This window comes from Colias croceus, chromosome 27 (assembly GCF_905220415.1).
Source record: "Colias croceus chromosome 27, ilColCroc2.1".
Taxonomy (NCBI): domain Eukaryota; kingdom Metazoa; phylum Arthropoda; class Insecta; order Lepidoptera; family Pieridae; genus Colias; species Colias croceus.
The window spans coordinates 2,675,711-2,964,068 of record NC_059563.1 but is presented as its reverse complement, the minus strand read 5'-3'; the positions used below and the strand labels follow the sequence as shown (position 1 = coordinate 2,964,068).

At 32.3% G+C, this 288,358-nt stretch overlaps 8 protein-coding genes and 4 long non-coding RNA genes across 17 annotated transcripts; 7 read left to right on the top strand and 5 right to left on the bottom strand.

The window, feature by feature from the left end:
• Positions 1 to 53,590: 53,590 nt before the first annotated feature.
• Positions 53,591 to 56,644, top strand: LOC123703858. 2 transcript variants are annotated; one of them, XM_045652031.1, is made up of 4 exons: positions 53,591 to 53,698; positions 54,642 to 55,534; positions 56,160 to 56,271; positions 56,613 to 56,644. In XM_045652031.1, the coding sequence occupies exons 1-3, from the start codon at positions 53,690 to 53,692 to the stop codon at positions 56,248 to 56,250; spliced, it is 993 nt and encodes a 330-aa protein (XP_045507987.1). In that variant the 5' UTR covers positions 53,591 to 53,689; the 3' UTR covers positions 56,251 to 56,271; positions 56,613 to 56,644. The 2 variants fall into 2 exon arrangements, with proteins under 2 accessions (XP_045507987.1, XP_045507986.1); XM_045652030.1 differs by lacking the exon at positions 56,613 to 56,644 and having other exon boundaries at positions 53,595 to 53,698; positions 54,642 to 55,563; positions 56,160 to 56,270.
• A 995-nt stretch (positions 56,645 to 57,639) lies between these two features.
• LOC123703854 (E3 ubiquitin-protein ligase CBL) lies at positions 57,640 to 156,644 on the top strand. 3 transcript variants are annotated; one of them, XM_045652024.1, is made up of 15 exons: positions 57,640 to 58,406; positions 137,431 to 137,577; positions 138,044 to 138,187; positions 143,083 to 143,208; positions 143,636 to 143,751; positions 144,313 to 144,419; positions 144,769 to 144,881; positions 146,280 to 146,371; positions 147,020 to 147,111; positions 151,906 to 152,029; positions 152,630 to 152,743; positions 153,539 to 153,660; positions 154,004 to 154,235; positions 154,871 to 155,047; positions 155,547 to 156,644. In XM_045652024.1, the coding sequence occupies exons 1-15, from the start codon at positions 57,865 to 57,867 to the stop codon at positions 155,759 to 155,761; spliced, it is 2,463 nt and encodes an 820-aa protein (XP_045507980.1). In that variant the 5' UTR covers positions 57,640 to 57,864; the 3' UTR covers positions 155,762 to 156,644. The 3 variants fall into 3 exon arrangements, with proteins under 3 accessions (XP_045507980.1, XP_045507979.1, XP_045507981.1); XM_045652023.1 differs by lacking the exon at positions 152,630 to 152,743 and having other exon boundaries at positions 151,906 to 152,143; XM_045652025.1 differs by lacking the exons at positions 151,906 to 152,029; positions 152,630 to 152,743; positions 153,539 to 153,660; ... (1 more) ...; positions 154,871 to 155,047; positions 155,547 to 156,644 and adding an exon at positions 148,029 to 148,285 and having other exon boundaries at positions 57,645 to 58,406.
• Positions 141,422 to 142,353, bottom strand: LOC123703855 (spherulin-2A-like). Its single transcript, XM_045652026.1, has one exon. The coding sequence runs from the start codon at positions 142,321 to 142,323 to the stop codon at positions 141,445 to 141,447; it is 879 nt and encodes a 292-aa protein (XP_045507982.1). The 5' UTR covers positions 142,324 to 142,353; the 3' UTR covers positions 141,422 to 141,444.
• Positions 156,645 to 160,868: 4,224 nt separating the features above from the next.
• Positions 160,869 to 162,180, top strand: LOC123703672. Its single transcript, XM_045651749.1, has 3 exons — positions 160,869 to 160,895; positions 161,186 to 161,236; positions 161,656 to 162,180. Exons 1-3 carry the CDS (start codon positions 160,869 to 160,871, stop codon positions 162,157 to 162,159), a joined length of 582 nt encoding a protein of 193 aa, XP_045507705.1. The 3' UTR covers positions 162,160 to 162,180.
• Positions 162,181 to 162,493: 313 nt separating this feature from the next.
• Positions 162,494 to 163,986, bottom strand: LOC123703772. 2 transcript variants are annotated; one of them, XM_045651920.1, is made up of 2 exons: positions 163,930 to 163,986; positions 162,494 to 163,044 (listed from the first exon to the last, which is right to left on the bottom strand). In XM_045651920.1, exons 1-2 carry the CDS (start codon positions 163,948 to 163,950, stop codon positions 162,511 to 162,513), a joined length of 555 nt encoding a protein of 184 aa, XP_045507876.1. In that variant the 5' UTR covers positions 163,951 to 163,986; the 3' UTR covers positions 162,494 to 162,510. The 2 variants fall into 2 exon arrangements, with proteins under 2 accessions (XP_045507876.1, XP_045507875.1); XM_045651919.1 differs by having other exon boundaries at positions 163,891 to 163,950.
• On the top strand, positions 162,914 to 166,870 carry LOC123703773. The gene is made up of 5 exons (XR_006753038.1): positions 162,914 to 162,966; positions 163,893 to 164,130; positions 165,304 to 165,440; positions 165,518 to 165,705; positions 166,743 to 166,870. It is a non-coding gene; the product is annotated as an uncharacterized LOC123703773 (long non-coding RNA).
• A 573-nt stretch (positions 166,871 to 167,443) lies between these two features.
• On the bottom strand, positions 167,444 to 169,231 carry LOC123703799. The gene is made up of 2 exons (XR_006753047.1): positions 169,112 to 169,231; positions 167,444 to 167,677 (listed from the first exon to the last, which is right to left on the bottom strand). It is a non-coding gene; the product is annotated as an uncharacterized LOC123703799 (long non-coding RNA).
• A 552-nt stretch (positions 169,232 to 169,783) lies between these two features.
• LOC123703873 lies at positions 169,784 to 170,786 on the bottom strand. Its single transcript, XR_006753062.1, has 3 exons — positions 170,759 to 170,786; positions 170,252 to 170,326; positions 169,784 to 169,965 (listed from the first exon to the last, which is right to left on the bottom strand). It is a non-coding gene; the product is annotated as an uncharacterized LOC123703873 (long non-coding RNA).
• Positions 170,787 to 170,923: 137 nt separating this feature from the next.
• LOC123703671 lies at positions 170,924 to 174,030 on the top strand. Its single transcript, XM_045651748.1, has 3 exons — positions 170,924 to 170,986; positions 172,404 to 172,514; positions 173,833 to 174,030. Exons 1-3 carry the CDS (start codon positions 170,924 to 170,926, stop codon positions 174,028 to 174,030), a joined length of 372 nt encoding a protein of 123 aa, XP_045507704.1.
• Positions 174,031 to 174,521: 491 nt separating this feature from the next.
• Positions 174,522 to 175,694, top strand: LOC123703670. The gene is made up of 3 exons (XM_045651747.1): positions 174,522 to 174,709; positions 174,776 to 175,561; positions 175,683 to 175,694. Exons 1-3 carry the CDS (start codon positions 174,641 to 174,643, stop codon positions 175,692 to 175,694), a joined length of 867 nt encoding a protein of 288 aa, XP_045507703.1. The 5' UTR covers positions 174,522 to 174,640.
• Positions 175,695 to 175,728: 34 nt separating this feature from the next.
• On the top strand, positions 175,729 to 176,661 carry LOC123703839. Its single transcript, XR_006753055.1, has 2 exons — positions 175,729 to 175,826; positions 176,277 to 176,661. It is a non-coding gene; the product is annotated as an uncharacterized LOC123703839 (long non-coding RNA).
• Positions 176,662 to 179,656: 2,995 nt separating this feature from the next.
• Positions 179,657 to 267,502, bottom strand: LOC123703780 (sperm surface protein Sp17). Of its 2 annotated transcripts, none has more exons than XM_045651930.1 (4): positions 267,339 to 267,502; positions 221,940 to 222,131; positions 190,199 to 190,296; positions 179,657 to 181,537 (listed from the first exon to the last, which is right to left on the bottom strand). In XM_045651930.1, exons 1-4 carry the CDS (start codon positions 267,418 to 267,420, stop codon positions 181,430 to 181,432), a joined length of 480 nt encoding a protein of 159 aa, XP_045507886.1. In that variant the 5' UTR covers positions 267,421 to 267,502; the 3' UTR covers positions 179,657 to 181,429. The 2 variants fall into 2 exon arrangements, with proteins under 2 accessions (XP_045507886.1, XP_045507887.1); XM_045651931.1 differs by lacking the exon at positions 267,339 to 267,502 and adding an exon at positions 256,449 to 256,573.
• Positions 267,503 to 288,358: the final 20,856 nt, after the last annotated feature.

The following is a 288,358-nucleotide window of genomic DNA, read 5'->3' as shown; positions in this document are numbered from 1 at the left end:
TATGTGCCGAGCACACCTGTCAGAAGTGAAACTTCTTTGGCAAGATTCAAAGATACCAAAATACAGATAAAACGATCTTATCATATTGTTTCTATAGGGTTATAAATCATTTGAATGCCATAAAAGCATGTTTAGGTATATGGTTTATAAAATACTAGCGGTCCGCCCCGGCTTCGCCCGTGGTACATATTTCGCAATAAAAGGTAGCCTATGTTCTTTCTCAGGGTCTAAAGATTGTCTGTACCAACATCAAAATCGGTCCAGTAGTGTAAGAGCCTATTCAATACAATCAAATAAAGTTGTCCTCTATATAATATTAGTGTAGAAGATACATATATATGCGTAAACTCACAACATTATCAATTAATAGCTATTATAGTAGGTATGAACTTAGTAAATAAGATAAGGTTCACAAACAAAACCAAAAAAAAAGATTTTTATTATTATTATTTATTAAAATAATTTGTATTCAAAATCGATTAATATTATGTGTAAATAAATTGCTCTACAATTGACTTTGATATCTCACTTTTGAACTCCAATTCTTAATTAAAAACATTTGATTTATATTTTCTTAGTAAACGCTAAATTAAAAGCAAAGTTAAAACAATAACATTTTTAAATATCATGTATGTTCTAGTATGTAAGTCTGTTTAGTTGTATTAAAGAGTAAAATAAATAAATAAATAAATAAATAAGTTTAATTGTACATTACTCTTTGTTTTGATATAGTTAAGGGTTAAAAACAGAAGCCTGACGCTACCTTTATAACTGGACCGATGCTTTCCAAACAGATTAACGACATTTTAAATCTACAACATCATACATTGCTTCTTTTGTACGCACACTTACTTACACATGTTTTGATGACGCTTTATTACGGCGCAATGTATGCCACACTATAGATAATATCGTAAGAACAATCTGTCAGATTTGGTAGTATTAAAAAAAGGAAAGCACACCGATCTTTTATCCCGCTCTCCCGCCACGCGACTATACCCATCTCTGTTTAACGTATATTATTGTAGTATTTTCATCTCTCACGCACGGCACGCGTATATGTTTGTCTCGCTCACTCTAGGTGAATGCTCGTAACATCCGCTAAGAAACTAGTTACTATAGTGACAGGTGCAAAAGTTGATCCAAGAATTCCACGGCCAGTTTTGTTTTTAAAAATGGCCGGTCCACCGTCTAGTCGCCAGATGGCCATGCCTCTTATATTATGCGTGATAAAATAGTTGCTAATCTATGGATGTATTCCTATTTATTTTATAGAGGCTTAATGTTCAAATGCCTATGATAATTAGGTACATATAAATCTCGAAAAATTCAATAAAAATTATTATTTTAATTTTAGGCAGCCTAAGATTTAATAAAGTATGTAAGTAGTCTCATTAATGTGTATGCAATTACCCCTTTTTGAAATTATCTTTTCAACTTTTCAATGTAGAATTGTAGTCTCTTAAAACAAAAAGAAATTGTATATTTTCACAATTCGTATGATAGTTATGTAAATTAGGACATATATTATGAAATCTTGATTGATCTTGAATCCACTAGCCATGGTCAAATTATTCAAATACATTTTTTCACTTTGATAGAGCTTTGAGTTGAATTAATACACTAGCGGTCGTCCCGGCTGCACCCCTTATTTTGAAATCAGTTCAGTAGTTCCTAAGATTAGCGCGTTCATACAAACATAATATTATTTCGATTTATATTATTACTGCTCCGTTCCTATTTATCGTACTGTGGTGATATAATATTCATCAATAAATGGGCTATCTAACACCGAAACAATTTTTCAAATCGGACCAGTAGTTCCTGAGATTAGCGCGTTCAAACAATAAAAAAAAACTCTACAGCTTTATCATATTACTGTAGATTATTAGATATAGCTTCAGATAGATATAAGGTATCTAGACACGCGGCAGCGTGTCAAGCCGAGTTCAAGCGAAGAGAACTGGCGAGCAGCTGCCGTGTGTATATTTACACGAACCATTTCGAGCCACTTTTCACCCCCTTATAACTCGAAAACTATTTAAGTTAAATAAACCAAATTTGGTACATATCAAGAGGACCTCAAGATAAACAAGAACCTTAAATTTCATAATTACAGATTAAACAGTTGCGTAGATATTAATATCCAAAAATCGCAATTTTTAAGACTGACTGACTTATTATAGACATATACAAAACCTAACCCACTTCCAGATGACCTAGAAAGTTCAAATTTTGTAATCAGCTAGGTAATAGTGAGTGTACAAAGGAAAAAATCAGAAAATACTGAATTTATCTGTATTTAATTTTTTTTTCAATGACATTAATTTTGTTTGTATGGAAAAATGGAAAAGTTTAAAAAAATAGAAAATAGTATATTCACCTTACTAGTCTTAAAAAATAGATCAAAACTAATCAGTGGCCGAAAAAAATTTTGAAATCCATCAATAAATGACTGAGATATAGATTATTGAAGTTTCCATATTTTAGGACGAAACATCTGTAGATTCGAAGCGCCTCTGACATCACACTCACTCGCGCTAGTATCGCTAGGGCGGATTACTTCGATTGCATGATTTCTTTATTCAAAACTGTTATTAAACGTAAAATAAAATAAAATTGTAATAAAAATATTGCTCATACAGTTAAAAATAGTATATAATTTTACATATTCACATTTATTTATTCTTTATTTATGAGTGTTTACTGTTTAGTTTAGTTTTAATTTCAGTGTAAGTAAATAAATAAAATCTTTATTTTACTTTAAACATGGTATTCAATGGTGAATGGTGATACAATTATATTAATAAAGCACAAACATGTTCAGCCAATACAAGCATGCAAAAATAATTACCATAAATGGTGTAATGGAAGAAGGCTTCGTCGAAGGTCGAAATGATTTAATTTGCGTAATATTAATATAGTGAAACATAGGCACATTAGGCGCGTTTAGAGTAAAATTTTAAGATCGCGTCATGGCAATACCGTAACGTCATGGAGTAAGGCGACGATTCTTCTACAACGATCTTTGCATCTTGGTAATAGTGTGTGTACAAATTCACGCTGGATGTTTAGAAAATCATGTAAGTAATCTTTTAAACAGAAAACGAGTTTAAAAAATTGCAGATAATGACGGGGCAATGTGCGCTGATATTCATAAAATATAAGAAAATATATAAAATAATACTAAACAAACCATACAGAGAAACCGCAAGAAAAAATAAAAAAATCGTATATAAAAAGTATTATAATATTCATAAAGTAAATCAAATTTGCAGAGTAATTTTCTGTACAAAAAGTAATGATATCCCACCAAAAACATAAATGTAAAATTTGGAGCCGAGTTCAATCGTTGACTTAATTTACCAAAAAAAGAAATGAGATCTAAATGTGTGCCAAGTTCTGCAGACAGTCCAGAAATTTATTTACAAAGATGTATTAAGTTCTTAGGTTAACTGAAAACTCAATTGTTTTATTTTCCCTTAGAGAACAATGTTTATTCCAAAATATAACTTTTTTTTGAATAATATAATTATTTTCACAAAGCAAACAACTAATGACCTATTGAACCCCATAATTTAATGAGGCTAGTTTTTAGAACCTCACAAAATATAAACAGTATGTAAAACTAGCCTCATCAAATTATGGGGTTCAATAGGTCATTAGTTGTTTGCTTTGTGAAAATAATTATATTATTCAAATTTAAAAAGTTATATTTTGGAATAAACATTGTTCTCTAAGGGAAAATAAAACAATTGAGTTTTCAGTCAACCTAAGAACTTAATACATCTTTGTAAATAAATTTCTGGACTGTCTGCAGAACTTGGCACACATTTAGATCTCATTTCTTTTTTTGGTAAATTAAGTCAACGATTGAACTCGGCTCCAAATTTTACATTTATGTTTTTGGTGGGATAGATAATACAGATAACAAATAATTCTTACTACACTGTATTGAAAATACCAACACCTGGGTTCGACAAAGCTGTAATTTCGGCGTCTTTTGTGTCCCAAATGTACGTGTCATAAATTTAAATCCGCCATTTTGAAGGTACAGATGTTTCACTTTAATATTGGTTAAGGCGCGAACGGAAATCGCGACACTATCAAAGGCTTTTTATTTTGTTATACGTTTTTGAACATCTGTGTAGTTTATTTCTGAACTTTAGTTGTAGAGTTTTTGTTTAATATACATATTATGCACAACCAATTTGTTAGTCTTAAATCAAGAACATCTCTTAGAGCTGAACGACTAGCAAATCTAGTAGATTGCTATAAGATAATTTTTTTGTCCAAAAATCCCATGACATATTTGATAGATAGTGTAGACATTATCATTTATACTGCTATTTTAAACTAAGAGAAATAGAAAAACTAGCTTTATACAAATAATTGTGCTATGGCTCGACATACATACAAAGAACGTAATAAATAGTGGGTACCTAAACTATAGGTATTAAAACTGTAGTGATTCAGCTGTTTCGTAAATTGCACTTATTATAATATTTAGAACAATAAATCACCAATAAATGAATAAACACGAAAAGCTTTCTCAAACCATTGCCCACGTAAAGTCTTTTAAAAACCTACAGCAAACGATAATCCAAACAAACAGACATGCAAAGATTTCAAGCACGCGTAATCCTATCATAAGAGGGGATTAAAGGCAAACAGGGAATGTAGAACAATTTCCATATATTTGTGGGGTAGTGTCGTATTTAGCGGTTGTAAGCCTGTGATAGTGGCACGCGAGGGGTCAGGAACATTAGGTGGGTGGTACAGTGGGACTATTATATATTTGATATTTAAACTATACTATATATTTACAGGGAAGATAAAAGCGGACTATTGGTGTGGGAGTACAGCACGTTTCAACACTAATTCAGTACAGATTGCAGAAGGTAACATACTCCCACAGAAGATCGAAGATTACTAGCATGTAAATGCTACTCGTTACGTACTTAAAATTATGTATGACGGTTTCCTCTTCTCTCTTCTTATGTGTTTGTTTTTAGCTCATTTGTGCTGTTAATAAAAGTCCTAGACTTACTTCTTCTTTAAGTTATAATTTTATAAAATATATTAACTAAACTACATATATATTTTAATCCAAATTTCTTGTAATGATGAACATAAAATGCGTTTAAATATATCGAACTGCCAATAATACAAAATATATTACAAATCACTGAAACAAAATGTAGATAATTTTCTTATTTCAAGTACATTTTTTTTTTATTGTAATTACTTGAAATAGATCGGTGTATCTAACGATAGTCTACATACACCATATATTTCTGTTCCATAATATTATTTTATATCTGTAACTATATTTTGGTTACAAAATTGTGATCATAATATTCAAGACGCCCAAACAAACTTTGCAAGCCCACTGTGCCGCCAACTCAAAACTAATTTCAGTTTTAAGCCAGCCCTGATGGTAAACTATATTTACAGTGAAGTTTCACCCACTTAGGTCGCGGTTTTGTTATAGTTTGCGAACTCCAAACACTGCTCAATCTCTATTGATGACTTCATCTGTTGTTAAAGCCATTGCTGTTTTGGAGCTATTAAAATTGTAAGGGAATTTATGATTTACATTCTATGTACTATATTTAATTCATTTATGGGTCTTATATTTTCTATTGTATAGATTATTGTGGTGCGGTATTTGTAGCTAACTCCTCCGACACGACTCTACCTACTGATTTTTTTTTTGGTACGTCTGAAGATAGTTTGTAAAATAATTTTATATCTCTATAATATTTTATATGATAAGTGTGTCCTGGCGGAATAACGAGTAAGCTAGTTGAGAATTAGAATGATTTGTTTAATTTTTAATATTTCGTTTGTTTAAGGTAGGTACATGTTGAGGAGAAATAAATAATCTATTAGTTAACTAATTAACTATAGTATTTAAATAACGTCAACAGATGAATACCTATAACTAAATGAAATAAAATATAATATAACCTACTAACAATATTTCTTTGTATTCATATCTCTTTATAATATTTGTATACTTACATGTAGAAATAAATATTCAATTCATATTACAAAACTTCACACAATAAATACACTGCATATATTTTAACGATGTATCCATTGCATTCAATACAATAGATATTGTATTTACAGAATACAATTTAGTTTCTATTCATCCATACTATAATCTATACATATAATAAATCTGTAGAAGGGTCAATTCTGTACATTGAAAATATTGAAAAACTAAATAGCAGGGGGTGTTACTGGATCGATACTGAGCCCAAATATGTGATTAAAAAAATTTTTGTCTGTCTGTCTATCTGTCTGTCTGTCTGTCTGTATGTTCAGGCATCACGTGAAAACTAACGGTTCGATTTCGATGAAACTTGGAATAATTATACCCTATTATCCTGGGCATAAAATAGGATACTTTTTATCCCAGAAAAATACGTAGAAAAAAAAAATCTTAATTTTTCTTAATTTTTCCGCGCGGACGGAGTCGCGGGCGGAAGCTAGTATTAATAATATAAATGGGAAAGTAACTCTGTCTGTCTGTTACTCAATCACGCCTTAACTACTGAACCAATTTGCATGTTTGGTATAGAGATATTTTGATACCCGAGAAAGGACATAGGATAGGTTTTATCCCAGAAATCCCACGGGAACGGGAACTATGCGGGTTTTTCTTTGACTGCGCGGGCGATGCCGCGGGTGGAAAGCTAGTATGTTATAATTTAATGATGACATTTGCGAAGTTGCATGTTGTATTACTGACGATGATTCAGCATTTCTCAATATAAATGAAATGTTTTTTTGGACCTTGTCAATTTAGTATGTGAAGGTCCCTGTCTTTTGTGGTGTATGGAAAGAAAGAAAATACGTTTATTTGTACAGATAACATTGATAAGTTATTATTACAAAAATAATTTAAATTAATAGATATTTCCAGTGATTTGAGAATATAAGGACAAATGGGCATTTGGAACTTTACGGTTAAAGAGATCAGCAGAGTGTCTGGCAGACTTTTTTTTTTATTGATATAGTTTTTAGTTGCCAACATAAAAATAATTAAGTCCCACCAGGAATCTAACCCAATACTGTAGTCTTAGTCTAGATTAGTATATTTTTTTTATAAATGAGTTTGCAATTGCTGTCAGAGTATATTGATTGATTTATTTTCATTTAAATAACACAAATAATTACCCAAAAAATAAATCAAAGGAGTATTTAAACTACAGTACTAGAAATTACTTTAATAATAAGAAAAAAAATCGCATCTGATTGAAAATATTATCTATAGACAGAACAATAAATAACTTAGCTATGTAACGAAACCATCAACCTATTTTAATGTGTATTTATTATGCAATATGTTTTATAAATTTAGATTTTATGAAAGGATGTCGGTACTAAATTATCAGAAATCTCGTTGATGGCAAAAATAAAGAATAATTGATTACCCCCGTACGTAGGCGAACAGCATTCTTAAGTCGAGATTCACCATAAAATTTTAAGAACAAAAAAGGTCATCGACATCCTTTCAAAGCATATAAACTTATATATACATATATAAGGTATATTTAACATGTATATTTAACCCTATGAGATATATGGCTCTATCTGTTTGAGGGTATTTTATATTAATATTTAATTAATATCCCTTTAATGGAGCAAATAATCTACTTTACTTAAAACTAGCTGTGCTGTTTTACCCGCATTGCTCCACTCCTATTGGTCTTAGCGTGATCATATATAGCATATAGCCTATATAACACTATATAACTAGACTATATAACACTTAAATAATTTTTCAAATCAGGCCCGTGGTTTCTGAGATTAACGCGCTCCAGCAAACAAACTCTTCAGCTTTATAATATTACGTATAGATATTAATATAACAATATTATAAAATGCCTATTAGCCAGAAATATCGGCTAATCGAATCCGCGATTCAAAACTAGTGCTAAAATTGAAATATGTTCGAGAATGTATAATATAGATTAAATTATAAATTAAGAGCATGTTACTTCGCGGAATTTCTACAGTGAAGTCAAATACACGTGCTTCGACTAACTTCTTTATCATATCTACCTTATATCTATAATATTATAAACTATGGTGTTGTTGTGAAATCTCCATTTTTACTTGTAGTAATAGTACTAACCGAATAATAATATTTCTAAGAATACATTTAAAAACATATTTTCTATGCAAAAGCTACACACGTAACGAGTAGGTACCCTGTTTTTAAATCGTTTTTATTAGCATTTATACTACTGTTAATTTGTAACTTTGTATTTAGAATCGATTAAGAATAATTTAAACGAACAGATTTAATTCATACTTTGTACACTTGTCAAGGATTGGTGACAATACAATAATTCGTGCATCTTATTAAAGCGAAATTTTATTTCATACTTTGTACGCTTATCTTTCATCAGTATATCTTAATAAAACACATTTTTAGTTGTCAAACTATATTTATTTTTTCTACAGGTACTATTAATTCTGCACCCTGGATCAACGCGGACGAAGCCACGGCAAGCTCGTATTATATAATTCAAGAAAAAAGCAAGACGTAATTAGTTGAACGTCAGGTGCACCGAGCGGTTCCCACGGCGGCCATTTCTGAAAAACAATCCGATGTTTGGTTGGAAATGTTCGATTCATATACATGGGTATTCATACAATACTGTTATGTATTTATTATGGAATAACTTTAATATATAATTCAACAAGTAAGTACTCTGTGTTTTATTGAACTCAAAACGAAAGTATTCAACTCGTATTTGAAACTGCATAAAAATGTATTTCTTTATATTTTTGGAAAGCTGTTTCTATGGTTAAAGTAGATATATTCGAATTAGTTGAAAGAAAAAATATAGTAGATTATATAATTGTTATACATATATGACTTAAATTAAGAATACATATACTAACAAATACTAACAAATTAACAAAATTTTTACTATATATTTTCATTTGCTTTTTCCAGTCAGTTATAAAAAATGACATTTAAATTTGCTACAATCAAAACAAATATTTGTCAATTGGGAATCTATCCCACAGAAAAAAAAACCGTTTTCGTAATCCTGTTATAAATAACTAGAGCTGCGCTCCGCGGTTTCACCCGCGTGGGTCCGCTCCTGTTGGTCTTAGGCCTTAGCGTGATGACATTATATAGCCTTCCTCGATGAATGGGCTATCTCACACCGAAAGAATTTTCAGACCAGACGAATCGGGCCAGAAGTTCCTGAGATAAGCGCGTTCAAACAAACAAACAAACTCTTCAGCTTTACAATATTAGTATAGATTAAATAATATACAATATCTCTAACTCTACAATATCTTTACAATTTAAAACATTCTGAGGTTTTTTTTTACGTATTTTTATCCTAACTACTACTATACTAGTCTTATAAACAACTATTTAATTTTCCTAATACCATTGGCCCATACTAAGATAAAATATTAATAACTCTAATATCCTAGAAATGCAGTAAATTAAATCTAATTTCGAAGCAATTCTAATGCAAAGCGAGCTAGTGGTGTGCCACTGATCGATATCTTAAGCGAGTAAAGGTTAGCTGAAATCGAACGCCCACCTTGTAAATCTTTTCTTACTAGTGATGTACGCCTGTACGATGTTGAGCGAATAGTTTATACTTTATAGCTATTAACATAAGTTTAGTTTTTGTTATTTAATTAAATGCTAAAATGAGATGACGTAAAATTAATTTAGTCGTGATGTAATAAATCTTTATGCTGTACGATATTTATAATAATCGCGAAAATATTAAATTTATGCTAGTAAAAGGAAGCCTGTTAATAATAATAAATTATGAACTTTATGTCTATCAAATAATATTTAATAGATATATACATTATTAGCACTTGGTCATTAACTTGAACACAATCTACACAGTAATAAAAACAAATTGTAATGTAGAGTCGTTACAAAATACTTCTGAACTGTTATACATCGCAACAGAAACTCAAAAAAGTAAATCAATTAACATCGATAAAAGCTATAATTAACAAAGTATCGATACGATCCAATCACTACAATAATTATGTCGGGTGGTTTCGGCCACTAGTGCTGGTCCGCTTTAATGTTTCGTGTGACCATCGTGCGGGTAGTTTGATGGACGTGGTCAGTGCATTTGAATTTGTGGTCACCGAATTGGATAGTAAGGATTTCTAGGAGTAGGGACATAAGGGGAACACGATTGACAAGAATGTTGAAAGTATATATTTAACTACACATATTTATTTATAAACACATATTATAAATTAAATTGATAAAACTGCTTGTGTACTGTGTGTGCTGCTTGTGTAACTGTGTGTGTTGAAAAGTCGTTCCAATTATTTTGTACATAACTGTACATAGCTGCTATCTGCTGCTATCAAGATAAAATAACTTTGCTAAAAATAATATTAATAACTGCGCATAAAACAGCATATCTTTAGTAGGTATATATTGTAGAAGAAGAAGATAATATAAAAAAGTAGAAATTATTATATATGGTATAGTAAATGAAAAGGCTGAATTAACTCGACTCATATTTATTTATTTATGTTCAATTAGGCATAAATAGGCCTCCAATAATTTACAGTAACTTAGAATAACTTTAGACAACTACCTGTCTTATTTCCAGCAGTTTATTTGATACTATTTTACTTTTAAATAAGTACCAAATTTGCAAAACGTACAGACACCCTACCAATGCCGTGTCGATAGGAACTCATTCATACACTTAGCACACGGCTATCTATATGTTATGCTCCTGTATTCACACCCACTAGATGCTATCAAAGTTCGCGGGCTTTTAAATAGGTCAAGTGATAAATAAAACTGTTTTAAAATCGTTTTTAAAGAATTGTATTGTATTTTTTTGAGTTTTCAAGAAATTGTTACTAAGTAGGAAAAAATACTACAAACTATAAAAGCACTAAGTTTTTGCCCGCAGCTTTGTCCGCATAATGAAAGGAAAGCCCGTATAGATCTCGATCCCGTGGGATTTTTGAAAAAAAAAATAAACTATGTCTTAATCCATGTTTCCCGTTATGTGTGTATCAAATTTCATGGAAATCAGTTCAGTTTTTCTTAGGAGTAAAAAACATACAAACTGTCCCATTTATAATATTAGTTTGATCCAGCCGTGGTTCTTAAATGGTATTTTTTTAGCTATCTGATTATTATTAGGTCTTCATAATTAAGTATATTATCTTCATTTTATCTCTACTCTAGCATTAACAATGCTGCTATTTGCTATTTATTTATGTGTACTATTAAGCTATTACATAGCTTCTATCGCCGGGGACCGAATCCAGAAATTGCGTAACGAAAAGCCTCACGCTCCCCACTCCGACAGGCACGGAGGTGTGGCTTGAAGGCATGCTATGCAATAGCTTTACCGCGGCAGTCCCCGAGTGCCACACGTATTTTTTTATTAATTAAAACTATTTTTTACAGGATATGATTGTACAATCTTAACTACACAATTTAAACAAGTCATGCAACTCCAATACAAACCCGCATACCTTCATAAACATGTCAATACATGAAGTATTAAGAAATAGCGGGAAAAGTTCCCTCCATTACAAAGAGGAAATTATGTGTGCGTGAATCAGCCATTTTTCTGGGTTCGAATGAGGAAGGATAACCTCTATATTGTTGGTTTTTGTAATATTGTGCTTGAGAATTTTATTTCTATACAAAATACATATTTTAGGGTGTATTGAGTTCTCTAAGAAATGGTTCAGTGTGCTCTTAGCTAATGTATGTACTTATAAATTGTGGTAAGTAAATATCATCACACAATACGCAAGAAATAAAAGATATAGCGAGAGTATAATTATATATTTAGATTCAATAGACATATCTATACAAAGCTAGTCTTATTAAATTATATTTTATATCAATAATGTTACCAATTTTCACACAATAGTACTGTAATAACTTATTATAAGTAAAACGTGACTGTTAAATTATAAGATATACAGATATGTACCTACATCTATGATGCTGAATTATTGACCTATTTAACGCATGCAACTTGGTCTGTTCTCAAAAGGAATATTAGCCCAAATTGCAAAGTTTACATAAAAACTCTTTCAATTTAACAAACGAAATTATTTTCAGTTTTAACCGCTACTTCTAAAGATTTCTCGTTACAAATAAATTATCAATTAAACACACTAATCGTGTTAATATCAGTATGTACCTAAGGTATCTACATACTTATTATGTGGATACGTATATTTTCAGGAATTTGTAACAAGAACTGTCTCAAAAAATAAGTACAAACTATCTTATTATAATCTATATAGACGACTCGGCTTTTACAGTTGAAAAATGAAAATGTAAGCTGGAATTTAGAGTTGAAAGCGCCGGTTTAAATTCCGCTTCACGGTTGAATTTATTTTCTTTGTTCTTAAAAAATATCTTAATCGTATTTAATATTACTTTTGACTGAAACTACTTTTTCAAAGAGCCTACTATAGTTTTAGTGAAGATGAAAATCCATGGAATGATGTCGCTTGAACATAGGATAGTTCTTTGGCCATTATTAGTATTATGGAATAACTAGATTTCCGCCCGCGGCTTCGCCTGCGTTTGCAAAGGAAAACCCGCATAGTTCCCGTTCCCGTGGGATTTCCGGGATAAAAACTATCCTATGTGTTAATCCAAGTTACCCTCTATATGTGTGCTAAATTTCATTGTAATCGGTTCAGTAGTTTTTACGTGAAAGAGTAACAAACATCCATACATCCATACATCCATACTTACAAACTTTCGCCTTTATAATATAATATTTCTGAAGAGTTTGTTTGTTTGAACGCGCTAATTTCGGGAACTATAGGTCCGATTTGAAAAATTCCTTCGGTGTCAGTTAGCCCATTCATCGAGGAAGGCTATAGGCGGGTAAAACCGTAGAATACAGCTAGTGTGGAAATAAAATGTATATGATTTTAAAAGAGCAACTACTAGGGTTTCTTCCTGGCTCTTCTCTGCAAAATCTGTTATCTGAAGCTGCTAAAATATGTTTTACTGTTTCATCTTGGTTGAACCCGAATAAAAAGTATCTGAAAAAAAAACATGTCATTTTTAACATTGTTAATGACTACTGGTGATTTAGATAAACGAATAACAGTGCTCCAACCATGCAAAACAAACAGACATTCAAATTCCCTTTTTTAACACACTAATATTAGTGTAGGTACATAAAATAGTAGGTAAGTATTAACTTTTTGCCATAGTAAAACTGCACACAGGTAGTTTAACGTTCACAAGCTCTATTGATGTCTACAGTGCCGTCTTTACCATAGGGGCACGGGGGGCCAGTGCCCAGGGCCCCCCATCGTCAGGGGGCCCCCCTGGAGGAGATGTAGGACTGACAATTTTTCTCACATAAATCTCAAAATATTTTATTAAAAAGCAATACAGCTTTTTAATGCCAGAACGTCAGATCATTTTCAGATTTATTCGAATCAAAACATCTATGTTATTACAAGGTTATTACATGGAATAATTCGAGTGATTCGAACACCATTATAATTAACTTATCAGACATTTACTCGAATTATTTATTTACTTATTAACGTAATATAATATATTTTTACTTGAATTATTTTGAGATTTATGAAAATTACTAACAAGTCTAAGTTTACAGAATAGCATACAAGGGCGTTGTGACAAAACTTTAATCTCTGGGCCTCTAGACAAGTGGCAGAAACGCTAGAGAATAGAATCCACTATTGATTTGATTGATACTAATTGATATAAGCTTATGACGTTTTGCTAATGTTTCGGTCACACTACCAAGGACGACGACGACCACGACCAAAATTCCCATCCAGCCGAAATTTGGTGAAATTATTAAAAACACAATCTATACTTAATATAATAAAGCTGAAGAGTTTGTTTTTTTTGTTTGAACGCGCTAATCTCGGGAACTACTGGTCCGATTTGAAAAATTATTTCGGTGCTAAATAGCCCACTTCTTTGGCAAGATTATAAGATACCAAAATCGTTGAATTACTCCATGACGTTACGGTATTGTTATGATGCGATCTTGAAATTTTACTCTCAACGCGCCTAAAGAAGTTTCACTTCAAAAATATATTAAAATTTCCCGACCTTCTGTTACTACGAAAAAATTTTTTCCTAAAAGTCAACAGATATAGGTTTTTCGTGATTTTTACCGAAACGGTAAGTTTTATCATATAACCACTTTTACCCAAATTGTAGATCATAAAATTATCTATACAAAAGAATCAATACATTATTTTCCTAAGATGTAGCTTCCTACCATTTTCTAAGATATAACGATTTATAAACTCATCCCATCCTTATAATATGCACACGTTTCTTAAATCACTTCACACCTAAATGATTTTATGATTCAGTATAAATCGCGAAATCACCTATTTTTTTATTTATTTATAACCTGGAATATGTTTTTTAATTCACGTACCGGAATGACAGTTAATTTTGAATTTTTAGTAATCCTTATTCCTTTGAACAATTTTACTAATTTTCTGCTGGATATGAAATTTTGTAGTTTTAAAAGTCCTAGAATTTAGTGAACTCTGTTCACACCGGACCATTTCTATACGAATAGATGACAAGCGTTTTGACTTTTGCCATTTGCCTAGGCTTTGAATAAATTATGTTAATAACGCACGCAATAATTTTGATCAATATGAAACGGCTACGAAAGAAAAAATCCAGATGCAAATTAAAAAGATAAATTTGAAAAAGAGAAAGGTATAAATTTATAAAGAATAGAAAAAATTCGATCACGAGGCGGGACTCGAACCCGCATCCTTCGCGCCATTCCGGGGCGGATGCTTGACCAACTCAGCCACTCGTGACCCGCCGGAGCAATCGAATTTATTCTATTCCTTCAGTTTTATGTGTCTTAAGGGACACACCGCACGCCATCTATTGAGATGATTTAACAACACTGACCTCTATAACTATACGCTGGACAGGCTACTGCTGTCATTTTTTTGTGCCTATTTGAAAATCGCCATTTTGGCGCTGACGGCAACAGTGAGGCCGAGTGAGGCCAGTGAGGGGGAATGGAACTAATACTTGTGATGTAAAACAAATGGTTTATTATCGATAAAAACTTTTCTGATATCGACTACAATGATAGAAATATTACCGACACTATTTTTGATTCAGACTCAGATTATCCAGAGGTTAAACCTGTGTAAACAAAACGAAGCGACGAAATTTGTAATCTTATTAGTTCTCAGAACTTTCACCGGGGGCGCTTTGAATCGGCACAGCAAATAGCTGTCATTTTGTATGGGATAGCCAGTCCAGCGTATAGTTATAGAGGTCAGTGTTTAACAACCATCTCAACCAATATGAAGCACTTTTCAGTGAATAGTGAATACAATATTGTAACGATGGAACACGACCTTTTTAGTTGAATTTATATTTTATTTATAAAGCATTTGAGTGCCATAAAACCTAAAATATAAATTCAAAGAGAAAGGTAATTTGAAAAAGTAATTCTTAAAATATTTCTTAATTAAATTTAATTAAAGTCAACTTTGCTGCGCCCAGCAGCGTTTCAAATGAATTATATAAAAAAAATAAGGAAAAAAAGTTTCCTCAAAAGACCATATTATAATACAAGATTGGTCAGAAGTAACTTTTTTGTAAAATGTATAAAAAAAATGGAGCAAAAATTTTACATAGAAATTTTCTTTAAGTTTTCTTATTACTTCTTTAAGTTTCAATTTAGGGCAAAAACATATATAATTGTGGGAAAAAATTTGCGTACCTAGTTTGATTTCTTTATATTTCAAAGGGCCCCCAATTCTTGTGTGCCCAAGGGCCCCGGCATAGTCTAAGACGGCCCTGGATGTCTAATTACTTCTGAAGTTGCATGAAAATATACAACATATACAAGTATGTAAATTATCTGATGTCGTAGTCGGTTACAAGCGCAAGCATGGCCAACTTTGGCATATGCCAGGTTAACGTGCGCGAAGTTAAACTGTATGTTCTCACATTTACCGTGCGTAAACATACGGGACTTTATTGTGGGATGGGTTGACGCGATTTTTTGAATAAACGTCGTAGATAAAACTGAAATTGTGGCTACATTTCAATTTTATTTTATTAGGTGTTAATTAAAGCTTATGATTCGCGTATTTATTACATAACTGGTGGTTCGCCCCGGCTTCACCCATGGTACATATTTACGTTTACTCGTGTACTCTACATAAGAACCATCCTCGTACTTCAAGGAATATAATAAAATATAACAAAGTTAATATGATTTTTTCTTTCGAAATCTATATATATTGTATAAAACTCAAAGGTGACTGATATAGTGATCTATCAACGCACAGCCCAAACCACTGGACGTATCGGGCTGAAATTTGGCATGCAGGCAGATGTCATAACGTAGGCGTCCCCTAAGAAAGGATTTCCCGAAATTCCTGCGGGAACGGGGAATAACGGGGATGCACGTACAAAGTCGTGGGCGTAAGCTAGTGAAATATAAAATTCATAAAATGCAATGCAAAATTTAAGAGCGACATTCCTGTCACAAATATTATATGTTTTGGTCATAGCTGGTACATTGATAGAGCCTTTATATATAATATTCGTTACATTATTGATATATTACAAACAACTTTACAGATTTTCAGTATGTTTTCACCAATGGATAGTGCAGTTCTCGAGTAAAGTTTGAACTTATAATTCTATATGTAATTTGTTACGTTTTAAATAACACGGGCGAAGCCGCAGCGAAAAGCTAGTAAATAACACAATTATACACATCTTCTATCGTCGCGTGTTCTTACCCAATATAATCCCGTACAAAACTCGAGAGCGCTCCGAGCGTGTTTAGCAAGAGTTTAGACCCAGAGTGCACGCTTACAGCTTTGAACGTTTTCACAAAATAATTATTTTAGCCGTAACGTCTTCGTAGAGATGACACTTGCCCCGCTTTCGCCTGAACTGTCATGAGATGTCAATTTGTGTATGAAAAGTGTTGAATTTAGGCCCAAAAATGTAACTGGCAAAAGATCTGGATACATTCCTACTAATATGATAAATGCGAAAGTTTTTGTTTATTTGTCTTTCTTTAACGTAGCAATGGAACAATTTAATAACATGATACTCGTGTCTAGAAATGGCTAGAGTGATGTAGAGAATTTTTACAGTCACTTCTCAAACACCATGGGAGATTTCTTTGTCATAGTTTGCTTGTGATGTGTGTTTGTAACTCTATCGTGCATAAATAGCTGATCTTTAAGAAATTTGGCACAGAGTACATGTACACGGTACCATAAAGTGCTCATAAATAAACTCTATTTGAGTTTAATTTAATAAATCGGATCTAAGCATATTGCGCGTATTATTTACCTAAAAGTAAAATATACCTTTGCCGTTTTAGGGTAGAAATTTCACTATTTTTAAGTTTTCCACTCAAACCATCACAGTTCACACTACTAAACATATTGAGACTTATATAAAATTCGCAATCGAAATAAATAAAAAAACACATGACGAAATTGCTTGGCCGAATAGCGAAGAATAAAGTTTTCAGTTTTTATAATTATAGATAGTCTGACCGAAGTCATAAAATTCCACAAATAATAATATTTCAGACCATCCAAAGCAATAACAGATAAAGCCCATAACTTAAGATTATCTACTCGCTATTTTTACCTTGCTTTGCGAAATTTATTTCCTCAGACCTCAGCAATTGAATGTCTTCTTTTAAATTGAATTTTTTAATAGTTTAGTAACTTTGTGTGCAGTTTTAAATATCCATTTGTAGTGTGTGTTTAGTTTATGTTTCTATTATATTATGAGGTATACATAAAGCTTAAGCTTGAAAATCTTATGTAAAAAGATTTTTTAACGTTTTGAACACATTTGTTGTGAATTCTATTAATCTATTTATTTAACTAAATAATTATTTATACGAAAAATAAAAATGTTTACTTTAGTATCTCGTATCTTATGCTTTTAAAACGTTTAATGGATTTTCTATAAGTGTTAATCTGGGTTCGAATCTCGCGTCGGGGACATTTTTATTTCTAATATCTCTTATATTTTATAAAAATATAACTTGAGTCAGTTAAAACGCAAAATAAGATATCACACCCCAAAGATTTTCCCCCGTTCAAAATTCAATTCATTTCTCATTTTCCATAAAACGCCTATGTCGAATTTATTTTGGACCATTAGCATATTAAAGGGGCTCTCACCTTGGTATGGTTAGCAACGACGATAATTTTTTTTTTGGTTCGTTTCATTGTTACGAATGAACTAAAATATGCTTGACCAATTTGATAAATGTAGGCTTTTTTATATGAATCAGGCAAGCGGATAGTTCAATATGTACGTATTATAGTTTAATAATTATATTGCGTGGAAGTACAAAACACGATGCTAATACAAAGGATGTAGTATGATTTGCCATTTCAATTAAAATTCTTTATAAATTCAAATCGTCGAATTACTCTATTAGCTGTGTGACTTTTATTGATAAAATTTCAAAAAATACTACTTATAAAATATCTATGTGTTTGAATATTTTTATCTTGCTTGTATGACACAACAAAATTATTATTTTTTTGCTTACAGTACATTCTATACCTACGTACGTAACCGCTGATCTTATTTATTAATAGTGTGCGTTGGTATGACAGGAAAAAATGGATCTTTTCTGCTGACACTACTTTGCTTATTTGAGGAAGTAACCGCCGTCTCAATTTTATTTTGATTTGTATGGAAAATATGAGTAATGAATACGTTCCAAGTTGTTACATCTATTTCTATAAACAACCTACAAATTGTGCAACGTAAATACTGAATGATACAAAATTAAAACAACAAAATATAAAATAACTATAAAAATTTAATACAGTCCAAAAAAGTACATTATTAGTAGATCGATGGCTTTACAATACACATTGAATAAATCAAATCATTTACATAACATTTACATAAACGAATAAAAAAAAAACAAAAAAAATTACACGTTCTTCTTCTAGATAAAGTAAGACACAATAATTATGAATGCAAACTGCAAACATTCCTCCATTATTCGTTCAGTGGCGAACAACAAAGGCCTGTAAAGTTTAAAATGTGTGTTTTTAACTCAAAACTTGGGGATGTATTTGTGAAAAAAATATAAGGCCCCAATACTAGGAGCTCTAACTGAGTTGAAGTAATTGTTATTCAATCATAAATTTTAAATCATTTTATTATACTAGCTTTCCTCCCGCGGCTTCGCCTGCTTTGTCTAAAACCTAATAAATGATATACTAAAACCTTCGTATTGAATCACTCAAACGACTAAAAAAACCGCATCAATATCAGTTGCGTAGTTTTAAAGATTTAAGCATACATAGGGACAGATAAAGTGACTTTGTTTTATACTATGTCGTGAACGATGGCAATAAAGGAGAAAATAGTATGGATTAGTGAATATTGTCTTATTATTAAAAACGTTCAAAATTATCTTGAATCTTAGAAAGCGAAAGAAATCATGTTTAAACAATAGTATCAATGGCAGTCAGTCTGGAACAGATCTGTACCTAGCGGTAAGGCCGCCTCTTATACCTACATCCTTGTCTCTTTTACTTTACTTAGACAACACATGGTAATAATCTTTCTTATATTTTTCATTTAATTGGTGTTAGGGCTCCCAAATAATGCAGCTCTGGGGCCCTGATAAATATAAATACGTCCCTGTCTTAAACGTTTTCAACACGAGGTGCTAACAAGTTACGTTACTTTTACTTATTCATCAAAAAATCAAAAAAGTACGAATTATCCACTTTTGATCCCTGTACACCTAATGAAATTTTAAAAATTATAAATAACCTTAATTCAAACTGTAGTACAGGTCTTGATGGTATTACCACAAAAGCAATTAAATGCATTAAAGAAAAATTAAATCATACCTTAAGCGATTGTTTCAACCAAGCTATAAGTCAAGGACGTTTTCCGGATTCGTTGAAAATAGCGAAGGTAACTCCTATCTATAAGAGTGGTTCAAAATTTGAACCTGGTAACTATAGGCCAATTTCGGTGCTGCCAGTGTTGTCAAAAATATTAGAGAAAATTTTACACACGAGATTAGAAAAATATTTAGACTCATTTAATTTTATTTCAGTGCGTCAATACGGTTTTAAGCCAAAAAGTAACACTCTGTCAGCGACTATAGACCTGACTACTAAAATAAAACAGAACATTGACGCAAAAAATTTAGTTTTGGGAGTATTTATTGACCTACAAAAGGCCTTCGATACCGTTTCTCACGAACTTTTAATAAAGAAATTAGCATCCATTAACATTACTGGTAAAGCACTAGACATGCTGAAATCATATTTAAAAAATCGATCACAAATCGTTAAAATAGATAACTACAATAGCATTCCCTTACCAATTACGTGTGGCATACCACAAGGTTCGATTCTAGGCCCATTGCTTTTTTTAATTTATATTAATAATTTACAAGATTTAAAACTAAATGGTCATCTAACACTTTATGCGGATGACACCTGTCTGTTTTATTTTGGTCCCTCTATACATGACATGATAAAGCAAGCACAAAATGATTTAAATAAATTAAATAAATGGTTTCAATACAATCTACTAACAATAAATATATCTAAAACGTGTTATATTAAATTCAAAGCTCAGAACAAAATTATTCCACCACACGCTCCACTTAAAATTAATGGTGTTGTATTAGAACATAAAACCCACGAGAAATACCTAGGTTTGCGAATCGACAGCTCTCTAAAATGGAATTATCACATCGACCACCTAAAAAATAAATTATCAGCACTTCTTAGATCTCTGCGTAATATCACTTCTTGCATTCCTCATAAATTACGCCACACCATTTACAACACGTTAGTCAAACCTCACCTAATGTATTTAATAGAAGTATGGGGTAGCGCTTACAAAAATAAATTAGCGCCACTACAAATTTTACAAAATAAAATTATTAAAACCATTTTTAAATATCCTTTTTTAACTTCTACAAATAAAATCTACGACGATACTAAAATAATGAATTTAAAACAATTATACTTTTATAATACGTGTATGTTCATCCACAAAGCGCTACATAAAAACATAAATACAAATATAATATTCTCAACATCAAATCGCCACTATCCTAATAGACGAGCTAGCTATCTTGCCCTCCCGAAGATCCGAACGAATTATGGAAGGCGAACGGCAACATACGAGGGAGCACGTTTCTATAACGGATTGCCAAGCAAATTAAAAAGGTGTAAACTCATTCATTGTATTCAAAAAACAATTAGCGAAACACATCCTGGAAGACCACACGCTCAAACTTTGAATGCAATGAATGAGTACCTAACCTAAACTTATGTTTATAGTATGTAACTTACTCTAAATTTTTATCTAACGAATGATATTTTTTATAAATACCTATGTTTAAAATTTAAGTTTCTCATGTAAGTGACTTTATGTCTTAATGGGAATAAATGTCTTTAAACCTTAAACCTTATTCTTAAACTTTAACATAGAACATACTTAGAGATAACTATTATTTATACCATCATTATAGTAACTTGTATTTGTTCTATGATAACGAATATTAAACAAACGTTGTTACTAAAGCTCTTTTGAATTTTAGTAAAATAAAGTTTAGTTATCTTGTTGAATTTTTGATATTATTATAAACGTTGAAATAACTGTATTGTAGTGTACAAAATTAGATAAAAATTTCGCACGTTATAGACATATTATGAATTAACTACTTAGATGCGCCCCGCGGTTTTACCCGCGTTGCTCCGCTTCTGTTGGTTCTAGCGCAGCGTGATGATATAATAATTTATAGCCTTTTTCGATAAATGGGCTATCTAACACTGAAAGAATTTTTCAAATCGGACCAGTAGTTCCCGGGATTAGTGCGTTCAAACAAACAAACAAATTCTTCAGCTTTATAATATTTGTATAGATTTCTAGTCCATCAAAATTATGTCTTGATTTGGATTAAATTTGATCTAAGTAAGACAAGTTATTAATATATTTGTTTGCTTGATACGGTTTGACTTAAAATCACAACCGATTTAAAAAAAAATGTTGTGTGGTTTTATGAAATCACGGTAAAAGTGAAACTTTTTTTCACACTATAGACATTTAACTAAAAATTATCGTATTTGTACGATAAGTATCGTACGTATCGTGCGTCACGCGACATGCGCTACACAGACCAACAAGTTTGAGACGATGTTATAAAAGTTTCACTTTAATAATTTAACAAAGCCATATCTTTAGTAATAACCCACTAACATGAGATATATTTTATATTTTTCGTACGTTCGGGCAAAGACGGGTTAAGCAGCTAGTTCAGTTTAAATTCTTTCGATATATTTATGCCACAGATTATACCATGTCACTTGGTTACACTACTTAGGCAATCTAAATATACATGCATATTGCATATGCTCCAAACTCAAACCCAATTTTTGTTAAGGCCTATTCACACTAACGTTATGTAAAGCGTAGCGTACTTGTGTACTTTTTTTTAACCGACTTCAAAAAAAAAAGGAGGAGGTTATCAATTCGGCCGGTATATTTTTTTTTTTTTTTTTATGTATGTACACCGATTACTCCGAGGTTTCTGAACCGATTTACGTGATTCTTTTTTTGTTCGATGCGGGATGGTGTCGAATTGGTCCCATAAAAATTTTATTCGGATAGGCCCAGTAGTTTTTATTTTATAAGCATTTTTGTCTGTAGGTATTTGTAAATTTTGCAAGTGCAAGTTTGAAGTCGGTTGTTTTTAACGCAGTTATTTTTTTGTAAGGTGTTTCTCAATGTTAGCCAGAAGGGCTACTACATTTTAACGCGGACGCGGGGGTGAACTGAAGGTTCACCCTGGTAGCGACATGCACAAGGGCGTCCCCCTTGACGGGGACCACTAACCTCGGCTTGAGCTGTCGCTTGAGTGGAGGAGGCCAGAAGGGCCCTAATCGGACGGGGTACTTGTGTACATTCAAACCTTTTACAAAGTAAAGAAAAGCTCCTATTAACAGAATACATAATATGTACATATTCTGTCAATAGGAGCTTTTCTTTCGAAAGCTAGTAATATTATTACTTTCCACCCGCAGTGCAGCGCAGAATAAAAAGTAGCTTATGTCCTTTCTCTGGTATCAAAATATCTCTATACCAAATTTCATGCAAATTGGTACTACAGTAGTTAAGGCTTGATTGAGTAACAGACAGACAGGGTTACTTTCGCATCTATAATATTACTCTGGATTACGATTTCAATTTTGAAATTACGTAAATTCAACAAGGTTGATTTTTTAAATCATAATATGAAACAAATGCATATTGAGTATTTAACTTATGTATTAATTACCTATGTGACAATTAATTATATTTTTACGTGCCGTCACAGAATACATAATAGTAGCTAAACGCTACAGAACGGACACTCTCCGCCTCCCGCCAAAATTAAACACTTACCTCACCCCGCACGATCAGACATGTTATGGTACCCATTTCCCCGCAAGGACGATACCAACGACGTCTTTAGACGAAACGCAACGAAGATTGACAACATTAATCAAATTGACTTAAAGCAATTTTATTATTTTGGATTTGTGATTATCGTTTTTCGTAGAAAATGGTTAGATATTGTGCTGTTTACGGATGTATTTCATCAGAAAAACGCGAATTTTTTTTTACGCTAGTCACAAATGTGCCAACCATAAAGAGTTTACACACACATTTGCAGTCTCTACAGTGTGACTGTCAAAACTATAATTTTGTATGGAGTGTCCGGGGTGTGGTGCCGTGATTAATTTTCTTTTTTATCTTTACAGGAGCTGTTGCTGTCGAAGATGCGTTGCCGTCTTTTAATACGAATTTCGAAATTTATATTAAACGAATTGAAAAAGGAATGTGTGAAAGCACATTAACACATCACACTGCCAGAATACATCTAGACGTATTGAGAAGGCTTTTCGGCTCTAATGGCGGACGGAATTCTATTTCCTAACAATCTAGGATATCTCTATTTACTGAAAGTGCAGCTGACTGCATACTCTATTTTTGTGTAGTTCTTAGTGATTGAAGATTTTGTTAGAGAGTTAGATATTAATTAGGTCTATGGGAGAAAACTACTGAACAGATTTTGATGAGATTTTTATACAACCGACAATTTGTTTAAGTTAATAGGTATAAAATAAAATGTATGCTACTTATAAATAAATTTAACCCCAAGTTTATAATTGAGTGATATTTATAAACACTTTCAAATTTTAAGTATCAAAAATACAATGTCTATCACTACATAGTATAAAACAAAGTCGCTTTCTCTGTGCTATCCTTATGTACGCTTAAATATTTAAAACTACTCAACGGATATTGAAGCGGTTTTTTTAATAGATAGAGTGATTCAAGAGGAAGGTTTTAGTATATTTTATTTATTACGATTTAGACAAAGCGGGCGAAGCCGCGGGCGGAAAGTTAGTAAATATTATATTATACCTTAATGTCTACACATTGGATGTATGAGGTACCTATGGATAATAAGAATAACGAATATGAATTTTCACTCATACAATTTTTTCTTTAAAAATTTGCTGGAAAAAGCTGTAGTTTATATCTATAAATCGGTCTATATACATTTTATTTCGCAGTAAACAAACAACGAACCCTTGTAGAAACTAAAAACTAAGCCTTTTAATCTCTAATCTATAAAGGTTTAACGCCTTATCCAGACGGAGGCAAAGCAAGGTGATACTTTATGGCTTCGTTAGTTTGTTATTTCTTCTGTTGAAAAATTTAGATAGGTAGGTATACCTGTACGTCCAATTTTTCGCTCAAATAGTTTAATAAGAATTAATTGTAAAATACTATTTTAATCTACCTATACACTTACACAAATATATATATACTAATATTATAAAACTGAAAAGTTTGTTTGTTTGATCTCAGGAACTACTACTGGTCCGAATCATCACGCTAAGACCAATAGAAGCAGAGCAATGTGGTTAAAACCGCGGGGCACAGCTAGTTGAAAATTTAAAGCTGATGAGTTTGTGTGAACACGCTAATCTCGGGAACTAATTTTAAAAATTATTTCACCGTTAATTATGTACTTTATTCCTGAGTGTTATAGGCTGTGTAGTGTGTATGTACCACGAGCGAAGCTGGAGCAGACCGCTAGTGAGAGTAGTGAGTAGTGGACTATAAATGAAACGTTATATATCTGTTTTAATCTACCTACTTCTACTAATATTATAAAGAGGAAAGGTTTGTATGTACGTACTTGTGTATGGTTTTCACGCATGAACTACTGAACCGATTGTAATGAAATTTAGCACACATAGAGGGTAACTTGGATTAATACAGGTTAGGTTTTATCCCGGAAATCCGTTTGAAAAGAAATATACGTTTATTAAAGGTTAATTAATGATTCTTTAAATAATATAAGAATTTGTGATATATAGTTTTATTTAGTTTATAGTTATATACATATTATATAGTTTTATTAAACCGCTACGTTAACATACTTCCTAGATAAGTGCAGTAAGTTTTATGCAGTTTAAACTGTAAAAGATATTAATGGTAATTTTGTGGTAAGTTCAACTTTTAACTGCATCGTATTATACTCGAATTCGCCTTGAGCTAGTTTAGATAGAGTGTAAATGAGTTTTTTAGTTTTTAATTAATACAGTGTTAAGTAGGTACGGCTCACTTTGAATGTTATTACTTTACATAATAGTTAAAAATGATGTAATAATATAACAAAATCAATAATTAATCTGGACTATATTAAATTAAAAAGATTATTATGAGCACGATGAAGCTGCGATATAGGTATGTACTACTATAAGGTACTCAGAAAAAAGTAGGTATCACACATAGTGAAACGTGCAAATTCCAAAATAAATCTTCTTTCTCCATTTAATTCTCTTGTTTTTTTTTTTTTGCTGCAATAGGGGAGCGCTTGGCCACGATCACGCCTGATGGTAAGCTGAGATGTGGCCTAAGTTGGAGCGTGCTTTCCTAGAATGTACCTCTTCAGTGTTCACTCTCCTCTTGAAGACCCCCTCTTTGTAATTTTGTATACAAAGTTTGCGTAAAACGATCAATTACAATTTTGTTTTATATAAAGTCGTATTTACAACAATAGTCGTAATTTATAATTGGTAAAAAAACTTTCTGAAATTTAAAGCCATGTTAAAAAAAACATCAAATATTTGAGACAGCTCAAGCATTTTGATGACCAAAATTTTAAATATATTGTCAAGTTTTTAAAACTAAAGTGGTAAAATATCCAGGAATGGAGACATTACCATGATTCTATAAAACAAGTATTAACTTAATAAACCGAGTTTCGTTCGATGTAACTTAAGTTTCAGCTTAATTGAATCTTAGAGGAAGATTTTATTGGCTCTTAAGTATTTAATTTGAGCAGTAACTTTTAGCACTAACTTTAATATCATATCTAAGTTCTAACGTCTAACTTTTATAACTTAGGTATAGTGACATTAATTTTTACGGGCTTTGAGGAAATTGTTATTTTATACTAGGTGTTACACGCGGTTTTCCTTCTGTTACAAAGGATTCGTCAATGTTATTTAAAATAAGTAATATAGATACGATGGTTTTACGAATAAGATTTGATAAAATAACATTAATGACGACTATAAATAATATGATATTCACGTTATAAATTCATAAAAATAATTCAATTTGTAATAGTAATGTTACGCTAATTGAACCTTATCTAGTCTCATAAAAATATTTATTATGTTTTTATATTAGCTTTAGATTCTTCTTAATTATAATATAAGATATATCTTTTATATAAGATACCGTTATGTCTGTGCTAAAAAAACGTATTATAATAAAATCTTATCAATAATTAATGTATGTACAAAAAATAATATTTTTATTTGCATTCAAAATTTATTTTGATCAATTATAATCTACTATCAAACTGCACCCACTACAGTATTTATGTATCTATATTAAAAGTCCCTTAGTTTTTCCGTTACCACAGCGTAAAAAAATAGGTACAGTAACATAACTCTAAATTGTCCATAGCCATAGGTCATATATCTCTAGAGACGTCGCAGCAATAAATCGCTTACAGCCAGGTGGTAATTATTGCGCCCTACATCATGATGCTTTCTTGAAGCGCTTTATTTTCTTAGAAGATTAACTGACTGTTATTTTATATGTATTAACTATGTGTACAATAAATATTATGTAGGATACTTAGCCTTCGTTTTATTACTCACACTTAAATAACTTCAATTGTCACTACAAAATATTTCTACATCAATAAAACTTTCATCTATAGAGAGAAAGTTTTATAGAGCTATTTTCTTTCTTAATTTTATACAAATTGCCGTATGTTTCTTACACTTGAAGACCTAAATTACTGAACCCATTTTGATGATATCGTATCTACATAAAATATTAGTAGACAGATAAAAATAGGTAATATACAAAAAATTTACTTACGCAAACATAGCAAACGCATAGTTAGTATATTTAATATATTTCATAAATTTAATAAAACATATTAATATAATATTTACGATATTACAAAGAAGAGTAGCGGAATTATAAAAATGCTAAAATGGCCAAAGTAAAACAATATTGAGGGAGTAATAAGATTCCTTGCGCTGACCACAAGAATTTCATATTTTGCTACGTTCTCGTAATGAAAATATTATTTTGGAAACAATTTTAATTAGAACAGTAAGTTATAAAATACGGGGAAAATTTTTTAGGGAATAGACAAAACAATATATATTATAACATAACATAACATATACTTTTATGAGATAGCTCGGTATATTCAAATAATACGGACGTCTTGCGCGTGCGAAATGTGCATTATACGCGCATGCTACGAGCATTACAAGCCGCGCGCGGAGGGATCCGTGATTTGTCGGTTTTTCGACGAACACAAAGGGGCAAGGAACACGACTACGGGAGGTTCGTAAAGAGCGCGCTATGCGTCCACACTTGCAGCGAACGTGCAATGAAAGGCAGAATGTATGTTACGTTTCACCAGTCGGTACCCATCTTTATAGAAAAGTACTTAGTTACGAATTTTAACATTGTTGCAAAACAAATTTTTATTTAATCTTGTTTTTGGTGTCTCAAGCGATAAACTGTTTCTCTTTCTAATAATTGTTATCTTTGTCGTTTTGTCTAAGTTAATTTCTGAATGTAAACTCGAACTTATAAATATACTCGATTTCCGCCCACGGCTTCGCCCGCGTTTTCAAAGAAAAACTCGCATAGTTCCCGTTCCCGTGGGATTTCTGGGGTATTACCTATCCTATGTGTTAATCCAAGTTATCCTCTATATGTGTGCTAAATTTCATTGTAATCGGTTCTGTAGTATTTGCATGAAAGAGTAACAAACACACACAAACACACATCCTCACAACTTTCGCATTTATAATACTAATGTAGGACTAACAACGATCACATCACTCTTTTCCATAGTCAATAATTTACAACTATTTCCAATAAAGGCTTAACTAAACTATGCCACCATAGTGTCAATACTAATAAGGAACAAAATTCAATTGTATTCACTTTGCAACGTTATAATAACGTCATTTTAATACCTTCTTCAAATTCCCACGAGTATTGGCTTACGGTACTTCTTTTTCATATAAGATTGTTAACTTGGGAGACACAGTGTGACCCATATATCCATACACTGCAAGCCAATTACGTGACACAGTTTTTTTTTTTCAATTTGTATACAATTATGAGTCCAATTAAATTGTATTAATTAATATGTAGTAACGATTGTTTTCTGAAGGTTTTATTGGTGTTATTGGCTTTTGTAAGTTGATATTATTTTGAGATGCTTGTTTTTATGTCACTGTAAAAATTATTTTCGTGATATATATTCATTGAAATGCAAATGAACATTAAAATAATGTGTTTTAATTTATAATATTATGTCTGTTCATACAAGAAGAACTCAAAGAGCTGATATGAATTAATATGAATCTATTTTTTTACATTATGATTGTTAACTGTCTACATAACTATAAATTAAATTCATAGAAAATCGTGTACTTTAACAATGCTATTTTTTAATGAATATTCAAATAATAAACAAATCTGCTTGTTTACTTTCCATATCATAATAATTTTCATACACATCAAATAATAAAAATGTTCAGTGTTACCATTTTGTTGGCCGGCACTGTATCAGCAAACTACCCGTTTACGTGGTCATACAGGGTCGTTTGGGTAAGTGTATTGGATCTCTTGTGAAACTGCAAGTCACCCCATTGTCTTAGTGACCATTGCATTACGTTTGTTCCTTTATTTATGTTATATGGGTTTAACTGACCCGAGGGACGTTGTGACGGCAGAAAATTGAATATGGGTTTTGAAATTTTCGACGCAAATACTGTTATTCTTTCACACATAAGATATAATATCTATCTTAACAATAGTAATTTCTACTACATCACTACATAGTATAAAACAGAGTCGCTTTATCTGTCCTTATGTCCCTGTGAATGCTTAAATCTTTAAAACTACGCAACGGATTTCGATGCAGTTTATTTTAACAGATAGAGTAATTTAAGAGGAAGGTTTTAGTATATAATTTATTAGGTTTAAGACAAAGCGGGTGAATCCGCGGGCGGTATGCTAGTTACTATATACTATTAACTTTTAGTAATTATAAAAAAAAATATACATAAATACATAATAGACCAATAAGGGGAGATAGAATTAAATCAATACACATTAATTTTTGTTATGTAATACCGATTGATGTACATATAGTTATATTGTATACTAATAAATAGAATTCTCTATGCCTATTCCACTAACTATGGTTAAATTCATTTAAAATGATGAAGTGCGTGTAATTCAATCCTTATTCGCATAAAAACTTCTATCAAAAATACTGTATAATATACCTTTTTTACATGTACATCTTTTCATTTATCATCTTTCATTAAAGAAAAAGCCGTCACGTTCGTGTAAATACAACGGAATGAGAAACAAAAAGCAGATTTGCGACACGTAATGACAGTACGTGACATCGGATTTAATATAATGTGGACACTAGATTTCTTTGTGTGAGTAGGTATTAGATAGATATTAGAAGCTTGTTAATGTTACAGTTATATGTATTTAAGAAAAAGCGTGCGTGCACACGTGTCAGAAGTGAAACGTCTTTGGCAAGATTCAAAAAAACAAAATCGACTTACTCCATGACGCGACGGTATTAACATGACGCGACCTTAAAATTTTACTCTCAACGCGCCTAAAGAAGTTTCACCAAAAATTTGGACGTAAACAAAAACTACTAAACAGATTTTGAAAATCGAATTGTCGCATAGTTTGTGGTGACATGGGAAAATTACAAATTTATATAGCCACGTTATAGAGACATCTGAAATAAAGTAGCTTTCAACAAAAAACGGTGATATATCTACAGCGAGCTTACAAAACGGAAATAAAATCTGTATTTACAATAATAATAAAGAATCTATAATGCGATGGTATAATTATTAATCTTATAAAATATATCACAGTATTATAATGAGGATTAATGCACTTGCTTCAAGTACACGAGAATATATCCTTGTTGAGATCCAATGACAAGCTGTGTACAGTTCATGTCATATGAAACGGCACATTCATATTTTATAATTTAAAGACTAAAGGATATTAAACGCAATTTATTCATTATATTATTAACCCGACTAGTACATCTCCGGTCTCCCCGTGACACTGCAAAGTGTGCGAAACGTCGGGATGATGGTTAATATAATGAATAAATCACGTTTTAAATTGCATTGGTGCTTAAAGTTTAGTTTCCAAATTAGTTAAAATCTATATAACGCACTAAAGTATTTTTAATGAAAATATTCAATGTAGAGTACACAAAATAGCTTATATAAATCCCCAAACGTCCAGAAACTTGCAGTAATGCTCAACTTCCGATCCATTAGATAAATAGCGTTTACAATTTGGTTTGTCTTACGAACATTAGCGTTGGTTTTGGAATCACGTCTGCTTTAGAAATTCTTCTTTTAGATTTAGATTATCTTTGCGAATGATTGCTTGGAGATAACGAGTTGGTGCGTAAGCGTGGAATTTTCTTTTTTCTGTATATGTATCATACATATAAGTATAATGCAGAAAAATATAATCCTTTGATGTATTTTTGGCTCTAAAAGTAATATGATACACAAATTATTAATTTTTAAAGTACTGACAGTTTACTGAAATATATTTGATTCTAGTAATAGTTATAATAACATGATGTAAATTGTTTTCAATTTTTTAAGTAGAGTCATCCTACACATTGTAAATATTAGTAATGAATTTGTATTTAATTTTTTTTTGTGTTTAGATTATAGTTTACATATTATAAGAAAGTAAAAAACTTTGCTTTAAATATTTTTGTAGTTTACATATTATTATACTTACCTGTATAAAATTAATTACCTTCTCCCTCAGTGTTATATTGATTATAAATATTTATAAGTAGACTAACGCGCGGCTTTGCCAGCTTTGTAGAAAACTTAAAAAATTAATAATTATAATATACTAAACGTTCCTTAAAAACAGCTCTATCTATTAAAAAAAAAACAAATTCTCTTACGTAATTTTAAAGATACAGACAGCAGATAATGTTGCTGTGTCAGACACACAGACGGTGGAAAGCGACATTTTTTATATGTATTATGTAAATACTTATGTTGTGATTGAATTGTTCCCACAATATTGTCTCGCACTGTACACTGCAAGACAATCCGCGGAGATTAGCACAGACTGCGTGTCACAGCGATATAACACCTGTAACTTATGACGTCACTCGTGTATCTACTAGCTAACCTAATGAGCTGGAAGTTTCTGGAATGCTGATTGGTTTAAATCAACCATGTATGTGATAATTAATGTCTGAACATGCTATTTGAGATGTCACAATTATTTGTCTGTGTGTCTGAATGTTTAGTTATTTGAAACTACGCAACGGATTTTGATACGGTTGATTCTCGTGGAAGGTTTTAGTATATTATAATTTATTAGGTTATGGATAAAGCGGATGAAACCGCAGGCGAAAAGCTAGTAATATATAAAAAGTAACGTTAATAGCTTTTTTAAACATCATCTATCTTCCATAGATTTCGAATTATAGGTAGAAAATTACGTGGATAGAAAAGTAAATTTTGAGTGTATGCCGTTATTTGTGTATAGTCACACCCCGGACACTCCATACAAAATGATTGTTTTGACAGTCACACTGTAGAGACTGCAAATGTGTGTGTTAACGCTTTATGGTTGGCACATTTGTGACTAGCGTAAAAAAAAATTCGCGTTTTTCTGATGAAATACATCCGTAAACAGCACAATATTTAACCATTTTCTACGAAAAACGATAATCACAAATCCAAAATAATAAAATTACTTTATGTCAATTTGATTAATGTTGTCAATCTTCGTTGCGTTTCGTCTAAGACGTCGTTGGTATCGTCCTTGCGGGGAAATGGGTACCATAAAATGTCTGATCGTGCGGGGAGAGGTAAGTGTTTAATTTTGGCGGGAGGCGGAGAGTGTCCGTTCTGTAGCGTTTAGCTACTATTATGTATTCTGTGGTATAGTTGTTTATTTTATTTACAAATAAGTACATTGACATACTTATACTATAAAATATGTAAAGTATTGTATGTATCAATCACGTAAAAATTGCTGTACTTTTATCTATTCTATTATCTGCTCTATTATTTTTTTCAAAATTAATAATCTATAATAAATAATCTACAATACAAACTTAATTTTTAACTAAAAAAGAAGCAGCATACCAAATAACAGACAAAGACGCAGGACATACATGCAAATAGGTGTATACTAGCTTTCCGCCCGCGGCTTGCACGCGTTTTCAAAGAAATACCCGCATAGTTCCCGTTCCCGTGAGATTATGTGTTAATCCAAGTTACCCTCAATATGTGTGCTAAATTTCATTGTCATCAGTTCAGTAGTATTTACGTGAAAGAGTAACAAACACACACATACACATCCCCACAAACTTTAGCATTTATAATATTAGTAGGATAGGATAGGATAGGGATAAACTCAAACCAAATAACAGACGAAGACGCAGGAAGCATGTCACAAATAGGTTTACATTAATCTATATCTTAGCCCTTAGACCTTCTAAAATCTACTTTCACTAACTAATATTACTAAATATGTCCAAGGATTACTCTGTAGGCGGTTTAAAGGTTATGTTCCCATCCCATGTGATTCACAATTCGGGTGTGGTCTTATTTCTCAATGGTCATTTAAATACCTAAAATGTTAAGTAGATATTATATTATCTGTGGTAATATATTGAAATTAATTACATACACAAATAGTAGAGTAATTAAAATTATAGATAACTAGCTTACCGCCCCCGGCTTCGCCCGCTTTGTCTAAAACCTAATAAATTATATTCTAAAACCTTCCTTTTGAATCACTCTATCTATTAAAAAAAACTGCATCAAAATCCGTTACGTAGTTTTAAAGATTTAAGCATACCAAGGGACATAGGGACAGAGAAAGCGACTTTGTTTTATACTATGTAGTGATAGTTGTGTTTATTAAACTAAGAGCCGATTTTTCAATCCTCGGTTAAAATTTTTTCGTCGTATATAGTATCAAACAACAATTTCAATTGTTTTTTCTAATTGAATATTTTGATAGTATCTATACAGTGACATTTCAATATTATTGTGAAAACTTTATTGGAAGTTTAACTTTTAACTAAGGAAGGAATAATCGACCTTTACACTAAGAATTGAAAAATCGGCCATAAATATTAAGTTATTTTACTTGCTTGATTTAAGCTCTTGATTATTGTGATAAATAACAAATATATAAATAACGAATTTTAAGTAATAATTAATAACGGCAAAAATAATAATGAAATCCAAGAAATTCGATGAAATAAATGAATATTAAAATTTGCATTATGACCGTGCTTTAAATTAAACATTCAATTATTGCTCTAGAGTAATATAATTATGAATTCCATGTGTTAATCCAAGTTACCCTCTATATGTGTGCTAAATTTCATTGTTATCGGTTCAGTAGAATTTGCGTGAAAGAGTAACAAATACACACACACACATCGTCACAAACTTTCGCATTTATAATATTAGTAGGATTACTGTAACGTTTTATTCAAATCCGTTTTTATTTGTGAAAGAAAATAACATAAAAATATCCATTCTCACAAACTTTCGCATTTAAAATATGAATATTGCTTTCTTAAAAAAAATGTTTTTAAATTTCGCCCATGACAAACAAAAATGCTCTACCTTCTTATATTTATAGATTTCTGTATTATTTAAAAACTAGCTTTCCACCCGCGGCTTCACGCGCGCAGTCAGAAAAAAACCCGCATAGTTTCCGTTCCTGTGGGATTTCCGGGATAAAACCTATCCTATATCCCTGGGTGAAAAGTAGCCTGTGTCCTTTCTCTGGTATCAAAATATCTCTATAATAAATTTCATGCAAATTGTCAGTAGTTAAGGCGTGATTGAGTAACAGACAGACAGACAGCGTTACTTTCGCATAAGTAATAAAAAATATCGATCAACTATTCAACTATTTGTACCTGACGAAGTTTTCAAAACAAACAGGCTTTTCTATAGGTCCATAGGTATTTTCTAATAGGTAGTTATCCTTTATAATCCATACTAATATTATAAATGCGAAAGTAACTCTGTCTGTCTGTCTGTCTGTTACTCAATCACGACTAAACTACTGAACCAATTTTCATGAAATTTGGTATGGAGATATTTTGATACCCGAGAAAGGACATAGGATAGGTTTTATCCCGGAAATCCCACGGGAACAGGAACTATGCGGGATTTTCTTTGACTGCGCGGGCGATGCCGCGGGTGGAAAGCTAGTAAAGTATAAATTAATAATTACCCATTTCAATACCTACCAGAAATAGATTCCACCTTTAGTACTATCAATGCTTATCGGAGATTACTACAAAGTTAACCAATGCTCTAACTAACAGTGATTAGTAATTATTCTCATCGGTAAGTAGATTATGCAGTGTGGAACTAATCTTGTTAAATCTACGTTTATGCATAAATAACCGTTTGAATGCTGATGTGAATATTGCTAAAAATTATGTAAATGTTTATAACACACATTAAAAATTATGTAAATGTTTATAACACTGCTAGCTGTGCCCCGCGGTTTCACCCGTATTGCTCCGCTCCTATCGGCCTTAGGATAATGATATACATATATAGATTATAACACTCCTTGATAAATGAGCTATCTAACACCGAAATATTTTTTCAAATCGGACCAGTAGTTCCTGAGATTAGCGCATTCAAACAAACAATTTCTTCGGCTTTATAATACAAGTATAGATCCATATCTATACCGACAAGAAATAGTTGCTCTTTATACCATTATAAAGATCAACTATTTCTTGTCAGTTCTTCTCCATTGATACTGCTTTCCGAATCGGTGGTAAATGTTAAAAATATATCGATTCAATAGTGCTTCTAGAAGAAGTCTAATTGAATAAATTAATGTTTGAGTTTTGAGGTTGTAGTGATGCTTTTGGTGTTCCGCATACCTATTCCGCATATTCGTCTTTCAGTCAAAACCTTTCCGGATAGTGGACACTGGCAGAATCCGTCTCTACTGGGAACGGGAAGGCCATAAACAAAAAAGAAGAAAAAGAAAATCGACTAACCAATACAATAATAAATTTAAAAAAGGCGGGTTCGAATCCCGCCTTATCTTTTTTCGTTCTAATCTTCAAAAAATTATATACTTATAAAGCATTTTGAATGCTATTCAATGCTATAAAACTAAAATTATCAAATTCAACAAAAATGAATTTTCGACTGAGGGCTCTTTTAAATTTGCAATTTATTTTATTTTGACCTTACGACCTTGTAATTTCTAAAACTAAATCTCAAACTTTAAAACAAATTTATTCAAATTTGAAACTTTAATTTAGCGTTTTAAATAAGCTAATTCATGGTATAAGTTGGTTGCTAGAATTTTTCAGCTCGCAAATAAATTCGTTGGCCTGCATTTTCTAAAAAGTTAAAATCTTTTTTGAGTCATTTGTATGCATTTCCAGGAAGTAATCTTAATTTAAATATGTACTTGATATTAGAAATTTATTTTGTGATCATCAAAGTATAATTTAAAGTTTATTTAATTATTTTTATATTTTTTACACGTTAAAAACAGGTGAAAAAATCATTCTCGAGGCGGGATTCAAATCCGCGTCTTCCACCTTACCGGAGCTACGTCTGAGTTCTGACTCTCTGCCTACTACTTCTTATTTTTATACATTTAAATCCTTTCTTGAATTCTTGGTCCATCTCAAATTATTAATAGAGATACCTATATTATTAAAAGAATTAGAAACTTTATTAAATACTTACTCTATAGGTATTTACTATAAAATACTTATATCTAACTTCTACTTGGAAATTATTCAACAAATTCCACAAACTACAAAGTTGCATTTCAAACAATTACCTTTTTCTTGGCCATTTCTTAATTTCTTACAAATCCGTTCCCACCAAATCAATTAACAGTTCGAATTAGAGACAGCCATGCTTGATCTGTCAAAGCGTAGTACTGCTTGAATACACAACGTTAAAACAAACAAACAAACAAAATTGTACAATCTAATATCAACCTTAGTTAAATAGGAATAGGGGCTATTTTGCTTTAAAGATTTAGTATTTTTTTGTGTTTAAAAATCATTAGCAAAATAAACGGAGCATAGGATAAAATATGAAAATGTCAAAATGTAATTCGCTACGCTGTTTAATTGTTTTTGTTTATGTCGAGTTAATAGTTTACGGTAGTTTTTTGTTTTGTTTCAATTTAGTTTCTGCATCTTTGATTTTCACAGCGATCACGATGTCATTTAAAAAGTACTGTTTCTCGTGGATCAGTATGTTCAATAACAAATGGCATACCTATAATTAAAAAATATTGCAAGTTCATTCATTACGCAAAATAAATTAAAAGTCAGAAATTGTTCAAGCCGAAACTCATTAGAAACATCTTCATAATCTTCTTAATGCTCTATATTTTCTTCTATCCGCGTTTTAACCGGCATGCATTGCTCCGCTCCTATTGGTCTCAGTGTGATGATATGGACTATATCTAACAGTGAAATATTTTCCTAATCAGACTCGTGGTTCCTGAGATTAGTGCTTTCAAAAAAACAAACATGTAGCTTTTTAAATATCAGTACATACATAAAATACCTCTCCAATCATTGCTTAGAAACACCCTTTGCAAAACTACGAATTACGAAGCTAGATTTCAAAGTAAACGCCGATTCTGGTTAAGTCGATAAGACCCGAAAATGCAACTAAAATCAATAGCGATGTTTGACGTACTGAAACCAAACAATGGATGAATAGTAATCCTAGTTAGTCCGGTTTGTTACTAATTCTAACGTGGAACGGTTTTAATACTTGCTAGTTATTTATTATGTGATGGAAAAATCTATACTAATATTATAAAGCTGAAGAGTTTGTTTGTTTATTTGTTTGTTTGTATGTTTTTTGTTTGTTTGTTTGTTTGTTTGAACGCGCTAATCTCGGGAACTACTGGTCCGATTTGAAAAATTCTTTCGCTGTTATATAGCCCATTTATCGAGGAAGGTTATAGGCTATGTGTCATCACGCTACGACCAACAGGGGTGGAGCCATGGGGGTGAAACCGCGCGCAGCAGCTAGTTATTAATATAGTGCATAAAGTATATTTATATAATGCCAATCAAGATCTGTAAATTATGAGTAATAATTATAATATAATTAGTAAAAAAAAACACGCTTGATCTCATAAATTTTGATTGATCGCACTAATCTCGATTTCAAAAAAATATTTCACCGTTGAAGATGTACATGTACAAGTTGCAGTGGTTATAATATAAATAATGGTAATACTTACAGAGAGATAATTTTTCCAAAAATATATTAAGTTATGCTTTTAAAATTAAGTCGTAGTTCCGGCACCGATCTCAAAAAAATATTTCATCGTACAAGTTGCAGTGGTTATATAAACAATGGTAATACAGACAATTTTTCCAAAAATATATTACGTTATACTTTTAAAATTAAGTCGAAAGTATTTTTAAAGTAGAGTTTTACTTAATTGTCTCCATAGAAGCAACATTCGATATCCATAGAACCCGACCTAAATAATGAAAATCGTCACATTTAAGCCTTGACTTTTTTAGCTTTAATTATAATAATTGAGAAAAGTAACGAACTTCCATACTAATATTATAAATGCGAAAGTAACTCTGTCTGTCTCTCTGTTACTCAATCACGCCTAAACTACTGAACCAATTTTCATGAAATTTGGTATGGAGATATTTTGATACCCGAGAAAGGACATAGGCTACTTTTTATCCCGGGAAAATGACGCAATCCTGGTAATCCCACGGGAACGGGAACTATGCGGGTTTTTCTTTGACTGCGCGGGCGAAGCCGCGGGCGGAAACCTAGTAATATAATGCAACCTTCTAATATAATAAACTACCAGAATCTTACATTCAAATGCTTATTTAATATTTACCAATAGCAAAGCTATTGACGAAACCACATAACGCACATTATAACAGCAAACATAATTATGCTGATTAATAGAAATTGTATGAATTTGCTTTGAATAGCCCTACGTCAGGTAACTAGGCTTGTTTGAACTTATGCCTTAAAACATAAGTTAAAAGCGATAAGTTTATCTATATCTATATACTTATATAGGTATGCTTATTTATACTAATATTATAAAGCTGAAGAGTTTGTTTGTTTGAACGCGCTAATCTCAGGATCTATTGGACTGATTTGAAAAATTCTTTCAGTGGTAGATAGCCCATTTGTCGAGGAAGGCTGTAGGTATATCATCACGCTAAGACAACCAGGATCGGAGCCAATCGAAACCGCTCGCAGCTAGTAAAAATCTATACATCAATCTATAATATTCTATTATTAAAGGAAAGATTTGTTTCTTTGTTTGTTTTGATTTAGCTTAAAAACCAAGCCATATTACCTACAGAAACTATTTAATTTTACACTAAGAAATAGCTAATTATAAAATAAACTTCTAAACATTGCAGTTTTAATTATCCCCACATTTACCCAGTTTTTAAGCCTTGATGAGGAAACTTGCCAAGACTAGTTAGACTTAAGTTCATAACTTAAACGCAACTTAGTACAGATTGGCCGGATATCAAGTAATCCACGTCTGAATTACTGACCCCACCGGATAATTACTTTAACTAAATCTCGTACGGCTTATGTATGATATTTTGAAATTAAGTTTTAATCTTTTAATATTATGTATGAAAGTACATTTTTTGAGCTAATCTATTACTTAATTATTTGGCTTATCTAGCTATATAACTTCAAGTATCAACAAGAACTTTGTATGTAATTAATCTAGTAATTTTTTTTTTATTTACTTCATTTAATTAATTAATTATAAATAATCACATAGTCGATTTTTTGTCTAATTTGTATCGATTTAAATAATAACGTGCATAATAAAGTATATTGAATGAATATCACATCTGTTTCATTGAAGACATCAATTATAAATATTATAACACACAATATTAATTGATTTCACTTCTGTCACCTTATATTTTAGTGTCCTATTACCATTGTTTTTACTTTTTTACACCATAAATACCATAAAACTACAAAAGGCTATCTCATCACTCTTAGTAGATACTACGGTAAAGGAACAACAATGCTGACGACAAACAAAGCCGGGTACAATGGCTAGTATTGAATGAAATTTCAACCATACAGGTGGCATTGTGACTATCTAGGTGGCGCTTATGCTGCCATCAAAAATGTACAGACAGAAAATAAGGTGCTTGTCATATTTTGATTTAAAAAATTTAAAATATAAACTTAATTTATATGAAAAAAGATGGAAGAGTTTATAGGAAATTATAATTTATGTGCTGGAGATTGTGTTGTAAGTAATTCAGAGTTTTCTTTTGTTGTTGTAAATAGGAAGAATTTTGTTGAAGACAGATATTTATTAAATAGACTTCACGTATGCCGTATGTAAATAAATAAATAAAAAAGTATGCAGCCCATCAGGTAAGTTAATACATCACTTTGAACATGATTGGTAATTAATGCAACATTGTATCCATCATCCAAACATTTGAACAGTTTTTTTAATGTTATAAAAATGTTTAGTTACATTTCTTAGGAAAAAAATTATGTAATCATCACTACATAGTATAAAACAAAGTCACTTTCTCTGTCCATATGTCCCTTTGTATGCTTAAATCTTTCAAACTACGCAACGGATTTTGATGCGGTTTTTTTTTAATAGATAGAGTGATTCAAGAGGAAGGTTTTAGTATATAATTTATTAGGTTTAAGTCAAAGCGGGCGAAGCCGCGGGTGGTAAGCTAGTATAATAATAATTTCTTATTTTGTTACGGTATAATACGCCTTTTACATGGAGGCTTGTAAAAGATATAGTTATTAGAAATTATGGACACACAAAATATAATACTTATGTTCATATTAATACATTGTTTCACATATGCTGACGGTACACAGCGTAATATGGAATAAAGAAGTAGTGCAAGGAAGAAAAGTTTTTTTTTTTGTATTTTCTCCCAGAAGTTGGTTGAGAGTTTAATCATGCGCTAGATAAGCAAGCATTAGGTAGGGTTGCCAAAAATATTTGCTAACCAAGATTTTTTTTTTTTTGATGGTAAAAATTTGAAATAGAGAATTGCAAATTTTCCTCTTACCTAATAATGAATGCGCGTTACAATAAATCAAGATACCTTCAATGATTATCAATGAATTAAAATGCTAGTGTGATAATGCAGTTTTATTTAATCATCCTAGAGTGACATTTAAAAAAATATTTATTGTTATTTAAACGTGTTTATATATTACTAGAGTCAAATCCTGATATCATAGCATGTTAAAATTATTAAAAAAATCATAAAACAATATACTTAACTTTAAAATGTTAACGCGAGGTATTTCAACGCGAGGTAAGATTTTAGGAGGTGAAGTGTGGGGGCCGTTCGCGTGACTCGCGCTCCTCGCGCTCCTCGCGTCGTTTGTTTTTCGTAACGTTAGCGCTATGCCACAGTGTAAAATATATCAAAAGTAAATTGTGATCAATTTTTATTATGTAAGCAATGTAAAAGTGTTTGTGTCAGATTGTAAATATAAAAGTAAATAAAGTAAGCATTTACAACTTTATAAACTGAGATAAGTAGGTACTAGGAATTTATTAATTAGCACAACATAATTATGGAAGTACTTGGTGTAACTAATAAATATTACTTGCTGCTACCAGTAGAAGTATTATATTAGAATAGTATAGAGCGCGTGTATTGCACAAATTGCTTAGTGCGCATCGAAGGCAGATGAGCTATAGATACTATATAGATGTGTGTGTGACAAATAGGGATGGGTAGGTATTGCGTGTTGAGCTATCGATAAGTTATGTAAATAAATATGTAACATAAGAAAATATATTGTTCAATATGTTATTAAAGGAGAAATGTATGAAGAAAGTATAAATATATGTAATTTTAAATAATAATGTAAAGTCTTCTATTAATTATAAGTAGTTTAAAAAAAATGTATAATTGAAATATCTGAAAAAACGTGTGGACTTCTTAAATATTAAAATTAAGAAAATAAAAGATCGGGTTTAGTACTATTTTTTAATAATAAATCAAATAATAATAGTATTTAATGTTAAATAAAAATAAGAATTAATTAATAATTTAAAATGAAATAATAAACAATATAAATATATATCAATTCTATACCTACCAAAACCTTCAAAAATCAATTTAGCGGTTAAAATATAATATCGTAACATTACATACTTTACATTTACACTATAATACATTCGCATTCATAATATTAGAAAGTGTATGATACAAAACACAACACAAAATTATTTTTAATATATTTTTAAAAGAGTTTTAATATTAAAGTCAAATATTAATATGTTAAAATATAGTTTTTCTTGTAAACTATCGAGTACAGCGTTGGTCAAGTCACATCACTACGATCACGTGGCGGCAGTAAGGTGTGCGAAGGGTGCGCGAGCGAGCCTGCGCGTGTCCGCCTCCCACTTCCCCTTGTATTTATTATCTATTATCTATTTATTTAATCAGGCATAGTATGGTGCTGAAACGAGACAAACTTTTCAATGAACTATAATAACAATGATTATGAACTAACTATTATCATCTATTATAATTTATACAGTAAAAGTTCCTTATTCGCGCTTCCTTTATTTGAGTTTTCACTATTCGGGAATTAAAAAAATGCTACCCAATTTCTATATTCGCGACTAAAAATTTTTTTATTCGCGGATTTAATAAGTACATACATAATAATAAAATTATTCCAATAGGTATCTAACCCAATATCCTTGTCAAATGGACTAATAAGAAAGTAAAATAGATCTTATTACAAGTTTGCCTAAAGTACATAATATTATGTTGTTAAATGATATCGCCGAGGCCTTTGACCCAAGCCGCCTTTGTCGCAACTCGCAAGCCGCCTTTGCCGCGATTGATGTTTTTGAGAATGTAAATAAACAGAATGGAAGCAACCTTATAACTTAATAAATAAAGTATATTTTTAAATGTAGTTCCGTTTATAGTAAAAGCCGCTTTGCGTGTTTTATTGTTTCGTCTTTCACATTCGTTACAAAAATTGTGATCGAGTAACGTCTACTGCACTCTTCCTAGTTTATAATGTCAACTAAAAAAAATGAGACACGAAAAAAATCTCAATCGTCACCTAGGCTATAATCCCATATAATAATTACCATTCCGTATTCACGGTTTCTGTATTCGAGGCATATATTTTATGGAACATATACCCCGCCAATAAGGAACTTTTACTGTAGTGATTAATAATTATTATTAGTCAATAATCATTATTATTTGACTATTATCAATTATTTTTTAACTAATAATCATTATTGTTTTTTTCCTTAAAATAAACAACTGTAATTAATAATTATACCCCAAAATTATGCAAATAATACACCAATTACGTAATAATAATCCATACTAATATTATAAATGCGAACGATTTCACAGTAACGCAGCTTTTATCGTTTTGAAATAAAAGCATACGAGGTGAAACTTTATGACCAACTGATATTTTTATTCTGTGTCATCAAGTAACTACGTTTTTATCATATTACTCAATTTACATTCCGTTTCTTATAGTTCTCTTTTCCTGTTCTTTTTTTTTGATACTGACACTGCTTTCTTCCGAATTTTGTTTGTTTTGTTACCCATTTTCAATAATTTATCGTTACTCAAAACGTAAAATCGAGCGGAGATAATTTGACACAGGTCCTACGTTAGCAAGCGCCTGATCAGGACTGGCGGGGTAGCGGGCAGCGCGGTTTGTAAAGAAAACGCTGGGCAACGTTAAGTTCTGAGATATAATATGTATTTAATAATTACAGGGCTTCAGTAGAAAACCAAAATTTAGCACGTTTTCTGCAGTACATCAAAATACATATCCTTATATAAAAATTATTTCCAAAATCAGAAATTTCATTAATAAATAATTCGTTTTCGATCTTTATTTTAGCCTATTTTTATGATTTTATATGATCGACCAAAATACACGTGGTTGTGTAACAAATTAGCACACTTTTTAGGAAATATCTTGAAGTGTATTGATTATTTTTTCTAGAAGCGTCATATAATTGCAAGTACATGAAAAATTTGATCTTGCAAACCAATTTTACTCCGCTTCGCTGAAAGGACTCCCCTTAATTCTAAAACGCTCCACTGCCAGCCCTACGCATTTTGGCGTTCCATTCCGAACCTTTTGTGTCCCGGCAATTCAATTTAGTGATAAGGGACAAAGGGATTGCTATCGATAAACAAAGACAAACAAAGTGGCCGTCGATTATAGACGCAGCCATGTGTGTGGATACGTGAATGGAATATGAGCGCATTTCAAAGAAATATTTCGATAGTTCCGGTTCGTTCCGGTTTGATCCGGTTCGATCCGGAACAAACCAATGGCAAAGCTAATTCTATAGCGTTTGTGGTCCCTATAACATTAATTGTTTTCCTTTTTCATCAAAATTCGTTCTGTAGTGTTGACGATTCAGTAAGAAACATAAACATATTGTATTTATCGATACAATTATACATAACTGCGTTAAAAACAACCGACTTCAAACTTGCACTTGCAACATTTACAAATACAGATAAAAATGCTCATAAAATAAAAACTACTGGGCCTATCCGAATAACATTTTTATGGGACCAATTCGACACCATCCCGCATCGAACAAAAAAAGAATCACGTAAATCGATTCAGAAGCCTCTGAGTAATCGGTGTACATACATAAAAAAAAACATACCGGCTGAATTGATAACCTCCTCCTTTTTTTGAAGTCGGTTAAAAATATCACATACGTACATACGTCACACATATTATGAATCTTTCCAATCCGGCCAGATTATAGATAAAGAATACTTTCATCGGATTTCAAACGCGATTTATTGAAGAAATACAAAAATATGCAGTTTGCAGTGAAAAATAAAGTATGCCCTGCCCTACACATATAATTTTGAAATTGCTTGTAGCAATAAAGCCGCCTTTTGACTTTTGCCTTGTGTGCAGTAAAGCTTATAAATAAATAAATAAATAAATATAATCTTTCCAATCAGGCGATACTAAATTATCAAAAATACTTTCAACGGATTTCAAACGCGATTTATTGAAAAAATACAGAAACATACAATTTAGGAGGGGAAAATTACAAAAGCGATGTAAAATGAAACAAGAAACTACGACTAAATTTAAATCACTTTGCTATAGTTAAAGATTATAAGTAGTCTAGCTCAGAAAACAATAAGTACTTATCCATGACCTGAAAGCCAGCAATTAGGTTCTTGAAACCAGCAAAGTTAAAAGCGTCTCAGAGGCGTTTTCAAAATGTATTGTCTCTGAGGGGATGGTGTATAGAGTATTTATACAAGGGTCTCTTGAAGATTTTCAGGCGGCGAAATTTTAAGGGAAAAATATTATTTACTAGCTGCTGTTGGTCGTAGCGTGATGATATATAGCCTATAACCTTCTTCGATAAATGGGCTATCTAACACCGAAAGAATTTTTCAAATCGTACCAGTAGTTCCAGAGATTAGCGCGTTCAAACAAACAAACAAACTCTTCAGCTTTATAATATTAGTATAGATTTGACGTGTCTGGTACACCCATACCTACGCATTCATCTCTAGTAATATGGGTTTGAATTGAAAAATCATTTCGGAGGAAAAAAATCTACTGAAGTATTTATTTCACTAGTTTGTTGGTTTCGACGCGTTAATATCTGGAACATCCGTTTATCGCAAAAGGCTAGCAATATCTCGTTATGACCATAGGAGCAGAGCAGCAATGAAAAAAATTGCAAAAGCGAGAAAAAAATATGCCTATTTCAGTAATGTTCTAATAAAAAAACTTTTTCATTAATGCAAGTGAAACCGCAGGAAATACCTATAAAATATTTCCTTGTAGATGTCCTGTGTAGGTTTGAAATTACTACAGATGTAAAATGCTTTCGTATCTTCTACGTATTTCTTATTAAATAACAACCTTAGTGAAAACGTGGGGAATGATAGAGACCAGTTCTTGAAATAAATGGCTACGTGATGAAACTTAATCTAATCACTGCTTGCTGTGTTTTATAAATCTATACTATCTAAACCACTCAACCGATTATAATAAAATTCGCACACCATGTGCAGTTCGATCCAACTTGAGAGATAGGATAGTTTAAACATGTAGGTACCACGGGCGAAGCCGGGGCGGACCACTAGTTATTATATAGGTAATAGGTATATTGATAGAGAAATTACATAATGTGAATATTACTTCGTATAACGAGCGAATGCTCATTCTAACCCCACTATGTCAAATTCTTGTAATAAATTCGTGTAAACAGGCGTAGAGCATTATTTCGTTGTTCTTAGTGCGTTCGAAAAGATTCTATGCAATGTTCTAATACTGAACAACACTGAATACGAGTTTTCGTTTAGGTACACTAAAAATCACGAATGAATGCTATAATAAATGCACCGTTACTATACTTGTGATATTGACAAGTGACGACATCCATATTTTCAAATTAATAAAACGGTCATATGGGATCTTTCTTCCTCATATTTCTTCCGGGAACGACTTATCAATATTAATTCCCGGGAATTCTGATCCTGATATTTTCCGAGAACACTTCGAAGTATTGAATCCATACTAATATTATAAATGCGAAAGTAACTCTGTCTGTCTGTCTGTTACTCAATCACGCCTAAACTACAGAAACAATTTTCATGAAATTTAGTATGGAGATATTTTGATACCCGAGAAAAGACATACCGTAAAGTGGGGTATTTTGGAAACCATGGGGTTAATTAAAACTTCAGAAATAAAATATTTAAGAACTGATATTTTATTTTTTTCTACCAATAGAATATTATTTTTATCATACAACAACACTAATACTAAAGCAGTAGTACGAGACAAAATTTTGAGGTTATAAACGCATTGCGTGTGTCGCAAAATGATTGTTTAAAAAAAGTAAAAAATTGTGCTAAATTTATGGGTGTCTTACTTTTGTTTATTTACAACAAAATTTTGGAGGTAAGTTGAATATAATATTTGTCATTTATCATGTGTTTTGTTGTGATTTCAATGCCTATTGCCGGCTTTTTCTGAAGAGGTTATAAACACTTTATTTTTTATCTTTTTCTAAATGGGGCTTTTTGAAACAGTTTTGAGGCTATTTGAAACGAAATTCCAAATAGCCCCTTCTATGTCTGGTTATTATTTTACTCGGAGTATGAATGATGTACCAAATAGCCCCTAGTACCAAGTAGTACATTTTTTTTGTATTTAAGGGTATGTTGACTGCATTTTTGTTTCAGTTTTAAAACCATGGTTCGAACATACACTAGAAAATATTCAAATATAAGAAATGGAAAGTCACATTTACCGTATCAGAACTACCAACCGGAAAACTTACAAGCCGCCATCAATAGTGTAAAAGAAGGAAGAATGAGTCTTACAGATGCAGCGAATACGTACGGTGTGCCAAAGAGTACCCTGAGTAGAAAAACTAGGAATATCAACTGCTCGCAAGAGAAGGCTGGTCATCCGACCTTATTTTCACCTGAAGAGGAGAGAATTTTCGTTAAATTTATTTTAGTAGTAGGCGAGTGGGGCTTTCCATTTGATTCGACTGATCTCCGTATTTTTGCCCAGAAATACCTTAATAAGATTGGTAAAAAAGTATATGGGCTTAAAGACAATATGCCCGGGGTGGATTGGGCCCGTAATTTTCTTTTAAGATATAAGTCACAAATTTCAAATCGCAAATCTGCAAATATTTCTAGTGATCGAGCAAGATTTACGCCACAAGATATAGGTAGATGCCTTTTTTGAAAATTATGCAAAAATAGTTGAAGGTGTTGCTGAAGATTGTATAATTAACTATGACGAAACTAATTTGACGGATGACCCCGGAAATAAAAATTATATATATAAAAGAGGGTGCAAATATCCAGAGCGAATCTTTAACACCTCAAAAACGGCAATTTCACTTATGTTTTCTGGCACTGCATCAGGGCATCTGTTACCTATGTACGTTGTTTATAAATCCGAAAATCTTTGGGACACATGGATGGAGGCAGGACCAGAGGGCACAAGATATAATCGCTCAAAAAGTGGGTGGTTCGATTCTGTATGCTTTGAAGATTGGTTTAATACTATTATTGTCCCATATGTGCGAAATAAGCCCGGTCCAAAGGTGTTAATTGGTGATAATTTATCATCGCACTTTTCAGAAAGCGTGTTAAAGACTTGTGAAGAATTAAATATTGCATTTGTGTGCCTACCACCTAAAACAACTCATCTACTTCAACCCTTGGACGTCGCGTTTTTTTTTTATTTTTTGTTTATTTTTTTATTTTTTGTGTTGACTTCCCCTTAAATTATTCCAAATATATCCTACATTTGCCAACTAAAGTTCCAACGAATGACTATACTAATTCCAAATATCCCCAAATATAGTGGCACTCTATTCATATGGTAAACTTTCATTCGGAAAGTAACTGGATTGTAACAACGTAAAAGAACAAGAGCTCTATTATTTTAAAAGGTCATTTACCGTATCGTAATTCCGAATATCGCTTAACTTGCTCAAATCAAAAGTTTCCAAAATCTTTTGAAACAAAAGAACAATCTGTATCAAATTCCAAAAAATCCCCATGTTGCGATAATTGGAACAGCACTTTTAAAAAATAATATCTTTGGTATTTTAATCCTTATAGGGTTAGCAGTGCTAGCCAGTGGTATATCACTGTAGAATCTGTCAAAAACAAATATCAAAATAGGATTAGATGTACATACTTCGTTACAATATATTTTTTTCGATAAATTTTGTACCAAATAACCCCACTTTACGGTAGGCTACTTTCTATCCCGGGAAAATGACGCAATCCCGGAAATCCTACGGGAAAGGTTTTTCTTTGACTGCGCGGGCGAAGCCGCAGGCGGAAACCTAGTTCTATATAAAATTACTCTATTGATAATTATTAGAGATGCGCCGAATAGTGGTTTCACCGAATAACCGAATACCGAATACTATTCGGTTAGAACCTTACCGAACCGAATATTCGGCCGAATTATTCGGTTCAATGTTTTGACGTGTTTTGATGCGTAAACCGGTTCTAACGGGTCGCAAGTAGCTGCGGGCTCGGTGGCGAGCGAGCCTTACCTCACCGCTCGCCACCCGCGTATATCGCCCGCGCACTCCGTGCCGTCTCAGTTGTGTTGAAACTTCGCACAAAATATTAAAATTTTTAAATTGTTTAAAAATTTTATATTTTTACTTTAAGTTAGTGTTTGCAATATGAGCGGACGTAATGTCATTTTCTATTGGGACTAAAAGCATTGTCTTCAGACTTCAGGATTTAAAGTATTATAAATATTAAATATCTACTGACTAAGTTCTAATAATAAACATGATTAAAATTATGTTGATGTAAATTTATAAAATAAACGTTGGTTTGAAATGTAATGATCGTTTTATTTTATACAGGGTGTAATCGTTAAGTGTGCACAGGCGATTATTCCATAACTATTACAGATATCAAAAAACTTTTAACTCATATTGAAAGTACTATACCTAATGAGTAAAATGACAATAATAACTTTTTAAAAATAAAACGAGAAATATCCAAAAATGTTACATGAAACGCTCCCATACATTTAGTATGAAATATGACTATTTCAAACATTTAATATGAAAGGTTTTGCTTTGTTATTTGATTTTGTGCTATAATTATTTCACAAATTTTAATGAAAGTTCATTTAGAGACTGTAAATAGAGCTCGATGTGGAATACAATGGTATTCCAAATCGAGGATGTCGTCTCGGACATTGTATGGGACAATGTATGGGAGCGTTTCATGTAACATTTTTGGATATTTCTCGTTTTATTTTTAAAAAATTATTATTGTCATTTTACTCATTAGGTATAGTACTTTCAATATCAGTTTAAGGTTTTATGATATCTGTTATAGTTACGGAATAATCGCCTGTGCACACTTAACGATTACACCCTGTATACCTTAGGTAGCGTTTAGCTACTATTATGTATTCTGTGCCTTAGGTTCAAACATTCTTCATAGGATTTCTTTGACTTGTGTATAGTATGACATAAATCATTCATAATATGAAGTTATTTATTTAGTTCTATAGCCAAGAAAGTAGAAATACTCATACCGAATATATTCGGCACCTAAACCGGATAATTCGGCCGAATACGAATAGTGAAAAAGATGCCGAATATGCCGAATACCGAATATGTATTCGGTATCCGGCGCATCCCTAATAATTATTATAGATATGCGTAGGCAATAATATTGTAAAGCTGAAAGTTTATTTTAATTTAAAAATAGGTAAAATTCTCGGGTTCGAATCCTGTCTTCATCAAATTTTTCCTATTCTTAACATTTTTTATTTTATTTTCATAAGCATTTTTATGCTTTAGAACTGAATGTGTCTCTTGTTTGTATTGAGGGCCTTATCAGCTCGGGACCTTATGATTTGAAATTAAATTTTATTTTTCTGTGGTATATTAAACGAAGAAGGCTTTGGGCTATATAACAACACGCTACGATCAATAGAGGCGCTACATTAATGAAAAAATTGATTAATTTGGAAAGATAGGTTCCTTTTGAGAGCAGACAAATATGTGTGATTTAGCTAGTATTACACAGTAGCCATTGCTAGGTTAAGTTAACAAAGCACGCATGTATGTAATTGCCGGATGCTGGGCCAAATATACATTCGTTACTTGGCCAAGTGCTTAGAAAGTAAGGAGGTGGCTTTTATACGCTATATACTGCAGGTTGTCCCACTATTGGTATACTAAACGCGAAGGGACTTGTAGTTTTGCATACACTGATCACGTAAAAAATACTTAAACATCAAAATTACGTCAAAAATGTTTTGCTAAATTTTTCCTGAAAATTCATGTTTTCTTCTCTAGCTTCGCGCAGCCGGCATATACCGCTTCTCTAATATGAAAAATTTTGTCTATGAAAAAAAAATCTTAAACGATAGCTCACGTGCTGGTGGCAAAGTTGGACGGGTTGCTTGTTATGGGTGTACACATAGAGTTATAAGAATTCATCTATTTGAAAAAAAAATGCGTCTGGAATTTTATAAGTATTTTTTACGTACTCAGCGTATGCAAAACTATAACCTCCTTTGAGCTTAGTATACCAACAGTGGGACACTCTGTATAAGACTAGCTGTGCTCCGCTCCTGTTGGTCTTAGCGTAATGATAATAGAGCCTATAACCAAACAAACTCTTCAACTTTATTTGAATATTAACTATATTATTTATTTATTTGAATTTATCTTTATTTTATTTTACGTATTCATAATATAGATGATATACGCGATTGAACCTTTTTTTACACGCTTTATATTAGCTTCACCTGTATGTTTGTATGTTTGTAACCGACTTCTTTGGGCGCGATTTTGACCCACTTTAAACGGCCAGATTTCGTTCAAACTTTGTAGATTTATTGAGGACCGATGACAATACACTAATTTGATAAAATTTTCTATTTTTTAGTTCTGTTTTCTATAAAAAGCGTGTTTTTTAGTTTTTTTAACTATTATTATTTATTAATATGTATTATTATCTACAATCTACCTGACAAACTTTGTGTTCCTATATTTGAAAAAGTAGTTTGTATAACTTCAATATTTTTCGCTGCTTTTACGTCTTATCAACGTACGAGTAAAATCACTATTTAGGGCCGATTTTTCAATGCATGGATAAAACTTATTCGTCGAATAATGTATAAAACTACCATTTTAAAAACGTATTCTAATTGCCCGTATTTGACAGTTTACGTGACATTTTAATATTATCGTGTAAAGTATTTATTGGATGGATAAGTATTGTCCAAGCATTCAAAAATCGACCCAGACGAAAATAGTGATTACGCATAAATATAAAAGTAGTTGATGGGAGAGACAAAATAGTTGCGCAGACAAAAGTTGCTCTTGCGCGCTAGCTCAGATACATAACATATAACATACAAACATACATGTAAAGCTAATAAAAGCGCAGAAAAAGCCACTTCCACACTATGCAACTGTTCCGACAAATTACGTACATGTTCAAAAACAGTAGAGGTGCAAAAAAAGTTTTAAATTAGGGGTTCCGTTGAAGAACGCGTCCGGTCGTTATTTTGGGATTACTCACGGAATGCCCTGAATATTGTACTCGTAATATCATTTATTATTTAGTTTATTAATTTATTATAATAAATGAAGTTATGAACAGAGCTATGAGAGAATTCTTTGAGGTAGGTATCATGAAATTATTGATAAGTCAATAATGTATAAAGTATTAAACTACAGGCCCATGTTGAAAAAATTATGGGTCATTTGAAGTTTGAACCACCAGGTGACCTATCTAGAATGGAACGGTATAAGAGCATAAAATAATAAGATTCAGCACTATGCCGTCACTTGTAGGTAACTTTGTAAGTACCTATTGAATTGGAATAATGGATTAAAAGCAGTATTATCACAAAACTTTCGTATTTGTAATAAGTATTAGTAGGATAGGAATAGGATACGATTAATTATTGTTAAGTACGACACTTGGTAAACGTTGATTCATCCAATTTGGATATTATGCGAATTAATAAGCCCACGCGACGTCCATCGCTCCTCTTAATGAATTCCATTAATATATTAAAATTGGAAATTGTCAAGTGCTGATGTGTTGATGAATTCGGGTAACTGTCGGTGTGTTTTAATTTTGTTAATAATTTACCCGATTTTGTAGTCACTTAGGTAAATTAGTTGCATTATAATTAAGTATATTCATATTGAAATGTGTGAACCGAAAAATAGTCTTTGTAGGCTTAGATTTATGGCAGATTTTTCAATCCTTGGTTAAAACTTATTCGTCGGATAACGTATTAAACTACAATTTCAAAAATGTAGTCTAATTGCCCGTATTTGACAGTTTACACGTAACATTTTAATATTGCATGTAAGCTTAATATTTTATTAGACGGGTAAGTTTTAACCAAGGATTGAAAAATCAGCCCTTAAATGAAAAACGTTTCGATTGAAACACCTACATAACTCTTTTACAATACTTCAAGAATTGTTTGAACGAGTTTTTAATAGAATATTAAAAAGCCGAAGAGTGTGTTTGTTTGGTCAAATCCTGAACTTAGAAAAATCTTATGTAATATTCCGTTTATAGAGGAAGGCTATAATAGGTTGTCTGGAAGAAATCGCTATTTAGCGATAAGGCCGCCGTTTGTTACAATGTATCGTAGTTGTAATTTGTAAGAGCAATAAAGTATTAATAAATAAATAAATAAATAAATAAATAAATAAATAAATAAATAAATAAATAAATAAATAGACTATATTATATAAACACTAGCTTACCGCCCGCGGCTTCGCCCGCTTTGTCTAAAGCCTAATAAATTATATATGTACTAAAATCTTCCTCTTGAATCACTCTATCTATTAAAAAAACGCATCAAAATCCGTTGCGTAGTTTTAAAGATTTAAGCATACAAAGGGACAGAGAAAGCGACTTTGTTTTATATAGGTATGTAGTGATACTAAGTCTAATCTAATAGAAGCGGAACCATGCGGGAAGAACCGCGGGGCACAGCTAGCCAATATAATAAAAAAATATTTTTCTTTGTAAAAAGTTATTATGAGCGTAAAATTGCACACCAAGCACTTATCGATTTTAATTCCACGATTAATTCTACGACGAGATTTCTAACGAAACGCAAGTAACAAATAAATTAATTGCCGGTTGACTCAATTTTCTTACTATTCATTTGTTTATTATCGCATATTTCTATAACGTAAACAAAATAATTGTTAGCATTGTTGATAAACTATACAATTCTTTATCATATATATAGCGGACTGGTTAAAAGACATTCAGTATATAAAGTGATAGTGGAGAGTGTACGAATAAATGTGATATAAGTTAATATAATGTTAAAGGTCAGTTCTATTAGATTTTTAGTCCTACTAATATTATAAATGCGAAAGTTTGTGTTTGTGTATGTGTGTGTGTTTGTTACTCTTTCTCGCAAATACTACTGAACCGATTACAATGAAATTTAGCACACATATAGAGGGTAACTTCGATTAACACATAGGATAGGTTTTATCCCGGATATGCGACGGGAACGGGAACTCTGCGGGTTTTTGATAATGATCGGATAATGACTCACTATTCAATTTGTACATAGTTTTATTTTTCAATAAGAAATAAAATACTATTTAATATACTATACTTCGTCCTAGTGATGTATGTAGATATTAGTTTGGTGATTTATAATTTGAATAATTATCTAGGTAACTGAAGCAATTACCTACTGTGAAAAGACAAATTTCTATGCTATTTATTCCTAGAAGGTAAATACTAAATAGTAAATAATTAGAGCTACTTATCAGATTTTGAATAATGTTTTATTAATCAGGAAATAAAGTGACTTAAAAATTGCTAATTAAAATCGGATGCTCATAGAGTCTAGAGATAGTTCTTAGCAGGTATACACTACTTTCAATCGGTAGGTATGTCTGTATGTAAATGATTAGTGCAAGTGAAATAGCAGATAGTATATATCATTTCATTTGTTTACATTCCATGAAATTAGTCATATTATCACTCCGATAACAAAATGTTTTGACCTGTAACAATAAAAAGTGCTGTAGCGATTTTGCCGAAAGTTTTTACATATGCACATTCATTTATCAGAAGTTAATAAAATATATAAATTATAAAATATTATATTCTAATTAATACTCAAACCGACTGCTCACATGTCGAGCATGAAAACTAAAACTAAATACTTACCGTACCGAGTCCCTGTGTAGTTTCATAAAAATATCTCCCTTCTATTATACCACCCATTAAAGTGACATAACCTTACAATTTCAGATGAAGTCCTCAATCGTTTTCCTACTCACAATAACCACGCAACTATTAGCGAGTCCTGTGATGACGCGCCAAGGGCTGCTCCTACAAGCCAACAAAGAACAATTCTGCGCTAATCTCAAACACTTCAATAACTTCTACTATTCCTTCGAAGAACAGAGAAACGTAACAGGAACACCCGCAGATATGAGCATCCATTGGAAAACTGGGAACGTATTTTACACCCTCATAAGCGACGAAATGAAAATGAGTCTCCAAGTTTTACATCCAAGCAGTGAATCCGAAACTTTAAAAGTCGCCGGGCTCGGACAGTCCACATGCATCGATAACCTCAACGATATCGTCTATCTGGCCACTGATAACGGTGTCTATAAATACAAAGATGACGGGTCTATCGAATTGTACACAGCTCTCGGTGAAGACGTAATGTACATAGCTGTAACAAGCGACGGAATGACCATGTACATTGCAACGTGGCCGCAAAATCGCGTCCACAAGATAACAAATGACGGTCAGAAACAGGAGACCTTCGCGGCGATTCCCAATGGTCACGGCTTGACAATAGACCCTAGAAACAACATGTATTTCGTAGCCACAAAAACGTCATACGTACTGCGTAATGGCCAAAGTATACCTATTAAAATTAAAGGGCTCCCAAGTGATAGGATGACTGGGGTGTTTGTAAGTCGTTCTGACGAAGTATTTGCTATGGATGAGAACAGTAATTTCTATAGGATAGATGCTGATAATGCTAGTGCACAACATTTAGGCACTTTTAATGTTAGTGGTGTTATTACTTTTGCTCTGGATTCAGCTGACAACGTGTTTATTGGAGTGAAGGGAGGGATTCTGAAATTTATAGCACATGAAACGAGTCCCTGTTCGGAATTTCAGAAGTAATGATTTGTGTGTGTGACTAATGATGGTAATTAACTTGATTTTGTGAATAATACCTACAATTTTATGTAATTCTTTGCGAATAAATCGAGTAATAATAAAATATATTAGGAAACTAATAATAACGCTATTTGGTCATAAATTATAATAGAAAAAGTTTACAATATCGAATTTCGAATCTTATAATCCATACTAATATTATACGTAGTATATATTGTTATTAGTCTGTGCTAATATTATAAATGCGAAAGTAACTCTGTCTGTCTGTCTGTTACACAATCACGCCGAAACTACGGAACCAATTTGCATGAAATTTGGTATGGAGATATTTTGATACCCGAGAAAGGACATAGGCTACTTTTTATTGTGAAATATGTACCACGGGCGAAGCCGGGCCGGGCCGCTAGTATAATATAATAATACAAATCAATAACAAAACACTAAACGATGAAAAATAACTTAAAGAAATTAATGTAATTTGAACTTAGTGCCATCTAGTGGAAAACCATAGAACAATTAGCCTAAGCTATACGTGAACGTGCCTACATAATATTACTATTTAATAGTTTCGATTATAATTTTTAATTACTAGGTACTTATATTTTGTTTTCTTTTTTGTTTCAGGAAACACATTAAAGGAAAAAGACACAACAGACGCCGCAAACACAAAAGGACTACAACATCAACAACTGAAGCGAATTATGATGATGAATAGTTATGTTCGTTTATTAAATCTTTTTGTTAATTTTTTTTATTATTATGAGCCAAGGCTGTCCCACTGCTGAGCAAAGGCCTCTCTTCCCTCAATCCATTTCTCCCTATTTTGAGCAATTTTGCTCCAATCTGCTAAATGGGAATCAAGCTCGTCCCGCCATCTTGTCCTGGGCCTGCCGCGCAGCCTTTTGTCCTTGTTGGGGATCCACAAAGTGGTAATTTTTGCCCACAACTCCTCCGACATTCGGCAAACATGGCCAGCCCAGTTCCATTTCAGCTCAGCAGCTTTATGAGCTACATCGATTATCTGTGTTTTTGAGCGCAGTATCTCATTTTGGACGCGATCCGTAAGTTTTTTTACGCTTTTTGTTAATAAAGTGTTTTTATAAAATGTTTATGATAGTGTTTTACTTTATACTGACAAAAACTAATAGTATACGGTCTACTAAATTAAAATTCATGGTCTTCTTTAATTATGGCACGTTGTATATAATTTATTTCCACGCCATCTAGTGAAGCTGCTCAATACTAAAAAGATTCACGTCAAACCTCAGTAAAATTCAGTTTTGTTTTCATTGAATGGACATAGATGGCAGCATTGGGCAATTCATTTAAAAATAGTGACTTATTATAATATTGTGCGATTATTTTAAATTGATTTTAAATGTATTATAATATTGTGCGATTATTTTAAATTGATTTTAAATTTATTATAATATTGTGCGATTATTTTAAATTGACTTTAATATGATAATAATTTTATAACACAATTTATAACAAAGTTTATCACTGTACTCCTATAGTTTTGTACACTTTTAAAGGATTAGAAATAATGTATCTTATTATTAACACCTATGTACCTATACCATGTTTACTTGCAAATAAACAATTTATTTATTTATTTAGAGAATGCTTAAATTGTTACACTGCACTCTTGTAAAAAAACACACAAACATTTTTAACAAATCTACAGGCAATATTAATTAAAAATATTAAACCGCCATAGTATTTATATAAATTAAATATAAAAGATTTAAATACTACATCACAATATTATTCACTTCGTTAAATAATATTATACTACATAGTTTAAAAATATGTAGGTAGATTTAAATTTATTAAAAAGAAGATGGTACTCTAAGGATGGTACATATCACGTAAGTATGGTATTCTTTATATTATCTATCTTTTGCTTTAATTTAATTGTTATCTTTATAATTGCAATCGTTTCACATAAAATCAGTAGAAAATATTATTTGGTAAAACTGTGTTGTAAAATAATACAACAGCTGTCTATCTATATAAGTTATTTTTTTTATCACTGGCAACATTAACATTTTCATTCAAGTTTCAACACGCATGAATAAAGCGCCCTCAACCCAAGCTCGAGTTGTACATGTCACTCCACTTGTCAAATATTAATTGTCACACGCGTGTGTCAGTGAGCGATCGTTCGCCGCTTGGTGCGTTATATGTATCGTAAATGTGGTTCGTCTACGTGATAATGAGAAAACACGCGTTAGATTATCTTGTTATAAAGTGATGAAAGTGTATTAAGTTGAGTGTCTTTGTTTAAAATAGTTATTTCCTTTTGTATGTCATCGGACTCCTCAATATGGCGGCCCCCCGTCACAAATCACAACAGAAAAATATATCGTCCATATTTTCTAAATTACATGGTGCTTTTTCGGATGCGGTATGCCCTACGAAGCTCGCGACCGACAAACGGACATTGGACAAGACATGGAAACTGATGGACAAAGTTGTGAAACTATGTCAGCATCACAAGATGAACTTGAAGAATAGCCCGCCGTTCATACTGGATATTTTGCCTGATACATATCAGCGGTTGCGTGTTATATACTCCAAATATGAGGACAATATGCAGGAGTTGAATAATAATGAACATTTTAACATATTTATTATTAATTTGATTAGAAAGTGCAAGCAGGCGATAAAACTGTTCAAGGAAGGTAAAGAGAAAATGTTTGACGAGAATTCGCATTACAGGCGTAATTTGACGAAGCTCAGCCTTGTTTTTAGTCACATGTTGAGTGAATTGAAGGCGATGTTTCCCAATGGGACCTTCGCCGGTGACCAGTTTCGTATCACGAAGAGTGATGCTGCGGAGTTTTGGAGATCCAACTTTGGAAACAGGTATGTACATCCTCTTTACGTCGTTAATCGTTATATACGTTAATATTTTAAATGAACATTTCTATTGGTATTGAATACATATAACAGATACTTGTGCGTCTCAATAGTACATTCGTAATTTAATTAAAGCATGACAACATGTACATGCAATATTATAAGTGTTTATGAAAAAGGTTTACTTACTTTAATGTCTGTAAATATGTAGTAACATGAATTGTTCATTGAATGTTAATCTATAAGCATAGAATAAATATTTATTTGCTCGGTAAGCGACCTTGTTTCTGTTAATAATATGTAACAGGCATAATCTCAGAGGCTTTACTGTCTCTTTTCACATCATTTACAGGTTTACTTCATTTATTTTTAACCAAATTACACTATATTAGTAGGAAAAGCGATAAAGTGGTTAATACACAAATGACAAACATTAGTAAATTAAATATTACTTACATTTACATTTTTAAATTGTATGGTATATGTAAACTTACACTGATAGAAAAAAAATATGTCTGAAAAAGGAATAGAATTAAACTATCATCTTTTTTTTATATAGCTACCTTGAAATAACTAAAATTTGAAGGTTTACATATTTATTGTCCGTTAATATGAAATATCAGAATCAAAATCAAATCAATCACATGCACAAATGTCTATTAATATAAAACTAAATTTCCTAATTTAGCATAACTTGAACAGAACAAAAAGCATGCATACTTAAGGTTAAATTAAGCTCTTGTTCATGAACTCATGTTTGAACCTAGTATTATTAATTATTATTGTAATCTCTTATACCATTACATTATTAAGTCTGAACTCAGGTTTTACTAGGTCATAGAATTATGTCTCTTTTCTTTTTATTTAAAAAAAAAAGTATATATTATATATATCAGAGAACAAACTCATCCGAAAGGTTTTGAATGATTTAAATGTATTTGTTGTTGTAGATACATATTATATTCTTGATGTCTGTGAGTAAGGTCAAAATCAGTTTTATAAAACTAGATAAGTGTGTCTTGGCAAAACAAAATTTGTCAAATAAGCAAGTAGAATAGAAACTAACAAAGTGTAAAACTATTTCCCATAACATCTGTCTCCTAATTAACTTATAATACTCTAAAAAACAAACTAAAATGTTCCCACAACATAATATACAGGAATTAATAATTTCTCATCGAACAAACGCTATATTGAATAGCTGTTATATTTTTTTTAATGATTCATACAATGCCTATTTCTTATTCTTATGTATTCTTACTTCCCATTTGAAGTTGTTTATTCAATTAGCTCTCTTGTTATTGTCTTTTTTATTGTAGTTAGCGAACAATGTTTTTTAACTTTGTGCAGAAATGGTGATGATAATTAAGTCTAAATACTAGCTGTCTCCGTAAACGCGGAAACGCAAACGCAAACGTATTCTGCCTTACTGCTTTCATAACACAAATTTAATCATAGAAATTAGACACTTTGATAGTTATAAATCTGATTTTGAGTTTTGTGAAGGTCTTATCAAATAGACTTCTATTTGAAGTGAGTGAAAACTACAACATAAACAATCCATACTAATATTATAAATGCGAAAGCAACTCTGTTTGTCTGTCTGTTACTCAATCACGCCATAACTACTGAACCAATTTGCATGAAATTTGGTATAGAGATATTTTGATACCCGCGAAAGACATAGGCTACTTTTTACCCCGGGGTATAGGATAGGTTTTATCCCGGAAATCCCACGGGAACGGGAACTATGCGGGTTTTTATTTGACTGGGCGGGCGAAGCTGCGGGTGGAAAGCTAGTATTTTATAAAGCTGTGAAAACACCTATGTAGCACACACTATGGCCAAGTTAAAGACGTCAGATCAATTTCTAATAGACCACTTCAAGCTAACAGGGTATAACTTGACTAAGTTACATTACTTAGCCAATGTAAGCATACCTATTGTGTGTATGCAATTACATAGTATCACATTTCAATTGATAATGGAACATAAGTGGATGTAACTTAGACGTAAGTAGTAGGTGGGATTTATCATTAATGATCTAAGTGAGCCTTTAAATATATTATATGGCTTTATATAATAGCAAGGATTTTATAAATACCACTAAGTACTAGTACACAGTTGTTTCTCATTTTCATAATGTAATATATTTTTTAATTATGTGTTCATCCTATAGAGATAGATGGATAGAATAAACATTTATTAATTCTAGCTTTCTCTTTTCTAATGGTAAAATGTTTTTCTTAAAGATTTCTTAGTCAAATATTTCTTAATTTGAGCTTATTAATAAAACTAATTATCAAGATTATCATTATCATTGAAATCTTTATAATATTGTACCTACTTGTACACAATTATTTCAATTTTCGTAAGGAAATATGCTTATAAATTATGTTGAGATTGAGGTAATCAATGAATCGTCAACTATTCTAATACAATACAATCTAATATTCTACCTTATAAGACAGTTGAATGAACGTAATCTGTATCGATCATTCATGATTAGATATGTAATATCACACTGAATGGAATAAATGAAAGATATGATATAGGATAGATAAAAGTGAGTAATAGATTTTGTTGTTAACCACCATCATAGCCTTGGTATTAGTTACTGATAATGACTAATAGAAATTAGCTTTTTTGGTCTTGGTCTATATTCATAGAAAGCAAGTAGTTATGCATTGTATTTTCTAGTGTTTGATTTTACACGTGTATTATATATTTTTAGTAAATAAAGATTTTTAACGGATTTTTTCATTATATTATTTTATTACTTAGTTATGCATTTCTCTCATGAATAGTTTTCGTCATTGAGATGATTACGTTATAATAATAATTATTCTACCTCTTTTCTTATTTTTGACGCTGATTTTGTAGAAAGCATAGTTATGTATGTACCTACATGTATTTTCCTTGTCATCCCCATTGAAAGTAATAAAAATGAAGATAAAGAAAGCATTTACCATTGCTATTGTATCTCGTTTTCCCAGTTCTCACAATAATAAATAATAAAAATAAAACTCAATTAAAGGAGAATGCCCATGAAAGTATGGACCATCGTATAGTGTTGCGTCAATGCCAGAGTGGTTTTGGGGGGTTCTTCGATATTCAAAAGATTTTTACCAATACATTTTTTTGTGATAAAAACAGGGGTTTTCAAGATATTGAGAAAAATGTGAATTAACCTCAAAACTTAAATATACCCGATTTAGTTAGGTTTATGTGTGATTTAGGTAGTATTTTATTGTCTGAAAGCTATTTTTCGTTTAACATAATATTTAATCTATGCGTAGAGCTTATGCTTTCAGACAAAGTCTATCTGTTCCTCGGCTAGTGTAGGTAGGCACCAGAAATCTTCCGGGACGGATTTCAAGAAAACCTAAATATATATATTTAAAAAATGCCAATAGAGTTTTTATTCGGTTTGCATATTGTTGTTGTTGTTTGAATCATTTTTACACTACATATTCGAAGAAAGAAACAAATAAGAAATAACTGGTTACCTTCCAAGCTATCTTACAAGCTATGTCATAATAATATTTTCTTATATATATATTTATATTATTTTACTTCACTATATATTATGTTAAAACAACCTACAGTGTATTTAAAAAAATACCTTACAGAGTGATTTTATGTTAATTGATTTTTTGTAATTCAATGAAAATAATATTAGCTATTTACCATAGTAAATGTCATAATAGTTACCGCTTGGTTACCGTGGTAACCAGTAATGGATACTAAATCTATGGTAACGGATCTAAACAATTACATGTCTTATTAGATTTTACAAAACATTCCCTGGTCAAAATATATTTTCCGATAGTAAGAAGGCCTCTAAATTGACGAGATTTTTTTTAATAGTATTTTTATCTTGATGCATGAGAAAAAACCTGTAGAAAAAATGTAAACGGTAATGGACACTAAATCTATAATAACGGATCTAAACAATTACATGTCTTATTAGATTTTACAAAACATTCCCTGTTCAAAATATATTTTCCGATGGTAAGAAGGCCTCTAAATTGCCGAGATTTTTTTTAATATATTGTTGTCTTGATGCATGAGAAAAACCAGTACCAAAAATGGGCATTCTCCTTTTCATGAACATTTTTTCCTTTGAAATGAATGAAGAAATCCTATTTTCTATTGGCATCTGTTTGCCAAGGGTGTACTATTGTTTAACTTCAATCACGCCCTGAGTGCCCGTGAAGTAAATATGACAGTTTATTTTGTATTTTTTTTTTGCAATTCCGCGGGAAACAAGAACATTTTTAGTCTGTGCAAGATGGCTTCGGATGTTGGGAACAAAACGATAATAATTATAATAGTGTATTTATTACGACAAAAATGTTGAAATAAATAAATAAATACATAAATCATTTATTTCACTTAAAATATTTTACAAATTAGAGCGAACCAGGCTCCTAAGATAGTAAGAACTGTTTTTCAGGAGCCTGAAAATGAAAATGATTAACAAACCATGATGATACACACGAAATAAGTAACATCCGTAAGCTTTTCCGCATTCCTTTTTGATTTTACAGTTATTGATTGTAATGTGGTCAACATTTACAGGATGAATAATGTTCATTTCATTTCATAATAAGGAATAATTTCTATCTACTACACTTAAAAGTTAATTATAAACCGTCAGCCATACTGCATAATATTAAAATCTCCACCCAAATGGGTGTCATTGTGCGTAAATCACTATCAATTGTACGATCATGCACTGCCTCATTAGTGTGCATGTGTGTGTATACAGCATGTGTGTGTTTAAGTATACAGTATATATGTGTCTGTGTAAGTTGTGTATGTGTGTCACAGGATACAAATTAATACGAGTTTAACAGGACAGGGCGAGTTCCTTCCTGTCGGTATGGTAACTTTTGTAGGGCTTTTTGATGTGAGAATTTGTTGGTGGAACGGTCAGGCCGTTGGTTGTCTGTGACGTCACAGAACGGAATCGAATCGAATGTTCGTTTGATTGATGTGCCTGTGCAAGTATGCAGTTTTATTGTGATGAATGATGATCTTTTAATACGTTTGTAGACATTTTAAAGTATGAAAGAATACTATTTCTATACCAACTTGTAATCATATAAAGTTGTAGAGATTGTTTGAACGCGCTAATTACATGAACTAGAACACCTTTCCTCATTGGATTTGTACGTGATCCCGGCTATGAATGTGCGACGGTCGAAGCCAGGGCGACTGCAAGTATGTAATATGATTAGAACAATAGGCACATAAACAACTTGTTTTATATTGTTACAAGTTACGATGATGCCAAATACAATAGATAGATAATCGGATAAAGCTTAATATTCCAATCGACTGAACAATTAACAAAGTGCTAATGAAATTGAAAATGAACACTGATTATTTATTCATCATCATCAGCCCATATACGTTCCCACTGCTGGGACACGGGCCTCCTATGAGGGTACAGGCCATAATCCACCACGCTGGCCAAGTGCGGGTTGGTGGATGACACATGTCGTCGAACTTTTTAATTCTTCGACATGTCGGTTTCCTCACGATGTTTTCCTTCACCGTTCGAGCAGTGGTGATGTTACAACATGCGCAGATAAATTGAAAAATCAATTTAATTCCTGCGCGCTCGACTGGTCTCGAACCACGGACTTATCGATTCGAAGTCCGAGGTCTCACCACTGAGCCACCACTGCTTTTTTTTTTTAGATTATTTATTAGATAATCTATATTGTAGGACTGCAGTAGTTACATCTATAATATAAAAATGAATCGCAAAATGTGTTGGTCAGCGCATAACTCGAGAACTCGATTACTTTTATTTTTATAATACATACTAGCGGTCCGCCCCGGCTTCGCCCGTGGTACATATTAACGTTTTCTCTACATAAGAACCATCCTCGTACTTCAAGGAATATAATAAAATAAGAATTATCGAAATCGGTTCAGCCGTTCTCGAGTTATGGAATTACAACGAAAAGTGGCATTGATTTTTATATATTAGATTGCTTGAAGTACGTAGATGGTTCTTATGGAGAGAAAACGTAAACATGTAGGTACCACGGGCGAAGCCGGGGCGGGCCGCTAGTATAACAATAAATTTCAAAACCATAATAGCAATAACAAACGATGATTCGCTACAAAAATAATGTAATTATTTTTTCATACGCTTGTAACTTTTGTATTAGCGATGTAATACTTTACCACTGTAAAACAAACAAGTTGTAAAGTTTCGAAATGTAAACAGGCTCTTTGATTTATTGATATTTTCCTTCGCGAAATGGAAAACAGGGAGTTTGACGTTGATAAGTATGAAGATTGTTTTATTGCGTTGTTGTCAAACATTTTGGTTTTGAAAGTTAAATTTCGCAATTTGGTAATGGTTGGAGTGGATAATTGAGATTGAAATTTTGACTGCCTCTTAAGTATTTTTTGTAACGAAAGAGAAGACAGATATTATTATGTAGAGGAAGAAAGAGATGGGTATATGATTCAACTTTCACTAATTGTATGCGCATTTTTCAATGCACTGTATATTTGTATGAACATTGCAAGATTAATTTCTAGTTATTTTCGAGTTTTTTATAAAGGTTAAAAATATTTCACATTTATAACTAATTTTACCGTTTCTTGTGTGAATTTCATACCGATTCCAATTATTGAAGGTTAAATATAATTTACCGTTTATAAAAGAATGAAAAGAGAATGTTTATTAATTCAATGCAGGTACGTAATTTTATTTCCTGACCTTTGTCGTTCCTTTTTACGGTTCCTCTAAAGATGTTGTTACCTCTTTAATAACGGAGCAAGTTAACTGTGGCATGTATTTTCTTTTACCTTTATATTTTCATTTATAAAGGAAGGTAAATTGCATGTTAGATAACGTTGTTGTTCGATTGTAACTGGAGGTTTTTTAAATAGCAGTAGATTTAGATCCTATAAAAAAGCTGTACTTCAATCTTCTATTCTACATTTTTTTGGTTTGTTTGGTTTGATTTGCTTATTGAGTAATCAGGATTACTTGATAAGACTTAGAATTAGTTCATTAGAAAGCATTTTGTTTCACATTTGAAGTAGATACCTACTCATTTGATGATGATGTGACAACAAATATAAATATTAAGATCAACTCAACTGTACCTAAACACCCTCACAACATAAAATATCTAAATCCCTAACGATATGTCAATAGGAAAGTGAAAACGTAAACGAATTACCTTGAATAAATCGACACGATTCCTCATACAGATGTAGGAGCTTAGCTTTGAATGGACCTAAATAAATACTAAGAAATACATGACGGAGATTCTTTGAATGCGGTATGACAAACGGGGACGGGGAAATGGGTGGAGTATATTCTAAATGAATACGTGTAGGATTTTCTGGAAATCTACTAACTATGAGACTTTGAAAGAGAGATTTAGTTTATACATTTTGGAATTGCTTTTGGAAATTACCTACATTATTGTTAAATAAAACATTTAAATAATCGTAATGCTTGTTTGTGGTCGTAGGTGTTTGCATTGTGTGTCTTAGTTATTTTGAAAATTTGGTATTTATGTTGTTTGTGACTTTTCTCTGTACATTTTTGTTATTGTAACTTATCGTCACTTGCTTAATGTTTTAGTAATACCTCTGTACTAATGTACGTACGAATACTATTGATTCTAATTAATTAAAATATACCACATCCAAATGTCTATTTCCTTGAAACAATAAGCCAAATTAATAGCGTGTAATTCAATCTCACCTCACACTCAATTCGGTGACATTTCAATGAATTTCATTGCCAGCTTTGGTTTCATGTCGAATGTGTTATGTGATCTATATTGGTTAACCGAACGATGAGGGTAGGTAGACATAAAGTTACACGCGCCATGGGTTTGCTAATTAACTCCAGTGTGTTAAGTACGTTTGAATTTGGTCGGGTTACATGATACGGTGTTTTGTGTTATGAACGTTTAAATTTGGTAGGGTTATATGTGGTTATGTTGATGAGTGAATTATTGTTCGTGTGGTGATGTAGGTAGGTAGGTAGGTTTTGCTTGTTTCAAAATAAGATGGATGTGGCGTTAGGATAATAAATGTGAACTGTACAGAATAAGTTTGAAGCATGAAAATAACAAAATGTGTGCGTGTACTAGTGTACACACTACACACGTAAGAAGTGAAACTTCTTTGTGACCTTATTTTTCAAAAAATAATTTACTATATGCAACTTTACAGAAATACGTCGAATCACGCGTGGTAGGGATAAGAAAAAGATGGCGCGTAACGGAAAAATGTCACGCGTAACGAAAAAATGTTACACTAATTTTTTTTTCCAACCTCGATAAAGAAGTTTCACTTCAATAATATTGAACGCTTGTCGCGTATATTATAATCATTTATAGGATTTTTTTTAAATTAATACGAGAACACCCAAAACCCTTAGACAGGGCAGACACAATGCACTATTCATATACATAAATGCTTTCGTGCGTTTTGCGTATCAATAGAAGCATTCGTATTTTTAATCGTCCTTGTTCTTCAAGGTCCATTCTACCTTTACTTCGGAATTAGGTGATCAAGCATTTCATGTTTAGCGCTAATTACTGCCAAGGAATGATCAATGCCATTCCACTGCATATAGTCTATACTACATATACTTACCTACTAGGTAATACTAGAACAGTAACCTTCTATGGAGCGTGTGAGCGTGACCAAATCGCTGTGAAGCTATGCTCAAATGAACCTTTGAACCTGCCAATATAGCTTAAAGCATCTAGCTTTATATTGGAGATGATGTCTTAGTCATCTGTTAAGAAATGCTTCAAGCTATTTTGTAGAAGCCTACGTGGCATAGGTAGGCAAATAAAGTTTATGTATGCTTTAAAAATACATTCTGGTGGTTATTTAATTAATACTACAATTATCTTCTATCATTCAGATATCAAGATTGTATCAATACCCAGATATGGCAAATATTTCATTCGAATAGTTAGCGGGTGATTAGGTAATAATTGAATGGCAGGTCGTTTGAGTAGGTAGATCCACTTATGGAACGTATTAGTACCTCCAATAATTTTGGAAATTATATCCTATTGTTATATTAATAATTGTAGAATGTTTCGTACAAGTTTCTTATAACTATTCGAAGAACTTGCAATCTGCACAAACAGCCTCTGTTACTGTGGAAACTTACTAAATTCCTAAGTGTAGTATAAGTACGTCTTAATTATTTGTCTCCACTGTATACAAGCTATTTACGTGGTTTCACACATATTATTCCCAAAGGTGGCTGGCTGGTTTGTATTATTCTGAGTGGTATTGGGATAGAAAATAATATAACTAGTCTTCGCTACTCAGGAATAAGTACTATGTACTTTTGTTTTTATTAGCGGAAGACTTATCAGGGTTGTCCTATCTGGTTGCGTAGTTTTTTTTTGTTAAACTAAAACAACCAAAAAAAAAACAACATGTTCAACAACAAACAACCGGTTTTAATTTTTGTACGTTTTTACTACTTACATAGTAGTAATTAAATAAGTACCTATGAATTCTTACGCCAATTAAATTCAAGATATGTAACCAAATGTTATTTAAAAGCTTCATTTTGCACTTTAGAACGAATATTTTCTTCGAGTATTATTAAAGACCATTGTACTTGGTAAAGACGTCATCACAATCCGAACTTGCGAAAAGTAAAATATAATACGTAACCAACAAAAAATATTATTATTATTGTACTATACATTCTCGTTTCCTGACGTCAATGAAGTGAAAAGGGCAATAGGGCTGTCAATCGCGCATTATTTATTATCAGCCATGCACGAAAATTTCAATATAATAAAGATATTTATAGAACAATGAATTTAAGCTCAATTTTGATATTTTTATTTTTAACTTGATAAATTATTATTTTAGCAAGGGAAATATTGTAAAGGTTATTTTGAATGTAAAATTCTAAGAACAGTTTCTCGTATGGATCTCTCGTTTGATGTAAGTATAATGTACATATTCTTATTTAGATTCCGAGAATTTAATTATCTGTGTTTTTTATAGATATTCAATTTACAAATGTGAACGTGTTTTATGTATGTATTTCATTTACGATATTTGATTAGGCTTAAGTTGTTATCGTAACTACCAGAAAATAGTAACTACTTACTATGTTAATACATTATTTGTCATTTTAACATAAAATATATCAACAAGCTGTGCAACTTAAATAATCTAGGCCCTAGGGCAATGAAAATAGTTAAGTAGATTCATGCATAATAATAACAACATGGGCAGTGACAACCCTGATCTAAATCCGTTTTGACGGCGGATGCGCCGAGCACCGGAACTCTTTACGTGGAAAGCCATTTTATATTGTCTCTTGCGTTCCACTCGATCAGAGTTTTCACGTGCCTGAAATAATGGCGGCAATTGGGTCATCTCGAATGTTCTAGAACAAATTGATTGATTGGGAAATAAATATGGTATTAAGGTGTATATATATGAAATGAATTTGAAGGTGTATTGACACCAATGATGCCATTTTATATTGTGTAAGGTTTTCGCGTGCCTAAAGCCCTGAGTTTTAGGTGGCAATTGTACAGTGTTGTCATCTCGAATGTTCTAGAAGGAATGGGTTGATTAGCATTGTGTTGAAGTGACTTTGGAAGAACTGCCTAATTTGATGCGTGATATAGATATAGTAAAATATGTTTTATAGTGGTTAAATTTTAATCGTCTGCTACTACATAATATATTATGTCACACAGATTATTACATAACTGTTTTTCTGTACTAGTTAAATCCTTTTATTATGTTACTCAAAGCAGGATAATAGCAGACATAATATGAATGCCTGTAAAAGTTTAAATAAAAATAAAAAGGCATGTTAATCTGAGGTCAACGTACTTATAAATCATGACATTACGAGTCATTACTTGGTATTATGGCATTAATAATTACCTATAACATTATTACGAAGTACTAAAACCCATTTGTTATTGCAAAAGTTCAGGATTATGGCTCCGCGTAGCATCAACTTGTTCTCAGATGATAAAAATGTTACTTTTGCGTAATACTAAATAACTGGAAAATTCTAGAAACCAATTATCCTATTATTGGGCACCTGTTTTATTATCAATTTCTTCGAAATCTAAGCAAAGAACGGTGTTGACATAGTTAAGCTATTATAAGGAAAGTATTTCTCAGAAGGCTTATAAATCTTCACATAGCTAACAGTTAATCAATAAGTAACACAATTAATTCAATAAATATAGAAAATATACCGTTTTCAGAACAAATTACAAGTTGCAAAGATTCTTGAAGCTACCCTGATTTCCGAAGTTGTTATAACTTCTGTGTCCTGCTTTAGCTTTATTATATACCTATACCTATCCTGTATTTAATTATCCTATGCAGATTTTAGTGTTTCATAAATTCCACTATATATTTCGCTAAAATACCAGTTAAAATGCAATAAAAACGCCATTTCGTTTAGATATTAAACGAAGGTGTCTTCACTTCAATTTCAGCGTGGAATATTTTATTACGTTTAACTGCGGGTAGATTGTCGGAAGGGGGAAAATTGAGTTTGCTCGGGTTTTATTTGATAGAAATAACTATAACGTATGTGATTACTAGCTTTGTGCCGGTGGCTTTGCTCGTACTTGGGTTTTCTTAACTGTATTATTTTAAAATGTAGAGAGGAAAAAATTTTTGTTTGTTTGGGATTAATTCTTGCCACACAGAGATGAACGGTCTTATTAAAGTAGGTAAATATGTTATTAAAAAAATGAAGAACCGTGAAATTGTTTACTTCCAGTTCAATACGTATGTATGTCGGTAACTAGTACCTATTATACAAATTATGTTTCAAGTAGAGGAAAGATAAATAAATAAATTATACTAACTAATACATCAAAGTAATTTGGTACTTACCTTAGGTGTTTAATTTAGATTTCATTGTAAATTTTCAGATCAATAAATCATTATTTTATAATATGAAATTCATTGAAAACTTTTAATATATCAAGCACAAAATATGATACAAATTGGCCGTCACGAGTGATATCTTTAGAATTTTATTAACTGGCGCTTAGTAGAAAGGGATTCAATAACATCGATTGTGCTTGAATTGTTCCAGCGATGGACCGGTTTTTAGGTAAAGGCCTCTTCACAAATCACACGTGAGGGAATCAATGTTAGTATGGTTGGTGTAGGTCTGGTCTTGTCGATTTTTCTTTAGGTCAATAATATGTCAGTAGGTAGTTAGTGTGGTTATTTTGGCAGATTTTTTGAAATAGTTTGATTTCTGTGTCTATACATGAAAACATAATCTTAAAAGATAGCTCACGTGCTGGTGGCAAAGTTGTGCGGGTTGCTTGATAGCGGTGTACACATAGAGTTTTAAGAATTCATCTAGCGTCTGCGTCTAGAATTTTAAAAGTATTTTTACGTAATCAGCGTACGCAAAACTACAACCTCCTTTAAGCTTAGTATATCGACGGTGGGACACCAAAGATGGTTACTTTTGATTTTTTACTTGTGTGAATATAGCGAACGGATTTGTTTCTGTTACACGTGATTATATTCTACTATAATATTAAGAGTAAGTAGTAACCTGTATGTGAAATACTTGGTTATGGAAATAGTAGATTTTTCAATGAAAAATATGTAGAATAAAATAAAATGACTTATAACTAACTAAGCTCGTCCGATGGCTCGGCCATGTGGAAAGAATGGGGGAAGATCGAGCAGCGAAACGAGCGTACCTGGGACAGCCATCTGGACGCCGTCCTGTTGGACGTCCCAGGTACCGTTGGAAAGATGAAATCGCCAAAGACCTGCGCACCCTCCAGATTGAAAACTGGCAAGAGATGGCGCAGGATAGAGTCAAATGGAGGCTCTTATTGTCGGAGGCCAAGACTCACTTTGGGTCCCTGCGCCACTCTAGTAAGTAAGTAAGTAAGTAAGCTCGTCAAAATTTGTTTAATTAAGGGTTGGTAAACTTCCTAAAGCAATAATTTTTTGTCGTGTGTTTCTATCAAATATTAGATTAATTACTACATGGAACTCTAAATAAAGTTGTCTAATCAGATTTAGCAATTCACAGGAGGTTAAACATTTGTGTGTCGAGTTTTGTAACTGATGATTATAGTTATCTTGGTCTTTTCCCAATGGGAGCGATCTATATTACGGATTAAGTAGATGCAATATTAGTGGCATCTACGGTGATATAATGTTGTCAATGACGTCATGATGTCAATTGACAACATCCATAGTATTTGATACATCTTTTTTGATCAACTTTTGCTATGCTATCGTCAGAAAATAAACTGATATGCATTATTAATTTACATATTACAGTGGGTTGAACTTTACATTCTATCAATTTTCACCTGCGTTCAACTGTATGTAGGACAAATAAACATACATTCGATAAATCTGCATTGCAATAGCAACATATCATTGCGATACTTATATGGTACACTCTGCATTGTCTACGGAAACACGAACCACTGCCTAATATGTATATAGATTTGTTTATAAACATAATATCTTTTGCTTACACGATAATAATTGAGCTAGCGAACGGCACGTGTGAAAGCACTCTAACCGTCGCGGTAATCCAATCGTGAACGGTTAAATGTCAACCTCTCAATACCTTGGCATTTGTGATCGTCCAGCCGAATGGAAAATTGGTTTTCGATGTACCGAACTGGAGTAGGTACCGTGTGGCGTTGAAACTTGAAAGAGAGGAAGAAATCATTATTTTTAACGATAAACTAAAAAGCCGAATTGAATGTTCGAATCGTCCGAACTAGACAATATTTATACGGGACCACAAGAGAAGCCTAGTGCTTTAAAAAAAAACAGATTCTTCAAAATCGGTTCTACCAAAGTTAACAAAATTTGTTATATAATGTTTAAAAAATAATGAAAAACATTTACTCCAACACCGGAAAATACGAAACAAGGAAAAATATATAAAATTATAAGTTAAAAACTGAGAGAAGGTATGTATGGAAAGTGTGTGCGGGATACCACGCAGGAAATCTGTGGCTTTAAGAGCCTGATTTATAGTGTTTCTCAAATGATTGAGCTTTGCTTGCGGTCACTGATGAATGTAGGTTTTAATGGACTTTTAATTCCTGTGGAAAGGAAAGGAAAGGAGCGGAATGAAGGCGAGCGAGACACGCTTGAATTGAAGATTATTGGTTATTGATGGGTTTTGAATTGTCTTGGCAAAAGAAGCGATGTTAATGGCTTTATAGTCTTTGTTTGAAGTTTAACGTGAAACCGTTTACCAAGGTCGTAGGTAATATCTTAGAAATAATTGTGCCCCATGGAACAAAAATATAAGTATGACTTGGCTAGTTGTATGTAGGTACTGATACAAGTCACAAGTGTTTTTCATGGGTACAGTAAGTATATTCGACACAGTTTCTTTCATAACATATTATAAGAGACAGTTCTTACATTTCATAGTAGTCCAATATAAATTCAAGTACATTTTTAGGAACGGCTGCTGTCATGTTACATCCTTTTGAAACAGTTATTCGTTTTCCTCTCGCAATTTCCTCAGTGCTTTATATTCTACAACTGTAAGGTCTAAACGATCAATTCGTTTTACATTAGTAATGGCAGAAACGTCAAAACTTCCAGCAATGATCGTTTTTAAATAGGAACAGAGTCGTATCCATCATCATTATCTCATTGTCCTTGTTCCACTGTATAGGTCAATGTAATTCGAGTTTTTATTCTGTTCTTAAATCACTTGATATCTAATTATTCTCCTCATAAAACAGTATGTAAAATTAGTTTTATTTTAAAATTTCCACGTTGTATACCTACCAGATTCTACGTCAGCTGAAATCGTAGCTACAAGTTGTAAAATTGAAGCTACGATGACTTTTATACTACTCTTTTGATTAATACTTTAATTAAAACTTATCATCACTTATCGAATTCTCATCTAAAATCTATCACCACTCTCATATTTGAAGCTCCAATCATTCTTTTTTAGATCCCTAAAGAATGGAATCCTCACATTATAAACTGAAGTCTACGTAACATCAACTCCGCAACAAAATCAGCATCGATACAAATAGCAATATACTTGCAATATATAATAGCGACGATATCGACATATATCTCATCACAAAAAAGCGCGCGTCACACCGGCATCGGGTCCCCGGCGTGCGCGGGATCAATGCACCCTCAAGGATGCTGGACGCTTTGGCGTATGACATCAACGGTCCATCGAGACGCGTTATCCCGAGTTATTAATACGTAGATTATTTTTTGTTCCATATAAACCTATAGGTTGTAGGGTCGTTTTTGATATTGGAAATGTGGGTAGTTGTATAATTGAGTGCTGTCATATAACTATACCTATAGTATAGGATATAGTCATCGGTAATCGGTAGCAAATAATTTATAGAAAATGTGGGTAGTTGCAAAATTGAGTGCTGTTTACGGTTGTTTTGATAAAGTTTGTTATGTTTCGCTGTTCTGGATTGTCAACTCGTATGGTTGATAATATAAAAATAAGTCGGGTTTTCCTTCCTGACGCTGTAACTCCAGAATGCAAAGAACCGATTTCCACGGTTTGCATTCGTTGGAAATGTCTCGGGCTCCGTGAGGTTTATAGCAAAGAAAAGGTGTCTCTGGTGGCGAAACGGAGTTCGCCCGGTTTGCTAGTTGTTAATAAGAAAGGCCGTAGTTATATTCTTGTACATTTACGTTGATTTAATTATTCTTTTACTATTGTTATTATAGATATAGAGGATAAAATCTTCGAAGGTAAAACCTTAGTACGTTCATGGTTTGAATTTATTCCTAGCAATTTACCGTGTTATTGTAAACTCAAACTCAAACTCAAACTCAAACATTCATTTATTCAATTAGACTACTATTTAGTAGCACTTTCGAATCGTCATTACATAATTATTTTAACATTTACCACCGATTCGGAAAGCAGTGATCTATGGAGAAGAATCGGCAAGAAACTCCATAGTTGCTCTTTTAAAATCATGTAAATATTACAATATATGAAACTTATATCTAACTACATAATATGCCAATGAACTGTCTTGTGGTTTTTACGCGACAACCCTCCATGGGTTTTTATCGTCCATATATTCCTGAATACTGTAGTACGCTCTCTGAACTAATACATTTTTTATATAACTTTTAAATTTAGAACTACTAAACTCTTTAATATTGTGAGGAATTCTATTGTAAAAGCGTATACCTTGACCCATAAATGAATTTTTAACTTTAGCTAATCGGAAAAATGGCATTTCAATTCTATTCCTGTTCCTTGTGCCATAATCGTGTCTATCTCCTACTCTTGTGTGTAAGTCGGAGCTTTTGTGTACATGCAAAATATTATTAAATATATACTGTGATGGTACAGTAAGGATACCAGTATTCTTAAAATGATCTCTTAGTGAATCCCGAGCACGTAAATTATATATAGAGCGAATGGCTCTTTTCTGTAAGATAAATATAGTTTCTATATCTGCAGCCCTGCCCCACAGTAGAATTCCATAGGACATAATGCTATGAAAGTAGCTGAAATAAACCAGTCTAGCCGTATCTTCATCGGTGAGTTGCCTTATTTTTCGGACTGCATATGCAGCTGAACTGAGCTTACCTGCAGCGGTGTTGACATGGGCTCCCCACTGTAGTTTCTCGTCCAATGTTAACCCTAGAAATACAGTAGACTCAGTAGGATGCAATACCTCCCCGTTCAAGGTAATATCTCTGTTCAACTTTTTTACGTTAGGAAGTAGAAATTCAACACAAGTGGTTTTTTTGGCATTTAATAATAAATTATTGGCATTAAACCATTCAGATATGTGTAAAAGAGCACTGTTCACTTCGTCAACATTTGGGTCATGCCTATCCACATTAAAAATTAATGAGGTATCATCTGCAAACAGAACTATTTCACACCTATCCTGCAAATAATAGGGAAGATCATTGATATATACCAAGAACAAGAAGGGACCTAAAATTGACCCCTGTGGAACACCAATGTTAATTGACGCACCGCTAGAACGTTCTCCATTAACAACTACAGTCTGTATCCTATCATGCAGGTATGACGCTATGAGGTTCTGTGCTTTTCCTTTAATTCCATAGTGATTAAGTTTACGTAACAAAGTACAATGTTCAACGCAGTCAAATGCCTTGGAGAGGTCACAAAATATCCCCAGAGCATTTTTTGAGTTTTCCCATGCTTTATATATATATGTGTTAGAAGTGCAACCCCAGCATCTGTAGTTGAGCGCCCCTTTGTGAAACCAAACTGTTTGGTGTGCAGTAAATCATTAGATGCAAAATGACTACTCAGTTGGTTTAATATTAACTTCTCGAATACCTTACTTAATGTTGGTAAAATAGAGATAGGTCTATAATTGTTACAGTCTTCTTGATCGCCCTTCTTAAATAGAGGTATAACTTTACTAAGCTTTAGTAAATTAGGAAATGTACCATAGTCACAACACTTATTAAATATAAAAGCTAAATTTTTCGCAATATTTTCTATGATATTATTAACTAAATTTACGGACATTCCCCAAAGATCACAAGTATTTTTTAGATTAAGCGTCTTAAAGGCAGTAACAATATCACTAGCAGTTACGTGTCGTAATTCAAATAATGTACTGCACCCCGCAACATGGTCCCTCAAAAAGGTTTCTGCAAGTGCTGAAGACGAATTTAAACTATTAGTAATAGTAACAGGGACACTACTGAAGAATTCTTCAAAAGCAAGAGCAACATCAGCACTTTTGTCAATAACCCTGTCATTATTTACAAGTTTTATAGTATTACTTGATTTGCTTTTACCCATTTCACCATTAATAATAGACCAAACTGTTTTAACTTTATTATCCGATTCGCGTATTTTATCTCTGATATACAATCGCTTCGCAGTAAAACAAACAATTTTAAAAGTTTTTGAGTAATTTCTAACATAACTAAGAAAAGATGGGTCTTTATTATATTGCTTCATACCATATAACTCATAAAGAACGATCCTACACCTATGTATGCTAGGTGTCGCCCATTTACTAAATGGTAAATCCTTGGTAATATTTAAAGATTTAACTTTAAATATTTTTTCAAATTCATTATGAACTAAATTGAAAAGATTTTTAAACATTTCACAAGGATTATTATTACAGGATTGATCATTCAGTACGGGCAGGTTTTTATTAATATTATCTCTAAATTTATTAATGCCTTTTTTACTTATAGGCCTAACATTAATTCTTTTAAATTCAGGTAAGCAATCCCATTCAAAAACTACTTTCTGGCCACAGTGATCCGAAGTGAGTGTATTGAGAATATTTTTCTCTAAACAGAAGCAGTCGCAGTATATATTATCAATACAGGTTGCAGAAGTAGGTGTAATTCGTGTGGGTTCATTAAAAAGTTTATACAGATTAAATGACTGAAACAAATTAACAATTCGTGTAGCCGTTTGTGTTTGTAAAAGTATATCAATATTAAAATCACCACATACTATAACTTTTTTTTTACTCCTACTTAAACGCTTTAATATTTCTTCCATGACTGTCTCAAACATATTATAGTCACTGGAAGGGGGTCTATAAACGCAAACAATAATGTAACGCTCCAGTTCAACACAGGACAGTTCAATGGTCCGTTCTACAGAAAGACTAACAATGTCAGTTCGTTCTTTACATTTTACACTATTGTGTACAAAAATAAGAGAACCTCCATGAATAGCATATGTCCTGAAGTATATACTTTTTAATGTATAATTATCAATATTTATTACCAACTGACATTGTTTAAGCCAATGTTCTGTTACACAAAAAACCTTAATTCTATTATGATTTAAAAATAATTCTATTTCTAATAATTTGCTAGCCAAGCCTTGAATGTTTTGATGTACAATAGAAAAAGTCTGCTTAGCTGTTGTCTTATATACTAGTTTAAATCTAGCTTAGGGCTAGATTTTCTGTCAACACAAGGTTGGTGTATATAATTATTATTACTACTACATAAAATTATAGTAGATCCAGGGTCTGATAACAAACATGTACCAGACTGGTTAATATTATATGCTATTAACATAGCAAGTTCTCGCTTATATCTAGATGGCAGATACACTGTATTCTTTGTCAAAGTAAAAGATTTAATACACAAATTAATGTCAAAGTAAAGAAATGCATCACGATGATGATTTGTTACATTATACAATTTTAAATTCATATTATGAATTAATCTATTTTGTTCTTGTGTCAAACCAGGTAGGTACGGCAATGTACACAACATAAATTTACATTTAGTCTGACTACTAATTTCCAACATTTTTTGAAATCCTACATCAATATCCTTATTTTTTATATTTAAACTATCTCCATATAGTATAATTACAATATTATTCTTATTAAAGCTAAAATGATCAAGTGATTTGATTATATAATTAAATGAACTGTTAGGAGTGCAAATATTAGTGACTTTAAGCCCTAAATTGTTGAGCATAGCGCCAAAACCCTGACCAATACTATCTGACAACACAATAATTTCCTGCTCGGAAAGGTGTTTAGTTTTACTAGTTGAAATTGTTGTCACGGGTTTAACACTATGTATGTCTGTGCAGTCAAGCTTATGGGGCGACGTTTGCTCATTGTCACTTTTTGAACACTGACATACATATTTATTGGTCAGCGACTCAAAGCGATCCATATTTTCATTACTCAACTTAATTAAGTCATCTGCCTGTTGTATATGCTCGTTTATTTGCATTTGGGCAGCAGAATACTTCTGGTTGACATCATTTAACATTTGACTTAAAGAGTCTATCTTCTCCTTTAATTCATTTGTTTCTACATCATACAAGATTTTATAATATTCTAGATCCCTATGATATTTGTCTAACTCTTGAACCAGATTTTTATTGACTTTCTCTAATTGAACTACATTTTTAAAAGAACTCTTTCTAACAATTGATTGGGTACGCTTGATAAACTTACTTAATCTAAGGTATTTTTTCAACTTCTTATGTGAAGAGAAATTGATTTTTTTAAAGTTTACAGAGCCACTTAACTGTCCACATTCAACTAATTCATCATGAAGACTACTTGGTGTGTTGCATTGCCGCTTGGGATTGTCCTCTTGCACTTCCATTAGGCTACATTCCAACTTAGCGATACGGCTAAGAGCCATCTCATGGTCACTAGAGCACTGCTGGAAGCTGTCCACAATGTCTTGGAGGGCTTTGCACTTGTCTTCACTATAAATGTATTTCATGTGTAGTTCTGCCAGCTCGGCCTTTAGAAGAGAGTTCTTTTTAATTATTTCTTGAATCTCTAATTCACTTTCATCCCGCTCTTGTATGAGTTTTTCACATAAAGATTGTGATGTTTTCAAATCATGGAGTGTAGCTTTTAATTTATTCTCCATGTCCTTAGCTACTGCCTTGCGGGTCAGCATATTGTATTTTGTAGTTGCTGAAACAGATGAAAGAAAATGTATGAGATAATTATATTTGAATACTATTATGGTAGTACTGAATGTTGATAAGTGATTAACGGTATGATGTAGTAAAGAGTAAAGAATAATATTGTCTGGGGCGATAAGTTTTTGTCTTCTAAATTGCTTCCAACTTGTCAAGCAAAGTGAGACGGTAACTTTTGTGCCAATGTATTTATTGTGACGTAGCTCATTAAATATGAGCGGTGTTGGTAATACAAATGAATATAGGTGTTGTTTATAATTAAATATGAAATTATAAAACTAGTACTCCCCTGGTTTATCGAAGATATTTGAATTGGGATAACCGTTGACACGTTGACCTCCGCGTTAAAAAGTTAAACGTTGCGTAGATCCCATAGAAGGTGTGTTTCACAATAATTTTCACTTGTACATCAATGTAATGGTTAATAATTAATAATATTTTCTATTTAAGCACTATATACAATTAGTTTTAAATAATTTTATATTTTAAAATCTAACAGCTGATGTTAACTTTGCTGTAACTTTGCTAAAAGTGTTGTTTACAAACTATAATATGAACACGTACATTGTGTATAGTAATGGCCGACGAGGACAGGATTAATTTATTAATTGGATTTGAATTCACTGGAGCATAAAAATACTGCTGCGTAGCATGAGTCAGAGAACTCTCAAATCGCAACGTACCAATTTGTGTTTATTATATAATTTCGCTCACATTGTTTAATCCGCGATATTCAATTTGTGAATCATCGTATTCAATAAATTGCATTTGTCAGCAGTGAGGCAACCGAGTGAACTTGAACCTGAAACGATATCGTCGGAATAGCGACTGTATTACCCATGTTTTAAGGCTCTATACACAATGCAGTTGAATTTCAGCCCTTGAGTTTCACACCACCGTCGATTCATTCTTATTTCCCGTCATACTTTCTTGAATGGAATTTATTTTCGTCCCCTTTATGGCCAGTTTTACGCGACCCATTGGATGTGTGCCAGCGTTTCATATATAAATATAGATATGATTGTTCGTAATAACGTTGCTATCACTAGAGTGTTGTAGACAATGTTTCCACTGCGTATGATAAATGCGGAGGGGAAAAGTTTTCGATGTTATTTTTGTAGTGCCTTGTTCCGCCGTGACTCGGTTGACCCGGTAGGAAAATGTATTGCCATGTTACTGGGTAAAGATGTAGCTTTCTGATGGTAAAATGTTTTTGAATTTGGTCGAGTAGTTTTTGTGAGATAAATAAAAATAAGTAGGTGCATACGTTGATACGTAGTAGGTATGTAGTATACGCAGTACATAGTACAAATAAATAATTTAGTATGATAGACACAGCTTTCTTATATTTTTTCTTATTACTGCGTAGTGTTATGTTGTTATTATAATGATGAGGAAAATACAAAAATAGAGATCAGGAAAAGTACAAGTTCGTGTCTGGGATAAAAATATTAGTTTGATACGGAAGCATCCATAGTGATGTATGTAGATAATTAGTAAAACGATGTTACATATATTAGGATAGAAAATAATATCCATGTTTACGTCGTTGATATTATTTCTGAATTTATGTTTTTTGTATGATTTGCTTTTATTCAAAAATTAACCTTATTTGATTTCATCATTGTGATTCAAAATAATAACGAATCCTTTTTTTAGTTGCAGTGCTGAAAAATGATTTTCGCAACTGGTTTTTGAGAATCGTACCTAAAATAAAATGCGTTTTCGAACGAAAATTCTGAATAATATATTTTTCCAGAGAGATTTGTGAAACTCCTTTCCAGCGAAATAAATTCGTGAGACGTTACTCGGAATAACATGTTTCGCTTTCTTTATGAGAAAATTTTACTTCGAGGAAATTGATTTACGAATATTTGAAGAAGCGGTGCTTCTGTTTTGTAACTGAAACGTTCTACGTATAATTTCATTTATATCTGTTAAAACTAGAATAGTTACAACGATGTAGGAAAATAACATGACTTGCTTGTTCCGCTTTACTTGGAAATTCTGTTTATCAAAACCATCAAAACATTTTTGTTGTTGTTAGGAACGTTTGAAAACACACGTGACGCGAAATATTCTTTTTTCAAATTCGAAAAAAAAATAACGAATCAGCCAGCGTTGACACTCAGTAAAAATTCTATGTGAAAAACAACGCTTATTTTTTTATTCGAAAAAAGAAAAACCAGCCAGTACGGTCTATCGTTGTCAGAAAATACTTTTTGGATGAAAAAATAATAAGCTGCTAGGCGTATGACTTAGGTATATCTTTAATGTTGATTGATTCGATGTTATTTTCCCCTGAAGGCCGTAACCGTCTAATAAACAAGACGACGGGATGTCGATACTATTACTAGGTAAGTAAGTAGATATACTATATTATAATATATAGATATATATTCGCCCTTGGCGCGACTTTCGTCATGCGTCCGTAATTTATGAATGACTATAGTATAAACAGTTTCATTGATGGAGCCGGTGGGCGTGTCCTATGTATTTATAGACGCGTATTGGATACTGTCCACACGATGTTTGTTGGCTTTGTCTATAAATACTTGCTGACCTCCGGTGGAAAGGTTGGTCGCATGCGTTTTTGGATTTTAAATCGGATGTTGATATTTAATTTATTTATTTGTGTCAATGTATTCTGAATAATACATACAAAATTACCTACTGAATGAAATGTATACGTTCGCCAAGATTTTCTAAAGAAAATATGACATGTCCTTTTTTGCGCGATCACTTTCAGCCATATGTTGAATGTACAGACTGTTACGTCGTATATGGTTAAAATAACATACTTAAACATTAGCAAATAAAGTAAACTAACTTCTGACACCAATAAGTACTTATTTGATAAACTAGCTACGATGATTGGACAAGAGTAAAAAATTTAACTCATAAAATTAGTTTACTGTCTACCGATTTATTGTTTCAATAGTATAATAATGATAATGATCACCTACGCATTTTTATGCCTCTCTGTCTTTAATATATTTATCTACTGTAATAATATTATAAAGAGGAAGTATTTTATTGTTTGAAGATAAGATAGGTATTACCTATCTTTGAGGTCATACTTAATTAGTCATTTTACTTTTATATTAATTAATCCAATATACAAGTATCCCTAGTTGTTGAAGTGACAACTTCTTTAGCGGCGTTGGGTATAAAATCTTAAACTCGCGTCAGGACACGTGGCCTGATCGAAAATGCGTAAGACGGATTTTTTTTTAGCCCTTATATTCCATGCGTAAGACGGATACCATTCCAAAATATCAAACATGCTGAACGTTAATAATCCGTCTTTTTTTTTCTTCACTTTAGTTTTTCATTGACAAGCCGGTTCAAAAGATGCGGTTGGTCAATTTAATTATTAATGAATTTAAACATGAAATAGGTAATTTATTTTTGTATCACAAGTACCTAAATGGTATTACAATTCATTCAAAATAGATTGAAAAAATAAATCGGCCGTCATATTATGTTTACTCATAAGCGCCGTAATGGAGGCAAACATCGACCATTACATATTTGTTGGGCCAACGCTGCCCATTGTGAAGAGGACCCATCACCCATGATATCGATATACATAAATATTGTAGGTACTTTCCTTAAAATAATAACAATATGAACAAGTTCCGGCGTTTTTAATTAATTGCCATTTATTATCGTTTTTATCGGATTATACGTTTACATCATATCCTGAATGAAAGTTATCTCTCATATATCCGTTTGTAGATATTTTGCGGAAAATTGTTAATGGCAATATAAAATTATCGATTTTTTATCGATAGCGAATGATAACATCACTCGCGTTATCGTATTCGAGATTTCATTCATTGAACTGCGGCTTTAAAACACGCTTTTATTGGCTTCATCTATATATGTTTGTATATCTGCCCCCCTAGATAAACGTAGGTATCTACAGCTTACGTCAATCTCATACATTCGTAGTCTATTCTATTGAACGCTACGCTAACAGATTAAGCCACTTGGCTCGGGGGGGCTGTACATTTAGACTCGATTTTGAGCCACTTTTAAGGGACAGATTTAATTCAAACTTTGTACACTAATCAAGGATCGATGGCGATGCAATAATTATGAGTTAATCATGTTTTTTTACTATGTATACCGTTTTGGAGGAGGAAAGGTAATTTTGAGATCGGGTGGCAACAGGAAGTATTAAGCGCGTCACACACGGTGAAGATACTATAATATTTTATGTTAAGATTCTCTAATATAAAACGTTATAGTATCTTAAGGTATCCGGTATCAGCGTTCTGACCATCATTTTTCTTTCTTTTCTGGTTCTACAGGGGTCTTATTGGGGTGCGCAATGACAAAAAGAAAAATGATGGTCAGAACGCTGATACCGGATACCTTAAGATACTATAACGTTTTATATTAGAGAATCTTAACATAAAATATTATAGTATCTTTACCGTGTGTGACGCGCTTTAATATAAATAGGGATGCTTTTCAAAACTCTATTTGTTTATTATTTTTGCTGTTATGTGTCTATGCATTAATTCGAATGCTACTTCGATAAGTTACATTTTTTCTTAGTCTAACTACTTTATATTGATTCATTCCAACTTTCGGGAAATCTAACAGACGCAGTATAGTTAGGCATTTCTTCTAGTTAATTATTGAGATTTTCAAGAATGACTTAAAAAAAGCAGTAGGTACACGCACAGTCTACGCACTGTTAAAACTCATAATTAGGACGTAGGTAGTAATTTGATTCTTATCTTACGATTGTCAAGGAAATCGTTGATAATAGATAATTTTAATTTAAATACTGATTACATGTGTATTATTTTTTTACGATTTACCTTGCCTTTGATTTTGCGAAAAAATAATGTGGGTAGGCGTACCGTTTATAGCGAAGTGGGTGCTCTAACTAATAAAAGTAAATGTTACTATTTCTGAATGGAATATTTAGATTGTGATCTGATTAGCTGGGTGGGATTTTTGTGGATTTAAAGCTAGCGCGCAAGAGCAACTTTTGTCTCCGCAACTATTTTGTGATTTGTCTCTCCCATCAACTCTATGGGGAGTTGCGTCGCTACGTGCGCGCTCTTTCTTACTAGTCCATAGAGTTGATGGGAGAGACAAATCACAAAATAGTTGCGGAGACAAAAGTTGCTCTTGCGCGCTAGCTCTTCGCCTTTGATGTTGTAGAATTCAGAGTTAAATTTAGATGTCGTATAAAATACGGATGTTTATTTTTAAATAAGGGCTCGTTTCACCACATGCTAAAATTAAAGTTTTATGATGATGGACTATTTCTCATTTTAATACAATCAGCCTATTTAATCGATAGATAAACTAAAGTTGTGAAACCGACCATAAAGCTTTAATATACTGCATGTGTATGTTTTTTGTAGAAATAGATTTCATAGTATTTCATTTTTTATACAATTGTAATGTTTTGTCATTAACTTCTCACAATGAATATTCATGTGATAAGGGTTATGCTCATTAGGTTTGTTTCATACTTGAACTAATTGAACAATTATTGTAATTAACTGAGCTTATTAAAGGCATTTGTTTTGAAAACATTAAGAGAAGAAATTAAATTGAAGAAATCGAATCAATATTTTATGAAATGACCTCCTTACTCCTTTGCTTGCTCTGACAAAGCACAAGACACTCATTAAAAAGACGTGTGGCACTCGGGGACTGCCACGCTAAAGCTATTGCATAGCATGCCTTCAAGCCACACCTCCGAGCCCGTCGGAGTGGGGAGCGTGAGGTTTTTTCGTTACGAAATTTCTCGATTCGGTCCCCGCGCTCAAGGCTCGCGATAGAAGCTATGCAATAGCATAAAAAAAACAAACTACCTGGGTTTGTTCATTCTACACAAATTTCATAGAGATCCGATCAGCTGCTTTTGCGAGTAACATCCATATTCCATACATCGTTAATAACTTTCGCGTTACTTATATTTGTAGGTTTTCACGGCGGCAATCTCTTTTAGCAAGTATTTTCCGCAACTCTGCATTGATAGAAAAGAACTTCCACTATGAGTTATGACACACGGAGCAAGGTCGTACTTATCGTAAATCGCTGTTGGTTTCCGCTCAACAACTTTGTGTATGACGACGCGTGGGAGACGCTGATTATTTACGTCCCTTCCTTTAGGTTGTGATCACGTTACTAAAGCGAGAGCGGTAGCGGTAGCGAGAGTGGAAGCGAAAGTAGAATGCACGTGTGTAGTTCAGAAAATGAAATGTTTTGTGTAATAAGGTACCTATGGACTTATTCCTCTAAGTTTTGTGTTAGCGGCTATAGACCTATTCTTAGTTACACTTCTTACTAGCTGCTCACCCAGCTTCGCCTGGATAAACTCATGATCAAGATAATATCTTAATTGAAAACATGAGACAAACGATTGAAGACAGGTATATATTCGAACTAATATCTAACACAAGAATAACATTGCATTTTGATTATTTACGTAAAAGAGTCAGTATTGCATATATATGAAAATATAAAGTATTCGGAATTATAATATAATGTTTCCTAGCTATATTTTATTGTGTGTTCATTACAATAATCACATAATACCTATCGCTTTCCGCTATCGCTTCCGCTCCTATATGACCGCGGCTTCAATAAGTGATGTTTTTCCGTTACAAGCGATTAAACACGGATCGGTGAATCTGATTATTGCTTAATACGGGACGTGCTTGTGAATGATTCAACCTTTAACATTGGCTTACTAGATTTGTTTATACCGATAGTTAGGTGCAGTTTGTACGGTAAAGTCTCTATGGAGTATAGAAGGTACGAGTATCTACTAAGGTACAGACATATTGATGTAATAAATTTGTTATTGAAAAAAGTGTGATCGCTTCTTGCAAATTGCAATCGATTGTTTATCTCAACTATTGTGGTGGACTGAAAAGGTTTTGATTCTTTGGACGGAAGTAAGTACCCTAATATCCCCCTTTTAACTATCTCTAGACACAAAATTATACCGTAAAATATCGCCGTTGCTTGAAAGAAAGAAAAACAAATAAATACATTTTGAATTTATAATATAATTAGTAATTAGTAAAGATCGGTAAGTAATAGTAATACTAGACAGATTCACATATTTACAAAGTTAAAAATACACACAGACTCGTGTATGCTAGGTCCTTGGTGCGGATTGAGGAACAACAGGAAGGTATAACTCATTAAGAGAAAAACGAACTTGCAATAAAATATCACTATTTTCATTCAATTTATAAAGTGATTCGGTCGAAATGTGTGCGTCGTAAAAATTAATTAGGTCGTTCGGTGGATCGTAGGTGAATCTATTAATATAACCTATACCTTACCGTAGGTATGATTATTATAGGAAAGTCGTGTTAGTTGTTTAAAGGTTTAAACACCTTTAAACTTAAATTCGATTGATATGATTATTTTTCTTTGGTAGAATTGTCTCCGCTTGGAGCGAACTGTTGGAATTTTGAAAAACTGACAGAAAAGTCGGAGCCGGGAGCAGCTGGTCCTTTACCTGACTTTCTTTATATTATTATTTGTTATTGATACGAAAGTGTCTTCGTCTATCTGTTGCGTCGTACCGGAACGATGTTATCGTATGGTTTTATATTTGGCTAGAGAACAAGCTACTTTTTGCTGCTATTAAAAAACATCTTATTTCCTGGGTATTAAGAACGCGAATAAAGTCAAATCACCAATCAACATTTAGTTGATACGTGTAATATTCAAGACCAAATATAAAAAATAAAATATATGTAAAACTTGATGATATTTTCGATTATACTGTCAGATCAAAAACATAAAATATTGAAATTGACTCGATAGAAAAAATTCACGAAGTTACCTCTAAATTTCACACTTTTACGTTTTTTACTTGACATGGTAATGCCTATTATGTTCTTTTTTTCATAAACAATTATATTGAAACATTTGTGAGAACTTTGTCCGACCACTTTTTTGTAATTACTTATAGTTTTGGTTTAATCACGATAAAACACTTTTGGCGCTTACTATATTTTTAATTACGCAAGAAATCATCTTGCATCGCACGTTCCGGGAGCTAAAAACATAATTCTATTTCATACATCAGACGCTATCGCTCCGTTGAGACGAGTAGACCATGCTCAAATTGCTGTGCCGCGCGCCGATTTTTTAATAATATTGTTTCAATATTGTTTTTTTGAAAATGGTACACAACAAAAGAACATTGAAACTTCAGAAACGAGAACTAAAAGAGATTCATATTTAAATGATATCTAACTAATTTTCGAAGATAAGTTAATATAGTATTGTAATCATATTATTAATAAATAATTATTAGTTATTTATAATAAATAATAAATTATTATTTATTAATATGTATTAATAAAAAATACGACTTTCGATTCATTTCAGAAACTTTATGCAGGTGAGTTTAGATATTACATAAATATGTAATATCTAATCACACTCACACGAATTTATGCATAAATTCGTTTCCGTGGGCTGAGTATTGACGCGACGATCTTAGGTATACAAACATATATATATATTATATGGATACAAATATTTCATTCATAGTGTTACATCAATAAAATCAAGAAAGATTTATGGTATATTTTTTTATGAATTATTATATTATTACTTATTACCATTACTACTATGATTACCTACTACCTATTTGTAGATTCCTATGGTTTTTCCAGTAAATAACGTAAATAGGTTGTGAATAGTAGGTATATATAATATTATAATATATTCACAATCTGTATTACTAATCACTGGTGCAGTGATGAGTGAACTCCCATAAATAATTATTATAATCCATACTTATATTATATATGCGAAAGTAACTCTGTCTGTCTGTCTGTTACTCAATCACGCCTAAACTACTGAACCAATTTGCATGAAATTTGGTATGGAGATATTTTTATACCCGAGAAAGGACATAGGCTACCTTTTATTGCGAAATATGTACCACGGGCGAAGCCGGGGCGGACCTCTAGTAAATTATAAAGTTATACCTGCTCATTATTTGAAATCTATCGTAAAATTAGTGTCAATAAAATTTCGTGTTTCGCGTTGTCACGTTATCACGTGTTTTTTCAATTCTTTTTTTATTGTATCCCTTGAAGTACAAGGATGGTTCTCATGTAGAGAAAACGTAAATATGTACGGGCGAAGCCGGGGCGGACCGCTAATTACAAATAAAATACATATCATTCACTAGCTTTCCGCCTGCGGCTTCGCCCGCGTTTTCAAAGAAAAACCCGCATAGTTCCCGTTCCCGTGGGATTTCCGGGATAAAACCTAGCCTATGTTACTCGTGGATAATGTAGCTTTCGAATGGTGAAAGAATTTTTAAAATCGGTCTAGTAGTTTATGAGCCTATTCATTACAATCAATCAAACAAACAAACAAACAAAGTTTTCCTCTTTATAATATTAGTGTATGTATAAATAATTATAAAGTTATACCTGCTCATTATTTGAAATCTATCGTAAAATTAGTGTCAATAAAATTTCGCGTTTCGCGTTGTCACGTTATCACGTGTTTTTTCAATTCTTTTTTATTGTATCCCTTGAAGTACAAGGATGGTTCTCATGTAGAGAAAACGTAAATATGTACGGGCGAAGCCGGGGCGGACCGCTAGTTACAAATAAAATACATATCATTCACTAGCTTTCCGCCTGCGGCTTCGCCCGCGTTTTCAAAGAAAAACCCGCATAGTTCCCGTTCCCGTGGGATTTCCGGGATAAAACCTAGCCTATGTTACTCGTGGATAATGTAGCTTTCGAATGGTGAAAGAATTTTTAAAATCGGTCTAGTAGTTTATGAGCCTATTCATTACAATCAAACAAACAAACAAACAAAGTTTTCCTCTTTATAATATTAGTGTAGATTAGTGTAGACAAACACTATGAATAGGGTTGCCAACTTTTTTTACAAGAAATAAAGTACGTATATTCATAATTCATTATTCAGGTCTATGAAGATTATTAAACAGTATTTTAGCAAAACAAACATTATTTATTGTAGTGTGTGCCCTCTGACTAAATAAAAAAAATTGTGAGCGTCTAAATGTAACACATAATAATGTGTCTGCACTTTGATGCTGAAAACAGTCTTTTGTATAAGTACTTTTTTTTGTTAAACAGTAAAAAGGATAATTTAGTGAAAAACAGTAGAATACTGTTTGGCAACCCTAAGTATGAATACACTCGCGAATGCAAATTCTGGTTTTGTGCGTGTTTCCACTTTCAACTATCAAGTGACGATTTATTTATTTGTTTTGTTTCGTAATTATTATGGTCAAATATTAATAACGAAACAAATTATTATGGACTCGATATTTTATTGTTTCACGGTAGTCGTCTTGTCGTTTGCTCAAGAACGTGAAATTGAATGATAATTATTTTTTTTTTATAAAGTCAAAACCATTTTCTTTCAAATAAAAACTTGTTTTTATTGAAAACAAAAATCAGAGTGTTGCTAGGAATAAGTATAACATTAAATAGTAATGTTAGGATATCGAAACATTTTTGTATAGGCCTGAACGTTATAGTGGAAACGCGCTCTAAGATCTGAGTAATATACATGTCGTGGCCATATCGTAGATTTGCTCATTTCATGAAATGGCCAATTTAGTTTGGCCAGATCGTTAAATTGCCAACGTTTCACGATTTGGTCATCCACATTTGGCCAGATCGTCGATCTGGCCAAACGTGGATGGCCATTTCACGAAATTCGACCATTTTTGTTAAAGCGATTCGCTTCTGGCACTCGCCGGCCGCTGCCGCGGCACGCTCGCTTTGCTCGCTCGGCTCGTGCGTTGTTTATTAAAGTCTAACCTAACCTATATTTTATACGTTCTGGCCAAATGTCGATGACCAAATCGTGAAACGTTGACGATTTAACGATCTGACCAAACTATGTTGGCCATTTCATGAAATGAGCAAATCTACAATATGACCACGACATACACACCACTAGATATGTAAATATTTCTCCAAGCTAATTTACCTTGTACTAATATTATACTAATGTTGTACTAATATTGTAAATGTGAAAGTAACTCTGTCTGTCTGTTTGTTACTCAATCACTCCTACTGAACCAATTTGCATGTAATTTGGTATAGAGATATTTTGATACCCGAGAAAGGACATAGGATAGGTTTTATCCCGGAAATCCCACGGGAACGGGAATTATGCGGGTTTTTCTTTGACTGCGCGGGCGATGCCGCGGGCGGAAAGCTAGTATATAATAAATATAATATAAACACAACAATATAACATTCATTCAAATCATACAAACAAACAGACATAAACACACAGGCAGAATTTTTTTACGGATTCGTGCTCTATACTGTTTCCCTAATATTGTTTTTTTTGAATATATTACATACATACTTACACTTTTTTACTGTTTTATTATATACGTATAGATTATCATCAATAATTATAAATAAAAAATAATAATAAATTATCATATTACATAATTTGCCATGATTTCAACTTCACTGTTTTATATAATTATTTCATTAATATACTAACTACCGAAAATACGCGTAGAACGAGCGAAGAATATTGTGTTTAATTTAGCGTCCGATGAACTTTACGTAAGTACGATGAGCCGGGTGCGGAGTGTATGATGGAAGAAAGATTGCGCGCGGCATGGCGCGCTAGGGCGGGGCCCATAACTTTAGAAATTCTCTGCCTTTATGCCCACTCTTAATTTGTTTTGACTTCCCGAGCAAAGGCGGGGACAGATATAAAATAACTAGCAATAATATAAAACAGTTATTTTTCGCGATGCGAATTACAACCGGTCAAAGAACTTATGACCTTTGTTTAACGATAAACTACGTGTTAACCTAACGGAAGGTGGTGTTAATGAATTTTTACTATTTATCCTTTCTTGACCTTTACGGTGACGTGGTAATTGCTTTATGGGTTGATTGAGGGTTTTTATTTAACTGATGATTATCTGTGCTTGATTTTTTTTTGTGTGTGTAAGCGATATTTTTTCGACTGGCACTATAAATTGTTTGTTTTGGTAGTATATTATGTTTTGCTGTTTCTAATAGATAAATGTTTCCTGATCTTTCTACTCTCTTATGGTGTTGTAGGAATTGCGTTTTAATTAAAATCTAGTGTTGTTGTGCAGTTTAAGATAAAATTTACCTACGTATCTGGGTAAAATTAAATAAAAAATATTTTATATATTTTTTGCCATTGATTTTTGTCGAATCGACTCTTCAATTCCGAAAAGACAACCACGACCTCAAGAGAGTTTTATAACCTTAATAATAGTGCTTGCAAATTCTACTACTGTGTTTAATATTTTACCGTGCATTCCGTAAGTACCTAGCTATGTAGGTACATACAAATTACGTATTTCTAATTGCTAGGTATATTTAAATATGTTTTATGTTCTAACAGTGTTAACACTTAAACAAATTACTTAACTGTGCATAATTTGCACATATGCAATCGTTTAGACAATCTAAAATAACGGTTGAAAATGTCGAGTTTAATGAATGCACCGTTTGCAAAGAAAAGTTTAATTTTAGGCTTTAAAAACGTTCAGTTTAATGTGAAAATGTTAGTGAATATGTACTGATGAATTAAAGAGTTTTTTGAGTTTTGTTTTAAAAATGTGTATTATGAATACAAAGTGCACTATTTCTTTCACATTTCCATCCATTCAATTGTATATCCGACTATTTTTCTAGTATTCCGACTATTTTGGTGGTTTGTTTTTTTTTGCTCTTTAAATAAAGATTAAAAAAGAAAACAACCACCGTATCTGTTGTAGGAATGCAATTCTCCCACCATTTTCATTCCCATCCTATTTTCTTTACAAATGACCGTTGAAAGGAAAGGTTAAACATACACAAAACAAAAACAAACATACACACACGCGATTATGAGCGTGACTAATGCTAAGCCATTTGTGATGAAGCGTTGACCTCGTGGGAGGCGAGTGAATGAATTTTTGCCCAATGGGCTTGTGTATTGTAAATGATGTATTTACTAGATTGTAATGCAGACAAGGGAGGGAGATTTTATGTGTGTATTGATGTGTAGATAATATAAAATTAATCGTTCTACGATGGTAGGAGTGTTTTGATAGATAGGTAGTTGAATTTAGTCTTATTATTTATCATCTACATTAAATTATTAGTAGAAATTTGCGAAAAATCAGAATGGAACCTACCTACCTACCTGCCTACCTATAAAAGAATACGTATTTTTTAAACAAGATAACAAATTGCGATTTGCTTTAAATGTTAGAGTAGGAAATAGGAACCGCACGTATGTACCTTCTATGCCTATTCAATTAACCAAAACGGTTCAATACAAACTTTAACTCAATTCATTCACGTAAATTTTTACAAGTGTTTACAAAGTTATTTTCATAACACTACCATCGATATAAGACTAGTCTCATTGTTATACAATTAAAAGAGCAATAACGATATTAGTACAGGACATTAATCTCTCATAGACCTTGAACCTGTCCTATGAATCTAGATTCTTGATATATCGACACACGAGCAATGTGCAGGACGTATGTCGGGCAAAAAGCAAAAAGCAGACCGGTAATGGTGTGGTTTGTTAGGCGGCGTCCACAGTGGAATAAGGATTCTTGCGATTTTTTCTTCAATGATTTCATTACATATAGCCAAAGATATACAAATTACAAGTAAAACAGTTGTTTTATATGTATAAAGGACATTTTTCAAAACGCCATTAATTTTGGTAAATGTGTGAAAACTAGATGATTGTTTCGTTATTATTCGTTCTATCAGTTGTTTAGTTAAACATTTTATAAAACGTTTATAACGTATGTGATAACGTTATTTTATAATCGGGCAAATATACTATTCATCGATTTAAATTACTTTTGTGTTTTATTTCAGTATTCGGGAAGCAAACAAAACTTCGCGAAGTTCCGGCAATCCATTTGCGATTTATTGGGTAATTTTTGATGATTTAAAAATAAATGAATTGTTGAACACTTGCGCCATGAACATAGGGCGACTTAATATTATAGAAATTAAAAACAGTAATAATTATCTGCAAACAATCAGATACATAATTCAATAGTCATTGCACACGTGAAAATAATAAATACCTGTACTGTACCATAGATATTAGATACTATCTATCGTTAATTTTTTTTTCTTTGTTTTATGTATTATCATGTCCTAATAAACTTATAAATTTCAATGATAATAAATGATTATTTAAACCTAAAGTATTATGCTGACTCCATAAACGCGCCCTATACGTCATCTGCGCAAGCGCAATGTGAACTCATCAGTCAATGTTTCCGTTTGGCGCGCAGTGACGTAGTGACGTTCGTTTGGTTTTGTCGATCGGTGGAACAGAAACTATCTACAAAGAAAGATTTATTTATCAATTATTAATATAAAATTATTTGAAATTGTAATTACAATTTCGTTTGTGTAATTACACATGCTATTAACTACTAATATTATTCGACTAGTTGCCCTTCGCTCCTGTTGGTTCTTGAGATTAGCGCGTTCACACAAACAAACAAAACAAACTTTTCAGCTTTATAATATTGGTAGATAAGACTTCTTGTATATAGGTAGGTACTTTGTTGCATCACATGTGGATTTGTACTATAATAACTACACTGTGTTACACAACATACCTATATACAAACATGTAACAAACGTAACGGCGTGCATCCCATCCTATTTGAAATTTAAAATCCTGTATATTTCTGTTCTAGAAAATTCTATTGAATCGGAATCGTTTCTCAATACCTACTTCATCTCTAGCTTACGCCAACGCTCCTCAAGGAGGCGTTATATAAATAGAAATCAAATCCTTTAATCGATAGTTGCAAAAGCGCAAAACATATTTACGTATTCTTTTTAGTAGCAAGATCTCAATCCTAAATCTCAAGATATTATAGTGGATAAACCGGTTCAACCCTTTTTATGTTAGACTTGTTAGCGAATGCTAAATACATTGCTGTATATCTAGTTTCTTATGGTGCATTTACACTTTCTTATACGCCTTGTCACTCGACGAAACGAAATTCTTATTTAGATGTCGTCATGACTGTATTTACATGTTCGCTATTTGTCTCGTAACTCGATGAAACATTCTTATACGAGTGTGGAAACTAACCACTGTGTCTTTCATTCATTCATCAAACATTCGTCTTCCCTTTGATTACGTTCAAAATACCGCTCTTATCGCGAATACGCGAATGTCAAGTGCACTTTTTACATATTATGCGTGTTCGCTATTCATGCGAATGTGTAAACGCACCATTAGGTAGTTCTTACAGGATCGATAATCGATATAGTGGGTAGATAATCTTTCTAGAAAGGTGGGTACTATTATATGAAGTGTTTTGGTAGTTCTGCCCACCTGGTTTTCTGTATTTGCTTTGTTTTGCCTTAAAATTAAATAAATGTGTATTATTTCGTCTTAATCTATTATAAGCATACGAATATAATATGTTTGATTGAATAATAATTAAGATTTGGATAGTGTTTTCCAATTATAAAGTATTCATCGATACACAAGTTAATCAATAATTTCAGAACATAATTTCGCTAAACTCTCGCATGCTCCACTTAGCAATGGGAGAAATAATCGCGTGATCTCTTAAATGGGACCCATGGAATATCTTATTCGCACAATTATGTAGCGAATACGTTCCCGGAATCACTTTATTGCTTCCCTAATTGCTTGCCCGGTGTTTGTGAATTGATTTGTGTAAGCCTGATTTATTTCTAACTGGAGTCTTCAAACTGTCTCCTTTCCAGAAAAGTTGCAAGCTGCTAATTGAAAAGAAAACATCTTTTTAATTGGCAGTTTATCCCTCCTTGAGTCGGGTTGACACGGAAGGAAAAAGTAGAATATTACGTAAAGATGTAATAGGTATTCTAATGGTGAAAATTACATTTTAAGTAGGCCTAGCAGTTATCGATCTAAATCGTAAAAACAAAACAATTTTACTATTTGTATTATTAGTAGATATCTACACAAGTTTTTGAAAAATTCTATTAGAAAATAATTTTAAACTTTGAAGAACGATAGTTATTAATTATGAACAAATATGCAGCCAAATTAAGAAGTAATAAATGCATTCCTCTTACACATATATAAATATGCAACAATTTTAGGTAACATGTTTTACTAAATATAAGTCAAAGGTGCTCTTAACCTTTACCACAATATTATCACAATGGTTCGTCTTGCAAAGATCTCGTATAACATTTTAACGAACCTCGTTATTTTCTCTTTTCAGGTAAAGAGGAGTTGCAAGCGTCTATTATATATACCTACATATTATATAAAATGATACCGGTTTAATTTCAACGAGGCGGTAAGTAAATATGCTCCTGTAAAATAGCTAGGAAATGTGAGAATTTACTTGCTTCCTTGATGGATTTACGGAAGAATATTTGAAAGACTGTAAGGAAGCAATTTGGAAGGTTTTGTTATGTAAATTGTAAGAGAGTATGTGTGAAGTGCTATTGCAATTTATTTTAAAGATAGGCAAACTAATAGGTCTTCTTAGAAATGTACATACAAAGTTATTGTAGTATAAGAAATTACACGCGAGACCGAGTTAAATATTAGTTTGAATGTAATAAGAATGTACTGCGATTCTACAGAGCTACCTAATTGATGTAGGTAGTTGATAACAAAACGCAGCAAGTCTACGACTATTAATAAACTGAGGGTAGTTGGATCAAACGTCGTATAAACAACGTCCGAGCCCCAGAGCGGCATTTTATAGTATTCGAAAGCTAAGCATGTTTTGACAGGAAATAGTGACAACTATTCATCCACAAAAATATTATGAAAAGTTACGTCTCAGTAGATTAATTATGTAGTAGCTGATGTATGTGGATAATGTGTATAGGTGTTTGTTAATTCGTTTCTCCAATTATTATTGGTCCATTAAGTCACAGTAATGGGCTTAACATTTTCTAACCAATAAATCCACGTGTTTGATTCAGTACACGTTAACGTATTTCTAAAATAAATACCTTACAAATTCGATGTTATTGAATACTTTGCAACGAGCGAAGTCACTGGCAAACTGCGATACCATATTTCTCAAGATATTGTACAATACTTTTTAAATTTACATTATAAAAGTGTTTTTATAACGACAACAGAAAGTTTTCGCCTCAAGCGCTGCATTGCAGTGGCTTTAAAAGCTTTTAAAGCGCTTAATGTTAATCGCTTTAACTGCTAACATTATTAAACGTCTATCGTCCTTTTAATTCTTCGATTTCTTGTTCCGGGAATGTTAGTTTTTCAATTGAAATCACGGGTACTGGGAAATTTGTTACTTGGTAATGGAAAAATGCTGTAGCGCTTGGAGTAAATAGGATTTATTGGTATAAACTATAAACATTTCGTAGAAATTATTTTTAAGCTATTGCATAGCTTCTATCGCGGGCCTTGAGCGCGGGGACCGAATCGAGAAATTCCGTAACGAATAAACCTCACGCTCCCCACTCCTACGGGCACGGAGGTGTGGCTTGAAGGCATGCTATGCAATAGCTTTACCGCGGCAGACCCCGAGTGCCATCTTTTTTATTATAATCTTAGTGCTTATAACACAGACATACATTATGTCTGTGGCTTATAATGACACTAGCAGTAATCCACGGTTTCACCTACGCAGTTATCTATCCTAAAGCCTTAGTCCTTACTCTATAGGTGATATTAGATTCTAGATGGTGCTAGATGGTGTTAGATTCTCTGAAATAAATTTTTCAAATCGGATCTGTAGTTGCTTAATTATCTCAAAACTACTGGCCTGATTTGAAAAACAAACAAAATCCTTAGCTTTATATAATTAGTATACCTTGATAGTTATTTTATATACCTACCTAGTATCAATACATGAGTAGTACGGTAGCAGGTTATATCGTATATGTCGCGGAAGAATTCTAATCAATACCCGCGGCCCCATCATTAAAGCGGCTCGACGGAACACAGTGGGGTTTTAGTCGGTAAGAATCCGACATAACCCACGGCTCCTTCCCCGGGGGCCGTGGGTATCTTTGGAATATTTCCCCACTATAAAAAAAAGGTTATATCTTATATAAGTTTTATAAATAACTACCTGTAATATTTAACACATTTAAGACATTTGTATAACGCTCATATATTTATTAATAGCCAAGTTATATTTATAGCATTCTTTCAATTGAATAAACAAATGTCGGATACACAAAGTCGTATCCACGAAAATTTGAACATCACAAGGGCTCTTGTTAGGCCTTCATTATCTTGGTTTTTGCATTTGAGATAATTTCCGAGAAATCTCTAAGTGCCGCAGGGCGTTGCTATGTATTAGGTATACAAGATTTACGCGCGGCTTCGCACGCTTTGTAGTAAACTTAACAAATTATATACTAACACCTTTCTTAAGAACCACTCTATCTAAAAAAAAAACTGCTTCAAAATCTGTTGCATAGTTTTCCACTTATAGGTATATATAGAGACGGACAGACAGCGACAGTGACTTTGTTTTATATTATGTAAAGGAGATGCTTGTACGGTTATGTATGTAACTTGTCGGGTTGGTAAGGAAGATCAAAGGGAATTTGAATTGTATTTGTGTATTCTTTTAATGTTAAGGAAGGTGGTTTTTTCACTTTTGGAAAAGTATGTGTGTTTTTTGTGTTCAAGTAACTTGTTTTTATTTTTACATGATGTAGACTCTCGCGCTCGCCTTTATTTGTCGATTTTAGTTTAATGGTTTACGTGTACCTATTGTGTTAATACAAACATTTTGCAGTGAATTAATATCAATCGATTACATTCGTAGAAGTTTTATTACATTTCATTGTTCTATTTCATAATAGAATACCATTAATTATATTAATCTTTACAAAATACTTTTCTATTAACAATTCCTTAAGTACCTATTCTTAAAAGCAAACACGGCTTTGATTTAATAAACCGTTACCGAAAAAAGCTACTATCAGGGTTCCTTTACATTTTTAATTGAAAAGAAATTTTAATTAATCCAGTCATGATTCCGTTGAAAACAAAATCCACAGTCTATTGTTACGAATTTATAAAATTCATCCGCAAATTGGTACACAAATTGGACATTGTGGGTAATTTATTTTTATCTATTAGGGGAAAATTTGTTAAAAGGATCTGTGTAGTCTGTGTATTGAAAAGCTTTTATAAATCGTGTTCATTTATTCGATATTGGGGTTATTATAGGTTATTTTTTGGGTGTTTTTTATGGTGTTTAATATACTTTTACGGTTTAACTATACATTAATGGTGCGAGATTGTAGTAGATTTTTAATTAACTATTATCATTATGTTAAGTTATGTGTCAAATAATTAAGAAAGACACATAGTTTTCGTATTTACATCAATATCTCAACAACAACAAAAATAATTTATTGTGCACCACACAAACATTCCAAATAAGAAAACACAAATTGCAATAAAAGAGCACAATATAATAAATCATTAAGTATGTAGGTACCTATCTATGTTTATCTAGATATAGATAGATATACTTGGTAGTACGAAAAAAAATTTGTGAGATAGACCTATAAACATAATTTTAATCTAAAACGAAGCAAAACTAAAATCTAGTATCCTATAATAATACAATTAAGCACTGTAAATGAGAATTTATCAGCGAAAGCTCGGGGATCCTTTGACGGCTTGAAGAAATTGGTTCTCGCAAAGACAAATTGCGTTTAGAAGTAACGATAACGGTCGGTGCGGTCGATGTGATTGCTAATATTCTAGCCCTGGGGACGTTTATATCTATACTAATATTACAAAGCTGAAGAGTTTGTTTGTTTGTTTGAACGCGCTAATCTCGGCAACTACTGGTCCGATTTGAAAAATTCTTTCGGTGTTAGATAGCCAATTTATAGAGGAAGGCTATAGGCTATATATCATCACGCTAAGACCAACAGGAGCGGAGCAATGCGACCGAACGCGACACAGCTAGTAGGTATATACAATAGGTATTTGTAGGTCAATTGTGCAGTTAGCCGGGATAAATGTAGGTGTAAGTTGGAATGGTAATACCTGCAGTATTGAAAGGTATAGAAATACAGTAGAAATATAGAGGTATATAAGCTTGAATGGTAATGAATTGAAATGTTTTTCGTCTTTTAGTTGTTGATGGAGTTATGTTTGTCGTATTGTGGGTAAAGCTTTGGAATTAAGGAAGGATTGTAAAGTAGACTATGTAATTATAAGCATTGTAATAGTGTTACACGTATAGTAGGTACCTGCGTATTGAAATGGTAGCATATTATTTGTAATGCGAAATTAATTAGGTATTGTGAGAATTTATGACTGCGTGGCAACGATATATACTACTGCATTTTCGTATAGGTAGGTACCTACATGATATAAAAAAATATTTTATAGTGGTTACTCACTGGCCTGTAACGTAAGTGACGAGTGAAACAGATGTGAAGTGCATCTGCCCCTCATTCGATTTGCCGGCAAAAATGCTGGTATAAATGTAGTTTTTATGTAAAATGGAAATTGCCTGTATTTTACTCCTTAAACGGCATTAATAAAAACAGAAATTATGTTGGTAGTCATTAATAATGAATTAGAGTCAGTGGGAAAAGCGGCAGGTATGGTAATTTTATTTTGAAATAATAAAAATATAGATACCTTCTAAATAAATTTAACACCTACAATAGGAAAATACAGCAAACATGTTCAGATATTTGAAATAGTATGATTTATCTAAGAACCTATCTATAAGAAAATGAATATGAAATGTATGGACATTCTTATTTCTTAGAGCTAGCGCGCAAGAGCAACATTTGTCTCCGCAACTATATTGTTTCTCCCATCAACTCTTTGGGCTAGTAAGAAAGTGCGCGCACGTAGCGACGCAACTCCCCATAGAGTTGATGGGAGAGACAAAATAGTTGCGGAGACAAAATTTGCTCTTGCGCGCTAGCTCTTAGTATCGAAAATACTTCAAAAGCGCGGTTCAGAACCTAACCAACGGACGCAAACCGCAAGCTTATCGTCTACAGTCTACACGGTTCATTTATCACAATATAATTAATTCTTCAAATGGTCCACCATTTCTCGTACATGCTCCGATGCTCGACAGCGCGGAATGCCGCCCGACGTTTTTTGCATATGTTTCATGTCATTAGGCGAATGTTGCTGAGTATAAAGGGCGCTCTGCACAATGGGCAGCGTTGGCCCAACAAATGATGGTCCATGTTTGCCTCCATTATCTCGATTATGAATAAATATCTACAATGACAACGACAATGAATAAACATACAGACTACACTATCGTGATTGCCTCTACTCGTCCAAAGCTGCCGATTGTGAAGAGGGTCCATTATATTTTAAAATTCGCCCTCTTTCACACAAAACACACCTCGTTCGCTCGCGACACAAATCGGGCAATTACCTGATTTCCGTAGTTATTTATTTCATTCTCTCCGTAAATGAAAAATGTATTGCTATTCCATCATCAGCCCATATACATGTTCCCACATTTTAAAAATATCTAAGTTTACAGGTCAGTTGTGTTTCTTTGTTACAGCTAAACGTTACGGCAATTAGTAAAGTGCAATTTGTACTGATTTATCTAAGTACTTACGTGTTTTGTTCGTGTTTTTGTAAGTGATTAATGCGTTGATGAATTTATTGTTACAGCGTAATAGCGGATGATACAAGTTTTATAAGTAATTGTTTGTTGTTATTTATTATATTTGTATACGGTATAATTAACGTACTGTTCTTTTGTATAGAAACAAAAAGATAAGATCCTAGGTCACGTTCTTCTCTTTTTATAATACCTAAATGAATAATTAATAGGTAGGTATACCTAATATTGATTTAAGTGTACTAGTATTTTATGAGTATCTTTCTTATACGTATTATAGTGTGTTCGATCCGTACGTATCGTGATAATAATTAATAATATATTTAGGTATAATTATTGTCTTATTACTATGCAGATTTATTAAATGTATGTTTCATCGCGATACGTAGGTACCTATATAGTTCAGGATACATCGCCCATTTTTGCAAGTGACTACTATCAAGCTGATTTTCCGTTTGTAGCTTTATTTTGATGAGACACCGAATAATTTTGTGTACGAAACTCTCGATTGTGGTAGCTAACAGAGATAACAAGGATAATTTTTTTTGATTTGATGGTTCTCAAATATTTATTACGCAATTTGTAGGACAATATGTCTGTTGAATTATATAAACATTAACTAAGTGAAAACAAAAAAATCAGCTTGTTAGTAATCATTTATGATGACCTCGTTATCGATACACTTTGGAAAGGGGGACTCTTTGAACCAACCATAGATTTTGTAGGACAAATATTTTACCGAATAATTTAGGTAATTATCTTGAGATTGAACCAAAAAAAAAGAATTCAGTTAGTTATAAATATTTGAGAACCATCAAATCAAAAATTTTTATCCTTGTTATCTCTGTTAGCTACCACAATCGAGAGTTTCGTACACGAAATTATTGGGCATCTCATCAAAATAAAGCTACAAACGGAAAATCAGCTTGATAGTAGTCACTTGCAAAAATGGGCGATGTATCCTGAACTAATATTGGAACGCAGGTATTGTTGATCGACCATGGTTGATTAGTTGATTACATATAAAATAACGACGATACTACAATTAAACATCACAGCTTATTATTTTCATTATTCGCTTCGAGGATTGTAAGAGCTTTTATATTACACTAGCTACGCCCCGCGGTTTCACCCGCGTGGCTCCGCTCCTGTTTGGTCTTACCGTGATGATATAATATAGCCTATATTTATTTTATATTTTTATATGTAATTCGGGTTTATTTTAGCCACAAACGAGTCGTATGATCACAGTAGTTGCTATCTTTATGTACTTTTATCATTTATGTAGGGAATTTATGTATTAAGTTATACCTGATAACGTATTGGGAGTAGGAGCCTTATAGAAATAAGGATAGATGTTGTAGAATTATGTTGGTTTACTTAAATACTAGTTATAAATTATAATGGTATATTAAATATTTGTATTTAATTCTATAATACGTATTGGAGAGATAGAGCACGCTAAAGATTAATACAATGTGAATACAATGTATTATTAAAGTGAAACTTTTATTAAATCGTCTCACACTTTTTGGTATGTGTAGCGCATGTCGCGTGTATCGCGGCTGCCGAGTAGGTATACCTACTCGGCACGCGACATGCGCTACACAAAGCAGTGTTCGGAACCGTTCGAACACTTTTACCGTGGTTTCATAAAACCACACAACATTTTTTAGTTATTACGCATGTTTTTTGTACAAAAGATACGTTAAAAATGTATTGTAATGTCTTAATATTCAATTTCAACATTTTGTTATCTTTGTGTTTCTGTATGATTTGTTTTTCAACACAAACATTTATTCAATTAGACTTCTTCTAGAAGCACTTTTGAATCGTCATAACATATTTTTACATTAAATAAAGCATCTAATACAACAACTCATCATCTTTACTTTAATATTATATTAAGCTGAAGAGTTTGTTTGTTTGAACACGCTCATCTCAGGAACTGCTGGTCTGATTTGAAAAATTCTTTCGGTGTTAGATAGCCCATTTATCGAGGAAGGCCAAAGGCAGTGGAGTAATGCGGGTAAAACCGCGGGGCACAGCTAGTTAATGTTTAAGGCAGATATTAATTTTGAATCTTCGTACAGCAGCTAGCAGTTAATAAACAAACAAATATAACACAGGCTTAAATGTCGTCAAATATTAGCACAACATATAATTTGTCTACTCACCTGTTGGCGAATGCAGAACTAACTGTGCTGATATCTACCGTTATAGAAAGCAATCGATTTTATTATTTCCCGTCTACAGTCGTAAATATTGTCAACGTTGTTTTTTGTAGTAAATAGAAGAATGTAAATTTGCATATTTGGCAAATGTAGATTGCATACAAAATTAAGCATAGGTAAATGAATATGTTTTAAATCGTATCGCTCGCAATTATCAAACGCATACCTTCTCTCAACGTTCGTATTAATTAGGCGGGTCCACACAGAGCGCGAGCAGCCAAAGCCAAGCAATTGCTGCGCGAAGCAGCTCGGTCAGCATAATATGCTGTGCATTTAAACTTTTTTAGTTTTTGCAATTCGCATAAATAGGTAGTAATTACTAATTTAACATCACAAGGTACTCAGTATTCATAGGTATTGAATTAATAACCTCTCTTCTCTCTTCTCTCAAGACGGTCTCTTCTTACAAGACGGTTTATTTAAAACTAGCTGTGCTCCGCGATTTTACCCGCATTGCTCTGCTCCTGTAGGCCTTAGCGAGATTATATATAGCCTATAGCCTTCCTTGATAAATGGGCTATCTAACACTGAAAGAATTTTTCAAATCGGACCAGTAGTTCCCGAGATGAGCGCGTTCAAACAAACAAACAAACTCTTCAGCTTTATAATATTAGTATGGATATGGATTAAAATGTACCCAACGTCCCAACCATACACAGTATTTTCCTAACCTTTTCATATTTCTCCTATTAATTTCCTTTACTTATTTTATTAGAAATACGAAATATTACGCAACCAGCTAAAAGCATTTCTATGTAACTAAGCTAAGTCGTTAGTTGAGTATGTTACACGAGGATATTTCTTTATTTATTTCTAGAAATTTCCGAAACAATCACATGTTGTAAGCCAAGCGTAGTTGTGTTTTGTTATCTGTGCTAATAAAGCTGAAGAGTTTGTTTGTACACGCTTATCTCTTGAACGAAGGTTTGGATTGATTTTTTTAACACTGGATAGCCTATTTATTGAGGGTGGGCCATAATTATATCATCTAGCTATGCCGTAAAAGTAGTGTATAATAAATAGTTCCCATGTATTAAATCACTACATAGTACAAAACAAAGTCGCTTTCTGTGTCCCTATGTCCCTTTGTATGCTTAAATCTTTAAAACTACTCATCGGATTTTGATGCGGTCTTTTTTAACAGATAGAGTGATTCAAGAGGAAGGTTTTAGTATATAATTTATAAGGTTTTAGACAAAGCGGGCGAAGCCGCGGGCGGTAAGCTAGTTGTTTAATATACTGTAGGTTTAACACGTAATGTACGTGTTAAACCTACAGTTTAGGTATGTTAGTCAATCGAATAGCATACCTTCTTACCTTCAACAATGTAAGGAATGCATTGAAATTATTCCTGACAAACTAGCCCTAAATACAAAGCAATAAGGTTCAAATTACAATACAAATTAACGGAAGTATAACTATATACCTATAGGCACTCAGCAATGTAGCTTTTATTCTATCCGTAGGTAATGGTTAGGGATTAGGTTAATAGAGTCGCGATAAGGATGGTTATCTAGAAGCAATAAGCTTTATCTTCAATCTCTTGCTAACGCATGGAGAGGATGTTGTAGACGATAGATCAACGGATTGGGGGGAAGTAATAGGTAGTGGATAGTGATAAGTAGACATCGGATTATATGCACTAACAAAATGCCAAAATATGCATGCAATAATAAAGGTTTGTCAACCAATTAAAACTCCCGCTACTTAACGAAATATGCACGATTGGAGGAAAAAGGCTAAAATATGCACTAACGGCGTAATTAGAGAGTTATATGCATTTGCATATGCAAACATGCAAATGCATATAATCCGATGTCTAGTAATAAGACATATCTTCAGTAGGTATTGTAGGTAAGGCTCTATAGCAAGAAGTAGTTATATTATGTACACATAGATAAATAGGTTGGTATACATTCAATTGTACATACAGATGGTTTCATTACTTTTCTTTTTCCCCAAAAAATGATACAGTACATTAAATAACAAAAAATACTTATAACTTAAAAAAAACAAGGTATAACTGGGTAAAACAATATGTGACTTCTGGATGAAAGCATTCAAAAGTGAATTGTATATTTACGAATAGTTATGAACATAGTTGGAGGTACCTATCAAACATACAAACTTTCGCATACTTACATAAATTGTGACACTTACTAATTAGATACAATGTCTATTTAATCACAACTTACAAACATAAGAACGGAACAGTTTATAGCAATGCAATATTAAAAGGCTTCGCATGTCGCAGTTGCATACATGAGATACACAATAGCTTTTCATATATATTATGTACGTATACTTAATTCTATAGAGATGAAGAATTTGTGTTAACTGATAACTCGCTAATCTCAGGAACTATTGGTCCGATTTGAAATATTATTTCGGTGTTAGATAGCCCATTTATCGAGGTTGGCTATAATATTATATCATCACGTTAAGACAAATAGGAGCGCAGCACTGCGGGTAAAACCGCGGGGCACAGCTAGTGTACATATACATTTATATTGCTTCGATGTCAGATACTCTGGATTCTTTGGTTAAGTGTTATAGACTACAAGCCCGCATAGGAAAAAAATATGGGTCAAATGAACCACCAGGGGACATATCTAGAACGATAGCAGAGCAAAAAATAATAAGATTCATCACTATGCCGTCACTTGTAAGCTGTCCAACTGAGTGCAGATGAGAATTGAAAAGTACAGGTAGACTCGGTAAATTTTGGTCATTTGACCATGTACGGCATTCTTAACCATCGATAGATCCATTAAAAATAATAAGAAACCGCTCAGTGCCGTACAAAAATGGTGGTCCACAAAGTCGGAATTTTTATTTAATTTCCGAGAGTTACCGGGGGTAAATTTGGTCATTTGACCATGTACGGCATCTGTGTCATACTATGCCTATACTGATTTTAATCCATTATTCCGCAACGCCGTACAAAAATCATGGGGACAAGGGGAAAAAATCGAGAGTTGTAATCCCCTCTCTTTCCCCACTCCAGGGGGTCATTTGACACAACACGAAATAAATTTATTTTTAAAGTATTTTATGCATAGATAATATTTTTTCATGTGCCGTACATTTTCGTCGGTTCAAAGGGGAAAAATCTGAAAAAGAAAAAATCCATATAACGAAATGTTTGCTTTGTATTTTGATAATAAAATATAAATATACATTAATATTAAGAAGCTCGAGGTGGTTAATTATCACCTTGGAAAGTCGGAGTCAGGTGGAATGGACTCCGTTAAATTGATGAACTAATAAAGAAGCTATGAACGAAAAGATGTGAATTATATGCAATCAGCCCATGAATACAGGTAAAGTCACAAGCAAATGCTAGTAATATATACATATTCAAAATGTACAAGTAAAGCGCTTTCAAATGATACCAAACACGGCATATTTATCTTAACTTTATTTTTTTACTCTGTATGTTTTGTCCGCTAGAGGGCGCCACATTAGATTTTGTGAAACCCCATATAGCCTTTAGCTAGCTGGTCGCTGGTTATCCAGTGAACAATTCAGACGCTTCTAATGATATGTCATTTGTCGAATTCTGATAAGTAGTTTAGAAGTTACGAGGGAATAGATGAACATACATACATGACCTGTCAAAATCATAACCCTCCTTTTGCTTTGCCGTAGTTGGGTAAAAATATGTTAATGCCGTACTGTATCAAATGGCCATAAAGCACCCTTAAAATTGTAGCTTTCGTCGCTTTCATCAGCCTAAAAGATGTGGTCTGCACAAAAATGTACGGCATCGTTTTTTCCTAATTTATCTATGTTAATACTATTTAAAACAACGAATAAAGTGTAGAAAACTATTATATTTCATTAATCTACGATGTTTAAACTTTTACAAAATTTCTGTTTTTGCATTTCTCTATAACTTTTTTTAGAACGGTTTCTTTTGAACGGCAATACTATACAACAATTGAATTTTACAATATCATGTTAAAAAAAAAGTTCCCGTACAGGGTCAAATGACCTTACAGCTCTTTATATCAAGAATTCGATGAAATTAAGATGATTATTGGTATACATTTAAAAGAACAATTATTTTTTGACGGCATTGCTTTTAATAGTACTTTTGAGTGCTAGATAATGTTTTGGAACCGAAGCCGTACTTAGTCAAATGACCCCCTGGAGTGGGGAAAGAGAGGGGATTGCAACTCTCGATTTTTTCCCCTTGTCCCCATGATTTTTGTACGGCGTTGCGGAATAATGGATTAAAAGCAGTATAGGCATAGTATGACACAGATGCCGTACATGGTCAAATGACCAAATTTACCCCCGGTAACTCTCGGAAATTAAATAAAAATTCCGACTTTGTGGACCACCATTTTTGTACGGCACTGAGCGGTTTCTTATTATTTTTAATGGATCTATCGATGGTTAAGAATGCCGTACATGGTCAAATGACCAAAATTTACCGAGTCTACCTGTACTTTTCAATTCTCATCTGCACTCAGTTGGACAGCTTACAAGTGACGGCATAGTGATGAATCTTATTATTTTTTGCTCTGCTATCGTTCTAGATATGTCCCCTGGTGGTTCATTTGACCCATATTTTTTTCCTATGCGGGCTTGTAGTCTATTATTGCGATTTTTCAAATACCAACACTTATAGGTATGCAATAGACGAGGGAATTCTAAACAACACGCTGCTCCTTCTATGTAAGATTTATGCACACAAATTAAAAAGTGTATGCAATGAAAATAAATAATTTATTGTTTCATTAAATTACGTGAGAGAAAATAATTCAATATGTGTAAATAAAAGGTATGTGAAATTCTTGTGAAGGTAAATAATAGTAAGAGAAATTAATCTTGCATGTATTGCACAGTCACAGTTTATCTTTAATAATATTCCATGTGAAATTATTGTGCTAGAGAAAATAAACTTTCACACATTGCACTTAACAGTCAATTAATCAATTCGTTATTCACTGTCCTCGTTATTATATATTAGCAAAGGTATTTCACTAGCTATGATAGGTACCTGCTTTCTGCCCGCGCCTAGGCCTTTGCCCGCATAGTCAAAGGAAAATCTCATGAAAATGAAAATATATGTTTTCCCGCGGTAACAAGTAGCTTAAGTCACTCTCTAGCACGTCTTAATACATAGAAATATCATACATTATACATCGATACTAATATTATAAAGCTGAAGAGTTTGTTTGTTTGTTTGAACGCGCTAGTCTCGGGAACTACTGGTCCGATTTGAAAAATTCTTTCGGTGTTAGATAGCTCATTTATCGAGGAAGACTAATAGGCTATATATCATCACGCTACGACCAACGGGAGAGAAGTCACGGGGGTGAAACCTTGCGGAGCAGCTATCATATAAAATTAAAATGTTTTTGACCGGAAAGCACTAGATCAAATTCGGTTCCCCCAGTCGAAAGTTTCGACATGAAAGACAGACTAACAAACAAACATTTATAATATTAGCAATGGTGTTTCACTATTTATGCGATACTCGTTTGTATCGAGATGCATCCTCCGTTTAACGGTCTTAGCATTAATTGATCTCGGCTATCTAACGGTATTTATGTTTTACTGTTTCCGATAGAGCCGTTCCGTGGCACCGTTTGATTTATGGTCGCGGTGGTGATAAGCGCGCGTGTTAAGCGTGAATTTTTGTTGCGGTTGATTAGTCTATACTAATAATTATCCTACTATATTTGTTAGAATAGGAGGTTTTTTTTTACGTTTTCACTCAAATATATCTGATTAGCTGCGCTACTCGGTTTCACCCGAGTGGCGCCGCTCCTATTGGTCTTAGCGTAATGATATATAGCCTATAGCCTTCCTCGATAAATGGGCTATCTAACACCGAAAGAATTTTTCAAATCGGACCAGTAAGTTCCTGAGATTTGTGCGTTCAAACAAACAAACAAGGGAATGGGTAGCTAAGTTACTACGGTAAAAGGTGGTCAAGTTACGTGCATAGCAACTATACCTTCCTTACATTACATTCCTTATTATATTCTTATTTTGTAACTATCCATTACTTTAATTTATTACGGAAAAGCGAAGCATATTATATTACCAATCACTTGTAAAAATACAATCATTCACCCTTAATTCACATCTTTCTATACCTCCAGGCTTCATTGAAATGGTCTTTTCACACGCAACGTCCACACCGCGAACTGCAGTGTTGAATGTTTCTGCAATTTGCATTCGTGAATTCTCTCCCTTTCACCCTTTGTGCGAAAGTGGGACGCGATTAGGGTTGCCACTTGCGAGGGAATTATGTGCTTGGTTGTTTCTTTGTTTGATGATAGTGCATTTGTTTGTGTCTTATAGGTATGTTGGGGCAGTTATTTTGATAATAGAAACAACTTTAAAAAAAATAGCATCTCACTTTGTTTAAAGCTACATACGTCGAATATTAGACCTACCACAGTGCGTGAGTTGATTAGAATAATCTTAGATTTTTGGTCCTGGTTTAGCTCATTTTGGTAAATTGTGGAAAATCTTACGGATTCTCGTCATCAATAAATTTAACACCAACATTAATTAACATTATAATTTATAAGTTTTCACCTTGTGCAGTCCCTATTTATTCTTAATATTTAAGAGAATAATGAACGACTACCTGTACCTTCTAGAGAAGCATCACAACTTACCAGCAGCCGAGATCGTGGTCAACCGCTTCTCTACTGATCAATAAAAAAAAATAAAAAAGTATAAAGTGACAACCTTACATATGGTAATTATTGCGAACGGCGCGAAGGGATACTGAGTCATTTGTAAAAAAACAAGGGTCATGTTTGTCCAACACTTGTCGGTGGTGGTTTGTTTTTTTTCTATTTATTTATTTTTTTATTGTAAAGATGGATTATGACGGTTTTCTGTTGACACAGGCTTCTTTGTTATGCGATATCTTCTAACCTGCAAAATGATATAGGGATGTCGATTTGTTTTTGTATATACGGTAAACGAATTATAATTTAGCATTGGGTTACAGCTGTGGAAACGTTAAAAATAGAAAATACCTACGTAAGGTTTTCCTTACTCTTTTGAGTAAACGTTTACAAGTTTACAAAAAGTTATGAACATTTTAGTTTTAATTCATAAAAAGTAGGTAGGTTCTGTGGTAGGTTCTACGTATTTGATGTTTTTTTTTCTTCATTATTTTTAAGTATAGTTAAATCGCTCAGTTTGCAAGGTCTACGTCGTTAGCAAAACTGCAAAAGTATGGAAATTACTATCAACAAGTATTATATTTTCTCTTTGACGGTACTTTATTTTTATTTTATAACCTTAACTTATTTTATAAACTGTTTCGGTGTTTGAAATTCATTACCTCGGAGTTTAAATGACTTTGTGTTCCGTATAACAGAGTTTATTTTAAATTGAAAGATTTAATTCACTTTGAAAAAGTTTTAAAACAGTGTGAAGCGGATGATTGACCTACATTCTACATTGTATGAGCATGATTTTTAGCACTAAATTTTGAAACATTTAAAAATTATTTTTGTACACATTAGGTAATTAATAATTGTAATTAATATTAATCTATGTTGTTAATATAAGATTAATAAAATAATTTTGGCTCAGTTTAATCATTAAAATAATTCATGCTTTAATTTTTGGATTCATCAATCTATAATAAGATCATTGTAATATAGTAAATATTTACTACCTATTACTGAGTCACTATAGTAGAGCCATTTTAATAGGCAACATTTGACAGTTCAACAAAATTCAACAACGTAACCTAGTAACGACGACATAGAATACATGATATTTCGTTTTGTTAGAACTGCACATTTGCTTAACTTTTTTCAATTATGATTACATATTTATAATAATAATGACCGATACAAGTAATTTTAAGATTTCATTTTACTGATAAACCATACTAAACATAATAAACAATTTCTGAATTGAAGAACTGACGTCGCTACAATTTTGTGTCAATAAACCTTTTTTCTTTTTAAATACTAGAGACGTTACTCTAAAAATCGAAATCTGACATCTAGAATCGAATGCATTGATTACTTATGAATAAAAATCATCATAAATTAATAAATTCGATTGACAAATGTTTCAAATCCGTATCGATTAATTCACTTTAATCGATGTTTTTAAGCAGGTTACCTCTCTTTGAAGATAAAATTGATAGACGTCAAATGTTGCCTATTAAATTGGCTCGACTATAATTACCCCAAGAAGCTTATATCTAATACACTGGAGATTGCACTATGACCATTGACTTGTCACAAGAAAATATAACCTTGAATGACGTCAGTGTTGTTTTTTGTCTCTTTCTGTGGGTGACCACACTGGTTTGTATTTTCGAAATAGAAAAAACTAAAAATCATAGTCTATAAATAATAACGACATATATTTTTAACAGTATTAATCTAATATATAAAAATCAATGCCACTTTTCGTTGTAATTCCATAACTCGAGAACGGCTGAACCGATTTCGATAATTCTTTTTTTATTATATTCCTTGAAGTACGAGGATGGTTCTTATGTAGAGAAAACGTTAATATGTACCACGGGCGAAGCCGGGGCGGACCGCTAGTTATATTATAATATTACTGGCCATACTTTATAGGTACATATACAATTTTAATTGGTATAGAATGAAAGTTTTAAATAACTCTTGGCTACAAAGCCTGGATATGAACCGATATATAGCATTAACATCCTTTGTAAATAGAGGAAAGTTGTGTTTTGCATCAGATGCTGTTTACCAAAATGTAAGCTACTCAGATCTTCTTTTTAAACGCGTAGCTTCGACGGGTCAATTTCAAGCCAAAATCATCAAAGAAAAACTGTTTATAATAAACGCCTTGCACAAATTTCAGCTAACTTTACAAAGTTTATTTTTCAAAAGATATTTTTTTCTGGGTCGTAATCCTCAGTAATTTTACCCTTGATGGGCACATATATTTCTTTTTATTTTACTTTTTGGAAAGCTGAAATACCTAAAACAAAAAATATGAGGTAAGTTAAAAAAGTATAAATTTCAATGTAAAAACGAACAATCTTATAACTACATGTGAGTGCAATACCGATGTCGAGTGTTGTTTCATTACTAGTAAAAATCTTGAAAATGGTGTTCTAAATTTCATCATAATATTGTTATTACAATATATTCTCTTCACTATCCTTAAAAACTCGTCATCATGGTTACCTTACTTGTTAATTTTGTTTATTGAAAACTTGTTGAAAAATGATAAAGTATTAGGAAAATAACAAATTTAACATGACTGCTTTCTAAAATGATGCAAAATTTTACAATTTTTGCCATTGAAATGATTCTAAACAGGTAAATGCAGGAGTATTGAGGAATATTGTAAATAACGTAAATATACACTTGCCTGTGAAATTCTATGCCAGAATTTGGTGTCCAAACACTTCTGCAATTTTTCACAATGCAATACATTATTTATATTCGGAAAATATTTATTAAATACGCAACAATATTAACTTAAATATTCAAAGCGACGCAATTTTTTTGACACTTATGCCATATTGTCAAAGTGAGAGTTGCTACAATGTTACTATGGTAACTACCCATAATCAGGGAGTTTCGCTTTTTAATAATTGGTCCAGATACTTATTTTATTTATCATAAATAATAATTGTCTCATCCAACAATGCTTCTAAATGACGTTGTTGGCAATTTATCAACAAACTCATGTACAAAAACTAACCTTTTGCACAGAATATTACGGCATACATAGTAGCCTTGGGAAAACTTCGTATTAACAGTGGCAATACCAAGTTAGGTGTGAAAGTGATAAAACACAACAATTTTCTTGTTACACGTCAAATGTTCATACCGAAATCTCCAGTGTATAAGATATAAGCTTCTTGAATTACCCCATATAACGAATGACAGCGTCATAGGCATATCCGTCACGGCATTTGTCTGTCATCGTGCCAGTCTGTCAGCCCACGTCATAAACGAACAGTCATTATAACATGACAAATCCGTAGCAAAGCCTACGCGGTGCCTACACGGTGTGAGCAATATGGAATGAATCGATAAACTCCAAAATTCTATTGATAGTTTTAGTTGTATTATGTAACAGAAGTGGGACTGGTTGTCTATCTATAATTAACTAGTTTTCCGCCCGCGGTTTCACCTGCGTTGTGTTAAACTTTACAAATCGTGTACTTTACTGTTGCTAGAGTACTACGTTTTCCATTCGTGAAAATTGAGTAAAAATAGGTTAAGTAGTTTATTGAGCGAATTTTTCAAGTATTATTTAATTATTAAAAAAATATATTTATAAAGCATTTGAATGCCACAAAACTAAATAAACTTAAAACTCAAACATTTATTTATTCAATTAGACTTCTTAGGGCTGATTTTTCAATCCTTGGTTAAAACTTATTCATCGAATAACGTATTAAACTTCCATTTCAAAAATGTATTCTAATTGTCCGTAGGTATATGACAGTTTACAGGTGACTTTTTAAAATGTTCGTGTAATACTTTATTGGACGGATAAATTTTAACCAAGGGAAAATCGGCCCTTAAAGAAGCACTTTTGAAACGTCATTACATATTTTTAACATTTACCACATCTATCACTACCATTCAGAAAGCAGTATCTACGGAGAAGAACCGGCATCATGTCAGTTTTACAATTTAATTTTACAAAATACCAAAATACATATATGATGTTACATCATATATTATAATAATAATAATTTGCCAAAGAATGTAAAAATAGCTATCAAATGTAAAATATTTATGATAAACGTGTACAGGGCATCAATGGTACGAAGTTAATGTTACTATTTCTTACCTTAGCAAGAAAATGTTGAACTGAAAACATAGTTTTTGTCAGGTCCTAAATAAAATGTATCAATAAGTTTCATCAGAACCCATATAACCTCTTATTTATTTATTTATTGATACAGAATCATTCTTTGTACTAACAGTAAATACCAAAGCGTACATAGAATTTATAGTAGCAATATTATGTTAACAAAAATACAAACAAAACGGAGTTACATACTATGTGCATCCAAGTACCTGATACAGAGGTCTAGGACAGTATTTGTACTGCTAGCAAAAATGTCAATTGTGGCATCGGAGGCCAGCACACGATTTAACAGATGAAGGGCCGAGTGTGTCTTATATCTGTATACATATTAATTATTATATCGATATTTATAATGTTTGTACAATTTTAACAATTGCAAATTAATTATACGATATTCCCTCGGTAATAAAATGCCCACTTCGAACAATGTATGTAAGTAGGTTAAGTGCGCATTCAAAAGAGAACAAGAAATAAAAACGACAATAAGAGCCATCCAATTAAAACGTAAAAAACATCAATTAATAATTTAAAGCGAAACGAAATGGCTCGAGATCGTGAGTTTGATGATGATGTCGTTTTTAGGATTTTTCTTCATTTAATAAAATATTATGTGATTGTTTTTTCTTTGAAATTGTTTTTACCTTTTTATGAGTTGAATCAAGAGCGGTGCAGTAGGAACATATGTGGAGACAGGGCGGCAAGCAAGTAAAGACAAATTTATACGAATACAAACTGATAAAAAAAAACAAAAGCCATAGGTATGAAAATATCTAAAAAAAATCTATAGGAAATTGCAAACATGTATCAGCCCTACAAACCAAGAAATCACCATCACTCTTTATATAACAAACCACGAAATATCCGCCGAAAGAAATATCTTTTAAATAAAACTCCAAAATATTCACGCAGAGTCATTCTTAGAACAATAGGTACCTCAGGTTTTGGGGAGTTCAAACGTATTTTTTTTAAATATTTCTCCTTATATTTTACTTGCACATTCAAGATCAGAATGCAGCGAGCATGAATGGCCTGATTGATTGCGAAGCAAAACTTTCTGGCAGGTGAGTAGGGCTGCCACATGCATAAATAACTAATATGTTTACTAATGACTATAGTTCATGTACAAAAATAACACAGCACAATAAATATAAAGTACTAAATAAGTCGTTAAATATGATTATTTTTTAGCCAATACAAACAAATTATTTTTGTCAAACTGTTTCTGAAGTATTTGTAACCAATCTCTATCGAAACGGATTGAACATACAAACTAACAAATAAATTTTATTATATTAGCACGGATTCAAAATCACGTGTAATCGTTCTAGCTATATCTGAATTTTCCTACAATGAAATATACCTTCATAGAATGTGACAACCCTATGTAAATTGGATGTGTGGCTGAATTTCGGTAAAACTCGGGAACTGCAGTGCAAAGTGATTTGTTGCATGTTTTTCTATTTATTTTTCAGGTAACTAAAGGGGAATGGTTTTCCTAGTTTTAGTTAGTTCTAGTTTCTAGATTCTTGCTATTCGGTTGGTACCTACGCGATTGGAATAGTTACAATAATTAAGTTCTTGCGATCTTCTCGGCATCTTCGGACTTCTGTTGGTATCTTAAGAGTTAATAGTTCATTTCATTAAGAGGTGTGCAATTTTTGTATTCTTCTTCAGTGCAATTTAAAATTTCCACGGTATAAAACTTTGTGCATTTGTAAAGATGGAATCATGTGATTATGCATAAGAAATTAGGAATAATTAATTATTTTTTGTGATTTCGATTCCGATGGTAAGATCTTAAAAATCGTGTGAGTACATACAATATAGGTACATATCATGGACATATATAAGATATTAAAAGCTTTCATGTGTGCTACAACAACTTTGTATTAATTAGACATTATTGCAAGTATCCACCATAGGTATGCATTTGACCCATAGCACCTTATTATTTTAGGTAAAATTATGTCATGTATGGAAACTTCTGCATACAATAGTAAGTATAATAGTCTATCTAACACAAAAGAGATTACGCAAATCCGCAATTAGATTCGATACGAACAATCGAAGCGATTACAGTTGAACCGAAGATCTGAGACAGTTACTGTTATTATTTAACCATTGAATCGTGCTAATTGTACAGTTAATTCTCGGCTACAGCTACGTGATGTTGTTTGTAGTGTAGATGCTAGTGCTCATAGATGATACTAGCTCGCTCTGCTCCGTTGTTTTACTCGCAGTGTTCCGCTCCTGTTGGTCTTAGCGTGATGATATTATAGCCTTATAGCCTTCCTCGATAAATGGGCTATCTAACACCGAAATAATTTTTCAAATCGGACCAGTAGTTCCCGAGATTAGAGCGTTCGAACTGACAAAAAAACAAACTCTTCTGCTTTATAATATTAATAATAAGTACCTATAGAGTGAATCTTGTTAATTGTATGGTTAATTCTCGGCTACGTGCTGAAAAATGTATTTTATTAAGTTCGAAAAAGATGGTACTAAATAGGCAACGGCGTACCTATAGTTTGGTTCTTAAACTTTTTTTTATTTGATAAAAAATTATGTAACATTATTTTTTATGATTTATCTGCCTTACCTATAAAGGTACTTATTTTAATAACAGATGAAATTATTTTTTAAAAGACACTGTGTTAAGTATTTTCAAACCGTCTATAGCGAAGTAAATTAAGTCGCTTATTGTGTGTATAAAATTAACATGGATATTTAATAATAAGTCATTTATTGATTACTGTTTAGAGAGGCGGGTGGATTTTATTTATAAAATGTAGGAGGAAGCTTCAACTACCCACATTGGCTTTAAATATCCAAGGTGGGCAGAATGGACACCAATAAAAGAGATTCATAGGATTTATGAGTAATAAAACAACTTAATATTGTCGAAATTACATTTTGTAATGGCTCGTCAATTCAGAGCTAAAGATTGGAATGATAGATCATCAACTGTGTATATTCGAAATAGGTATTTTTAAAATAATCTCTGAAAGTACTAAGTCGATTTGGATTCATTTTAAATCGTTATAATATAGGTAGATTTACCTACTATTTACCACCGGTTCGAAACCCAATTCCTTCAGAGAAGAATCGACAAGAAATAGGTTTTCTATTCTATTAAAATCATAATTAACTTTATGTTTTAATATTATATGTATTTTATACCCCTGTGGTATATAAATGTACGGATATATAGTAAGTATGTATTACTAACTGGCAACTGCGCTCCGCGGTTTCACCCGCGTGGCTCTGCTCCTGTTGGTCTTAATTATATATAGCCTTCCTCGATAAATGGGCTATCTAACACCGAAATAATTTTTCAAATCGGACCAGTACAGCCTAGTTCCTGAGATTAGCGCGTTCAAACAAACAAACTCTTCAGCTTTATAATTTTAGTATAGATATCATATGTATTTTATCCCTGTGGTATATAAATATACGTTTATATACTTATATATGTAAGTATATCCCAGTTAAACTGGATAGCTTTTACGAGAGCCTCGCACGACGCTAATGCATCCTTCAGTTTTGCAGTCTTAAATATCTGGGTCATTGAATATTGATGCACCCGGTCCGGTTGGTGAGAATTATGCGGGCTAAGTTTCTGCGACGGCTACGTGAAGTTATTAATATATACTAACTATAATACTACCTTGAATAACTGGATTCGCCCGCGTAGGGAGAGGAAATTCCGATAGGAATGAAATGTTTGATAAAAATAACTGCGTTAAAAACAACCGATTTCAAAAACGGAAAAGTAAAAAATAAAAAGAAATTGATATTATTAATTATTACAACATATTATTTAGATGTGCTGTATGTATTGAAAAGGTTTGATGTCGGTGCACGGCCTTAATAGTGCTTAGTGTTTGGCACCGACTTCAAACCTATGAAAAAATTACACAATAAATACCGGCCGAATTGATAACCTCCTTTTTTTGAAGTTGGTTGATAAAAAGTAGGCTATATTACTGTTTAGCCTCCTAACTATATCCAGATACAACTAAAATAACTTCGTCGTCGTCGTTATGCGCCGTGAAAGAAAGACAAACTAAGAAAAAAATCACATTCGCATACTTTTTTATATTATTAGTAGTTATATGACTAGCTGGTACCTGCGCCTTCATTGATTTTTACCCGGAAAATGGCGTATGTCCTAATAATCCAGTTTGTAATATCTCTCTATACGAAATGTACGCTTCTTTTTACCCGACTACGAGTTAGCAGTTTAATGGAGGTTCAAGAGGATAACTCCAAGCGGCTATGCAATTCATCCAACAGTCTTTATGGTGAATTGGTTGAATGTGGACAGTTAAGTGGCTTTGAAAACAATAGAAAAATCAAGTTAAATTCACACAATAAATTAAAAAAAATATCTTAAACTAAGTAGGTTTATTAAGCACACAAAATCAGTAATTAAAAATAGATTTTCATTAAGAAATGTAGCACAATTGCAAAATAAAAATAAAAGCCTTGTGAAAGAGTTAGATAGATATCATAGGGACTTAGAACATTATAAAATGATATATGAAGTGGAAACTACCGAACTTAAGGAGAAAATAGACTCATTAAATGATATATTACATGACCTTAACCAAAAATATTCTTTTGCCCAGTTACAAATTAATGAGCACATAAAAGAGGCAGACTACCTCATAAAGTTAAGCAATGAAAATATGGATCGTTTTGAGTCTCTGACCAATAACTATGTATGTAAGTGTTCCATAAGTGACAATGAGCAACCGTCGCCCCATAAGCCCATTGACTGCACTGACATGCATAGTATTCCATCCACGGCAACAATTTCATCAAGTAATACAAAACATCTTTCCATGCAGGAAATTATTGTGTTGTCAGATAACATTGGTCAGGGATTTGGCGCTTTGCTTAACAACTTAGGGCATAAAGTAACTAATTTTTGTACTCCTAATAGTTCATTTACATATATCATGAATTCATTAGATAATTTTAGTTTTAATGGAAATAATATTGTTGTTATATTATATGGAGATAGTCTTAATTTAAAAAAACATGACATTGATATAGGATTTCAAAAAATGTTGAAAATTAGTAGTGAGACAAAATGCAAATTTATGTTGTGTACATTACCATATTTGCCTGGTTTGACACAAAATCAAAATAAATTTATCTATAATATTAACTTAAAATTATATAATTTAACAAATCATCATAGTGATGCATTTATATATTTTGACCTTAATTCTTGTACAAAATCTTTTTGTTTGACAAAGAATACAGTGTATCTGCCATATAGATATAAGCGAGAACTTGCTATGTTAATAGCATATAATATTAACCAGTCTGGTACATGTTCGGTATCAGACCATCGATCTACTATAATTTTATGTAGTAGTAATTATATACATCAACCTAGGTTAAGTGTTGACAGACAAACTAGCCCTAAGCTAGATTTAAACTAGTTTATAAGACAACAGCTAAGCAGTCTTTTTCTATTGTGCATCAAAACATTCAAGGCTTGGCTAGCAAACTATTAGAAATAGAATTATTTTTAAATCATAATAGTATTAAAATATTTTGTGTAACAGAACATTGGCTTAAACAATGTCAGTTGTTAATAAATATTGATAATTATAAATTAAAAAGTATATACTTTAGGACAAACGCTGTTCATGGAGGTTCTCTTATTTTTGTACACAATAGTTTAAAATGCAAGGAACGAACTGACATTGTTAGCCTTTCTGTAGAACGCACCATTGAACTGTCCTGTGTTGAGCTTGAGCGTTACATTATTGTTTGCGTATACAGACCTCCTTCCAGTGACTATAATATGTTTGAGACTGTCATGGAAGAAATATTAAAGCGTTTAGGCAGGAGTAAAAAGAAGGTAATAGTATGTGGTGATTTTAATATTGATTTACTCTCGCACACACAAACGGCTACACGAATAGTTAATTTGTTTCATTCATTTAATCTGTATAAACTTTTTGATCAACCCACACGAATAACACCTACTTCTGCAACTTGTATTGACAATATATATTGTGATTGCAACTGTTTAGAAAAAAATATTCTCAACACACTAACTTCGGATCACTGTGGCCAGAAAGTAGTTTTTGAGTGGGATTACATACCTACATTCAAAAGAATTAACGTTAGGCCTATAACTAAAAAAGGCATTCATACATTTAGAAATAATATTGATAATAAACTGCCTGACCTGAATGATCAATCCTTTCATAAAAATCCTTGTGAAATGTTTACAAATCTTTTTAAATTAATTCATAGTGAATATGAAAAAATATTTAAAGTTAAATCTTTAACTATTACCAAGGATTTACCATTCAGTCAATGGGCAACTCCTAGTATACTCAGATGCAGGAACGTTCTTTACGAGTTATATGGTATGAAACAATATAACAAAGACTTATCATTTCTTAGTTACGTTAGAAATTATTCAAAAACGTTTAAAAAAGTTTGTTCCACTGCCAAGAGTTTGTATGTCAGAGATAAAATACGCAACTCTGACAATAAAGTTAAAACGGTTTGGACAATTATTAATGGTGAAATGGGCAAAAGCCAATCAAATGATAGTACCATAAAACTTGTCAATGCTGGTAGGGTCATTGACAAAAGTGCTGATGTTGCGCTTGCTTTTGAAGATTTCTTTAGTAGTGTCCCTGCTAGTATTACTAAGAAATTAAATTCGTCCTCAGCGCTTGCAGAGTCCTTTTTGAGGGACCACGTTGCTGAGTGTAACAAATTATTTGAATTGCGCCACGTGACTGCTGATGAAATTGTTAAAACGTTTAAAACATTAAATTTAAAAAAAACATGTGATCTCTGGGGTATGTCTGTTAATTTAGTAAATAATATCATAGAAAATATTGCCAAACATCTAGCGTTTATATTTAATCAGTGTTGCGACTGTGGTATATTCCCTGATTTACTAAAGCTTAGCAAAGTTATTCCTTTATTTAAAAGTGGTGACCAAGAAGACTGTAATAACTATAGGCCAATTTCCATATTACCAACTTTGAGCAAAGTCTTCGAGAAATTAATCTTAAACCAATTAAGTAGTCATTTTGCATCAAATGGTTTACTGCACGCCAAACAGTATGGTTTCACAAAGGGGCGCTCTACCACTGATGCCGGAGTAGCTCTTTTGTCACATATATACAAAGCATGGGAAAATTCAAAGAATGCTTTGGGGATATTCTGCGACCTTTCTAAGGCTTTCGACTGTGTAGAACATTCCACTCTATTACGGAAACTAAATTTTTATGGTATCAAAGGTTTAGCTCAGGATCTCATAGCTTCATATCTTCAGAACAGAGTACAAACCGTTGTCGTTAATGAAGAGAAATCTTGCGGTGCGCCGATTAACATAGGTGTTCCGCAGGGATCTATCTTAGGACCGTTTTTGTTCTTAGTGTATATTAATGACCTACCTTATTATTTGCAGGATATGTGTGAAATAGTACTGTTTGCAGATGACACCTCTTTAATATTTAATGTGGATAGACATGACACAAATGTTGACGAAGTAAACTCTGCTCTTTCACGCATATCCGATTGGTTTAATGCTAATAATTTACTACTAAATGCAAAAAAAACAAATTGTGTAGAATTTATCCTCCCAAATGTAAAAAAGGTGAAAAGGAATATTATTTTAAACGGGGAGGTATTATACCCTGTGGAATCTACTGTTTTTCTTGGTTTGACACTAGATGAGAAGCTACAATGGGGGGCCCATATTACCACCACCGCTGCTAAGCTCAGCTCAGCTGCATATGCAGTGAGAAGAATAAGGCATCTCACCGATGAAGAGACGGCTAGATTGGTTTACTTTAGCTACTTTCATAGCATTATGTCCTATGGAATTCTACTATGGGGCAGGGGTGCAGATATAGAAACTATATTTATACTACAGAAAAGAGCCATACGCTCTATATATAATTTGCGTGCTCGAGACTCACTAAGAGATCTCTTTAAGAATACTGGTATCCTTACTGTACCGTCGCAGTATATATTTAATAATATTTTATATGTACACAATAACGCTTATTTACACACAAAAGTAGGAGATAGACATTGTTATGACACAAGAAACAGAAATAAAATTGAAATTCCATTTTTCCGGCTAGCTAAAGTTAAAAATTCATTTATGGGTCAAGGTATACGCTTTTACAACAGAATTCCTCATAATATTAAAGAGTTCAGTAGTTCTAAATTTAAAACTTATATAAAAAATGTACTTATTCAGAGAGCCTATTACAGTATTAAGGAATATATGGACGATAAAAACCCATGGAGGGTTGTCGCGTAAAAACCACAGGACAGTTCTTTGGCATATTATGATTATAATGTACATATAACACATAATATAATGTATTTTGTAAAATTAAATTGTAAAACTGACATGATTAAAAAGAGCAACTATGGAGTTTCTTGCCGATTCTTCTCCGTAGATACTGCTTTCCGAATCGGTGGTAAATGTTAAAATATGTAATGACGTTTCAAAAGTGCTTCTAAAAGAAGTCTAATTGAATAAATAAATGTTTGAGTTTGAGTTTGAGTTTACGGCAAAGCAAAAGGAGGGTTATGATTTTGACAGGCTATGTATGTATGTATGTATGTATGTATGTTCATCTGTTCCCTCGTAACGTCTAAACTACTTATCAGAATTTGACAAATGACATATCATTAGAAGCGTCTTAATTGTCTGCTGGTTATAGGCTATATGGGGTTTCACAAAATCTAATGTGGCGTCCTCTATCGGACAAAACATACAGAGTAAAAAAATAAAGTTAAGAAGTTAAGTTACATAATATACCTATCTACCGTAGCACTTCAACAACGTGTGACTACGCCTTTCCAAACATGAAAATTTATCTTTACATAGTGGAATATTGCATACTTCAGAATAGTATTGTATGACATTATTGTCAATTTACAACGAAGGCATCTTGGTAGAGTCTACTGTGTCCATTTACTTGCAACTACATTAGCAACTTTGTTCAGTTCAGTATTCTGAAATCTTGTTTTATACTTTTTCAGAGCCGGTTATTGTCGTAGTTGGGTTTTAGTTTTTTCACTTTATATTATATTGCATGAAATATGTAGTAACAAATGGTTATCCTTACTAACTTTCACTTTGATAATATTAGTAGGATAGTAGAATTAATGACATAGAAGAACATTTTAGATATTCATAGTGGCAGTTTGTTAATTTAGTTTTACTTGTTGTTTTCCGAGTTTTAAGCCTGTTTTGCATGTTTAGTTCGGAACGTCGCATTGAAAGCGTAGTAGTGTTTTAAGGCTTTTATAATATAGACTGGAAGTGAATAGAATACAAACTACTAGTTGTGCCCCGCGGTTTGATCCGCATTACTCAATAGAAGCAGAGTAATGCTTCTTGGCGTGATTATATTATATAACCTATAGCTTTCCTCGATAAATGGCTTATCTAACAGTGAAGTCATTTTTCAAATCGGACCCGTGGTTCCTGAGATTGGCGCGTTCAAGTAAATAAATAAACTCTTCAGCTTTTGAATATAGTATAGATTTACGAAGTATACTAACAAAAGTGTATTTGTATATGCTTATTATTTAAACTTTACATTGTATTGCGCGAAATGTAAATTTAAGCTTGCGTGCAGATTTTTTGTTATTTTTTTTATTTAAATCATAGCTAATAAGATAATAGTGATAGGATAATAATATCATCAACACCTGCATGCTATTTGACTGACACAAAATATACAGGTGTAAAATATCGACACGCAAACATTGAGATATACATAATATGGAGACGACACTGCCTACATCACTTATGTTCCGCTCACCTTAAGCCATATGGCTTAACTGCACGCTCATTTTTTATTTGTTTTAAAGTGAAACGCATCAAATATGCCTTCGTCTGTGTTACGATATTGCACAAATAATACAAATTATACGGAAAAGTGCAAAGGAATAACTTTTCATCGGTAATTAAGTACCTAACTGGATAATAATTTTTAAAACTTAGAGCAAAAAATGCGCCCCGAGCCACCGCGCTTGGCGCACAGATTTTGTTCGTGGTGTCTCCTCCATACGTATGAATATTATCTCAATGCACGCAAAACTATCAATAAATTATCATATCACGTAGTTACACCTATCGATTGCATGTTCGACGGATCTCTTTCGCAGAAATCGCTTTTAATTTATTCATTCGAAATTCATCGAATTTACATGATAAAGTGGCACACGAGAGCGTTTTATCCCGTGACAAAGATACGTGTGAACATGTCAAAATTAAGGTACAAGTAAATAAAAGTTTTTATATTTAAATGTAACACCCACGTGTTCGAGTCATGAAGGACTAGATAAGGTAAGCATATGTAGCGATCGTGTCACTTTTCTTGAAGTAAATAAGCGCAAAACTCTAACTTTATGCAATCTGGGTTCTTTGCGTTGCTATAACTGCAAGTAGTTTTTTTGGCAAGAATGTACGAGCTTACTTTTCGAAGATTTATAGATAGAGTATACTCAAACTCAAACTCAAACATTCATTTATTCAATTAGACTACTATTTAGTAGCACTTTCGAATCGTCATTACATAATTATTTTAACATTTACCAGGTTTATATAAACCGATTGTAAATGTTTTAGTATCTACATTTTTTTTTATGTCAGAGCAAAGAAAGGAGCAGGTGGGCCACCTGATGTTAAGTGGTCACCACCGCCCATAAACACTTGTAACAATAGGAGTGTTACAGGTGCTTTGCCGGCCTTTATGGACAAATAAGCTCTTTTCTTGAAGGCCCCAATGTCGTAGTTGTTCGGGAACACCGCAGGTGGCAAATCGTTCCACAGTTTCACCGTACGCGGAGGGAAGTTGCGGGTGAAGCGGACAGTGGTGGAGCGCCAACAAATACAAGTATCTTTCTGGCTGGTATAATGCATATAGTTTACCAGATATAGTATGGATATACGATCGATGATGTAGAATCGTTATTCTAGCCTCCTAAAGAAGAAGGAAGTGTTTTATCTTGTGATAAAAATGTGACACGCTTCGCCTAAAATTGCTTGCCACATCTAGTTAAATATTTAATCCTTGCGTCTCTTTCCTCGTATTTCGGTAGACATTGCTAGGTTTTTCGTGCACACTCAAACATGTATTGACGAAAATGAACCCTGTATTAAAAGCTTTAAGGTCTATTTTCGGTGTAGAGAGATGAAGAATGGTTCATACTGCGCCGGCTCAAAGGATTTTAATGTCATTCACACGTTTTAAAATGGAACAGCAGTGAGGGGTTTATAATTGTACCTCGGGAACAGAGCTTAGGCTATATAGCCTTAATAATGGAGCTAAATGTAGACTAGGTTTTGTACTAAATATGAATTGTGTAGAACATGATTGTATGGAACTATAGAAACACATAATGTGTGTAGATGTAGAAGGATTAATGCTGATTTAATGCTGGGTTAAGTAAATTCTTATTACGTTGGAAGATAAACTTGTTATGTTATTTTCTAAAAGAAATTTATTCGGAATACTACCTAATGTGATATAAGTTGCTGATAGATAAATGCAATTATTATCTACGCACTATTGAAAATTTTTCCTAAGATACATATACGTAAGTACTTAAAAAAACTTTCTCCTACATAGGTAATTGGCTTAAATCACATTTGTTCAATTTTCATTTACTTGCTAGTCATCTATTGGTCGTTTCATTGTTATGAATACCTTGCTAGATAAGCTGGCACCCTCTCGCATTAACATTGTTTTGAGAAGACTTCTTTATTCATAAATATAACCTTTTAATCACTCTAAGCGATACAATTACACTAATGATACTCCATAGAAACTGGCCAGATGTAGTAATATTAAAAACAATGGGATTAACAAGTGAATTCACACGAGTGTATTTTTTATTTGGACCATTTAATCGTTTTATTACGAAAACGGTATCATTGCAAGGTCAGATTTACAAATTATACAGGCCAGTGTTTGTTTTTAATTTATTATGTTAGTAAACATATTTTTGAAATACTTTGCGTGGTACTGAAGATGGTATCTTAGTAAGAGATACACCGACTAACAGAGACTTTGGTTATATAGTTTATATATAAAAATCAATGCCACTTTTCGTTGTAATTCCATAACTCGAGAACGGCTGAACCGATTTCGATAATTCTTTTTTTATTATATTCCTTGAAGTACGAGGATGGTTCTTATGTAGAGAAAACGTTAATATGTACCACGGGCGAAGCCGGGGCGGACCGCTAGTAGTTTATATTTGTTATTGTTTATACTGCAATCTAGAAATTTATTACATAAGTAAAAAAATTTCAAAGTTTCAAGTTTATAATTTCACAGTTTAGCTTGCACTTATAAATTAATTGATCAAGCAATCATTAGGTATGGTATACTTCTATTAGGCTTGGCGCAGATTATTTGATTTTGAATGTTATTTCAATGAGGAGAATGTCGATAATAGTTTGACAATGATAAAAGCGCTGCGCTGCGCTCCGCCAAAATTTACGTAGTAAAATTGTGAGCAATGTCGTACGTAACAACTAGTCGTAGGAGTGAAGAGATACTACTGTATTACCGACCCGCTTACCGAGCCCATTTCATTAATTTGATAAACTTATACCGTGTTTGCTAACCGTTATGCGTCTATGTACCTTTGTAGTGTGACCTTTGGTCATCAATCATTTTGTATAATATGTACTACCTTGATATATTAGGCTAAAGGTTAAAAAAATAGCCTATGTTGCTAGGGAAAGATGTATTGGTGAAAGAAGATATTTTTAAAATTGATCGAGTACTTTTTTACTTAAATTGTAACAAACCAACAATAAAAAAATACCTCTTTAAAATAGTTAGTAGTTTAGATAAATAGTATAGAGGTTTATCTTAGCCCTTTGATTGTGGTAAAATGTTGAATGCATAATAATGTGTTATATGGGCCAATTATACCGTATGTTTATATATAATCTGTTTGATTAATCTTAGGTGTGAAACTGAATGTGACACAAATCTTCGAAGGTGACAATAGACAGCAAGACTGATTATGTATTATAAACTAGGTTTCCGCCCGCGGCTTCGCCCGCGCAGTCAAAGAAAAACCCGCATAGTTCCCGTTCCCGTGGGATTTCCGGGATTGCGTCATTTTCCCGGGATAAAAAGTAGCTTATGTCCTTTCTCGGGTATCAAAATATCTCCATACCAAATTTCATGCAAATTGGTTCAGTAGTTTAGGCGTGATTGAGTAACAGACAGACAGACAGAGTTACTTTTGCATTTAGTAAGTATGGATAGTATGAATAATCAAATGTAAACTAATAAAGATTCGTTATTAGGCTATCAATTCATCTTGTTCTAAACACGTCATGTTCACATATCAATCCAATCAAGTTGAGTGTCAGAAGGCACAAGAAGCTACATTCATTTCGTTTCAATATCCTAAGTTAATAGCTGTGTCGATTGAATAGGCTAATTCATCACGCATACACATTGGATATACCTATGTTCCTTTTAGTGAAGGTGTGTGAAACCTTTTAGGTTCTGTTGTGTTTATTTTTATTTTTTGTAGAAGGGACCTTTGATTAATTAGCCCTTTCAGATTGCTTCTGATTGACACGGCTGAAAGTAAAGATAAAATGTAGTACTTGTAGGTATGTAATTACACGTAGGTAAATAGTATTTACTAAAATTATTTATTTAGTAAATACACTTGGTAGGTGTATTTACTAAATACACCTACCAAGTCATTCAGGAATAATGAAAATGAAAAAATTTAAACGGATGTTTCCAGAAAACGACTTCGGTTCTCAATACCTGGAAAATTATTCATCTGATTTTATATGGTTCTGTTTTATGAGGTTGCCGGCAATTATGTTGTATAATTAAAAATATAAACTTGCCTAACGATTTTGTCTCTTTGAGTGTGAATTTTATGTTTTAATTACAGTTTTAAATGAGCAAAATCTGTGTCATCAAATATGACACGTGTAAGAGGGAATATATTATGAGGTATATATTATTATAACATATATGTGTCGTGGTCATATCGTAGATTTGATCATTTCATGATATGAGTGGCCATTTCACGAAATGGTCGCATATCGTGAAATGCCCAATTTAGTTTGGCCAGATCGTTAAATCGTCAATGTTTCACGATTTGATCATCCACGTTTGGCCAGATCGTATAAATAGGGTGTCCATAAAATATTAAATAAATCCATATTATTGTAAGAATTTGTTTATATTTATAATAATTAAATTTTCGTAATACAATATAAAAAGTTGTGTAACATAATTAAAAAATAATTCAACCAACAAAAACATAATATTTTCGTAACAAAATTTAACTTTTTTTTATTACTTAGTCATATAAAAAACAAATATTTAAAAATAAGTCAGTGCTTTGGTATAAAGTTACAAAAAGTAAAAATTCACTTAAAAATTAAATTGTACAATAAATTAATTAACATTTAAAAAGTCAGTCATTTGTTTGCGCATGACAAACTGTGGTGACACTTTGACGTACAAAGTGTTTTATTTTTAAAACATGCGCATCTTTTTGTGCGACATTGATTTTTTGCTGGCTTGCAATAGCATTTTTTATATCCTTGACCTCCAAATAATGATTGGAAATTTACAGCTTCCCTCAATGATATAGGCAATACCGATATATTTTCGCAGTAATCTTTAGACGATATCTGCAGGTCCTGTCTAGCAAACCAATTTTTAATTATCCCAGAACCCGTTCCGATTTGATATACACCGTTTCTGATATCTACTACCTTTCCAGCAATATTTTTGGTGTCTAAAGGTCCACGATCAATTTTTGGTACATTCAAAAATACGGAATTCCCAATTTCTAACAAAGGAAGTTTCATGGCGGTGCTTTCGATCATTTTCTCAGCAGCACGTTTAACACCGCTATGAGCTTTATCTCTTTCATTAACAATCAACTGTTCCTTTTGGCAAAGAAAACATTGAACTTGAGATCCATAACCTTCTTCTCCACAAGCAATGCCACATATAGCATGTACAGGCTTGGAACAAAAACTACAGAAATGAGCTCCTGATGTGTCTTTACCACACACGAGACACACAAGTTCATCAGCTGACCGTGATTCTATATATTCTATTTCAATGTTAGTTACGTCATCTGACGGCATTACATTAATTATCTCTTTGCTTGTGTCCGATTCTTCTTCCTTTTTCTCTTTCTGATTTATTTGGTTCAATTCTTCTTCCGTCTTAATTGATGTCATAATACTTTCAGGAATATTACAACCTTTTAATATAGTTTTTGGCTCAGAACCAAACAATGCACGGTAAGGGGATCTGCCAATTATGCGGTGGTACGAAGAGTTTTTATAGAATTGAACAAAAAAACAACCAAGGGACCATTTAGTAGACTTATTATCTTCCATCCAACAGCGCAACATATTTTCGACGTCTTGATTGGATCTTTCCACGCTGCCTTGTGTTTGAGGACGTCTAGGACTACCGTGAATAATTTTGCATTCGGGCCACAATGACACCAATTCTTCTATAACATGCGCAGTGAACTCTCTTCCATTATCACTTTGTAATATAAAGGGAGCGCCAAATTCCAAGAATATTTTTAGAAGTTCTACGGCTACTTCTGCAGCTCTTTTCGATTTCAGTGGTCTAAGGTGTAAAAATTTCGTGGCATGATCTTGGTAATTCATAAGCCATTTAAATTCCCCATCCGGAGCAGACTGTAAATCTATCAAATCAATCTGCCCTCGTGAGTTAAAATCTTTAGATATTATCGGCTGAGTAACGATACCTTTCTTTGGCACTGCACGTTTCTTCTCACAAACAGAGCACAGTTCAACAAATAGCTCAATGGGTTTCCTTGGAATATAAAGCCTATTTTTAATATGTTGCATCATTTTTAATCGTCCACCATGTCCAACAGTTTTGTGAACTTCATTTAATATTTCAAAATACTTCTCCATCGGAATAATACGAATAGTAGGATCGTCGATGCATTTTTTCTTGAATATAAGATATTCCTCATCCGCAGTTTCCAAAATATCATATTTTGACTGCCAGTAATAGTCCCTCGAATTCTTTTGCGTTGTCACCCTACCCTCCTTAATTTGTTTCATAACCTAAAAAATAAAATTATCTTTAATATGCCATAATTCAGAAACGCAGAATAAAAACGCGATAAGTAATAAATACAAACGCGATACGTTAGCTGGCATAGATTATTTAATAAAATAAGTATATAATTACGTAATTTGAGAGTAAATACTAACTTGTGAAATGCGATCCAAACTCCACGGCTTTTTCACGTTATGCTCAGTTTTTGCGTGATTTGAATAGTACTCGAGAACCTTTTTGTCGTAAATACTTTTGGTATCACTTTCTTCATCTTTAAACATCGAATTATTAATTTTTTTACTCCGAGAAACAACATTTTCGCCAAAAGCCGCCATGTTCACACATAAACAAAGCGACTGCAGCGCCTCTTCGAGAATTTATGTTACTACTTTACGATATGATCAAGTAATTTTGATCATTTCGTGAAAAAACCGCGCGTTTAGTTGGCCATATCGTGAAACGATTTCTTATCATTGATCTGCTCAAACCACATCATGATGTGGCCAAACTAAATTGGGCATTTCACGATATGCGACCATTTCGTGAAATGGCCACTCATATCATGAAATGATCAAATCTACGATATGACCACGACATATGCATATTATTAATAATTTAATTTAAGGCCGGAGACCGGAGTACATACTCCGGCTACTATACACCTATAGCATCTGAACAAGTTCAGTTTAATTTAATTTTTGAGATACCTATTACTTCTGTTTTTACAACAACACTTTTCATTTTCAAATTAATTGCTAAAATAAAATTTCAATCAATGCAAATGGTTGTCTACCTCTGAACTATTCGTACCCTATATAATTGATTTCACTGCCTTATTTAATTATGCATAGACTATTAATAGGATCGGATATAGAATAAGGTGAAAATGAATTTCGTTGAGTAAATTTCGGATTTATCATCGGCTTTGTAATGGGCTATGAATCTTTTATGTTTACTTTGATATTGAAAGTAAAGAATGTAATAGCTTTCATAGGGTTTTTGTTTGATTTTCATTTCCTTTTTCTTCAACTATTTAAGCATATTATGTTTGATAGGATTTTTATAAAATTAATACTTGCAATAATTTTGCTCATAGTTGCTTACAGTACGTAGGAAGTTTCATAAAAAAGTTATACATATTATTTAATATTAAAATTAGTTAAAGTTATACATATCAAATTTTATTTTTCACGAATTTTTCATGTATTTTCTAATTTCTTACGTCAACAATAATCTGAATAGCATTTTGTCTACACCTAATCAAGTCGATCGACTCACAAATCCGCGCTAAATTTTGCAACACAATTAGCTATGTTTTACATACATCCATTGTTCGGCTTGCGCAAGCACAACCGATAAGGCTAGCCGTGAATTCTCTGCTCCTTTTACATATACGATGGCATAGTTACGCGTTAAGGTAGTGTGATTCATATGTATGAACTATGTATAATTGTATATTATGTTGTTAGTTGGCCGGTTTAAAGTTTTATTGTTGTTGGTTTTAATTATTGTGATATGGAATGATATTGCTGTTTTTGTTAGTCTGTGTGTGTGTTGAGTCAGAATGTATTGATCTAAGCAAAACAATCGCAGGCTAATCAACTGAAATTAGAATATATTTCATTGGCCTCCATGAGATAATGAATATTGGAGGCTCTGTCGAGAATAGAAACATTATTATTCACGGTGGAAAACCTTTGGAAAACAACATAAATGTCACCTATTTATGAACGAAGATTTTTGAATTGCAATTGCATAAACTTGTGCTAAACTAGCGTTAGCTACTATTAAGTATTCTGTGGCTAAACAGCTTTTAAATGTACCCGATGAGATCGAAATAACAAATTTTACTAGTAATAAATCCCCGTAATAACATTTCCACGTTGCTCACAATACTAGTGCTTTCATTTCTCACACATCACCTCACAATCTTCGTAACCTGAAGCATGCAATTAAAGTTAAGCATCGTCTATACATATATAGACGTGACCTATCTCTCACTCCTCACTAGAATTACTCGCTGCGTCAGCTGTTTATCTCAACTGGGATGTTGATAGGGTGTAAAGTATACCGTAACAAGGATATGTGTATAAAAATATAGTTACCAGCTGTCCCTACTCCCTAAGTCTGTTTAATTTGTCTAAGCTAGTGCTGCCGGGTTTTACCGTCGCATACCGTCCGAAACGGTTTGACCGATTCTCATTAAATTTATAATGTGTATATCAACATCAATTTTTTTTATAAAAATTCAAACATTTATTTATTTAAGAAGTTTTCTTTTAGAAGCACTTTGGAATCGTCATAGCATATTTTTAACATTAACACCGATACTCCTAAGTTATAAGAGCAAGGCAGAACAATATCTGCCGGGAAAGCTAGTAACGTATAGAACTGCATCAATCTTCGATTAATATTTTATTCGATTATTATATTTTTCGATCAATATCTAAATTCTAAACTATATTCCAATACGAAACCAATCTTTCGATTGGTTATTGACAAGCTTTTGACAAAAAGGATTGCTAAATCCATCTATGAATTTTTTATTGAGCGTATAGCGTTATAAGATCCCTACCTACTTTCGTACGCGGACGAACCCACGGGTTACTTAAGTGTTGATAGATAATGAGTATGTATTAGTATTGATAGATTTAATACATTATTAAGCTGAACGTAGGTAGCAAATGTTTAGCGTGCGTTCAAAGATTTATATGTAGGGGAGCGGGGGGCACGTTGTTACAATTTTTAGATAATTATTAATATTACAAAAGCTATCAAATAATGTATACATTTTATTGCTTTTATCATTAGTATGTCTATTCAGCTAGTAGAATAGCATTGGAAAAATATTAAAATTAACGTAATTTTTCTCATAATAAATAATTATTGAAATAAGTCGATTGGAACAACTTACCCCTGACTTGGGGCTAGTTGTTACAGCTTCGGGGTACGATGTTACAGTAGGTAAATAAACAAAATGAACAATAATAAATCACTTATTTTTTATTATTTCAAAACGTTATGAATAAAAGAGACTATTTTGAACGGTCGTATAACATTTATAAGCAATTATAATATCTATATCGTAATTTTCCAACTTTTTAACAGTAATAATCACATAACTTTGGCAGGAACTTTCTTCAATCTTATATAAAACACTTTTTCATTACTGAATTAGAAAACTTCGTCAGTAAATACTAACATATTGTAATAAATTATTTATACTTTTTTAACTTGGCACTTCAGTCAAACTAAAATCTACTAGGTACATTTTGCTTTCTTTACGAATGCTCGTTTTATTCTGCAGTACTTCTGCCGCAGCAGATTCATAAACTTCTTGACTAGTTGTACCTCTTTCCGCTTTTCTTTTATAGTTTCTCATTCTAAAAAAAACATTGAGTATTTAGAATTAAAAAAGAATTGAAAGATGAACCATTGTTTTAAAAAGCAAGAATGCGCCCGTCGGAACGAAAGCTTCAATTTCTTTCCATTTATTCTAATTTTTAAGTACAGCGTAGTCATTTCTAAAATATGATACTCAATGAGATGAACGATAATACAAGGTCTGAGGCAAGTCTTTACATGTAACAACCTACCCCGAAAAATTGTAACAACCTGCCCCATGGTATGTTTTTTAATTAAAATTAAAGCCGCCATTAATGGATATCAATAGCAGAATAAAACGCTATTACAAATTAAAACTTTATACATTATGAACGTTCGAGGTGAAAAAAATTTAGAGAATAACAAATATAGACAGCAGGAATCAAAAATTTCGTAAAAGATTTTGTTACTTTCTTGATGGAAATCGAGACACGTGCACATAACCTAACAGTTTGCCGCTCGGCGGGTCACTGATTGTTTTTTTGCAACGCACGATGTTATAACGAAACAAATGAGTCTACTTACGTCTACCAAAGAGTTAAAAATCCCGGTAAAAAATGCGTGTAACTTCTTACCCCTGTAACAACAAGCCCCCCGCTCCCCTACGTCCGTTAAACAACACTTAAACAGGCAAACAGTAAATAAGTAATTAACCTAAATGTTTCACTTAACTACGCATACGCCTTCTGTTCATGTGCTTTATAATTAGCGTTTATACAAGAAATGTGTGTACTTGTGCCGAAGCCGCGGGCGGAATGCTAGTAAGATATAGTATCTACCATTTTAAATCATAATTACGACTTGTGTTTACTCCAAAATGTATCTTTTAATTTCTAAATGTGTAAAACGCGCTCTACAACAAAAGCAAACAAGAAATAAACGTTAGGAATTTCTAAAGCATTTCCAATCACAGAAAAGTCGATCAATTCCAAAGAATTCGACAGTAACTCGCGAAGCTTTGTAAACAGAGAATCGGCAATAAAGACTAGTCCTACGAAATTGGACGCCAATACATTTTGCAGTTCGACTGTGAAGTGTCCAACTTTTTCAATGGACATCTTGTAAATAGACTGTTAATTCTTAATGGAGGTGAAAGTTTATTTTTTGTTTTGTTACGTGTTTGCTGATTTTTCTTGCTTGTAAATATAGGTATATTTTCTATGTTCAAATTGGAAAACCTACACTGTACAGTACAGTATTTTTATGAATGTAACTATAGTCTTACGGAATTACCGAGCGTACATAGTCACGTATAGACACTACAAATAGTATTATATAATTACTATCTTACTATATCGACGACTCAAGAATCTACCGCACATTTTTGTTTTTGAGTACCTAAGTAAATATTTTATAAGGAAGTTGAATGTCATTTGTGTACTTACTTGAAAGTAAAAATGTGATTATTTAATCATCGTTTAATGTACCGTTTTATATACCGTAGGTATATAAGTATATCATACATCTATTGAATAAGATTAATAATCAGCTGATCGTCGATGTATAATCACGTTAGTGCTTTTTTTGCCCTTTTATTTTATCATATTTCACTGGTCTTTTCTCTGTGAATATCAGATAGTGTACGATAAAATAAATGTTATCGAGAGACGTATCGATATAAAATAATTTATAGGTAATACAGATTAATACCGGATATGCGTTTCCGTTTTATCGTTTTTATTATTCATTCTTTTGTACTACTTATCGATATTATTATTAAAAATCTACTATTATAATATGTAAATGTTACTCAATAAGAAGGTAATTGCTAATTACTCAGTGACGTAGTAAGTAGGTATATTGTGAACAATTTGTAGGATCTTATACAAGGTGTGTTTTGCTACGGAAACTTACCTATATTAATTACTAGCTTTCCGCCCGCGGCTTCGCCCGCGTTTTCAAAGAAAAACCCGCATAGTTCCCGTTCCCGTGGGATTTCAGGGATAAAACCTAGCCTATGTTACTCGTGGATAATGTAGCTTTCGAATGGTGAAAGAATTTTTCAAATCTGCCAAGTAGTTTCGGAGCCTATTCAATTCATACAAACAAACAAACAAACAAAAAATCAAACCTTTCCTCTTTATAATATTTTTATAGATAAAAAAAACGTTACTTACATGAAATTATTGTACATATTGTCACCGATCCTGGCTAAGTGTATAAGGGTGAATCAATTTTTAAAGGTCCCGATCATAATTTTCTCGTATTTTTTTTTTTTACTTAATTTTCAACATTTTACTATTTCATTTAGAAGATAATTCTTCGTAGATTAAGATTATATAAGCAGCAGTGATGTTGATTAAATACATTTGTGGATTTAACTTCACGAACCGATCTATTCACGGGAAATAATGTCCTTTGGACAACTTACACAATAGTACTTTTTTAAATGTTAAATTCCCTTAAGAATTAAAACAAATTCTTCTAATATTAAATAATAAATAATATTTTGATATTTGATCTATTTACACCCAAAATACGAAATATTTTTATTAAAATTGAAACGAATGATGTCTTTTGAACAACCAAATAATGTTTCATATATAAAAAAGTTTCAGTAAAAGCGGAAATAGTGATATTTTTTACAAAAAAACTATTAAGGCGAGGTTGTTACGTATCGTATTATTGATTTTACTTAATTAAAATGAACTGATTCTCGATAAAACTGAATGAATGAAGTATAATGTGATTTTCATATGGGGACATCTTAGTTGTAGTAGTAGCGTCTTGATTTTTGAAATGTTAAAATTACAATTAAACTAGACATAAAATCGCGTAATAAAAATGTGTTCCCGAAACAGCCGAGTAATAAACAAAACATGAACTATTTAACTGTTAAAGTATAAGTTTTATATAATTATTGTCCTAGGGACAACCAAATTGTCCATGGTACAACCACTTTGGTTGACCAAGTGACTGGTTGTCCGCGGGACATTTTTTAAATTTTGAGCCGCCAAGCAAATACTATTGTTATTTTATATATTAATCTCAGCTCACACTAAAATATAGACGAAAGCGCATCTCGTGTAGTATAATTGATAACAATGCATCAAGTACTTACGTTTTAATCACAGTTGTCTGACGGACTGACAAAAAAGCCACCCCACACTCACCAACAACGCTCGGACGACTGTTGCCGTGATTTTATACAAATCAAAGTGGCGTTTGAGCCCGACAGTTAATTATTGTGTTTAGCTTGTTGTTTAGGAATCTACCGCGCCATATGTGTTTTGGTTTCATAACTAAATTACGGTTGTCTGTGAGACCTGTGTCATGTAGGTGATTTATGGGGACAAAAGTAAAATGCCTGAAAATCGTATTATATCCAATAAAAAAAATGGTTTGTATGTTTGGATGTCAATAATTATGTACTAAAACAAGGAGTGTATTTGGTATTTATGGTCGTGATAGTATGTGTTCGTGATGCGAAGTTTGTTAATGCATTGTGGCATGGGGACAAATGTGATAGTACTGGAAAATTGCATTTAGTCCCTCGACAACCATGAAACAACGCACAAATTAATAAAACAAGTAAAATATTGTTCGCAATAATGCTAGAAAATATTAAAAGGAATATAATTAAAACGAATTTAACTCTTTATGATTTCATGTTTATTAATTATCCTTCAGGGACATGATCCGTACACGTCGGACCAATAAAAGTTGATCGACCCATAAAGTTTAATTAAATCTGTCCGTTTAGTGGATCAAAATGAGTCAGGTACATACAAACATCAGATGAAGCTTATAAAAGCGTGTTAAAAAGAAAATTAATTTTCCTTGGTAAGGGGTACACGCGTGTAAGTTAGGACAGATTTCAAAGGATCTTATGAAAGAAAAACTTGGAAAAGCGCGAAAACTTCATACGTTTGAAAGTTCCAGTGAACTATAGTCTTTTTTTAATTTTAGTTAGCTAGTAGAATTTATGTATTAAAATACATCGTCCGTCAGTCTGTTCACCGATGATACATAGTTTTAGTAATTAATAAAAGCATTATTTTATACGATTTAAAAATAACTTACAATGCCATCTAGTTTTAAACAAAGGAAAGTTTACGACATCAAACAAAATAAATAATTTAAAGGCGTTATTTCAACCCTTGGTTAAAACTTGTTCGTCCTTCAAATTATTTATCGTAACAATTTCACATTAAAATTTCAAGTCGGGCAATAGGTTTTTGAAAAGGTTGTCAAGTAAGTCATTCGACCAATAATTAGTTTGAAAAATCGTCCCTTACGGTGAATATTATAATGCGAACTCTAATAAATAATTATTATATTATTACCCACATGTTATATGATACAATTTTCTCTATTCCAGTACTCTCGTGCCGTGGAAGATATTCCGCGAAGAGCTGAACAACGTGCACCCCATCTCGTCGGGCCTCGAAACGATGGCGCTCAAGACGACCATAGATCTCACGTGCAACGACTTCATATCTAACTTCGAGTTTGACGTTTTTACCAGGTAAGAGGAATAGAGTTCTTATTTGCTAGGTACCGTATATTAAAAAAAAGAGCATGTCAGAAGTGAAACTTCTTTGGCAAGATTCTAAGGTACCAAAATCGTCGCCTTTCTACACATTTAAATTTTACTCTCAACGCGCGTAAAGTTAATGAAAATGTCACCGATGCTTGATAAATGTACAAAGTTTAAATTAAACAACCAAGAACGATGAGTTGGTTACCATAAATCAATAGTGGTGTAACTAATTCGATTTTCTTTAAAAATACAAACTAAGTCTACTATTATATTATTGTTTTTCAACTGTCTCGATTTTTTATACTATGTACTCATTGCGGAATAGTTTAATGTGTTTTTCTTACTTCCTGCACTTACTACACTGATTTGTGAGGTGATTTTAATAGATACAGTATCTATTACATATGGAATATTATGTTTATTATTCTTTATTTTAAACTCAATTTTCCAGACTATTCCAACCCTGGAGTACGCTCCTAAGGAATTGGCAGCTGCTCGCCGTTACGCATCCGGGATATGTTGCGTTTCTCACCTATGATGAAGTCAAAGCACGCCTACAGAAGTATATACACAAGGCTGGCAGTTATGTGTTTAGGTATGTATTTGTTTAATAATTGGAAATATTTTCTACTAATAATTATAGACTACAAGCCCGCATAGGAAAAAAATATGGGTCAAATGAACCACCAGGGGACATATCTAGAACGATAGCAGAGCAAAAAATAATAAGATTCATCACTATGCCGTCACTTGTAAGCTGTCCAACTGAGTGCAGATGAGAATTGAAAAGTACAGGTAGACTCGGTAAATTTTGGTCATTTGACCATGTACGGCATTCTTAACCATCGATAGATCCATTAAAAATAATAAGAAACCGCTCAGTGCCGTACAAAAATGGTGGTCCACAAAGTCGGAATTTTTATTTAATTTCCGAGAGTTACCGGGGGTAAATTTGGTCATTTGACCATGTACGGCATCTGTGTCATACTATGCCTATACTGCTTTTAATCCATTATTCCGCAACGCCGTACAAAAATCATGGGGACAAGGGGAAAAAATCGAGAGTTGTAATCCCCTCTCTTTCCCCACTCCAGGGGGTCATTTGACACAACACGAAATAAATTTATTTTTAAAGTATTTTATGCATAGATAATATTTTTTCATGTGCCGTACATTTTCGTTGGTTCAAAGGGGAAAAATCTGAAAAAGAAAAAAATCCATATAACGAAATGTTTGCTTTATATTTTGATAATAAAATATAAATATACATTAATATTAAGAAGCTCGAGGTGGTTAATTATCACCTTGGAAAGTCAGAGTCAGGTGGAATGGACTCCGTTAAATTGATGAACTAATAAAGAAGCTATGAACGAAAAGATGTGAATTATATGCAATCAGCCCATGAATACAGGTAAAGTCACAAGCAAATGCTAGTAATATATACATATTCAAAATTTACAAGTAAAGCGCTTTCAAATGATACCAAACACGGCATATTTATCTTAACTTTATTTTTTTACTCTGTATGTTTTGTCCGCTAGAGGGCGCCACATTAGATTTTGTGAAACCCCATATAGCCTTTAGCTAGCTGGTCGCTGGTTATCCAGTGAACAATTCAGACGCATCTAATGATATGTCATTTGTCGAATTCTGATAAGTAGTTTAGAAGTTACGAGGGAATAGATGAACATACATACATGACCTGTCAAAATCATAACCCTCCTTTTGCTTTGCCGTAGTTGGGTAAAAATATGTTAATGCCGTACTGTATCAAATGGCCATAAAGCACCCTTAAAATTGTAGCTTTCGTCGCTTTCATCAGCCTAAAAGATGTGGTCTGCACAAAAATGTACGGCATCGTTTTTTCCTAATTTATCTATGTTAATACTATTTAAAACAACGAATAAAATGTAGAAAACTATTATATTTCATTACTCTACGATGTTTAAACTTTTACAAAATTTCTGTTTTTGCATTTCTCTATAACTTTTTTTAGAACGGTTTCTTTTGAACGGCAATACTATACAACAATTGAATTTTACAATATCATGTTAAAAAAAAGTTCCCGTACAGGGTCAAATGACCTTACAGCTCTTTATATCAAGAATTCGATGAAATTAAGATGATTATTGGTATACATTTAAAAGAACAATTATTTTTTGACGGCATTGCTTTTAATAGTACTTTTGAGTGCTAGATAATGTTTTGGAACCGAAGCCGTACTTAGTCAAATGACCCCCTGGAGTGGGGAAAGAGAGGGGATTGCAACTCTCGATTTTTTCCCCATGTCCCCATGATTTTTGTACGGCGTTGCGGAATAATGGATTAAAAGCAGTATAGGCATAGTATGACACAGATGCCGTACATGGTCAAATGACCAAATTTACCCCCGGTAACTCTCGGAAATTAAATAAAAATTCCGACTTTGTGGACCACCATTTTTGTACGGCACTGAGCGGTTTCTTATTATTTTTAATGGATCTATCGATGGTTAAGAATGCCGTACATGGTCAAATGACCAAAATTTACCGAGTCTACCTGTACTTTTCAATTCTCATCTGCACTCAGTTGGACAGCTTACAAGTGACGGCATAGTGATGAATCTTATTATTTTTTGCTCTGCTATCGTTCTAGATATGTCCCCTGGTGGTTCATTTGACCCATATTTTTTTCCTATGCGGGCTTGTAGTCTATTAATAGAGGTAAATTTAATAGATAGTAAGTAGGAAATGCAAGCTTAATGCTTAGTACATAATGTAAAAAATATTCGGCGGCCGTATCGGTCTGTTTGTTTGTGCTCAAAAATTACTGCAGCTATATTCGTTCTGTTTTAATCAGTGGATGGCTTGGTTCTCGAGGAGATTAACTGTTAAGTTTTAGACAACGCGGCTAGTTTTGTAAATTAAACAATGTATATATTTATTTAAGTTTAGTTTGCAATATATTTTAAGACTATTAAGATTTAAATTGAGTAAAGTTTCAATATATTGCAGTATTTCAAACTATAAATACCATTTAAATGTTATTTTTAACTGAAACAAATACAGAAGCGAAAGAAAATAGAATTCGCTACACAGATAATTAAATTCTTCAATAAGGACTAATTAGAATTAATTTTATGGAATCCTTAATGTGCTTCTTTTGTGCCGTAAAATTGACGGTATCATTTTTATGCTAAATAAGAAAATTCTATTTATAACTTTTATGTAAAACATTGAATTAACTTTTCCCGTAAAAAAGATTTATTCTTTGTCCTTTTTCACCGGCGAATTGATTCATTCATTTATTCGTCCTAATTGGTGTTCAAAGAAGTTAATTTAGTAAATCTTCACTTAGTTGTGTACAATAATAACTGGAAAACATTATTGATGAAGTTTTATATTATTTACTAGCTTTCCGCCCGCGGCTTCGCCCGCTTTTTCTAAAACATAATAAATTATATACCTACTAAAACCTTCCCCTTGAATCACTATCTATTAAAAAAAAATCGCATCAAAATCTGTTGGGTAGTTTTAAAGATTTAAGCATACAAAGGGACATAGGTACAGAGAAAGCGACCTTGTTTTATACTATGTAGTGATATACCACCATATATTTTGAGAGTTTTTGCAAGAGATATACATTGAAGTTATTTAGAGCTCACAGAGAAAACCAAAGTCTAATTATTTAAACACTGTGTTTCTTATCTGTATATATTCTATTTTATATCATTCACTGTTTGATTATATTATATTAAATAATTTTGTAACGAGCACACGCGATAGGACCCTGATAATAATTAAATGCCAAATGAAATTAAATGTGGTCAATGTTAAATTATAAGGCGTCATTAAAAATAAGCTATTTATTACTTCACAAAGGCTGACCAGTTGTTTTATCAAACACTTTCAACGAGTGATCTATAAACACGCCAACCTTAATGTTTTCAACTACATTAAATTCGGTTGGTAAGCCAGCTTTATCAAGAACGCTGTTTATAGACGGTCCATAGAAGTGGTGGCTCTTGAAGGGTTTCTTGAAATTTATAGCAACGTTTCCCCTTAGCGTAGCTGAATACACAATTTCTACTTCCAATTCCCGTCTGCTTCCTGATAGCACCGCAGTGGCGGATTGTCCAGGCTTCAGTTCGGTTTCCATAGAACTTGTAGCACCGATTGTTTGTGTTTCTGACTTCTCTTCATCTTTACCCCAAGTAGATGTCCAAGAGAACGCAGTGGTACCAGCCACCTTTCCAAAAATGACATTAATGTCGTAGTCAAACTCCTGAGACACGGTCAACTCATTACTCGTCGACCAAGTCGTTGAAATTGTGTTTTCAACCGTCTGGCTTAAAGCTGTGTTCACTTTGATGGTCACGTTTGACAGATTTTCGAAGTCCTGCGACAGTACGATCGTCGTTTGTTTAGTGTTTTCCTTCAACGTAGCTGATTTCACTGTCAATATTCTCTTTACTTGTTCCCAGTTGTTCGTTTTGTACAAATCGTTCCAGGGTGTTGGACTTTTTAAGTAAACATTCTGTGGTCGAACCTTGTAAAATCTGCGCACCGCTTCCTTCAATTGTTTCTGGTTGATTCGGAATAAACTGATTTCTGGATCGGTTATAATGTGAATGTCGTATCCCGTGTAGTTCACTCTGACGTCGTCTGCGTTCGTTCCTGTTTCTATGTCTAAACTTATTTTGCCATTTGCCAGTACGAAGAGGCAGAATAGTATTAAATATTTCTTAACCATGTTACGACTATGTTCGTTCGCGTACGATTATGAACTAGTCGCACGGATTTTGGATGTTTTGCATGACCGTGGGGGTTATCAAGCGTATTTAATTATTGTACTATAATGGTCTTCGCGGTTCAGTATAGTTCAATGTCGATGTCTTTATATGAATTGGTTGTTTTTCTTATCGAGTCATGTCGTACCTGTAATGTTCACGTGGTGTATGGGTTGATATATTTGAATGATTTACGAGCACTTTTCCTTTATAAAAAAGTACAAAAAAAACTTCGTATAGGTACATTGTTTATGACAGTCCAGACTTACCTTGCTAGCTAAGAAATATGAATATTCCTTATCAACCAGGAACTATTGATGTTTATTGGTTAAAGTGTTTGTAAAAATGCTTTAGCATTTCATAAAAAACTAGCGGTCCGCCCCGGCTTCGCCCGTGGTACATATTAACGTTTTCTCTACATAAGAACCATCCTCGTACTTCAAGGAATATAATAAAAAAAGAATTATCGAAATCGGTTCAGCCGTTCTCGAGTTATGGAATTACAACGAAAAGTGGCATTGATTTTTATATATTAGATTACAAAAAATGACTCGTAATACAATTGCAGATCTATAACAGAGTATACAGGATCGAATTTTGTACCACCTTAGTGGTCTTAATACTGTAGATACAAGCCAATGCTCAAAGGCAACATTCTATTACATATTTTCATATTGTGTTAAAATTACCTCCGTATATATTTATTAATTTATGTATTACAGATTATCCTGCACGCGGCTCGGCCAATGGGCGATCGGCTACGTGACGGTCGACGGTGAGATATTGCAGACGATACCGCAGAACAAGAGTCTGGTGCAAGCGCTGTTGGACGGCTATAGAGAGGGGTTGTGAGTGTTGTTGTTTATTTATTTGTTGTAAGAATATTATAATGCACTTGTTTATAAAGAAAATTTGAAGTGTAAAATGCAATTGCCTGACACCTCAACACTTGATTTCTGCTTTACAAGGTGAGGTTTAGCATCGGCATGTTCCAATAAACACCCGATGATAGGGAAATCTATGATTGAGTTATTTTCGATTTGACTGTTTATTCTTGTAAAATATTTCCCTATAAAAACGATTTATATTTTAACACCGCAATCCATACTTATTTTGAAAATTTAAAAAGATGTGTTTATTATTCAAACTTATACATCCTTGTTGCTTTTAGTTCCAAAATGCAATGAAAGTGCTAGTCATTACACAAATAGCAGATTCAACAAGATGACTGCGACATATCTATTATTAAAAAAAATCCTAAATATGTATTTTCAGCTACCTATACCCGGACGGTCGTGACGCTAATCCCGATTTGAGCAGCGCGATAATTTCGCCCGCGGAAGATCACATCACAGTGACGCAAGAGCAGTACGAGCTGTACTGCGAGATGGGTATGTTGTTTGTGTTGTTAGTATAAGTGTGGTTGTTGTTAGTATTAGTGTTGTTGTTGTTAGAGATATGTAGTTTTTTTTCAAGTTTGAATTGAATTGAATTGAATTGAATATTAGTGTTGTTGTTGTTAGAGATAGTGTTGTTTATACATAAGTTGAATATTTTAAGTAGGAGGAGTGAGGACGCGTGTTTGATATATTGCCTCGTAATTGAATGTATTATTTTAATAAATTTGATATTATAGTCAACTGTTTTTGAAAGTTTATTAGAATTTTTAGGTAATGTTTTTTTTTTTTTTTTGTATTTAATAGAAATTCGATTGTTGAGATTCCTACGGCCTACGTGTATTCTAAAAGTTAGATATTGTTAATTAAATAAATGCTAATGATGATACATGTTTACTGCAGTTCCTATTTTTGTTATAATACCTATTTTTCGTCCTACTTTTTGATATTGTTCCATATCAAAGCAAGAACTTTAGCTATGGGATCCTTAAGGAACATGCAAATGTATATTTTCTTAAAAAAAAATGTTTTAAAAATTTGTTTTTCCCATTTCAGGCAGCACATTCCAACTGTGCAAGATATGTGCGGAAAACGACAAGGACATTCGCATTGAGCCGTGCGGACACTTGTTGTGCACCCCCTGCCTTACCGCTTGGCAGATTGTGAGTTATTTTTTGTGATTTTTTGTAATTTTTTGTGATTTTTTGTGGTCTATAAATGTTATATTATGTGATTCATCTAAGTATTGAATTGTTGTAAAACGTTGGGGCAAATGTCATTTCAAAAATAGGTGTAATTAGGATTAGGATACCTAGCATTTTATTTATGAAAGGAAAAATTAATTATTATTTTTTTTTAAAGAAATTTGACAAAAGGTCACTGCCTCCTTCCTTATTGAATCGCACAGGATTGTATAATCTTTTATTAAATATTTTTTTGTACTTTCAATAAAAAAAAAAAAAAAAATTGTATCTTTATCATAGTTTTAACATAAAAATCGCATATTTTCAGGATTCTGAAGGCCAAGGCTGTCCCTTCTGCCGGGCTGAAATCAAGGGCACAGAACAGGTGGTCGTAGATGCTTTTGTACCGCCTCGTCCGCCGAACACCACTTCTGATGTTAAGTGAGTATAATAAATAAAAAGTAATAAAAAATACAAAAAAAAAATCTGATATCCGAGATATATTCTATGTTAAACAAATTAGAATGAAAAAAGAGCGTGCGTACCGACCACACGTGTCAGAAGTGAAGGTACTTGGCAAGGTTCAAAGATACCAAAATCGTCGCATTTCTCCATGACGTGACGGTATTGCCATGACGCGACCTTCAAATTTTATTTTTTAAATGATATAAATTTTAAATGAACGTGATAAATCGATCACGAGGTGGGATTTGAACCCGCTTCTTTCGCTTTGCCGGTGCGATAATTGCTCATTTATAAAGCATTTGAATGCTATTAGCCAGCGGCTTCGCCCGCGTTTTCAAAGATAAGTCCGCATGGTTCCCGTTCCCGTGGGATTTCCGGGATAAAACCTATCCTATGTGTTAATCTATATCTATATCCTATGCTATATGTGTGCTTAATTTCATTGTAATCTGTTCAGTAGTATTTGCGTGAAAAAATAACAAACACACACATACACATCCTCATAAACTTTCGCATTTCTAATATTATTATATTTAGTAGGATTGTTTACCTTCTTTACTGCCTTAACAAATGTATAGTCACCTATTGTTGTTTGAGCTATTTATTTAAATAATAGGCATGACGAAAGATTTTGAAATCCTCTTCCATAATGTGTGTATACGTTTACTATACAAGAAAAACCCTATATTTCGGTAATATACTTAAATTTAACGAAGATAAAAGCCATTTTTCAAAAAATATTTATCAACTGTGCCAAAACAGCTCGGAGGTGTCATGGCGTAAGCGTGACGTCACTCTTTAGTAAATACGTAATTATTTGTATGCATTGCGAAGAAAATTAAAGAAATATTTATTTAATATGTGTTATAGAAACGAATTTCAAAGTTTATAAGTGAAGTACAGTATTGCAGTGTGAATCCACATTAAAATAATGCTCAAAAATGTGTTAGTAATTATTTTAAGCAAGAAAATAATAAGAAATGATTGTATAAAGTTGGCGCGGAGAACCCCGAAACCACGTATTCGTGAATTCGCAATTATATTTCTGTTCTGAGTCGATAAAGCATACGTGAAACAATAGAAAATAAATAAAAATGCGTATTCTCAACATATTCATAACAACAAAATACATCTGACGTGAGTTGTTTACTTAAGCGTGACGTCACGCGTGTTTTAGTCAAAATGGCCAACTGCAGATTTTCAATGTTTTATTTTATTGATAATCTAATTAATCTTAGTGTTTTTAAGATTTTTAAGTCACTATATTGAATTTATTTATTATACATTTTCCCTTAAAAACACTAATACGATCATTTATGGATACTGTCGTTTGCCTATTATCATTTCTAAAATAATTAATAACATGTTTTCCAGAATGGCGAACACAAAAACAGCAGTGAGGCCGGTGTCTTCGAACTCGTCGGGATCGAGTGGATCGTCTGGATCGTCGGCGTGCAATGGATCTAGTTAGTATTTATTTTTATATTTAATCTATACTAATATTATAAATGCGAAAGTAACTCTGTCTGTCTGTCTGTTACTCAATCACGACTTAACTACTGAACCAATTTGCATGAAATTTGGTATAGAGATATTTTGATACCCAAGAAAGGACATAGGCTACTTTTTACCCCTGGAAATGGGATAGGTTTTACCCCGGAAATCCCACGGGAACGGGAACTATGCGGGTTTTTCTTTGACTGCGCGAACGAAGCTGTGGGTGGAAAGCTAGTTACTTATAAACCATTATAATAATATTATATACTGTTATTAAGTTGAGTTGTTGTTTTTACTAGTGTTATTTTATTAAAAATTGGTTTTGTATGTTTGTAAAAAGAAGACTTCTTATATAATCTACATAAAATATAGACGAACAACTATAATCTATATAAAATTAAAAATTAAAAACCTCAGTCGATTTTGGAAACGTTAGTTAAAAATTAATGATTACGATATGAAATTAATTTTTTAAACTATAATTTTTATTTTTACTTTGTTCTTACGGAAAATAGCACAGAGTCTAATTAAATTTAAACTAGATAGCTAATTTGAACGTGTTTATAAAAATGTTATTCTTTCCGTTTTATATTTATTATAATATGAATAAATTTCAGATTCTGAAGTGACAATAGCGAGCAACGCAAACGGATGGTCGACCAGGAATACAACGTTCAACGGGCTGACTGACGACATTGATGATGCTGAGGTAATATATTATATACTAGAGGTCCGCCCCGGCTTCTCCCGTGGTACATATTTCGCAATAAAAGGTAGCCTATGTCCTTTCTCGGGTATCAAAATATCTCCATACCAAATTTCATGCAAATTGGTTCAGTAGTTTAGGCGTGATTGAGTAACAGACAGACAGACAGACTTACTTTCGCATTTATAATATTAGTATGGATTTGTATTCATATGTTTTTTTTTAATAATTTAAAAAAGTGATAAGTATGGGATACGATGCCGGGTGAATGGGGAAGTTAAATAATGTATTTTGGGGGATATTCTGCCTGGGGTATAAGTTAATAATGTGTAAGTAAATTTATAATGGGATGATAGAAAAGTCGCAAATAAACCTTTATTTGAAGTGAAACTTCTTTATCGGGGTTCGTAAAAAATTTAGTGTACCATTTTTTCGTTACGCGTGACATTTTTCCGATACGCGCCATCTTTTTCTTATCCCTACTTTCGTATTCCTGTTAAGTTGCATATAGTAAATTATTCTTTGAAAAATTAGGTCATAAAGAAATGTCACTTCTTACGTGTGTACACTAGTACACGCACACATTTTTTTATCTATATATATACTCGGTATACAGTAAAGAAATAACTAAGAACTATAGGGGCAACAACGAATGTATGTGAAATGAATCAAATTTAAATAAAACACAATGATTTTATTGTATAATCTCACTTTAACGGTTTTAAAGTGTGATTTAAAGTCTACTTTTCAATACTTTTCAAATAATTATGTATGTTACATAGGTACATTTTTGCATGTATTTTTCCTGTTCCGTAAACTATGTATTACCTTTTCTAGCATGATTGAATGTTTTGTTGCCTGTCTGTTTGTTTATTTTTCGATTATTTATTTATTTATTAATAAACAATTTTGTTTTGCAGAAGCGTGAAAGGAAATCGCCGCATGCTTAGATTTGCACGTGTTTACGTTTTGGATATCGATTGCATTTTGTGTTGCGTTGTACATTGCGTGGTGGGAATGGCTAGATTTTTTGATATTATAATATTGTTTATATGCAGCGAGCAATGTATTGCAAATCTATACAAATATTGTAAAGCTGAGTTTGTATGTTTGAACGCGCTAATCACAGGAACTACTGGTCCAATTTGAAAAATTATTTCGGTGTTTATCGGCATTTATCGAGGAAGGTTATAGACTATATTATATCATCACCCTAAGACTGAAGAGTAATGTATTGTGAATTTTTAATATAAAACGAGCTTTAAGTAAATATTTGTTTGATGATTTTTGATGAAAGTTTTTACTGCAAAATTTTATATTAATTGTGTCTGATAAAGGTGTTTTCAAATTTAATGTTTAGTTTTATTCAAATGCTTTATAAATGAGATTTTTGTGAGAAAAAATCGATCACGACGCGGAATTCGAACATATCCTAAATTTTATATAATATACAAAAAAATATTTTTTTTAATTTATAGTAATGAATTTGACTAATTCCCTTGTATGTATTGATAAAATAAATAAATTATCTAAAAGTGTTTTAAAATAAATAGATCTAGCCATTCTTTACACGCAATAATACTATACATTCCATCCGTTTGTCCTGTTGTTTGATTTGTTTGTTTGTTTGTTTTTCGTTTTATTCTATATGTAATAAGTTTGTGTCCGCCTTGTTTTTTTATTATAATTACTTATTTCATATTTCATACCCATGACGCATTATATTCGACTCACGTTTTTACTATACATGTATTTAGAACTTATTGTGTTATTTTTTAAATTCAATATTGATAAATATAAATAAAATTGAACAAAAGGATTTTTTTAAATTACTATTTATTGATAAAAATCAATAAAAATTATGACATTTCATTATTTATCATATTACTATAGATTGTTGCTTATAGTTTTTTAGTATTAAATACTTTAAGAGAAACTAATTCGTTAAAATAATTTTCATAAATCAAGTTTTTTTTTCCAGTGACTTTTCTATAGTTTTACACAAGTAATTATTATTCTAAATATACTCAAGATTAGTATAATTTGAACAAATCAAACAACATAACAACATTTAGTTTAATTAAATTAACTATACGAATATATTGTATAATTTATTGATTGCATTTATCAGTTAAAATAATGACAGGGACTCGACACATCCATTCGCTTTTTATGGAATGTTGCATGTAATATATCGTACGTTCATTTTTGAAATATTTAATTGAAAATTTTCTAGTGAAGGATATTTTTTATTTGATTTTTGCGAAACTAAACTGAAGGAGATTCAAATAAATTGTATTTTTATTACAGTTCTTACTTAAAAATTTCGGTTTTAAAATGTCTAATTTATAATTTTGATTTTGCATTAAACTATTTGAAATTTCAATACTTAATATATGCTTGAGTTTTTGGTGTTACCTTCCATTTAAATAATAATTTAAGCATGTGAACGTCTGATATAGGAATGTTTGTTCTGCATGTGATGTCGTTATGTTCGCTTTATTAACCAGGTATTTATAAAAGCGAAATATTATAATAATATTAATATGAAAAGTAAAAGGTCTGTTGAAATAATAACAACATACCTTCTTTGTATTAAAATCGATCAAGAGTACAAAGAAATACTGTGTGAAAACAATGCTTTCAGAGGATTCAAAGACTAAACTAGACTGACTGAGATAATATTTTGTAGTGAAACTTGTATAGGCGCGTTGAGAGTTCAATTTCAAGGTCGCGTAATGGCATGGAGTAAGGCGACGATTTTAGTCTTGCCAAAGAAATTTCAATTCTTACACCTTCTTTTTTTTTTGTTATTGATCAAAAAATTTTACATTCAGAATGATAATACTATACAAATCCCAATAGTTTTCATAATAAAATTATATTATATTTCGCTTTTATAGATACCGAGTTTTGGATTCTATCGTATTGCGAATGGATATGGCTAGCCCCTTCGAAATTGTTGTGTACATACCTGTGTCGATTTATTTTTACGTTAATCATTATATTTTTATTTGAATGCATTTTGAGTTGTATTAGCTTAGTCGTTGCGTATGCATTTGATGCGTGAATTTTTATAAAATTTACTTGTATTTTTTTGATAAATTTTTATCGGTAAAGTAAAAGTATTAAATCGGTAAGATTGAAGAATATTCGGAAATATATTGCGCAGCTGTTTTAATTTATTTTAAATTGAATAAACGTACTTAAATGGATTATGTAGTTTTTTTCAGTTTATTGTATATTTTGTAGACGCTAAGTGACTTTATTATTTTCAATGCAGTTTTGAATATTGTGTAAATCTAGTTTAAATGATAGGTTAGAATGTTTTTATTTTATGCAAAAGTAAAGGAATTTTAATGCAATATCCTGACGAAACGACAAAGATATTATGAAGTTATGAACTATAGTATTTTTAACCGACTTCAAAAAAAGGAGGAGGTTATCAATTCGGCCGGTATGATTTTTTTTTATGTATGTACACCGATTACTTGTTTATTTTTTGTTCGATGCGGGATGGTGTCGAATTGGTCCCATAAAATTTTTATTCGGATAGGCCCAGTAGTTTTTATTTTATGAGCATTTTTGTCTGTATTTGTGAATGTTGCAAGTGCAAGTTTGAAGTCGGTTGTTTTTAACGCAGTTATCGCTTGTTTTATATATAAAACATTAATTCTTGGATAATTTAAATCAAATATTTTCGTCAAATACTCTTTTCGATCAATATGTATACAAAAGATTATTTTACTTCTCATCATTAATATAGTTGACATAAATCCTAGATTTTTCTAGGTTCACAAAAATTCTCAAAGTAATTATTGTTTGTACGTAATATTATGAACTCATTTCGTTAATATGTTTGTCTCTTTCACTCACATACAATTTGACATAGATAGAAAGGGACAAAACATTTGTCAGTACCTTCCTTTTCTGAGGAAAAAATGGCGTAATTATTTATCCCAGTGTGGGTATTATTAAGTTTTCTAGACGTAAGTTTAAGTTACTCGTATTATTATTATTTTTTATATGATTTTTTTTTCGATTATTTATTATTTAAGTGTATTTGAATGTTGACAATATACGCTTGGGTGATATGTGGCTTTTGTTTTTGTTTCCTTTGCTATTTTTATTTGTATTTTTTATTATTCAACGATATTTTATATTATTTTGCGTTTCGTATAGTTTCACAAGTGTGATGTGTTGATTGGAACTGATTTGAATGATTTTTATCCCCTTGAAAACGTAACAAACAGAATTTTATATTCTTAAATTAAACAATAGATTTATTTTAAATTATCCATATGATTTTACTTCTATTCTGAGTCATTATTTTTTTTTATATAAAACACATTAACGATGAATATTGCGTTGATACAATATATAGGCGCTTTGCTTAATATTTAATTTGTCTGTCTGTTACAACTGACTAATTATTTCACTACTATTGTATCAAATTCCAATAGTTTAAACACAATGAAAATTAATTAAAGAACACATATTAAAGTAATACAATTATACTACTTACTGATTATGTAAGCACTAATATGAACATACACTTAGTAACTAGCAATTAATCGTAAAAGATGCAACAATCACTCTAACGTAAAATACATCGATTTATTTCATTTGAAAATTCAATGCAATAACGATAAAACTAAATAAGTAATCACATATTAAGCTGTGACGACACTATGTCCAAATTTATGTAGTATTCGTATATTTCTTTCATTCATAAGTGCAATACAAATTAAACCACACATTTTACAACCAAATCATAATCAACCCTATTCCCACTAGGATTGGGCTGAATTTAACGCAGCAACATCAACAATAGACGCACTTCGACCCGGAGTTAGATCAGCCGGAGCTTCCCCAAGACATTCACCTAGAGCCACTCGTAAAGCGCCAGCTCCTGCTGAAAATGCATATGGAGAGTTAAGAGCTCCGCCTCTACCGCCACGAAAGAGTCTTTCCCCGGCTGAAACTATTGTAGCGGCCTCTAGCGTGCAGGATATAGCAGCAGCTAGCTCTATAAGTAAGTGACTCTACTATAGACTCTACCAGACCGTAAAAGAGTGTCTCACCCTTTGAAACTATTGTAGCGGCCTCTTGCGTGCAGGATATAGCCGCTGCTAGCTCTATAAGTAAGTGATAATGTTATCTAGCTCTATATGTAAGTGATAATGTTGTTCTACAACTCTATGACAATTAGTGCTGCCTCTAGCGTGCAGGATAGAGCCGCTGATAGCTCTGTATGTGACTCTACTATAGACTACCAGACCGTAAAAGAGTGTCTCTCACCTGCTGAAACTATTGTAGCGGCGTCTAGCGTGCAGGATATAGCAGCCGCTAGCTCTATAAGTAAGTAATAATGTGGCTCTACAACTTTATCATAGGTTGTGCCTCTAGCGTGCAGTATATAGCATGAGCTGATAGCTCTATAAGTAAGTGACTCTAGTATAGACTATCAGGTAAGAGAGTCGTTCTATAGCCACTCGTAAAGCGCCAGCTCCTGCTGAAAATGCATATGGAGAGTTAAGAGCCCCGCCTCTACCGCCACGAAAGAGTCTATCACCTGCTGAAACTATTGTAGCGGCCTCTAGCGTGCAGGATATAGCAGCAGCTAGCTCTATAAGTAAGTAAAAAATATGGCTTTACCATTGAGATATACATATGGAGACGACACCGCCTACATCACTTATGTTCCGCTCACCATAAGCTATATGGCTTAACTGCACTCAGTCGCTTGCTCGCTCATTGGCGCGAACGTCACGCTCATTTTTTATTTGTACCTAATACTTACCGATGAAAAGTTATTCCTTTGCACTTTTCCGTATTATTTGTATTATTTGTGCAATATCGTAACACACACGATACACATAATTGATGCGTTTCACTTTAATAAATTTTTAAACCTTAGTTAGAGCAAAAAATGCGCCCCGCGTCGCCCCGCGCCGCCATCAGATTTTGTTCGTGGTGTCTCCTCCATACGTAGTAATATTATCTCAATGGGCTTTACAGCTATGTCAAAAGTCCGTTGAGAATGTGTATGGAGAGTTAACAACCCGGCCTTTACAGCCTCGTAGAAGTTATTCTCCAGAGCTGTAAGTATCTGTACTATAAAACTGACGCAAATCGAACGAATTGTTATTTTTGGAACACATAAAGCGCATCAGCTGAGATATATGGAAAGCCGATAGTTCTAAGTAAGTGATAGATCAAGATAAATGTCTCTAGAAACGAAGCTAGAAACATTCAAATGTTTGTAATATTTTTAACTATCGATATCCTCGATGAGCATGATTACAACAACCGTGTAAATTACTTATGTTTATTGTCATTATTGAGCACTAGATCTTTTCCCATTACTCCCATAATTCTTTAAAAATCTAATAACTATTAACAATACATTAATATAACGAATTATCAGTTCCAGACCCCAGAAGGCGTTCTTCCTTAGAACCAGAGCCTGATTTGCGACACAAACTTACATCCGTCATCACAGGATCTACAGAAACTATTACAGGCATCATTGATACGAGACATGAAGTGGTAATAACATTTATTTGTTTAATAAGTTTATTTTCAGTTATAATCCTTATCACGTAAATTTATGATGCATAATAATTTGCTTAAATTGTATTGAACACTAATACTTGTATTCAGTAAATAATATTATGATGAATAAAATGAATATTCGCAATACATATTATTAATATACTCACTTCACAAACATATTTTTTTTTCTCCATATATAGAAATATCGTTCGTTTCCCATTGATGATAAACCTAAGATGTCGCTTCAATTATGTATTAGAAAATGTGTTAATTAGCCAATTAACATCAAAAATCTTGTCAATAATACCGCCAATTTACCAAAAACATTTTTTAACAGATACCCCCAGACCCGAGAGCGTTCGAAAAACCTCGACGTGCTTGCACGCCCCAATCGAACAGTCGACCGCTACCAGCACCTCCAATAGAACAAACAGACAGACAAACATACATACACGATAGACTCGACAATCGGTTGGACAATAGGGATAGATCGGAACGGTCCAACTCTGAGAATAGAGTGCTGGAACGGCACCCGGAGTTTAGACCGCCGGAACGACCGGATAAACCGGGTAAGTTGTATATAATTAATAATTATCAGGATAAACGTACGCACATAATAAAAACAGAACACATACACACACAAACACAAATCCAGACCTAAGGATAATGGACAGTATTTTTCCCCTCATTAAATAAAAATAAATACACACATACACTTAAGCAAATACACATGCACGCACATACACACGCACGTACGCACATACACCTACGTAAGTACTTATTTCTTATGTTTTTTTTTTATAATTTATGCATTGTTTTACAGATAGCTTGATTCACGATATTGATTGAAAATTACTGAGCGTGATTGTACATTAATGGCGTTTTAAAATGTTTTGTCTGCTTGTATTGCTTGTCTTAATTTATTCATGGCTCAGGACTGATAAATAATGAATAAAAATATTATTATATTTCAAATAGCCGCTAAGAATACATAATATAATGTAGTCGAATTAAATCATTTTATGTAATTAGCGCAGCATAAAAAAATGCGACATTGTATCATTAAGTTTATCAATTACATAAGTACCCTTTCTGATAAGTATAAAAGACACAAAGGTGAACAGAAAGAGCAAAACGCAAAATTAATACAGATCTAATTTTATTACTTCTATATTCCTTAAGTTTTTAAATTTAATTTTTCCAGACCGAATACAAGTAAGTTTCGACCGGGACCGTGAAACTAGAGCACCTCCAAGACAACGCTCATTACCGACCACAACAAGTATCGACCATCAACCTACAAAGTCGACAACTATGCCCAAGTTCCCCTCGGAGGATGTTAAGGATCCCCCCTATGAAAATGTGGGCAATGAGAAGGAAGGTTTGTGCATTTTTTTTTAATCTTGAAAAAATCGTTTTCTACAATATGTAAATGGGGTTGGTTTGAATTTTTTTTTATAATGATGTTCACTTGTAAACATATTAACTGTAGATTTTTTCCATTTGCCTAATTTAATTAGTGAGAATTGGATTGATCCACCTTTTTTAAGTTCAAATGTTTAAGTAAACTTCCAAACAGTTTGTTTGATTGTAATTTTTGGAACGAAGATCCTTATCGCGCGTTGTGAAAGGGGGCTAGACGGAAAAAATTCTTACAAAAAGTTGTCATGACACTTTTTGCTAGAGTTGTGCGGCGTGCGCGTGGTTCTCTGTCTGTCTCTCTCTAACTTAACACTTCGTTCCATCCGGATGTCCCTTGAGTCTTGACATCGCTCAAGTTTTTTTATTGGAATTTAACCTTACCCCTTTAAAATAATTCATTCTAGACTATTACATTAAATTCATTATAATCTCCCTAATATTCTATTTTTATTTTACAGCAAAAAGAATCAACCCTCTAACCCACGATAAACACGGAAGAAAATACAATGACAACGTTTCCTACGAGAACATAAATCTCGACTACATTGCTCGTCTAGTCGACGAAGGTTATCCCAAAGATATAGTCGTCAGAGCGCTGGGCATTACGCGAAATGACCTTGAAATGGCGTGCGATATATTGCACGAATTTGGCACTAAAACGAATAAATGTTAATTTTCTAGTGAAAATACGAACATTGACTGGACTAAGTCTTACATGACAAGTGAAAAAATGGATTCAAAGCTTGTCCATGTGAATTTTAATGTCAATATTGGATGGACGTGCAAAGATTTTGGAAGTGAATTTTAATGTGCCATCACTTTTGGTACAGGTTATACGATGCCATTGTTATCGGCACGGGTTATGTCAAGGGTTATACGAATATGCCATTATTGTTGGCACGGATTATATCAATGTTGCCACAATTGTTTGGCACAAATTATTGAATGTGCCGTTATCCTAGGTGCAGATAATTTTCAATGTGCCATTATTATCAGCACGAATTATTTAAATATGTCATAATTATTGACACGGATTATACGACTATACTGATTGTGACTAAAAAGCATTATTAGTGCTTCTGTTTTTTTGTTTGTTGTCAATTTTAATGACCATTTGTATATAAAATGCTGTAAAATAACCAATGTTTATAAATAATCTGCTGTTTAATAAGTTTAATCTTAGTTTAATCTGCTATTTAATGATTCTTATAGTACTGGCAGTTTTTTTTTACATATGAAATGGGTTTTTAAACATTGGTTATTGTTTCTATAAAGCGGGTCTATCTTCTCATACATAAAAATGGATGAAAACTTTAAATTTTTTGATATGTGACTTTGAAAATCAATTTAAAAACTTATGAATAAAAACGGTACCTTTTAATATAAATTCGTCTAGAATTCCTTGTTAAATGTATTTAGTGAATTTGAAGAAATATTTGTATATGTAGAAAATTAAAAAACGATCATTTTCAATTGTTGAATATTGTATAGTTTGGATTTTAATACGATTGTAAAACTTATTTTTAATAAATGAATCTTTTTGGAATTATTGTAGTATTAAAAAAAATTGTGAGTTTATTGCGTTTTAAAAAGTTCAAATACTGAATAAGTATAAAAATACCTGAGATACTATTGGTACAATGATTAAAAAATACAACAAGGTTCTAGGTTCGATTCCTTGTGAATAATAAAGTTGAATTGTAAAGGAATTCGGACATTTAACTGATTTTAACAAAATATGAGAAATTTACTATTATGAGATTTCAATTGTTATATTGTTTGTTTGTATTTTTATTATTTTATACTTTAAAATCAATATCGATAATGGATTTGTATTATTTTTGATTAAACTTTCGATTTTTTAATGCTTTTTGTTGTAGATATGACCTGGATTTTTACAGAAAAATATTTTTGTTTTTTTTTTATAAAAAAGTTGTTTATGTCATACGGACCTTTTACGGTAAAAAAATATAAATGAAGTACAAATATGTATACATTTTCAACTTTATAACACTGAATACCTGAATACATGAAGCTACAATGTTGAAATATAAGATAATATTAGATATTAGGAAATAAACTGATCTATTTTGAAATTAACTCGTTGAAATCTTATAAAAAATAAGTTAGAAATATCGGTGTGTAAAATAAGTTAAAATTAACTAAGTTAATAATTGTAAAATAAATTAATAATACATGTTTTTGAAATACATAATATTATCATAACGCTACTGCATTTTCATAATAATTCAGATTATTTCCTTTATCTAATAAGGATATTATTATCATGTCCGATACTTCAAATCTAATAAGGACGTAATGAACATCTATGATCATATAAATTTATAAAGCATTTGAATGCCATAAAACCAAAAAATATAAATTCCATCTATGATCATAATTATTGTAATGTTGATTTCTGTGACGAAAATTTTGTTTATTTTGTAAATAAAGAACACTATTTCAATTGTATCGAAAATTATTACTACAATGGCAATACAATCACATAAAAAAACTTTTTATGATACGAACTGTCAAAATGACATTTCACGCATATAATTATATCATAAATTGTGAAAGCTGATTTTCAATATTCAATTAATGAAAACATCTTCGAACAAGACGAAGGCAATTTAAAATTGCCTAGCCAATGAGGCTCAAACAAATATGAACCCTATATCTTAAGTATTACAGTATAAATTAGCTAAGTTATATTTATTTCGCTTCCATTTAATTTAGATTTTCCATTCTCAGTATTGTATCTATACAATAATAGTATAAGTAAATATATTTTCATATGATAGCTATCTATACTTCACATAGATTATATTTTTCATAATTATAATATTTGTAATAAATTTTGACACTTTGACTTATGATACTGCAATATGATTAGATTAATTGTCTATGGGCTTGCTGGAATGGATTCTATTCAAAGACTACAGAATATATTTCAATTTATTTATTGAAACTTCTTTATCGGCGTTGGAAAAAAATTTAGTGTAACATTTTTTCGTTACGCGTGACATTTTTCCGTTACGCGCCATCTTTTCCTTATCCCTACCACGCGTGATTCGACGTATTTCCGTAAATTTGTATAAAGTAAATTATTTTTTTGAAAAATAAGGTCATAAAGAAGTCTCACTTCTTTCGTGTGTACACTTATACACGCACACATTTATATTATTATTTTTAATAATACAACTCGATAATCATCGCTATTTTAAATATATAGGTCTACCAGAATCTGATGGCATATTTATATTTCAAAAATAAAAGATTTTCATGTGGCAACTTATTTGACAACTATCAAATTGGTTGTCAAATTATTTGTGTTGATGATTAATTTTTAGGATTTTGTCTTCAAAATCTTCGAAATATCGATAAAACCACTGCGATCACAAGCAATAGGTGTTGTTTACAATGTCTATATAAAAACATTCGATGAAGAAGGATCAAACACATCACAATTTTCAATTTTAAAGCGCGTGAAAGATTTTAGTGCTAAATTGGACTTACCCGTTGTGATACTTTAAATTAAAAATATTATAAGTAGGTACTTAACTATACTATTGTTTGTTGATTAAAATATAATTTTATGGAAACTTATTACAGGCGTTTACAATACGGCTATTTGTCAAGTCCAAGCAGTCCAAGTCAATTTTATAATGTGTTAGTACGAAAAACGAAAATAAACATGATTTTACATATTTTATTTTTGTTTTATTTTATAAAACATCGTATCATATTATCATATAGGTATTTTATAAACAGTTTTCTAGTTTTGATCTGGATTATCATTAAATCCATATTTTACAAAAATAGGTATGTATAAATAAATAATATATTGTATTACCTATATAAAAATAATATGTATATGTAATAAGTGCCTATATAATATTTCGTGGATATCTCATTATTAAGTACAGTATTATCCACTTATGTAATGTGAATAATGATATTGAGGTCTAAATAAAAAGTAAGCAGTATCAAGATCGTTCAGTCCATTTTCCCTAGGGTTGCACACTCAAAATTTTGATTTCCCTATTTGCCATCAGATTCTGGTTTACCTATACCATCTAGTATGCTAGGATTCTATATTTTTTAATAAAAATATGTGTATTATCATAAGGTCTTTCGGTTATATTATAATATCATCTTGTTGAAATAGTAATACGCTTTATCCGATTTAGGTACAATTATAAAAAATATTTTTTTTATATTTCATAATAAAACTTGTATTGTTTAATACTTAGTAAATTTTAGATCAATATTGACAATACAATTTTACTGTGCATGTAAAATACCATCAGATTTGGAGTGAATCTTAAGAAATACAATTTGTAAATACAATCTCATGTTATTATACACGACCAGTAAAAATAACTTCGAATCTATTCCAGTAATCCAAGATCCATGTAAATATTTTTTATAATTCTCTCGAAGATATTCGCAATTTTTTACTCGACAATTTATTTTAATAAGAGCTTAAACATGAATGATCTTATAAAAATTCTAAATAAGTCTATCGAGGTGCAATTTTTGGTGTAAGGACTGAATTTTGCCAAACGTTATTAAAAATATCAGATTTGCTAAAAGGCAAAAGTACTTTTTTAAATATTTAATTTGATACAAGAATCTTTTTTACACAACTCATTCTTTTCCATAAATATTATCGACTTAACCTAAAATTCTGCATAAAAATCATGGTATAAAAAGCATTATGAATGACAATATAGATAATTATCATACTATTTACGGACTCTATGAATTAAAACTATGGTACCTACGTAAAAAAACAATTTTAAATTAAAAAAAAATCGAAATGTCATCGGCGTTTTGACAGTGCGCACTAGTCTAGGCCACAGATAAAAAATGTTTTCTATAAAACATTTACTTAAAGGGTTATTTATATCTGGTAATATTCGGATATTCTAAACTAGCAAATGTAATTGTTATTCTTATTGTAATTAAAATAGCGTAGTTATTACCCACTGACTTAGGTATTGAAGTGACATATCCACCATAACTAGTCAAAATAAACTGCATATTTTCTTTAAAATGTAACAAAATTAGTAGCTGTCAGGTACCATTAAGTTACTCTGTTATTACCTACGTACCTTCTAAAGGCCTATTTTCATTTATTCCATCTATGAAAGGCCTAATTTTCATTTTAAAGTCAAGACAGCTTAAACTAATATATTGAGTAACTTATTTCGGTAACCTGTCGCAATTAGGCTGTGTATACACTTATGAATATAAAATTATCTTGGTAAATATAAACTGTTTCATTGAGTGTATAGATGCCTTTAAATTAATGTATTTTTAATTTAATAGACGCATGATAAGAAATTTGCACGTATTGTATTAAATGACTACATTAATAAATGCCTTTTTAGATATTTTATTTTTTATTTTTTCTAGCAACCAAACTATTATGACTTGGTAATTAATAAATTATTATTATTCGATCGAAACTTTTGTCTTTTATTTTTGAACCTTCACAATGATAATATTAGGAAAATGTTGTACAAAATTTATTTTTGTGTTCGGCTCTCATTTTTAGGTTAATAGTTAATACTGTGAGGGCTTGTAATAAAGATCGGAAGACATTCAAAATCAAAACAAAATTACTTTTGATTACCACTTGTAAACTTCCTTATTCAATTTATTTCATTAATGATACGAATAAACTAAGTAACTTTTTTCCAGTTTTGAAGTGAAACTTCTTTAAGCGCGTTGCGAGTAAAATTTCAAGATTGCGTCATGGCAATACCGTCATGTCATTGACTAAGGTGACGATTTTGGTAGGTATCTTTAAATCCTGCCAAAGAAGTTTTGCTTCTGAAATACGCAGCACGCTCTTTTTTTCAATTTCAATTAATTGAATATTTTGCAAAAATACAATCACGAATTTTCATTACAGTCATAATTCTTAGAATAAATTAAATTCTTGAATCATTCAAGTTAATATCAAAATAATCACAAAGCCTGCTCAATCGATTTCTATTCGTTTCGTCATGGCTATTTTTATTACCTTGTGTGTTGTATATTTCTACGTAAGTATAGAAATTAATTAATTAATTTTATTATATAGGTGGTATTCGATCTGCTTGCAATAACGCATTTTTTATTAAATTCATTCTTAGTATTTTTATCTACTATATAAAAATAAGTCGGGTTTTCCTTCCTGACGCTATAGGTAACTCCAGAATGCACGAACCGATTTCCACGGTTTTGCATTCGTTGGAAAGGTCTCGGGCTCCGTGAGGTTTATAGCAAAGAAAAGGTGTCTCTGGTGGCGAAACGGAGTTCGCCCGGTTTGCTAGTCGGAAAATAAAAAAATATCGAGTTTACGCATAGTTTACGACGATTTATCTACAAGAAACAAACTAACACTAATCAAAATAGATATTGCTCGACATTTTTGGAATCATCGTTAATTTAAATTAATTACTAAGTATAGGTACATAATTACATATTAAATAATAAATACCTAGTACGCATTAATAAATAATCGATCTTCTTTTCCTATTTTATTTGAAAAATAATATGTATTTATTTCAGTATCAACCAATAGTCTGTCAATTTCCCGAACACATAGATTTACAGAAAATATCAGAAATTACGGTCAGAAACGAGAAATACAACGTTCTAAAACCAACCATTCATATAGTCAGAGATCATTTCAAGGATTTCATTCAAAAACGATCTAACATGAACTTTCCCACCAAAAGAGTCTTTATGGACAAAAATGGCTTCCGACATTACTGGCAAGGTATTGAATACGCTCCAAATTTAAGAAAAAATGTTCAAAATGACATAGTTATTAAAAGTTCAGTTAAATCTGAAAGCACAGATAAAAAAGTCAATGCTACAGAAGTCAAAAGAATTGGTCCGAAGCGCAAACAGCCAAATCGTAAGAAAAAAGCATTTGAAAGAGTATTTATAGCCAATATAACGCCAAAACCTTTAAGAGAAGGAAGAGGAACTTTTGTGAAAACTACGTTTTTCTGTCCATTCTTCGGAACGATGACTATGATGGCCAATGTTGATTTAGATGTCGAATAACGCACGAAATTGATTGTGTCTAAAGTAATTGTACATATTATCACCAATGTTTTTAATTTTTAATAGTAATTTAACACTACTGTAAAGAAATAGTAGGGTTTAACTGCCTTCTGTTATAAATACTTACTATTAAAGACGATTTAAGTAATGTACAAGTAGTTACAAATTTCATAGACAAACATGAATAAAAAATTCAATTTATGCTAAATGTAACACCCAATTTAATTAAAACAAGTTTTATAATTGATTTTCCATATGCCTGTTTACCAATTAATTACTTTTCATACGAACGAAAATTCCGAACACGATAATTCAAATCCAGAATGAATGCAAAGTAATGTTTATACAGTTTTACTGTTTACGCTTCTCTTCCGATACTCCGTTTAAAAATCTTCTATTGAACCGTCTAGTCATATAAGGATCGTCATCAAAATCATGCACTTTATATGAACCGAAGGTGTCCAAAAAGCTGTTTACAGCTGTTTTTATAGCTCTTCTGTAGCTGGTGACAGGCATTCTTCGGCGTAACGTCACTACGGGTTCAAAAGGTATCAACATGCCTGCTGCAGTCGCTATTAAAGGCATTAATGGAGCAGGGAAATAATACGAAATAATCTCCATCACTCCATTAACTATACATGTACCAATATTCTTCAGAACCATCAGAACTTTTGGTTCCGTTAGAAGTTTTCCGATTGGTGCAGTCAGAATATGAAAAATCTGATAAGTTATCTTCAATGTAGGTTTAACGGGCTGTAGATTTTGCTCAAGCCTTTTATCTTTGGAAATCTCTATTTCCTCAGAGAGGTAAGAGAATTTTGGTAGGTTTATTGTGTCTGATTTTTGCGATACTTCATATTGATCGTTTATTTCTGGTTGTTGTGGCTGCAATTTAAAATTAAATTAAGATTAATGAGGCTGATGTAATCGAAAAAACAAACATAAATTTATTCGTCGTCCCGGAAAAGAATTAGCATATTATAATCAAGCAATAAATTGTCCTGTGAAGTCCGAAAAGCTTTAGTAAATTGCTGTTTTTTTTTTTGTCCTGATAATTACATCAAAGAGTACCTATCTATAGATGTTTACCTACGTGATTTTATCATACTACCTACCTCACAGATCACAGAAACTAAAGGGATATATGGTTAGGGGGCGGGGCCGGTGTCGCAGCAATATGTACAAAAAGAGAACAAACTGCAACGGTGCTGTATACGTACGTCACTTACAATCTAGTGTGCGAACGAATAGTCGCTCTCATATTTTTGTGTGATGACACGCACACAACGCGAAGTATTGTTTTGATTTTGTTTACTGCAGTTGTGTGCGTAATTTTTTTATGAGACACGGTTTCGTACTCAGCGCAAGTGATTGGCATCTCTCTAGATCTCTATGACCTACCTAGTACCAACCTAATCTTATTGAATGAAACCATATTACCTAAGTAGTAGGAGTAAAGATGTATTAGAATTTGGAAATTAGATATGTAGAGTCTTGCGATGTACTTTTGTGTTATTCATAAAATTACTTTCGTTAATTAGATAAAACGATCCGTCTAAAAATACGTAGTGCATATATATATCTTCTCTATTAGGTATACATTCTAAAGGGAATGCTGCAACATTTTTTACCATATAAAATAGATTTTGTATTTGCTAACTCCAGCTTTATTTACCCTTTCCGTCATGTTACTAATGAATTATTTCCTATTAAAATAAGCAATACACTTACAGCAGCCATAAAAAGAAAAGGATAAAGTGACAGTACTACCAATGTCAATACAAAACCCATTTCAGAGACTGTTGTAGTCACATTTTTTAGTTTACAACCGGAGTTCGATCGAGATATAAAGTTTGAATGTACGTTTAACGAGATTTTTACAATGCCATACTGTTTTGATGACTATTGCTATGTGATGAAATTTAAATAAAACAATTTAATGTGTATTGATGTAATCTTGCAATGTTAAAGGTAATTTTGTATTGTCATCACATTTTGTCAATGTATAATTAATAATAATACTACTTACTAATAGTGGATAGTAGGTAGTAAAAATAGTTAGAAATAGTATCTATAAGTAGTAATTTAAAAGACATTAATATTTAATAGGTATACCTATCTGTCGATCTCAGAAAAAATAATGCTGTTATCTTATAAATTCAAAATAATGTAAGTAGGTACGAAACGATGAACGTGTAGTAAACTTACTACTTTTTTAAGTAAATAAGTTGCACAAAATATGCACATAATATACCTATGTATTAGTATGTACGTCAATGAGCTAGCATTAAAAATAATATTACCTATGCATAAGTTTAAAAATATGTTCATAAACGCAAAGCACGCTCGTATTGAAATTATTAAAAAATAATATCTATGTAATGAAAATAGCTAGTTCACACTTTATCATTAGGTGCAATAGCCAAGAGTCGTTAAAATGTTACAAAGTATTTCTGTAATTATCATGTAAGTATCTACATTAAAATAATTCCTCAGTTAATTTGGGACTTCTGCAATATTAGTATTACCTACTAGCTGTGCTCCGCGGTTTTACCCGCAGTGCTCCGCTCCTGTTGGTCTTAGCGAGATGATATTATAATATAGCCTATAGCCTTCCTCGATAAATGGGCTATCTAACACCGAAATAATTTTTCAAATCGGACCAGTAGTTCCCGAGATTAGAGCGTTAAAACAAACAAACAATCTCTTACGCTTTATAATATTAGTATAGATTAATTAATTATGTAAGGTTATATTCCTCTAGTGAAATGTTGGATTCAGAACACATTTTGGTAACTCGATTCAGGATTAAACTTATTATTTTGGGTTGTGAATGTTTAAGTGCCTATGTCCCTGTTAAATGTTATAATAAGGATCCACACCACCTTCGCCCGCGGTACTTATGTAAATAGTCTATATCACTCAGGCATCACGTACATAAGTAATATCCAACTGTGAAATAATTTGAAATCGTCCTAGTTCCTGAAATTAGCGTACCTATTCAAACAAACAAATTATAGTCTTCAGTTTTATAATATATATTATAAATATAAGTCTTATACTTATTAGTTTATTGCTAAGTTTTCTTCTTCTACTTAAAATCCTTCTAAATACTTCGAGTACCTATTTTGTTATTTTTTGCAGTTCTCTCGAATGGATTCATCGTGATACAAACAGTGGAACACGAATAGTCTTCAAGCGGACATCAGAATAATAGACAATCCAATTCTCTTCCTATAACTTAATCCTTCCTTATTATGGAATAATATTGAACACAAAATGTATAATTTTAATCTTTATTAAATTACGTATAATAACCGCTAATTGTGACTACAATAATATTTTGATAACATTACAGCTTCAAAAGTTACCATCCGACTCAATTGCTCTAAGTTAATTGGTTTAAATATAATTGCTTTAAAATTGCGAAATTCAATTAGGAGGAAGTTTGCGGAGTTATTCAACATCGGATCATAAAAGTGGACGGCTATGAAAATTATTTGTGCGATTATTTTAATCGTGGGTTTTATGAGCGTGGTGGCGCAGGTAAATATTATGTTTTGGCATTTGAAGAGTCATTTTTATTTAGTTTATTCATTATCTACGTAGATCAGCTTGCAGGAAACTAGTTTTTTTATGAAAAAAAAAAAATAACAAACTTTACTACAGTGTTAAAAAAACGAAATCATAACATTTCCTAGGTATATTCTTAATTCCAAATACTAGGTATATTCTTCACCATAAAGAATAGGTATGGTAATTGGTAAGTAACAGCGATCTCTCCTAGGCATAATATTCAGTATAAAAAGAAGCAAAAAAATATGCCTTCACTCGCGTAATAAATAAGTATAGGATGCTCTATCTTCCCTATCAGATATATTTCAGTGAAAGGGCAAAAAACGTACATCAAATCAATATAACTTCCTGTATAATAAACACAAAATGGAGGTTCTGAACGGTAGGTACCTATAAAGAGCAGAATTTCACACCTGTAGCGCCGATCGATTCTCTTTATGTCTATTGTGTCCTTTTGATGCGTTTCCGCGTAGATACATTATGATGTTGATATCGATTTATCTAAGTAATAGGATATTTTATGGAGAACCTTTTTGTTATAAATAAGAATAAGACACTTTTCTCTTCTTTTAATTATTGCCTTTCTAAATAGAAGTAGAGTAAACTGCTTATAATGTTAAAGTCATATCATTAAGTTTCGTGAAAATCAGTCATTGGAAATTTCAACTGAAATATCTTATGTATGTTCTCGGGACTCTATTCTTGTGTTTTATTATTTTAATTGTAAGTTTATTGGTAGCGTTTAAATTATAGGTAATGTGAATTAAATATTAATATTATTATATATTATTAGTATTGGCATTATGCCAATAGAGCAACATTTTTCTCTTAAACTTTATTCTAACCTAAAAAAAGTAGTTTGAGCTTTCAATCATGAAATAATCCTATACAAAATTAATTTAAACTGTTAGGCGACATACAAACAGAATTTTTAATTTAATTTATTTACATATTTATTGTTCGGTGTCAACTATAATAATTATTACTATATAAATAATATATTTCAGGTGCCATACGACTATATACCGATCGGCAGAAGTGCGAGGAGGGACGCACCACGGCCGCACCCGTCTGACATCAACCTTATTTACGAAAGACTTTTCCCTTCCCGACGCAAATATATCACTTGAACTAGCTTTAGTCAACGGTTTTGCTCAGCTAAAAGATACTTAATTAAAAGCTAATATGTGATTTTGTATGAATTTTCACACAATTTAATAATTTAACATGGTATTGTATACATCTTTCATGGTAATACTTCTTTATCGGGGTTGGAAAAAAATTTAGTGTAACGTTTTTTCGTTACGCGTGACATTTTTCCGTTACGCGCCATCTTTTTCTTATCCCTACCACGCGTGATTCGACGTATTTCTGTAAAGTTGGATATAGTAAATTATTTTTTGAAAAATAAGGTCATAAAGAAGTTTCACTTCTTACGTAAGTACACGCACACATTTTATTTTATAATAAGGTAGCCTCAAAGGACAATAATATAATATTCAAAACAACATCAAAATAACAAGTTAAGTACAATAGATATGATGTTAAGAAATACTTTAGTCCTTATGAGCATTTATGTTTATAATTTCACGGATATATTTTCAAATCTGGATAAAACACTAAACGATTGAAATTGGAAAAAAAATACAACCGAATTATATTCTCATTTGTCGATGTTATTCCAAGGAATCAAATAAAACACAACACATATGACAAAAGCACGCTTCACACTTTAATAAATAGACAATTTAACCTACAAAGCATACATAGTTTTTGATCCAAATCAAATATTTAGTGGGATAAAGTCGGTCAGTTATCAGGCATGGTTGCTGGCGGCCCGGAGACTCGCTACCAGATCGTCTACATTCACGTTTGAAGGTACAGGTGAAGCCAGTTCAGCATACCTCCCGGTGTAGTCAACGAATCCTGCTGGCTGGTCTCCCTGTAATCAATAATATTGAGCGAACACTATATAATCACAATAGAATGCTAATAACTATCTCTATACATCATCAATATGGAATGAGTTTTGTCTAAAAAGTAACGCTTCACGCTTTAGCCTCCTGACCATCTGCAGACACAAAAAGCATATCATAAAATTGCTCCGTTACGACGAGAAATAAAGAAAAACTAACATACATCCGTATTTATTAAAACATTAATATAAAAGCTGTGTTCAGACCATGAAAGTTAATGCGGTACCTTGATGTCAATAAATAAATTAATGTCGTTAAAATTTTGATTCTTGGACAATTGGACATGTCGATTGATCGTTCCTATACTGATTAAAGCAGTGGCGGAATATTCGTACGGAAAATAATATTTATTTGTCTCTTTGTAAATATAATAATATCAACTTAGGTATTAACATCAAATCAAACAATAAATTTAGTTCATTACCTATTCAACAAGGGTTGTTTTCAAACTTATATATTATAGTTTACAAACCGACCAAATTTTCCGGGTATTATTAAATTGTATTTGAAAAACGAAAATAGTAAAATACAAAGAAAACGTCAGAGAAATATCTTGGTACATAGTTTAATTTATAATGGGAACTGCCTGCCTTGACGCGTAGTTATGATTTTAATTAAACTTCACCGAGATATTTGCGAGAAGCTTGAACAGGTATTTTTAACCGACTTCAAAAAAAGGAGCAGGTTATCAATTCGGCCGGTATGTTTTTTTTTTTTATGTATGTACACCGATTACTCCGAGGTTTCTGAACCGATTTACGTGATTCTTTTTTGTTCGATGCGGGATGGTGTCAAATTGGTCCCATAAAAATTTTATTCGGATAGGCCCAGTAGTTTTTATTTTATGAGCATTTTTGTCTGTAGGTATTTGTAAATTTTGCAAGTTTGAAGTCGGTTGTTTTTAACGCAGTTATTACTTGTTATTATTATTTTCCTCGTCTTAAAAATATGATTTTTTTGGTAACTATATTGTTTATTATCATAATGAAGTTAAAGGAATCACGTAAATTATTTTGAGGGCCTGCAAGCGTTTTGAACAAAAAATTGTGTTATGAATATTATAATAGGTACGTTACGTAACAGGACAAACCTTTTTGGTTCTTTGAAACGTTACCTACTTACTTCACATTCTTTCTCTTAACCAATTTATGACTAGTGATGATAAATTGAAAAGCACTACAAAATAATATAAGAACCTATTTACACACAATAAACTTGTTTTAGTTAGCTTATAACTCGAAAACACTATAACGGATTTGAATGCTTTGCTTTACAAAAAATTAAAATACATACGAAAAGTCTACCCTAGAGCTGAGGCGAGCAGCTAGTTATAAATGATTTTCATACAGTTCCTGAATTATAATATCTAATATTAACAATAAATAAATAAAAATCCTTACCAAAGCTGGGATCAGCAATGCAAGAACAGCACACAACAACACAAGCCACTTCATTTTGCTGCTACTGTTAACAAGATGTCCGCTCATTTATATGGACCGTTTGATAACCGTAACCACTGATTAAAGTTTACGCGTATTTGTGGTCATTAAATAGGGTTCAATTGATTTACGGTTGTGTGTTTAAAAATAATTATTTTTCATTATATTTTCCAAGAATCCTTCTTGTAACCAACAGTGACAGTTTTGCCAAAAAAAAAAACAATAGAGCCTCACATTTCCGTTGTTGCTTTTCCTTCGCATCTTCGCACGTTTTATCTAAAACTTATATTATAAAACCTTCCCCTTGAATCACTCTATATATTAAAAAAACACAATCTGTTGCGTTATATTAAAGATCTAAGCATACACAGACATCGGAAAGCTACTTTGTTTTATATTATGTAGTACTTTATAGTGATGAATGATGATACATAATATTCATAAATTTTTTGCACGAAAATTTTAAAAGTTACTTTTTATCAAAATGTATTTATTAATAAATTTAACATTAACTATTGAACTGAATAATATAGTAAATTCTATCGTACAAACAGATTGAACTGGGCAGAGCTAGTAGATTAAATACGGGTTTCAATAAATAAATAGGTATGTCATGTATCTTAAACCTTTAATCAAATAAGCCAATAAGTTTCTAATACATAAACAACAATTTCAACCATTGCTGATATAGCCAACACAACAGTTGCGACGACACGACTGTACGATTTCACTTGCGACGTCGTGTCGTATAGCGATGTCGTGTCGTATACGTCACGTCGCTGTCTGATAGGAAATATCGCACGGAGAGGACCATCCTGAAAAGTGTTTAAATTTACGGTAATGTGTTTAATAAACATGTGAATTAATTATTTATTTTCATTGACATAAAATATCCGAAAGAAATCATTTAGGTTAATCTATAATAATAAAGCTGAAAGTTTGTTCGTTTGTTTGAACGCGCTAATCTCAGGAACTAATACTTAGTAAAAATTATTTCGGTGTTAGATAGCCCATTTATCGAGGAAGGCTATCCATAATCGAAATGGGTAAAATTTACAAAATGACCTTGCTTCGATATTTTAGTTATTGTTAAATACTTACTTTATCTGGAACAAATTCTGGATTTAATTCTTGTGGCATTAGCGCTGATTGCAAATCTGCTTCATTCTGAATTTTCTAAAATAAGATTACAAAAATTATTATGTATCAGTTTTTAAATGTACAGATGTCATCATAAGTTCTTTTTATTAACTAATAGGTATAATTGTGGAAGGTTTTCATAGTCATGCTATATCACTACATAGTAACAAAGTCGCTTTCTCTGTCCCTATGTCCCTTTGTATGCTTAAATCTTTTAAACTATGCAACGGATTTTGATGCGGTTTTTTTAATAGATATAGAGTGATTGAAGAGGAAGGTTTTAGTATATAATTTATAAGGTTTTAGACAAAGCGGGCGAAGCCGCGGGCGGTAAGCTAGTAATAGATAATTTTTCATTCATGATTTAGCTTTTGAGGTACTACTTACTTTTGAGGTGATACTTACAAGAAATTATGTCTTTTATCTTTATAAAACAAAACTTTATTATTATTTTAATTAATTACTTACATCATTATGTGCGTCCACAAAAAATAAAGAAGTTATTAAAATCAATATTTTCATCATTCTTTCGACTTCAAAAAAATATTTTATGTTATGAATTTATTTCCCAGCCTCAATTTATCGAAAATATTAAACATTTTATAGGTTATATAAAAGAAATCATTTGTAAACATGAATTGGTTTTGTATTGTGTTTTTGGTATCCAGTTTTTCTTTTATTTCCCCACAATATGAGGTATGTTTTATACAAATAAATAACAATAGTTTTTGTTTGTGTACTGTATTTACAGTATTTGTGAAAATCATGGTAATAGGAAGCTTTTAAAATCATATTGAAAAGAATTAACATCAAATACAGAATCAAAACGAATCAGTATTGAATATTTTTTTTTAATTTGCAGGTGCACTCAGAATCTATACATATATAATAAATCTGTAGAACGGTCAATTCTGTACATTGAAAATATTGAAAATATAAATAGCAGGGGGTGTTACTGGATCGATACCAAGCCCAAATATGTGATTAAAAAAATTTTTGTCTGTCTGTCTGTATGTGAAGGCATCACGTGAAAACTAACGGTTCGATTTCGATGAAACTTGGTATAATTATACCTTATGATCCTGGGCATAAAATAGGACACTTTTTATCCCGGAAAAATACGTAGAAAAAAAATCATAATTTTTCCGCGCGGACGGAGTCGCGGGCGGAAGCTAGTACCTATTAATAATAATTATAACATATAACACTTTCCTTTTTCTCAGCTATACCTAGCTACTATAAATTTAATGAAATTAAATATGTAAAGGTTAAATTTAAATAACCAAAGGAATAGGATTTTCATTTAATAGCTATTTTAGTTTCCAAAAACGAAATCACGATTCGCACAAAAGCACTACAATGTAGTTGCTCCGCGCCTGTACAATATTATAAATAAAGAACTAAAATTAAAAAAAGTAAACAATAATGGAATTAAAAACTTAATACTTACTTGGCTTGAGAAGTTCGACTACGACGATACTGAAATCATTTTAAGGGATCTTTTATAATTCTTAACAACATAATATGGATAAAAAAAAATATATATATAGATATAATAAATCACATCAACAAAAAATGTTTATAAATTACAACATAATATTATATACACAACTACACCCACACATACACACATGCACACACACTCACACACAAACACCCACACACACTTACACACACCCAGACACACACACACACACACACACTCACTCACATTCATCTAGATACACAAATGCGCTTACGTAATAATTTAACTTACCTCTTTATTAATTTTGTTATTTTAGAGTTTTTAGTTTAGTTTATAGACATAATATTATGATCAATATTGGGAGAAGCCTCTGGCTCCTGAGACACAGTTTAAAACTAGTTCGGGAGCCAAAGGATTCATTATTTAGACCTGTGTAATTATGTCAATAAAGAATTTTATTATTTATTATTTATTATTATTTATTTGAAAAGGAGAGCATTTAATATGTAATGTGTAATGCAGTATTTATTTACATAAGTATATATTTATTATCTTAAATACAAAAATTCACGTTTCAGATACAGAAAATGAAAACATGTATCATAATTATAAACCTATGTTATTTTTGATGAATTTATTTTGATGCAGTTTCCAAAAAGCAGCAGACGAAGGCGTGACGCTGTAGGCTCTCTTGATATTGTCACGAATAATGTTCAACCAATCCACGCTGATGTTAAAAACGACGGATTCTCTGAAAAGGTGTCCTACTTTTATTATTAACTTGCCCAATATACCCATACTGTGTGGAATCGTTGAGTATGCACAGGCGATTATTTCGTAACTATTACAGATATAAAAAAACTTTAAACTGATGTCGAAAGTTTTACTCAATAAGTAAAGTAACAATAATAACTTTTTTTTAAATAAAACGGGAAATATAAAAAAATGTGACATTAAACACTCCCATACATTTTATTTCGCCTGTGCACACATAACGATTACACCCTGTAGGCTGTATATAGCCAAACATAGCATTTAGGGATCTCGTACATATACAACGGTTAAATAATTTCTGATATCGGCCAAGTAGTTTCTGAGATTAGCGCGTTCAAACAAACGAACTCTTCAGCTTCAGATTATGAGTATTTATAGATCAGAATAGCCAGTATATGTGATTGAAATTGTGTATTTAAATAGATCATGTTTGAAAATAGCATATAAGTTAGTAAAATAATATCTAATAACTATAGTAAGTATTGATACCTGTATGTTTGTCCTATTATTAATATTGCAGCCATGCCCAAAATTAAAAATAAATGCCATGCCATCTAAGATAGAATCCGGTGTAGTTTTTCAGGTAGGGAATATGCTAAATATATTGAAATAAAACGGCTATCTATAGTCACATTGAGAGTTCACTATCTTCAAGAGAAGTGCTCTTTAATCCCAGATTAACATATTATTTAAATTTCAAAACAGTTTCGATTAAAAAACACTATTCAAATCGGTTCATCTGTTACAAATAAGTACACATATTTTCTAATAACATACAAAGCACTTCCAACTGAATCTATTTTTACCTACTATGCCAAATCTTATGTATTATTATCATAAAAATATGGTATTGAAAAGTATGAGACTATGCCCACATCGTTCCGTGACCGACACCGTCACGTGGTATGCACGTAACGAAAACGATACATACCTATTGTACATACGTAATTGCTAAGCTCTATTGGGAGCAAATCGTGTTGCTTTCCGATCCTGACATTTTTATAGTATTATTATAAGCACCCTTATTTCTTTATATAAACTAAAAACTAGTACTTATATTAAAAAAATGTGTGCGTGTACTAGTGTTCGCACGTAAGAAGTGAAACTTCCTTATTTAACCTTATCTGTCAAAAAATAATTTACTATATGCAACTTTACAGAAATACGTCAAATCACGCGTGGTAGGGATAAGAAAAAGCTATGGCGCGTAATGGAAAAATGTCACACGTACCTAACGAAAAAATGTTACACTAAATTTTTTTCCAACCCGATCAAGAAGTTTCACTTCAATATTTATTTCCAGGTACTGCCTCCAAGAGAAACATACTACCAATCACTTCGTAAGTCCTTTCCCCTAACCACTACTCTGGATCTAGTGAGAGCAATCAGTCGATTATTTACCTTTATCGTACTTGGCACAAGCGCAGCCATCGAATTGTATCCAGTACTTCAGAGCTTGTATGAGACTGTGTATGATTTGATTAATTATAATAAATTTTGATTGAAATTCGATGTTTTATTTGAGATTAACCTGACTAGTGATATTAACAAATTAATTCGCTATATGTTATTATTTAAAAATAATTAAGATAATAATTGACATGGATATTTAAAAACCGTCATTATCTTTAGCAAGCAATATGATACATAAGCATTGTTTAATATTGTTCAAAATTTATTCGTTGTTTAAATACGATACTGTGTCATTTTGCACAAAATACTGATAAAAGATAATGATACATAAAATAGAAAAAAATAGATCATGACGCGGGATTCAAACCCACATCTTTTTGCCATACCGGGGCAACACTGGTAAAATATTAGAAAAGATCCTATGTAATATATTAGATGATTATAAATTAAAAACCATTCGAAAGACAGTTGCAAGAAACCTTACTATCGATATAAATGTTATTCTAACTAAATTTAATGCAAGATTTGGTCTTATATGTTCTGCTGATATGAGTTCTATGTATAAAAACAACGAGACCGTTGCAGATCAATTTTGATTAAAATCACCTGTTTTATAAACATTAAGTTATAACGTTGTACAGTTTTAGGTTCTTTCTAGAATGTGCACGTCTAAATTAGCTTAATGGAGTACTATAAATATGGATTTATTAAAATTGTTGTTGTGTGTAATGTTGCTCCTTCTGTGTCAAATTTGTGCAGGTGAAAAGGTAAGTTTTATCAAGTTGAATTAAGTCATAAACAAAAATCATAAGTAAACTAAATCATTTATTCAGTTTTTCAGATATGATTCAAGATATGATAGGAGATCTAAATTCATTAAAAAACCACACCTACGTTCGACACGTTCGACCACACATAGTCATATAATTGAAGAAATCGATAAATCAAAAGAAGACATCGAACCAATAACAATAGCAACTGTAAAACCTAAAACGATACCAGCAAATGTAGACAAAACTAAAATTAATATTAATTTGACACCAACGTCAAAAGCAGAGAATAATTTAAAAAATAAAAAGAACCCGAATAAAACTTTGGCTACGATTTCAAGAAAACCTGAAAAAGTTATATTATCAAAACTAATTGATAAAGAGAAGGCAAAAACAAAGCCAGAATTCATTCCAATAGACTTATTTTTACCAAATCCAGTAAAAGACGTAAAATCTGGAGTAGAAATAGCAAATAAAAAGGTGATAGATGAAGAAATCGAGAAAGTACCTAAAATTGAACATGAAATTAATAATGACAAATTGAACATTGAGCCAACGATACAAAAGACAAGTGAAATAAAACCGAATACTGCTAAAAGTGATAGGAAAAAGCCTTCAAGTAAAAAATCTCAAATTAAACCTAAAGACAAAATCACTGACACTATAATAGAAGATGAAGTTATTGAAGATGACCTAGACAAAAGTCTAGGCGATCAATGTGTTGATAAAATATTAAACTTGTTTCCCAAAACAAATAAACTAAGTGTTGAATCAAAAGACACACATCAATTAAAAGCAACTACCACTAAAAAGCTTACACAAAAAATTATAAAAATGGAAGACAGAATGGCGCCTCAAAATGAAATAAACGAAGAAGAATTTAAAACAAATATTGACCCAGAACCAACTATACAATATAATGAAAGACCTCAAGAAATTAATGATGTAATAAAAACAAATATTGATCCAGAAGGAACTATAGATACTAAAACACCCCAAGAAAAAAATACATATAACTATACAACAACAAGTAATGAAACTTTGAAAGAACAAATCGATACACAATCAACTAAAATAGAAATAATGATTAATCACCTTCCCGCTAACGCAAACAGTAAGTTAAAGACGTTTATTTACTACTTTTACTGTCAAGTCTAATATAGGTATTTAGTTGAATAGTAGGTTTTTCTAAAAACAATGACCTTTAGAATGGAAATTGGAAAAGTTAATTCATTTTATTGTAAGTCTAAATTATTAGCTGTTTGTTCTTTTGTATTATATTCAAAATATAGTACTGCATCGATTTCAATTCTGTTTTCATCATTTCAAATGGAGCTTGGCTCTTAATTATCATATTATTATTACTGTCTACATTTTTCTAAGGACTTTTTGTGCTCAAATTTTTAAGTAGCTATAAACCAGTTTCTGATTCCTTCCTAGCAAATTTTTCCTATAGAATAGGAAGCCAAATTCATAAAAAACGTTCACGTATAAGTTATAATCTTTATTCTACACATAATAACGTTCACGTATAATATTTATTCTCTAAGGCTCTATGTTTCAGCTCCTGTCTCAAGTATTGTTATCCACAACAACACATATCAAGAGGTAACAGAGCCTGTGTGGTACAGATACCCTTATTACTATCGATATCCGAAAGTTAGTTCAGCATACAATTACTATTCACCATACTACCAACACAGCCAATGTTCACCAAACCCTGGACAATACAAAGCAATTACCTACGATAATTGGCCAAGATATTACGGATATACATATAATAATCTTGATAAGAGGACTTCTAAAACTTGGCACAATTTGGATGTCAGTATTAATAATATTAGAAGTGAAAGGATTCGTGACGGTGCCGATTGCTCTGGTATGGTACGCGGTTATAATCGATTTTAAACAGAAAGGTGGAATAGGTTATATTAAATTATTTTTAACAGTTGGATTGTTTAATTTATGAAGTGAATATGTTATATTAATCTGGTAACGTATTAAGGGCTTTGGGACTATATTTTTTTTTGTGATTTAAAATCTTGTTGGTTATGTTATATATTTTTTATTGTGATGTGAAACCTTGTTGGCCATGTTAATATGTCCTTTTCATCAACTACGTAAATACAATTTCATTTAACAGGAATATGCAATGAAATAATTTTAAAACATGTTGTAAATCTCTCTTTATTTCCACATTATATATAATTACTTGATTGAATCAATAACGAAATTCTACTTTCGTATGAATGATCCTTGAATAGTTTCTAAGCACTAGAGAGATTCTCATTGCCTAGACATATTCATATAGGTCAGATTTTTAGGTTGCTCTACACACCAGCTATTTCAGTAAACTGTTTAGAATTATTCCCTTCTACATTTAAACGTTCCTCACCCACACATTAAGAATAATCGCTACACCTCACATTAATAGAAGTTGAACACCAAACCATAGCTAACAAAATAATTTCATTTTATATGGACAATGGGACCGTAATCCACGTTGCCCCTATAAATCCCTGACGGTGAAATGACGGAGTTATTATCCCTAATTTGTGACGTTGACAAAGGTTCGAACAAACAGGGCTCAATGTTTGTGGCCGTTTTCAAGTGAATATCGATCCGTGATTATGATATAAAAGGTCGGATCGGTGTACTTTCAATATGATGACTGTGCATTTTCGTTCAAATAAATTACCTACTACGTGGCTTTGCTAACTTAATTACTCTTATATTGCATACTTAATAATATTTATTCAGCAAATAAGATGGATAACAGAATCTAAAGGAAGGAATATCTAGCCTTATATTCCATTCCTTTAGAATTGAGATACAATCACCCGGCTGATGAAGAAGTACTTAGTAATAGTGTATATTTATGAATTTTGCAATGATAATATTATACAAACACTCATAACTAAAATAAGCTAGTTAGCAAAAAGAAGTATGAATAGATTAACAAGGAATAAATAGCTTTTTATGGGACGAAGCATTAAAACCCCATTTAAATAACAAAGTCTTTAATATAACTATAAAATATATCATGACCTTTGCACCTTTAAAAATAGCCTGCAATAATGCAAGAAAAGCATACAACGTTGAAATGTCACCAGTAAGGGTGCTGTAAATCGGTGCATCACTATTTCATTCCATTATGATAAGGTATTCTAACACTATAACGAGCTATAATATAGATTAATTTTTAGTTAGCATTCAAATTATTTCACAAATGAGCATAGTTCTGCTCTTGATTTTTTTTCATGCCATATCAAACATACTTTTAGAACTAAACAGATTTGTAATTTATTTATTTATAGAATTTTATTTACAATCTAGTTACTGAAAACTGTTTTATAGAAATGAAATTATTAAGTTAATTAAGTACGGACACTGTAGTAGAGCGAAATAGTGTTTTTAATATGCTTGTTATTTTTTAATTAGAGGAAGTTTACCTCAAAAATACTCTAATCTATTTACCTATGTAAAGTCACTAATATGTCGTGGTAATTTTCACTTAAAATTAGGAGTTCATTTGAATGAAATCGACAAAAGCCTATCAAGTAATAAATGTGATATTTAATAGCTTTCCCGTATGAGATTTCAATAGTCTAAGTGAACACGGCTGGTAATTTATTGGTTAATCGTTTTTCATTCGAATGGATGCCTTTAAATGTCTGACGCTTGCTTCCAATTTAATATAACTGACTTAATTTGTGTGTGTTTATGTGTTGGATGTTGGATGATATTTGTCTGAAATAAATAATAACCTCACCAAGGAAAGCAATGTTGCTGTACAAGACGTTTATGTGTCTGTATAGCCAAATCTTTAAAATTGCTCAACAGGTTTTGATGGTTTTTTTTTAAATATATAGTTAATCTCGGGGATGGTTTTAATATATGCAAATAAAGAAATTTGAATTTGAATTTGAATTTTTATGATTTATTAGGTTTTAGCAACTACTATAAATAGTTTTTAATGGAGAATCAACAACAAAATATGGTATAATATGATGTAGAAATAGTAAAGTATCGTTCATCGTCATAGCTAAATAGTAACGATTTTCTAATCTCTGATTATAGTGAAGTATTAACTGTTTATAAAAATAGTTTTAACATATCTTAGCTTTCAGTGGATGTATTCCTAGGTCGTTACGATTGATCGTGTAAATGTTTACTGTTTCGCTTTACAGTTGAGCAATACAGAAATAGAAATGGAGTGCCCTTTTGCTAGTAATGTGATGAAAATCTTTGGAAATGTGCAAAGGATTTAAAACAGATGTTAATGCTCTAATTATTTCGCACTAGATTTCAGCCCGCGGCTTCAGACGCGTTTTCAAAGAAAAACCAGCAAAGTTCCCGTTACTGTGCGATTTCCGGGATAAAATGTCTTGTTTTGGGTCTTCAGCTACCTACATACCAAATTTCTTCGTAATCGGTTCAGTAATTGTCCATCCAACCTCACAAATTTTGCGGATTTATAAGTAATATTAGTAGCATGTATATAAGTTTCAGTACTTACGGTGCTGAATAATTATATGCTATGTGTGATGATTTTTTATACTATATTTATCTATAGCTTATATCTTTACGATGGGCTGTCCTCTGAATAATAACTTACCTATACTAGCTTTGCCAGCTGTGATGGAAATTTCATAAAATAAGGTCTTACTGATTTATATTCGTACTTACGTTAGGTTATTTGTAATCTTGCAAGATTCTGGTACCTATACTCTACTCTTTCTATACAATAACCATAATAACTATTATAATAAAGGTGATGAAAATTATATGTATGATAAGTTTTACTCTAAAAGGGCACAGAATGCCTTACAAGAGGATATGGACCAAAGTTTAAGACCAAGTTTAATTGTATTGATCATATTTCTAATAGTAACAATAGTAAATAGATACTATTAAAAGGATGGAAATGAAAATGCAACAACGTATTGGCGAATATTAAATATTTAATTTAATAAACCATTATTATTCGGCAATTTACAGAAATATAATGCGTGGCGGTTATGGCAACAGATTATTGAATTAAAATAATTATTATATTAATTAATATCTCGAAAATATTCTGCAAACAATATTATATAAGAATTTAAACAATTATAAGCTTCCTAGACTAGACTTAATCTTAACAACTATTTAATAAATAAAACGTTAACAATGCAATAATATTAAAATATCAACAAATATTAATAATTATTGGAATGTTAAAAAATTTGAATTGATTTACAGGAATTAATGTCCAGAATATAGATATAGAAAAATGGGATAGATTTATTATGCTTTACAATATTATTAATAATGTTTTTTTTTCTACATAGTATAAGAAGTAATACGTCAATTCACATATTATTTTGTGTTGTCTTTGATGAATATTTTTTATCTGTTTCATGTTTTGTCTCTTTTATTCATGTATGATTTGCCGTAAGAAAGAACGAGACAACACGATAAGTTATTCTAGTTTATGGAAAAGGATAGACTAAATGTAGAAGTTATACACTATATTATTTATAATATACATTGTTTAATAGTGAATTGACGTGTCATTAAATATACTGGTTAAAATTACTTGCCTTTTGTACGTATTAATGTACAGTTTATCGATTTTATCAAAAATCATAATATGATCTCTCAATCTCGAATTATTTCGTTATATAAAAAAGTATACATCAAAACAGAAGCATAAGAACTCATTTTAAAAACAAAACTTACTGAAAATAAGATTAAATTTAAAATAACTGTTACAATTTTATTTCTCCTCTACCATTTTCAACAGAACATTTCAAACCTAACTTGTATTAATATAAAACTGCCAGTCACTCCTGTCTCGTTTATTGGAAACCTAGACCAATATTCAGATGCCTATTCTGTTGAAAATGTAGTACATATTCATATTAAGGTACTTAAGTAACAATTGTATGCGGGGTGCGAAAGTAATAAAGTCCCGTGTCCCCTAGTGGGGAAAGGGGCAGATGCATTACGCATACATCTGTTTCACTAATCGTTTTTCTTTATGGACAAGTAGGCGATCCTTCTGTGTCCTGCCAGACCGAGACATTTTTTTTTCTTCGTTTCCTCTAGGATTCGAACCCAGGACCCATCGGTTCTACGCTCACGCGTCAACCACTGAAAGAAGGAGGCGTGCGATAGTACCAAGTGCAGTATACAGTAATCCCCTCCATATTTTATTGAGCCAGTTATGTGCGGCTTATTATATTTACCTGAATATTGAGTAAGTTAAACCTCTGACAAAGAGGACTGCTATTTATACCCTGTAGTTTAAGCCAAACCATAGATATATGAGTGACTATAATATGAATATTACATTCACCGTACAGTACTAAATCAGAAATAAACAATAGGACTTTAAATAAATTGTTTCAAGTTAAGTTTAACAATTGGAACAAAATTAATAAATCAATAACAAAAAAAAACATCCAATGACGAAATAATGATAACAATTAAAATAAAGAAGGTAGCACAATTGAATGCTTTTAATATTATAATCCTGACAAAAATACCATACTTATAGGTATGTGAAAATAAACATAAAATGAAGATAATACTGTCCTGTTTCGACCAAATTCAAAAGAGCATTTAAACGCTCTACATACACCAAAAACAAGAAAACTAAACAAAGATAAACATTCAAATCTTCCTAATCTTCAGTATTACGTACAAAAGACAAGTTTGGGGGTAGTTAAATTAGTTGGTTGTGTCCTTGCGCACTTTGTGGCCGCGGAAAGATGCCTGGATCTTGGTGGCGGCTTTGTTCAGCTCCGGGTCAGTAAGGTCGATGTTTTCTACGTCCTCCTGTGAACAAAATTATAGTTTAATTAGTATTTTTGTGTGAGTTGATTCATTGTTTTGTTAGATTTGGAAGTTTTATATTTTTTGGTTTTAATCTGTCATAAAACTAAGGATTTTACAATTATTAAATCAAAAAGGCGATTGCCTGATTGATTGATAAAAATGAATAAGCATAATTTCCTCAAGAATATTGGTATAGAAAAATATTATTTCACAAAATAATTTATCATTTAGAAGTCTAACAAAGTAAGCTCGCATAGCACACAGTATCTAATATTTTACCTTTCAAAAAGTAAAAAGTTCGTGACACAATTATTATTTCACAAATGTCAATTTCTGAATCATTTAATCTAATCTAACGTTTAGTGTAAATCTTCCCTATATCGTCAATTTTAAATCCTCAATGATGCCATACAACTACAAATCTGTAAAACCGCTGACCGCACATTCCTAAATCCTTTGTTTTCTCTGTAATTCTTCGTCACAATTCTCTTTACTATATTACAAGACTACGGTCAAGCGGGCTTTTGACCTAACTTGTAATTCTAGTCACGTTTCTGCTCTTGCCTGGGTCTAGATCTCAGTCTAGAAACGTAGGTCTTTGTGGCCTGAATTTCAAACTGTTACGTTAAAGGCGTTTGAAGTGTTTGAATATTTTATGTTGGAAATTATTAACGAATTTTATTTTATTATCATTGTCAATGGCGTGACATGGCGTGTCTACCAAATAAATTAATATATATATAAATCTCGTGTCACAATGTTTGTCCTCAATGGACTCCCGATTATAATTAAATTCGCACACCATGTGCAGTTCGATCCAACTTGAGAGATAGGATAGTTTAAATCTCAAATCGTTTTAGAGAAAGCGGGCGAAGCCGCGGGCGGTAAGCTAAAATTATAGATCTTTTTTATTGGCGTAAATATATTTTGTTTGCTATGCAGGGATATACAGATTCTTTAAGAATTTAGGACATTATTCACTGGCTATGTATGTGCCGACAGATGTCCTTTATGTACTCGAAATTTTTGGGTGTTTAAAAAAACCTGTTTCCATATAGGTATTGTGAATTTTAACTTTGACTCTTACCCCCTGATAATATTTGTTTTCGATAAATCAACCCTATCGCGAATTATAATTATAATATTAGGTATATATTTAGAGATAAAACCGATTTAGTAAATAAAACTTGATTGCAAAAGTTTTGTTTGGACTCCAGTGATGTCATCAGCATTTATATTAAATTGTGGGTCGAAAATGATACCACAAATTCGAATTATGCTTTTAATCGTGCGGTTTTAGTGGTTTAATAAGGGGTCGCCAATATTCAGTTAACATTATTAGATAGAAACGTAATTATAAAGAGCTTCTCGTAGTTGACAACTGTGACTCATGATGCTACGTCAGCTGGTTTCCGAATGCTAATGAAATAATATCTTCTACTAGCTGTGCTCCGCAGTTTTACCCGTATTGCTCCACTCCCATTGGTCTTAGAGTGATGAAATAATTATAGCCTGTTATAGGCTATAATTATAAATTAAGGCCCTCCTCAATAAATGGACTATCTAACACCGAAAGAAATTATCAAGTCGCTCCTGAGATTAGCGCGTTCAAACAAACAAACAAACTCGTCAGCTTAGAATATTAAACAATATTAGTATGGATAAGTGGTGAGAAGAAAAATGTCCTTTCTTTATAGGTAATGTGCACGTAACACAGAATTACTTATTTATTAATAATTTATTACAACAATTATTATGGTTTAGTGGTTAGAAGAAAAATAATTTATAGCACTTATGGAGTCGAGCCATTATAATAATTTACGAGTATTAGAACACTATTTTTCCATTAGCCAATGCGAAAGCATTAAGTACCTACTGTTGTTGTTTTTTTTTTCGTCGTATTTTTATAGTAAGCAGATTTATAGATACTTATTAGTTATTACCACGTTATTACATAATTTATTTTAATTCGTATTTGTCTAATGTTCGTTATTATTTAAACTTATTTCTTCCGAGTATTTTGTAATATGATTTCAATGAACTTTATTATGTATTAAATTCTTGTAGAAATGTAGGTAATATAATATTTATTTCTGCAAAAGCTTTAGGTATCAATTATTATCATCACATATTGTATTTTTTACACTTCTTAGTTGTAGTTTTTCATAAAGCAAAAGATTCGATCTATTCATAAATTTATAATAATACTAGCGGTCCGCCCCGGCTCCGCCTGTGGTACTTATGTTTCGTTTTCTTTAATTAGAACCATCCTCGTACTTCAAGAAATATTATAAAAAAAAAAAATCAACGAAATCGGTTCAGCCGTTCTCGAGTTATGCGCTTACAAACACATTTTGCGATTCATTTTTACATTTATAATACACTTGCTTTCCGCTTGCGACTTCGCCCGCTTTGTCTAAAACCTAAAAAAATTATACTGAAACCTTGCTCTTGAATCACTCTATCTACTTAAAAAAACCGCATGAAAATCCGTTGCGTAGTTTTAAAGTTTTAAGCATACAAAGGTAGATACATACGGACACAGAAAGCGACTTTGTTTTATACTATGTAGTGATTATAGTTTCAACTTTCAATGATAAAAACTACAGCTTAGCTACTATTATGTATTCTGTGCTACAGCTACACATCTACGTCACTTGATCCATTTTCACAAGCAGGAAATGAAATATTTGACAGTAAATTAGGTCGTCTCTTTCCCCTTATATTTGTCACTCTCCCCCCTCCTCCCCCTCCCACTGCACATACCCCAAAATCCACAAAAACAAAGTTCTCGTACAAGCCCTCTCGTTATAATGAGTTATGAGAGTGTGAATGTAAGTAGTATTTTGTGGTTCCACTGTTTTTTCTTTTGTGCTTTCGCTCAAAGACATCTTTTGTGACCTAGGAACTAGGGTAGAAGTAACGTTTGATTTCACAAAGAATTTAGTACACTCGGCTGTTGGTATTTTTATGGAATTGAACATAAGGGCTGTGATAATCGTCCGTAAAAGTTCGGATTTAATGATATGATGTAAATGATCAGTTATTTATTTATTTTATTTATTTAACACTTTATTATACATATTTTTTATAAAATTGAAAAGAAAATAACGAATCTCAACTTTATAATAATATGTATAATGGGGCGGCCAGGCCGGCCGGCCGGCTGGGTTGTTATTAAAAATATAATAAAATGTATTTATTTAATATTGAAAGATTTTTTTATTACGATGTACAATTACTAAAACAACTTGAATTGTAGCTATTGGCCTATTTTTTAAGGAACATTCATAATCTGGAGATATCGAACAATAATATCGAATTATCGAATATGTAAGAAATTTTATTTGGAAACTATTGTATTACTTAAGCAATAAGCCTACATTGAAATAATGGGAATTTATTGTTATGAATGTTTTGTTATATTTAAACAAACAAGTAGGCTCTCTTTGTCTAAATTGTAAAGAAATTCGAACAAAAACGATGTAAACGGGTAAACACACGGTAAACACATTTGAGGTTGCTATTAAAAAGTACATTTGACGTCCGTGTTTTCCACAGACAATAGACACTATAGATGCAAGCTTTAATAAAAATATCAATCAATTTTACACAATATTAAATGAAACAATAATCATTTCAAAAAACTCAAAACTATATTTTAACCTTATATGTTTACAATAATTAAATATATTATTTTGATCCTTTAGCCCTACGCCCGCGCCAGTTCGTTAAAAACAATGTTTAATCTTTATTACAAAAAATAAACAAACACATAATACAGACAAAAAATAACATAATTACTTCTGAACAAACTAGAGATAACTCACATAATAATTTATTACCAGCTTGAATAAACATACCATAGATTAAAGAGTTTTAACATAAACAAATATTATTCCATCGTTTTTGTTTTCACCCCGTTGAAGCTTTTTATAGGTTAATTTATGCTTCGCGTGGCCTCATTTAAATAAAAGCATAATTTAAATATTTTCAGGTATTTCTAGATTCTGGTTCGGTTTCAAAAGGTTTCTTATACATTCGTGTTTTATATTTTGACTCGACTATACAGCCTTTCTTACAAATCTTTAATAGACCACTTATTTCCGTGTTATATTATACTATGTATTTAGTTTTTTTTTAAGTGTCTGTTATTAAGTATGTGTGTGGAGTGATTCTTAAGAAACATTTGAATATAAACATGTGTTTTATTGATATGGATTATTTTATTTAACATTATGGTTCAAATTTCATTAGGTTAAGAGGTTTGACTTTTTATTGAAAATATACAATGAAGGCGATACTTTCCTACAAAAAATAACAGTTTTATAAAAGAAGAGATCCGCTGAAAATCAGCGCTGTTGTTAAAAGCCTGTGTTATTGCTGTAGAATGTGGAGCGGCAATCCTTTTAGCACGTAGGTCCTACATAATTAAAGTTTTAGTTTAATTAATTTGTTGAGCTGCTAATAAAAAGTTTTATAAATTACTAGCTGTACTCCGCGGTTTTACTCGCAGTGCTCCGCTTCTATTGGTCTTAGCGAAATGATATATAGCCTATATCCTTCTCGATAAATGGGCTATCTAACACTGAAAGAATTTTTCAAATCGGACGAGTAGTTCCCGAGATTAGCGCGTTCAAACAAACAAACGAACTCTTGAGCTTTATAATATTATAGTATATAATATAGATGATTACTATCACATTCACATATCTTTTTGAAAAAAATACCTATGAAATGAAAATAATCTTCTCTCGATGAAAATCAATAGCGGATGGAATAACTGGGACAAATCCGGGAGCTTAGGGAAGTGTGTGGTTCCACTATCCGGCTTATGGTAACCGAAATAGGTTTTTCTTTGTTGAAAAAACTATAAACGTATTGTTTTTATTTAAATTTTAGAAGCTCATAAAACTATGATAGAGATTATTTTTAGCATATCGATTATTAATATATAATTACTTGCAGGTATGATTTATTAATAATAATGAAAAATTCTTTATTAATTTCGTTCTATTGTTTTTACACCTTAATTAATACACGGTATAAATTGTGGATATTTATAAAAGAACCTAGTAAATAATAAGACACAATTTTTTCACGAAAACTTACTAAAAAGGATTGGCAGGGAAAGTAATGGGGGAACGCTGCCCGAACTTTTAAGAGATCGAAAAGTTGAAGCTTTACTAACTTATTTGAAACTTAAAATATCTTTAAAATATTCGTATAAATAACCAGTATATATAAATAAATATTGCAAGAAAGCATTTTTGCTACCTTTCTTTCCATTATTATGAGCTACTTACATATAGAGCAAATTTGAAGGAAGAAAAACATTTATTTGCATACATAATAAGCTGGTCAAAATATATGAACGTAGGTATTAGGTATCTAAAACTGTCCTCATGTTTTCTACATGAATTAATCTAGCCCAGAGGTCAAACCTCAATCATTGTTGGTCAGAGACGGCTTATCAAAGTTCATGCTTGAACAATCGCAGTCTGTTTAATGTTATGAAAGAATCTCTGACGCGATCGGAATTCGGATGTCTTTGCAACTGACCCGACAAGGATTTAAAAGCTATGTACATACTATACTTAAACGATATATACAGGATGTAATCGTTGTGTGCACAGACGATTATTCCGTAACTATTGCAGATATCATAAAAACTTTATACTGACATCGAAAGCCCTTTACCTAATGAGTAAAATGACATTAATAACTTTTAAAAAATAAAACGGGAAATATCCAAAAAAGTTACATTCAACACTCCCATACATTGAATTTTCCATACATTTTGTATTCAAAGCAAAATATGTTCGAAGTGACGTCCTCGTTTTGGATTTTGGAATACCTACCATTGTATTCCAAATCGAGCTCTGTATACAGTTTCTAAATGATTTTTTATTAAAATTTGCGAAGTAATTTAAGCACAAATTCAAAAAAAGAACCAAAATTTTTCATATTACATAGTATATTATATCTCATACTAAAAGTATGGGAGTGTTTGTTGTAAATTTTTGGATATATCCCGTTTTATCTTTCAAAAGTTATTGTTGTCATTTTACTCATTAGGTAAAGGGCTTTCGATATCAGTATAAAGTTTTTTGATATCTGCAATAGTTACGGAATAATCACCTGTGCACACTAAACGATTGCACCCTGTATACGTAATTTATTTTATTTATTATTTATACGTAATTACGTAGTCTTCGAATACATTTGTAGAGTATTCGAAGTTATAGTTTATATTATATGACTAGCTGTGCGGTTTAGTTTTACTGGGATTGCTCCGTCCTAGCCTAAAAGCCTTGCTCGATAAATTGGCTATCTAATACTGAAATCATTTTTCAAATCGGACCTCCTAAAATTAGTATAGTATGCGATATAGTATCTAGTAGTAGTATGCGATTTACCAATCAAACAAACTTTCAAGCCTTATAATATTAGTTTATGATTAGTAAATATGTTTGTAAAAGTAACTATTATTCGTCATAAAACTAATTTCGCGTTGTGGATCCTATAAAATGACCACGACTTACGAAGTAACTATTCTCTAATCTGTGCCACGACGAAGTACGCAAATTAAAGCAAATTCTTCGCTCAATGATTGATTTTGATCTTTGAGTGTAACATAATATACATGCCGAAGCCTATTCAACAAGCCAATTACCTAATTACATATTCCTTATCCAATCTTTGGTCCCAAATAAATTTAGAATACGAGCGAGTTTTTAGGTAATGGACTAAAGAGACAAAGAAGGTCAATGTTAGGTATACCTATTATAGTGGAAAATGAAAAAGTTTTCGTCCCCTTTATATTTATGAGGGAATTTCATGACTTCACCGAAGTTGGTATGAAACGGTATAATTTTGTGACCGTGTTTTGTAGAAATGTTTAGTTATTTTTTATTGATATTGACACTACTTTATTTATATAAATTTATAAAGAATAGAAAAAATTCGATCACGAGGCGGGACTTGAACCCGCATCCTTCGCGCCATTCCGGGGCGGATGCCTAACCAACTCAGCCACTCGTGACATAAAGATTCGTGACGTGACGTGTTATAAAGCATTTGAATGCCATAAAAACCAAAAAAATATAAATTCAAGAAAAGGTCGTGTTCCATCGTTACAATATTGTATTCACTGAAAAGTGCTTCATATTGGTTGAAATGGTTGTTAAATCATCTCAATAGATGGCGCGCGGTGTGTCCCTTAAGACACATAAAACTGAAAGGATAGAATAAATTCGATTGCTCAGGCGGGTCACGAGTGGCTGAGTTGGTTAGGCATCCGCCCCGGAATGGCGCGAAGGATGCGGGTTCAAGTCCCGCCTCGTGATCGAATTTTTTCTATTCTTTATAAATTTATATTTATAAAGCATTTGAATGCCATAAAAACCAAAAAAATATAAATTCAAGAAAAGGTCGTGTTCCATCGTTACAATATTGTATTCACTGAAAAGTGCTTCATATTGGTTGAAATGGTTGTTAAATCATCTCAATAGATGGCGCGCGGTGTGTCCCTTAAGACACATAAAACTGAAAGGATAGAATAAATTCGATTGCTCAGGCGGGTCACGAGTGGCTGAGTTGGTTAGGCATCCGCCCCGGAATGGCGCGAAGGATGCGGGTTCAAGTCCCGCCTCGTGATCGAATTTTTTCTATTCTTTATAAATTTATATTTATAAAGCATTTGAATGCCATAAAAACCAAAAAAATATAAATTCAAGAAAAGGTCGTGTTCCATCGTTACAATATTGTATTCACTGAAAAGTGCTTCATATTGGTTGAAATGGTTGTTAAATCATCTCAATAGATGGCGCGCGGTGTGTCCCTTAAGACACATAAAACTGAAAGGATAGAATAAATTCGATTGCTCAGGCGGGTCACGAGTGGCTGAGTTGGTTAGGCATCCGCCCCGGAATGGCGCGAAGGATGCGGGTTCAAGTCCCGCCTCGTGATCGAATTTTTTCTATTCTTTATAAATTTATATTTATAAAGCATTTGAATGCCATAAAAACCAAAAAAATATAAATTCAAGAAAAGGTCGTGTTCCATCGTTACAATATTGTATTCACTGAAAAGTGCTTCATATTGGTTGAAATGGTTGTTAAATCATCTCAATAGATGGCGCGCGGTGTGTCCCTTAAGACACATAAAACTGAAAGGATAGAATAAATTCGATTGCTCAGGCGGGTCACGAGTGGCTGAGTTGGTTAGGCATCCGCCCCGGAATGGCGCGAAGGATGCGGGTTCAAGTCCCGCCTCGTGATCGAATTTTTTCTATTCTTTATAAATTTATATTTATAAAGCATTTGAATGCCATAAAAACCAAAAAAATATAAACTACTTTATTTTGTTTCAGAAAAGCAGTGTTATTGCCATTTACCTCAGTAATGGCTTGGCCGATTTTTCTGATATTTTGTATGTAAATTCGGAGGTTTAGGAAATAGGAATAGGTTGAAACAATTATTTTACTGTAAGGACAAGTGTCGTAAGGACATTTTAGCCGGGGTAGTATTAAGTATACCTAATATAATATGGTTGCCTGCGGTTGTCTTATCACTGCACAGTGATAAGGCAGTCCATTAATTTTTACTGTATTATATTGTGTTTTTATTTTATTTTCAAGTGTTAAATAAATAAATATACCTTGTCCTGCTGCTCCTTAGTCTTTTCGACCTGGGTTTGCTTGCGTGCCTGGTGCCCGCGGAAGGACGCTTGTATTTTGGTTGCAGCATTGCACAAATCTGGAAATAAAAAAAATATATATTTATAAGTACTTTTAAATTATTTTTTCTTTTCTACTTTTTGGAAAGGAAATTTAAATTGAAATTTATACAATAAGTAAGTAATTTCGAATACAGTAACCAAGTATTTTGATAGATTTTCAATCCATGGTTGCTCTATGCTAAAATTACGTTAAAAATATTCTTAATATACCTATTTTTAATATCACGTAGAAGAAGTAGGAACGTAATTAAATATCAAAGCCAAAAGGAAGCATGACGTCGGCAAATATTGAAAATTATGAGATTCCCGCTCGTTTTCACTGAGTTAAAATTCTTCTTCATCCATGTTATAATTTTAATTAATGTGAAATATGTGTTATAAGGTAATTAATTATAATTTGTCTTGTAATTCAAGGTAATTCACACATTTTGGTTTTTATCAAACTTTCAAAGCATTTTTTGAATCCTACCTATTTCTTAAGTTAAATAACTAACATTTGTAAAAAAATGAAATTAAATATAATAAAAAATACAAGCTGTTTACTATTATCCATTTTTAGTTATTTGCAACTGTAAGCCATAATGAAGGTAGGGCTTCAATATTTATACCATACTTAAATATTTATATACTCGAATCTAGCTTACGCAATAAAAGACCTACATGGAAACCCTTAATATCTTTTAAAGTCAGAAAGACAGTTACCCATGTTATATAACTGCCGAAAGGTAAGCCATTTTTCACCAAAATCTCGTAAGAAATAAAACCTTTCTATCTCGCTTACCGATACGAAGTCGGGTTAAGATTGATTGTAACTTGGTAAATAGTATTTTGGTGGAGATTGGTTATAAGTGCTTAGAATAGTTTATTTGTTGTGGAAATGTGGCTTTTCGGCAACACATTTATAATCACAATAAGGAATAAACTTCCGTGACACGCAAGTATTATAAAAATACTAGCTTACCGCCCGCGGCTTCGCCCCCTTTGCCTAAAACCTAGTAAATTATATACTAGAACCTTCCTCTTGAATCACTATATCTATTAAAAAAAACCGCATCAAAATCCGTTGCGCAGTTTTAAAGATTTAAGCATACAAAGGGACATATAGGGACAGAAAAAGCGACTTTGCTTTATACTATGTAGTGATAAGCAGTATATAGATTATAGAGTCTTCCTCTATAATATACATATAATATAGATTATCGCGTTAAACTGATCTTTCAGCTTTATAAATTCAGCATAATATTATGTAGAATGTAAAATATATGTATTTACATAGAAAGAACGGCAACACATACGTAATATTTTACGAATCGTTAAGCTTCTAAGTTCTTTCTTATATTTTAAAGCATATTATATATGTTACAGTCAAAACCCTGAACCAGTCAATAACGTTATTGACCGGTAAAATCAGTTAATAAGGATATTGACTAAGGGCGTCGGTTAATATCCTTATTAACTGATTTTATCTGATTAAACCAGTTAATAACGTTATTGACTAAGGGCATCGGTCAATATCCTTATTAACTGATTTTAAGTCGAGACACCTAGTCAATATAGGTTTTAACCGACGTGCCCAGTCAAAACTCATAAAAAGTTAAGGACGTTAGTGAAATTATACTAGAAAATCATTTAAAAAGGTTCATAAAACTTTTTAAAGTGCAATATTTAAGAGTTTTATGTTTTATTAATTAATTCGGGGTATTGTTTGTAAACTGCAACCGCACGAGAATACGTGCCCCAAAATATTTTGAAGATGGCAATTGTGTTTTAATAACAACTAGGTTTCCGCCCGCAGCTTCGCCCGCGCAGTCAAAGAAAAACCGCATAGTTTCCGTTCCCGTGGGATTTCCGGGATTGCGTTAGTTTCTGACTTGATGGAGTGACCTGCAGGTGTACTTCGAAGACTGCTACTGGATCTAATAGACGAGTAGAGCTAGGAATGCCGAGTTTGGGCTCGTTTTGTTAGTTATGTCGAGACCTTACCTCCGGACTTGATGGAGTGACCTGCAGGTGTACTTCGAAGACTGCTACTGAAACTATTATACGAGTAGAGCTAGGTGTGCTGAGTTTGGGCTCGTTTTGTTAGTTATGTTGAGACCTTACCTACGGACTTGATGGAGTGACCTGCAGGTGTACTTCGAAGACTGCTACTGGAACTAATAGACGAGTAGAGCTTGGTGTGCCGAGTTTGGGCTTGTTTTGTTAGTTACGTTGAGACCTTACCTCCTGACTTGATGGAGTGACCTGCAGGTGTACTTCGAAGACTGCTACTGGAACTAATAGACGAGTAGAGCAAGGTGTGCCGAGTTTGGGCTCGTTTTGTTAGTTATGTTGAAACCTTACATCCGGACTTGATGGAGTGACCTGCAGGTTTACTTCGAGGACTGCTACTGGAACTAATAGTGTGCCGAGTTTGGGCTCGTTTTGTTAGTTACGTTGAGACCTTACCTCCGGAATTGATGGAATGACCTGCAGGTGTACTTCGAAGACTGCTACTGGAACTAATAGACGAGTAGAGCTAGGTGTGCCGAGTTTGGGCTCGTTTTGTTAGTTATGTCGAGACCTTACCTTCGGACTTGATGGAATGACCTGCAGGTGTACTTCGAAGACTGCTACTGGAACTATTTATACGAGTAGAGCTAGCTGTGCCGAGTTTAGGCTCGTTTCGTTAGTACCCGCTGGTCACTCCATCAAGTCCGGAGGTAAGGTCTCAACATAACTAACAAAACGAGCCCAAACTCGGCACACCTAGCTTTACTCGTCTATTAGTTCCAGTAGCAGTCTTCGAAGTAAACCAGCAGGTCACTCCATCAATTCCGGAGGTAAGGTCTCAACGTAACTAACAAAACGAGCCCAAACTCGGCACACCTTGCTCTACTCGTCTATTAGTTCCAGTAGCAGTCTTCGAAGTACACCTGCAGGTCACTCCATCAAGTCCGGAGGTAAGGTCTCGACATAACTAACAAAACGAGCCCAAACTCGGCATTCCTAGCTCTACTCGTCTATTAGATCCAGTAGCAGTCTTCGAAGTACACCTGCAGGTCACTCCATCAAATCAGAAACTGACGCAATCCCGGAAATCCCACGGGAACGGGAACTATGCGGTTTTTCTTTGACTGCGGGGGCGAAGCTGCGGGCGGAAACCTAGTTGTTATTAAAACACAATTGGCATCTTCAAAAATATTTTGGGGCACGTATTCTCGTTCGGTTGCAGTTCACAAACAATACCCCGAATTAATTAATAAAACATAAAACTCTTAAATATTGCACTTTAAAAAGTTTTATGAACCTTTTTAAATGATTTTCTAGTATAATTTCACTAACGTCCTTAACTTTTTATGAGTTTTGACTGGGCACGTCGGTTAAAACCTATGTTGACTAGATGTCTCGACTTAAAATCAGTTAATAAGGATATTGACCGATGCCCTTAGTCAATAACGTTATTAACTGGTTTAATCAGATAAAATCAGTTAATAAGGATATTAACCGACGCCCTTAGTCAATATCCTTATTAACTGATTTTACCGGTCAATAACGTTATTGACCGGTTCAGGGTTTTGACTGTAACATATACAACAATAATCACTTCTAGAAAGTTCTGAAATATTTTTACAAAAGTACCTTTAAAGTTTAAACCACTGCAAGTGGAATATTGTTCCAGACGTTGGAACAAAGAGCGTAACAAAAACGTAACGACAGGAAATATTTTCGTGGAACAAAAGTTACGAGTATTTGCCGTAAATATTACTCGAGGGATATGGAATTACGCGATCTTTGGTGAGAATGCTTTGTAGTTTTTTGCTTGTGTTTATTTTAGAGACTCGAGGGACGGTTGTGGCGATTTTCGCGAAAAGGTGATTGTGGTAAATTGTTTGTGTATGTAGTGTAAAAGTGTTTGCTATTCTTTCAGTACATTTTAAATTGATGTAATAAGTTGGTACAATAATATATATGACGTAGTTACGTTATTATAAGCGTAGATAATAGAAATGTTAGTAGGTTATAATCGTGTTAGTTAATGTTAATGTTAGTTAATCGTGTTAGTTAATGAATAACAATAAGATACTATTGCTTTTACTTCCATACTTCCATACTAATATTATAAATGCGAAAGTAATGCTCTGTCTGTCTGTCTGTTACTCAATCATGCCTAAACTACTGAACCAATTTTCATGAAATTTGGTATGGAGATATTTTGATACCCGAGAAAGGACATAGGCTACTTTTTATCCCGGGAAAATGACGCAATGCCGAAAACCCCACGGGAACGGGAACTATGCGGGTTTTTCTTTGACTGCGCGGGCGAAGCCGCGGGCGGAAAGCTAGTCTACTATAATAGTTAAAAATAAAAATATAAGAATTACAAAAACTGTTGTGAATCATAAAGTAAAGATGCTTGTTGTATTTGTATAAAATAATTACATTCGAACCTAACGCAAATGTAAAATCAAACGCAATCATTTGTACAATATTAATAAGGTTTTTACATACCTTTGTGACCTTAGTAATAAATAAGCCTTTGTCTCAACAATCTAATTTGGGCCAAGAGCCAAAATTCAAAGTATGAGCTAGCAATAGTTCATATTTCACAAACGTCTGGCGGGTTTTGACCGCAATTAGTTTATTATAGACCTTATCAAATAGGATAGACGTTTGAACTAAATATAGCAAATAACTTTAGTAAATTAATAAGTTTAATAAATTTATATTATAAACTCAAACTGTTTGAGTTTGAGTTCATATAAATTGTTTGTTTATTCAATTAGACTTCTTCGGGAAGCACTTTTGAAACGTCGTTACATATTTTTAACATTTACCACCGATATAAATAACTTTAGTTTAATCTAAGTGGATACCTATGCCCTATACCATATTTTATATATTATGCTAATACTAGCCACCTGTCCTAACTTCGCCCGTATACGGGATAAATAAGTGTTATTCTGGAACAAAAGCTACATCACTGCAAAGTATCATCAAAATCCGTTGTCCGTTAGCTGTTTTCGCGTGAAAGAGCAATATCCATCGTCACAAATTTCGCATTTATAATGTATATCAGTAAAAATATACTTTTCCAATGATAAATCAGTTATTGATAAAAACAAAACCTCTATTTTGTCTCCATACAATTTACTTATTGTTTAGGACTCAGGTCATAACTCATATCAAAGAAATATTCCACAATATAATATTTTTCTCCATAAAAACTAAACAAGAATTTAGTAAACAATTTTAATTTCTTCCACAGTCCAAGTAAGCCGGGTTGTAATTGAAAAAGTTTCAAAACCGCGCTTTGTTGGACATTTATATATTTATAACCTTTGAATATTGCAAGTTTTACTTTTAAAAGTGTTTCTTGAATAAAAAACGAGAATATTTAGTTCAATATGAGATAGTTTTTGAGCTAGGTGCTGATAGCTACCTACTCAATTATCAAATATAATTTTATGTATATAGTATTTGCTTCTGGACTTTGGTTTATGTAGACTTCTAATGCCATGCTTGATGCGCGCACGATAGTTAGTATGAGTCGCTTTACTGACTACTAAAGATAATAAACACAAACGTCTTTTTCCGTACATTATAAAACTAGATATTAAACATAGAAAATAATCAAAGAAAATTTACATAAAAGATTCTTTATACCTGTCCCTTTTCTTATTGAACGTTATTAGGTATGTTACTTTATACTGATTTTTCACCCTCTGAATTATTATTTCGATCATTACTGATGCTTTTAGGCGTTTGTAAACAAAATATCGAATGACACCCGTGTAGGCTCTACCCTAAAAGGGATTTTTCAGATGTTTTTATTTTTTTCATAGATCGCAAACGCCTACGTGATTATTCTTTTTTGCAGTTTAGTAAAATTCATTTTCGAAATTTATCATTTTTCAAGTTTTATTATTTCACAAATAAGGATCTATTTTCATATGAATATTGTTTTCTATTAATTACATATTTCATATGTTTTTGATGTACTTAGTCTAAAAATGTTTTAATGTTTCATTTGGAATCATCTGCTTCATATAAAGTAGTACATATTTATATTTCAATATTATTTAATTTCATCCAATTATTTTTGCCGTAAATGAAATTGTCACAGAATATCTTTTAGAGCGGGCGCGCACGAGCAACTTAGTTTTTGTCTCTGTCGCTGTCTCCTCGCAAAGTTTTGAACGATGCGCACACGAAAGCGACAGCAACGCAACTTTTTCTTTAAAATTTTCTGCATTTATCAACATGGATTTCGAAGAGACGGTTGTGGTCTGTGCTCTTGTCCTTAGAAACCGAAGACGGCAGCGAAAAAGGCAATATTGGGTGCACCCATTATGGAGTGAGAGACTGACATTGGGGAAATTCCATACAATGTTTTTAAAATTGAGAACATTTCCAAAAAAAATTTTTTAGTAATTAATAATATCAATATCAATCTTTTTTATTTTTTAATTTTCCGTTTTTGAAGTCGGTTGTTTTTAACGAAGTTATTTTTATTTAATACTTTTTAGTGTATTTTTCAACACGAATCAAACGAGCCCAAACCCGATAAAGTTGAGTCAATATATTACTAAGTTCCTATGGCCACCTTCCGATTCCATCATCAAATCAGCTCTATGTCATGATAATGTTTCATCGCTATCCAATTTACATACGTATACAAAATTTCAGTTCAATCGGTTACCTGGAAATGAATCAAAGTTACTTGCTACATTTTAATTAAGTCATCGAGATCAGACAAAAATGCTCACAAAATAAAAACTACTGGGCTTATCCGAATAAATTTTATGGGACCAATCCCACACCATTCTGCATCAAACAAAAAAAGAGTCACGTAAATCGGTTCAGAAACCTCGGAGTAATCGGTGTACATACATAAAAAAATATACCGGCCGAATTGATAACCTCCTCCTTTTTTTTGAAGTCGGTTAATAAAACTACTGTGTACGAGAATAAATACGTTGACATAAATACGTATTATCGCTACGCCGGTTACGCGGCAACTGGCCGGCGGCCGCCGACAGGCAACATTTTTGTCGCCGTGCGCGCACTTGCATTGAAACCAATAGATAGGGCGACAGTTGCGTCGCGGGCTTGTCTCCGAACCCGCGGACAAAAAAGTCTCCCGGGAGTTGCGTCGCTACGTACGCGCACTTTCATACTAGCCCATGGCTGGAGAGACAAAATAGTTGCGGAGACAAAGTTGCTCGTGCGCGCTGGCTCTTAATATATATAAATCTCGTGTCACAATGTTTGTCTTCAATGGACTCCACATAACCGATTATAATAAAATTTGCACACCATGTGCAGTTCGATCCAACTTGAGAGATAGGATAGTTTAAATTTCAAATCGTTTAAGAGAAAGCGGGCGAAGCCGCGGGCGGTAAGCTAGTATTATATATACAGCATAGCTCTATAAAATGTTATATCGTAAATTATATTTGGGAAAGAGAAATTGTTGGTTGAAAATTTCCATACAATGTCCATTTCTGATAAACTCGTGAATAATGTCGGGTTGGAGACCTCATTGGGTTTCAGGCTTTATATTCACTTACATACCTATATTTTGATCTTTTAATACTGGAATATTATTTTTTTCATATGATATTAAATTTATTGTATCCTTCTTCAATAGATAAATTCCATTTTTTTAAACATTCAAACTAACTAATAACAAATAAAAAATATGTCAGTATACATAATTATCTTCATACCTGTGTCCTTATCAAGTACTAGCTTTCCGCCCGCGGCTTCGCCCGCGTTTTCAAAGAAAAACCTGTTCCCGTAGGATTTCCGGGATAAAACCTATCCTATGTCCTTTCTCGGGTATCAAAATATCTATCTATCTATCTCTATACCAAATTTCATGCAAATTGGTTCAGTAGTTAAGGCGTGATTGAGTAACAGACAGACAGACAGAGTTACTTTCGCATTTATAATGTTAGTATGGATTCCGTGCCTGTGTTGTAAAATTTAAGCATGAATTATTTTTGGTGAAACAACATCTAATATAAAATAACTTATAAAGGTCCACATATTCAGAAATGTGTTAAAGAATTTACTGAAACTTTTCTAGGAAAACTAATTGAATACATACCTAGCTTTCAAAATATTTACAAAAATGTAACCCTACCATTTTGTGAAGTCGGCTAATTTCAGCAATCTGCACCAAGCCTAAATTCCACTAAAACTTGCTACATAATAGCTACGTGCTTTGGCGGCAAAATTACATTTTATGTAGTTTAATGTGGGTCAAATTGCTTGGTTAGTGCAATTTTGCTTGTATGGTAGGACCGAGTTTGGAGGTAAAATTTTTAAAGTAGATAGTGCCTTTTTGGGTTATTGTATTGTAAAGTTTATTCTCATGGCTGTTTTTTAAATAATTCGCACGCAAAATTTACAAAAAAATGAATAAAATTAATCTAAATAGTTATAGTTACCAAAGTTAAATACAAAACTAGCTTACCGCCCGCGGCTTCGCCCGCTTTGTCTCAAACCTAATAGATTATACACTAAAACCTTCCTATCGAATCACTCTATGTATTAAAAAAAAATCCGTTCCGTAGTTTTAAAGATTTAAGCATACAAAGGGACATAGGCACAGAAAAAGCGTGTTTTATAGCATGTAGTGATTAGTACAGTCAGATAACAAAAGCACATAATTAAAAAATGCAATATAAAAGATTAAAATTAACGTTCCATTAATTATTAATTTCTTATTCATACTCATCTCATCTAACCTACATGTTTCGTATTCTATTTAAAATTTCAAACACGTACATAGTTGTACCCCAAATTGCCGTTTTTATTTTTTACAAGTTAAAAAATACAAGTTCCTGTAAATAAAAAACCTCTTTGGCTCTCTGTACAGGCACTCTGCCAAGTGTTTTTAATGTTACGGACACAGTTTTACAACTGAAAAGGCTTTTTAAAAACGCATTGCTTTTGTGATTGCGCACTAAACATGTAAGACAAATTGCTAACATTTTTAGTGTAAGTTTGAATTATGACTATAAATACGGTAGGGAGGTAGAGGACTTTTGATAAATTATTATTACAGCTTTAAATTGAACTGTCGTCTGTGTTCAATTAGTTCATCATTTTTTAATGAAATCTGTAAAATAAAAATAAAAAAATGTAAAAAAAGGACTGATTTGAAGGCGGTCTGAAGTCGTGAGAAGTAAATCCATCCATCGCCATTGATTTTAGATTTCAGAAAAATGTTGAAATCGTTCGCAAAAATTAACCGCTTTGTTAGTTAAATACCTCATCAAGTTTAATATCAATATACGAATTTATAAAATTATAATCTAAACTGAATACGCATTTATCATAGTTTGGTAGCAGACAAATTTTAATATACCAAACACATGTTTCAGAAACTTAGTGTAGTTCCCGAGTTACGTTTTAGTCACTGTTATTTTAGCATAAGTACACTACAGGGAGGTTTTATGAATAAACTTATGTGACTTTTATGATACTAACATTATTATACTATCTAGCATCGCCTGAAAAATTAGACCAAATTTTTTACACGTATTGCGATGAAAAACAAAAACAAAATTCGACAAAACTGCATTGTATATGATAACAGAGGTTTATACCTACTGTTAATACAAAATAACATTTTTTTTTATTAAATACACGAATACAGAAGAAAATAAAAAGAAAACAGAGAAACATATTAGATACAACTTGGCCTTATCGCTTACAAGCTCTTAAATGTGATATCTGCCAGGCAAACTTATAATAGTTAATAATGGTAATATGTATATGGTATGTAATAAAGCTTAAAAAACTGAAAAAATATTAACGATATAATTACTATGTCAATATCCTGAAAAGTGGATCTACATAACTATTATAAAACATAGGGCATTTAAAAGATGATGATCAACAACAATATTATTAACCAAATACTCAATACTTTTTTTTTATTCAATACTAATAGTACAAAAGTTTGATAAGCTCGCAAATTTCAGGAACTAGTAGTTCTAGTAACATCAAAATTGTCGCAAATTTCAGGAACTAGTAGTTCTAGTTACATCATAATTGTCGCAAATTTCAGGAACTAGTAGTTCTAGTTACATCATAATTGTCGCAAATTTCAGGAACTAGTAGTTCTAGTTACATCATAATTGTCGCAAATTTCAGGAACTAGTAGTTAGTAGTTCTAGTTACATCATAATTGTCGCAAATTTCAGGAACTAGTAGTTCTAGTTACATCATAATTGTCGCAAATTTCAGGAACTAGTAGTTAGTAGTTCTAGTTACATCATAATTGTCGCAAATTTCAGGAACTAGTAGTTCTAGTTACATCATAATTGAAATCTAATTTGTCCATGTAAGTTACGCTATAATACAGCATTGCGCCAAAAAGGAGCTTCAATGTATAAATTACGCAGGAAAATTGTGTCTAATCACCTTCATGCGGACCAAGCAGGTACAAACTATATTACCTATATTATACTAGCTGGCTCACGTAGTTTCATCTGCTTTTAACTTTTTCTATATTTTGTATACTTTATCTATACTAATATTATAATGTATAGTTAATATCATAAAGCTGAAAAGTTTGTTTGTTTGTTTGAACACGCTAATCTCAGGAACTACCGGTCCGATTTGAAAAATTCGGTGTTCGATAGCCCATTTTATCGAGGAAGGTTATATGCTATACATCATCACGCTAAGACCAACAGAAGTGGAGCCACGCGGGTGAAACCGCAGAGCGCAGTTAGTTAATCATATCGCTATTCTCCTTCTATTGGTAGCATTATGTTTATAGCCTATAATAACACAAAGTAATTTAATGAAAATATGTACTTTACGTCTACCCTATATGATATATCATGTTTTTTATTCCATTGCAATTGGTAGGTACAATAAATAGTTAATAAACAAATATTTTTCAATTAAAACTAGCAGTTCCTTTAATAAGCATGTGTAATAAACATCTTCAGCTTTATAATATTAGTACTACTTTATAGTCACACATAAAAGCATTTCAAGAAATGACCAGCATGTAGCAGGCATTTTGTAAAGTTGGCACGCTCTCTCCATTTAGATGATTAAAGCCTTTGTGTACGAAACAGTCATGTTTCAAGATATGCAGAATGTTTCTCAAAATACATGTCTTATAAATTCACTTTTTGGTCCCTTTTTACTATTATTTATGTAGCTTCCATGGTTGTATGTTTGTTCATTTTATTATTTATGTAAGGGGCTGGAAGAGGTTTGGCAAATAGAAGCCAAGAACGTCCATAACTATGAACTATTACGATATTTCCTTTTCTGTGCTGTTTAAGTAAACCCTTGCTCAAAAGTTGATTTAATAATGTTTTATTAATTATTTTTCTAGTATTTTATTTATAAAAGAAGTTAATTCCTAAGTTGTTGGACGTCTTATTACAGATTTATGACAATATTATATGCCTACCAATGTTTGCAAAAAAAAAGGTATTCGAACAAGGCTATTCAGGAAATTAGCATGCAATGCATCGAGTTAGATTTTGGAAAGACAAGGTATTTATTTATTCGAAATTCCTACATAAATAAATCTCCTTGTGTGGATTACATTCATAAGAAGATAAAACGTCTGTTGAGAGACATTACATGCTTGAGCCATAATGGATACTAAAATGTCTACACGACTTAACATTTATGAGGTCTATGATTATGTTTTCATACAAGACCCTATGGAATTCATAAATCATGCTAGATTTTTAAAGGAGAAAATAATTTGACTTTGTTTGCAAGAAGAAGATAGTTTAAATCTAAACATACCTACAATATAATCGGTAAAACTGTACATTGAATATTTTTTTAATAATATCGAATAGAAAAATATACTTTTTCAATTTTTTGTCTATATGTATGCCCGGGCTAAACTCGAAAATTACTGAATGGATCAATGCAAGTAAAACTGCGGGGCAAAGCTAGTGGGTAAATAAAGGTAAAATTCGTAGAAGTGGAATCAGGTTAATGCCTTATTAAACTACCTGAAAACTTAAATGCCTGGAACAGGAATCAGTTTAATTTACCTGAAAAATTCACGTGAAGTCTGGAAAATATAGTTCTCATTACCATCTTCAAATATTTTCAACAGAAAAATAATAATATGAATATCAGATGAAAGACGTCTGAGATATATTTTTGAAAATAATACACAAAGGAACGTCCTTGAAATAAAGGACTTATAGAAAATAATCTTTTGAAGATGAATATTTAATTCAGAAAGGATATCGCAAAGAGATGGGTAAAGTAATTCACATATTATAGTACATTAAAATATAGTTAAGGCGTTAATATACCAGATACCTTTCTATATAATAAAAATGAATCGCTAAACGTGTTGCTAAGCGTGGGTGCTTTTCTACTAATAATGTGCGAGGAATGTGTTTGTAAAGAACCAATAAAATCGCTTCATTTAGTTTGAAGTACCCTAAAACTCGAGAACGGTTCGGTCAATTCGGCAAGGAATGTTCTCATGGAGAGAAAACACAAAAAACGCCATAACAACGTCTGCTGGGACAGCAACACCATTATATTATATTAATAATCTTAATAAATAGTATATAGGTATTAGGCAATCAATATTTCACACATAGATAGGTAGATAAGTGAATAGTTAAGGTGTTTATCTATATGATATATAATATATAAGTAATCTTACAAGGTTTACGTGAGCTTCACATATTGTTATGCTTATGTTATAATAGGATTACATACAGCCCAGTTCGCGTGAATTTACTGTTGAGAGCTCCTTGTTTGAGCGTTCTTGTAATTCTGTTACATGTATATCTAGTGTAATAATAACTAGTGCAAATAGTTTCGTGGGTTCAGATTTGAGTGTAGTAGATTTAGTTTTGATTTGAGAAAGGAATTGATGAAGATTTTTATGGAAGTATTGGATATGTTAATGTTTGTTCCGTATTTACTAAAAATTTTTCTGAAAGTTTGTATTCGTTGTTACACATTTTTACGTAGGCTGATGGCTTTCTGAGTATATCCCGATGTAATGATTGAACTGTGTAGGTATGTATAATTACTGAAAAAATTTCATGTTTCAATTGTATTAATTTCTGTTTATTATATCTTACTAATATTATAAATGCGAAATTTGTGAGGATGGATGGATGGATGAATGTTTGTATCTCTTTAACGCAAATTTTACTGAGTCGATTACAATGAAATTTGGTTTCTAGGTAGCTGAAGACCCAGAATGAAATGAGCTTTTATATCCCGGAAATCCCATAGGAACGGGAATTACGCGGGCTTTTCTTTGAAAACGCGGGCGAAGCTGAATATAAAGACACAAGATTTAGGGTGCCATCAGACAGACTGCATCGTAGCAACTGCGCGCGGTCGATATATATAACTGCAAGCAGTTGTGTGTTCGACTTCATGCTGTCATGATATCAACTGCACGCAGTCGGCTGCAGTCGAGTGAAGTCAATATCAACTGCATACAATCGCGCGTTCAACTTCGCGCGGTCGGCTGAAGTCGGGTAGCGTCGCCGCATGCTGTCCACCGCTACTGCATACAGTTAGTGTGCAGTCAGTCAAAGAACCGAACGCAAAATAATAGCAAAATAATATTCCGTATGGCAAAATAACAGCAAAGGATCAATCCACATTCGTGGTGTATTTTGCAGTTTTTTAATTCGGTTATATCGCCGGCGGCGGCGGCGCCGTAATAATATTAAGAGGCCTACCTACCTACCTACCACCGAGCCTTAAACGTAATATTACAGTATTAGGCTGCCATCAGACAGACTGCAACACAACAACCGCACGAAGTCGCATTAGTAACCGCACGCAGTTGCTATACTCAACTGCAAGCAGTTGTCTGCAGTCGGGTCCGACTTCACGCAGTCGAAACCAAGCATGTAGGCCAAGAGTTAGTGTAAGGTTTGACGTCGAAATGGAAGCACACACGTTCTTAATATTATTACGGCGCCGCCGCTGCCGGCGATATAACCGAATTAATAAACTGCAAAATACACCACGAATGTGGATTGATCCTTTGCTATTATTTTGCCATACGGAAGGTGATTTTTTCATACTGTATCCGAAATTAAGACAAGATGAACGTAAATTTTACAACTACTTTAGAATGTCAATTGCTGCATTTGATCAATTAAACGATTTACTAAAAGATTCAGTATCTCATCAAGACACTCACATGCGGAAGAGTATTTCAGCTGAAGAGAGAATTGCAATCACCATAAGGTAAGACTTTCCATTTTAATGTGTATTTATTTTATCCAATAATGTTTGTATTATTTTAGTAATTATTTGATATTTTCTTCTAATAAAGTTAACGTTGCTGTGCTACAAAAGAGGCGCCAGCAAACTTAAAATAACTAAGCAGAATGGAAGGAATACCGAAAAAAGATGGATGGATTGCGTGAAGGAGGATAATATGATAGCGAAAGGAGTGGATGACGAGTTGACGAATGAATGATAGAAGTGAATGGAAGAAGAACACATATTATACCAAGGATTGAATTGAATCTTGAAATTGAATTGATCGAAATCCATATTGTTTTGTAATTCCGAATGCAAGTAAAGTCTAAAAAATGACGACGCAACGCAACCGATACGTGCGTTCGGTTCTTTGACTGACTGCACACTAACTGTATGCAGTAGCGGTGGACAGCATGCGGCGACGCTACCCGACTTCAGCCGACCGCGCGAAGTTGAACGCGCGACTGTATGCAGTTGATATTGACTTCACTCGACTGCAGCCGACTGCGTGCAGTTGATATCATGACAGCATGAAGTCGAACACACAACTGCTTGCAGTTATATATATCGACCGCGCGCAGTTGCTGCGATGCAGTCTGTCTGATGGCACCCTTACGCTCTTCAATATCAAAATTTTCACCTATCACATTCACTATACTAAAAATCTTAAAATAGAACTCCATTTTATCAAATTACTCTACTAAATGGATCGTTTAAGTACCGCACGGCACACCTTAGTTCTATAATAGGCGAAAAGTGGACTAGGTTTCAGCACGGAAGCTCTAAATCGATAAAGGATTTAGCAAAGGTTTAGTACATTTATCTTACTTTACTTGTTTCTACTATAATCTGTACTATTCTGCTAATATTATAAAATGGTTGTGAGGATGTATGTTTCTTAATCTTTAAATAAATTTGCACACCCAGTTACCTAGTCGGTAGAATATTTTAGCGCTATAACATTGTAATAACAACATCTACTTAGTATAGTAATTAATTTTTTGCAAATAAATGTAATTTGAATTATGAATTTGAAAAACCTACGAGTACTTAAGAAATACTTGATTCAAACCGCGCGGCACAGCTAGTTATATGTTTGTTTGTCTCTACATCTTTATCGAGTAACGTACACTCTTTTTATACCGAGAAAACCCAAACGAAGCAGGATCAAGTTGCTAGTATTAAATACAGAGAAGATTAAATTTACACTAATTAAAGATAAATACAGATATTTGAGGGTAATTGAAAATTGTTCTCATTCGTTTGTAATTATGTAGCTCTAGCGAAACGTTAATTATTAAATAGCTATGCTTGTATTAGCTGTGCCCCGCGGTTTTACTTGCGATGAAAACTATGGTCTAACATTTATGATTAAAAGTTACAGTTAATGGTTGACAATTTGGTATTAAATGGTTATTAATTAATAAATTCAATCGTATTCAACTATTTACATTCAAAATTTCATCCAATTCGGTGTAATAGGTAAGTAGTTCAGCTGTGAAGCAGCAGATAAATTTTCACACTCATAATATTATTATGTACCTTTTTTATAATATAATTAATCGTTTATAAAGTATTCATGTTTATAGTCGTTATTAGCGTATCACTACATAGTATAAAATAAAGTAGCTTTCTCTGTCCCTATGTCCCTTTGTATGCTTAAATCTTTAAAACTACGCAACGGATTTTGATGTGTTTTTTTTTAATAGATAGAGTGATTCTAGAGGAAGGTCTTAGTATATAATTTATTAGGTTTTAGAAAAAGCGGGCGAAGCCGCGGGCGGTAAGCTAGTAAAGTATAAAACATACTCTTTAATGAGCATAAATACAATTTATACTTAATCATAATATTATATAAGAAATTCCCTCCGCAAAAAGGAAATTTATCTTAGTAGAGAACTAACATAAATATGCCTAGTCTTGTCTTGCTTCACAGAAACAACCAACAATATGGAATATTTTAGCATTCTCATGAGAAATATTGCATTTCAAATTCAAACGTTGTATTCATGTGTTTTATTGGTATGAAAATAATATATTGGTCGTATGACGTATCAAAATTGAATTTAAGAATATCTTTCACAAAAATGCGGCATAAATTTAAGTTAAGGTCAATATTTTATTTTCCACTAGTTTTCCGCCCGCGGCTTCGTCCGCGCAGTCAAAGAAAACCCGCATAGTTCCCGTTCCCGTGGGATTTCCGGGATTGCGTCATTTTCCTGGGATAAAAAGTAGCCTATATCCTTTCTCGGGTATCAAAATATCTCTATAGCAAATTTCATGAAAATTGGTTCAGTAGTTTAGGCGTGATTGAGTAACAGACAGACAGACAGAGTTACTGTCGCATTTATAATATTAGTATATGGATTATGTAAACAGCATTATGTTGATAAAATGAGCCTTATAATAATCTAAAGTTTGTTTGGTTGAACGTGTTAATGTCAGGAACTACTGATAGAATAATTATTTTTGAAGTGAAACTGCTTTAGGCGCGTTGAGAGTAAAATTTCCAAGCGTCACGGCTATACTGTCATGTCATGGAGTGAGGCGACGATTTTGGTTTCTTTGAATCTTGCCAAAGAAGTTTCACTTATGACACGGTCTTTTGTTGTGTTGGATACCACAATTACTACGGAAGGCAGCAATGAAAAATGTTTATTCACATTTAATACGGTAGGTATTCCGGTACAGGAATAAAACGTCCTTGAAACCAAGAAAAATCGGAAAAGGTTACTAACATCTATGTTAATATAACAAAAACTCGAATAAAGGTATTATACATTTATACGTAAAGGGTACATGTTGACCCTTTTTGTAAAAGGAGAGTCGATGCCTAAAAGGCCACAATAGTACAATGGTTACGGAAAATCGTTACAATTGAAAGGTACAAGGTTCAATCCATATGAAGAGATATTTAAAATACTTGTTTTAAAAGAGTATACAAGTCTCATCTATTTAAAATATGCATATTAGATCACTATTCACTACATAGTATAAAACAAAGTCACTGCTGTCTGTCTATCACGGCTCTATGTATGCTGCGAATTTCAAAACTATGTAACGAATTTAGATGCGGTTTTTTTATTAGGTAGAGTGGTTCTCGAGGAAGATTGTAATATAATTATTATTCCTTTAGTTTTAGACAAAGCAAGCGAAACAGCGTGTCGAAGCTAGTCATATAATCAGTTTTCTAAGCTTTGCCTTTAAAAGTTTTCAATTATTGTCCCGAGTGTTTTCGTTATTGTAAAGTTTTAGGACAAAATATGAGCATCTGCATCATACCATTTATCAAATTAAAAGGCGTATTAGCTATACCAATTGTAAGTCTTATTTATTTGAATATGTTATATTTTGATCTCGACTTTCTAGCTGCTGGTTGATTTTGTACTAACAACATTAAGTCTAACCAGGCAAGTATGGGCCGATTTTTCAATCCTTGGTTAAAATGTATCCGTCCAATAAAGTATTACACGAACATTTTAAAATGTCACCTGTAAACTGTCAAATACGGACAATTAGAATACATTTTTGAAATGGTAGTTTAATACGTTATTCGATGAAAAAGTTTTAACCAAGGATTGAAAAATCAGCCCTTAGTAAATTATAAATACACATGCACAAAGTTAACAAAATATAAGGAGTCCAATTAAAACCAATTTACAACGTAAATGCAGTCACGCGAACAATGTATATTTAAGGTTTTAAAATGTCCATTTCACTCCATTTCAGTAACATACAAGATAGATAAAATTGCACTCTATGACAATGTAATAAGGTTGAAATTCAAACAAATTGAATAAAGTTCATGCAAAGGCTGTAGTAATTTCTATTAGGTCTGTTAATGTGGATATTGCTTTTATTAGCTGTGATAATGGGTAAATGTTTTTAGAGTCATTCGAAGTCGAACTAGCTGGGAATTTCTTCGGTATAGCTTTAATAATTATATTATGCTAGCTGTTCCACGCGGTTTTACCCGCATTGCGTGATGATATATTATAGCCTATAGCCTTCCTCGATAAATGGGCTATCTAACACCGAAATAATTTTTCAAATAGGACCAGTAGTTCCTGAGATTAGCGCGTTCAAACAAACAAACAAACTCTTTAGCTTTATAATATAAGTATAGATTTGAGCGTAAGTGACGAAAATAACTTTATTTTAGAAGATTTGAAGGTTACGATTCATTTATTAATACAATTTATTAAACATGGGTATCAAATTTTAATATCTATAGGTACTTATATTATAGAGCTGAAGAGTTTGTTTGTTTGGACGCGCTAATCTCAGGAATTACTAGTAAATTAAATTTCAATTAAATATTATTCAATTAAAAATTATATTAAATTCTTTTGGTGTTAGATAGCCCATTTACCATCAGCACGCTAAGACTAACAGGAGCGGAGCACTGCGGGTAAAACCGCAGGGCACAGCTAGTAAGGAGATAAAATCATTTTTGGAAATAGTGTAGTGTTTCTGAATACTAAATTTTACAAACATACACCGTGTTTCCTTTTTACAATATTTCTTCAGGACTCTTTTCGGGTGTATTACCCGGATAAAAAATAGCCTATATATTTTTCCGGGACATAGCCTATTTACATAATAAATGTCTACCAAATCTAGTAGTTTTGTGAAGAGTAACAAAACTGTTTACAATGTTTTCATAGTAATATTATTATATTCTCTGTGGCAACACTGTCGTATATTTTATTATACGTTGTATAGTTTGTTTGTTTTTTTAATACAAACGACGTCAAACGTTTTCTTTTTTCTGCAGCATTTATTTCCATAAAAGGTCCATTTACTAAAGTGTTTTTCTATAAAATCAAATCACACAAAGGAATATTATACAGTATCGGAACCTGATCATGATAAGGAAACCCTGTATGAAAGATTGCGTTATTTTGTATTATATGAAGCCTTACGTGTAAGTAATGTTGTTAGAATATATATTCTAGTCACAAAATTTTGATGTGGTGACAAGGTATTTCTTATTAAATTATAACATACTTCTTAATATACGCAAGGGTGACCGACTGACTGACTTATCTAACAACGCACAGTCCAAATTACTTGGCCAATCGGACTGAAATTTGGTATGCCGATATCCACTATTATATATGACTAGCTTTCCGCCCACGGCTTCACCCGCGTTTTCAAAGAAAAATCCGCATAGTTCCCGTTCCCATGAAATTTCCGTGATAAAACCTATCCTATGTGTTAATCCAAGTTACCCTCTATATGTGTGCTAAATTTCATTGTAATCGGTTAAATCGGTATAATTAGATCTAAAATGTTATCGATTCTGAACCATTTCTGAAAATTTGGCTGGTCATTGAAAACTAACCCTGTATACTTCGATCACAAACACTTCACACACTACACATCGATCCTCACAAACTTTCGCATTTATAATATTTGTATATATAGGATAGGATAGGATGCAAGCCGCTAAGAAAGGATTTGTATAAATTCTACTCCCAAGGGGATAAAAGCTCAAATATTATAAAAGTATAAACAAATATCATATTATTTTATAAGCAAGGATTGAAAAAGCAGCCTTATGCCGAAATTGAAGGAATCCTTTCTTAAATAAATGGAAGTATAGTGCAAAATTTCAACCATTTAATTTATAGCTTGATATGTGTAGACAATAATATGCCAATTACACATATTCACCGCCTCATATGCTCAATTTAGGCCGGTTGCAGAGCTTCACCGACCCTCAGTGCGTACGTCAGTCGCGTTTGTCATATGTATGGAAATTCATAAAACCGTCGCGTTTGTCATATGTATGGAAATTCATAAAACCGTTCATAGCTAGACCGACCATACGCACGCGTATTAAATTAGCTGCCTTAAATTAGCTGTCGCTTAAAATGACAACTACGGAAAATTGTATGGAAATTTACTTTTACGTCAAATTTGCAAAAATCAGGGAGAACTTGTCTTCAGGGCTTAGTTAATTACCCTTTTATCTTCTCTTCTCTAATATATAAAAATCAATGCCACTTTTCGTTGTAATTCCATAACTCGAGAACGGCTGAACCGATTTCGATAATTCTTTTTTTATTATATTCCTTGAAGTACGAGGATGGTTCTTATGTAGAGAAAACGTTAATATGTACCACGGGCGAAGCCGGGGCGGACCGCTAGTCTATTTATATTATTAACACCAAACATCACACGTAAAGGGTTAATAAAATCTAACACTAGCGTGAGGCTCCACCATTAGGCAAGATGGATTGACCCCGCCCTACACTGTAGCCTTCACATTTTCATCGCGAAATTATAAAGCACTTTGATTATAGCGATAATTGAAAACCAATTTATAATGAGGTGATCAATTTGCTTGGGATTATTGTAAGGTTCTGGAAATTATGGGCGGATTTCGGATCGATTGACCGGTGGGCTTAGTTAGAGGTCGTGGGTTCGATCTCCAAATATTTGAGTGATGAACAGATGTAATATATGCTCTGTGTCTGGGTGTTAATTATCTATATAAGTATTTATTTATAATTATATATGTATGGTTATCAGCCATCTGGTTTCCATAACACAAGCGAAAGCTTAGTATGGGATCAGATCGTGCCGTGTGTGAAAATTGTTCTGAATATTTATGTATTTATTTAGCGTGTAGATAGAAAGAATGTAATACAAAATACAAAAAGTTAAAGAGTTTATTAGCAAATAGATAACAATTAACAATAAATATGTAAACTAGAGAATAGTTTTGAAAGGAGTTTTATTTGCTATATTATAATTAAAAATGTAGGTCTCTTTTCTTTTATAGCCACTAGGCTATACAAGCTTATTACTCAAGAGATACTTGTTTTATAACCCTTTTATTTTTGAATTTTAGTATTACCTGCGTACGTTTTGCGTTAATTCTTAAAATAAATATTTTAAAAAGGTAGATAAATCATCAACATTATACCCACGTTAGTAATTTTTAACGTGAAACTCTGTTATATTCAAGTATTGTTCCCGAAAGATTATGAAAGATCTCATTTAGCATTCTTAAGAGTTTTTAAGGGAAATAATTCAGTTCCTTATTTGAAGATTTATGTTGAATATTTGAGTTTGAGAGTAACGAGAAATGTTAAATATAATTTTTTATCTAACTAGCTGCGCCCTGCGGTTTACCCGCATTTTATGTTGAGGAAATTTAGCGTTATATATTTTACTTGTGTACAAGTATAAATATTTAAGTTCAGTTTAATATCAATTACATATTAATTTATAATTGTAACTTGCTTACCGTCCGCGGCTTCGCCCGCTTTCTCTAAAACGATTTGAGATTTAAACTATCCTATCTCTCAAGTTGGATCGAACTGCACATGGTGTGCGAATTTTATTATAATCGGTTGAGTGGTTTAGGAGTCCATTGAGGACAAACTTTGTGACACGAGATTTATATATATTAAGATAAATAATTTATTAACTGTGATTACAAAGTAAATATATCACGCCATTGGTAAATGTTTTCAACAACAACATTGCGAGTAAATCAATCTGTAAATTAATTCTCCTATCAATATAAATAGCAATGTTTGTTTTATCTCTCAATATATTATTACCAATTGATGTAACTGTTTGTATATGTGTGGCCTCGTAGCTTCCAAACGAATAGACCGATTTAATTGAGTATTTTCAACAAAGTATTTACCTTGCAAACGAACGCAGACGTAATAAGGTATCTGGCATAGTATATAAAAACTAATACAAAGTATGTACCCATAGTAGGCGTCATTAGATTAGGTATTAGCTATTGCAAGTAAATCTCCATTTAGTTTTTTTATGTTACTCTTAACATTGCATGTTTTTAGAATTAGTGAATAAATAATTATTTATATAAATTTATCTTTACCTGAACAACTGGAAATTATAGAGCGTGTCATGTCTCAGCGAATTTAAATTCAAAATTCAATATTTTATATATGGTTTAGTTTTTAACACTTTGAGCAGTCTGTGGTTTTAAGTTTTAACCTATTTATACCAGTAAATGAATGGATCAACGTTCAATCTGATTTCAGTTGTGGTAGGCTTTGATAACTGGCTGTGAGTGTGCTAAAATTATAAGCTTCACTATATTAGTATGGGTGTAATTTTTTTTTTGCAGTACAATAGGGGAGCGCTTGGCCACAATCTCGCCTGATGGTAAGCTGAGATGTGGCCTAACATGGAGCGTGCTTCCCTAGAATGTACCTGTTCACTCTCCTCTTGAAGACCTCCATATTGTACTCGTCGGGGAACTTCTTTATATTATAAATATTCCAAATTTAATTAGTCATTGCACGTTCGAAAATTACTAGTTGAATTATTAGGGCTACGCCTGTGATATTGCATTATATTTTTTTTTTTACACATTAGATTACTTCTAAATACTTTATAACTGGAAATCAACACTTTTGAATGCTTTACTTTGATTTATTTTTCCATAACATTTCAACTCTATTTCTTCCTGAAGGTAGGTACTCGAAAATCCTTGAATTTTTCCATATTTATCTTTAAAGTTAAGAATACTTCAAAACACTTGGACACGAATATAAGATACGTCTCATACATTGAGGACGTAAATCAAAGGGACACAGCAATAAAAAACATAATAAATCCCATGAAATTGTTCGACAAGCTGAACATTGAAGATTGTGTACAAAATACATTTTTGATACTCTGCCAAGAACTACGTATTCCCTTAGGCGGCAGTCGCCGACGCCCAATTTTTCATTTTAAATTCGTTTGCTCAAAAAGTCAAGGAATCTTACTTTACGGCGACGCTGAGGAGCATTTTTAAAGAAATATTCTCGGAAATTTATCAGCAAGGAGAATTCTTTTTTGCTTACAAGACGTTTGAAACGATTCAATTTGAGATTGAGAGAAAAGACGCATATGTCAAGCACAGAAATTAATTTCATTGAAAACCAAACAAAGGGATAGTCTAAAAAATACCACGAGATCAAAAATCCTTATCACACATATGCAATTTATACCGTATGACTGGCATAAAAAGAACGAACAGAACATTCCTTTTCTGTTCGTTCTTTTTATGTCCGAGAGGGGAACATCAAAAATATCCCCACAATACATTTATAATACTGCCCTATGATCAAAGCTGAGCCCTTTGTGTCTCAATGATCTGAACACAATCCTCCTTTCAGTGAAGGGACGATTGTTTGGGAAGTTTCGAAGTATTCGAGCCTTCGATGAGTGCAAAGATTTCACCAAGTTTTGTCCAACTAATGTTATGAAATGGAAAGTTTGTATGTTTGATCCTCTGTTTTCTGAAGGTCGGAAGGAATATGGGAGACGCAGTTATTAAGTATAGTATAGGATACAGTCAAGACTCAAGAGCCTTTTGCAAATTTGGTAAATTGCATACAATTGCTACAACTGTAATTGGTACTAATGCCTTATTTCTTATTGATTATGTATATTTATCTTGCAAATAATAGAAATTGTATCATTGTCTAACAGAATAGAACAAAACAAACAAGGATGATACGGGCATTTAATCTAAAAACGGTATATTATTCGAAGATAATCCTTGGAGGTTTTTGTTATTATAGAAGTAAGAAACCAAATAAAGAAAACTTCAAGTTTAAACGATATTATATTATAGATATTACGCTGAAAGCCGATATCAATTAACATTCTATTTTCTTAAAATTTTAAGATGAGTCTTTGTTAATTGTATTTCTGTCAGAACAAAGGTCTTTATACCCGATTCCGAAAAAAGCCGCAGCCTTAAACTAGTTCATCACTTCACAAAAATTAAAACTCGTCCTACTTTAGCTAAAATAACTCGCAATAAAAATAATTGCAATAAACATATAACCCGGGTGAATAGAATAAATGAATGCCAAATCCAATTCACTAATTAACGTTCTAATTAAATTGTAGTGCTTCTGAATTCAGCGGTATAATAGTAGTTCCTCAAATTTTCCTTGCTAACACAATCTTGTGACAATGGGGCTTCGAATGAATTATGTATCTATGTGTGAATGTAGAGGTAGTATGTGTGTGTACGTTTTAATTTGGCCGGGTTATAATGTGGCTTTTCGTTGTTATTTTAATGTGTTTGGTTTCATTATTATTTATTCGTTAACTGATGAGACTAATGTAATAATTTATGCGTTGTTGTATTTGTCGCTTGTATTAGAATAATACTGCCAAAAATTAAAAAAAAAAAAAAAAAAAAAACAAAAAAGAGCTGCCTAATTCGTTAATAAAAATATAGGATTTGTTATAAAGATTTCCAGTTTGCCATTTTAAAGTTTTTCATCAACGATCAAGAAGACTTATTTATCAAATATATTAGATAGCTTTACAACAAATTTCGTTGCTAAAAATTATATTTTCGTTATATTTTCTATCAATGGCGCTTTAATAATACTTAATTGTGAAGTCCATTAATTTAAACTTCTTTGAACACAGGAACCAGTGTTTGTAAACTGTATTTAAACACAGAATTAACTGCATTAGTTGTTGTTTGACAAACGTTAGTTATGCAAAACGCGCCTTGTAAACTTACCCTTATATGCAACGTCAAATTTAAACACTCTGTGTGGAAGGAGCCTAACTGAAAAATATAACGATGTAAAGCAATCTTTACCGAGAAAGAATATTCAAGCGATTTGAAATTTTAAAATATCATATCGTTAAATTTAAATTCTGTATTTGAATCGCAACAAACGTAGCTTCTGGATGCGGCCTTAGACGTCCTTTGTAAATTTTAAATTACATTTTATTCAGTTGCGGGCTTTTCCACAAATAAACTGGGCCAAACTGTCGTCAGGCTGATTTGAATTTTTTCACATTAACAATAAGAACGGTATTCCTGTGTGCCCAGATAAGGCTGTTTACAGATGGATTTTAATATTTAAATGGGTAAAAATTCCAGCTAAAATACGTGTAGATTTATTTGGTGGCAATTTTTGTTTTTTCACAACACAAAGAAAAACATAAATTTGGCAGCGGACACCTAACAAAGTATGATATGTATCTAATACATAAATGTAAAAATGCTAATTTGGTAAAACAAAGATTTTTCGTTGAATTATATGAAACTTTGAAACGATGTACTTTACAAATAAGTACATAATGTAAACATATTTCTTTACTTCACTACATAGTATAAAACAAAGTCGCTTTCTCTGTCCCTATTTCCTATGTCCCTTTGTATGCTTAAATCTTTAAAACTACGCAATGGATTTTGAAGCGGTTTTTTTTTAGATATAGATAGAGTGAGTGATTCAAGAGGAAGGTTTTAGTATATAATTTATTAGGTTTTAGACAAAGCGGGCGAAGCCGCTGGCGGTAAGCTAGTATATAATATAGCTAAACAGATAGTAAATAGGTGTTGTCATTAAATAAAAGTATTGAAGGTAGGAGAAAAACAAAAAAACTATGTATTTTCCCGTAGTAAGAAGGTAATCAGGATATTCGACGAAAATAAAATATCATTTAAAATCCTGTATTTATTAAAAAAAAACATAAAGCAGAAAAAATTCATTAAAACATTTGAAATATGATTTAATATTTGAATTTTACGCGAAATTTGTTCCAACAACTTCGTTACAAATTCCACAATTCATTTCCAACCAGATTAACGGCTTAACAATACAATATTCAATTACATACCTAGCGTTCGAAATGGGTTAATTAGATTTTGTTTTCTATATTGTAATTAAATTAAATAGCTTCATAATAAAGTACTTACAAAATTACCTTACATAGTACCATACCTATTTATTGCGAAAGTTTGTCTGTTTGTCTGTTACGCTTTGTGAAGACGCGGAAAATAGCTAGTACATTATTTAATGTAGGTAGTTATAAAATATTAATTTGATAAGAATATTTTTAGGCTCCTTGTTATAATCTTTGTTGTACAATAACATGATTACTCGTAAGTGGTTACTAGTTACCATAAAATACTAATTATTATCCTTTGCCTATTTTAATAATATGATAGGTAAGTTAAAGGTAACTTCTTATAACTATGTATTCATGTGGCTATGCCCCTTTGTACTATTATAATGTATTATGATGTATATTAAGTACTAGTGGTCCGCCCCGGCTTCGCCCGTGGTACATATTTCGCAATAAAAAGTAGCCTATGTCCATTCTCGGGTATCAAAATATCTCCATACCAAATTTCATGCAAATTGGTTCAGTAGTTTAGGCGTGATTGAGTAACAGACAGACAGAGTTACTTTCGCATTTATAATATTAGTATGGATATTCGGATGTTATGATATCCTTGTGCATTTTTAATATTTAAAACTAGCTGACACGACAAATTCTGCATGCTTCATAGATTTCATAAAATTTATGCCACAACAACTTTCATAATCTAACAAATATGGTAACTATTTAAAATGTTTAATATTCACTCAATTAAAATTTTTACCGCGGCTTTGCTCGCATTGTCTATAATTTAATTAATAACATTATCATCCTCTAAAGAACTGCTTAGTTCTTCTCTGTGGAAGCTGCTTTCCTGCTTTCCGAATCGGTAAATTATTATTTTTCTGTATTTTGACGATTGAAAAGCGCTTCTAAACGAAGTCTAGTTGAATAAATAAATGTTTGAATTTGAGAATTCAGTGCTAATCCTAACTAGGACACGGAGATGAAAGATAAATAGTGGTTAGGAATACTCGATCAATTGGAAATGTATTTCAACCAATTTCAACCGATAATTTCGCTTTTATTCCTTTTACTATCATAAAAGGTATTTATGATCTTTAAAGGGTATATTTCATTACTTTATGTTCACATATCGAAGTCATTTGAAAAATAAGTATTGTAAGAGAGATAAATACCGATTGTAAGAGACATATGTACAAATTATATTTTACAATACATTACCTACGTGATTTTTTATTCTAATTTTTTTGGAACGAAAGAAGCCTATTGCCATGACGCGACCTTGAAGTTTTACTCTCAATGCGCCGAAAGAAGTTCCACTTCTGACTCGTGTGCTCGGCACACACGCTCTTTATATATTCGTAATATTAAGTCTAAATTTTATTAATTTTCAAAGTTCGATAAAATAAGAACAAAGATGAATTAGTTAGATAAGTTCAAACCTTATCATTTGCCAAAAACTGTACACCCAAAATTCTACTACATATGAATCCTATCTTTTATAAAAGGTAGACCGAAAACGGCTCAGCCATTTCCCAATTACGGAAAGGCACAAATAAATAATACTCACGCAAGTAAGATAGACCACGCACACCAAACATCGTCTGCCAAGCCATACATAATTCAATCACTAACAAAATAAGGTACATTTCCCTTTGATATTGCCGCAGTATTAAAGATTAAGTAGGCCTGCATAGCTGTTACATTATGCAGTCTGTAGGCTAACGTGAATAAAGATAATTTTGTTGTGAACGTATATATTCCAATATATTTAGTACGTCGTTTATGAGTAAAGGTTATATAAAATATTTTAAGCTATATATCACAAGGAAAGGCTAATGTAATAATTGATTAATATGAAAATTAGACACCAATTCTGTAGAAGAATTCAGAAGTGCTGAACAAAGTGATCTAATAATTTGTCTAGCTGTTTGATTGAATAGCTTAATAACATTCAGGCTGTTAATTGAATGTTGTCGTTTAATTAACTGGCTAGGCAATGAATTGAACGGCTGATTGAACTAGCGACAAATACATCGGGAAATGTTTTTTTTTATTCTAAATGTTAAAAGAAATTATGCTAGCTCGTTTAAAATATTATTTTTATTAAGTTACATAATATTCTTGTTTTGACTATTGATATTATGTCGATCGAAATTCTGCTTATTCCATATCTTTATATATCAAATCCATTTCATTAATGTCCTTATCGATTTAGTATAAAAGCTAATGTCTTCGAAGAGAAATCTCAAGAGGATACTAGCTTCTCGTCCCGGCTCCGCCCCGGTTGACCCGGGATAAAATATAGCCTAATTCACTGAGGAATAATGTGGCTTTCTGTTGGTTTGTAATATATAATGGCCAATGGGATATACTTAATGTTTGCTACGTATTTATTACTGTCCTTAATATTTGAACTATCAATAATTTTTACTACGTTATTGATCACGTGTGGAAAATTTGAAATTTGTACTTATCAGGTGAAGGACAGACAATACAATCATTTTATGAGATAACCCATTATTTTTTAAGCTATTGCATAGCTTCTATCGCGGTCCTTGAGCGAAATTCCGTAATGAAAAAACCTCACGCTCCCCACTCCTATGGGCGGAGGTATGGCTTGAAGGTCTGGAATCTGGAATGGCAGTTCCCAAGTGCCACACGTCGTTTTTTTGTTTCAAAAACTATATTTTTTAATAAAGTTATAAGTAACTACAATATACCTAAGCAATATACATATCTTCCGTTCTAGAACTAGCCAAAATCTAATTTCCACATTAGATTACACGACAAAGGAATATTTTAACATTCTCTTGAAAGCTCCTGAATACTCAAAACTATTCCAATAATGCCTGTATTACAGGACTCGAATTCTCAATTTGCATCTTTAGATTAACTTTAAGACTATACCACAGACTATACTATAGAGATAAAAAAAAAATGTAATTAGATGAGTAAATAATACTATTTAAGATACAGGTATATTATGATTTAGTATTGACAAAACATAATATTTTCTGTACTATAACATAATATATGCAGTAGTAGGTAATTTACATTGAATATTATGAGGGTAGTTCAAATGTAATTATTGTCTGTATGTACAATGTACATCTATACTAATATTATAAAGCTGAAAAGTTTGTTTTTTTGTTTGTTTGTTTGAACGCGCTAATCTCGGGAACTACTGGTCCGATTTGAAAAATTCTTTCAGTGTTAGATAGCCCATTTATCGAGGAAGGTTATAGGCTATATATCATCACGCTACAACCAACACGAGTGGAGCCACGGGGGTGAAACCGCGCGGACCAGCTAGTAATTATATATAAATCATTGCATATTGGTTGTTCAATAACGGCCTCTTTTCAGTTTTTAACTACTGAAAGGAAAATATTATAAACTACAGTTCTGACTTATCTCATTACTCTGTGACTTTACTATTACTTCTTTAAAAATCAATGATCAAACCAATGTAAATCCCGTAAAATAAAATTCGCATTTATCACGATATACGCGTAGACGCGGCCAAATAATTTGCTTTACTAATTTCTAAAGTATTTAATGTCCACTTATATTGATTTTCATTAAAACAGTCTTTATTCTGTAAGTATTAAGACTCAATATAGTATAAACAATAAACATTGTATAAATCCACAATGTCACGAACGACTGCAACTACGATGGATTCGCAATCAACTTACATTGTTACAGTTATATGGACTTTCAGAGACAATGCGGTGTTTAGATAACTATTCTTGATAGATTGAAGTTTAGTTGTTTGAAAAGCAATTTTACTTTCGCAATATAAAATGAACTGTTCTTGTAGTGTTGTTATAAGTTTAATGTGTTAGTTATTGATCCAATTGTTTTTTCTTTTATAGAGACAGATTACAAAAATCAAAATAACACAAAATAATAGCTTGTACATCTTTGATCTTACTGCTACCGATATTAATCAGGATAGTTTGCGAGTATGACTGTATGTATGTTTGTTTATAGAAACATAATAGTAATAGATTGAATAATAATTATACCTGGATACGGATAGCATACGGTTGCGGCCCAGACTGTCTTTAGTTTCTTATTAAAGGAAGCAATATTCTACAACATCTGTTATTTTTACAAAAATCCTTGGCAATTATGGCCTTCAATCGTATTACAAAATTTACAAGCATATGAAACTCAAAGGTCAATCAATAAAGTATATTCGATCTAATTCTGCTTTCATTGTAACCTTGCCATGCCTTAGGGTGCTTTTACACCAATAAATAAAATAAATAAATATTATAGGACATTATTACACAAATCGACCTAGTCCCACAGTAAGCTCAATTAAGGCTTGTGTTGTGGGTACTAGGCGACGATAAATATAATATTTAATAAATACATATATAGATAATAACACCCAGACCCAAGAACAAATAATTGAGTTCATCACACAAATATTTGCCCTGACCGGGGATCGAACCCGGGACCGTCGGCTCAGTAGGCAGCACTTTACCACTGCGCCAACCGCGTCGTCGAGTATATATTTATACTATGAATAATGTGCGAAGATGTGTAGCGAGGAATGTGTTTTCAAGAACCAATTAGGTACCTACATTGCTTCGTTTAGGACCGGCGCAGATAATATGGCGAAGCGCATCGCAGCGAATTTTTAATTGTCAAACTATTATCGACATTGTTTTCATTAAAATAAAATTTAAAATCAAATAACAACAATTTATTTCAGGGAGCATCGAAGCGTCGCACGCGAAACTTAGTGCACTGCGCTTTTTGGAATGTTATTTCAATGAGAAAAATGTCGATAATAGTTTGACAGTGAAAAATGCACTGCGCTTCGCCGTGCATTTTTGCACATTCTGCACCGGCCCTTAGTTTGAAGTTGAAGCGTTTAGCGTTTGAAGCGATACTATTGGTTATTTACAAACATATTCCTCGCAAACATCCTCGCACATTATTGGTGAAAAGCCTTTTTGTTAAGGCAATCAATAATATCATGACATACAGCTTAATATTCCAGTCAGAGGGGGAACGTTATCGCCGTAAAATATACGAAAAATGTGCGTTGTGAAACGTTTACTGAAATTATAATAAGATGGATTTTGTAAGCCTTACCGGAGTCCTAATTCCTTCCTTTTGAATACGATAGAATTGAGTTTTCTTTTATGAATGTGTAATAAGTGTCGAAATAAGCATACAGTTTGTTTGTACAATTAATTATTATTAGCAATTAGAATATCCTATAGGATAGGATACGATAGAATTAGAATATACTTACATCTAAAGTACCTACATTTATTACCTTAGTCCTACTAATATTATAAATGCGAAAGTTTTTTAAGGGTGGATGTATGTGTATGTGTAGGTGTATATATTTATTATTACTCTTTCAGGCAAATACTACTGAACCGATAAAAATGAAATATAGCACATATATAGAGAGTAACTTGGATTAACACATATGATAGGTTTTATTCCGGAAATCCCACGGAAACGGAACGCGGGCAAGGCCGCGGGCGGAAAGCTAGTAGTAAAATAATACATGTTTGTCTTACCACAGATATAATTAAATAGTTACTAAGTAAGGCTGGTTGCAGAACTTGACCGACCATCAGTGCGTACGTCAGTCGCGCTTGTCATATGTATGGAAATTCATAAAACCGTTCATAGCTAGACCGACCATACGCACGCGTATTGTCATGCGTAAGTGTCATAGTCATACAATTGTTGATGCGTATCGTCAGGCGCTAAGATTTACCTTTATCATCAGCGCGGAACTCCGCCTCTAGCTCCGCCTTGGTCGGCTCCTGCTGGTTCTCAGCCGGTTTCTCAGCTGCCTTCATGTTGACGGATTTTCTTGTTTTGTGACCACGGAAAACCGCCTGTATCTTAGTGGCGGCTTCTTCCTCGGAGGGACCACTCTTATCGGCTGATTCTTTTTGCTTTTCCTCTGTGAAAGAAAATTACTTATCAAATAAACATGTTAAAAACGTAATGTTGTTTATAGAACTTAAATTTTCAAGTTAGTTTATAAGTAGATTAAAATATATATCTAATATTATGATGCCTATCACTTCAACATAAATAAATATTATGTATTTATTTTTAATGATTATATATTATAATTCTTTCTTCAATATGCATAAAAAGCATCATCATGATTTATGTAATAATAAACAATCCTAATTATATTTTATTATTTGGTTTATATTAATTAATCCCAACGCTGTCATAATAATTCTAATTGCCGTCCATTGTTTGAAAATAATGGTGTTAATTGAAATGAATGATAATGACAACTGAAGGACTAATAGTAATTATTGTTTGATTTGAGTAATAATCGTAAAATTAAATTCCTCTCATATTGACAAATTGCAGATTCTTCATTGTGTGAAGATGGTTTCTTTATTTTTATTTTTATAAGTCATAGATAATAACTGAATACTAGTCTTAGTTTAAAATTTATTAATATTTAAATGAAACAAAATAAAAATAAAATTTACCGGCCGAATTGATAACCTCCTCCTTTTTTTGAAGTCGGTTTAAAAGTATTCAGCAGAAATAATATGTGTACACGTTTTCGTATTAGGTACCAAAGGTAGGTACCAAACCTACTTTATTAGACTACCACGTAAATAAAGTCGAGTCAAATTAGTTCTCAAACATTGTACAAAACACTTTATTACTATTAATAATAAGTTCACAATCCTACTAATATTATAAATGCGAAAGTTTGTATGAATGTATGGATGTTTGTTACTCTTTCACGTAAAAACTACTGAACCGATTACAATGAAATTTAGCACACATATAGAGGGTAACTTGGATTAACACATAGGATAGTTTTTATCCCGGAAATCCCACGGGAACGGGAACTGTGCGGGTTTTCCTTTGCAAATGCGGGCGAAGCCGCGGGCGGAAATCTAGTACTAACTATAATATCTACAAAAACCTTTTATTTGTATTTGTGTACTACTCCAATAAGATTTGTTACAATCAAGTTTGTTTTATTACTGTTTTTATAAGGATCGTGATAGTCCCGCTTATTGCTTCCAAGCACGCAATCCATGGATATATTATTGTGTATCAAGTGCACTCAAAAATAGACAATTTTTCCTTTATATTGATAGGTAATTGATATCAAATTTGCTTGATACATGAACCTGGGTAATTCATAGATTTGCTATACAAATTATTTTGTCTGTAAGGACCGATTTTTCAATGTCACCAATGCTTTCTCGTATTTTTCAAAGGATTAGATAGAGACCAATGACCTAATAGACTAGTAGACGCGGCATACGCCAACATCATTGCACTAAAAAACAGCGTAATTAATACATACCTACTTACTAACGCATTATCACCAATACAGTTGTTCTCTCTTTCACTCTCACGCACGAGACATAATACATGTCTCACTCATGTACTTCGTAATAACAACTGCCGATTAAAATACAAAAAGAACGTCCAGCCACGACGCTGAATGGTGCGTGACTAAGTGAAACTCGGGCACTTACCTGAGTTTTTTCTTGCCAAAATAGAGAGCGGGTAACGTATCTAGCTCTTTTATATATCATAGATAGAGACGGATAGAATTTGTTTGTTACATAAAGAGTTTGAAATTATTTAGCTTTATAAGTTTTATAAAAGCCTTTGGCACCTTATTATATACTACCTGTGCCCCGCGGTTTTACTCGTATTGCTCCACTCCTATTGATAGCGTGATGTCATATTTTGTAGGTACAGAAAGCTATAATACTTACTATAGTGTATCTGTACTGTATAGTCTTCCTCAATAAATGGCCTATCTAACTCTGAAAAAAATTCAAATACGACACGTAGTTTTTGAAATTAGCGCGTTCAAACAAACAAACAAACTTTTCAGCTATATAATAAGAAGATTATTACCGCTGTAAAATATCTCATCCCACCAAAAACATAAATGTAAAATTTGGAGCCGTGTTCAATCGTTGACTTAATTTGCCAAAAAAAGAAATGAGATCATGTGTGCCAAGTTCTGCAGACAGTCCAGAAATTTATTTACAAAGATGTATTAAGTTCTTAGGTTGCCTGAAAACTCAATTGTTTTATTTTCCCTTAGAGAACAATGTTTATTCCAAAATATAACTTTTTTAATTTGAATAATATAATTATTATTTTCGCAAAGCAAACAACTAATGACCTATTGAACCCCATAATTTGATGAGGCTAGTTTTACATACTGTTTATATTTTGTGAGGTTCTAAAAACTATTTTGCCTCTGAAACATCTACGTTAACTACAAAAAGACTTCGCAGTTAAAACGGGTAAAAACCAGTTAAAATAATATAAACTTACTATACATATCTATACATTGAAAGCACGTGTATTAACTCTATTTCCACACTCAGTGTCAGAATTAACTGCCCCACATTCGTTCTGAAACGAGAAGCTTAATCAGCATAAACTTAACTCATCATGGCTCGGTGGAAGCGATGGGATGTAGATTGATTCAGTTTCCACTCGTTAAACGATTATACGGGGTGCTTTTCGATTTGGAAAATATATTTACTAGCTGTTCCCTGCGGATTTACCCGCAGTGCTCCACTCGTGTTGGTCTTAGCGGGATGATATTATATAGCCTATAGCCTTTTTCAATAAATAGGCTATTTAACACCGAGGGAATTTTTCAAATCGGACTAGTAGTTCCTGAGATTAGCGCGTTCAAACAAACAAACTCTTCAGCTTTATAATGTTAGTACAGATTATTATTTTTTTTTCATACATAGGTTGAAGGTATTGTGGAAATGGAAAAATTTAATGTAGGAAATGTTGAGCTTTTAGGCATAAAGTTAAATAATCCTATCCTACTAATATTATAAGTGCGAAAGTTTATGAGGAAGGATGTATGTGTATGTTTGATTGTTACACTTTCATGCAAATACTACTGAACCGATTACAATGAAATTTAGCACACATATAGGTAACTTGGATTAACACATAAGATAGGGTTTATCGCGGAAATCCCACGAGAACGGGAACTATGCGGGTGTTTCTTTAAAAACGCGGGCAAAGTCGCGGGCTGAAAGCTAGTATACATATAATAAATATTACGTGTCCGGTATGCAAAATAAATATCCTGTCATAGTTATGTATAATGTATGGACGATGATTAAGATTTATCATTTTTGATTATGTAAGATCCTAAAATTTGAAATTTCTTGTTAAATATTACCCGCATTTTAGTTAGTTTAATTAAATGTCCCTTTCTCAAGGCTATAGTGTAATTTTAACGTAGAGAGCTTTAAGCTCGTAGATTTATGCAACTGTGAAAATAGAGCTACCGTCCATATTTATGCAGTCAAACTAAGCAGTCAAATGTATTGTCATGCAAATACAAGGTAATAGAAATGCTCTGTTTTGCTTGTAGAAACTTTGAATAGAAATCTTAAAGTCACTTAATATTAAACTGCTAATGAAAAATGTACTCAATTGATACTAATATTTTAAAGCTTAAGAGTTTGTTTGTTTGAACGCGCTAATCCCAGGAACTACTGGACCGATTTGAAAAATTCTAACGGTGACGGATAGCCCATTTATCAAGGAAGGCTTATAGGCTATAATATTATTTCATCACGCTAAGACCAAAAGGAGCGGAGCAATACTGGTAAAACCGCGGGGCGCAGCTTGTATATTATATGGAACAAAGTATATACTTCGATCTATTTATGTAAAATATTAATATCGATCGATTATGTTGCACTTCAATGATTTCAATGATCTATTTTTAACGATTGTACTTATATTTATACGTTCTTATATAGTAGTAACTAGTAGTTTCATAGTAGAATTAATTTGTATTTAGTTCGGAATTACACGGATAATGTGCATTGTGGCTGAAATCACGATATTATATTGTATGAAATACACAGTTTTAGGGTTGTCAATGTAAAAGAAAAAATGATTAGCTTGATGCGTTTAAAACTAATTAATGAATACATCTTAAGTATCTATATGTTTTCTTATGTAGACTTGAAAGTACCTACTGCCCTTAGAGTTAAATCTTTTTCAAACAGCGTACCTATTTGAATTCATTTCTCCCCTGAAATTAACATAATATTATACAATACATTTCATTTAAATATAATATAAAAGACTGTATAATATGTATAAAATATAATATGCAAATTGATATGTTACTAAATCATATTCTGAATTATATTAAAACTAGAAGTTGGCAGCCCTAATCCCTCTGTATTTCATATTCGCAGCGGTGAAGCACCTCAAATATGCATTACTATGTAGTATGTAGGTATTAACATCGAACAGAAGATTAACAGCATGAATATTAAAGATCACATAATATTGGATATAATCGTTATTTATGCATGCTAGTTGAATATGCAGGATGTTTTTTTCAGGGTTGTACAATTGACATTGTATAGGTAATGTTATAATTATACTTGAAATGTTTATAGAAAACTTTTTACCGCGACTTTGCTCACGTTAAGAAAGAGAAGAACATCTATTTCATACAAACTTGTATCTCCTATTTTATCTCCATAAGGGTGGAATTTATCAAAATACTCTCTAAGGGGTCTTAACTCTTAATGCCTGCCTGCATGCCAAATTTAAGCCCGATCCGTTCAGTAGTTTGGACTATGCGTTAATAGATCACTATGTCAGTCAGTCAGTCACATTATACATTATTTAGAATCTTATAGTGCTAAATATTTACTTAAACTTAAAAGTATCGGTTGTTAAATTATTATTAGGTATCCATTAAATCGAATTATTGTTCATTAATTTACGAAACAAAGTTTTTATCGGCTTAGGAAAATTTGTTTTAAATTGAAAATAATTAAAATAAATCTCCATTACCTATAAAATCCAATTAAGGAGGAAATAATTGGGTTAATGGGTATATTTTAAAGATACCAATTTACTTTTAAATTTACGGTTATAGCCCATAGACAAATTAAGGTCTATTGCAAATTTTAATAAGTATTTTACTTTTCTCGTAATAAGTTTTAATATCATAATTAAAGTAACGGGAACATGAGATTACTTACATTACAGAATCTTTTCTTTAAATATTATTTTATAGCTTACACTATGTTTTAAGTCACTGAGTTTAGAAAAAAAAATACTTGGCACAAGGCCATCTGTATTTAAAAAATGTTCTGAAAATGTCCTTGTACTTGTAAAATATATAAATACATTTATTACAGTTGTATATTGTATTCACAATATACAATCAAACCTCATTAAAATATACTAAACATGCCGTTAAATTACATACTGTTAAATAAACGAATTAAAAATACATTTTCATTATATCAAGCTCACTGCAAAATCGCAAACACAATAAAAATATTGATGAAAATTTTCTCAACAAATTGCTTACTGTACTTGAGATAAATTAATGAAGGCATTTATAATTTCGTTTCATACAATTATAAAGAGGGCTTTATTTTTACAAGAGCTCAGAGGTTAATAAAGTGTGAGTTGAGTGCTCTGGGGCGGAATAAAAACCATCGAGAGATGTTAATTAATTTGTATTATTAGATAAATTATGGAGGGATCAGGGAAGAATAGATTACCATCTTAACAGTGGACATTAATAAAAAGCTGCGCCCCGCAGTTTCACCCGCGTGGCTCCGCTCATGTTAGTCTTAGCGTGATGATAATATAGCCTATAGCCTTCCTCGATAATATTTTTTCAAATCGGACCAGTAGTTCCTGAGATTAGCGGGTTCAAACATACAAACAAACTCTTCAGCTTTATAATATTAGTACATAATAAAAATGACGCCAAATGTGTTGGTAAGAGCAAAACTCGTTAATTTCGTTAATTCTTTTTTTATAATATTCCTTGCAGTACGAGGATGGTTATGGAGAGAAAACGTAAACACATACCACGGGAGAAGCCGGGGCTGAACACTAGTAGTATACTAGTACATATTTAATCTAAGTTCGTTGATTCAGCTTTTCTAATATATTGTTAATGAGGATTTTTTTTTCAACGACAAAGACTTCTTAAATTGAAGATATATATAAATATAAAGCATTGTATCAAATTATCAAACTTACCCCACACTAGTTGGAAACAGTATAATTTTATATTTATTAAGTGTACCGAGTTTCCCCAATTCCAATTGAATATTTTATCGAGTTCCAAACGGGATGTTTATAAAGTATTCATGTCCTTTCCTTAAAACTCTGCTTAAGTTGAGTTTTATAATTCCCTTTACGAAATAATCGATACCTACTTAAGGTGGAAGAATCAAATTAAGGATAAAAAGGTTATTAAATCATCATTGCAAATCACATTAAAAAAGGTCTAACCATTTGATGAGTAAAGTTTTTAACCGACTTCAAAAAAAAGGAGGAGGTTATCAATTCGGCCGGTATATTTTTTTTTTTTTTTTTTATGTATGTACACCGATTACTCCGAGGTTTCTGAACCGATTTACGTGATTCTTTTTTTGTTCGATGCGGGATGGTGTCGAATTGGTCCCATAAAAATTTTATTCGGATAGGCCCAGTAGTTTTTATTTTATAAGCATTTTTGTCTGTAGGTATTTGTAAAAAATTTTGCAAGTGCAAGTTTGAAGTCGGTTGTTTTTAACGCAGTTATCACTTGTTTATAATTCATGAACAATCGCACAAATTTTAATTATTCACCTACCCTCTTTTTGCGCGAGATATTAATCTACGGGGTTCACACGTGACGACATCGTCATTCGTCAGTCTGCGTCAGACAGTTGCTGGGTGAGGTTGTATCTACGATTTATTATTGCAATTTTTATAGCATCTTTTGTTTTGCAGCAAAGAAGATAATACGTTATTACCTGTAATGACCTGACACGTATAAAAAAGCTCTAGAATACACACGAATGAAAAAGGGACGCACACACGGGAGACAGAAGACATTAGGTCAGTGATTTGTTCTTTTTATGTCTCTGGGACGAAATTTTGCACGTTTTATAATATTCTTTACATTTACATAATATTATAGTTCGTGATTAGTTTGATATTTTGGTAGTTACAATAATGAATTCCCTTAAAATTGGATTTTCATTTAAAACAATATTGGTATATAATGTGTAAGTTAATAAACTATCTTACATCGTTTCAATCATACAAACACACTTCAACATTCTAAGTAACATTATTATACACAAACTGATATCACAAAAAGTCAGAGCTCTAAGCGCAATGCCTAGCCGACCCACACTTGGCCATTGTCTAGTTCGTTAGCATAGTTACTGAATTAAGTGCTTTCTCCTTTGTCAGCTGTAGCACAGATAGTATAATACAAGGCTGTAGTGTGCTTCATTGCAGTGTCTGTGGCCTGATTTAAACATTATGTATGGAAATTTTTTATCAAATTTTATATGTATTGGCTTGTCACCAGGTTTTGCATGTGTTGATTCGGGATAAGAAAGAATGTGGAAAGGAATAATTTGCCAATAGAAGTAGTTTCAACAACGCAGACGGTCAATACGTTACAATATTTTTCATACTAATAATAATTAAGGTTTTTCAGTAGGTTAGTTTAGTTACCTTACGGCGTTATGTTCTTTTTAATTGATGATCTACTATATTCTACTTTTATACATATAACTTAAGCATTTTATTGCAATAATAATAACGCCCAAAGGACGATCAGGAAAACTATATACCATTCTCATTTTTTCCCCCGCAAATACATATATATCTACTAGCTGTCCGCCCGCAGCTTCGCCCGCATTTTCAACGAAAAACCCGCATAGTTCCCGTTCCCGTGGGATTTCCGGGATAAAACCTAACCGATGTGTTAATCCAAGTTACCTATACTGTGCCTATACGCCTATACGTGTGCTTGATTTCATTGTAATCGGTTCAGTAGTATTTGCGTGAAAGAGTAACAAACACACACACACACATCCTCACAAACTTTCGCATTTATGATATTATAGTGGGATGGTAGCTATGCATTTTTTCCGCAAAGCCGATTAAAATGAGGTCCACACATAATTGAATCCATCCTGCATGTGAGATTAAATTTCGATACCGTATTAACGGAAATCTATTAAATAAATTAATATTCCCTTACGATCCTCGGTCCACTTAATTATATTTAAAAGCTCATAAATGGGTCCATTATCTTGTTTGATATTCGGAAATTTTAATATTGCTTCCTTGTTATTTTGCGCGTGCGCCTTTTTAAATTTTAATTTCATATACACAGACAGACAGACATACAATTTCACTTTATTTGAATAAGATAAGCTTTGATTAATTAATGGTACATATAAAAGTTTGATAAAAATAATTGAACATAAAATGATTAAGAAGAATTTGAACTGTGAAAGTAATATAAAGGTACAAGTCCGAGCCGGGCCGCAGACCGCAAACTGCAACAGCAAACTGCAAGCGATAACACTTGTTTCTATGAACTATACATTAGGTATAACTGAAGAACGAATGAACGGGTGTAATTATTTTTTATTTAATTTTGCTAACTTGTTAAATTATAATGCACTTACTTGCAGGTAGGTAAGGTTATATATACCTAATTTTTTTTATTCGTATGGTTTTCTCCTGATTTGTATTAAATACTTTATTTATTAAAAAAAATACAAATATTATAACCCCAATTTTGCCATAGGTATCCGAACTTTATTTCGTTTCAATATTAAATAAATTGTTTGTTTACCAGATTAAAGTTAAATCGTATTTTCAAGTCAATATTTGTATAAGTCCAGAATTTTCAATAAATTAATATTAAACCAATATTTATACTGAATTAATTGCAATATGTTAAACAGTCCGATAAAATGAGCAAAAGGTAAATTTAGTTATGACGATTTAAAAGTGCTTATAGAAGAAGTCTAATTTAATAAATAAATGTTCGAGTTTGAGTTTGAAAAATATTACCTAAGTTATAACGTTTGATTTTGCAATTAATAAACTTCTTAAGTCGAAAAAATAAGAATCCTTATAAAGTTCTCATAAGATGAAATTTAAAACCAGTTTCCCACTCTAGTTTCTTTGGAACTAAGCAAACACAAGTACAAAGAAGTACTAATTAAAAGCTAACTTCGTATTCGCGACTTTGTAAGCGTAAATTGCATTTTTTTAAAGATGCTGTTTTTTTTTCATAAAATTACTTAGTATTACCAAATCTATATAGTAATAGATTATAAGTACAAAAAAATAGGCGCTAGCCGATAAATATAGTCTGTATCAATCCTAAATAGGGTAGTTAACTTTATGACAACGAAATAATTTTACCATCTAGGTACAGGTAAATTAGCTTGGAGAAATTTTTGCGTTTGTAGTAGTGTATGGTCAGCAAATAAAATAAAACAACATTTTATTTTTAGTTATTATTTTATAATATACTTATATATATTTATATATATATATATATATATATATATATATAAGTATATTATATGGGATTTTAAATTAAACTATATGTGTTTCTCCTCTGAAAAAGATGAGACTTTAATTTAATATTTGCACATTTAACATACGTATAACTTTTACAAAATGACAATGTTACTAAAATGAAAAATTTACTAACCTGAAAAAGAAACAACATTTAAAGTTTAATTCTTTAGTTTGAGAAGTCAAAGGCTTGCCTCGACCATGTTTTAACACTGGAGCCATTTTGAATTAACAATATAAAGTTACAACACTTACACACAAATTTAACACTTCAACAAATACAAAAGATTGCCCAAGTGACTATGGCACTTGGTATCGCAATCAAACTTATTGTTTCAAGATGAAATATAGCTCAATTTAAAGCTTGATGTTAGTACTTTTAGAAACGATTAAAGTTTTTATATAAATAAGCCGCAGTTCATCATCATCATCATCAGCCCATATACGTTCCCACTACTGGGACACGGGCCTCCTATGAGGGTACAGGCCATAATCCACCACGCTGGCCAAGTGCGGGTTGGCGGATGACACATGTCGTCGAACTTTTTAATTCTTCGACATGTCGGTTTCCTCACGATGTTTTCCTTCACCGTTCGAGCAGTGGTGATGTTACAACATGCGCAGATAAATTGAAAAATCAATTTATTTCCGAAGCCGCAGTTCGCGACAATAAAAATAAAACAATAGTTTTATTCAACACTTCAAAAAAATACTTTATCGTGTTTAAACTAACGATGAACATTGAACGCTAAGTTTTACATTTATTACATAGGTAATATTTTAATTTACAAGACAAATGTGAAAAGTAAATCGTAATAAACATTACCTATTTCAAAAAAAATTACGTCGAACATTGCGTCGAACACATTCATTCAAGATTCATTTCAAATAGAAACTATGACATAAGACGCAGGACGCTTGCAAGAGAGATAGATATATGTGTCAAAACAAAAACTTTTACTTTTATTTCTATTTATTTGGTATAATTACGACTCAATAGTGATAAATATGATCATTATAAATACAAATAGGAATTAACAATATCACGAACACGTGACACAATTAGTATTTTACCGATTCCATACGTGGTCATACATGTTTCAAAACACAAACTTTTAATATTATTTCTATTTATTTGGTATAATTAAGACTTAATAGTGATACATATGATCATTATAAATACAAATAGGAATTAACAATATCACGAATACGTGGCACAACTCAAATTTTACCGATACCACCCGTGGTCATTCTCCTTTATCAATTAAACTACGTACTACATAATAATTATAATTTTTGAATGAAATGGGTCCATGGTTCTAACGGTACCAAACAACTGCATCTGGCACCTGCGGACAGCGTAAACTGGTTTATTCTGGTTTTGTGCGTTTTTCCACTTTCCACTATCAAGTGACGATTTATTTATTTGTTTTGTTTCGTAATTATTATGGTCAAATATTAATTATGAAACAAATTATAATGGACACGATATTTTATTGTTTCACGGTAGTCGCCTTGTCGTTTTTGTCGTCGCTCAAGGACGTGAAATTGAATGATATATTTTTTTTATAAAGTCAAAACCATTTTCTTTCAAATTAAAAGTTGTTTTTATTGAAAACAAAAGTGTTGCTAGGAATAAGTATAAAATTAAATAGTAATGTTAGGATATCGAAACATTTTTGTATAGGCCTGAACGATATAGTGGAAACGCGCTCTAAGATCTGAGTAATATACACACCACTACATATGCAAAAATTTCTCCAAGCTAATTTACCTGTACTATTAATTTTTTAAACGTTACCTACCTCTATAATATTATAGTAAACGCATAAAAGCATAAATAAAAAAATATATTTATCAAATAAAACTTGTGAATATGGTAGATAGATAAATTCATAGAGAAGCAAGAGGTACTAAAGATATGATCTTAGAATCGATCTTTGATGAATGAGCGTCCACTCAATATGATAATGTAATTATAGATAACATAGTTTCAAGCTGCACTTCATCATACTAGTGAATAAAGTTTTTTTTTTTAGTTCTCGAAGTATTTTTATAGAGATTTGAATTTATAGGTACTCACACTCACACATGTATCTATACTAATATTATAAAGAGGAAAGGTTTGCATGTATGTATGGTTTTCACGCATAAACAACTGAACCGATTATAATGAAATTTAGCACACATATAGAGGGTTACTGGGATTAGAACATAGGATAGGTTTTATCCCTGAAATCCCACGGGAACGGGAACTATGCGGGTTTTCCTTTTAAAACGCGGGCGAAGACGCGAGTGAAATGCTAGTTTATTATAAAGTCTGAAGAAGCACCATTGAATCGTTGTTACCATTTATTTGAAAATATAAAATAATATAAGTAATCAACACGAGTAATTTTAAAAGTGAATTTCATTAGGTGCGTAGCGTCATGGCAATACTGAGTACTGACCCGTCATGGAGTAAGGCGACGATTTTAGTACCTATCTTTTAATCTTGCCAAAGAAGTTTCACTTCTGACACGTATGCTTGACACACCCGCTCGTTTTCTTGTAAAATGGCTAGGTATGTATTCTACACCTTTAACCCATTGAGCCCCAAGCGGCCCGATCGGTCCACGACATGATGGATGACAGATTTTCTATGGTGTCTGTGATTCCGGGGACTGAGTTAATATATATATATAAAACTCAAAGGTGACTGATATAGTGATCTATCAACGCACAGCCCAAACCACTGGACGTATCGGGCTGAAATTTGGCATGCAGGTAGATGTCATAACGTAGGCGTCCCCTAAGAAAGGATTTCCCGAAATTCTTGCGGTAACGGGGAAAAACGGGGATGCACGTACAAAGTCGTGGGCGGAAGCTAGTATAAACTAAAACGAATGTCACAATTTCTCACCATAATCAAACCTCATAACCTTCAGAAGCGTGAAATCGATAAACACAATAATAACGATCCATTTATGTTCATTCATAACGTACGCGGACATAATGAACCATTTTCCTTAACCTTAATATCCTGACAATCCTGCAATCTCGTGATATTTATGGACAAACAAAGCTTTATTGGAGGAATAGAACAGCATTATTAAATACCTAGTTATATAATATTCGTATAGTATTACATTATCTGGGTATACGGTATATATCCGTATGAATTTTGTTTTGTAATATATGGTAATATATAACAAAAAGACTTGGAGCTTCTATTATACAATCAATTATCAAACTGTAATTTTGAAAATATATAAATATAAACATATCACAAGCAATTTGCAGTAGTAAAGTATAGAGCTCAAAAATATAAAAATTCGCTCTTAAATAATTTGTTCACTATTCCAACTTATTCTACGAGGCATGGTTTATGGTTTATTATCACATTCTTATAACTGAATTTTAGTTTTACCATACCTATCCGAACATATTTATTTGCATATTCATATTCTAAAATATTGTCTTCCAACAAAATAACTACTATAAATTTACGGTATGCTTTAACAGTTTTCGTTAACCTAAGAGATAAGATACCTACAGCGTAAGCGTGCCCGGGTTTTAGATTCTTATTTCCTGAATTGGCTTTCGAACTAAAGTACTGTCTAGCATTTTATGAATACCAGTTTAAGTGGGTATTGATTGTCATTGTAGAGAAATAAATAAGGATAAATAATAATAAAAGTGGGTAGTGGGTAGCTCCGAAACAGAGATGGTCGTCAAAAAAAGTAAATCTTAGCTGAAAATTTTAACCTAGAATCGACAAAAAACACAATCGACATATTGCTTAGTATAAGTTATTAATGCCACAAAGGCCTTGTATTCCAGTCTTCCTAAAATCGTGTTTATTTTTTTAATTTGAAAAAATTCAATTTGAAACAAAAGACATAGATGAAGGTAGGTGATAAAACTCAAGTATCATCACATACTTAGAGGTAGATTTTATTATAGCAACAATTTATTTAGGTATACCAAAAACATAGAATTAAAGCCAAGAAAACTTAACGACGAAACATAAGTATACAATTATATAATAACTTGAAATTGTATGTTATTTGTCGTAATAACTTTTATTGTTCATATCAACGTCAAGTTGGCTTTAATAACTTGAGCTGTCAAGTTACGGCCAATTTTCTATATTGTACCTACCTACTGTAGGTATATCTTATATATAAAATTCTCGTGTCACAATGTTAGTCTGCATACTCCTCCGAAACGGCTGTACCGATTCTCATGAAATTTCCTGTGCATATCGGGTAAGTCTGAGAATCGGCCAACATCTATTTTTCATATGTACCACGGGCGAAGACGGGGCGGACCGCTAGTCTAATTATATATTTTTCTAGTAATAACATGTCATGAGTTCCCTTACTTCATTTTATAATGAAAATTGAAAGAACGTTAAAATTGTTCAAGAAACTGAATCAAATTCAAATCTAATATTCGAAAAAATAACGCCTCTATGTTGATACTTTGACAAACGAAACTATGAACATAATTAGGCCTTTGACCATATTTTGAATTTATGTTTGAATCTAAATACATGGAAAAACTTTTAAATTAATCATAGAATATCAACCTTTAACTATTAAAATCAATCATTAACGCTGCCATCAAATCTATACATAAATAATTGTAATAAAACACCAAAAGGAAAAACACATGCTTCATACAATTTATTAACCTTTCCCCCACTTTGTCTCCTAGAATTATAAATGTCGCAGCCATATTTTAAATGTCAGATAAACAGCACGTGTAGAAAATTTGTGTTTAATTCACTGAAAATTCTTTTGTAAGGATATTTTTCAGTGTGAAATGTGTTTTACTTCTCTGTGGTAACTTGTTAAGATTTTACAACAAAATATATGATTTAAATCGAACGTAGCCTTTTTATAACAAGAATATATTATTAAGATTAGATAGATCCTATATGTCCATAACGAAATAAAAGTGATTTAGGTACCTATGTATGTATACCTAGGTACCTACATCATATCGGTCCCCAGTAAAAATAAATTTTAGTTAAACAACACTATAAAATGAAAATGTTATAAAATGTCACCTAATAATAATTTCATTTAGGTATAACACAAAAAGATTTTACCTCACCTGTCTTATAAATAACATGTCATACAACCTTATTAAAAGTATGAGCGTGACTTGCAAGTATTGATTTACGGATTACATATTAAAGTAGGTTCTATCGATCTGACCCACTTTCCTAAACTTGTATTAAATTACAAATTTGGAGGGCTTATACTTCATTCTTTGAAGCTTTAACTTCTTTCAATCCGTATTTGGTCTTGGTCGTGATGTTTGTAGGATTAACGCTTGTGCGAATGCGAAGCGAAGCGAAGCGTTTACGCTATATTTGATTAGTCTGTTAATACCTTTATGTATAGTTTTTTATGGACATGCTTCATACATTACATACTATTATTACAATACAATACAATAATACAATACAAAAAGATTTATTGAGCCAAACAACACAATGATATGCTTATACATTCAAGACACCATTAAAAAAAAATACAAAAATAAATAAAAAGATTACAAAATTACAAAAATAAAATAACATGATAACAATCGAAATTACATCAGACATATCAAAATTGCATTGTAGCTACAAAAAGGCCCTGGCTAGGCATAAATGTTGCAGAGGAAAACTCCACAACGCTGGTAATTCTGCCAGATACCCACATGGCTAGTTTGCGCCTCTAAGATAGAAGGAGTATGCAATTAGATAAATAATAATAAGTACATAATATATTCAATAAATATATAATGAATAAGTTATATAATATATATAGGAGATAATATTTTTGGTCAAGTTTATGGGTAGTTTAGTATGTGTTAATTATGAAATGAATAAGCAAGCAATAAGAAATAACAATATAATAGAATATAATTTTAGATACGTATAATAGGTATTGGGTATTGTTGGAGAATATTAAATTACTAATGTTGGAATTTTAGCAGGAACGATTTGTAAGTATTACATTGATCTATTTCATTATAGACAAGTAGTGTACTAAATTGGCGGTTGCGTTATTTTATTTATAATGTATATAATTTATCATGTTAAAATGCAAATAAAGAATTTATTTAATGTTATTTACCTATGTGTATGTAAATATCACTATGTACTATAGATTACGGTATAATAACTAGGTATTTATTTTGGTAATATTGAAACGAACGGTATGCAATTTATCAATACTGAAATCACATTATGGAATATGCACGATAAGTAGACTTGATTGAATGTATGAATTTCATGAATATATTAATTGGATGATTAGTCGGATAATTATTTGAAATACAATAACTGTATTATGCATCTAATCCATACTAATATTATAAATGCGAAAGTGACTCTGTCCGTCTGTCTGTTACTCAATCACGCCTTAACTACAGAACCAATTTGCATGAAATTTGGTATAGAGATATTTTGATACTCGAGAAAGGACAAAGGCTACTTTTTACCCCGGGACATAGGATAGGTTTTATCCCGAAAATCCCACGGGAACGGGAACTATGCGGGTTTTTCTTTGACTGCGCGGGCGAAGCCGCGGGTGGTGGTGGTTGATGAAATTTGGCACAGACAATCTTTAGACCGTGAGGAAGAACATAGGCTACCTTTTATTTGCGAAATATGTGCTACGGGTGAAGCCGGGGCGGACCGCTAGTAATTAATAAAAATGATTCGAAGCGATAAAAAATGCAGAGTACCTGTATGCACTTTTCAAATAAGACAATTGAAAAACGGCTGATTAAAATATTTTTTTAAAAATTGTGTCAAATAAAGGGAGAATAACAAGTAAATAACGCTATCACAAGTATTAAAGAGACACACATTCTTAATAATTTATCAAATTACCAAAATTTATAACCGAACTGCCCTTAAATAAATTTCAAACACACAACTTACCCCTTTTAAGCAAACACACTTGATACTGCCACAGATAATATAATACCAGTATGCTTATAATACAGCAGTAAAACAACTGAATATACTCGAGTAGGCTGTCACCACTAGACACGGCTGTCTATCACTGCACTAAAAATATACAGGCTTGTTCGCTCTGCACTTAACTATGTAGTATGACATTCTAAAGCAGTATCTAGACGGTGACGCAAGCATGACATGCGCATGAATTGTCATGATGCATGAGCTTCTAAAAATATATCACATCATGCATTTTTATACAGTTTGCGTCCAACTTGTGTTTTGTGCATGAAACGTTCGGAGCTTTTATTATTCAAATTTATTAAGTACTAGCTGTGCCCCGCGGTTTTACCCGCAGTGCTACGCTCTTTTGGTCTTAGCGTGATGATATATAGTCCATAACCTTCCTCGATAAATAGGCTATCTAACACTGAAAGAATTTTCAAATCGGACCAGTAGTTCCTGAGATTAGCGCATTCAAACAAACTCTTCATCTTTATAATATCAAGTAATAAATTTATTTTGCAGGACAGCAACTGATCATGCTGCATGACAGTCTAACTTGCAGGATAGAAGAAAGATTTATCAAGCAGCTGCTAGCTCGGATTTTTCATAACATTAATTTCAATCATTGATCTAAACGATTATGCATGCATGTACGTTACGCATGTCATGCTACAGTATCGTCTAGTATCAACTTAAGGGTGTATAGGGGTTGGATTTAAATAGACAGCTAATGGGGACAAAACCACACATGATTGGCACTGCATTTTAGGTATTATAAACATTGTTTATGGATCACTTGTTTTATGTTTGTATTAAACTAATTAATAATGCTACAGGTTTTGTAAATGTGTTATATAAAAGCCATAAGGCGGGTTCATACAGAGTGAGCAGACTCGCGAAGCATTTTCTACGCGAGGCAATTTGTTCAGCCGAGGAAAGCGCGTGTACCACAATTTCCAATTGTCAAAATAATAAGTGTAGATGGTAGTTTTGAGTTACTTGATTACACATTCTAATCCATACTAATATTATAAATGGGAAAGTAACTCTGTCTGTCTGTCTGTTACTCAATCACGCCTAAACCACTGATCCAATTTTCATGAAATTTTGTATGGAGATATTTTGATACCCGAAAAAGGACATAGGCTACTTTTTATCCCGGGAAAATGACACAATCCCGAAAATCCCACGGGAACGGGAACTATGCGGGTTTTTCTTTGACTGCGCGGGTGAAGCCGCGGGCGGAAACCTAGTAGCTTATAAATGAGATTTTTTAATGAATAGAGACATTCGCCCCGGCAAGGCGAAAGACGCGTTCGAAAAGCGCCTCGTGATCGATGTGTTTAATCTTTAAAAAAAATCTCGTAAATAAGTTAAAAGATTTTCAAAACAAAACGTTAAAACCAAGAGTTGAAGTTATAATAATTTATTTTCCTACAACAGAATGCCATAAAAATATATGAACGTGGTGTGAAGCGATCGGTCGTTTTTAGAAATTTACTACGAACCCCTAATTGAGTTAAGGGTTGAATGGCTTTTGTGACGTCACGGCACTGGACAAAGGGGTTGTTTTATGAAAATTGAGTTTGCAACACAATTGATGAAAAGTAGGTCGAATTTAGAAGGGTCATGAGTTATTTTGTTAGGCTTTTCGAATTAGGGAGTTTATACGATTTGAGAATATTTTTTATATGGGCAAATTAATTTTCTTAGGGATTGCATTACTTTGAGTGGGACATTTAATATATTATTATTATAATGAAAGTAATTTTATGAAGTAATTAATTTGCATACATAAATAAAATTAGCATCTTGCAATTAAATCTGGATAATGTTTCAACTTGGATAAAGAACAACTACTTACTGTAAATTTTAATATATCTCAAGCAGGACATTTTACATACTTACATAAAAACATTTTAAATATTTCGAAACACAATATAATTTATTATCTTCATTCATTAACGGCTCTGCGAATTAATCGTTGTCAATAAAGTTTTAATCTTTCGCGCCAAACCATGCCTCCATTAGGCGCCATTTTGAATACAGACAATTTAGTAACAAAGACGGGTGACTTGCGTATTCTATACGTTGATTGATTGCTGTAAAGTATTATTTACACCTATTTTGTGTTTCACGTGTTTGTAGAATGTGAAAAAAAAATTATCTTTTGCCTTCACCTTGATTTTATTAGGTACAAACATAGTAATTTCAATGTAAGATTAAGGATATAGTCAAATTAGGTGTATGCGAAATACATTATTTATTAAAATTTACAATTAGTTACGTTTAGATTTTTAAAAAGATATTCTATTCATTTGTTAAACTCACTATAATATTATGGTCATGGTACTTATACTGGTCGTGGTCATGGGATACATGGAAATATTACAAAATTATTACTAAAAATATAATAACTAATAGATAGTAGATAATATTATTCAGTGAATTATTTAATATTGTACTTGAGAATAATCGAGTGATTAAAAGTGAATATAGTTGTGTCCCTTGTCTTAGCGAAACGCCTGTGTGCATAATGAGTAACCCGAAGATATTATTTTAAATATTCATAGACAATCCCAGTTCTACCCTGGTCGTAGCGGCCAAAAATAGACAGTAAATCATGCAGGTTTTAAACTAAAAATAAATAATTATGAATTAGATTTAGTTCACCGTTGGATGTGTATCTATAATAATAAGTATTCTTCGCAATTTTTTACCCGAATAAAGGAGAAACGATTATCGAAACTATAATAGCAGTTTTAGGGCATTTATGTTTTTTCACGGCCTAGCAGCAATTGCTTCGCGAGGCTGCTCGATCTGTGTGGATTCGCCTTACAAACGAATGACAAGTATGAGAATTAGTTCAAGAATAATAATTAGATATCTATATATTATGTACTAGCTTTGCGCCGGCGGCTCCGCCCGCGGTTTCAAAGAAAAACTCGCATAGTTCCCGTTCCCGTGGAATTTCCGGGATAAAAACTATCCTATATTACTCGTGGATAATGTAGCTTTCGAATGGTGAAAGAATATTTAAAATCGGCTCAGTAGTTTGAGCCTATTCATTACAATCAATCAAACAAACAAACAAAGTTTTCCTCTTTATAATATTAGTGTAGATATAAAAATTAAACCCGTTTTCCTTGGTCACGGCATCACGCGTGAGCGGCTAGACCGAGCTATAATTCCATAGCTTCTATCGCGGGCCTTGAGTGTGACCGAATGTATAAATTCCGTAACGAAAAAACAATATATTTATTTATCATGCAATAACTTTACCGCGGCAGTCCTCGAGTGCCACACATATTTTTTTATTATGTTCCTTGAAGTACGAGGATGGTTCTTATGAAGAGAAAACGAAAATATATACCACGAACAAGACGAATACAGACAGAAGTGTAAATTGATATTTAATGCAATAAAATTAACGTGTATAATGTATATAGAAGGACTTCTCTGTATATAGACGTAAATCTCATACAATTGATAACATTAATCGTGTTTACAAAAGTAACTTGATACCTATTACAAATCTCGAGAGCTCTAAGTGGAATGCTGTTTCCTAGTGATCGCTCGAGGCGTACAAAGGTTTTATCTGTAATAAATCAACACGTTTCATTTATGTAAAAGTATTAGTATTATTTGGGTTTAGAAATAATAAGTTTTTTTATTTAAATAATTCATACAAATTTTGAATAATTTTCTGCATTAATTGACTACTTTCTTTATTTCAATTACAATTACATTAAAATCAGTTGCATTTTTCAGATTCGTATTATTCTATAATAATAAAACGATTTAAAATTCGATTTCCTAAAAAAAATAACTAAAAATAAAACCTATAAAACTTAAATATTTCCAATCAAAAAATAAACCGGCTTACCGTTATTTAAAAACTATGCAGGATTTTACATAGAAACCTAGCGTATTCCATTCGTATGAAATAGGTCAACTGTTCAAACGATAAATGCACCATTGCTCACAATCAGTAGAAAATCTGTGGATTATTGATTTATTCATGAGTACGGGAGAAATTCATTTTATTTTTAACATATTTTATATGTATTGTAAAGTCATAGTTGGATATAAATCGAATTAGGGATTGACCTGATGATTGACATTGATTGGTGGTAAATGTTAAAAATACTTATGTAATGACGATTCGAAAGTGCTACTAAATAGGTAGTAGTCTAATTGAATAAATGAATGTTTGAGTTTGAGTTGAGTTTTAGTTTGACCAGAAAATGTCTCTGTAGAAACTGGTTGGTCGGCGGTGGTAAATGGTAAAACTATAATATGACGAACATTACTTTTAGAAGCAGTCTAATCTTTATAAAATGAATCGCAAAATGTGTTGGTAAGCGCATAACTCGAGAACGGCTGAACCGATTTCGATAATTCTTTTTTTATTATATTTCTTGAAGTACGAGGATGGATCTTATGTAGAGAAAACGTAAACATGTACCACGGGCGAAGCCGGGGCGGACCGCTAGTTAAATATAATTATACATCAATAGTATATAAATCTTTATTTTTATCACTATTTCTTTGAATATTATAATGTTACTATTATGATTGTTCTTATTACAATATTATAAGAGGAAAATATAAGAGAGGATATTCACGTGAAGTGGTATTATCTTCTGAAGATATTGTGTATCTATGGGAAAATATTCGTTAGGAGGAAAAAAGATTTTGGTCGAAGCTCATTATATTAATATGCTTATTATTATTGTACGTTTAAATATAAATCTCTTATTCATATATTATATTTCAAACAAAGAAAATACATTATTAATAAATAAATAAATATTTCAGGACAATTTTCACACACGGCACGATCTATCCCAACTAAGCTTTGTGTTATGGAAACCAGAAGAAATGGTTGAGAACTTTTCTAATTTTAATCTTTGATGTGTTTTTTTTTTTTAATTACTTGACCTAACTTCCCGTACTTTTTCGGTATAGACTGAAATTAAATGAATTTATTCGTAAGAAAAGTGGGTAAACATTGGTGTTTTGAGAAAACGATATTTATTTATTTAAGGAATATATTTCTCATAAACATTATCTAACGAACTTACAACCAAAATCTTTACATCAACATTAATCTAACCATAACTGGTACATAATACCAATTGTATAGACAGGTATATAATTTTGTCTCAAAAGGCTGGTACAAGCAATTCGTATAACTGTTTGTCAGCAAATAATATTAAAAACGTGTCAACAAACGCACTTCTAGTCTTTGAAATTTCTTTAGAAAACTGCCTCACATACTATCTAGAAATATCTTGATTTCCGCTCTATATCCTTTGAATGGAGGCAAAAATACTTGGAATATATTTATCCTCAAGTCTTGCTAGGCTTTTATTATATTTTGGTATATTTATGAGATGTGGTAGCCCAGTGGTCATAGTGTCTCAAACTTTTAGATCAAAGTATAATATATCTACTTAGGGCTAATTTTTCAATTCTTGGGTAAAGCTTATTCGTCGAATAACGTATGAAACTACCATTTCAAAATGTATTCTTATTGCCCGCAATTGACAGTTTACAGGTGACATTTTAATATTATCGTGTAATACTTTATTGGACGGGTAAGTTTTAACCAGGGATTGAAAAATCGGCCCTTAATGAAATGTATAGGTATGTTGTTATTATAAAAAGGTGTCTATTGCATATTATTCACTGTATTGGAATACTGAATGAAAATTAGTTTCCGCGTATATTATTAGGTACATCAGAAGCGACGTCCTGCAGAAAAATTCCGATTGAAAATTGAAGAGTTTTAATTTAAAATCAGTCGTCTTTTAAATTTCGAAAATATAGAAATATATTACTTTATAACTCTCTTGTGACAGCCCTACAGTACCCGTATCTAAATATCAGATAGCAGTTACGGCCGGCCTACTTTTTGTTTTAACGTCTACTCAAATAGATTGGGCATATCTCATTTTGACAATTTGAATATCGAATAGGGGTGGCAATTGATAGTTTGAGAATTTGCGTTATTGTTTTTCGTGAAAGTTTTTTAATTTCAAATATTATTGGCGTAGAGTTATTGAATCTAGAAAGTTCTCTGCTTTAATATCAAACGTGAATATAATATTATATTATCAGTTTGTCAGTCTCCGTATATTACTGAAATTCAGTTATATTAGTATTATAGCAAATTTTCCTAAGGTATATTGTTTTATTGTTTGTTATTCTTTCACTCTAAACGTGTGATCTGATTTATTTAGTTTAGATTTTATGTAATTTCGACACAGTCATATTATATTCACGATTATTTCATAAGTAAGGTATATTCTAACCACAAACTCATAAGCCATACTACAATACTATGTGTATAATAATATGCTGAAACATAATATATTATCTACGTATACATGTGCGTATATCAAACGCACACCATAGATCCATTTATCATCAGTAACAAATGCCTTACCTCAAATGGGATTGGAAAATCATATTTCCTAAGCCTATTCACATATCGCGTTCCCCTCACGACGTCCAAAGTAGGTAATCGAGTTTTCAGCGAAACACAGGCTTCTTTATTATATTTATCACTTCACGGTGTAGCTGTCAATGAGCTTGTAAAAAACACGTAAAATCACATGGTCAAAAATTAAATAAAATAAAATAATTTATGATGCCAACATTATACCTAAAACATATTATCGAAAGTATAATATAACAGTGAAATTTAAAAAAAATCAATCCGTCAAACAATCGTGTTTAAAAATTACATAAATTTAACACCACTAACAAAGAGTCAGCTCATTATTTTATCGAAGTAAAAAAAGTTTCTAAACATTGGCGCTAATTGGCATGAGTTCGAAATTCGAATTACTTATCGTTAGTTTTTTTTTTCGAACTGGACAGTCACAAAAAATGTCATTAGATAATAGAATTTTCCAAAGATAATAAATTAGTGTGAAATTTGTACATAATATTACATAGTCGAAAACTACATTAAAAGTAATCTATGATTGCAATATTATACTAAAAATGTCGAAAGTTTAAATAACAATGTTTCAATCAGTGAAATAACAAAAAAAAAATAACAATCGTCTTAAAAATTAAAAAGTTAAAATGTCAATTTAATTACATAAACTTGACACTAACAAAGAGTCTTCACTCATTATTTAAAAGAAAAAAAAACTTTCTAAACATTGCAGGCGCTAAGCGCTAATTGGCATGAGTTCGAAATTTGAATTGCGAATATCAATTATTTTTTACCTCGTAAGTTTTTACGAACTGGCCAGTCACAACAACTGTTATTACACACTAGAATTCTTCACAGATAATAAATAGTTAATGTAAGTCAACAAAGTAAAACAGAGATATTATTATCAAATGTGAAATTTCTGTATAAATAACTAGCGGTCCGCCCCGGCTTCGCCCGTGGTACATATTAACGTTTTCTCTACATAAGAACCATCCTCGTACTTCAAGGAATATAATAAAAAAAGAATTATCGAAATCGGTTCAGCCGTTCTCGAGTTATGGAATTACAACGAAAAGTGGCATTGATTTTTATATATTAGAAGAGAAGATAAGTAATAATAGTACAGATTATATTTTTATGAAGCTTTAGAATTCCAGAAATAAGAATGTGTATAGTAAACAGATCACTAAAAAGAAAAAAAGAGAACTAGTTTCTCCTTTGTAATTTAAAAAAGGCACTAGGAAAATAATTAAAGACTATTCCAGTGTTTAATTACCATTTGTGGCTGTCTTAATAAAGGAGAATACGTTGTTTCTAAATTAAAAGACCAACCTTGAAGTCGATTTACTGTTCGTTTATCGATTAAGGTAACATTTATTGAAATTAGTCGTCTTTTTTTCTTTGTTTTGTTTGCAAAACAAACGGATTGTGCAGATTTTGATATAAGAATTAAATGTTAGTTATGAATCTAATAAATACCTACTATAAATATATTAGATACAAAAATAAGTACGCTTATACTTTTATAAATTATTATATTTAAATGAATTAATTGCTATCAAATAGGTATATGTACTTAATATTTATCGATTTATCATCGTATGTTTACTATATCCCTAGATTTTCCTTTTTAGCTCTTTATTGTGTCAATATGGAAAACTTTAGTATGAAAATGGCTATACCTGGATAAAATCTCGTCTCATTTATATGCTACACTGGAGAAAAATGTGCACTATAAGAGATATCCAATAGAGGTAAGAAGACAGTTTTGATTTTTATTTGGTAACGGATAACCACATAAAGTAATGAAAATTGTTTGAAAATCTAATATATAAAAATCAATGCCACTTTTCGTTGTAATTCCATAACTCGAGAACGGCTGAACCGATTTCGATAATTCTTTTTTTATTATATTCCTTGAAGTACGAGGATGGTTCTTATGTAGAGAAAACGTTAATATGTACCACGGGCGAAGCCGGGGCGGACCGCTAGTTAAGTATAGGTATCACCAGTTCACAGATACGTTATTCACGTTTAACACTAGCTGTGCGTCGCGAATTTACTCGTGTTTCTCCGCTCCTGTTGGTCTTAGCGTGATGATAATAATATATGCCTTCCTCGATAAATGGGCTATCTAACACAGAAAGAATTTTTCAAATCAGACCAGTATTGCCTGAGATTAGCGCGTTCAAACAAACAACTCTTCAGCTTTATAATATTAGTAAAGACATGTAACTAAAAACATACATTTTTATTTTACTTTCCCTTTTTTGTAATCTAGAACAGTTTTAAGCCTCTAATTATCCATTTCAAATTGCCCATCTACTACATTATAGTATCCAATAAATCATGGCACACAATTCTAGTCTCTAACAAGAATGAATTAGTGACGTTAATCCCAAAAACGATGTAATGCTTGATGTTCAGCATTAGGTGGAATTTACTGGGCTAGCTCATGAGATTAGTGCGTCTAGGCATTAATTAGCCTGTAGTTACATTACAGGATCTAATATGACGTTCTAAGCACTTATTATATGTGCTAGATTGCGGACAATAGTTCTTCGTGACTCGAGAAGGTTTTAAACCAAGTAATGTAGTAAAGCAGTTGAAAAAGCACAGATATTTCTAAGTGATTGTGTGATCAAATCTTACTAAAATTGTAAAGGCAAAAGTTTGTTTGTTTGTCTTTCTTTAACGTCGCAATGTTTTTTTTATGATATATTTTTAGTTTCTGGAGATGGATACGAAGCTAGAGAATTACTAGGTTATATTTTATATTACATTTTTACATTTTATCAAGGAAAACATCCAACCAGTAAATTTCCTTTGACCACGCGGTTAAAATCGCGGTCGAAAAGCTTGTAGCTATTTAGTTATTTACGTTTGACTGTATAAAATGTAATCCGAAATACATTATTCTTCATTATTATTAATACACGTGTTTTATAGATTTTGAATACAATTGATTTTATTTCTGTCTTTCTTTGAATTCTTTATTGTAATACGTATTACCAAAAAATCTTAAGAATCAGCACAAACGGCTTTGTCACTCATAAGGTGCTGTGTATTCAAAAGAAATATATAAAGGGAGGTACGTAAAGTGTCAACCTACGTAAAAACGGTAATAAATGAAATTTTTTGTCCACTCCTCATTTATTGTTTGGCATCGGGGAAAACGGAAAATACCGTACCCGGCATTCTTCGCAATTTCTCTAATAAAAGTCCAACTTGCGAAGTTAATAAATCATACTTTTTCCTTAGTAAACACGATCGAGTCGATTTCTTCCAAGGTCCCTTTGGAGGGTCTAAATTAAGGGAAGTAATGCATTGAAACTTTAAGCATCGGATAATGAAGGTTTGATGGATGGTTCAAATGAGTTGAACGTAATTAAAAGGGGACCGTTAATATTTTCTCTGAAGTCATTGTTAGATGTATTTACGCTCGGTAACAAAGGCTTGCAAAACGGTGAATATTTTCCTTTATAGATATACTAACTGCGCTCCTCGGTTTCACCCGCGTGGCTCGGCCCCTGTTGGTCTTAGCGTCATGATAATAATATACATATAGCCTAATATCCTTCCTCGATGAATGGGCTAACACCGAAATAATTTTTCAAATCGGACCAGTAGTTCCTGAGATTAGCGCGTTCAAACAAGCAAACTCTTCAGCTTTATAATATTAGTATAGATTTAAAAAGGAAGAAATCATTTATTCTAACCGTACGGTCTATTACATAATATGTAATAATCGCTTAAGTACATCTTAAGTATAAAAATTCCAAACTAAAAAAAATCTAAAATATAGCATCGTGGTACTGAAAGGACGACTTCGTCTTACGTATTGTTGTATTGAATTTATTGATAAGAATTAGATGTATAGAAAATATCATAGATAAGATTTTGGGCTCCAATAATTTGACCATATTCTGAATACCCAAACATCAAGTACATATTTTACACGTATTGTACGAAAATGTATTGAGTTTGAGTTTGAGTATTAATATCCGTAACTTTTATTATTATCATTTTATTCGCTATCCTATTTTATATCCAAGTATAGTACTCTCCTTAATACACTGGTTATATACATTAGTATCGTAGGTTTGAAATAATGGACAGGTAAATAAAAATATACCGTGTAAGGGCTGTTTGCTAAGTTGTCCGTAAACATTGATCAGTGAAACAGGTGTGAAAGGGCTTCATATTTCTACGGGATAATATAGGTAATTTTTTTTTTCAATTCAATAAAAACTATGTTTACTTGTATAACTTATATATATGTATAACTTATATATATGTATAACTTATATATACTTTGTATTCTTGGTGATTAATTGTTTATTATATTTGCCATGATATAAGTAATGTAAGTAAGATATGGCTTATCAAATTTGTTTAATATAAATGAAACAGAATAATTATTTTAAAAGACCGTTCAATATATTAATTTCAATACTTTATGTACAGTGCATGGGTAAGCACCTAACCAAACTCTTAGAGTAATTTTAAAAATGATGATTTAAATGCAAATAATATCGAAACGAAATCAATTAAATTCATAATTATTTTATTTCAGTTTCTTCGTCTTATTGTGAACAATATATCTTCAGTCTGTTGACTATTTCTATAACTTTTAGCCTAAAATGTATGTCAAGAGAAAAAACTCGCTAGAAATTGGGTTACAACAGGGTTTCTCTGTGTGCCAAAAATATATTCAAGTCTCCTTGGCTTATTTTATTTGGGGCAAGATATATTTTGTACGTAATTAGATTTAAAATTCGGTTCATTTGGTTTGGATGATGAATTCTACTGCGATATCTTAAATTATTTGCGACTTATTTTTTCGTTGTATTTGCTATGAGATTTGACAAACATTTTATACGTAGATATTTATACTAATATTATAAAGGTGAAGAGTTTGTTTGTTTGAATGCGCTAATCTCGGGAACTACCGGTCCGATTTGAAAAATTATTTCGGTGTTAGATAGCCCATTTATCGAGAAAGGCTATCATCTCGCTAAGACCAATAGCAGCGGAACACTGCGGGTAAATCCGCGGAGCGCAGCTAGTATTAACTATAAGTAGGTATGTTTAGAAAATAATGGACAAAACTCAGAAAGTAAAACAGACAAGATCTATTATATTATGTAGATTAAAGAGATCTATCTATTTTAATGTGTATTTGTATATAATTGTAAAGGCAATTAATTGCAGTAATATACCGCATTATGCAAACATTAGTTAGTTAATAACAGGACATTTACTATCCAGATAACGTTTTCATAATCAAACCTCTTTGCTTAAAAATAATACAAAATTACAATATGGTTATACTGTGCTTAGTAAGATAGGTTAAAATAATAAACAGAAAAACAACCTCATTAAAAAAAATATATAAATATACTAAAGTTAAGACCTAAATAATTATACAAGCATAATATATTCTATAATACTCATATATTCTAAACAAATAATACCTATCTACCATCAATACCGTATTCTTAGAACGCGTTAATTTATTCCTCGAAGTAAACATGAACATTCGAGGCGAAGGAAATAAACTTTATAAATATCTTCGATTTCATTTGATATTCTGGATAAAATTGGATTTAAAAACGATCATGATATCATCTTTTTATCCCAAATGTATCATGATTAATATTTATCGATGTTCAATATTTTATTAAAAGGCAAAACGAATAAAATTGCGTACCTACTGAATGTTTACATTTTTTCGTTTACATTTATGTTACTTACGAAGTTAGTTTCTAAACAAATTCTATGGTATCAAAGACTTTACAATTTAATACAGAAGTGATTCATTTATGGGTTATGGAAATAGCAATTACCTAACTACATCATCATCATCACTACATAGTATATAAATTTTATATTATAAAACAAAGTCGCTTTCTCTGTTCCTTTGTATGCTTAAATCTTTAAAACTACGCAACGGATTTTGATAAGGTTTTTTTTAATAGATAGATTGATTCAAGAGGAAAGTTTTAGTATATAATTATTATATATTATTTAGGTTTTAGATAAAGCGGGCGAAGCCGCGGGCGGTAAGCGGCTATTCATTTTTATAGAGGAATTTTCTTGCTACCTATACTAAATTGAAAATCATAGTTATTCACAGTACATTAATAAATCTTAAAAGCTTACGTTATATACGAGAACCACGCGAGCAAAAGCAAATTAACTAACATCGTACAGAGAATATTTTCTTACACAGTTTAATTTCAAGAAAAATCTTGTAATATACACTATATTTCCTAATAAGAAATGTAAAGCCTTGTTCCGCATTTAATATGAGTATAAACATCTGAGGTTACTATTCCCGGCACTTAATTTACATAAAATAGGTATCACAGTAGCCGACGTAAAGTAAAATGAAAACGTTTAAAAAATGTGTTGTTACTGTAAAAATGCTTCTTGTGAATTGTTATTTTCTTGCTCGTAAATTTTGAACTTAACTATGAGAAACACAATTTAGAAACAAGATTTAGAAAATACAAAACAAGCATAACATTTTCCAACAGACAATTTTTATCGATTTATCTTTAGCCATCTCGCTCATCTCTAAACTCGCTCATCAAGCACTTTCTTTTTTCACACAAAATAACAAATTATATGCTTCATAATACGTAGCGTAACATATATAGCGTTTGATGTTGGCCGCTCATCATCATTTTTTAATAAAGGCGTATTTATCACTACATAGTATAAAACAAAGTCGCTTTCTCTGTCCCTATGCCCCTTTGTATGCTTAAATCCTTAAAACTACGCAACGGATTTTGATGCGGTTTTTTTAATAGATAGAGAAAAGAGGAAGGTTTTTGTATATAATTTATTTGGATTTAGACAAATCGGGCGAAGCCGCGGGCGGTAAGCTAGTTAAATTTATGAAACAGATTTAGCACGTGGTATAGAGTTCAAATAATGGTCTATTTAAAAGAAAGCTATTTGTTTCGAAATACATCCGACTGCGAGAAAAAATGTTAGCCACGCATTTCATATAGTTTTTAGTAAAATTAAATTTGTAATTTTATTATTTTGTTGAGAAAATCCGCGATTGCATTAAAAATATTTTATATAGAGTACCTACGAGCGCGAGTGTCCATTGCTTAGGTTCATTGAAACGCATTGAATAACGTTTATCAATAGAATCTATACTAATATTATAAATGAGAAAGTAACTGTGTCTGTCTGTCTGTTACTCAATCACGCCTAAACTACTGAACCAATTTTCATGAAATTTGGTATGGAGATATTTTGATACCCGAGAAAGGACATAGGCTACTTATTATCCCGAGAAAATGACGCAATCCCGGAAATCCCACGGGAACGCGAACTATGCGGGTTTTTCTTTGACTGCGCGGGCGAAGCCGCGGGCGGAAACCTAGTACCTTTATATTTTACATTATATAAGAACCAAAAGACAATATCAAAAGATAAAAAAGACATGTCAAGAAATGAGTCACGTATTGCCAAGAACTTTTTCCATTCCCTTACAAATCGATATCTATTTACTATGTATCGAAGTAAATTTAACTTGTTTTCCCTTTACGTGTGAGGAAATGAATTTCCTTAAGGTATGTTGTATTGATATTCTGTTATAGCATTTGATATAAGGTGTAAAATTAAATTGATATTACGATTATGAAAATATGCTTAACTTGAGTAGTGAGTAGGTACTATGAAATTATATTATCTGTGCTTGAGTAGATTTTTTTACGTTCGTGCAGTTCAATTGAGTCCTAATTATTATATAATTGTAAACATAATATTTATAGAAAATAAAGAAATACTCTTCTTTTTCTTTATTACAATTTTGTTGATAATAAATGATAAGAAATTATATTCAATTATCAATGTAACACAAGCAGGTACTTGCTATTACAAAATTATAAACGCGAAATTTTGCAGAAACGTTGTTTATCTATATAAAAGGCTGTTTAATTTTTGATAAACTTTCACATTTAGACGAATGATGAAGGCCTATTTAATTAATTACCAGATATATTCAAGTTAAAATCCTAGTTACTATCTTAAAACTTATAAGGTAATACATCTCAATCTATACTGATATTATAAAGCCGAAGAGCTTGTTTGTATGTTTGAACGCGCTAATCTCAGGAACTACTGGTCCAATTTGAAAAATTCATTCGGTGTTAGATAGCCATTTATCGAGGAAGCCTATATAATAGGTAGGCTATATTATATAATCACGCTAAGACCAACAGGAGCGGAGCAACGCGAGGTACAGAAACCGCAGGCTCTTTGATATTTATAAACTAACGTTATATTTTTATCCAAATCGATCAAAGCAAAAGCTTAGTAGTTAAGTAGGTTAGAAATAATTAAGTGTAGAACCCTGTTTATATTTGTACTTAGTAAGTTATTACCCTACTAGGGTTATAGGTATGGGGTTGTGTATAATATAACTGAATTAATTATGCAACCCTGTTTGCTTGGGTAAATATTAGGTAATAGTAGTTATGGTAAACAAGTTTTTCCCTGCGGCTCCGCTTGTGTAATGCAAATGTGCTTCGAGTAATCTGTATACAGTGTGTCCCACTATTGGTATTTGGTATACTTAGCGCGAAGGGACTTGTAGTTTTGCGTACACTGATCACGTAAAAAATACTTCAACAACAAAATTACGTCCAAAATTTTTTGTTAAATTTTTCCTGAAAATCCATGTTTTCATCTCTAGCTTCGCCCAACCGGCATAAAGCACTTCTCTAATGTGAGCATTTTGTCTATGAAAACATAATCTTAAACGATAACTACACATAGAGTAGTTTTAAGAATTTATCTATTTCATTAGATTGTATTATTACAAAAAATATTATAAGAAAGAGTACAATGAAAATGAATACTACATGAAAAGCCAAAAAGATCAAAACTGAATAATTGTATATAAGCAATTGCTTCTTTAATATGGTAACAATTTTGTATATAAAGATAAAGGAATCTCGATAAATGTGATGACACTGAATTATTATAACCAAATAGTTAAACATTCAACCTACCTACTTCAGTTAACCTTTTAACCAACATATTACACATATAATATAATACCTTATCGTACCTTTAATTAATCGATTTTTCATAGTAAGTAAATATATTTTATTAACCGCAAATTTCAGCAAGAGCCATATCGCGATTTTCCTTTTCCCCTTTTGAACATAACAGATTCATGAAACTAAATAATATATCATAGAACAAGATTAGATTCGTTTGACATTACATTTGATTGAAGAGCCCACCTGTGAAAAGGTAATGCTTGACCTTTAGCAACAACTATCGTTGCAAGTTTTAATGAGATTTGGGCGTGGGTCGGTTCTATTTATTATGTTTTATTTTTAGATATAAACTAGCTCGCTTTGTATAAAACCTTATAAATTGTATACTAAAACCTTCCTCTTGAATCACTCTATCTGTTAAAAAAGACCGCATCAAAATCCGTTGCGTAGTTTTAAAGATTTAAGCATACAAAGGGACATAGGGACACAGAAAGCGACTTTGTTTTATACTATGTAGTGATATAGTACTTTATAGTGGATACTACATATAGAGGAACACGATATCTGATTTGTGAACAGGTATGCTGGTTTAAGAAGAATTATTACTATAAGATATTATCGTTTTAATTTTATTTTTTTATCATTTAATCTTTATTCAACTTTTATTCGACCATTGAAGTTGTTCGTCAGTTATTCCGATAAATATCGATGTCGCTAATAAACAATATCTCGTTTTGAATAAATAATAATACGAACTGAACGGTTTACTAGAACATAACTTTGATTATAATAACATTTTAAGAATAGATATATCTTTCTCGTATCGCAATGAAAATCGTTTATTTTATAAAACACATTAATTCTAATAAATAGATAGAATATCTTATCGTGGTTCCTGCAGTGGGACTATAAATTAATATTGTACACTTTCTGTCGACTTTGGTCTAATTTTAACCTCTGGAAATCCTAGTATGTAATTATTTAAAACTTCGATTATAATAACCAAAAAATAATCTCAAAACTATATCTTTTAAAAACTTAACTGTTTTTCAATATAATATAAGCATAAAAATTAATCTAAGACCTCAATACATTCTCGATCTTATACTCGACTTCTTTATATTTAACAAGTGATTGCTAATTGACCTACATTAACATCAGTATAAGGTCACATTAATAAATTCACACTCATTCATGTTGGTATGGTAAAGTTCTTTTATTTCAAATTTATTTTATACCGCAAACGTATTTTTATTGAAAACTAGTTGGTGGCTCTGACTACGCATGAGTAGACGCTTTTTATACATTTTTAATTGGTGATATCAAAAATCCAAATATCATCAAAATCTGTTAAGCCATTCTTGATTTACAAATTGTGTTAACATGTCTTTCTTTCATAATATATAGAACTACGTATAAAAACACATATTATTATATTATTTTGATTTGCTTAGAGTTAAAGTTAAAATTGTATTTTAAACAATAAGATATAGCATTTCTATGTATTATTAAACGCTAACTGTATGTTTTCTGCTGAAATAAAGATACTTATTTTATTCTCATTATTTCAACAGCAGTCATGCGTCCTACAAATTTGTATTAAGGATCTTGGCGCAAGCCGCATTGCCTAAAATATTTATGTTATAAATTATTTTTTTGGTTAGTGGCGAAGAACTTTTTCAATTATTCTTTTAATAATAACTCTGACACTTTCAAAATAACGTCTCAATTAAAATCAAATTCTTAAATCGATTTTTATAATAGAATAGCTGTGCCCCGCGGTTTTACCCGCATTGCTCCGCGAATAATTGGTCTCTCTAATAATTGGTCTTATCGTGTAATATAATAACTTAATAAGGCTAGCCTTCTTCGATAAATAGGCTCAAATTAAAAATCTAACAGTGAAGTAATTGTTCAAATCGGACCAGTAGTTCCTGAGATTAGCGCGTTCAAACAAACAAACTCTTCATCTTTATTACATTTAGAAAGTGCTTTGTTGTTACTCCATTCTAATTGGTTGTTTATAAATAAATATTAATATCACACCCAACAATGAAAAATCAATAGTATTCCTTGCCCTTTATGCTTTCCTGGTACCGTTTTCTATTCAGCATTTTCCTCACACACTTTTTTTATACGCTCATTATATATTTTAATTGTCAGAAGTAAATTGCATTGTTATAAAAGATCTATCTGTATTTTTTGTCCAAATAGGTATGTATTTTTATTTCTTTATTATATAATTCTAATACATTTTCAGAACTAAACCGACAACATCAAAACATCACGTTTTAACAACTTTTAAAATAAAAAAACTCCGCCCATCGATCAAATCGTTTTTCTCTACAACCAGCACACAAATCCATATTCCATGAATTAAACTATACACATAGGTAGCTGACTTACCTGGGAAAAATTTGTCCTCGACAATTTTCAGGTATTTCCTTAATAAATCCACTGTTACTGATTTGGGGGACGCGGGGGTGAATGCCGGGGCTGTCGCGCGTGTGCTTACCACGGAGGTCCCGAGAACTGTGAGGATTGAGGACTGAGGAGGGAACGGTAATGCCCGGTGTACACTGGGTATTTTATATTTAATGTATAGGCAAGTAGGAAGTCGTGTGCAAATGGTATTAAATGGGTATGGTTTTTTAGTAAGTAGGAAGTGATATTTGATTCTGTACGTAGACCTTTATTGTTAAGATTTTATAATATAAACGGTTTTTAGTAGGAAGTGATATTTGATACGTTTGTGAAACTACTTAGAAAGCGTTTTTAGGGGTCACTTATTTATTATTTGTATCAAGAACAGCACAGCTTTGTATAAAATTATATTATTTGGACACTGAATTCAATATATAATTAAATGCACATAAAGTGATTATTTTTAACGAAAGTGTGATTTTGAAGTGCTGTACAGAGTTATTATTGAAGAAAGATATTTTGTGGCACACCGAGTTTTTTATGATTAAAGGCACACAAGTTGTATTTTACCAATATTACAATTACAATTATTGTTGAAATTCACTGGTTTTAAAGCACAATGATTCCTTCATTATTTAATTGTGAAATGAACGTCGTATATCTCGATTTTGCTATACTATTGCATCGAGTCCCGAATTAATATTAAGGTTTTTCAAACGAAAACTTCCTTATATAATCGTATATCCTTGGCAACCTTCCGAGGCGGGTTGAGATGCGCGACTAGTCTCGTATTTGGATGGACTCTGGTTTTATAGTTATTTGCTATGATTCAGCAGTAAATGCATTTGAACATTCTTGATTCGAATCGATGTAAACACGGTCGTCTACATTTAGAACTGTTTGGTCCTTGCTTTTGATTATATTGTAATAATGTAATTGATCTTTTAATCTAATTATTTATTTACATCATGATATATTCTCCACACAGTAGGTTGCCTGGAAAAGATCGATCTTAAGTGATAAGGCCGCCTTCTGTGTTAGACTAGTTATAAGTTTTAATTTTAAGGATTTATTTGTATGCCAGCACAATAAAGTGTAAATAAATATATTAAAGTAATAAAAACGTTTTACATTGGACGAAAGAGCTGAAAATATTTTAAGGTCTCTTTGTATAAAATATATAATATTGAATGACCGGTTGGCTTGGTTGGTTAGTGGCCCTGCCTTCTAAGTCCCGCGGCAAATATTTGTGTGATGAACGTAGATGTTTGCTCTGTGTCTGAGTGTTAATTATCTATATAAGTATTTATTTAAAATTATATGATACATGTATGTTTATCAGCCATCTGGTTTCCATAACACAAGCGAAAGCTTAGTATGGGATCGGATCGTGCCGTGTAAAAATTGTAAAAAAAAATATTACAATTTCATAAGCCTTTATCTATGCGTAAGGAATGTTTTTTTCATTCTTATCATTTTGTTTCTAAGAACAATCTTTAACGAAAAGATAAAACTCGGATTAATTTTGGTCGACAAATATTTTCTGCCAAAGTAAAATATTTATTTTACCCGTTAATTACAGTATTTTAAACGAGAATCGAGTTTCACTTTGAATCTGTTCATTAATAATTTTATACAAACGGGCTTTAATTAAAATTGTCTTTGCAATATTTTATGTGTTTTATTGCATTATAAATACGTTCAGCTCTATCTAAAAAGAGCGTGTATGCCGAGCACACGTGTCAGAAGTGAAACTTCTTTCATCTATGACATAATTCAAAGGTACCAAAACTCATCAAATTACTCCATGATGGTTTTGTTTCTCGACATATTTAGATATTTAACCTTTCTCCCCGTGGTTGCCTGGTAAAGACAACTACACAATGATTAGGCCGCCCTTTGTGCTTTATACTGAATTTCATATTGTTACCTTTATGTATTTACTAGCTGTGCTTCTGTTGGTTTCAGCGCGATGATAATATTATATAGCCTATAAGCCTTCCTCGATAAATGGGCTACCTAACACCGAATCAAAACCAAATTCAAATCTGACCAGTATTTCCTGAAATTAACGCGTTCAAACAAACGAACTCTTCATCTTTATAATATTTTGTATATATTTTTATGTAAAGTGTTAAATAAATATATGTGAACTGGCCTAGTATACTCGTACCTTTACGTTAGAAGTTACTATGGCCTTTATAGTCATTGCTTATTGAATGTGTTAATTGTTTCTTTGTAAAGGTTATGTTAACTGTTGTTCATGAATACAATGGTAAAACTCATCTCAGATATCATTCGACTAGATTTCTAAGCGCTTTTGAATCGTAATAGTTATGTTTTTTTCATAAAGGAGAGATAATTGTTGTTTATTGTTTACCCTTACACACTTTTAATTAAAAATGTTGTAGGCTTTTCAATAATAACCATTTCTATGTTTCAAATATGAATTAATATAAACATGTTCAATCGTTGCTGGATTAAAAACGCTAAGAATTGATCTCCATTATAAAGTTTTATGGCTACAAATAGGTTTATTATCTTGACATGGTTTTAAATGATCTTATCAATAAATAATTCCACTTAAGATCCATCTTAATATGATAATATTATGTTAATAATTTTAGATTTTTATCTCTATCTAATCTCTGAATATAGTATATTTTATTCTATTCATATATACCCATTATATTTTATTCACATTACGTGGTAATTATACACAAATACAAATAATAGAACTGCTAAACCTGTAGTAAACTGAAGGCATGCGAAGCATACAAAATTATTTGCGGATTTTATAACAAATCACCTTTAATAAATGATGCTACACGCAAGACCATATTTATATTTAAAGTGCTACGCCAGGTGTGCTACAAGCTACGAACATCGTAGTATGGCCTACGCCCATAGTGATGCTACGAAATAAGAAGTAATACCGTTAGATATCTTGTTACTATCATAAAGATAGATAGATACATATTTTATTTAGAAAACACAACACATTAAATGCTATTAATAGTATTAAGAAAAATTAAATCCTAATTAGTATCTTATGTTATGTTATGTGGTATTTATCTAATTTTTATTAATATAATAGGCGAGGTAGGTGAAAACCTTTAATTGTTAATAAATATTTTTTTATTCTTGTAACGAAACATATAGGCGATAAAGAAAAATAAAAATACAGCGACCTTATTGCCAAAAGGTAATTTATTATAGGTAATGACCAATATTATTACCCAACGAAATCATTGAATTAATTATAATTTTTGTATAAATTCTTAAATCAACAATCTTTGCCTGTAACCTTTATTTTCGAAATAAATCTTATTTACAACCTTTTCCTGATACTTACATTTTCAACTTCTCATTTATATTAATATCACCATAACACTCATATCGTTAACATATTGAAACAAACGTGTTTCGTCCAAATTCTCTGATTATAACGGACACCTCGTTAAAAACTATTTTGGTATATTTTAAACAAGAAAACACAAAATTGAAGGAGTTCGTATAATCCGCATTGCGACAGAGAATGATATCTTTATATTTACTATTTAGATCCTGTTGTTATGAAGAAAATATGAAAATAAAGTATTACAATTTGAAAATATTTTTTCTCCGTCACTTTTTTGCCATTGAATCATATTTGATTATTTTTTTCAGATCCAAGGATGATACTGTTGAAGAAATTGAGCTACTTCGTAAATAAATTGCACTAAGGAAGACAACACTTAATAAAGAAAAGCTTAGTCACTTCTGAAAAATAAATAATAATTAAATATTATATTATTTATACAAACCTTCAAATAAGCAGTGAATAGAAATTTCGCGTAATAAGATTACATAATAATTCCAACCTAGGTGTATCAAAATCATATTGTTATAGTAATGCTACGAAATTGCTACGTTTTCGTAGCTGTGCTGTAGCGCATCGTAGATATTATTAACAATAGCTATAATACATAGGTAGAATATTATAATAATGAAGAAAGTTTTTAATTCAATCTATACATATAATAAATCTGTAGAAGGGTCAATTCTGTACATTGAAAATATTGAAAAAATAAATACCAGGGGGTGTTACTGGATCGATACCAAACCCAAATATGTGATTAAAAAAATTTTTGTCTGTCTGTCTGTCTGTCTGTCTGTCTGTCTGTCTGTATGTTAAGGCATCACGTGAAAACTAGCGGTTCGATTTCGATGGAACTTGGTATAATTATACCTTATTATCCTGGGCGTAAAATAGGATACTTTTTATCCTGGAAAAATACGTAGAAAAAAATTAATCTTAATTTTTCAGTTTTATCCATAGACGTTGTTCCCGTAGAACCGCGAACACACGTTGCGTATTATTATAGGCCTAGCCGTATTTGGGAATTGGGTACAATAGATATTTATAAGATGTTATTGTCAGAGGTAGGTACCTACTCTAAATGGAGAAATAAACCATCCACGCGAAGACCGACATCCGCGCGGACGGAGTCGCGGGCGGAAGCTAGTATGACATAAATCACAAGTAATAACGCTTTCGATATGAAGGAATTTTCAAAATCTACCCAGCAGCCAGATCTTATTTTATACAAATAAAAACCTTTCGTCTTTTAGAGTATATTTTTATGAAAACACACTAATTTTAAATACTACAGCCTATAATAATATTTAATTACGAAGACAATAATCTTAACTAACCAAAATAAAAATGTGTTGGTAATCGCATAACTCGAGAACGGCTGAACCGATTTCGTTAATTCTTTTATGATATTCCTTGAAGTACGAGGAAGAGGATGGTTCTTATGGAGAGAAAATGTAAACATGCACGGGCGAAGCCGGGGCGGACCGCTAGTCATAAATATTACGATAAAAATTGTCCTTTTTTACTCTGAGTTAGTTTGCATATAAATAATTCTGGCTTGTATTTTCTTATTAAAACATATTAGAATATTTCAAATTAAAATTTGATAAGTAAACATAAATACATATAATAAATACATATAATATTACAGCTAAGCAATTTTAATTGCTGCACTACTTATCCAAGTTGTTTGTACGTGTGTATTGGTTTTTTTTTATTGTGTAACAAATAAGATAACAATAATAACAGTAGAAATCGTAAAGTTTAATACGAATTTTCAACGTAACATAGAACACAAGCTTGCCATTTAGTTTAAGGTTGTGGTTTGTGCGTAGAAAACCGAGGTCATACTGGTAAAGTTTTAACTTTAACTAAGTATATTTGCTCCCATTATAAAAATATTTTTACATGCAGTTTGTATTTTTTAGTAAGTAATAAAGATCGTAATTTCCCTTTAGATTGATAGATTTGGTGAAAAATACCTCAACATATCCAATTAGATTAATTAGAAAGCTTAACATCTCACATGAATAATAAAGAAACGGGCATAATCAGAATAAACCAGCGTATCAATGAAATACTATTAAGATTTTCAGCTATTCTTTGCTCTTGTAAATTATTATTTGACTAGCTTACCGCCCGCGGCTTCGCCCGCTTTGTCTAAAACCTAATAAATTATATACTAAAACCTTTCTCTTGAATCACTCTATCTATTAAAAAAACCGCATCAAAATCCGTTGCGTAGTTTTAAAGATTTAAGCATACAAAGGGACATAGGGACAGAGAAAGCGACTTTGTTTTATACTATGTAGTGATATAGTGCATTAGTGACACTACAAGTGGTTTTATATTGTATGGTTATCGTCTTATTCAATCGACATTACGAACTAGTAGTACAGTATTACAATATTATTTCCTAGTCTAGCTTTTTACATTTTTACTCTTACATCGTATAAACGCCCTTTAATCAGATAATATTATGCATTACATGATTGTAACCTTTATTCTTCGCAAATTGGCACGTTCCGTGATTAGAATTTAAACGCATTATTTTCGTAGCACTTGGCAGTCTAATCGAAACGTAGCACCAACAATGAAGTTACTTTCGCAACCAATAGATGGCACTGACACCAAAAGTGCAAATTAAAAACAGCGCCATCTGTGACATAGAGTTGGAATTAAGAGAAGCATTTACCTACAAGTTGTATCATGTTTTAAAAACTTAGTTTTTAGGTTAGCCTTAGGTTAGCCACAATATGATAATAAACAGATTGTCCGTTTAAATTTGACAGTGCTTTGCCAGTTGGTAGGTGGCGCTTAAACTAAAATATTTCGGAAAAATTTGTGACAGCGCCATCTCGTTCTTATATTATAAACTACATCAAATATCTTGGTCAGGATACTGAGATTGGAAAAATATTGCAATAGGAAATAATTTTCTGCTTTAACAGAAACAAACGACGAAATTCTTTAATTAGTCTTCAAATATTATTATGAAACAAAATATATAAAGTAATATACAAATACACAGTTAATACAATATTGTAAGTATAAACAAAATGACACAGACCTTTATGTAAATAATAAAAATTAATCTTTTCTTTCGTGATTAATTACCAATCCTATTTAATGTAAATTACTTATTAAAAACCTAACCCTCCGCAAGAGCCTCAAAATAAATTAAACAAAAACGAACAGCGGTCGTATTTTACGAGATATACAACAAAAAACTGGCAACCTCACAAATTATCGGGGTTAATAACCTCTCTCATATCTCTGTCTACCCGCGACAAGTTTTATTTTCTCTTTATTGCTCAATTCGTTTCGAGACGAGTCCTTAGTGCGAGAGGCTGCCAGATTTATAAGAATTTGTTACAAGCTCAATTTATGAATTACACAGTTACGCGTCCAAATAAAGTTGGTACGCTTACAAAATGAAACGTTTGGAAAAAATTCTTCGTTATCCCAAATATTTTGTACTTAATATATAATATTATATACTATAGATATTTTTTTTTTATAAATGGGACGTGGTTATCATTTTTGTTCAACATATTCCCGTCGATATTCTTTTACAAATTTATACTTTAATCAGCGTTTTTCTCAACTACAAAAGCCTTATCTAATCAAGTTGATAGGAATATTCAATTCTTGTATAATTCCCAGAAGAAAACAAAATCTAATCATTGTCCCGTATTTATAATCTTATGGTTTTTTTTTAAGCTATTGCATAGCTTCTATCGCGGGCCTTGAGCGCGAGGACCGAATCCAGAAATTCCGTAACGAAAAAACCTCACGCTCCCCACTCCGACGGGCGGAGGTGTGGCTTGAAGGCATAGCATGCAACCTTACCGCGGCAGTCCCCGAGTGCCACACGTCGTTTTTTTAAAATAGTCAGTTTTCATCAAACTTTGAAAATTTAATTATTATTATTATCACCTTCTTTAACTAAGCAATGTTTTAAACGTTAAATAATATTAAGCGGCTTAAAGTAATGAAGATAATCCAGAACATTCAGGTAAGATAGTCAAGTTGAGCAATTAGAATGAAACTTAACCTAAATTATTGTAATCTTATAAAATGTACGGGGAGTCGTTACGATGAAGTCAAAGCTTAGATACTTTATATTTACTTACTGCGTAGAATTTTTCCTTTACTATTTTGCATGTACGTTTTGTCATTTTTAAATGTATCGTTAAGAACATGTAATATAGTGGCTTACGAGATATTACTATGATATCATAATATTTATTACAATTAGTATTTAACTACCTCTTCTATGATATGACGAGATAATAATATTGTTCAGAAAAGACGTAGCATTCTCATCCATACTAATATTATAAATGCGAAAGTAACTCTGTCTGTCTGTCTGTTACTCAATCACGCCTTAACTACTGAACCAAATTGCATGAAATTTGGTATAGAAATGTTTTGATACCCGAGAAAGGACATAGGCTACTTTTTACTCCGGGACATAGGATAGGTTTTTTTCCGGAAATCCCACGGGAACGGGAACTATGCGGGTTTTTCTTTGATTGCGCGGGCGATGCCGCGGGTGGAAAGCTAGTGGTAAAATAATTTTAAAATCAAACCTATCTTTTTTTCTAGATAGGAAACCTTGCTTGAAGCTTGACCACAATCTCGCCTGATGGAAAGCTAAGATGTGGCCTAAGATGGTACGCGCTTCCTAAATAGGTACCCGTTAACTCTACGCTTGAATCTTTTTATATATCTTAAATCTATTTCTATCAGCTATTCAGCCCATATAGTGTGTCTCTTTCTTTTATAAAGCCCGTTTTGAGTTTTAATTATTTCAGTTCTTGGGATATACAAATGAACTTGATTAGAGAAACTTTTTCTTTATACTTACTAGTAAAGGAAGGAATTCGTAACCCCAGCGTAGCACTTACAGCGGTGTGCTACGCCGCAGCTACGATTTAAACAAATTTTTAGTAGTATTAAGCGATTTGTTTAAACTAATTTATAGACTAAAACAGGAACATCTTTTTATATCACAGTTATTTAACGATTTTTGGTTAGTTTTTATAATAAAGTTATAAATGAATTTGAATTTGAATTTAAAATGGAAATGGTCTCACAAATGACATTTAAAATTTAACTGTTACGATTAAAACTTATATAAATACTACTGGACAAAGCCGAGACAAAAACCGAGAAGCTATAGTGCATAAGATGCTATAAAATCTATACTAATATTATAAAGCTGAAGAGTTTGTTTATTTGTTTGTTTGTTTGAACGCGCTAATCTCGGAAACTACTGATCCGATTTGAAAAATTCTGTCATTCTTAGATAGCCCATTTAACAAGAAAGGCTATATATTATCATCTCGTTAAGACCAACCGGAGCGACATACTGAGGGAAAAACCGCGGAGCACAGCTTGTATATTATATTTTATAACTATTTTCTATATATTATGGAAGAAATTAATATAAACGGTAAAACTTTTCAATTAGTATCAGTTTGTGGAATAAGATTAACAGTTTAACGAGCTCACCTGTGCAAATTACTAAAGTTGAGATTGTTTTTCTTAGAAAGTAATGGACGATCAACAATTCCGCAAAAGATTGTATTTTAAAGGTATATCTTTGTTTATGTTGAATATGCTACAAGCTTTAAATATTAGGAAATGAATGTATTTATTTATATAATACTAGCTAACCGCCCGCGGCTTCGCCCGCTTTGTCTAAAACCTAATAAATTATATACTAAAACCTTCTTCTTGAATCACTCTATCTATTAGTTGCGTAGTTTTAAAGATTTAAGCATACAAAGGGACATAGGGACAGAGAAAGCGACTTTGTTTTAAACTATGTAGTGAAGTACTTATTAATTATACTAGCTTACCGCCCGCGGCTTCGCCCGCTTTCTCTAAAACGATTTGAGATTTAAACAATCCTATCTCTCAAGTTGGATCAAACTGCACATGGTGTGCGAATTTTATTATAATCGGTTAAGTGGTTTAGTAGTCCATTGAGGACAAACATTGTGACACGAGATTTATATATATTAAGAAGATTATAAAAGAAGACGAAAGTGTTTGTTTCACAAAACAAAGCACATTATGTTTGGATAAAAATTGATATAGATATACATAGTAGTCTAGATCAGCATATAATTTTAATCTCGTTCCGCACGAGTGAGTTCACGGGCTATAGCTAGTACAAGATAAAATCACCCGTAGCTACAAACAAACCCAGGCCTGTCTATATGTATCAATCTCTATATATGTGTACTTAAACTTTATTATAACAACCGAACTTCCAAACTTTTGCAATAAAGATCCCGTATTATGTATCAAAGATGTTATTTGGCTTTCCCGGCTTTGGTATATTTGCTTTCAGGTAGGTAATTATCTCTACGCCAATTAATAAAGTTACTGCAATAATCCAATTTATTAGATACGTTATTGGAATACATAAGTGAAGTCCCGTGTCCCCAAGTGGGGTAAGGGGCAGATGCATTATGCATAAATCTGTTTCACTGTTCGATTTTCTTTAGGGACAAGTAGGTGATCAGCCTTCTGTGTCCTGCCAGACCGAGACATTTGTTTTCTTCGTCTACACCGGGAATCGAACCCAGGACAGGTTATACGCTCACACGTCAACCACTGTACCAAGGAGGCGGTCAAAATTAGATATATATTAATTTGAATATACATAAAGATTTATAAATAAATAAAAAAAAAAGAGTTTATTTCTCACATTGGTTACATTAAATAAGTACACATTTCGATTACATATAAATAAGTGTGAGACTGGTGCCTAAACTAGGTAATAAAAATTACCTGTATTTTAGGTCACCAGGCCCCCACTCCTCACTTCTTTGGATCACATTTTATTTATACTTGTTGAGAGAAAAAAAAGAAAAAAAAAACGCTAGAAATAAGAAAAACTACAAAGAATATATAAACCACTATCATACCTAAGCTCAGTTGTAACCGCAATAATGTAAGTAGTTATATAAATTAATATTATAGTGTAGAGTATTTGATGTCTCTTTGTGGGTAATGGATAAACTTAAGAACGACCTACTTTTAAAGAGTTTTTATGATGTACCTCCCAAGTCAAGGGTCCAATAATAATAAAATTTATATGGGACCACCTCTGGGGCATACTCTTTCGAATATGAAATGAATTTTGAAAGAATATAAATATAAAATACATTGGATTTTGGAACAAAGAACGTATAAAAATACTGCTGTCTTTCTTTTTTTTATTGTAAAAAATTATGCAAGTACCTGTAGGAATAATATAGCTTACTTCTGGTTAAAAAATTATCAAAATCGGTTTACTTCTTTACATAGATTACGTTCTACACCAAATGTTCACTAATTTGTTTTAAAATCAGTGAAGATTATTTGATTGACAAGTTAAAATATATTATATAAACTTGAATAATAGTTCTACTTACACATTGATCAAAAACACAAAAATATGCTCAAGCAGCTTGAACAAGCTACTTGTTCAAGTGACTTGTCATGCGTACCTGTGACCGCATTCGCCTGATTTTCCTGTGAGTCCTTCTCTTCTTTATTCGACTTAGCGTCAGAACTTGTGTTGCAACCCATTTTGTCTGTTTGTTTAACTATCAGTACACTACCACTATACTATTTATGTATAACTTAACTATAGTCTATAACATAGTTCCGTTTGTACCTGAAACAAAAAAAACATAAATAAGTTAATTATCGTATTTATAAAATACTAGTGGTCCACCCCGGCCTCGCCCGTGGTACATATTTCGCAATAAAAGGTAGCCTATGTCCTTTCTCGGGTATAAAAAAAATATCTCCATACCAAATTTCATACAAATTGGTTCAGTAGTTTAGGCGTGATTGAGTAACAGACAGACATAGTTACTTTCGCATTTATAATATTAGTATGGATGTTGTTGCCCGCAGCTTCGCCTGCGTGGATATTTATTTTTATTTTTTTTTATTTATACACTTTACTGTAAAATACCAGTAATAAAAAAACATATATAATATAAAATATTATAAATTTATAAATTTTCATGGTACAAACTTTCATGCCTATTTTGATTGATCAAAATCATTCATGCCTACGTCCTAATATCTACCCGCATGCCAAATTTCAGCCCGATCCGTCCAATGGTTTGGGCTGTGCGTTGATAGATCACTATGCAGTCAGTTCGTTAATCACCTTTGAGTTTTATATATTTAGGGACGATTTTTCAGTCCTTGGTTAAAATTTATCCGTCCAATAGAGTATTACACGAACATTTTAAAATATCACCTGTAAACTGTCATATATACGGACAATTAGAACACATTTTTGAAATAGTAGTTTAATACGTTATTCGATGAATAAGTTTTAACCAAAGATTTAAAAATCAGCCTTAGACTACAAAAACAACCAATAAAAAAATGTCGGGTTAATTACTACATTACTTTAACTCGAGAACGGATTTTAATATTTTTTTGTTGGATTTGTCTCTACCAGTTTTAGGATAAAAACATTTGAAAACGTCTTCCCCTAACTATAAAGTTTCTATTTACGTCGTCGCTGTAGAAAATGCTTTCTGAAGCGATTCAAAAGCGCTAAAAGAAATCTTGTTAAATGAATAAATGTTAAAGCTTTGAGTTTCATAGACATACTTAATGTTTCTTTTATGTATATTTTACACTAATATTATAACGCTGAAGAGTTTGTTTGTTTGTGCAACGCGCTAATCTTAGGAACCACGGGTCCGATTTGAAAAATTATTTTACTGTCAGATAGTCCATTTATCGAAGGCTATAGGCTACACATCATCACGCAAAGACCGATAGAAGCGCATCAATGCGGGTAAAACAGCGAGTAAATACCACACAATGCCAAAAGTACGTTAATTTTATTCATATTTCTACAGTATTACAATAGTTCTTACTACTGTTTACCTCGTCTCCACTCGCAAAATTTATGCTCCGCTCCTATTTCCCCTAACAAATTATATGCTATACTAACTTTCCGCCGAGTTTAAAATATTATATACCTACTTAAAATTTACCTTTCAGACCACCTATCCATTGTTGATAGCATAATGAAATTCGGTGCAGTAGTTTTTAAGAATTTTAAGCTATTGCATAGCTTCTATCGCGGGCCTTGAGCGCGGGGACCGAATCCAGAAATTGCGTAACGAAAAACCTCACGCTCCCCACTCCGACAGGCACGGAGATGTGGCTTGAAGGCATGCTATGCAAAAGCTTTACCGCGGCAGTTCCCGAGTGCCACATGCATTTTTTTTTAATTATTATATCTGTCCGCTTAAATTAAAAATCGAGACTAAAGCTATCGGTTACATACATAGTTAAGCTTATAAAAGCGTGTTAAAAGCTCTTTATTTAGCTTTGTAGTTTTACAAAAGATATTCCTATTTCTTAGAACTAGGACTTCAACACAAGAAATTAACTAAACTCAACAGGTGGCCTAGGCATCCTATTTCACACAGACACTAAGGCCTTGAAAGCCTAGTCTCTCTGTACATTATCGATCAAACAGAGTACGAACACTATTTATTACGACCTTCCGACACGCCATTTAGTTTTACATTTTAAATTAAACATGACTCTTTGTTACGGAATTTGGAATTGGATGACGTCAGATTACATTGCCATATAATATGTATTCAAATTCAAATTACATTTATTTGCAAGAATGTAGTTACAAAAAAAGGTGTTATTACAATGTTAAGGCGCTAATACATTCTACAGACTATCTAAGGGTGCAAATATTTAAATGAAAATACTTATACAATATGTAGTATCTGTTTGTTACGCTTTCACGGCTGAATGAAAATATATAGTTGAAAGCTACCAATATAAGTTGCAGTTGTAAAGGTCTAATTGTTTGTCCGCAGATGAAGCCACGAGGCGCAATTAGTCAATCAATCTTAAATGTTACTTATTAACCTTATCAATCTTTTGTTGCCAGAAAGATATGGAGCACTTTTCATATTGATTGTGTTTTTTCTTTCGCTATTATTAGGTAATTGTAATATGTCTATATTATTTGTATTTACTTTCTTGTTCTACTTTATTATGTACTAGCTGCTCCGCGCGGTTTCACCCCCGTGGCTCCACTCCTGTTGGTCGTAGCGTGATGATATATAGCCTATAACCTTCCTCGATAAATGGGCTATCTAACACCGAAATAATTTTTCAAATCGGACCAGTAGTTTCCGAGATTAGCGCGTTCAAACAAACAAACAAACAAACTCTTCAGCTTTATAATATTAGTATAGATGTATGTGTATAATATCTTTATTATTATTAACTATTAAATACAGTTTCAGGCGACAATTATTGCAGTGTGTAGGCGGCCATGATTTTCCATTAAGCCCATAATACTACGGATATGGAAAACCGCACATAATATTGCAAAATAAATTACATTGCTAATATGCGTATGGAATTGCTGTAAAAAATACGAAGAATTGATAGAAAGGCAGAAAGAAACATTTTATCGTCAAGGATATCGTCAATACACTAATTATAACACGAAATATTTATTAAGAAAATATTTGGTCTTATTTATAACTAGCTTACCGCCCGCGGCTTCGCCCGCTTTGTCTAAAACCTAATAAATTATATTGTAGTACCTTCCTCTTGAATCACTCTATCTATTAAAAAACCGCATCAAAATCCGTTGCGTAGATTTAAAGATTTAAGCATACAAAGGGACATACAGAAAGCGACTTTGTTTTAGATTAGATTTTGATGCGGTATTTTTTTAAGAGGATGGTTTATGTATATAATTTATTAGGTTTTATGCAAAGCGGGTGAAGCCGCGGGCGGTAAGCTAGTCGTAGTCATAGTATAAACTATGAGATAAACACATTGAAAGTTTAAACTCATTTACTTCTAAAACGTCATAAATATAATAAACATGAAGTCTCAAGAAAATTAAGAGTATGTAGGTTACATTAAAATTAAAAAGAACCTACTACCTATATATATATGAATCTCGTAAAGCAGTTTCCCCTCAATCGAATAAAATTTTAACATGACGGCTCCTTAGAGGCTTGACCCCTGTTTGAACTTTATTTCACCTTAATATTTAAGTTCAAAGTATGTTATACGTGTTGAATTTTGGTATTACATAATATTTTGTTTTATTTACTTACTTTATTTATAGGAAACATGACACTATGAAATTTAATATTTTCCGGATAAAATTTCGAATATAAATGTGTCAAAAGTGGTCGTAATTTTAAGGTATTTATTTAGGGTGAGTTTTTTGTATAAAAACGAGTGGTAACAGGTAGGTTTCGTATTTTATTTTTCAAACCAAATTGTCCATGAAATACTTTTTAATGGTTAAAATGGTGTCAATTTTTAGTTCCATAACATATTTATTTTTATATGACTTCAAAGAGTTTATCAACCAAAGTCATTGAAAAGTCCTTTATTTCTACTCATATAAATTTAAGATATTTAAGTAATATTTCTAGCTTAAGTACGAACAGAAACTATTAATTTACTAACTACTTATCATAACTTAAGACACGAAACACCACTAATTCTTTTCAATTAGCTAACAGTATTAAAACGACCAATACCGCTTGGCCTAGCATAGCAAGACTATTCCATACAACAAAAGCTCTAATTACACTGGGAACATTGTGTTCAAAGCAAAATGTACGCATAAATTTGTATTAGTCAGATTTCTAAGTAAATAGAGATGACGTCAGCACTCTGATACATTTATAGTTTCAGTTCGAGGCATAAATAAGCCCTCGAAAGCTGTCACAAGTCGTGTTTACGATCTTATCATGGCTACAAGATGGCTACGTTTTTATTTATATGCCGTAAACGTGTGTTTCTTGTATCGGAAAAGTGCAAAAGTGTATGTATAGATGTAAATAATGCTGGCAAATTCTATTAAAATATATTGGGATAACTAAGAGTCAAAGTTATAATCCAGCCATGCGGATTGATAGATTTAAAATGGTGTCAATTTTTAGTTCCATAACATATTTATTGGGATGCAAATTTTCCGCAAGCGTCAATAAAGCGGGCTTTTTCAAAATCTTAAAATATGTATGCTAAACCTTCATAGAAAATAACTCTACCTTCTAATAAATCATCAAAATCTGTTGCGTAGTTTTAAAGATTTACGCATACAGGGACAGACAGACGAAGTAAGTAATTTTGTTATATATGTACTATATAGTGATCGGAAAAGTGTGTGTATGTAGGAATAAAAGTAAATAATAAGGCTAGTAAATAAAAAAGGTTGAATGGATTAAGATAGAGAGTCATCGTTATAATCCATCACGCTGGCCAAGTGCGGGTTGATAGATGTAACATGTTGTCGAAGTTTTTAGTTCCCTAACATGTGGGTTTTACCTGAACGTAATAAATACGTATTATTTAAGAGATAAGAGTAGATAGTATATTTATGGAATTATGTATGACTAGCTTTCCGCACGCGGCCTCGCCTGCGTTATCAAAGGAAAAGCCGCATAGTTCCCGTTCCCGAGGGATTTCCGGGATGAAACTTATCCTATGTGTTAATCCAAGTTACTTTCTATATGTGTGCTAAACTTCATCGTAATCGGTTCCGTAGTATTTGCGTAAAAGAGTAACAAACATACATCCACCCTCACAAACTTTCGCATTTATAATATTAATAGGATTATGTTATATTATAATTAACCCACGTGATGACTTTACTCCACAGTTTATAGATCAAACTGTAAAGTAAAAAACTGGAACTACTAATGAACTTAAAATTAATATCAGTTAACAACAATAAGTGTGTTTATGCGCTATTAAAACTTTAAAGTTGACTTGAAACTTTTGCCATCGTAAAATTTATATGTAATGTTGATTCTGTGATATGGATATAAAACAAAATGTCGTTTAAATACCGTACCTACGTATTATGAATAAAAAACAGATTTAAATGTATTAATAATTGATTTGTACTTATAATACTAACTGTACTAAACAGCATCCACAAAAAAGCCCAGACCAGACGTATCGATCGAGCTTCAACAATTTAAAGTACGAAGTTTCATAACAAAAGTGTTGCGAGTGACTATTGAAACTATTTGTATGTACTCGACTTATTTTACTATGCTGTTACAAATAAAATGTATTTGTATTAAAATTGTGTGTTTTTAACTTTTTAAAGGGAGTGTAGGAATTGTTTGATTACATATATACTAGCTGTGCGCCGCGGTATCACCCGCATTGATCCGCTTCTGTTGGTTCTACGGTGGTGATATTATGTAGCCTATTTATTTATTTTATTTATTAGCCTTAATCAGACACAACATAAACAATATTATGTGCATTTAAAAAACTTAATTAAGACTCTGATGAGTCGACATCGGCAGATTGGTCTGTTTGCCCTAACTTGGCAAAGGCCTCCTCCATTCCCTTCCACTCTTTTCTGTTCAGTGCTGTCCTCGTCCATGTTTTTACAGCTGTTGCTACGATTTCGTCTTCCCACCTTCTAATCTGTCTCCCCCGTTTCCTTTTTCCATTTTTGAGATACCAGAAAATCAATGTTCTATTCCATTTTTCACATCCTCTTAATATATGGCCATGTAGCCTATTACCTTCTTCAATAAATGGTCTATCTAACACCGGAATAATTTTGCAAATCGGACCAGTAGTTCCTGAGATTAGCGCGTTCAATCAAACTAACTCTTCAGCTTTATAATGTTACTAGCTGCTCCGCGCGGTTTCACCCCCGTGGCTCCACTCATGTTGGTCGTAGCGTGATGATAGCCTTTCTCGATAAATGAGCTATCTAACACCGAAAGAATTTTTCAAATCGGACCAGTAGATCCCGAGATTAGCGCGTTCAAACAAACAAACTCTTCAGCTTTATAATATTAGTGTAGATTTTTTTTATGCAATAGGAGGCAACAGAGCAGACGCGTCACCTGGTGGTAAGTGCTCCACGTCGCCCATATGTACCCACAGTGCTAGAGACATTGTGAGTATGTTGCCGGCCTTTCAGGTAGGAATATGCTCTTTTCTTGAAGGTCCCCAGTTCATAGCCGTTTGGAAAAGCCGCATGAGGGAGTTTGTTCCAGATGTCTGTAGTGCGCGGGAAGAAAGACCTTTTAAAGCGCACAGTTGTAGACTGCCAACAGTCAAGGTGGTGAGGGTGGTATTGTTGACGATGTCGTGCTGTACGGTGGTGGAACTCGGCGGCGGGTAATGTTCCAAACAACTCTTATGAAGAAATTCATCGTATTTTTACAGATAAACTTTTTCGGCGCGTTGAGAGTAAATTTCAAAGTTGAATCATGACTATACCGTCACGTCATGGAGTGAGGCGACAAGACGACGAAAGAAGTTTCACTTCTGACACATGTGCTCGTTTTTTTTAAGAGGGTAAAGGACAGACAAGAATCTTTTCTTTTTGAACGATATAATATAATATTATATTAAATTTTCATGATGTGTAGGTACTTTAAAACTCAAACTAAAGCATAAATTTATTCTACCAACCCCTTATTTGTCAGTTTTCATCCCAATTCATAAAACTAGAAGATATATCAATGGGATCAAATGTCTGATTTCTATCTCGAAGGTTTTCTCGCGACTACGAAATATTTGGCGTTGATAAATGTATGTCTTTTGGCTCAACGCGTGATGGTATTTGTTGATCAAAAGTACTTGAGATAACAATATGCTTTGATGAATAAGTTATTTTATAAGTACCTATGAATTTGACGGCGCCTTGTCGTATCTAATCACATTTTTTTGTAAACATTGATGTTCCTTTTTTGTATATTTCAAACATATTAAAACGTGCCTACTTTCAATAAAGTACATTGTACAAGTTAGTTTGAAAATGGTATTTAAAATTCATTACAATTACGTTACAATATACCTATATTATTACGTTCTATTCAGCTACAATCCTCATAAAACACATAAACAAAAACATAATGAAAGTACATTTTATATCTATTATTTTAGATTTTCCATAGGTTCTTGTTTTAGTAATCAGAAAAAATATTACATATCGAATCGCAACACTTACGCACAACTTACGCACATAACATACTATTTTGTTATAGAAAAAGAAGTCAATATTATCCCCATTTCATCCAGTTTTTCCTGCTCTGAATTGACTGTTCAAACGTGTTCGATTAAGAAAACAAAAGCATTAAGACGCACATTCACGAAGTTTCCGACGCGTTACGGTCGCACAAAAGAATGAGAGTGAATGGCAGCTTTAGATACACGCGTTTTATGTGTCAGATATTTTTATTTCACCAATGGGAAAACTGCTGTTTCTGTGTGCTTATTTATTATTGCTTTTTATGATGGGCCTAAAAATACGAAAAGAACGAATTATACATAGCTTTTATTAAGTTCTCTTTTTCTGTGTTTTCAATTATAATTAACTAGATATTACCGTCGGTTTTACCCTCTTTGTCAAAGATTTTTAATCGCAGGAAAAAGTAGCATAAATTATTCTGTAGTCTCCTATTAATTATGGGCACAAAAATAATACAATAAGATTGCTCCGTAGTGACGTAAAAGAGACAAATAAACAAACAAATGTTAGCAAAGATAGTATGCATATTTAATAGTAGATATAATATTATACTAATACTAGCTGTTGCCCGCGACTTCGTCCGCGATTACGTCGTTTTTCGTCATTCGTCGTTTAAAAAAAAATAAGTGACACTTTATTTTTGAATGTTCTTAATTATTGTCTCTTATAAAATTTAACTACATTAAAATTGAACACTGATAAGAAAATCTTAAAATCTAAAGACAACATGAATGAATGTGATTTAAATTCTACATTACTTAGTATTTCAAATAATAATCTAAATTAAATGTAGATTAACAGTTTGAGCGCACCATTATAGAATATGTACCTAAGTATTAAATTACGTCAGTATATATAGTAACTTTACTAAAAACACGATGACTTTCTTTCGCGCTCGGTACGACAAACTAAGCATGTTTGTGGTACGTGGCCCGCGTCACTTGACCCCCCGCGAGTTCCCCTCCGTTGCTATGCGAAAATACATTCGTTGCTCTACTGTAGGAAAAATTGTAATACTGTGGCCTGGGCGTTATAACACGTCCAGGGAGTTCCTGAGTGCCGATATCACCATCTTGAGGAAAAGCTTCTAATGTCGATTTAAAACTGCATACATACGAATTAACCTGTTCTAAAATAATTGTGAAATGAGTTCAGTTTTAAATTTGAGAAATATTGATTTCTTGTATTCCACTATTCGTTGTAGTCGAATACAAAATATATTTAAACAAACTTAGGTTGGCCTTCAGGCAAAAGGGATCCTATCAAATGGTAAACTTGACCTTGTATCTTAAAAGTAAGCATGAAAGGACCTTCTGATAATTATTGAGCACCAAAGGATCATTTGAAACGCACTACTATAAGAGCGAATATTGTCTAATAACAGTTTAGATTGCACAGTATGTTCCTCTAAAAGTAGTGATTTCAAAGGTTCCGGTGTATCTTCAAACGAAAGCCGTCTCCTTACTCCACTTTAAAGCATGTAAAGCATGCAAAGAACATACTACGTTAATATCGCCTATACAGAAGATGATCTGTAATAAATTGTGAGGTTATAAGCAAACCCACTTTTATATTTGTCGGACCACACCACCGAATTCGTAGATTGTTTACCTCTAAGTCATCAAGACTATGACGAAATCGTCTGCAGTAAGACGGGCCTCTCGCTATTCGTCCGTTTTCAGAGACTGAATAATTTCAATTCTTAATCTTTCATTAAACAAATATTAATCGTTCTTGTCTCAAATAATTGTAATATTCGCGTCCCTACTCTAGTCATTGCTTATGCTCATGTTCATCTTCAAGAGATCGAATAATATTATGATACACCCTATCATTTGTCAAACGGTCTTCATATTGAGTAAAGTTTCAGATTCTCGAGATAAAATATGACTGTCGTGATCAGTAGTGAGACGTAATTCCCTCTCAGTGAGGGTTTCGGTCTAACGGGATAATTGGGGAAACCGGGTTTGTTTGTCTCACGGGTTGGTTGTCACAGCGGTCTTAACACAAAACTGAACTATCGAATAAGTCTGTTGAAAAGCGTGGCAAAAGCGATACAGTGACAACGCTGTCCCCACTTCGCGTCAGACCGCCCCGATCTGCCGTGAGGGCCTTTTTTTTTTAGTGGGGAAATCTTGCATAGATACCCACGGCCTCCGGGGAAGAGGCCGTGGGTTATGTCGGATTCCTACCGACCAAAACCCCACTGTGTTCCGTCGAGCCGCATCAACGACAGGGCCACGGGTATGTGTAGAATTCATCCGTGACTGCCGTGAGGGCCTCACAAGTGTTTATAGTTTTCGCACAGATTTTTAATGATGACCGAATATGGTCCTCATAACATCACCATCAGAAAAAAGGAAATATTTTTAATTGTGAAAAAATATTAATATGATTAACACTATTTTAACATAAAATATTATAAGTCTGTGAGTGTGTAAAAAAAAAGACGGGTTGCACTCCGGGAGTGCCGGCAGAAGTGAAAACTTGATTATTAACGTTCAGCATGTTTGATATTTTGGAATGGTAGGTATCTGTCTTACGCATGGAATATAAGGGCTAAAAAAACTAACATCCGTCTTACGCTTTTTCGATGGTCACGTGTCCTGACGCGAGTTTAAGATTTTATACCCAACGCCGCTAAAAAAGTTTTCACTTCAATAAATCCAGCTAATAACACATCAAACTTATGTTTATAATTAGGTATACGACATGAAAATATATTAATTACCAAGCAATAACAGGGCCGGATCTACCCATGGGCTTTATGGGCTGCAGCCCAGGGCCCCGAGGTTAAAAGGGCCCCCATACCCCGATAAAAACAATGGGCGATAATTTGAAAAAAAATCTGTAGTCGGTTTTCGAAAAAAAAATTGATGAAAATCGCATAACTACCTACTTTAATAACTTTTGCTAACATGTACCTAAAAGGATGTTTGCATGTTGATTTTCAACTTATAGAAAATAAATCTCATTTATTGAAACTATTTGGTTATTTTATATAGGTAGTTATACATAATAATAACTAGCTGCGCCCCGCGATTTCACTCACGTGGCTCAGATCCTGTTGGTCATAGCCTGATGATATAATAGCCTTCCACTATAAATGGGCTATCTAACACCGAAATAATTTTTTTATAACTATCAACGTACTATAAAAAATTTATATACTTATAAACATTTGTCATTTTTTAACGAAATGCGTTATTGAATGCGTTTTAACTCTTATGTACGAGCCCGAACGAGTTATGGCCAAGTCATGTAAGGTTAAATTAAGTAAGAATCTCGGAATTCGAGATACCCAGCTGTAAGTCTGTAAATACTTATACAGGGTGTAATCGTTAAGTGTGCACAGGCGATATTTCCGTAAGTATTACAGATAACAAAAAACTTTAAACTGATATCGAAAGTACTTAACCTTATGAGTAAAATGGCCGTAATAAATTTTTAAAAATAAATCGAGAAATATCAAAAAAATTATCTTTAAACCCTCCCATACATTAAGTATGAAATATGAATATCCCATATACATTTAATATGAAAGATTTTAGCTTTCTTTTTCTTTTTTTGGTTTTCTGCTTTTTAATTACTTCGCAAATTTGAAGTGGCATTTTGCACGCTTTTTCCAGACATTTTCACGCATTTTCCGGGACTTTTACAGGCATTTTCCGGGAATTATCCAGGCATTGCCAGGCATTTTCCGGATGTCCCCGGAAAATGCCGGCGTGAAAATGTCCGGGGAAAAAGTGGAACATACCTGGAAAAACCCCGGAAAATGCCTGGGAATTTCCCGGAAAATGCCTGGGAAATGCCCGGAAAATTCCCGGAAAATATCCGGAAAATGCGTGAAAATGTCCGGGAAAAGTGTGGAAAACGCCTGGAAAATCCTCGGAAAATGCCTGGAAAATCCTCGGAAAATGCCAGGGAAAAGCCTGGAAAATATCCGAAAAATGCCTGGGAAATATCCGGAAAATGCCTGGGAAATGCCCGGAAAATTCCTGGAAAATATCCGGAAAATGCGTGAAAATGTCCGGGAAAAGTGTGGAAAACGCCTGAAAAATCCTCGGAAAATGCCTGGAAAAATCCTCGGAAAATGCCAGGGAAAAGCCTGGAAAATTCCCGGAAAATATCCGGACAATGCGTGAACTGTCCGGGAAAAGCGTTTTAAATGCCTGGAAATCCCCGGAATACAGGGGAGGTGTACTTATTACATTACAGGTATTTCCCGGAAAATGAAAATTCCCGGAAAATGTCTGGAAAATATCCGGAAAATGCCTGGGAAATATCCGGAAAATGCCTGGGAATTTCCCAGAAAATGCCTGGGAAATGCCCGGAAAATGCCCGGAAAATGCGTGAAATGTCCGGGAAAAGTGTGAAAGACGCCTGGAAAATCCTCGGAAAATGCCTGGAAAATCCTCGGAAAATGCCAGGGAAAAGCCTGGAAAATATCCGGAAAATGCCTGGGAAATATCCGGAAAATGCCTGGGAATTTCCCGGAAAATGCCTGGGAAATGCCCGGAAAATGCCCGGAAAATATCCGGAAAATGCCTGGGAAATGCCCGGAAAATTCCCGGAAAATCCCCGGAACACAGGGGAGGTGTACTTATTACTTTACAGGTATTTCCCGGAAAATGAAAATTCCCGGAAAATGTTTGGAAAATATCCGAAAAAGGCCTGGGAAATGCCCGGAAAATTCCCGGGAATTTCCCGGAAAATTCCCGGGAATTTCCCGGAAAATGCCTGGGAAATGCCCGGAAAATGCCCGGAAAATGCGTGAAATGTCCGGGAAAAGTGTGAAAGACACCTGGAAAATCCTCGGAAAATGCCTGGAAAATCCTCGGAAAATGCCAGGGAAAAGCCTGGAAAATATCCGGAAAATGCCTGGGAAATATCCGGAAAATGTCTGGGAATTTCCCGGAAAATGCCTGGGAAATGCCCGGAAAATGCCCGGAAAATATCCGGAAAATGCCTGGGAAATGCCCGGAAAATTCCCGGAAAATCCCCGGAATACAGGGGAGGTGTACTTATTACTTTACAGGTATTTCCCGGAAAATGAAAATTCCCGGAAAATGTTTGGAAAATATCCGGAATATGCCTGGGAAATATCCGGAAAAAGCCTGGGAAATGCCCGGAAAATTCCCGGAAAATATCCGGACAATCCTCGGAAAATACCTGTAAAGTAATAAGTACACCCCCCCTGTATTCCGGGGATTTCCAAGCATTTAAAACGATTTTCCCGGACATGTCACGCATTGTCCGGTTATTTTCCGGGAATTTTCCGGGCATTTCCAAGGAATTTTCCGGATATTTCCCAGGCATTTTCCGGATATTTTCCAGACATTTTCTGGGAATTTTCATTTTCCGGGAAATACCTGTAAAGTAATAAGTACACCTCCCCTATATTCCGGGGATTTTCCGGGAATTTTCCTGGCATTTCCCAGGCATTTTCCAGATATTTTCCAGGCTTTTCCCTGGCATTATCCGAGGATTTTAAAGGCGTTTTCCACACTTTTCCCGGACATTTTCACGCATTTTCCGGGCATTTTCCGGGCATATCCCAGGCATTTTCCGGATATTTTCCAGACATTTTCCGGGCATTTTCATTTTCCGGGAAATACCTGTAAATTAATAAGTACACCTCCCCTGTATTCCGGGGATTACCAGGCATTTTCCGAGGATTTTCCAGGCGTTTTCCACACTTTTCCCGGTCATTTTCACGCATTTTCCGGATATTTTCCGGGCATTTTCCGGGCATTTCCCAGGCATTTTCCGGATATTTTCCAGGCATTTTCCGGGAATTTTCCGGGAATTTCCCAGGCATTTTCCGGATATTTTCCAGGCTTTTCCCTGGCATTTTCCGAGGATTTTCCAGGCATTTTCCGAGGATTTTCCAAGCGTTTTCCACACTTTTCCCGGACATTTTCACGCATTTTCCGGATATTTTCCGGGCATTTTCCGGGCATTTCCCAGGCATTTTCCGGATATTTCCCAGGCATTTTCCGGATATTTTCCAGACATTTTCCGGGAATTTTCATTTTGAATTTTCATTTGACCTTGAAATTAAATAGTTGCATAGACCCTACCATATGTAGGTTTTGAGACAACTTTTAGGGTGTCAATATATAACTATTTACGTTTTACTACTATTTACATATTTATTTACATTGTGATCTAACAAAAGACTTGCAATGTAAAAGAATTTGCAGCACAAAAATGGAGAAAGGTTTATTTCTAAATTATTATTTAAATAACATAACTGTCAGATTCTTTAACTAATTTATAATAAACTAGTGGTCTGCCCCGGCTTCGCCCGTGGTACATATTTTGCAATAAAAGGTAGCCTTTGTCCTTTCTCGGGTATCAAAATATCTCTATACCAAATTTCATGCAAATTGGTTCTGTAGTTTAGGCGTGATTGAGTAACAGACAGACAGACAGAGTTACTTTCGCATTTATAATATTAGTATGGATGAATAACATTATTTTATTATTTTTTTATTATCTAAATATGTATAAAAAAATTACGTGTTAGGTACTTTGTTTGTCCGCGATAGACTCCTGAATTAATAAAACGATTTAAAATCAAATTTGAATATGTTAAAATAACAAAATTGCGAAAGTAAGTATTAAGAAAATATAAACATTTCCAAAAAAAAAGGCCCCTGGGTAGTTTCAGCCCAGGGCCCCACAAGTTCACGGTCCGGCCCTGAGCAATAATAATACAGATAAATACTGAACATAAGTATAATAGTTAGTATTAAGTAGTATTAGTTAAAATATACTTTGACTGTTAGTCAAAGTTTATTTTTACTAACAACATGTAAATGAAGAAGAAATAATAATTACCAACGAACTAACCTTTTCTATAATACTTAACACGGCACATTTTTCAAATTATCTTGCTCAACTCTGCTCAAAAATTTGAGGGTTTTGTTGGAACTTTAATGTGTCAAAACTATGATATATCTAAACTACGATACTACTTGAAATAACTTGCATGCGGAAATGCTCATTGCAATTGTGAATCTAAAGAATAACTAACAACATACTATTCAATTTTATTGAGCTGATGAATATCTTTTGCCTGGAAGAGATCACCGTCTCCTAATAAATATACTGTGTTTTCTTATAAAATCTTTACATAATTTATTTTATTTAGTAGTTTAGTTTTTGTTATTTTTATGTAAAAATGAGCTTGAGCAATGAGCTTATACATATTTGGCAAAAGTATACATAATTTTTTTATAATTTCAGGACCGCAACTTAAATGGGGCGCTCGGAAAATATGCCTTTGGGTTATTAATAGAGAAATGATACACAACAAAGTTATGTTGGATCCATTTTATTTATAAATAATGAAAATTATATATTTATAAAATATAAAACATATTAGTTATGTAAAATGATTAAAAATAAATAAATGAAGCAACTACGATTCAAAGAAAACATCTTTTTCAGTGTGAAAATGCTCTTAGCAATCCTGGATGATGAACTGTATATCATGTACTCTGATCCCAGTACGGCCGGTACCTCGATAGCCATAACTATAAATATTATAATCAGATAACCGCAAAGTCAAAATAAAAACATTACTTGTACAGTTGTGAGTGCAAAATTTACGTTTTCATTTGGCAATAACATTTTTCGGTACTAAAACGTAGTAGTTTGATATGTGGCTGGCTGCCCCTCCTCTCCTTCCTGAAAAATATCCTCCAAAATTTCCCGAGATACTTCCAATGATTGAACCATTATGATTAACACTATTATTGATATTGATCAATGATTGAACCATTGGACGTTGGACATTAACTTCAGTCAAAAATTAACGAAGCGGATGATTACTAATTTCCACATAATCCTCGCTGCCACTATCTTTATCATCAAATCATCAATTTTCAAGTGGTGTTGTAAAATTGTCAGCAGAAATCGTCTTCCAAAGGCGATATAATTTTATGAGCATTGAATCTGTAAATAAAAAAATCAAAAGTTAACTGTAAATCTATAAAAAAAGCTACTTACAAATAAAATTTTATCAAAAACTACTGTTCCCAATGCACCTCAAAATCTTGTAAAAGTCATATATAAAAGAATTCATCAATTCATCATTTTATTATTTCATTCAAAAAGTGTAATAATATAATACCAACAAAACACATGAATTGCTATCATTATAAAAAAATAAATACCTGTATGTAACAACTTACCTTTAGTGGGAACGCATGATGGTGAAAATTCACAAAACACTAAGATTGCATTTGATATTTTTGGTTTTATGGCATTCAATAGTCAAAAGTCGATTTCTCTGTCCCTATGTCCCTTTGTATGCTTAAATCTTTAAAACTACGCAACGGATTTTGATGCGGTTTTTTAAATAAATAGACTAATTCAAGAGCAAGGTATATAATTTATTAGGTTTTAGACAAAGCGGGCGAAGCCGCGGGCGGTAAGCTAGTAAATTTATAAAACACGAAGATTTTTAAAATTGTAACTAATGAACACAATCAATATTAGATTAATTACTGTAGATAATGGTGTCTAGTTTTACTTAAAATAATAAACATCTACCCTCACTTTAAAAAAATGTAGTATATTTATTATTTACACGAAATATACCTTATAGGGAAGGGAAGATATGGGTTAAAGAGTTAAATAAATAACATGATTATATTTAAATTATTAATTTTCAACAGTGTATTCTAGTGTTAACATGTAAATTGATTTGATTTTTACGAAATCTCATAGATGGCGCTGTTACAAAATTAACATTATACAACTTACATTCTTTAAACTATGTTTCTCTTCCCAAGTTACTTAAATGGCATAATTTTTATAGTTTCAATCTAGATATTGTCAAACAACATTTATATATGCGTCATTTAATTATTAATTTCCAATAGTTAATGTGTGTTTGATTTTTATAACACTGGCTATAGATGGCGCTGTTTCAAATTTGTCTTTATACTGCTAAGATTCATTTAACTGTTTCTCTGCCAAAATTACATAAATGACGTAGTTTTTATAGTGTAAAGGTAGATAATAGCATGGCTTACTCAAAAACAACATTTAAACATGAGTCTTTAGATTGTACGCTGTCGTAGTACACGGAATATGTAAGAAAAATAAAGGTTCACAGCTCCTCCCCCGTAGGTGATAGCTTGATAATATGTAGCCTATAGCCTCACCCGACCTGTTAGTAATATTCATGCAAAATTTGAAGTCAATCTATGCAGTACTTTTCGAGATTAGCCCAGACAAACATACAGACAAACAGACAAACAGACAAACAGACAAACAGACAAACAGACAAAAATTCTAAAAACTATGTTTTTGGCTTCTATATCGATTATAGATCACGGCCCAAGTATTCTTTTAAAAAAATATTCAATGTACAGTTTTGACTTTCCTACGATTTTATTATATGTATAGATTATAAAGCTGAAGAGTTTGTTTGTTTGTTTGAACGCGCTAATCTCGGGAACTACTGGTCCGATTTGAAAAATTCTTTCAGTGTTAGATAGCCCATTTATCGACAAAGGTTATATAAACAGCGTAGCACAGCTAGTACCTAGTAGATACACCTTTTAAAACATATTCAAAGACTTACTAGTGTAATACAAAACCAGTACATAAAGTACAATAAAAAGAACGCCGAGCGAGCCTAGAAAACATCGTAAGGTACAATTTAAGCTCAAATATATTTGCATCGTAGCTCGTGATACAAATTCATAAAAGCCATGCTCATTCACATTTTATGAGCAATGCCACGCTGTATTAGATATTCCAGTGTATGCTGAATAAGATATTTTGTTTCTAGTATTATTTTGTAGGGAAATAGGTTATCTTTAGTGTGTCGTCTTTTAGAAAAGGTATTTTGATGTCAATACACTCAAATTTAGAGGTTTTTGAAAACGTCAGTTTTACTGCTTCACTACTTAGTATAAAACTAAGTGGCTTTCTCTGTCCCTATGTCCCTATGTATGCTTAAATCTTTAAAACTACACAACAGATTTTGATGCGGTTTTTTAATAGATAGAGTGATTCACGAGGAAAGTTTTAGTATATAATTTATTAGGTATTATAAAATGCGGCGAAGCCGCGGGCGGAAAGCTAGTAATATATAAGCTACTGCTTAATTTTTAAATTATAACAGACTTACACTTGATTAAACTTAATAATAGGCTGCTACGACTTTATTATGTGATCTCTTATAATGACGTTATTAATTTTGGAGTCATGTACTAACAGTATTAAAACGCTTTGTTAAAATTATTTCGTGCAAAACTATAATTAGCCCAAATTTTGTTTACATGTTGGGACGGACCTACACACGAATTAAAAGAAACGACACGCCTTTCTCACCCCTAATTCCTAAACAAGGAATGTGATCTTTGGTTTACAAATACATGAGTATGTAAGTATACCTATATAATGTTATTGTGTTTATATTGACAGACAGAAAACCGATGTTTCATTGTTTATTTCATATCTTCACTTGCAGATAACTTGAGGTTGACAACTCATATCTACATGTCCTATTTATTACAAGCCAAAATTCCGGTGTATAAAACACAAGCTGTGCCCCGCGGTTTAACCCGCGTTGCTCCACTCATGTTGGTCTTAGCGCGCCTATAGTCTTGCTCGATAAATGGGCTATCTAACACCGAAACATTTTTTTCAAATCGGACCAGTAGTTCCTGAGATTAGCGCGTTCCAACAAACAACAAACACACTCTTCAGCTATATTAAGTAATATATAGTAAGGTATATAGATATGTTCAAATGAAAGAAAATGGCCGCCCATATAATTTATTCATAAAGTTAAACGCTTTTCAATTTAAAAGTACTACGGAATTAAGGCATAATAAGAGACTTTCACGTAAAATACACAAGTTTAAAATTTGAATGTTAAAATTTAGCTTTTACACGAAATGTTAATTAATCATAATTGTAAAATGAATGGGTTTTAAATAAAGGATGAAGTTTAATATGTGTTTTATTTACTGTACCTTTTATATAGTTACTACTTACTATACATTCATGTGTACAAAATAAATTAGTTTTGAAATGGAAAATTGAAAGATCGTTATGAAGATGGTTGTTGTTCTTTTTAACGGACTTCAAAAAAAAGGAGGAGGTTATCAATTCGGCCGGTATATATTTTTTTTAATGTATGTACACCGATTACTCCGAGGTTTCTGAACCGATTTACGTGATTCTTTTTTTGTTCGATGCGGGATGGTGTCGAATTGGTCCCATAAAAAATTTATTCGGATAGGCCTAGTAGTTTTTATTTTATGAGCATTTTTGTCTGTAGGTATTTGTAAATTTTGCAAGTGCAAGTTTGAAGTCGGTTGTTTTTAACGCAGTTATCACTTGTACCTTAAAACTGCTGAATCGTTTTGAATGAAATTTAGCATATAGATAGATACTTTTTAATCTTGCTTCGTATCTCTTTTCATTTTCTTTAGGCAACTTAATTATTTTTCTCGTAGAAGACAATTTTTAATGAAAATGCAAATAAATGCTAAGTGTCATCCAAACTCGTGGAAAAACAACTATGTTTTTCTATGAAAGAGTAACAAACATTTATCCTCACAAACATTAATAATATGACCCGATACTTCTACTGAACATCCAAAAACGAAACACTAAAATCGTCAATATATAACGCTATATCCACACCCTCTATCTAGCAAATAAGCGAACCAATCATAATGAAATCACTCCATTAGATAGCTCAGATCACGATCGATACTATGGGTAATGGATTGTGGTGTTGTCACGCTATGGAGAAGATATCGCTAAGGTTAACCGATTGCACTAGAAAGCGAGTAATGTTTTTATATATTAATATAAATTAATAAATCCGATCCCGTTCAGTATTATATTTTAAGTGATGTATTCTTTTGTATTATTCGATATTATAAAAAATTTAAATGAGGATGGTTGTATGTATATTTGTTACTATTTCACGAAAAAACTACTGGATGGATTTGTATGAAACTTTACAGTAATATAGGTTTTACATCTAAATAACATGAGCTACAGAAATCTTGAAAGCATGTAAACACGCGGGTTCATTCACAGACAAAACCGCGCGGCACAGCTAGTCTTTACATATTTAAAAACAAAGTTCTCCACCGCGTCTGTCTGTTTGTGGTAAAATTATGTAAGTAATCTTCAAAAGTACTGGTCCGATCATGATTATATTTTAGAAAGCTACACTATTCAGATAAATGTCGCAGGCTATTTTTAGACTGGTTCATCTCGGGCGAAACCGGGGCAAGTAAGTAGTTAATAATAAAATTAATGTAATCACAAATTTTAAGAATTCAATAGAAAGACGAAAAAGTTACTACTTACTTTTACGTTTACTTAGTCCTACTTAATATTATAAATGCGAAAGTTTGTGAGGATGTGTGTGTGTTTGTTACTCTTTCACGCAAATACTACTGAACCGATTACAATGAAATTTAGCACACATATAGAGGGTAACTTGGATTAACACATAGAATAGGTTTTATCCCGGAAATCTCACGGGAACGGGAACTATGCGGGTTTTTTCTTTGAAAACGCGGGCGAAGCCGCGGGCGGAAAACTAGTTATTGAAGAAATTGATACTTATTACTTGCCTTATTTAAAAACATTGTAATCGTTACCTTAATTAACTGTTAATATAAAGACTGAGTTAATAAAAATTATGAATGACAAGTTATATTACCTACATAAAGGCTATTCATTAAAAGATGATTTCAAAGGATTTAAAAGAAAATTAAAAAATATGAATGTTTTATGTTTTATTAAAGGTACAAGTCCGAGACGGGCCGCAGACTGCAACCGCAGGCGACACTGTGGCTACCGGCTGTGGTTACCGCAATGCTGCCTGCGGTCGCTATTCCAACTGCGGCTGCATGCCGTGGCTGCACAATGCACAGAACCGTGTCTAAATGATATAAACAAAAAAGACAAAGATAGTTTGTCACTTCCGCGCAAATGGCATTTGCATACTGCAGTCTGCGGTCGCTGCGCGCCGCGGCCGCACGCTGCGCGTTGCGTCTGCAGGCAGCAGTGTTGCCGCGCTTGGAATCATTTTCATAGATGTTCATAGAAACAAGTGGTGTCGCTTGCAGTTTGCGGTTGCAGTTTGCGGTCTGCGGCCCGTCTCGGACTTGTACCTTAAAGCTGCTTTTAATGCATGGCATATCTTCTAGGTCACATCTTGTCTAGACGTGACCTAAGCTATTGTAGAATAATGCTGAATCTAGAATTATTTATTTTATTGTCTGTCTGTGAATCCGTTTTATATATTAATTGTAGATATGGCTTGATATTATGAAAGAAAATAATATTTATGGGTAAAACAAGTTTTTATTCATTTGCTATGCTATAAAATGCGCATGCACTCAGAGATATGATAATAATCTAAGCATATTGCATAAATTATTGTATTATGATAAACATCCATTTAATAGT

Excerpts from the sequence above, each read along its gene's own strand:
- LOC123703854 (XM_045652024.1), top strand. The coding sequence starts at position 57,865 with ATGGCGGCCCCCCGTCACAAATCACAACAGAAAAATATATCGTCCATA. Across the intron at positions 144,420-144,768 it reads GCCTTACCGCTTGGCAGATT|GATTCTGAAGGCCAAGGCTG; the intron begins GTGAGTTATTTT and ends GCATATTTTCAG. Across the intron at positions 152,030-152,629 it reads AGCGCCAGCTCCTGCTGAAA|ATGCATATGGAGAGTTAAGA; the intron begins ATGCATATGGAG and ends CTCCTGCTGAAA.
- LOC123703858 (XM_045652031.1), top strand. Across the intron at positions 55,535-56,159 it reads CCCTGTTCGGAATTTCAGAA|GAAACACATTAAAGGAAAAA; the intron begins GTAATGATTTGT and ends TTTTTGTTTCAG.
- LOC123703772 (XM_045651919.1), bottom strand. The coding sequence starts at position 163,950 with ATGGGTTTTGTATTGACATTGGTAGTACTGTCACTTTATCCTTTTCTT. Across the intron at positions 163,045-163,890 it reads CTTTTCTTTTTATGGCTGCT|CCACAACAACCAGAAATAAA; the intron begins GTAAGTGTATTG and ends TTTAAATTGCAG.
- LOC123703780 (XM_045651930.1), bottom strand. The coding sequence starts at position 267,420 with ATGGGTTGCAACACAAGTTCTGACGCTAAGTCGAATAAAGAAGAGAAG. Across the intron at positions 190,297-221,939 it reads GTTCCGCGCTGATGATAAAG|ATTTGTGCAATGCTGCAACC; the intron begins GTAAATCTTAGC and ends TTTTATTTCCAG. Across the intron at positions 181,538-190,198 it reads CTAAGGAGCAGCAGGACAAG|GAGGACGTAGAAAACATCGA; the intron begins GTATATTTATTT and ends TTTTGTTCACAG.
- LOC123703672 (XM_045651749.1), top strand. The coding sequence starts at position 160,869 with ATGTCATTGACTAAGGTGACGATTTTG. Across the intron at positions 160,896-161,185 it reads TGACTAAGGTGACGATTTTG|GTGGTATTCGATCTGCTTGC; the intron begins GTAGGTATCTTT and ends TTTATTATATAG. Across the intron at positions 161,237-161,655 it reads TTTTATTAAATTCATTCTTA|TATCAACCAATAGTCTGTCA; the intron begins GTATTTTTATCT and ends TATTTATTTCAG.
- LOC123703670 (XM_045651747.1), top strand. The coding sequence starts at position 174,641 with ATGGATTTATTAAAATTGTTGTTGTGTGTAATGTTGCTCCTTCTGTGT. Across the intron at positions 174,710-174,775 it reads AAATTTGTGCAGGTGAAAAG|TTTTTCAGATATGATTCAAG; the intron begins GTAAGTTTTATC and ends TCATTTATTCAG.
- LOC123703671 (XM_045651748.1), top strand. The coding sequence starts at position 170,924 with ATGAATTGGTTTTGTATTGTGTTTTTGGTATCCAGTTTTTCTTTTATT. Across the intron at positions 170,987-172,403 it reads TTATTTCCCCACAATATGAG|TTTCCAAAAAGCAGCAGACG; the intron begins GTATGTTTTATA and ends ATTTTGATGCAG. Across the intron at positions 172,515-173,832 it reads ACGACGGATTCTCTGAAAAG|GTACTGCCTCCAAGAGAAAC; the intron begins GTGTCCTACTTT and ends ATTTATTTCCAG.
- LOC123703855 (XM_045652026.1), bottom strand. The coding sequence starts at position 142,323 with ATGGTTAAGAAATATTTAATACTATTCTGCCTCTTCGTACTGGCAAAT.